Source organism: Ylistrum balloti, unplaced genomic scaffold (genome assembly GCF_031769215.1).
Source record: "Ylistrum balloti isolate Yb309-2 unplaced genomic scaffold, AGI_CSIRO_Ybal_v1 Utg369850, whole genome shotgun sequence".
NCBI lineage: Eukaryota > Metazoa > Mollusca > Bivalvia > Pectinida > Pectinidae > Ylistrum > Ylistrum balloti.
The window spans coordinates 2037365-2312755 of NW_026782003.1; the positions used below are offsets into that span (position 1 = coordinate 2037365).

General features: G+C 34.8%; 14 protein-coding genes and 1 long non-coding RNA gene across 18 annotated transcripts; 9 read left to right on the forward strand and 6 right to left on the reverse strand.

The window, feature by feature from the left end:
- Positions 1-3200: 3200 nt before the first annotated feature.
- Positions 3201-16112, forward strand: LOC132545512 (uncharacterized). The gene is made up of 4 exons (XM_060209195.1): positions 3201-3246; positions 3476-3668; positions 9069-9199; positions 16009-16112. Exons 1-4 carry the CDS (start codon positions 3201-3203, stop codon positions 16110-16112), a joined length of 474 nt encoding a protein of 157 aa, XP_060065178.1.
- A 19754-nt stretch (positions 16113-35866) lies between these two features.
- On the reverse strand, positions 35867-59837 carry LOC132545571 (sister chromatid cohesion protein PDS5 homolog B-like). The gene is made up of 29 exons (XM_060209261.1): positions 59764-59837; positions 58037-58151; positions 57553-57750; positions 55984-56070; positions 55364-55461; positions 55071-55197; positions 54602-54682; positions 54209-54349; positions 53533-53648; positions 51795-52035; positions 51348-51499; positions 50951-51064; positions 50101-50133; positions 49037-49131; positions 48694-48833; positions 47929-48144; positions 46667-46757; positions 46231-46300; positions 44962-45085; positions 43799-44284; positions 42919-43238; positions 42510-42642; positions 41381-41503; positions 40304-40360; positions 39678-39823; positions 38840-39442; positions 38584-38709; positions 37919-38051; positions 35867-37753 (listed from the first exon to the last, which is right to left on the reverse strand). The coding sequence occupies exons 2-29, from the start codon at positions 58136-58138 to the stop codon at positions 37721-37723; spliced, it is 4386 nt and encodes a 1461-aa protein (XP_060065244.1). The 5' UTR covers positions 58139-58151; positions 59764-59837; the 3' UTR covers positions 35867-37720.
- A 437-nt stretch (positions 59838-60274) lies between these two features.
- On the forward strand, positions 60275-83500 carry LOC132545513 (uncharacterized). The gene is made up of 16 exons (XM_060209196.1): positions 60275-60446; positions 63585-66126; positions 66550-66677; positions 66794-66882; positions 68097-68173; positions 69581-69700; positions 70737-74245; positions 74466-74582; positions 76387-76601; positions 78305-78429; positions 78800-78947; positions 79291-79473; positions 79707-79771; positions 79971-80071; positions 80717-80846; positions 81907-83500. The coding sequence occupies exons 1-16, from the start codon at positions 60275-60277 to the stop codon at positions 81956-81958; spliced, it is 7773 nt and encodes a 2590-aa protein (XP_060065179.1). The 3' UTR covers positions 81959-83500.
- A 1167-nt stretch (positions 83501-84667) lies between these two features.
- On the reverse strand, positions 84668-95628 carry LOC132545578 (mediator of RNA polymerase II transcription subunit 16-like). Its single transcript, XM_060209269.1, has 8 exons — positions 95411-95628; positions 93066-93234; positions 91987-92079; positions 91047-91181; positions 88950-89838; positions 88464-88693; positions 87013-87145; positions 84668-85637 (listed from the first exon to the last, which is right to left on the reverse strand). The coding sequence occupies exons 1-8, from the start codon at positions 95566-95568 to the stop codon at positions 84946-84948; spliced, it is 2499 nt and encodes an 832-aa protein (XP_060065252.1). The 5' UTR covers positions 95569-95628; the 3' UTR covers positions 84668-84945.
- A 219-nt stretch (positions 95629-95847) lies between these two features.
- On the forward strand, positions 95848-107221 carry LOC132545586 (uncharacterized). The gene is made up of 6 exons (XM_060209277.1): positions 95848-95932; positions 103352-103457; positions 103640-103684; positions 104376-104563; positions 105341-105627; positions 106333-107221. The coding sequence occupies exons 1-6, from the start codon at positions 95861-95863 to the stop codon at positions 106841-106843; spliced, it is 1209 nt and encodes a 402-aa protein (XP_060065260.1). The 5' UTR covers positions 95848-95860; the 3' UTR covers positions 106844-107221.
- A 7308-nt stretch (positions 107222-114529) lies between these two features.
- LOC132545590 (cyclin-G1-like) lies at positions 114530-121844 on the reverse strand. 3 transcript variants are annotated; one of them, XM_060209282.1, is made up of 9 exons: positions 121734-121844; positions 121256-121377; positions 120909-120989; positions 120383-120529; positions 119435-119509; positions 118857-119102; positions 118304-118408; positions 116697-116896; positions 114530-116015 (listed from the first exon to the last, which is right to left on the reverse strand). In XM_060209282.1, exons 2-9 carry the CDS (start codon positions 121370-121372, stop codon positions 115901-115903), a joined length of 1086 nt encoding a protein of 361 aa, XP_060065265.1. In that variant the 5' UTR covers positions 121373-121377; positions 121734-121844; the 3' UTR covers positions 114530-115900. The 3 variants fall into 3 exon arrangements, with proteins under 3 accessions (XP_060065265.1, XP_060065266.1, XP_060065264.1); XM_060209283.1 differs by having other exon boundaries at positions 121256-121395; XM_060209281.1 differs by having other exon boundaries at positions 121256-121587.
- Positions 121845-122093: 249 nt separating this feature from the next.
- Positions 122094-129200, forward strand: LOC132545579 (cyclin-I-like). The gene is made up of 7 exons (XM_060209270.1): positions 122094-122236; positions 123252-123399; positions 124639-124767; positions 124956-125030; positions 125222-125362; positions 125672-125902; positions 126226-129200. Exons 2-7 carry the CDS (start codon positions 123280-123282, stop codon positions 126538-126540), a joined length of 1011 nt encoding a protein of 336 aa, XP_060065253.1. The 5' UTR covers positions 122094-122236; positions 123252-123279; the 3' UTR covers positions 126541-129200.
- Positions 129201-133171: 3971 nt separating this feature from the next.
- LOC132545472 (glycine receptor subunit alphaZ1-like) lies at positions 133172-141429 on the reverse strand. The gene is made up of 8 exons (XM_060209155.1): positions 141350-141429; positions 140408-140472; positions 139849-139910; positions 136783-137009; positions 136509-136591; positions 135941-136075; positions 135215-135621; positions 133172-133330 (listed from the first exon to the last, which is right to left on the reverse strand). The coding sequence occupies exons 1-8, from the start codon at positions 141427-141429 to the stop codon at positions 133172-133174; spliced, it is 1218 nt and encodes a 405-aa protein (XP_060065138.1).
- Positions 141430-187798: 46369 nt separating this feature from the next.
- On the reverse strand, positions 187799-203138 carry LOC132545525 (ATP-binding cassette sub-family E member 1-like). 2 transcript variants are annotated; one of them, XM_060209207.1, is made up of 16 exons: positions 203028-203138; positions 202504-202643; positions 201164-201249; positions 200253-200350; positions 198959-199076; positions 198316-198453; positions 196027-196096; positions 193709-193805; positions 192893-193104; positions 192417-192566; positions 191047-191178; positions 190686-190855; positions 190331-190473; positions 189942-190064; positions 189475-189586; positions 187799-188483 (listed from the first exon to the last, which is right to left on the reverse strand). In XM_060209207.1, the coding sequence occupies exons 2-16, from the start codon at positions 202622-202624 to the stop codon at positions 188436-188438; spliced, it is 1818 nt and encodes a 605-aa protein (XP_060065190.1). In that variant the 5' UTR covers positions 202625-202643; positions 203028-203138; the 3' UTR covers positions 187799-188435. The 2 variants fall into 2 exon arrangements, with proteins under 2 accessions (XP_060065190.1, XP_060065191.1); XM_060209208.1 differs by having other exon boundaries at positions 202504-202640; positions 203028-203134.
- A 23912-nt stretch (positions 203139-227050) lies between these two features.
- LOC132545557 (uncharacterized) lies at positions 227051-228776 on the forward strand. The gene is made up of 3 exons (XR_009554039.1): positions 227051-227106; positions 227511-227687; positions 228701-228776. It is a non-coding gene; the product is annotated as an uncharacterized LOC132545557 (long non-coding RNA).
- Positions 228777-228847: 71 nt separating this feature from the next.
- On the forward strand, positions 228848-231866 carry LOC132545514 (uncharacterized). Its single transcript, XM_060209197.1, has 4 exons — positions 228848-228860; positions 229339-229614; positions 229861-230028; positions 231417-231866. Exons 1-4 carry the CDS (start codon positions 228848-228850, stop codon positions 231695-231697), a joined length of 738 nt encoding a protein of 245 aa, XP_060065180.1. The 3' UTR covers positions 231698-231866.
- An 11012-nt stretch (positions 231867-242878) lies between these two features.
- On the forward strand, positions 242879-250477 carry LOC132545515 (uncharacterized). Its single transcript, XM_060209198.1, has 9 exons — positions 242879-242933; positions 244371-244586; positions 245683-245866; positions 246754-246863; positions 247686-247875; positions 248901-249016; positions 249344-249430; positions 250050-250128; positions 250378-250477. The coding sequence occupies exons 1-9, from the start codon at positions 242879-242881 to the stop codon at positions 250475-250477; spliced, it is 1137 nt and encodes a 378-aa protein (XP_060065181.1).
- A 4112-nt stretch (positions 250478-254589) lies between these two features.
- LOC132545517 (protein THEM6-like) lies at positions 254590-257328 on the forward strand. The gene is made up of 3 exons (XM_060209199.1): positions 254590-254596; positions 256215-256423; positions 257098-257328. Exons 1-3 carry the CDS (start codon positions 254590-254592, stop codon positions 257326-257328), a joined length of 447 nt encoding a protein of 148 aa, XP_060065182.1.
- Positions 257329-261390: 4062 nt separating this feature from the next.
- LOC132545473 (chitin deacetylase 1-like) lies at positions 261391-262593 on the reverse strand. The gene has a single exon (XM_060209156.1). The coding sequence runs from the start codon at positions 262591-262593 to the stop codon at positions 261391-261393; it is 1203 nt and encodes a 400-aa protein (XP_060065139.1).
- Positions 262594-264012: 1419 nt separating this feature from the next.
- Positions 264013-265176, forward strand: LOC132545518 (chitin deacetylase 8-like). The gene has a single exon (XM_060209200.1). It carries the CDS (start codon positions 264013-264015, stop codon positions 265174-265176), a length of 1164 nt encoding a protein of 387 aa, XP_060065183.1.
- The last annotated feature ends 10215 nt before the right edge of the window (positions 265177-275391 follow it).

Here is a 275391-nt window from a genome sequence, read left to right on the forward strand (position 1 = left end):
ATGGGTTTTCTCTTTTTAAATTGTCACTCTTTTGTATTTTCTACATGAGATTCGCTGACGTCCATTATATATTGTGTATATCCATACGGAGATTGCAAAATTCTATCATCTTCTGATTTTTTTCCCCTGCTATATGTACTAGAATTGTGATAAATAATACCTGCATTTCTTTCTACACAAATGAAACGTGATATCTATGAATGCATAGATACATACATAGATATCTTCTGGGTGCTGGTTGTTAGACCTATACAACAAAGTTATGATGTTACTACAAGATACTGATGGAGATGAATGTCAGCTTTAAAAATGAAGGACGTGTTTGTATTGTCCCATGTTTATCAAGACTTCCGTCGAATGAATTTAAAAATCATCACATGATTTAATTTATGCAGCTTAACCTCAGGTTTTAAGGCGCAAATCTTGCATTTGCACTTCACTGTTTTATTACTTAAAAGAAATCCTGTAGAATCCTATTTTACAGTATATATTTAACCTATTTCCATCAAATTTCAACGATATTCCTCAGCAGACAAATCCATCACATTTCTTCCCGAGGTCACGTCCCATGTCGCGGGGCCTCTCAAAACAGCGGGTTTTATCTGAGAGATAAAAACTTTGATAGCTGATATCGTTACTTTTTCAAAACTAAGATAGAACCATTGGTAAACAAAAAACATACCGTAGAATAGAAGCTCGTTTACTAATGTGGATGATTTTTTGGACAGTGGTGTTCCTTACACTTTGTCGATCTAAGCCTCGTCTGTAATGTTGTGTCACTTTATCGCCTTTAAATGTTTTAATCACAGCTAATTCTAGGGATTTTCTCGACACAAAATACAGCAATAGTTTAGTTATACGTTACATCAATGACAATGTAAAATACCACCATCAGAAAATGGCGGATCACACACATTATGCAACAGACGAGTAATTACGGTAACACAATGCTAAAATACCACCGAGTCGAAACATAAAGGATCTTACAGATATTTGTAGTAAGATTAAAGATTTTATAAATTCAGTTCAAAAGGTTCTTTAAGTTTTAGTTTTGTGTTTACTTTACTTCCTGATAACAGCCTTGGCCATTTAAGGACGTGCTAGGTTTTCGGTGGTAGCAAATGCTATACCGTAATATCTGTACATTTCTTTTTTGAATTATCATAAGTATTCTCGCGAGCTGTACTGGTCGAAAGTATTTTTTATGTGTCTTTAAATGTGTAGTTGCAGCCTGTGTAACTACCACTAACGAATTGCCGTATCATACTCTCAGCAATTATTGTTTAATGTCCATATTCACATTAGTTTTGATATGTGAATTAAAAAAAAATACATCCCAGCATTTATGACTTGTGTTACAATATATAACTAAAGTGATACTATATAATATACATTTTACGATGACTGACTAAACATGCGAGTCTCACATGTAAAGACTTGATTTTTTCTGGTTTTTTTTAATAATCCCCATTCATGCTTAAGCTATGTGTTTTGTCCACTCTTGATAAAGAGGACAACGTTTTTTGGTCCACATTTCCTTCTCTGTTGTACATTGTATATAACTCATCAAATAAATGCCCCGAACCAAATTTGGTCTGAAGCTTTCCTGGGAGAAGGGGAATCAATCTTGTATGAATGTTAGGTCTGTGCCCCGTGGGGCAGGAAGGGCGGGGCCCACTAGATGAAATGAGGTAAATTCTTAAAAATCCTACTCCTCCTGTAGGAATGAATGGGTATTATCCAAATATGGTATGTAGTATTCTTGGTTTTGTATGAACTGTCCCCTAGGGCGGGTGAGGTGGGTACAATTGGGAAAATGTAAGTTCTTAAAAAATCCTTCTTCCGTACAAGGATGTTGTCCATGTTTGGTCTGAAGCAATTTTTATAAATAGTGACCAAAAGACCGATAACCATAATGGAAAGGACATCAAAAATGATTTGTCATGTTTGGAATTCTTTACTTAATGGATAAATAGCTAAGTTAGCCAGGTGAGCGATGCATGCCCATTTGGCCTCTTGTTTTATGTACAAACTGCTTTCTTTTATATCTTGCCAGGTATCCGTAGTTAATCGATATAGGACAACAGTGGCTGATAATCTACTAGGAAAATGAAAGCGAAAGTGAAAATGATACCGACGTAGACTTTTAAAAAAAAATCATAGCCTAAATAGATATAGACATACAAAACGATAACGTACAATACGGAATGTAGTAATATTTAGATTACACGTATAGAATATCTAATCAGTGATATAGATGACAAATGAATTGATAACTCGAATGGCTATAAAGAGTACATAAACAGCATTCATCGCTATATGTTTACCATTTAATAAAACTGCACACATGGGATATATGATATTACATTGTGCGCAATGTACTGTCTCCATCTTATTTAATATCAATAATGAGTTCCCTAGAATGAAATTCATGAGGAAATCAAAGTGCTCTCATTGGGAAATCCTCTACATAAGTTTCCCTATGAGGTGTGAAGCTGGATGTATTTCATGCGCTTTGGTAGACATTATGATATTATTAACTTTAACCTGGTTATTTGGATTGACAGAAATGTACATGGCAAATGCGTCGGCGAAGGTACTTACTCTTCTGGTCTTATTGTCCTTGTATGTTTTCTTATTGGTCTCTGTACAGCTTTCTTTTGTTTATATTCTTTCGTGGAATTTGATTTTGAAGTAAAATTCTGTTGGTACGAATGTTTTTTGTTTTGTTTTTTTTTTTTTGTTGTTGTTGTTTTCAATAAAATGTATTATATTTGGATCAAACAATATTGGTCGATCAGAATGATAAATAATCAGAATGATAAAAAATCAGTCAAAATATTGAAAGAGCCAATCAGAATGTTAAAAAATCAGTCAAAATATTGAAAGAGCCAATCAGAATGATAATGAGAATAAGAAAACAGTCCATCAGACATGTGAAAATTTGCATTTTGATCTTATTTTTTTAGTCGTCACTCGTGTTACCGACAACACGTGGATTTGTTGACATTAACGACGGAGAATTTAATTCCTGTCAACACAGGTTGCTATCCGAAGCAAACTCTTTCAGAAAACGTATTATTGATTTATGAAACCCACGTGGTCGAACGAAGATAAGGGTACGGCGGGTTACATGCTGAACCCTGTTTTATTTGTGAGGAGGATTCAAACTAGACAAGTGATATTCTGAACCAGACAAAATGATATCGTGGACCTTATCAGTATTTTTGGCGCTCTGTCTTTCAGGTACGTAACCATCTAATCTTTTAAAATTAATTCTGGTTATACAGATATTTTTTATAATACACCAACATCATCTAAGATTTCTGACAAATCGACATAAGATGTGTACACGTTACATGAAAATGGCCACCCTTGTTCTTTATAGTGTGTGTAAATCTTATAATTAGCATTTATATACAAACTTTATTGAATTTGAAATTCCGTTTTGCTTGTATTTCATGTGATGTGACAGTTGGAGGTGTGGATGGTGGGGAGTGTTGTAAAGCTCACTATGGGTTGCTTTCGATGGCAAACGATGAAATGTGGTGTGATGACTACTGCTGCCACAATGTTTTACGTTCGTACTACTGCTGTGACGATTTTGCTCTCCAGGCCTCCAGCTGGGAGCGGGAGGACGTGTGTCCCGATTTCTACGCACAAAATGTGTTAGTTTTTTTTTCTTACTTTCTTTTTTGCTTTTATGCCCTTTGTTCTTTTGGGGGTTGTTTCACAGTAATATGGAAAACGATACCAGACCATAATATACATGTACATGCACGCTTTTGCATTGTAGCGGTACATTAATCAGTCTAATGAAATCATATTAATTATACCCAATATTTTCCGAAAACATTTGTGTATATTATAGTAGTATAGTATGTAGGCTGTGACTCTCAAAATGAAGTGCAGCACCTCCTGCCGGTGACATGTGTCAACCCAGATGAGGTGCAAAACAAAATAAATGGCGGCGGTATAGTCACCTGGATGAGGTGTTAAAACAAAATGGCTACCGCATGTGTCACCATTTTGTTTTTACACCTCATCCTGGTGACACATGCGACAGCCATTTTGTTTTGCACCTTATCCTGATGACACATGCGACAGACATTTTGTTTTTGCATCTCATCCTAATGACACATGTGACAGCCATTTTGTTTTTGCACCTCATCCTGGTGACACATGCGACAGCCATATTGTTTTTGCACCTCATCCTGGTGATACATGCGACAGCCATTTTGTTTTTGCACCTCATCCTGGTGACACATGCGACAGTCATTTTGTTTTTGCACCTCATCCTGGTGACGCATGCGAAAGCCATTTTTTGCACCTCCTCCTGGTGATACATGCGACAGCCATTTTGTTTTTGCACCTCCTCCTGGTGACACATACGACAGTCATTTTGTTTTTGCACCTTATCCTGGTGACGCATGCGAAAGCCATTTTTTTGCACCTCCTCCTGGTGACACATGCGACAGCCATTTTGTTTTTGCACCTCCTCCTGGTGACACACGCGACAGCCATTTTGTTTTTGCACCTCCTCCTGGTGACACATGCGACAGCCATTTTGTTTCAGCACCTCATCCAGCTGATTATACCGCCGCCAGTTTGAATTTTCGACTTGTCTGAGTTAATACATTCCGCCATATTTTGCATCTCATCTGATCGACACGTGTCACCGACAGAAGGAGCTGCACCTCATTTTGAGAGTGAAAACCTTCATACCATACTACTTATAATATTTTGTTAGCGTATGATACATATTGCCGTATACTGGTACGAGACTGCCGTACGATTTCCTGTAGCGGCATTGATAGATATTTAAGAAAATTAACTATTATGTAATCAGTAATAGACGTGTATCTCGATTCCCTTAAACAATTTGTTTCCATTCTTGCAATGTATCAACGCGGTTTGATGATAACTTATCATCAAACCGCATTGATACATTGCAAGAATGTGACTGTTTCAAGTTGTATCTGATGTATATGATCAACTGGTCGTATGTAAACCAACGAGGATATGAGTTGATTGTTCACTGAAACAAGCTCAAACCCGTCATCTACAAAAGTAAAACTGAAAGTAGCTTTTGTTACCTTGAAAGGCGTAAGTAAACCTGACTGATAAGAAGAACATGGTATGTAAGCTCTAGACACGCTGACATGATATAGAAAAAATAATGATAAATAAACCAAAGAATCAAGTGTAAAATAACTTAGACAAACTATAACTATAATCCATTATTAGTTAAAAAAAAAAAGAACATTATTAGAATGGAAAAATGGAAAATAGGCAACACAATTTGTGGATATACCATTTTCTCGGGATAACTTTAAATCTAAACTATCAATATCTGAACGTTCTGCTTTTAATCCTCCATAAAGTTGGAAATACCTACTAATATATAGCGGCCCCATTTCCCAGAATCTACATTTGTATGTTTGCAGGATACGTTTCATCAATTGAGCTTATATGAATAGGTTGAAGTGGTCCTGTAATTGATGAAGTGATCACTGTGACAAAGAGTTAAAAACATATAACTTAACAGATTTGTGTAAAAAAAAGTGTATACATGTTATTAACAAATGTAAATATAGTTGTCTTGTTAAAGTAGCTATTACTTTTAACATAATTGTTTATGTTAAATCCTTCTATTACTCGTTTATTGAAATACTTTTTTTTTTGTCGCATCATTTTATAAACGGGTATATGAATGGCTGTCATTGTGATAGTATGTTTTACAAAAAGGATAGAGATATAAGATAAGATAGAGATCTTAAGTTTGGACAATACCATTTCCACATCATGCTATTTGGTATGGCAGCAGTACCACTTACATTTATTAGGTTGATGACCAATATATTGATGAGATTACAACTTCTTGTTGCCTGTTTCTATGATATTATATATGTAAAGATACATGTACACCTAATGCATGTCAAGGCGGTTTTGGGCTGCCTTAGAGACAGCGGAAAGCAGTAAGGCCATCAAAATGTCAGTTTGGTGAGGAGCAACTGTACCGTTTAGAACACAGGGAAGGAAGAGGAAAGATCAGACCAGACGACAAGAAAATTCAGGCAATGATTGATTTTCCCCTTACCACAAACGAAAAAAAAAAAGGATTATGTTATTACATGAGTGGGTATTGTCAACATTTCGTCAGTGATCAGGAAGGATCGGTCTAGACTAATCCGATGGACGGATGACAGTATTCAACGAACTGAAGGACGCAATGACCAGAGCACCGGTAATAGAAAACCTAAATTTTATTAAACTCTTCAGAACACAGGAAGATGCCACCGATTTAGCAATCGGGTTATTAAAGGCTAGTAACATCCTATTGCATATATTAACAGGACACTTTTACCGAGAGAACAAAATTATTCTACAGTAGAAAAGGAGTGTTTGGCCATCGTATTGAGCGTAGAGTAATTTCCCTATTATATCAGCGATGTACGGTTTACAACACAAACTGACCACAATCCACTGAAATGGCTCGATAGGACAAAACAAAAGGATCGGAGACTATTAAGATGAACTCAGGTCTACCACAATTTTACTATACAATTGAATATAGTCGAGGCCAAGAAAATGCCAACGCAGATGGATTTTCGCGCGTGGAATAGACACTTTGTAAATAATAAAGATTGAAATGTAACTCAAAGTGTAACTCATATTGACGTTGTGTAAATAATAAGCTGTGTAATATAACTCAAAGTGTAACTCATATTTACGTTGTGTAATTAATAAACATTGAAATGTAACTCAAAGTATAACTCATATTTAAGTTGTGTAAATAATAAACAGTGTAATGTAACTCAAAGTGTAACTCATATTTACGTTGTGTAATTAATAAACATTGAAATGTAACTCAAAGTGTAACTTATATTTACGTTGTGTAAATAATAAACATTGAAATGTAACTCAAAGTGTAACTCATATTGACGTTGTGTAAATAATAAGCTGTGTAATATGACTCAAAGTGTAACTCATATTTACGTTGTGTAAATAATAAACTGTGTAATGTAACTCAAAGTGTAACTCATATTGACGTTGTGTAAATAATAAACATTGCAATGTAACTCAAAGTGTAACTCAAAGTGTAACTCATATTTAAGTTGTGTAAATAATAAGCTGTGTAATATAACTCAAAGTGTAACTTATATTTACGTTGTGTAATTAATAAACATTGAAATGTAACTCAAAGTGTAACTCATATTTACGTTGTGTAAATAATAAACATTGAAATGTAACTCAAAGTGTAACTTATATTCACGTTGTGTAAATGATAAACATTGAAATGTAACTCAAAGTGTAACTTATATTCACGTTGTGTAAATAATAAGCTGTGTAATATAACTCAAAGTGTAACTCATATTTACGTTGTGTAAATAATAAACTGTGTAATGTAACTCAAAGTGTAACTCATATTGACGTTGTGTAAATAATAAACTGTGTAATATAACTCAAAGTGTAACTCATATTTACGTTGTGTAAATAATAAACATTGAAATGTAACTCAAAGTGTAACTCATATTGACGTTGTGAAATAATAAACATTGAAATGTAATTCAAAGTATAACACATATTTACGTTGTGTAAATAATAAGCTGTGTAATGTAACTCAAAGTGTAACTCATATTTACGTTGTGAAATAATAAACATTGAAATGTAACTCAAAATATAACTCATATTTATGTTGTGTAAATAATAAACATTGCAATGTAACTCAAAGTGTAACTCAAAGTGTAACTCATATTTACGTTGTGAAATAATAAACATTGAAATGTAACTCAAAGTATAACTCATATTTACGTTGTGTAAATAATAAACTGAAGTGTAACTGAATAAAATGAATAATATGAAAATATAACAAAAGTGTAACAAATATTACTTTGCAACATACGTAATTGGATGAAAATTATAAAAAAAAAATTCAGTTTTAGTGAGATTTTTATTGAATTCCATCTCTTTCCCCTGCATATCTACACACCTTGGTTGCTATGAGTGCATCACTCATGGTATCACGCATTATCACTTCAAATTTCCACAAAATGACATATCTATTGAAACCTGCTATGTTACGTAATATCAACCCTCCATTGTAATGAATTGTTATCAGAGATATTTGTGATATATTTAGTGTTAAGTATTTAAAAGACTGAACACTTATGAGTCGCTACGATAAGACAGCGTGCGTCTGTAACCAACATGTTGTAGTGCTGGTTGTTATATTGATGTCGGGGAGTAGACTGATAAATTATTGTTCGGGAGTGGATCTATATATTGATGTCCGAAAGAAAACAGATAATTTGATGTCCGGAAGTAAATTGATGTTTTTATATCTGTAAATGTGTTGATATATTGATGTCCGGAAATGGATAAATATATTGATATCCGAAATTGGTATTGTCACAAAAATCACAATATCTAACATAGTTATAATTTTCTTTTTTTCCCAATACATATTTACGATATTTACAATACATATTTACAATATGTATACTTTGTGCGTTATATTACATAATACACATCACATGTATGAAGTTAATGATACAGAAAAAGATAAGTAAGTGTGCAGACTGAAAATTTGTGTTTCTCAAAAGATCATTAATACCAGTGTTCATTGTACTGTTATTTATATTAACATTTATTTTACTTTTGAACTCATTTTAAAGCATATACAATAAAGACATGATAATGTGAATATTAATAAAGACATGATAATGTGAATATTAACATAATCATCTTTTTAGACAGACATTTTCGGTCTGGTTATTATGATGTTGAATTTTTAGAAATTGATTTTGCTATAAAACGTAAATGTTGCTTTTCCATATATAAGATGTTGAACAAACACTGTGTTTTGTTATCTATACTATGAAGTTTTCTATCAGAATAATGTGTAACATAAATTGAAGCATTCACTGTAATACGCCAATACTGTTTTTATACTGGATTGCTGTAGAGATATATTCTATATTAATATTACACAGTGTTTTATATACTGTTCTATATAAACATATAGTGTAACACGTGTCTGATAATATTGTTATTTCTATTAAAAGCTGGGTTCCGATCCTGATCAGTCTTGGTTGCCTTGCGTCAATCATCGGTTGTGGTGTGTGCTGCTGGTGTTGTTGCTGTAGGTCTAGCTCGCGGGTCGGTGGAGCTGTGATAATGGCACCAGCAAATCCAGGTATGTCCAGTCCAAACAGTGCCTGCTTATGAAACACAAAGTAATAGTAGTGGGTTTTAATAACTCAGTTTTCACATCTAAGACTTGTATTATCTGTCGTGGTGAACATTGTCTTTTGTAATTAAATCAGCTTATTCTTTACATTCCCAATTATACCTTGATGTTATTTCAGCATTCATAGTCCGTTGTTTTCCCAAAATATGTTCTGCTGTAGAATTATGATATGAAATTACTATCTTAAACTCTTTATTTTGTCATATAGAATACTCATTTCTGTATTTTAACTTCGGTTCCAATTCAGCATTTTTTCTTTCTGTTTTTTTCTTACCTGTTGTGTATTGTATTTTCAATTAAGATTTACCTTCATTATTTCGTAGTTTAATTTGTAATATCAATCTTATGTACCGTTGGATTTTTGTTCCTGCAATAAATATAATAATTCAGCATATGATAAAACTTTGCTTAAAATTATTTTCACAAAAGGTAATTTACATCAAAAACGGAATTAACGAAATAATAACAGAAATTAGAAATATTTTACGAAAAATGTGAAAACTAAGATTGAAAACAGAAAATGTGAAAATTTAAAAGAAAATGGCAGGTTAAAGCTATGAGCCAAACATCTCTGTTTTAAATGCAACTTTAGGTCGTGAAAGCAGAGGGCGTTCAAAGATTGTACAAAAGACACACAAGTGATTACTCTATTTAAAGATTTAGAGTAAGATATAGTAGAGCCAAACAATTATTTAAACTGCATTATACAGCTGTTTCGTCCTTCTATGACCCGTCCGTGATACTAAGGTTCTAAATTTTGAAGCCTAGGAGGCTTCTAAGGAAAATCCAATTTGAACGATTCGAAATGTGGCATGCAGGTTTCGGCAAACCTCGTGGACTCAAAGTCCACCAGCAGTGTCTACCACCTGCTATATTAAAGTTTGTACAAAATACATACAAGTGAATAACACCATATAATGATTAAGATTTAGATATAGTAGAGAAAAAATAACACTAACGGTAGAAGACTGGTCCATATACAGCTACATTCACGCACGCATATCTAAGTCCATGACTCAAACTTTTTCATCATTTTCTTCATTTTCTGAATACTTCATCGTTATCTAGATTAAGCAAGATACAGTTTTCTATCTTTCGCTTTAAAATCTTGTAAATGCTATACAACCCGACAATGAAATCCGGTAAGAGAAAAAAAAATTTACGACACCGAACCCGTTTTAGGTAGGAGCCTTATCGTCGTGTCATGCTAATTAGATACGTTGATTTCCTGCCTATAGCTATTTTTTCACTTCAAACAACACCTACATCTTCATAGAAAATAGTACAATGTTTATTGGATATTTTGATATTTTGATATCAACCTACCAAAAAGTGAATGGTAGATTCACAAGGACAAGCATAGAGAGATTCCGCATGTGGTGTTGAAGAAAATGTGTTTGTAACATTTAATTGATTTCACATATGTGCAAGTTAGAAGAAAAATGTATTATCTTTCCATGGATATATGCTTTATAACTCTTCCGCTGTTGTAAGCTTAATAAAGCATTGCCTGAATGTCGAGACTTGCAAGGGTCGCTTTTCTGACTATCTTTCTGTGACAAAGTAAAATCGCGGATAGATAATCGGAAACCTTCGATTTAGATTTCAACTAAATTTTGCATGAATTATCACCACAAATCACATATTTCAAACTCATTAATTCCGACTTGGCGACCACTTTCAAGGCTTTTGAGGACCCTGAAATATATTCAGCTGGTCTCTTGATCTTAGAATCTTGGATCTTTGGTAGAGTTTTTTTTCTCAGGGTGTACATGCAATGATAATTATATAATCATGTTGTATATTGACGAGTCGGTGTGGCACTTAGTTAATTTAATAGCCCGTACATGTCTGGGTTTCCACCTGGTGGGAGTGGCGGTTCATCCTGGTCCTTTGGACAGGATGTCCAGCCCCAGACTCAGGCAGGCCATCTTGGCCAGTTCTGGGGTCACTCCCGGCCCGCTGGACCGTTCCCATTCCCTCAGGGGTTTGGGTTTTTACCCCGTGGGTCTTCACTCGTGGAACCCATAGGGGTTGGTCTCTCCTCTAGGAGATGTTATAGCAGTGCGGAATCCCCCCAATGTTCTGCTACTTCGGGGGCCTTGTTGGCCGGTCGTATAAAGGTTTGCCAGACCTTAAGGACTTCCGCCTCCAGCGCGGACCCGTCGGTCTCCTGTTCCCAGGGGTCGGCTTCGGGTCTCCGACCCAAGCCTACAGCTACAGCTGTTGGTCGCGCTGCGTCCAAATGCCATAAAGAGGAGTTCCCCTCTGCGGAGATGGCTCCTCTGGCGGCCCCTGTTCCTCCCAAGGGGACTTCGGTCTCTATTGAGGAGGAGATGGACATCGAGGGTGCGGGCTCGGCGGAGGAAGACGATGTCATTCATCTTTCTCCTGGGCCAAGAGGGTTCACAAGGGGAAGATGGCCCTGAGACTGCTGAAGCCGAGGCTCAGCATGTGCTTTCTGGGATGCGGGTCCTCCGGGCCAACATCTCCCGGATTCTCAGGGCGGAGGTATGCCCACCGCCTCAGCATCGTCGGCGCCTGAATCCACCATCCTTCAGGGTTCCCTGGTGGCTCCTCGGGCTTCCGTTCGCTCAGATCGGTCTCTGCCAGAAGGCAATATCATGTCTTCGGTTCTGGCCACGGCCCGGGCTCCGGTTTTAGAGAAGGACTCCTTCTCTACCCGTGCTCCCAGTTTCACTTCGAGGTTTTAAGGTATTTGGGTTTGTCGGTCTGCAGCTCAGTGTTGGTGAATTGTCGGAGGCTTCAGCTTCCGACTATGCCACACATGATGGGCAGCTGGCCTCTCAACCAGCACAGCTGGAGTTGAGACAGCTGGCTGCCTGGCCCGGCAAATCAGTGGACCAGGTGGTGCTCGATCCCAAAGAGCACCACAGGATGGAGAGAATGTTGCACCTCTCCATCCAAGTTCTGTCATACATAGACTTCCTGACAGTTTGTCTATACAGGGTATCCGATTTGCCTGAGTGTCGGTTATCCGAGACAGAACAGCCGACATACAGGACACGGCAGCCTTGCAAGTTCTCTGCTCGTCAATGCCGTGTTGGCTAGGCAGTTTTCAGTTCTGAAATTCCGCCCAGTCCAGTAACCCTACCGTTTCCGCTTGTTGAATGCCCCCTTCTAGGGCTCTACCCTGTTCAGGGGAGCTCTTCCTTGGGTTCAGAAGGATATGAAGGAGGACTCGGTCGCCTCAGCACTTCTGGTGAAGAGGTTTCAGGCTGAGAAGGCCAGTGCCTCGCAGGGGTCAGTGCCTCCTAAGAAGATGGCGAAGTCTTCGGCTGCTCAGTTTTCTGCACAGCCCAAGTCCCAACCTCACTTCAACGGCAACAAGGGGAAGGGTAGGAAGGGTAAGAAACCTCCTGGGGGCAAGAAGAAGGGTTCCTGACTATTTCTGCTTCTTGGCCGCGAAAGGCGAAGGGTATGGCCGGGTGGACGGTGGTTCTCCTTTCCCGGGCTCATGTCCTTCTCCTGCAGGCTCAGGCTCCGGGTGGGCAGACGATTCTCTGGTCTGGCAGGGGCTCGATCTGCCCCATCCGGAACTCCCTGTGGGCGGACGTCTCTCTGCTTTCCTTTCCCAGTGGCAGGATATTACAGAGGACGCTTGGGCTTTTGTCGGTGGTCAGGGAGGGTCTAGGTATTCTCCTTCTTCAGGATTCGTCCCTCGCCTCCTGGCCGTTTTTGTTTCTTTCCTCCTCCCGGGGATTCAGAAAGGGCACGGGTGCTCCAGGAGGAAGTAGGGACCATGCTGCCAAGGCAGAGATGCCCTTGGGGCTCACGACAGCTCCTTTGGTGTTCACCAAGTTGCTGCTGGTGTTTCCTTCACTCACGCAGAATAGACGTCCACATCTATTTCGACGACTCCCTCATGCCTCTTTTGGTGTGGGAATCGTTAGTGAAGGACACTCGTCTGGTCCTGAAACTCTTGCTCAGAGTCGGCTTCATTCCTTCCAGAGAGAAGTCAGAGGTTCCTTCATATTAGGACTTCTTCTTCCTGGGGAACCATTTTGACATGGTTCGGGGCTTAGCCCTTCCACCTCTGGAGAAGTTTGAGAAGGTCAGGGCTCTGGCTCTGACTTTCATCACTTGGTCGCTTGTCCAGGTACATTGGTTCCTCAGTTTTCTGGGGTATCTCAACTCCTTGGCATATGTGGTCCCCCTAGGGAGGATTCACATCGGACCTCTCCAGATGTTCCTCCTGTCTGACTGGGTTCCGTCATCCAGGAGGCCTGGATCCCGCTTACCCAGTCGGTCAGGGAGTTCTCTTGCTGGTGGACCATTCAGGAGAACGTTTTCCACGGGGTACCTCTGACAAAGCCTATCCCCTCTATGATCCTGTTCATGGACGCGTTCATGACAGGAATGTGAGCTTACCTCGATGGCCAATGCCGCTTGGGGGAGTGGTCTGGCGAACAACTCTCGGAGCACATCAGTGTACTCGAGATGAGACTGTTCATTTGGCTCTGCAGTCCTTTAGGGGTATCCTGCAGTCCAAAGTGTGGCTACCGACAACAGTTGTCGCGTATCTGGAGAGACAGGGGCCACCAGGTCTCATGTCCTGTGTGCCCTCTCCATCCACATCCTTCTTCTCTGCCAGGACATGCAGTTGACCATAGCGGTCAAGCATCTTTCTGGCAGGCTGAGTGTGTTGGTGGCCACTCTCCAGGCGCCACCAGCCGGTGTTGACGGAATGGCAGCTGTGTCCCTTGATTTTCAAGGGGAATTGTCAGGCGTGGGACAGACCTATTATAGACCTGTTTGCTACTTCCCTGAACAACCAGCTAACCTTCGTCTCCCCGGTCCCAGACCGTAAGGCGTGGGCTGTGGACGCCCTTTCTCTGGAATAGGAAGGGACGTATGCATATGCATTCCCTCCCTTCAACCTGGTGGGCAGGGTTCTACAGAAGTTCTGGGAGCATCACTGCTCCTTACTTCTGAGAGCCCCTCTGTGGCCGAGGCAAGCTTGGTTTCAGGAGCTCTTGTCGTTTCTGGTGGAGGAGCCCTTGGCTCTCCCCACCAGACCGAATCTCCTTCGCCAGCCTTGGCCCAGAACGACACACTCTTGACCAGAGATCCTCCACCTTCACGCGCTGAGGCTATCTCTGGAAGCCACGCCAAGGCAGGCTTTTCTCAAGAGGTGTCAGATTGCATTGAGCAATCAATCAGGGCTTCCTCTTCTGCCGTCTACCAGTCACGTTGGATGATCTTCTGTGATTGGTGTGTCGGCAAGGAAGCTTATTCATTCGAAGCCTCTGCATTTGATTGCGGACTTCCTAATCTCTCTGTTTAGGTACCGCTATCTGCCACCTGGCACTATTGCTGGCTATCGTACAGCTATTGCCAGAGTTCTTGCTTGTTATGGCAGGAAGGAGATCGGTTAGTCCTCCTCTCTTTCTGCCCTAATCAGAGGCTTTGCTATGAATAGAGTTGTTTTTAGCGAAGAATCAGGTTCCGGGGTTCTCGCACGATCCCATCAGGATCCTGGCTGTGACTAGCTCGGAGGAGCGAGATAGGTTGCTTTGTCCTTGTCGGGCTCTTAGGTTTTATCTTCATAAAACCAGGGGGGCGGGGCTCTCGATCCCGTCTGTTTTGCCCATTAAACAGGGGCAACGAGATATCTCCTCCCAGTCGGTTTTCAGGTGGGTTTGCCAGGTGATTTAGTATGCTTACGAGCATTTTGATGATCTGGCTCGGGCGAGAGCGAGAGCGCGATCTCACGAGGTCAGGGCCCTTGCTTCATCCTGGGCCCTTCTCTCAATGAGTCCTCCTTTCAGGAGGTCATGTCTGCAGTATTCTGGCAGGGCAGGGATACCTTAACAGATTTTTATCTGTGATCCCTAGCTTCCCACTCAGAAGGCCTGTATTCATTGGGACCTTTGGTGGTGGCATAGTCAGTGGCTGGGCCTCCTCGTTAGCCCCGGGCCATGTCTTTCCGTACGGCGGCATGTGGGTACACCTGCTCTTTCACAGAGAGGTCCCTTCCTTCACTTTAGCACTCTGTTCTCCCTCCCTACTACTTTGGTTGTGCTGAAGGGGCTGCCTGGCTTCTAGTCACCACTACGGTAAGACGAATTCGCATACTAAAGTTATGGTAATTATTACTGAAATGAAATTGAGGTGTTTTAATGTAAAACCAATTTTCATGATGTAATACTTACCATAACTTTATGGAGTCCCACCCTATCCTCCCCTCTTCCTTATCTGCCTGGCTGCCCCTCTGTGGGGTTTACGCCATAAAGGTTATTAGAGGAAGGGAGATCACTCTGCGTTCCTGCCGTGATGGCTCATGGATCGTAGGGAGGGCGGGATTGTTTTTCTTTTGAATCTTTTGTTGTTGGGATACAAAGATGGGTGTAGGTACTGTATTTGCATACTAAAGTTATGGTAAGTATTACATCATGAAAATTGGTTTTACATTAAAAAAACCCAAGTTTCCTGTCACAACCTATAATCTCTTAATATGCATAATATCGACTGTTAAAGATTTTTTGACAGAAATATGAAATGAGGTAATTGATGTGCAGTGATACATTTTACCGGTGTGAAAAGGTGATTAATATGCATCAGTTTCATTTACAGCTGTAAAAATGATGCATTTGTTGGTTTAAGGTGTACAAGTGTAATAAAATGTTCATTGTGTAGTAATATAATTTACTGGTGTGGAAAAGAGATTAAGCATTACCATGTGATTTGTACGTGTGAACAGAGTTATTAATGTGCCGTACTATGATTTGCAGGTGTGACGGTTGTCAATACAAACGTAACCAATAACCACCAACAGGTCCCAGCCATGACTGTCGGGAATCCAAACACGTCAGTTAATCCGTACAACAACGGCTAAAATCAGCGCCAAAGCACCAGTGTATAGTCTCGAATTAAACAGGTGCATTTGTGTTTAGGGCGGACGAGTTTTCTTTATTTACTTTTTTTCTACATTTTTGTATTTATATCCTCTTTAGAAATAATATCATTTGTATGCTTATCGATAAGAGAGAATTATATAATTTGGAATTAGAAGCATGCTTTTCTTTCATTGATGACAAAAAACTTGAGAGGAAAATTATAATTGTATTACCTCACGAGACGAAGTATTTGATCTATAGCTTCAAACATAAGAACTATGCAAAAAATATCGACATATTTGATTGAATAAATTTTATTAGTAAGACAAGCAATTTTCCATTTCGTTACCAATGCATTTATAATTAAAAACTGAAACAAAAACGAAATTTTGAATGATATATGACAAAAAAGTATACACTCTTCATTATTCTTTTAAAATCTAGAAAAATCTATATCTATATAAAGAAATGTGATTATTAGGTCAAGTCAGATATGAAAGCTATAATGTAAAATTAAGAAAGAAATTCTTTGAAAATGAATTTTCGTTGATCAAGATTTTCTTAAGCTCTGTTTAAACAAGCCAGTCAAAGGTTAGGACAATTTTGGAAACAGTAAACCTGCTTGCATGTATCAAGAATATGCATCTGTTGCTGGTATATTTTGGTATAACTGGTATATGAAATATTTAATTTTGATAAATATTTTACTAAATTTTATATCTATTTTAACCGATGGGAAATATAAGACTTTATATTTCTTTCAGTGTATGCACTAGTCTCCGTCTTGTCTCTATATGAGTACATATAAGTTATTTTTCACGTGTTTCCCAGATTGAAAATTACTCACAAAATTATATATCATATCATATGCTTGTTTATTGATGTTACAAATTATGTAATAGTTATATGTACCGATTACTTTGACTATCAATTTATCAAGTTTAAATTTTTTCATGATATTTGACAGATAAAACAATGAAACATACTACTGACTGTTAAAATCTGTGTTTAGTCAGTAAAGAGGTGTAATAAGCCACAGAGTAGCTCTATTAAACATATACCGCAGACATCAAAAACCGTGACTTTGTACCAAATTCCGAACAGACCTTTACCGTGGAAAACATACGAGTTTTGTTAATACAGGAATGGATATAATTTGATATTAGAACTAAAGCGGATTAGGTAATAAAGATTTGATCTTATAAAAAAATAAGATGGAAATAAAAACGTCAAAATCTTGCTACATAAAATCTTATATAAAATAAAACTCATTTAAGATTGATGAAAACTTAATGTCAAAATACGCAAAAGTCTGAGGTTTATGCTTTAAAGCTCTATCGACTAAAACCTAAATATGAATTTTTGATTATAAAGCCAACACATACATGAAGGACAAACATTACTTTGGCGATAAAGAGCTTCAACTTGAAACTTACACCAAAGATTATACAAGTACACAAGTGAAAGTACATTTCAATGAAGATTTAAAATAAGATATTGTGGAATCAAATTAATTGCGTCATACTTGTGATTCATCTTTCTTTCGTTAGTAACCTAGTAAGCGACTGAGAAAAAACTTTATATTACAGAGCTACATATCTGATTTCAGTTCATCATCTGACAAAATGATGAAAAATAAGCGGGAGAGTCTCTGATGAGACCGATAGTCGGACGAGGAGGAAACGTTTAGTTTCTCGCGTCTCGTCGTTAGGGACTATTAGGTTAAGACTTCCTGTTTGCCTCCGTTGATCAGTAATGCTGGTCATATCCAGCGTTGTTGCGATCATAAGGGTTTCTGGTCTCCTCATAAGGGGGAGGACTACATGGTGTGGTGGATTGGTCTGTCTGGTTATAAACAGGAGCCACGGATTTGATTAACTGCCTAGAAGCAGGAAGGTTGACTGAAGCTGATGGTCTGCTGGACTGGTCATACCCAGTGTTGTATGGATTCATCCGGCTGCTTGATGCGTCCACGATGTTCCGTTGTGGCGTTGTTGGTAGGATAATGAAACCTTCAGAAATACAACAAGAAGAGATACCTTAACAAAAATATTCAAATGACGTAACTTGTATCATTATTATATACCATCATCTCGGTATCATACATATATATATCATGCAAACTGTATGAATGGTTAATTTGCAAATATTTGCAGGTTTCTGAAAGTCACTTAACGTCATACCTTATTTTACTGAATACAAATTTCATCAATTACAACGATACTTTTTTTCTTAAAATCGATGCATTTCCTTATTTATCAAAGTCTACTTAGAATTATCGGAGAGACATTAAAAGTTAAAAATAACTGAGATGCATAGTTCATCAATTCTTGTTTTCATCATTCTTTTCTGTTTCGGTTTTTTCCTAACATTAAACTCGGAGAAACATTTACTTTGTATATCTGTTTAAAGTGAGAAGCAATCGGCACACACACACACACACACATACACACACACACACACCACCACCACCACCACCATCACACATCACACACACACACACACACACACACACACACACACACACACACACACACTCTCTCTCTCTCTCACAAACAATCACACACACACACACACACACACACACACACACACACATCACACACACACACACACACACACACACACACACACACACACACACACACACAAATACAACATTTACTTTGTATATCTGTTTAAAGTGAGAAGCAATAGGCACACACACACACACACACACACTATATATATATATATATATACAATCAAGGCTGGATAACACGCCTTGTGACAACTTCGGGTGATACTTTATTGCCATGTTCACAACTGCATAATGACGTAACAAAAATTGTATATAGTACGAGTTGAGATATTAAAGATATATTTGATTGCCCGAAACAAAATACATGCACCGGTGAACGGCGTGTCTTTAACTCCTGGTTTTAAATGTGTCACCATGAAAAAAATCTTCTTACAAATTTGTTTTTACAATAGAAAGGAAAGCCATCTTTGGATTAAAATCTCTTAGCTGACCCTTACCACACATGAACACACTAAGTGGAATGCTTTGTGGTGCTGATGTGCGAAGACGACTTTTAATCTCGAATAATTTTATTAACGGTCGATTAGATATTCATGACACTTTTGGTTGTAATTGAGTATCATTTGTATATAATTTGGTACTAACCGTGTTGTCTTGGCTCTGTGGTTGATTCAGTTGCCCTCATGCGACATAAGCATGCGCATATGGTGAGAACTGCTGCAATAACGGCAGCGCCACCTCCGGCATAGTAGCTAGCAACATAAAAAAGTAAAATTGGAATACAAGCTTACATGAAAATGAAAAAAAAATTACAGGTGGTAAATGTAGCTCATTTTCCTCATATAAATGTGGTAGGAAAGGTTACTTACATTATAAGACAAAATTTAATCATAAATGTAACTTACATTAAAGGACGAACTTATTTGTAAATGTAACTTACATTAAAGGACGAACTTATTTGTAAATGTAACTTATCTTTAAGGAGGAAAATAAGATGATACAGCCGATATGCATTACAGGTTTCCTCGCTCCTCCTTTAATTACTACACGTTTCCTCACAACTCCCTATACCTACCACACGTCTCCTCACTCCCCCATTTAACTACTACAGGTTTCCTCACTCCTTCCTCAACAACTTCTTCAGGTTTCCTCACTGATCCTTTAACTACTACAGCCGTTTTCCTCACTCCCCCTTTAACTACTACAAGTTCCCTCACTCCCCCTTAACTACTACAAGTTCCCTCACTCCTCCTTTTACTACTACAGCTGCTTTCCTCACTCCTCCCTTAACCACTGCAGGTTTCCTCATTCCTCCCTTAACCACTGCAGGTTTCACCACTCCTCCCTTAACCACTACAGGTTTCCCCACTCCTCCCTTAACCACTGCAGATTTACTCACTCCCCCTTTAACTACTACAGCTGTTTTCCTCACTGCTTCCTCAACCACTACAGGTTTCCTCATTTCCCCCTTTAACTACTACATGTTTCCTCACTGCTTCCTTAACTACTGCAGGTTCCCTCACTCCTTCCTTAACTACTACAGCTGCTTTTCTAACTCCCTCTTAACTACTACAGCTGCTTTCCACACTCCTCCCTTAACCACTGCAGGTTTCCTCATTCCTCCCTTAACCACTGCAGGTTTCACCACTCCTCCCTTAACCACTACAGGTTTCCCCACTCCTCCCTTAACCACTGCAGGTTTAATCACTCCCCCTTTAACTACTACAGCTGTTTTCCTCACTCCCCCTTAACTACTACAAGTTCCCTCACTCCTCCTTTTACTACTACAGCTGCTTTCCTCACTCCTCCCTTAACCACTGCAGGTTTCCTCATTCCTCCCTTAACCACTACAGGTTTCCCCACTCCTCCCTTAACCACTGCAGGTTTACTCACCCCCCCTTTAACTACTACAGCTGTTTTCCTCACTGCTTCCTCAACCACTACAGGTTTCCTCATTTCCCCCTTTAACTACTGCAGGTTCCCTCACTCCTTCCTTAACTACTACCGCTGCTTTTCTAACTCCCTCTTAACTACTACAGCTGTTTTCCTCACTCCCCCTTAACAACCACAGGTTTCCTCACTCCTCCCTTCACTATTACAGGTTTCCTCACTCCTCCCTTCACTATTTCAGGTTTGCTCACTCCTCCCTTCACTATTACAGGTTTCCTCACTCCTCCCTTCACTATTTCAGGTTTCCTCACTCCTCCCTTCACTATTACAGGTTTCCTCACTCCTCCCTTCACTATTTCAGGTTTCCTCACTCCTCCCTTCACTATTACAGGTTTCCTCACTCCTCCCTTCACCATTACAGGTTTCCTCACTCCTCCCTTCACCATTTCAGGTTTCCTCACTCCTCCCTTCACCATTTCAGGTTTCCTCACTCCTCCCTTCACCATTACAGGTTTCCTCACTCCTCCCTTCACCATTACAGGTTTCCTCACTCCTCCCTTCACTATTTCAGGTTTCCTCACTCCTCCCTTCACTATTTCAGGTTTCCTCACTCCTCCCTTCACTATTTCAGGTTTCCTCACTCCTCCCTTCACTATTTCAGGTTTCCTCACTCCTCCCTTCACTATTTCAGGTTTCCTCACTCCTCCCTTCACTATTTCAGGTTTCCTCACTCCTCCCTTCACTATTTCAGGTTTCCTCACTCCTCCCTCAGGTTTCCTCACTCCTCCCTTCACTATTTCAGGTTTCCTCACTCCTCCCTTCACTATTTCAGGTTTCCTCACTCCTCCCTTCACTATTTCAGGTTTCCTCACTCCTCCCTTCACTATTTCAGGTTTCCTCACTCCTCCCTTCACTATTTCAGGTTTCCTCACTCCTCTTCCTTCACTATTTCAGGTTTCCTCTCTCCTCCCTTTACTATTTCAGGTTTCCTCACTCCTCCTTCCCTTCACTCCTCCCTTACTTTCAGGTTTCCTCACTCCTCCCTTCACTATTTCAGGTTTCCTCACTCCTCCCTTCACTATTACAGGTTTCCTCACTCCTCCCTTCACTATAACAGGTTTCCTCACTCCTCCCTTCACTATTTCAGGTTTCCTCACTCCTCCCTTCACTATTACAGGTTTCCTCACTCCTCCCTTCACTATTTCAGGTTTCCTCACTCCTCCCTTCACTATTTCAGGTTTCCTCACTCCTCCCTTCACTATCACATGTTTCCTCACTCCTCCCTTCACTATTTCAGGTTTCCTCACTCCTCCCTTCACTATTTCAGGTTTCCTCACTCCTCCCTTCACTATTTCAGGTTTCCTCACTCCTCCCTTCACTATTTCAGGTTTCCTCACTCCTCCCTTCACTATTACAGGTTTCCTCAATCCTCCCTCACCAGGTTTTCACTCCTCCCTTCACAGGTTTCCTCACTCCTCCCTTCAGGTTTCCTCACTCCTCCCTTCACTATTACAGGTTTCCTCACTCCTCCCTTCACTATTACAGGTTTCCTCACTCCTCCCTTTACAGGTTTCCTCACTCCTCCCTTCACTATTTCAGGTTTCCTCCTCTCCTCACTCCTCCCTTCACTATTACAGGTTTCCTCACTCCTCCCTTCACTATTTCAGGTTTCCTCACTCCTCCCTTCACTATTACAGGTTTCCTCACTCCTCCCTTCACTATTACAGGTTTCCTCACTCCTCCCTTCACTATTACAGGTTTCCTCACTCCTCCCTTCACTATTTCAGGTTTCCTCACTCCTCCCTTCACTATTACAGGTTTCCTCACTCCTCCCTTCACTATTTCAGGTTTCCTCACTCCTCCCTTCCCTATTTCAGGTTTCCTCACTCCTCCCTTCACTATTTCAGGTTTCCTCAATCCTCCCTTCACTATTACAGGTTTCCTCACTCCTCCCTTCACTATTACAGGTTTCCTCACTCCTCCCTTCACTATTTCAGGTTTCCTCACTCCTCCCTTCACTATTTCAGGTTTCCTCACTCCTCCCTTCACTATTTCAGGTTTCCTCACTCCTCCCTTCACAGGTTTCCTCATTATTTCAGGTTTCCTCACTCCTCCCTTCACTATTTCAGGTTTCCTCACTCCTCCCTTCACTATTTCACTCCTCCCTTCACTATTTCACAGGTTTCCTCACTCCTCCCTTCACTATTTCAGGTTTCCTCACTCCTCCCTTCACTATTTCAGGTTTCCTCACTCCTCCCTTCACTATTTCAGGTTTCCTCACTCCTCCCTTCACTATTTCAGGTTTCCTCACTCCTCCCTTCACTATTTCAGGTTTCCTCACTCCTCCCTTCACTATTTCAGGTTTCCTCACTCCTCCCTTCACTATTACAGGTTTCCTCACTCCTCCCTTCACTATTACAGGTTTCCTCACTCCTCCCTTCACTATTTCAGGTTTCCTCACTCCTCCCTTCACTATTTCAGGTTTCCTCACTCCTCCCTTCACTATTTCAGGTTTCCTCACTCCTCCCTTCACTATTACAGGTTTCCTCACTCCTCCCTTCACTATTACAGGTTTCCTCACTCCTCCCTTCACTATTTCAGGTTTCACCAGGTTTCCTCACTCCTCCCTTCACTCCCTTCACTCAGGTTTCCTCACTATTTCAGGTTTCCTCACTCCTCCCTTCACTATTTCAGGTTTCCTCACTCCTCCCTTCACTATTTCAGGTTTCCTCACTCCTCCCTTCACTATTATAGGTTTCCTCACTCCTCCCTTCACTATTTCAGGTTTCTTCACTCCTCCCTTCACTATTTCAGGTTTCCTCACTCCTCCCTTCACTATTTCAGGTTTCCTCACTCCTCCCTTCACTATTTCAGGTTTCCTCACTCCTCCCTTCACTATTTCAGGTTTCCTCACTCCTCCCTTCACTACAGGTTTCCTCACTCCTCCCCCAGGTTTTCACTATTACAGGTTTCCTCACTCCTCCCTTCACTATTTCAGGTTTCCTCACTCCTCCCTTCACTATTTCAGGTTTCCTCACTCCTCCCTTCACTATTTCAGGTTTCCTCACTCCTCCCTTCACTATTACAGGTTTCCTCACTCCTCCCTTCACTATTACAGGTTTCCTCACTCCTCCCTTCACTATTTCAGGTTTCCTCACTCCTCCCTTCCATATTTCAGTTTTTCTCACTCGTCCATTCTCTATTTCAGGTTTCCTCACTCCTCCCTTCACTATTTCAGGTTTCCTCACTCCTCCCTTCATTATTTCAGGTTTCCTCACTCCTCCCTTCACTATTTCAGGTTTCCTCACTCCTCCCTTCACTATTTCAGGTTTCCTCACTCCTCCCTTCACTATTTCAGGTTTCCTCACTCCTCCCTTCACTATTACAGGTTTCCTCACTCCTCCCTTCACTATTTCAGGTTTCCTCACTCCTCCCTTCACTATTACAGGTTTCCTCACTCTTCCCTTCACTATTACAGGTTTCCTCACTCCTCCCTTCACTATTACAGGTTTCCTCACTCCTCCCTTCACTATTTCAGGTTTCCTCACTCCTCCCTTCACTATTTCAGGTTTCCTCACTCCTCCCTTCACTATTTCAGGTTTCCTCACTCCTCCCTTCACTATTTCAGGTTTCCTCACTCCTCCCTTTACTATTACAGGTTTCCTCACTCCTCCCTTCACTATTTCAGGTTTCCTCACTCCTCCCTTCACTATTTCAGGTTTCCTCACTCCTCCCTTCACTATTACAGGTTTCCTCACTCCTCCCTTCACTATTTCAGGTTTCCTCACTCAACCTTTAATCATTACACATTTCCCCAGTTTTCCTTTAACTTATACATATTTCCATATTCCTCACACAAACTATAACAGGATTCCTCTTTCCTTGGTTAAAATAGATTAAATATAATTTTCAATTGGTGACTAAAACGGGGATGCATTTTCCGTGAATGAAATGGGAATATTTGGAATGAAAATAGGTCTTTTAGATGTCAAGTTAGAAGGGAAATTTTATGCTAAAAAACTAACCTGTGTGTTTCTGTCCAACATTCGACTCCTTCAACTACAAACGAACAATACAAATTATAATTTATGATGAGAGATGATCACACATACAGGTTACATTACATTTCTCTATCTCTATTGATAGTGAAATTAATTCCCCGAACATATTATACTTACTGTAAATACATTGCGACAAACTGATAAGTCAAGGTTTTCCTTTTATTTCAGTGTAATGTTTCTTTAGTCGTCGAATGTTTGCTTGAGAATGTTGATAACTCAGTCTTAAATTAATCAAGATGTCTGTAACTAATACATTAAGGTACATTCAAGAAATGCTTTTCTTTCTTTCTTTTGTTTCTTTTTAACTTACTGGTGTCACTGCATTTTTAAAAGATGTTTAAAAAGAAGCCCCAGAATCCACTCCCACCCCTCAAAGAGAGAGAGAGAGAGAGAGAGAGAGAGAGAGAGAGAGAGAGAGAGAGAGAGAGAGAGAGAGAGAGAGAGAGAGAGAGAGAGAGAGAGAGAGAGAGTGAAAAGAAAAAACAAGTAAACGAGCACATACAACCAAAACAAAACAAAAAATTACAGCTTTTGACAAAAAAAATATTTACGGTACGTAAAAAATAAAGATCGTTAATCATTAGACGTTATACACACTTATGAAACAGCCCGACAACTTATAGAATAGCAAAACAGCTTATTGGAGGGAAAGTTTGTCAACTATGTGACGTACTCAGAAAATAGTTCCACAATAAATCTTCTTTTTATTTTAATTTATGAGATATTTTCAATGTAATTATTATATTTTCCAAACATAAACACATTTTCTGTAGATTTAGATGTGTATTGGCGTCAGATCAAGCGTGTGGTTGCACATACGTCACTAACTCAATAAAGTACTCCTACGCGCCATAATTGATTGGTAAAGTAGAAATAAGATAATACACGCCGGAAATGAAAATATCAAAGATCAATTGCATATGAAACAAATTAATAAATCAATATATTAATAACTAAATAAACAACTAAAATATACAACTCAGTAACGTTTTAGTATTCCAACCACAAAATTAGGGAATATGGAGAGAATACTCACCCAGACACATCAAGAGAACAGACATCGATCCCATTAGGCGTTGCGTTACACTATCCATCGTGCTCAGTACAGGTGAGAGTTTGTCACGGTATTGTGGTGCAACGCGTTTGAGGCCACCAACTCTCTACAGAATCTATATGGATGACCAGTTGTCAGCGTTTAGAGAATTATCTGTCTTTATCTGCAAATCATGTGGTCAACTAGTGGCATTCGTTAAATTCCGTTATAGTTAAAACCAATGATACAAATATTCCTTAAAAAGTGACCAATTAACATAACTCTGATGTCAGTAAAATTTACTCTAATAATCATACATATTGATATTACGTATACCATAGTATCACATTTCGAGTGTTAACACTTTAATTTACATGTTGATATAATAAAAATATACAAACCTCTTCCAAACTTCGGGAGGGAAATGAAAAGGACGCCACTTCTGTTGATAATTTACATGATACAAAGAAATAACTCTAACAGGAAGTTAGAAAATGTGGTTATACCTGAAATCGTTCATGCATGTCGTAGGAAATATTGGGAGCCTTAAATCGTGGGCAACAATATCAGCGGGCTTTTAAATACAGAGTATGAATAAAACAAACATATCTAAACAACATACTAATGAATGTTATTTCCTCTATGCATTAAATGTATGTGTGATTTCTTCTTTGTTTCCTTACTGGAGTGAGGAAAAAAAACCAATTCACACTGTCACTGTCTGCCTACATTCTCTTTTATACAATTAGTTAATTTATCTTATAATTATTAACGATATATTGAATCTGTGCATCTTCATTATTAAACGTTGAAAATACATATTTAGGTGTAATAACTTAATGTCGTCTTTACCCATAGCCATTAGATTTTTATAGCGTTTGCAAAAAGTACTGAAGAACTTAGTTACATAATAGATTTTTTTCTACGAACCATACTAAAATTGTTTTTAAATGGAGGATATTGAAGACTTTTTAACTAATTGATTTTGTGGTCTAGAATGCTTGTCCTTTGGGGCGAATTATAATACCAAACCATTTTATAATACTTTCATGTTGTATGTTGGATGGCAATATAACTTCACATGTCATTAATATAAATAGTAAAAAACGGTATTGGAATGTCTTCGTTCGTCAGCAATGAAGAAAAGTTATGAAAATTATATAAAATCAAAGACGTTTACTGAATACATACATTGGATAATAGCGCTCCCGATTATTTTTAAGGTATACTTCAAGTAGTGTTTTTTGTTCATATATGCTACACAATCTGCTTCAAAGTTATCAGAACATTTTGAGTAGTTTTCTAGCAAAATTTTGTAAATTTCAATGTACATCAGATTCCTACTAATGTCTTAATCAAACATTAGGTTGAAAATTCCTAAAGTCATGTAATATACATTTTTGTTTCTATACATATCGGATTGTAATTTATAACGCAAGGTTGAAATTCATGTACTTTGTTACTAGTTTTCATTGCATTTTATATTTCTGTCTCGAATTACACTAGAAATTATGAAAAGTTTCTTGTATAATAGGGTATGTGTCCGTGTGTGTAAAAAAGTCAGCGTCTTTGAGTTGTATTATGTCAATAATTGTATTATGTCAATATGTGTCAAAGAACGAAAAAATGCTTAAACAAAGTAATATCGGGCCTTAACAAGAGATTCCAGAGGAAGATTCCCCCCACCCCCTTCTCGCTTCTTTCCTTTGTTTCGGCCACAATTATGTGAAATTTAAGCATTCCTTTAAAGACATAACGATAATTATCTTTAAGTGCCAAATGCAAGACGGTCGCCTATCAGTTATTTTTTTGTTTTTGTTTTTCAAATCAAAAGAGCAAAACTAGGGACCAAGAAATGGAATTTGAGACAGACCCATCTAGTATTACTTAAGATATAGCGATAACAACTAAATATTCATTGCCAAAATCCTGTTGGCTATTTTTTTTCTAATTAGTAGGGACCAAAAGGAACACAAAACGATACGAGAAAAATCCATTTAGTATTTCTAATGAAATAGTGATTACAAAGTTTCATTGTGAAAAAATCCAAGATGGTAGCCTGTGGGTCATTTTGTATCTCAGATCAGACCAGAAATCAACTGTGCACAACAATGGATAAAAAACCAACTTATTACTGACATTTTAGAAAGATCAATTACTAATAGCGATAACAAACTTTGATTGTAAAAAAATTCGAGATGGCCTTTTGTCAGTCATTTTGTTTTTTCTGATCAGTCCCATAATTAAATGGGCACAACCATGAACTAAAGGAAATCTGCATATGAAATTTGAGAGAGATCTATGCAGTGGTTCCCAAAAAATGTCGAGAATGAGAATTACACTACCATGTTTATAAGCTTATCAATGTCACGTACTTGATTCGCCCCTCAATTTACGTCATTATTCATACCAAAACGGTTTTTTCATACCAAAAGCGGTTTTCATACCAAAAGAATATATTTCAAATATTTTCTTCGTCGTAATGTAACAGTGTTTAACAAAATCATAACTAGTATGAATCATGCAAAATTTTACCAATGACATACAGGAAAATAGTATCTTTTAATACAACTTAGAGTTATTTAAAACGTAGAACCAAACAATGAATTAAACTGCATCATACAGCTGTTCCGTCCTTCTGGGACTCGTCAGTGATGCTATATCATACAGCTGTTTCGTCCTTCTAGGACTCGTCAGTGATGCTACATCATACAGCTGTTCCGTCCTTCTAGGACTCGTCAGTGATGCTACATCATACAGCTGTTCCGTCCTTCTAGGACTCGTCAGTGATGCTACATCATACAGCTGTTCTGTCCTTCTAGGACTCGTCAGTGATGCTACATCATATAGCTGTTTCGTCCTTCTAGGACTCGTCAGTGATGCTACATCATACAGCTGTTTCGTCCTTCTAGGACTCATCAGTGATGCTAAGGACCTAAATTTTAAAACGAAACGACCGAGGAAAATCCAAAAAAATGCCATTATGATGGGAAAATACACGAGCCCAATATTTCAATAAATTTTGTAATTATGATATATCTGGTGATTTCAGGGGAACGTCAATTATCATGAACCGTGATACTATTCGAATGAAATGAAAATATGAAATGACAAAAATGGCTTCAGGGAAATCATTTATATTATCTTTTTCATCGCATGATGTTGGTTCAGTCACAAATCATAGGACGTATTTCTTATTACAAGACATAATATTATTATCAAACTTTAGTTACTAGCGTGAAACATTCTTTGTTTGATCTTTGACCTCAGATCTTAATGATTGACAACTCATTCGTGGTCACATGTTGTTTTGTTTATGACAGCTAATCTACTCAGCGGGTTTTATGTCCGCTTCAGCTTTAGGTCTTCAGCACACATACATTATTATCTGTCTATTTGTCTTTGTTTATGATCGTACTTAAGAGAATAGCACCTTTTATTATATAGAATGTTTAAAACAAGCAGACAAATGACCAAGCATCTTTCAAAGCAACTTTAAGATTAGCTACAGTAGAGCCAATGGCGTCAACTGTTTAGTTCCTCTAAAACTCCTCTGTGATACTAAGTATCTACACTTTTGAAATCTAAGAAGACGATCGAGGAAAAATAAAGTGTACTTACCCCAAAGATTCAAACATTATATAACTTTTAGATGTTGGATTATTTCAGGGGATGGCCAGAATTGAATATAAACGTGTTATACATGTTGTACTACTTGCAATGTCAAAGGCTGTTCTAAAGACACAGTTTGTTATAAAATACAGCGTGCGCCAAAGGATGAATTAGAGTATATCAAACAGATACCATTTCTTTTTAAGACCGTTAGCGGTGTAAGGGAGGCGAGAAGGGAAATCGACCGGAGTGAATTGAGTAAATGATCGGGATGTTTATGTACATTAATTACATGAGTATTTAATAAATTGTATCAATATCCATTAATTAGATGTCTACCATACGCAAATCTCGCGGTCAAAAGTCCACATGTTGAATTCTCATACCAACAAAGTTTGACAAAGTTTGTAAAATAATAATAATTGTCATAAGCATTAATACTTAATATATCAAAATGAATTAAACTGCATCATACAGTCGTTTCGTTCTTCTAGAAAATGAATGGGAGAGACGTGTAATAAGATCAGTAGTACATCTGTCACGAAGATTTCTGTGATCCGCACGACCTTTTCTCGGAACACTGTTTATAACTGAGGTTTTACTTTCATTTCTCACTTCTCACAGGACTCCTACATAATTCTTTATCTGAGATAACGGAGACTTTGTACCTTACCTATCGTATTTAGTCAGGCACGAGGACTTCATTTATCAGTCCGTGTAATAAACGAACAAGATGATCGCCACCGCCCTATTACCGACAATTTCCATCGGCATTAGTTTTCTAGGTAAGTTTTATTATCACTCGGACTTCTAATATTCTAGAAGAAAATTTATGTCAAGTTTGTACAGTCAACTTTTCATATAACATTGTTTGATGTTGTTTTTTTTCCTGAACAAAAATACAATCTACAAAACCAAGGTAAAAACATGACATCATCCGTGTGAGCATTTCTTCATGAATATTGCTGATCTTAACAGTCGTGGCATGAGGTGCCTAAATAATTATTGTTCCCAGGAACAAGTCTTCATCAATGTTTGTGTCAAGTCTGTTTATTTCTTAAGAGGTTGGTTTAAACAATATTTTATTTTCAGATTTTCATTTACAACATACACATATACAAATTATAAAATTGAAAATGGATCTGGCAACAAGATTATAAATCTTATATCAAGCCATCTCCAAACGAGATTAAGAGGTTTACTGACTCAATGCAATATACTGATATGTAAAAAAAACAAGAGTTTTGGTTTTGGGATCTCTTGACAGATAAAAAAAAAACCTGGAAATACGACATTTACCTATTCTAATCAAAAGAAAGCTATAACACCAGATGCAATGGTTTATATTGGATAGCTTCCGGGACGGCTGGAAGCGAGTGCTGTAAAGCCCACTATGGTGATCTTCTGGTGGCGGACAATGACGCCATGTGGTGTAGCGACTACTGCTGTCACGTGCCCACCCAATACTACTGCTGTAATGACAGACAATTTCGGGCCGACAGCTCGGAGAGAGAGTGAACGTGCAGTGACTACTTTGCTCAACATGTGTAAGTACAGGTTACGGTTGTCCGGGTTTAGATTAACGTCTGTACACAAATACCATACACAGAGACATTTTGTATATATTCCCTTAGATTTTGATTCACTGCATAGTGTATGCTGGATATTTAATTTCGCGCTGTCATTAATGACTATGAATGTAGTGAAATTAAATTCCCGCGTATATAACCAACTATACAATATAAAGATATTTCTCTTTGTATCTTATTGATTATTAACGTCAACTAACTTCTGTCAGGTAAAATAAACACTGGAAATAGGTGTTGAACATGAAATTTAAATGCAAGAATTAAAAGGTTACAATTAAATTTTAAGTATGTCAACCTGTTAACTGCTCGTCTATATTCCATTCCCGGGATATACCGACTGTTCTGCTTGTAATATCATTCTATCATACCCTTTAAACTCTTAGCTAATACATATATGTTCACTGCGTGGATATCGATTTGAGTCAGTCAACAGGGACAGTAAACATGAAAATATCGTCTCAACTGTCTCTAACACCTGTAAACGAAGGTCTTCGCAACGGATAATTTTACCTGACTTTTGAGAACTTTACAAACTCTGCTATATTGCAACTTATTTGGTCTTATAGGTTGTCAAATAACTGAGGGACCTTAAACTGTTCTTGATAGCAATATATCTGCTCCACCCCAAAACAGTATTTACATGTCACACTCGATATCAACTCACGTGGGAAAACGTTGATTCCAATACACTCCAAGAAGTGGTCCCAAGTGTTTCCTCTTTGTCAATGCTTTGAATAATGTTTAATGCATTTATACAAATGTAATGTGTTGCAGCTGGATACCCATCCTTATCGCCCTTGGCTGTGTCGGGTTGATCGTTTGCTGTTGTGTTTGCTGCTGTTGCTGTTGTTGTAGACAGGACAGAGGCCCCGGCACCGTTTTTCTTCCCTCGGCCGGATCTGCTCCTAGTAAGTCTTTCATTATATCGTTGTTTTTCTTGTAACGGAAACCATGCATCGGCTGTTAGATTGTCAGTTCTTATCACAGACCAACTCAAATCACATGACTGTTACATGTCAGTTATTATCACAGACCAACTCAAGTCACATGACTGTTAGATTGTCAGTTCTTTTCACAGGCCAACTCAAGTCATATGACTGTTACATGTCCGTTCTTATCACAGGCCAACTCAAGTCACATGACTGTTAGATGGTCAGTTATTATTATCACATGCCAACTCAAGTCACATGACTGTTAGATTGTCAGTTCTTTTCACAGGCCAACTCAAGTCACATGACTGTTACATGTCAGTTCTTATCACAGACCAACTCAAGTCACATGACTGTTACATGTCAGTTATTATCACAGACCAACTCAAGTCACATGACTGTTAGATTGTCAGTTCTTTTCACAGGCCAACTCAAATCACATGACTGTTAGATTGTCAGTTATTATTATCACAGGCCAACTCAAGTCACATGACTGTTAGATTGTCAGTTATTATTATCACAGGTCAACTCAAGGCACATGACTGTTAGATTGTCAGTTATTATTATCACAGGCCAACTCAAGTCACATGACTGTTAGATTGTCAGTTATTATTATCACAGGCCAACTCAAGTCACATGACTGTTAGATTGTCTGTTCTTTTCACAGGCCAACTCAAGTCACATGACTGTTACATGTCAGTTCTTATCACAGACCAACTCAAGTCACATGACTGTTAGATTGTCAGTTCTTTTCACACGCCAACTCAAGTTACATGACTGTTAGATTGTCAGTTCTTTTCACAGGCCAACTCAAGTCACCTGACTCTACTAAAATAAGAACAATGTTCGAATTATATGTGTGACCTGTACAAACGAAACGAGGACAACCCGTGATGAAAGTGTTCGTTAAGACACAAATATTTCTGTAGACAATTGCTGAGTTTTGAGGTTGATCGTTACAAGGATTATCTCATCTTTGTGATAATATAAATATAATTTTGATAATATAGATACGATGATATATTGATCTTGAACTAACATCTCTATCAACAAAGCACTATATATTTGTCCTTTATTCAACAGATGTGACGGTAGTGAACTCATCCACCAACAGTATGCAGAGTTCTACTAACAGCATGCCAAGTATGTGGCCAAATTCATCGACGGATCCATATCGTTCTGGATACGACCAGACCAACGGACAGTGAAACTGTCACCATTTTAACATGCCACAGACATTTCATCGATTTAGTTGAATTTTCAATTGATTATGTTCTGAGCATGTGGGTTTGCCTAGGATAACTGAATTATACAATACTATAGCTAGCCTAGGATAACTGAATTATACAATACTATAGCTAGCCTAGGATATATATAAAACCTTGAACAAAAATGTTGGTGTAAAATTTGGTTCCAATGTGATATATCCTGGTTATTAATGGACATAGAAAATCATATTGTCAGTATGGTCAGGATCAAATATAATTATCGTTATTTTGATAGCATTATTACAGGTGTCAAAATTGAAGAGAATGCATTTTTAATTGGAATCATTTATTGACGAGGTTTTCAATACTGCTGTCGTCGTATTTATGTAAGTCTTGTTAAATATCGTTATTTTAATTAGCATTTCTAAAAATGTCAAAATTGAAGAGAATGCAATTTTAATTTTAATCATTTGTTGATGAGGCTTTCAATATTGCTGTCGTCGTATTTGTGTAAGTCTTGTCAAATATCGTTATTTTAATTAGCATTTCTAAAAATGTCAAAATTGAAGAGAATGCATTTTTAATTGGAATCATTTATTGATGAGGCTTTCAATATTGCTGTCGTCGTATTTGTGTAAGTCTTGTCAAATATCGTTATTTTAATTAGCATTTCTAAAAATGTCAAAATTGAAGAGAATGCATTTTTAATTGGAATCATTTATTTATGAGGCTTTCAATATTGCTGTCGTCGTATTTATGTAAGTCCTGATATGATATAATTGTGATGTAAATTTAACAGTTATAAGGATGCTTATCCAAAAATATTTAGTCTACGGCGAATAAGAACTAACATAAGTATAATTCTCCATTCTTGATGCCAGGCTGAATTGTCAGTGATGCTATTTACATGTTGCAAATCTGGTGGGGATGGGGAGTTGGCCAAAGTCGAGAGGAAGTAGAGAGAGATAGAGGTGAGAATAGTACTAAATGCACTCATTTGAACAGAGACCATCTAATATGAAGTTGCATTGCATACCTTAATTTCATTTAGAGACGTAACATTACTTACTTGGATTGCCCAATATTTACATGGTGGATGTTATTAATTAAGATGAAGACGCTTTCTCCTTCGAAACACCTGGATTTTATTCTTGTACTGTTTCAGGAGTCTCGGTGTAAGTCTCTCTTTTGCAATGTCGTTTGGTTTCCTATTGCGTTATTTTCAATTAAACTTCAATTTATTGCCTTTTTGCAAGACAATATTTATTCGGCTTAAGCTCATTCTCAAGATTGATGTTAACATAGTTTTTCGATGTAAGCTCTAGCGACGGTGACGTTTTATTTCATCACGAAATTGAAATATTCATCGTGACAAACACTCTTCGTATTTCCCCATGGGTCTCCGAGACATTTTTGTTCATATTTTGTGTTTAAATTAATATTTGTTAACATGTCAGTATTTATTTGATGTTCTAGTTATCGAAATCCTACACTTAATACCAACAGGCAGTTTAGACGTAAGTCATGAAATGCTGGCCATATTACTTTATAAAAACGAGTTTATTAAACAAGAGATCCAAATAGGATCTTGCGCCTATCATTGTTTTGGTCTTCATCCGTGCTTCAAAAGTTGGAGGTTGTCTCTTCTCTCCTCTCTTTTTTGCTCTTACTTATATAAAATTTGAACATTTTCTCGTCAAGAAAGTGACATTAATCTTTAACTACCCAAACTTGAACAAGCACAATTACAGACTAAGAGGAACCTGCAAATGAAATGGGTGAAAGGTCCATCCAGTACTTCTCGAGAAAAAGCAGTAACAAACGTTCCTAGTCAAAATATAAGATGGCTGCCTATCAGCAAGAGAGATTTACAGGGACCTTCACACGAAATTTGGGTGAGATTCGTCCAGTACTTCTCGAGAAAAAGCAGTAACAAACGTTCCTAGTCAAAATATAAGATGGCCGCCTATCAGCAAGAGAGATTTACAGGGACCTTCACACGAAATTTGGGAGAGATCCGTCCAGTACTTCTCAAGAAATAGCGATAACAAAATGTCGTTGTTGAAATCCAAGATGGCCCACGCTCGCCTTTTTTTTCCTGATCATTCCGAAAATCAAATAAGAAAAAAAGTGAAGCAAGGGGAACCTACTCATGAAATTCGAGAAAAATCCATCGAGTGCTTCTCGAGAAAAAGCGATAACGAACTTTCATTATTGAAATCAAAGACGGCCGACTGTCAACCATTTTGTTTTTTTCTGATCAGTCCTAAAATCAAGCGGGCCAAGTGAAACCTACCTATGAAATTTGATAAAGATCCATCCATTGCTTCACACCAAATAGCGAAAACAAAAATTGTTTATGGATAGACGACAGACGTACGACTACCATCGGATGACGGTGGTCTAAAAACGTATTCGACTTTTGACAGTCATTTGTCCAAATATACTTAAAATTAATTTTATATTGGAACTTTTAGAGATGCAGGATGACTTTACAGGTAATAACGACAGCTATATTTCCATATACAATAAAGTTTGTGTTGCATAAAATGGTAAAAACGGAAAAATAAACTTTCCTTTTGGAAGATATGTTCCAGAGCATTAAACCTTCACAAGACACGTTGACCTATATACCATGGTAAAGAAGGGAACAACAGGTACTCCCCATGCGATATGAGGCTTATATATACATATATATGCTTGTTCAGTCATGATTTGAAGCAATGAACAGATTGTGCTAGAACTTCCTTGTTTATCAAGTTGCAGGGTCCTTTTGGTTACTTTTGTAAAATTATACTGTTTTTACTTTTCACCCAACCTTTTTGAACTTAAAATTCAACCATTAATAATAGCAATTAGTTTCTTTATTGATCTTATGATCATGTGAAAATAACAATATAACACATCAGCTGAACATTTTAACATTTATTTATCAATATTTTCATTGATTGTAAGATGGTCAATCTATGTCTGAAATGCTTTGTACAATGGTTAATTATCTTACTCTCACAACGCTGCAGGGTCAACATGTAATTTATTTTTTTGTTCAAAACAAATTACTTCTAAGACCTCAGAGATGAATACATGATTAGTGAAGAGATGAAATAAAAATGACATGGAATTCACAAAGTGAACATATGAAATGATATAATTTAAGAAACACAATGAGATGCAACAAAATCAGAATGAAATATCATGATCAAAAGACAAACCAGATAAATAAAACAACAAATGTGGCTGTGATCACCATCTAAATATCAAACCTGCTTGCATCATAACAAATAAATATATTTAATCCCCCTCCCCCCATCCCTATAACATATACTGGTAGCCTGAACCTCATTGTGTACAATAATCAACATCCTCATAGTAAACAATATCTCTGGTTCCTTGAATTGAAGACTGCTTGCTATGTTAATTTGAACAGTAAAGGTCTGATGTTTTATATACACCTTTCAAAGAAAAATGGAATGTTCATAAACCAAGTCCAGTATTATAATCGTTTAAATAGTTCAGGAATTGTTAAAAAAATTGGGATTATAATCTAAAAAGCAGTTGTATTAAAATGCATACCAAACATTGAAGATCATTGCAGATACTGTGTGACCAATTGGAAATCCTAACAGATATAAACTTTGTTTCCCTCTATTTCCAAACTTGATTTTATTTTTGAATAAAGATAACTACAATAGCAGATTTTTCAATGTATTTTTAATATGGAAATATTGCCTACGACAATAGATCTCTCTTCTACTTTGGTTTTACAGGTTTATATATTTGTAATCATATCTCGTTTTTGAAAATTGTGAAAAACATCTAGATATAACAACCTTTACAGAAAATTACTGTGCATGCAATGTTTATTAATGACCACTTTCTGATTTCTTCTCCATCCATCAAAAGTCCTACAATTTAGATGACTGAATGATGAAAGCAATTACATTGGAGCTATGACTCAATGATAAAAATCTCAAGCAATGCTGTGCACACACTTTTTCTCTCTCTGAAAATTTATGATTTCTGAAACAGGAAAAATGGATCATCACAACTTGAATATGTCTCTAAAACATGTAAATTGCCATATAAAAACCTGTTTGTAACTGTCATGCCGCTGTGTCCAAAATCAGTGAAGGCTGCGAGATTCCGATAGGCTTGTGTAGAGTGCTGCTCATTACTCAATATAAGTGAGATGTTTACAGCACTGGAGGTGCTCATCCATGAGCAGCCACCATCAATTGCTAACTTTAACACTTGTTCCCTTGGGCAAGTTAAAATTTTTAATTTATGGCTAAAATTTAATCACCAGCCTTTAAATTCATGTACACCGTCAAAACAATTTCGAGTATGGTATTAATTCTAATTTCGTTATGAAAACAAAACTATTTCTTCCCAAATTCCTTTTTTAACCTGAGATAGAACAGAACAAGCTTAACTGCACTTCATCACCAGAACTACTTCCAGTATGCTGTATCATCTGTCGACAAAGTTTGGTTAAAAGAGCTGCCCTCAATATGTCTTAGAAGAGTTTAGGGTGCTTCTAAGTTTATTTTGGTATAGCACAAGCTGAACCAACCCTAGAAACATCCTCTAATACTCTCAGGTGGTATGCACTCCAACACTCTCAGGTGGTACTCCACACACCACATTAAGGGGTCTGTCCCATGAACTCTTCAGGAGTGTCTGATATTCAGCGGATATCACTGGACAGAGCACAATGTCCACCTCTGATTTGCTGAGTAGTATCTAATATCTCCTGAGAAAACTTCATTTCCTCTTGCCACGCACTCTTCGTTTAACCTGTAAAATTAGATTTACTTTTCATGAAAAATAACACAAAAATTGTGGAAGTGAGTTTTCTATATCCTAGCCTTTAATACATTATTGAAAAGTGACTTCAAATTTGGTTGTTAATCTGCTATTAAGTATTAAATAATCAATAGCCTAAATTTAATGAATACGTACCCCACTATCTTCATCTGCGTCAACTGTCTGTATCATTCGACTTAGCGACTCTAATTTGCTTGGTGAGCTTGAGCCATCTGTTTCTGGACTATCACCATCTGATGTACCATTTGCTAGCAACTTTGCTCGTCGCCTGAAATTGACACAAAAATATGGAACATGAGGTATGGTTTCATAACTGGAAAGATATGAAAGTTACAGATAACATTTAGAGAGTGTAGTCAAAGAGTCCATGTATTCTTTTGAGGAAATTTGGTAAGAATTATGTTTTAAAATATCTATTCACCTTCAGCCATGGAAGGTTACTGAAAAGAGCCTTGGAGAAGACAATAGGTTATTTTGTCTCAGATTATCTAAAAAAGTGCCAGAATGGGCAACTAGATATCCAGTTCACATAAGGTTGGTACCTCCTGACTCTATCTGGTTTTACCTGTTCAAATCACTGTAAGCATACACAGGTACTCTTAAAAATGTACAACTTTTAACTGGCTTTGTTCCTTCGTAGCAGTCAAAGGCATTATTATGTTTCATGTCAATAATGCTAATATTTTCATATACTGATCACTCCAAACCAGGGCTTATTTAGTTACAAGTACTTAATATTTCATCTGAAAAGTCATGACAGTTTAGTCTGTAGGTGAAGTTGTCTTAAAATAAATACTTACACATTTTTAGGACCTGATTTTGTACTAAACTGATCCATTTTCAGCTGTTTAGTGGCTCGGCTTGGTGAAACCACATCCGAGTCTGCATCTGAACCTCCTTTTAACTTACTACGTGTTAATGATTTTCTGAAAAAGGAAATGACACTTAAATTTACTTATCAAAGATAGTATCCCAGCCAAGAATAAACATCAGAATTCAAATGACTAGGATGACACAGAAAAACTAAGTAAAGTCTGATACACACAAGACTCTCACCCTGCTTTATTTGACGGTGGCCGTCCTCTCTTCACAGGTGGTCTCTCTGTAGAGGTATTATCAGCTTTCCTTTTTCTACTATTCCCTGAGCTCTCTGTATCAGATTTAGCAGTCTGTTTTGCACCTCCTTTATTTGTCCCATTCACAATGGAGGATTTGTTCACAGATCTAGAATCTACACTGCCCCGCCTTGGGGATTCACTACTGCTCCTCCTAGGAGAGGATGCTGGTGAACTGGATGCAGATTCTTGGCTAACTTTCTTTCTCTTAGTCTTTGATTGTTGTGTATTGCCTCTCTTGCTCTCCATCAAAGCCTTTGGCTTGGGAGAATGATCAGAGTCCTGAGAAGAACTGAAATCTTTCACATCTGGAGAACTGTCTGTGATTTTATCACTATCCCCTGAATCATCCACATGCTTTGGCTTCCTGCCTGGTCGCTTAGCTGGACTGTCTAAAGATTTTGCCCCTCTACCTCTGCCTTTTGGCTTTACATTCATTTCCTGAATATTTTTATCCTTCTTTTTTGGTCCTCTTTTCTTGGGTCCATCAGGAACAGGTTTAAACATGACTTCCTCTTCACCTCCAGAATCATTTTCAGAATCACTGGAAAAGTGAAGCAACTTTTACAATGAGCTTTGATACCAGAAAAGCCAAAGTAAGAATCATGGTTGAAAAAAAATCCTGTCAATTTGAACATTAAAATGCTGTTACATCACTCCTAGTCCTCTATGTGAAGGTGTATGTATAACACCAGCATAAAGTCAGTTAAACCTAACTAGGAGAGCTAAAAAATTTAAGTGTTGATATCAATGTCAGGTGATTTTCAAATGTAACTAACCTCATTGTCTGGACCTGCGTGGAAGATGCCTTCTTTCTCTTGGGTTCTCTGGGGCAGACAGGTAGCCGGTTAACAACAGGACCAGGACTCTCAACAATGATCTCCTGAGCACTGGGACCTTTGGGACCAGAGACCTGAGCTTTCCGCTACAACAAAATAAAATATCATAGTTTTGGTGATCAAGCTTTCCTTATTTATAAATGAGTTTTCAATTTACACAAAAATGATACAGGCATAAACTGTTTGATACAATTTTTTTGATAAAAAATTATGTTAATATAATTCATTTTTCACCCCATATGCTCAACTGAAAAGCTTCTTAAAAAGTTGATGGTAAAGAAGGCACTTTCATGATAACTCTGCTATCTTTTCCGTGTATTATGGGTTAATCATACATTTATAATCACCTTTTCTATAACTGAATTTGATAGTTATTTCATCCCATATTAAATTAAATTCACACATATTAAAACTTAGTGAACTCGTGGTCGATGGTATTATGAAAAACTTTCGAATTTGTCAAGTTAATCATAAAAAAGATAAAAACCATATTTGGCCAGAATCGTAGGTGGAACAAAGACTTTTTAAGACATTAAAATAATGAAATTTAGTCTTCTGTTGCCTACCTTGGGACCGTCTATCACAAATTCTTTTGGTAAATAGCTCTTCGTGTTGCTGTAGCTCTGAAGTTAAGGACAAATGAACATCATCAGTTAAAAACATGGATTTTTGATTTTTCACTTCAGGACATGAGATTATTTAAACATGAGTGTATTTTTTCGCTTAGTAAACCTGTTGAAATGACTGATACTTCCTTAATATCTTGTACTAGCAAGCTATTATTTAAAAGGGAGTCTCATTCAAAAGATGCATATTAGAAATATTAAGAATTGTTATATTGGAAAGAATATTGAAAAGTCAAATTGTCAAGAGCTGTAAATTTCAATCATGAAATAAATCATACCAAGATTTAAAGAGATGTATGGAAAACTGAAAGAAATCTTGACAAAAATGAAATACTGAAAGACAATAACTTCTGAAAATATTGTTTGATCACATTGCTGCTCATGAGAACATGATCTCATGTTGTGATTTTTAAGCCTGCCAAGTTTTAAAGAATTTGGTTGAAAACTGAGGTAGGAGATCTGTGAACAAAATTAAAATGCTTAAGAAAAAACAAAGGGCAATAACTCCTTCAAAACGATTACACAACTTCATGTCAAGATGATTATGCCTTCCAAGTTTGTTAAAAAAAAAAAAAAAAACTGGTTGAAAACTCTTTACTACAAGATTACCAGATCTCTTTACAAAATCAATATTAAGAAAACAACTAGAGGGCAGTTAATCATCCAAATAATGAATCAATTTTTACAGATCAATAAATAGAGAATTGAGAACTAAAACAGCAGAAATTCTGCCCCAATTCATCACAAAAAGTAGATACAAATTCAAATCCACAAAAAGACACAAAAGATCCTTCACACAAAGGTAAAATACCTGGTCTTAGATATTCATTTGGCAACAAAATTCTTATTTCCATCCCCAACAAAGTATGCAATTACATATTTGACAAATACCTGGTCTTACACATTATTGTGAAAATAATATCAAACTTTTTGTTTTCGAGATGCTTTTTCTCACATGTATGCAACAATAGACTGAGAGTGTTAATAACTTGTCACATGCCCTCCAGACAGCCTCACCTTATCAGGTCGTGTGAAGAGCTTAGCTGGTAACACTGGCTCAACAGTCGAATCCTTTACTGTTATATTGGAGGGCTTACTGTTGAGTATTCCAAGGGCCACATCACATACGCTGTATAGTTTCTGAAACAGCCACACAATAATCATAGAGTTAGTATTACAAACTTTATCTTAAATCAATGAAACAAATGTCGACCAAAACATATCTCATGTTCAAATAACATACCCAAATATCAACATTAACAAGTCGGAGAATGTCATTTTAAGTTTATGACCTTCTTCAGAACGAAATTTGTGAACTAAAACTTAGACTCATAATGATCTATATACGGTATACCAATGAGTATTGATAATAAAACAATGGGTATCTTATGGTAAAAGTATGAATATTTCTTGCAAACTTCATTTTGCTAGGGAAAACGGTAACCCTATGTCACATGAGGTAGGTAAACAAACAGCTAAAACAAGCTATAACTCTTCTAACAACAGGGTCAAATTGTTTTATGTCACAATAGGATCATGTCATAAATCTTGGACAAAATTTTATGAGCCAATGATGATTATACGATGTTTACAATTGATCGACCTTGATACTACATGGGTTATGATCACTTTCACTCTGAAACCCTTCAACATTTCATTGCATAACTGAAGGTTCCATGTGCAAGAAGACGAGTTTGATCCTTTAATGTACATCAAATTAATGTCAAGGTTGCATAAATCTATGCTGTTCTGGTTCTGAAATTGGGTGTCACTCCTTTGTAATCTTTAAAGAAGCATATCAGTCTGCTATTTGTCAGGTATTTTCTCTCCTGAAATCTGGTCTAGACCAACCAAAACACTTTCTGTCTTCTATGTTTCATGAAATGTTCCAGGGGTGTACAGAGTGAAAGTAATTATAACCCCTAGAGTGTTGAGGATGACAATTTATGGCATCAATTTTGTTACTCTTTTTATCTGAGAAAAATAATCAAACGGGGCTGATCCATGCACATGATATCTCAACCCTTGTATAAGAGTATGGCTGGCTAATATGAGGTGAGGCTATAAAGAACCTGCCACAAAAAAGGAACAGTCCTGCGTAAGATTCTATTAAGTTACGGTGAAATTTTCCACATCTTAAACACACCCTGTTCATGTCATCATCATCAGGGTCTTCTGCATCTTTGGTCTGTTTGATGTTTTCTAACATACGCCGGAAGAAGTTGTAGTTGTAATCCTCACTCTTGTTAATCAAAGGTTCCATTACAAAAGACAAGCATCTGTAAATTACCAAGAGTATCAGTGAAATTGATGAATGCTCCCTGTAAACAACTATATAGGACACAAAATTTTAACAAAGGGCAATAACTCTATATCAAGGGGTTGCAAACCCTGCATGGAGTACACTGCACATTGGCCTAGTATGACTAATGTATACATCAAGTTTCATTTTCCTAGTTAAAGTAACAAAGGGCAATAACTCTTATATTTAGACTTGTATAAATACAATTTTCATGCATTTCATCATTTATAATTTCCCTGGTTTAGGTACTTACTCTTTGATATTCTTGAGAGCAGAGACATCATTGTGTGTAGAAAGATCTGGATCATGGGCAAGTAAGTGTATGACATATGGTAACACATAATCTGGCATGAAGTGAAACATACGTCCCTTTATAGCAGGAGTCTGTTTCAGGTATTCTCGTCGCTTGTTAATGTTTTGTTGAAAGAATAACTTGACCGCAGCTCTTCGTTCTCGCAAAGGGTCATTGGCTGCCAAGCAGAATATGCTCATGTATTCCAAAGGCAGTCTTAAGCTCAGCAATCCTTTGTGGAGTTTCAGGGCAAAGTTTACACGAACATGATAGCAGCTATCCTACAATGACAAAAAAATCAGTTTCAGTGCAAATTTTAACTAGAGAGCAGCCATTACATGGAAGTCTCCTATTCCATGATCACTGTGGAAATTTAGAGGTTTCAATTAAAAACGAATAAGAGGAAATAATAAAACAAAAATGGGATAGGCAACAAATTCAAAAGATTTCACAGCCAGACTTTAAATATCCTCGAGAGCAAATCAGAATAAATTTTTATTATGCACCGAGCTACATTAAGAGATTTCATTAATTTTTTACAGTATGATACATAACAGATCCATTGCATGACCCGAGTGCTGTCACATTTCTACCAATAAGAAGATCATATTCTGATTTGCGAAATTAACAATGAGAAAGTCAATTGTACTTAAGATCCCACAGGGATCTTTTTTATCAGTTTCAAAGTCACTGGGGCACAACTTGGGACCAGGATTCATGTAGTACTTCTCAATAAATAGTGATAATAATAATTATTTACAGTCAGACAATGTACAATGAATGTTAAGAAATTTAATAGCCGACCATTTGTTGATGGTTGGCTACAAGTCTTACCACTTACATTCATGAGAAGTGCCAGGGTTTGAAACTGGTCCTGAGAAATGAGCTCTGAATAGCAGCGGTCCTCTGCTAACTTTAACATACAACATCCCGCCTGTAGTCTCAATCTAGCCAGTTCTGGCTTGTTGACTTTGCCTCGCTCCATCAGATCACCCTCATGTTTGATAACGGTAAACAGGAGTCGTAGGGTAGATGTCCCAGAGTTGTTTGCATTGCTCTTTATACCTTGTAACCACCGCACTAACAGCTTCATAGCTTGGATCTTGGCCATAGTTTCTTCAGTGACATGATGTTCTGAGTACCAGCTCTCAACACTATCTACTCCTGCAGTATGATCCTGCATTAGCAGTTCTTTCACAATGAATTTTGAGACAATATTCTTCATCTCTGCTGAGAATTCCTCAGGACAGTACAAAGCAATGTGACCAAGAGCAACAATGGACGTCAGGTAATTAGCACTCTCAGGATTCAAGGATTTCTTCAGGTGCTGCAAAAATATTGACTTTGATTAAAATAAACTGAATAATCATTGTTTCTTATGAAAATAATTATATACAGATGACCATGATGATGGGATAAACAGATTAGCAATCAAAATTGCAGGTTTTGAGGTGTAGCAAGTAACTGTTTATCATAGTCTTGCAGTGTGTGCTAACTTTACAACTATGTGACATTTCTGCTAAAAACAACAGAATAAGGGATCCCTAGAAATGTTCAGCACACACTTATCATTTATCAATCCTATCTTGAGATGTTGACAATATGAGCCCTTTATCTACTCTCATGTTTTGAACTAATAAAGGCACAAAGCAATTACTTCAACAAGATTTTCTTAATGACATGAGAAATTCTTGCTAGCAGTATCACTTTTCAAGTGAAATAGATTTTAAAAAAGTATTTCAATCACAGTAAATATTTCAATAGCATACTTGTTACCTATTTACTGATTTTGGGAATTGGCTTCTTGACAGAGAGCAGCTGAAAATCTTGATGCAAATCTTTCTGTTGACAATCTTTTATGGAATTTTAGGAAAAACAATTTGGATCTTGACAACCTCTTTATCATGCTGAACTGAGAGCGCTGTGACTGCGTCCAAGTTCATGTTGTGTTGGAATTTTTTTTTAAAGCATGCTCATAGCATACAATCAACCTAACAAAATTACCTCAAATATCTGTCCAAAAATGAGCTCCTTATTTTTACACACAATATTGATACAACGAAGAGCATGCTTGCTCTGTTTGGGATTGCCCAGCTTAGCAGTACTCTGTAGGATGGGCAGCAAACTCCTGTAAAAAAAAAAACCAAATATTAACATGTTTACATTGTGTACAGGTGTATGTATAGATCAAGGCAAACTAGCACACAAGTTAAGACAATTTTACTCATTTGTTTGGATAAATGGTTACTAATGTAATGGATGTTGGTATAACTGAAACTGCAAAAAATCATTGATACAAATTTCCTCACAATTCAACAATGACTGATGTGTCCAAAAGAGGGCAAAAAATGGTTAAGTATGTGAAATTTCATCAAAATTCCTCCAGAAATGACAATATTAACAAGGAATTTTTCAAAAAATAAATGCATGTATGGAAAGATTACTTAAAATTTGTTGCTAGGGAAGAGTAAAGGATTTGTAATGACTTCCTAGGTAATGAACATGAAATTGGGCCAATAAATTCAACAAAATTTCACAACTTTGTATCTCTACATGATTGGCTAAAATATATTTCCAGTTTATAATAATCACTTCTAAAAGCAGAAAGCAAACTATAATTACTTAAAAAAAACTATCCTTCCATAAGACAATACAGCTTAATACTTAAGTTTTGAATGTGTTCATCTGATGACTTTGACAGTGTCACTATAGAACATGTATGAAAACATACTTCTGCAGATGTCATTACATTTAAATAAAAATATTACTCCACCAGACAGTGCTCCAGATAACTTTTTGACATGTGGGGTTTTCACTCCTACCTTTATAAATTGAGGGGTTTTTTCACCCCTGCCTTCATCAAGTGTATGGGTTTTTCTATATTAGGGTAACACTGAATTTGTAAACATTTTTGACAGCGCCATATTTGCTATGCGACTGGTTTATAATCACGATCAAGAAAGCACTTGTTACGAGTTTCGTTTACTTGATAAGTGTCTGTTTGACTTAGATTATTGAGTTTTCTAACTACGTAATATTGGAGCCGGACATTGACGCAGAGTCCGGATTTCGCACGGGTTTTCCTAGCGTGAAATTAGAAATATTGTGCGTGAAAACGCATTCACGCAGGCTATCTGGAGCACTGACCAGAAATTCCTTAGAAACTTCTAACTAAACAGTGAATTTGAGTATAATAGAACCCCGTTCCATGTGAAAGTTGTAGAAGAAAATTCAAAAACGAGAGGATGCAGGCTTGTGATTAATGTTACTTACGAGTAAATGACTGGCAGCTCTGTCTGGAGTTTTTTACCGGTGTTGATAAAGATCTGTAGTGTCAAATCAGCTACAACAGAAGATATACAAATATTGGATTCAGCAGCAGCCCATGCAATTAATGAAGGGCATAATTTTGGAGAATGCTATCTCAAAAATTTGAAAAGAGATACTACATTATATCATAATCACTATTTAAAAGAAATATTTAGAAATATAAAGGATATAGGGTTAGTAGCTTTCAAGTGTCACAAAGAATTGTGACACTGATGATAGTAAGACTTAACTATATAATTTAAGCCCTTTCAGGACACACTACAACACACAAAAGGCGATTAAATGACGAGTTGGAAATTCCAGTCCAATAACTAGGATGCCGTAACCCAACAAAACTGATTTTAGAAGCCATTGTTGAGGTATTGTTGAGCACACTTACAGACAGCTTCATCCTCATGTTTAAGGAAAGTAAGTAGTTCTTGATATGTCTCCTCATCCTTGAAGTAATATGGATAAACAGTAGAAAGTGCCTGAAAATCAAACATCAAGTTGTGAGACACTGCCTCTAATTTCTATAGCCAATATTCTCAAAAAAGAAACTAGATAACACAAATTGTGACATTATCCACCACACCCCACTGTTTGATAGAAAGACAATTATGTACATATTACAGTATTACAATAACAGATATTCATTCCATTACACCACTGTTATGGATATTTTCATGTAGATCATCTTTTACTGTTGATGTTTTTGAGTATGGTTGGTCATCATTTGCTAATAAAATGATGCCATTATTAATCACCACTTTTTTTTTTACATAATTTTATCATTGGATATATACATATGAAGGCTCCTAATAAAATTGGAAAGCTTTGCCGATGATAAATCCTATTTTGCTAAAAGAAAAAATACAGAACAAGAGGCCCAAAGAGCCTGTATCGCTCACCTGGATCTTTATGACTAACATTACTCAGGGCTCTCGATCTGCCAGATTTGGGGCCGAATTCCCAATGCAAAACAGTATCTTTTTTTTCCAATTGAGACCCCAAGTTTTCCCAATTCTAAGGAAAACACCATTATTTTTCCCAATTCAAAGGGCCCTGGGCCCCAGTCCCAAAATGGGGTGTGAGAGCCCTGTTACTATATCTGTGCATATATTTCACGTTTAACACATTTGACCTCTGGGACCTTGGATAGGGGTCAAGGTTATTTTTTTTTTGCAAACTTTGTTGGGCTTCATAAAAGGAACCTTCCAGCCAAATATAATGATTCTAGGCCTTCTGGTATTTTGGAAGAAGATTGTCATAACAATAGGTACTTCAGTGATGCTAGCTTGATAACAGTACAAAGTTTCAGATAGATATCTTGAATGATTTTGGAATCATGGTCTACAGAACTGGAAATTTTAATTTGGCCTGTTTTCCATAGTAACAGAAAAACTGTTTAAATAAAGATTTCCTCCATAGCAGAAGGCATTACTACATTACTAGCTAGATAGCTGCACTAAGTTTTGAGTACTGCATAGTTATTTTGATTATTCAGATCTCTGTTCTAGAAGACGCTATTGCACAGACTGATAGAACACAATTTAATAATCGTTTTGCTGGGGATTAATATACATTTACCACCAAATATTTCATTTATTCATTCTTTTGGAAGCAGACCTTACTGTTACTCAGAAACTTGCATAAACTTACCATAAGGAGCCTGACTCCTTTTTCTGCTGCATCCTCAATTCCTTCAGTAATGATACCAAGCCCACGAACTGTTTCATCAACATGTTTGACAAGCATGTTTATAGCACTGGCATCAATCATGACTGGAGCTACTCTCTCTAACAGCAGCTTGACAGTGTTGTAGAACTGGTTCTGTTGGCCAGGAGCAGGACTTCCTAGTTTCTTCAGTACCTCACGCTAAACAACAATAAAGCTTGATGTGCCTATGCCCTTTTCTATTTTTTTAAAACAACATTTGACCAATATCTATTCAGAAATGAAGATGCAAAAGTGGAGACTAACTCCTTTAATCTTGAAGTTTTATTAAGTTTTTATCAATAATCCTATCTACGAATTGTATTGCGGAATCTGAGTGCTTGAGGTAATTGTGGTAATACACTTCAATATTCAAAACGAGTATTTTAGGTGTTATTGCAAAACTGTGTATCAAATGCAATGTAAGCTCCAAAACTTTATCACAGTTGTCAAAATCAGCTAAAGAAATATGACTTGCACAATACATTCTGGCAGCTTAAGCCACCTGCCATAACTGTATGAATTTCAAGAGATTAGGCAAGTATCTTTTATGATCTTATCTATGTAACTAAGCCTCACTGAACAAGCCATTGATGAAGGGATTTTATGAAATGCAAACAAGAGCATAAGACTTGAATTCAACTATCATAGAAAGTTAGAGAGATCACAATATTCTTTATATGCTATAATGATATGAAAGATTTTCCATACCACTAGTTCCTGCGCTCGCTTACAGGTACATTCTTCACCAACAAGTAGCTTTAGATACTGCCGCATTCGTTTATCCTCCTTCAGCATCTGGCACAGCTTTTTCAGATGATCAGATGACTTTCCAGACTCCGGCAGAGATCCTGACAATACAGAATATATATAGACAAATGGTTAAGGAGGCAGTTGCTAGAATCCTGATAAAAATCCTTGTGTTTCGGTTTTCAAGTTTGATCTGCTACAGAACCTGTTGGGCCTCTCAATTATAGTTTATATATTACAAAATTGTCAATGAAAAAATCTCATCCAACCGATCTCAAATGCAGCCTGTTCATAAGCTACTTACGTGCAAGTGCAGCTATCTTGGGTTTGAAAGAAACGGCATTTCCTTGTGTTGGCTGATCAAAAGTTTCTACCAACTGATGGACCAGATTCTTCACACTGATGACAGGAGACATAATTTATCATAAAACAAAAGAAACCAGAAAAAACTCCTTAAAATCAATAAAGACTTGCTATGGTTAGTATCTATCATCAGGCATCAAATATTTTTAAAAGAGTCTACGATAGATAATCTCTAAACTGGTTCATTAGTCATCATAGGCTGTTGGGACCATAATGATGTACTGAAAGGAGACTAATCAAAATTATTGGATATAATTGATTATCTATCATTTAACATCATCTGACGTGATGATGGTCATTTTTTATAATTTATCATTGACACCTTAAAATTTTCTTATGACTTTACAGAAACAAAATTCATACCATGGATAATGATTGTGCTTATTGCCAACAATAGTAATTCTTATGTCAATTCTAGTTAAGTTGAAGTTACAAAAAGGTAAATATTACTACCACTGAGAATGCACTCATTGTATATGAACATTTAACATGCTAATTAATTACATAATTCATTAAAATGCATTGAAAAATGTTTCTGATTTCTACTGATATCAATTATAGATTTTTACCAATTTCCCAACACTCATAACCCAAATATCACAACAGGTTGTTGATGTAAACACAACATACTACAAGCTTCCTGATTACTATGACTCACAGATTTTGTCATCATGTTAAAGTCTGCTTTCATTTATAGTCAAGAGTCTTGTGCAAGCTGGTTTAAGATGAGGAAATTCTTCAAATCAACAAATTTTTCACTTTTCTAACAAACTGTTGTCTTTAGTACATATAGATCTATAATAACACAACCATTTCCAACAGAAATAATATATTTTGAAATTTGAAGAACCACTCTAATATTCAATATGATCACAGGGCGAGGACAATATGACATTTGTTTTCAATATATTAAATTCCAAGACCCCTGAATAAGCAATACTAAACTTTAGTCAGTATTACTAAGTACTTTGTCTTATTATTTCTTGATAAATATGAACAACTTACCTATTCTTGTGTTTCAGCATCTCATTGAAGGCTCTACAAAGACAATTAATTAAATAGTTTCAAGACCTCCGCAAAACATTACATGAATATTTTGTAATTATGATGAAAAAAAAATATCAAGTGTTGCCAATTAATGGCTTAACTGTGCCATCATATAAGAATATTAAGCATGTGCCCAGTACTTTGTGACAAAATGTGACCAAAAATCTCTACTTCCTTCAAATATTATTTCAGATATCTGATTGAATTCTTTCCAAGGTTTTAATTTGAATTCAAGAGGGGTAAGGTAAAAAAATACGACAAACATGAAGATTTTTAAAGACATACATATGACAATGCTGAGATTGGATTGATATTTCTTTCTCATGATTGCATGATTTGAAAATATGTTAAAGTATACTTATTACCTCTGCTTTGGAGAAAATTTCCCCTATTCTGAGGAGATTTCCCAATGGGTAATTTTTTACATATCACTTGGAGAATACTACTACCCTTTTGTGGTAAAAAGATTTGTCTGTACTAATCCCTCATGGATGCACATCTATACTTGAAAATTTTATGAAGAAAATAAAAATTAGATTTAACCTATTCAATGAGTTTGTAGCCTGTACCTTTGATTCTATCTGGTTAATGATCTTTGACACTCAAATTCATAGGAGGTGAGCCTTTGCTATAGAGATCAGTCCCAAAACCAAATAGGCACAACTAAGGAGTTTGAGGAGATTTGAAAAAGATCCAACCAGTACTTCTCAAGAAATGATGATAATAAGAAGAGATATGGACAGACTGATGGGCTACAGACACATGGGAATTTGAATAGCCCACCATTGTCAACTAATTAAAAACATACTTTACGGCATGGTCATCCAGAGTACAGTACAGAAGTAGGAGACGTCTCATTTTCTCATCAACTGGTGAGTTATAGGGAACTAGGCATGTGTTAAACACTCTTTCAACCAGCAATCTACAACAAAAAATGTTATACTGTTAAAACTCTTATAAATCAAGCCAATTTAACTTTGTCGCCATTGCTAAAATTGATGGTGTTATCATGCCTCACTGATAAAATGAGTTCACGACCATTAAAGATCTTCTGAAATATGTCAACATCCTATCCTTTTGTGACAACGCATTTAAAGAAACATTCTGACATCAAACTTATTCCTTGACGAAAGGATGAACATGATGACACTTTGTAAAGTCTATTCCCTACTTCATCATTTCACCAGTAAAAGCCTTCTACCCACCTGTCCTCATTGCTGTTCTGGTAGTAAGCGTGAAAGACCTTGTCCTTGACCCAGCACACCTTTTCTTGGTTGGCCTTGTCTACTCTCTCAGAAAATGTATACTTCTTGTACAGTTGACCAAGTCCCAGCAGGGAGTCTCGCCTGATCTGGTACTGAAACAAGAAAATTTATTGTTGATATTTATCAAAGTTGACACAAAGAAGATATTCTCCAAGTTCTGGTAAAACTGATAACAAGAACTACCAAAGCCAAATCATGCGTTTGTATTTCAGAGTTTTACAACAGCCTTTTTCACTTAAAGCCAGCGAAGTTTGAAAAATTATGACATTGAATTCAACACATCAGGTGTTTTATCATTCACAGAAAAAACAATATTCCTGTTAACCTCAATGGCAAAAAGGATATTTTTAGACTACATGATTGATAATGTCCCTGTTATGATGCTACCTTCTTGTCAAGTGTGCGCTCTTTGATGAACCCCATCAGTTCTGTGGTGATACTATTAAAGTCCTTCTTGGCTAATCCCAGTATAGTATTGACCACCTCCATCCTCACAGTCTCCTCGGGGTCATGCTGCCGAATCTTCAGCTGCTCCACAATGTCTTTGTAGGTCTCCTGGTGGTTCAGGAGAAAATGTTGTGCGTACGACACACAGGTCTGGCGTACATGGATACTGATATCATTAAACCTATGGAGACAGAAATCACTCAACAGTTTTAACATTGATATATATGAAGCCAAAGTGTTCACTATTTGGAAAATTTAATTACTATCAAAACAATTCAGTTTTTCCATTACATTCAATTACATTTAAACACATTTGCTGTTGAAACCCTAATACTTTTTTTTCAAGAGGCCCAATGTGCCTGCAATGCTTACCTCACTGAATCTGCTATTCATTCTTTTGAACAATAAATTAAAAAAAAAAAAAAAAAAGAAGAAATTTTCCCCTTGGGGTCCTGACCTTGAGATCGAACAGAAGTCAAATTCACCATTCATAAAAATGCTTCAGACCAATCTTGGAAATTATCCTTGTACAGGAGAAGGATTTTTGACATTTGCATTTTCCCTACTGATGTCAGACTCCTGGTCACTACAAAATTTTGTTTCTTTCAACAAGGTATGCTATAAAAAATCAGGACAGAATCCAGACATCCCCACTATAAAAAGGATTTTAGATAACTTTCTCTATTTCCCCTATTATTACAGGCCCACTAGCCAAGGTCTAGTGACTCTCTTTAAATGTTTTTTCACCAGCAGAAACTAAAGAATTAAATATGTTTCTTGTCATAACATTTAAATATATATCATAAGAATCGCTTTCTTTAATCATAAACTGAAACAATTCCATCGCAGATTGAAGTTTTAAAAACTGACCCTGTACAACTGGTAATCAAATCAATACTTTTTCCTGGACATGGGAATCTTGGTGAGGAGCCGAGGTTTACCAATCCAGAAGTCGACCAAAAAGCTAGCAGAGGCAGTCACATTGTAACCCCTGAGAATTTGAATTTGCTCGATTTCCCCTATTGGGCCCCGCCCCTTCTATCCTACTGGTCCAAGACCCACCATTTATAGAAAATTGATTTCCTTCCACCTAAGAATGCTTCAGATCAAATTTGGGCACAATCCACTCATTCATACGGGAGTAGTAGGATTTTAAAGAATTTGCTCTATTTCTTCATATAGAGCTCCACCCCTTTTGCCTTAATTGTTCAAACAAAATTGATTCCCCTTCACCCACCAATGCATCAGACCAGATTAAGGTAGAATCCAATCATTTCTACAGAAGAAGTAATTTTCTAAATTTCCTCTTTTAGTAAATAGTCGACCAAATCTGAATAAAGCATTATGACAAACTCTAACTGATCATTTGGACTAGGTGAGCTAAAAATTGAAAATGATATAAATTACAAATCATGATGATAGGTTATTGCCAAATTTAAATCCAATCTTCTCTTGTTTCTATTTTTCTGCTTTGGTTTTCACCAAAATGGATTTCTATGCACAACTCTAGGTACGAGATCTTTACTTTGCATACAAAATATTGTGTTAACAATCTTGCTCTAGCTACTCCATGGATATTCTGCTGCCAAAGCCAATACAAATACAACTTTATATGTTATACGCATTTCATGCTTGAGTTAATAGGTCTATAAACAATTAACAGGTTAATTTTACTCACCTCCCAAGAAAACAATTCCAAAGAGGTCGATTTTGTTCAGCAAGGTTTGAACCTTGGTCAGAGAACATTTTGGCCAATAACTTTGTAACCGCTTTCCTTTCAGATTCTTCATTACTCTGGAAAACAAAGTGTTCATTACATAAAACAAGAGATTTACCTAGTAAATTCAAGATTCACAAATGTATACCAGACAAAAGACCAATGGGCTGAAACAATCACCTGATTCTTATTGATATACGGCTGCATACAAAACTTCATAAATAATTGTTCATTTTACTCAAATTATCGTGTTTGCAAGGTTCAATATTAACAAAAGTTCAAAGGGCCATTACTCAGTAAATTGCTATTGAATCTGTGAGATCTTATTGATACAAGTTTAATCCAAATCAATTAATATTTACACAAGTTATTATATGCACAATGTCCAAGGGTGATCACACCTAAAAGGGTCATAACTCTGAAAATTATAATCCAATCATCTCAATTGTTGCATCAGCAATCTTATCAATATCAGACTGCATACCAAATTTCATCAAAATCGCTTCATAACTACTGAAGTTACGGTGTTCACAAGAAAAAGCTAACACATGATGCTGGAAAAACAATGATTATTAATATTCACCATGACCTTCGGTCAGGTGACTTAAAAACCGAATCCCTAAAATTTAGGTGCTACCTTGAGTTTGAATTCCAGCTGTGGTAGAACAGCAAGCAGCACACTGGGGGAGATGTGATTTAGTTCGTAGATCAGGTCATACAGTCTATCAGACACCTCGCTCTCCGACATCTTACCCAGCATAAGGGCATTGTTGAAAAACTGAAAGTGATTTTTTTTTTGTAATTATTCTATTCAAGTACACATTTAAGAGAAATCTAAAAAGTAACATGACAAAGGTAATATTAGTTTCGACAGTATTAACAAGTCAGAACTCAAAAGATCTAGTTGGATTCAGAAACAAAATGCAGCAATAATAATGAAATATCAAGAATTTTATTACTTGTTTCTTAACAGCAAATTATCAACTCTGGGAATTTTAAACTAATTTTTCTCCCCACTTCAAATACTTACTGCTTGTATGTATGGCTCGATGGCATTACTGGTCCTGATCAGCAAATCACGTGCCATATTATAAGCAACACGATTCTGGGTCTGTGAATGTTAGATTGTTCATAAAAAGCATAATTGTTGACACAAACATTGCACACTTGATTTTGAAATTTCAATTTCCTTTTCAACAACTCTAAGCAATTTCAAAAGTTTTGTTACTAACAACAAATGACCAGAACTTGTGAGCAATTCCATTGGTTTATAGTTTGGGAGTAGAAAAATACTTAATATAACTTTCAGTCTTGAGACCATTAATTTTTATTTCTTTTAATTTATAATACAAGGAATGTTTATTTTCTGCTTTCTGTTACATATATACAAGCACATGCAATGATAACACAATCAACTAAAAACATCTAAGTGAAGCAAATTGTCAATCCTTTTATATTCAGTTCAGAAAGAGGTGAGATTTCATTCAGATCAACAATACCTTATATGGTTCAATGATATTGAGGAGTATGATGTCAAGTAATTCTTGTGACACAGCGTCAGCTTCTGTGATAAGTGGCGTCATCATGTCCAGCACAAAATTCTTCACTTTGCTCGAGTGCTTATCACTATAGCAGTCAGAAGAAACAAACACAATTAATTTTCATCCACCACAGATGATATACACAAATTAAATACAGCAAAGCAGATCCTGCCCCCTCAACCCCCCATTGTCTCTTTTTTCATATTGTTTACGATGGTGATATTTTTCTTAGTTTGACTTAATAAACTTACTTCATAATTGAAAACATCAACTGGAAAAGGTTGCAAAATATCTCCTGGTTGTCATCCAATTCTATACAAATATTGAAGGACTTGACCCATGCTAAATTCTGGAAGATAAAATACAAATACTTATATACAATTATTATTAAGTAGGCTCAGGAGCGCTTAGAAAGCATCCCAAAAATCTGATCATTCCTTCTTCTTATATTGCATGAAAAGCATTCAATATAAGTCAAACTTTTTAAACAAATCATACAAACTTCTGTAAGAACTTTGGTAAATATAAAATTTAAAAATTCTGATTATTCCTCAAAAAAAATCTTGTGGGGAACACAAGAATGATGAAAGCACAGTAAAAATATTACTCATAGAGCATAAATAAAATGTGTAAACTGATTTGAGAGAAGCCTGCATCGTATCTTAAAGTGAAATTCCTCTTCTATATGCAAGATAATGGGCATAATACTATGTTTGGTGTTCAAGGATAATATGTTTGGTGTCTATCTTAAGTTAGGAATTGATCAATCATGAAAGAGCAGTCAACTGAAAACATAATACAATATCATTGCTTTGGTAGTTAAAAGGTTGTCACATTTTTTTCTGAAAATAGAGACTACTCCACTCCTTACCTCGAGAAGGTAGAAGTATCTCTTAAATGTCGGAGAATCAGGATCTTCCAGTCCTCTAAGTTGTTTAATGAAAAACATGAAAATCTCCTGCAATAGAAAAAAATAACCCAGGTTACAAATTTTTTGGCTATTATGTGAAATAAAAACATGTTGGGCTGAATTTTTTTTATTATATATATGGGTCCCTTTTAGATTAAATTGGGCTCCTCCATAGTTTGAATGAACATTGAAATTAAGTGGGGTCCTTCTTATTTTCTATGCTTCGAAAGTTTACAGGGACTAACTGAATACTATACGCAAAGGCACACTTTTCAATCAAGACACCTTTCAGTTTAATGATATTGGATTGGTTGGCACAAGGCATAACATACTTTGCATCAACAGAATTCCTTTCAAACCTAAAATGCAATCCCTCAAAGGAGAACTGCTTGCAGAGTATCAATAGACTCACAGGTGTATGTACAATGAATCCATAACAATGTTAAATTAAATAATCTTTATGATCAGCCACACTATCCTATATATTGTGTTAAAGGATTATTTTGATTTGTGCAAATGTTTCCAATTGGTGTGAATCTTATCCAATTTTAGCCATGTCATATTTTTGACACTGAAGAGCAAAACTAACAATAGATGATGTATGTCTCAATTCAAATTCACCAGTCAAATATTTGTAATCAATCTTTCAGCAAAAAATCAACTAAAGCTAAAAAAACCATGATATACAATAATGGTTGCCTGCCCACCATGACACTAATTATTATTACACACCAGGGACTAAGAGCATCAGATTATTTACAATAATTTTTCAGTAAATAAAGGAAATTAGAGGAGTCATTCTAAGTAATTTAAATACGGGTCATTCGAAGTAATTTAAATATGGTAGCATCCATGTTCCCTTGACCTTCTCCAGGATTATCCCTAAAGTCTAGCAAATATATAGAGTTCTATAAAACATGCAGATTTTGCTATATATTATATATTATATTATATATGTCATAGAAATCATCTTGTCATCAAATTAAGATGAAATGAACTATATTGTACCTGAAATGGAAATGTAAAATATGCTTAACATATCAGCCAACCCATATCAATAATTTTATTAAACTTTGTTTGCAATATTTTGAATGGAAATTACACAAATTCCCCTTAAAATAGAATTTTCCTATATGAACAACAGTAATGTTTACGAACTCCCTCCCCCTCTAATGGGAGACAATGGGGTCATGAAATTCACAATTCTGGAAAAGCACCATAAGAACCTTCCATTCATAGTTCATCTATGGCTACTGAATGTTTCTGCAAAATATTAAATTGGTTCATGGATTTTTGAAGAGTTCAAAAAAGTTCCTTACTTAGGAATGGATGATTGACAAAAGGTAATTGCAATAGATCACTTGAGACTTTGCCTTGACCTCAAAACTTGGAAATAATTCCTAACCAAAAAAATGTGCTTTGTATTTAGTTTTTTTTCAAGATTTGTTTTACTTATTTACCCTGTACCTTTGAGATGGTAAAGGAGGAACATATTTCAATAATGGCCCTTAGATTTGCTCTTGTAATTACCTTAAGAAGTGAAGTCTCTCTAAATGGAGCCTCTGGAGCAAATATCCTGAAGACATCAGCAATACAGCAGGCTACAAGAAGTCGTACATCCTTGTTTTGGTGATCCATGTAAAAATCTGTGGCCAGACTTATCGCCAATCCAGAGTACTCCTCAATGTTGTCGTCCTGGCCCATGTCCTGAAAGGCCCGGGCCAGTAGCTGCAAATCATTCAATAGTGATTACTGACTGATAGATAAGGAATGGAATGTCCTTTTACTCCCTTGAAAAAAAGTTTAATTTCAAAAGAGTCATATTTCTAAAGAGATCCCAGCCATTCTTACACCTACTTTGTAAGGTGACCTAAATCATATATTGATTGTTCCCCAGTGCTATTCTGAACAAGTCTTGTTTGTATGTTCAATGAAGTCAAAAATGTGCAATGCAATATGCAACAATGTTATATATTTCACATCACTCTATTCCTTGATTAACTATCATGCTTACCTTAAGCCTTCGAACCAATTCATCCTTTCCCAACTCATCAGATAGCTCCTTGCATCCCGCAGGATAAACAATCTTGTTACTTCCTTTTGCTACAGCACTCATCTTGGCATTTTACCTTGAAATGCAATGAATATATAGATATGTACATATTTTGAAATAATGTAAACTACTTTGAGTGGAAATAAAAATATGTTACTTAACTTAGTCAGTATTTCAAGAAATGAAGACAGTTTGGTCTACAACAATGAGTGATCAATAATATTGAGTGATGTAATAATATTGGTTTGTATTATTTGCCAGGTACTTAAAGAAACAAAGAAATTTTAATTTGTGCCAATTTCTTTTGTAAAATCATCATTAAGTAAGTCAAACCAATTCAGGAAAGTCAGAATGTTGTCATAATATTTTCCATTAACATTACTTCAGGTAGTGAAGAGCACCTATGCTCCATGCCTTTCTACTTCTGTAGGAATTTTCCTGTGATGCATTAAGTTCTGTAGTGTAGATGAAATTTCTCGCACATGTTAACATTATGAAGCTTCACTTAAACACCCCAACATCTTTGCTCTAAATTAAAGTGCAGATAGTTTAATATGACATCACTGAGGAAACAAATACACTTTGCTAATTTCTTATTGAGGCTAGTTTTAGGGAGAGAATTAAACTGTTTACAGGGGCTATGACATGTTTTGGAGAGAATCTATCAATTATTTATTTTCTTCAGTTTAGTTGAAATACCGATATATTGCACAAAAGTGCATTAGCATAACCGAGGAGAAATGTGATGTGATTTATACATTCCTCATAACAGAGTATCACCAGCTAGCAACTTGGTGTTACCATACAATTTTTAATTTTGACAAATTCATGTACAAATACTTTCTTGAACTAAACGAGAACAACTTTCATTCTAAATATAGAAATGCAATTACATTATTGATTAAATGTATCAAAAAGTAATGTATCTAATATTCTATAATTACATTTATATGTACACTGTTTCCTGTATAATGGGTGTTTTCTCATATTTCAGTTTTTAAACTGATCAAATCCACCCTAGATAGGGTATAAGGATACAGTGTATTAACAAATAAAGCATAGCTTCATATTCTATAACCGAGGTATAAAAATTGATTAATCTAAATTGCGGTCATGAAAAGGTATTTGTGGAAAATTCACGAGTATTTTTAATCCTAAATCTACCTTCAAACATAAATAATGAGTAAGCTAGGATCCAGGTTTTGAAAGTCTGACAGTCTTCCTTGCCGTTACTTTCGTGAGAATATAGCGAATTAACAAACGGTCTAATACATCGAACATATCACGTATGACAACACAAAATAGCAGCGAAATTATGTTCTTTGACGAAACATCACTGTCAGTAAACGCCATGCACTGCTATTGGTAGATTTATTACTGACGTTTAAGATTACCTTTTCCGTTAAAATAGGAATGTTACCTAAGAATCATCTTACCGAATCCCACACTGTGACATTATTCTAAATTACTGTCACAACTACAAAAAAATGCATCGAAGGTGCTTCATTGAAAACCACATTTTTCTCTCTTTCGGAATCTTTGTTTTTCAGCGGCCATTTTGTTTTGATCTGCAGCTTTGTCAAAACAGCAAGTCTGTTATGATTTTATGAAGCTGTACAATGAAAGATTAAACGACAACAAATACAAGCGGTTATCGTAATCGTCAATACGAATAATTGAATACCTACATGTAGATTATATTTAACTTTTTAGTTGTCCTTTACTGCAGAAAATCCAAAACCTTCGGCGCAAAGGATATGAAACGGCGCCAAACCATCCACCATTGAGCAGCTCAAATATACACGTTAGTAAACTCGCATTTGATTGGTCAATAAATTATAGAACCTAAAACTCTAAACTCATAACGCTGCAATGTATATTTTGTTAGACACAAACGTTATAATTATATCATAAGATAAACTTAAGATATATTCTATGTATTGGAACTGCTTTCACTATTTCTTGTTCATGACATCGGAAAGAATTATATTTACAATATCCAATGAAATTGTCGGTTCCAAAAAGTTGCGGGAACCTTGGGATGCGTAGTATGACGTGCGCAATGTCAAGAACGTAAACACAAGTCATGTGTCCTTAGAGTAGGAGGAATAACAAGAACTAAACTTACATAGTTACGTAACACTTGTTATCTAAGCTTATTCTAAATGTGTGCATAATAATCTCAGCCCGTTCGCCAACATGCCACGAAATAAGAGACTTAGTCCGACGAAACATGTTCAAAAGGAAAGTAGATCTAAAAGTACGGGGAAGGATAATCAGGATAAAATTTTCCAGTCTGTCCAAGAAATGTTTGCTGGACAGCTTGAAGCAGAAATTATCCATATGGTATTGGAGGAGTGTGATTGGAATGGTACGTTGGAAATTTCCATTGTTTCTTACTTTGATTATTTTGTTGTTTCTAAGACCCAGCTGGAACTGTGTAACTTCGTCAAGTTTACTTTTGGTGCAGGGCGAGAAGATAAAACTCCATTGGGAATTCCTCATTGGAAATCCTTTATATGGGACGTTTGACAACGTCAAATATAAATGGGTCCCAAGGGGGAATCTCAAAAGAAATTATGCTAGTTTGATTAAACACAACATTAAAACTTTCATTTCAGTTCAGTACATTAATTTCTACTTTGCTCTTTCAGCTTTAAACAGGTTGGACACAACCCCTCATATGGGAGATAGCCCTGAATTTGAGGGAGGTTTACTGCTTTGAGTAATCGTTTAGTTGCTCAACTGCAGGGTCATTCTGAAATAGAAACACAAAGTTTGTTTGAAAAAATCGTAACAAAAAGGGCATCAACTTTTTAACATGACCAAATAGCCAATGTGACAATGTATACAAATGCTTAAGAAATGTTCATTTCTGTATCTTTGTGTTAAAATGACAATTTACCACTAAGTTTGTTCTCCGTTGAATATAATGTATAGCCAGTGACAGCATTTAGTACAAATGTCAGGTGAGCATGAAATTACGCATGTTCTATTTTTAGCCACACTATAAACAGTTGATAATCAATGGAGGTGACAGAGTTTTGATTTTTACAAAAAGCAAGCTTTTCAAAACCTTTTGTGTAAAAATATTGTATTGGGTCACGTTAAAAAAATTGACAACCATTTTTGTTGCAAATATTGAAAAGAAAGTTTAAAATGACTGCATTTGGGTAACTTATTAATTATGCAACACAGTAACTATATCCCAGTAACTATATCAGGGCTCTCGATCTGCCAGATTTGGGGCCGATATTTGGCCCCATACCCAATGCAAAATAGTATCTTTTTTTTCCCAATTTAGACCCCAAGTTTTCCAAATTCTAAGGAAAACAACGTTATTTTTCCCAATTCTAAGGGCCCTGGGCCCCAGTCCCAAAATGGGGTGTGAGAGCCCTGTATATGAAGTTACACCAGTCATTCTGAGTCTTCTTCATTCAGTTACTTTTTGACTCTTGCCTGTTAGGAATGATATCCACGCCATGATTGGTTTTGAAAAATTATATGCCTTATGCTTGTTGATTAATTTTGTATACATCTGGGACAGTGTCAAATGCTGCTTGGTAATCTTTACCGATACAGTATATTATATGACTATTGTCTAGAGATTCAGTTCATTTATCCATCTTCTCCAGAAACTGGAAGCACATGAATTTTCATTATTAAAAAAACCCCATATTTTTGCTGAAAAGAGCTGTTGGCCCTCATAAATTTGTTATATGCTCTATTACCATTGTTTCCAAAACTTGACACGGCACAGATGTGAGACTGACAAGTCTTTAATTTCCTGCCACACATATTTCCCCATTTTCCAGTCATCCTGTTTGTTTCCGTTGATAATGTTTGGCTGAAAATCTACATCAGTGGTCCTGCTATTTATTGATGGTGCTGTTTTTTTTAAAAAAAAGTTGGTGACATTCCCCAATTTGAGATATTCAGTAGTTTAAAGATTTCTTTTTCCAACAGAATTAGCATTTCTTCTATCTTTTTGTTGTAGTTTTGATATGGCTCCATCCTTCAATTTTACAAAAACTGAAAAAATTAAATTGTATGTTTGCTTTTCCTTCATCTGTTTTTATTTCGATTGATTGTTTGTCTGTTAGGTATAAATATAGATATGCAATGTTTGAGTTGTTTTCGATACAATGTAGATCCAAATTACTTTAGGGTCAGATTTTGCCTTAGTTACATTGATTTTTTGATAACCTGTTCTTGCTTTACAAGTTACATAATTTATTATATTCCTTGTATATTTCTGGATCCTTACTCTTTACAAGGAGTGTTTCTTTATAATAGTGTTGCCTGGTCCACTGGAAAACTGTACTTTTTGTTTCTTCTTAATGTTTCAGCTTTGTTCGGGCAAATCTCTCTGCTGCTTCCTTCAGGGTCCTCTTGAATTTTTTTCAAATTATCAGTATATTAAATCTCTCTAATTCATTTCCTAACTCCTCATTAATCATTGTATAGCATTTTTGTAACATGTTAAGATTTCTTTTTTTGGGGCATCATAAGTCACCTTCAAAAAGTTAAGAAGTAGGTATAATTTATTACTTTGCGGACCAGTTTCGCCAGTTACGGCTCGTGGGGGCCCCATTGGTATCCATCTTCCAGTGATTGAACTAACGGACCGGCATTGATTCCTTCCTTACATTTTTCTTTTTTTTCCATTGCAAACTTGTGTTTTTATTGCACAATATGTTCAAGGGTAGCAGATAATGATTGCTTTTGCCTAGTGCACTCTTATACTCCATTGGTGAGAATGAGAGTTCATCCTTTGTTATAGCAATGTCAAGGATATGTGGGTTGTCCATTCCTCATAATCTAGTTGGTTTGTTTATATGTTGGAAGATAAAGTTATCTCACAGCTTTTGTATGAACTGAAATTCATGGTTTTCTGTTTTCTCTATTTGTGTATCCCAGTTTATTCCTGAATATTTGAAATCTCCCATCATTGCAAGATTTCTATGTGCTTTTTCAGTTGCTTCTTCTAATAATAATTAGTATCACTAGATGCTGGTGGTGACCTGTATTTTAGACCCAGAAGGATTTATTTGTTCTGGTTTTAATTTGTAGAAATGGTTTCTTGAAATGTCAAAAACGTAACTCTAAAGAATGAATATATTAATGGACTAGGGAGGTACAGGTTTTGAAACTGTTTTATTTTCAAAACAATATCTTATTGACATTCATGATATTAGTTATTTGTGTGTTGGAATAAGGCTGTTATATTCCAATAGTAGCATCATGTACATAATTCTAAAATTTGATATTAGATTTTGATAGGCAAGTTGTTTGATTAATATGAAGTTATGTTGAACATTTCTAGCAACAAACCCACATCTTTTCCTTCTTTTGTGACTCAAAATATGTTAAAAAGTAAATTTCAATCACATATCTTTAAACTGAATAAATAGAATTGCTGCAGTATTTTTACATGTATATGGCATCAACCATAATATTGGATTGAAATTCAACAGTATAGCTATTGTGCATCTTAATTCTGTTGTAGTTGAGAAAGCAGTGGACAATCTATTTGCCATTTCGGAAACTGGGATAAAGACAGACCCTGAAAATAAAAACAGACTGGCACAGATTGCACATGACATACTATGTAGTGATGTATCCAGTGACTCTATGTCTGTCAGTAGCCACTCAAGTATGGCATCAACAGAGGAGACTAGCAGTTCTCGGAGTGGTTTAACAAAATCATCCTCCAACAACTCAAGGGAGATAATTCTTAATAGTACGGAGATTGAAGGAGCTACTAGTTTTGATCCAACTATGATTGAGGTTGAACATTTTGTAAAGCCAATGCCAGTTGAAAGTGAAAACATAGACATCCTAAATCAGTATTGCGCTGATGCAGATGCCTGGGTGTCATCTGTGAATAACATTGGTGTGACTGCAGTAGACAAGGGTTACAAGAACTTTGATAGGCAGTCATTACAAAACAACATAGTAGCGGATGTTTCACCAGTCAGTAAAACAAGTCCTGTTATAATGGAAGCAGATGTGTCCTGGCCTCAGCTAAATAGTCAGGATCATACATCTGATGCAGATGGTCCACAATCTCAGCACAGTTCTTCTGTGAGTGTTATTATGAGAGAGTTGAATGTAATGTTACCTTCAAAGACACATGTAAAATCCAAATCATCTTCCTATTCCGATTACATTCATGAAGAAGGTGAAGACATCATAAAAAGACATTCTGACAGTGCAAATGTTGATATAGTAGGACATATGCCTTGTAGGGCACCTTGTAAGAGCATGACTTCCTGTGACATGAACAGAGATAGTGAAGGTCTCGTCAACACAGGCAATATCTCCAGTAATCTGACACCTGATAGTAGCACTAGCCTCAAGGATATGTTTCAGAGCAGTGGTAGCATTGATGGCAGCATACCAAGTCTGACGACAGATATAATGCAAGGAACTCAGATATCAGGCAGTGAACAAGATATTCTTGGATTTTCTTCAGCTCTCATTCCTCCTGAAGATATGGAATATAATAGTAATGAAAATTTGGATGATTCGGGGAAAAAAGTGCAAAGCTTGACAAGTAAGGGTAGTCTTAGCCGTGTTCTGATGGAACCTGAATCACCAGTATCAGTTTTTGAAAATTTAGGAAAATTAGCAGGGGAGATAGCTCATATGGAACTACAGCCACAGGTGCAATCTCATTCATCTTTGGAAATTTTTAATAGTGATGACTTTGATAATGAATTTCTTTATGGTACGAAATCAGATTTGCAAAATTCTGGCAGATTAATCAATTTTCAAACTGATGTGTATAAAGATGATGATAAATTGAATTTTAAGAGTTCGGAAAATTTAGTTAATATTGATAAAGACCATTCTGTTGTGAGCAAGAATAGACCTAATTTACAGACTTTTGACCTTGACTTCAGCAGATCAGATGGTAACACCACTTATCAAACTGCAAATTCAGGAAATGGAGAAACTGATCAATATACCAATATATTAGAAAAAATAGAAGCTTCAAATTCTGAATCTAATGTAAAAAATCTTATGCTTGATTTAGACAAAGATATGGATGAGCTTTCATCAGAGCAGATGTATGATTCAGATAACATTTCAAACTCGAGTAGTGATAGCTTAAATGAGAGTTTAACTCGGGCTTTAGATGATAGCATAAACCTAACAGATTTGGGGGTAGTAACAAATGAGAATGACAATTATGATGGTGTTGTAAGAAGCCAGAGTTGTATGGGTAGTCAGTCAGAAGATGAGTTGGGTGATGAGCTAACAACAGCATTGAACAAATCTGTGGATTTAACAAGTCCTGGCATTCAAAATGACAATGGATCCAGTCAAGTTGAATCTTCTGAGAATGTAACTACAACATCCAAAATATTACTTACACTGCATGACTCCGATAGTGATGAAAAATTGAGTAAATTTTCTGAAAAAATCAGAAAGGATGAGCTAGAGAAAAATGCACCTGTTCAAGGAAAAGAATCTCAAACTCGCACCAGGACACGTGATAGTGTAGGGTTACCTAATTTTCCTTCTAATTTATCTGTAAATGCCTGTGAATTTGTTCCAAATATTGCAACAGAAGTGCAAGCTTTGAATATGAACAAAAGCAGTAATCCCAACAAACCAAAATTTTTGACCCCCAAGTATGTGTCTGCACCGCAACCAATCAGTAGGTACAAATTTCCCATTGATGGTAAACTTCAACAACCTTTCTCATCTGGAACACAACAGACTGTGTCAGAAAACTCTCTCCCTGAAAAAGCTTGGTCAACACCGTTTAGACCGCACAACTCAACAGCTGTTGGAAATAACACTTGGAGGTCATGCAGTAACATGGGATATCCTCCCCCAAAGATTCCTGAGCACCCCCCACCTTACTGGCTTTCACCAGCTCCTTTAGTTAAACAAGCTGAGATTATTACCCAGAAGGAAACTCCCTCTTCAACAAAGCTTACAGATATACAGAAAGTTGAGATCAAGATACAAGCAGGGCACAAATGTTTTGTGATGCTCCGAGGTCTGCCGGGCAGTGGAAAGTCTACCCTAGCCAGGTGTGTTTTGAACAGTTTAGGGGAGATTATCAAAATTCAGAACAAAAATTCCATGAATTTTAGGATGTTTTGAAACCATTATAATCGATAGAAATATAAATATGTATGTAAACATGAATTGGGATGTTCAGTTTATAAAAATGTTGAACTTTCTAAAGAATATTCATTGAAATGTTTTATTTAACCATTTCTTCCAATTATTGCTGTAATACTGATTTTTAAAATACTACAAATATCTAAATTAACCAGCAAATGATATTAAGTGTGCACAATTCAACATTTGATAAGTAGGACATGTATATTTCATGTCTTGAGTGGAAAATTCTGCATCAAATCCCATATTTTGATAGTAAACATCATGCATTGTAACACTGACCTAAAGTATACTCTTTGTTTATTAATTTAACTGTTTCTATGTTTCAGGAAGTTGCAACGTGCATCTGTAAGACCAGGTGTAGTACTGTCCTCAGATGACTACTTTGTGCAGGACGGTGTCTACAAATTTGAGCCCCATCTCTTGTCTGAAGCTCATGAGTGGAACAGACTCCGAAGTATGACTTAATACCTATTTATCAACTTTCCTGGTTTATAACCAATTTCTGTTGTATGTTTACAATGTACATATTTAAATTTGGCTTATGTTTAACACTGTTGCTATCATTTTCAGCAATTCAGAACCTACATAAAGGCTGTACACCAATAATTGTGGACAACACTAACACTCAGGCATGGGAGATGAAGCCTTATGTAAAACAGGTGAATGATTTTCTTTATATTTACAGGTGGGGAAAGTTTTTAAACCATTTCATGCAAATCTACCATATTTATTTCAATGAACACCACAGAGGTGTAAAACTCTTCAAATAGACAACAGAGCTTGTATGAAAGTCTGGGACTTTTGAGCTCATGTTAGCACTTTGCTTAGAAGAAGTTGTTTTCATTTCATGATTCCTTTGACAATTATTTTGTTCAGGAATTATTAACTTGTTTATATGTTAAACTGCATGCATGGAGATTTATTTCAACACACGTTTAGTTATATAAAGGAAAAACCTCTAAAATGTGTGTGGGGATATTTGTCCATCTGCCCACATCTAAGACTGTATGCAGTGTACCAATGTCGGGCTCTGCAATCCCTTTATTACCGAATTATTGCCCTTTGTTAAAATTTTCATGTAAAGACCATAACTTGGCTTGCATTTTTACTAGGATATTGAAACTTAATGTATAGATTGGTCATATTAAATCAATGAGCAATGTACCAAAGTCATGACCCCAACCTCTTTGCCCTTTGTTAAAATTTCATGTCTGGAGAATAAGTTTACAGGCATTAAAATCAGGAAAATGATAATCGATGTATACATTGGTCATATTAAGACAATGTGCAGAGTACCAGATTTAGAGCCTACTACTCCTTAATTATAGTTATTGCCCTTTGTTAAAGCTTTCATATTCAGAGCACAACTTTGCTTTTCACTTAGATAATGGCAATGGCATTGATCATTCTAAGACAATGTGCAATGTACCAAATTTAGGTCTCACAACCCCTAACTACAGAATTATTGCCTTTCGTAAAAACTTTGGTGTCCAGAGGAAAACTTTGCTGTCATTTAAACTAGGACACTGGAAATTTGGTATTTACATTTTTCATACTAAAACAATGAGCAGTAAACAAAATTAAGAGCTCAAAACCCCATGATTACAGAATTATTGCCCATTGTTAAAATTTTGTGTCCAATAAAGTTATATTCAGGAAGCATTCATCAGTTTCGTTGATACTCTTGTTTTAGATATATTTATATAAAAGAAATTGTGTTATACATGCAATAAATAAATGTACACTAAGTTTACAGTAAAATACTCTGTAGTCTCTGAGAAGAAGGAAGCACATAACATTCTATAAAGATCTTGCTAAAATGAGTGTATTAATATTAGACATGAAAACAAGGCAATGAATTTGATAATTTTAGGCACAGAAGTTTGGTTATGACGTCTGCTTTCTGGAACCAGACACTCCATGGAAATTTCAAGCAAAGGAACTTGCCAGGTTTGTAAAATAGTGGATAGGTATAAAATATTATCCTTTCTAAATGCTTCATCAGTTTTTGTGAAGCTAAATTTTAATATTAAACAATAACATAAAGTGAAACCAATCTTTACAGTTGTCAGTAAACCTTGGACATGCTTGATGACATAACATGCATATTTGAAAATCACTAACCGATTGGAAAATTTAGATTTCATAACAGTCTAACAAAATCCATTCAGCTATAAATGTTAGGTCACCTGAGACAAAGTCTGAAGTGACCTATTGCATTCACCTTCTGTCCAACGGCATCTGGCGTTCATTAAATATTTTACATTTTCAACTTCTTTGCAATATCCAAAAGGCCCAGGGTCAAAGGAAACAGCTTTATGTAACAACACTGGGTCAGAGCAGGAGGGGAGGGGCTCATGAAGAGAAATGGGCAATATCTTTGAAACAGCTGAGATCCCCACCCCAGAACCACAAATAGCATTGCCTGGCATCAAGAGATAAAAACAATCATGCTCTGGCCACACCCCCAGGGACTTGATAATAACTTTGAAACAGCAGCAATCCCCACCCTTAAACAATTCAAACATATTCATGGTGTTAGAATCAGCCCTGTGGTTCAGCACCACACCTCGATCCTAAGTTTCTGAGTAATATCTATGTAACGGTCAAGATCGTCACATCATAACCTTATATAACAATGATGGGCAAGGAGAACTGGCCCTTAAAGTGGCTTCACCCCTCAGGACTGAATTCTGGGTTGTATCTTTGAAACATTTGAAACCTCCACTCCATAGAATAAAGAATTGCTTGGCATCAAGAGATAAACACATTCATAATGTAAGAATTGACCATAGGGTTTGGCTCACCTCTAGGAACTTTATTTCTGGGTCATATTTTGAAAAAGTTGAGATCTTAAACTGATTACTTTATAAACTCTTACCGGGCACTTAAAGAGATAGATAGTCTTGATAAAAAAATTACCCATTGGTCCTGTCCTGTCAAAGAGGTTAAGTTACTGAGCCGTCATTTGGAAATATTTAAAATACACAACCTATAGACATGTATACTATTGCTTGGCTTTAAGATTCAGTGAGTGATACAGGCCCTATGGGTCTCTTGTTTCAAATACATATAATCTTACATTCATTTCCATTGCATATTAGATGAAAACTCTGGTAAGATCTAATATTCAAACAGATACTTTGGGTTATTCTCTTATTATATCAGATAGTTGACATTTGTATTTCAGCAAGGGTTTTCAAGACCCTATTTTGAAACAAAAATGGAAAAATTGCGAAAACAAAATGAAACTACTTTATACATCTCATTTCATAAAACTTCCAGTTTAGAATGTTGAGTTGTCATTGAAACTTTATAAAGTTTGAAGAAATTGAATTATTTATTTGTATCCTTTAGGAAAAACACCCATGGTGTGCCCCTCCACAAGATCCGCATCATGTTGGAGCGTTATGAAAAGGGTTTAACAGTGGAACATGTTCTTGGAAAACCTCCCAAACAAAGTGATGAAGCCAAAAAGTATGTCACTTTAATAGGTATTGTATAGGTACTGGTATTATAGGAATTGTTGTAAAAAATGATTATGAAAGTATCTCTTTACATTAAATTTGCATTAAATTCCATGATTTTGGAATTTGATAATGTTATATTTTCTGATACATATCATCAGAATGAGGAAGTCTGAGGTAATAGTTTGGTAACTATTGATATTACATAATGTATACATACAACTTGATGCAACTGAATGATTAGGATAAACTTCTATGAATACACATATCTGAAATACTTTCCTGTAAATACACACAATAGCTATAGCTGACTTATTGGTTGGACTTACAAATCTATGTCAATGTGTAGTATTCATCGTCTTCCTGGTATCAACCTTTCATTTGAAAACTATTTATGGGGATGACAAAATCAGGATTATGATACAGGACGCAAATGAAGGTCTGGATCAGGTTTGTGTAATTAAAACCTTGAACATTTTTAAAAATCATAGGAGTGAAGTAAAACAAAATCATATTAACAACTTCATTTAAATAACTAATAGATCTAATGTCATGATATGAAGCTTTATGCATATGGATGTCCTTGACCCCTTTTTTACGGCACATGGGTCAAATATACTGAAATGTTTTTAAGAAATTTTGAATAAGCTAATCTGCTAAAGGCAGATGTCATGTCATGATATTTTGCCAGTTGCAAGTAGGGATTAATGGCTATAAGCAGTATGATAAACAGTGTTTTTTCTCACTTGATTATACAGCAGTTTTTGCCTTCATAATGTGGGAAAATATAGCAGATTTTTTATGAATTGGGAAAATATTCTTTGATTTTGCTTTGTTTTGGGAAAAAACACACATTTTGGTTAGGTAAACACTTTTTTCTTGGCTGTGAAAAAGGGCAACAAAGTTAACTGATCGGTAATAGGTTTTTTAGATGCATTAGGTCACTTCCTGAAAACTTTATACTTACACTTTCAGCCTGCTGATTTGTCCTAAAATTGTAAATCTAATGATGAAGACTTATTCAGGTTGTAAATGAATATTTTCAGAATTATTAGTGATCAGAAAACTCACCATAAGGAAAAAACGATGCACACAGATGGTGTAACCCAGCCTGGTTGGAGACATTCACAAAGTTCATTGGTACAACAATATGCTAATAGTCTTGGCAAGGGTCAGAAACAGCATGCTCAGCAACCAAAGTCCAAACATACACTAAATTCACCCACAAAGAGGAATGAAAAGGTTATGGAAGATATATTTAGTGAAAGCCCTGGAGTTTTTTTACTGTCTTCTGTAGTATCTAGTGTGTCAGACTGTAACCAAACACAACAGTCCCCGACAGTGGTTCCTCATACAGATCTCAATCCACTCTCATTACCTTCATGTAGTAATGAAAATAACAACAACATTTCTCAGGCAGATTGGAAAATGTGTGAGCAATCCCGCCAATCTGATTCAGTCCGTCAATTCAGCAGATCTGACCACAAAAATGTTGCGGTCGATAGTTCCACTGCAGGGATGACTAGCATGGACATGGACAGAGGTCTCCCTTTGGATAAACAATTGGTTGAAACTCCAGCTGCTGTTGAAAATATGGGTCAGCAGACAGAATCTCTTGAAATAATTCCCAATAAGGATCTAGCAGTCATCTCTCCCAGAGAGTTACATGATACAACTCCTGTTGAATCAGAATTGGAGGACACTGGAAATTCTAGTTCACCAAGATCACACAAAGGCAGCATGGCTGGAAACATGAAGAACATGTCACCTAGAAGCCAGAGTAGTGGTGTGAGAGATTCCAGCTCTTCATCTGAAGGTACATTTCACACATGCTGCGAGATGTTGACAGACCAGGAGGAAGTCATTTCGTCTGTACAGGAGGATCAAGCCATTGACTCCCAGGAAACTTCAATAGACCTGTCAAATTTGTCATCATTGGAGGAGGGTGCAGATAGCATTATAGAGTCCAATAACATTTCAGAGGTAGAACATGGTCCTGTTATACCTGACAGAGCTTCAGAACCAGATGACTGCTCAGATTGTCCTGTGGTATCGGACAAGAAACCTGGTTTTATACAGCATCATGCAACCTCAGGAGGCCATTGTATTCAGAACACAGAAGAAGAAAACAAAGATGCTCAAAAGACAGACGATCAAGACATCGAAATTCAAAAGTTATACATTGATGAAAATGATACTCAAAATAAACCTGAAGATCATCCTGATTCTCAAAAGATGCCTGGAGATAGTGCTAATATGCAAAAGACATCCAAAAATGATGATACACACCAAATATCAGAAGATGACCATATCTCCTCACAGTCAACAGTAGATGTTCTTGACAGCCAACAAACATTAGTAGAAAACCTCGATACTGAACAAATAACAGAAGATCATCTTAATCCCAAGCAGACAATGTCAGATGAACTTGACACCCACCAGACATTAGTGAGTGGAACATTAGTCATTGTTGATGGGTTGACAACCAAAGATGAGATGGTAGCTTCCAATGATGAAATTCTGACAGATAAATTTGCAATGGAAGAAAACATAGATGTAAAACAAAAAGTGGGCTCACCAGAAGTGATGATTGATCAACATAATATCAACACCTTAGAGGATAGCAAAGTCAGAAAAGGGATTGAAACTGGAACCAAATATTCATCAGAGGACATTCCCCAGAATGTGAAAGACACTGTGGATGAACTTATCAGAGATAATGTAGGGAGTGACTTAAATTACTCCATAGACTTCAGTGTAACAGCTAATGAACTAAAAGCCATTCTTCTCTTCACAGACTTGGATGAGGATGAGAAAGTGGTGGCTGAGCAGTACATCAGTTACAGGTTATGTGGCAATAGATCAGAAGCATATAGCACAACAACTTCCCAACAAAAAATATTAGATGAAGAGACTGCTAATTCATCACCCATTATCCAGGAGGACTTAAATGAACAAATCCTGAATAGAGATTTTTACTCTGCACAAATTTTGGATTGGGAGGAACCAAAACCAGCTAGAAAACAGCGAATTAGCAAACATCCAAAGGTGAAAAATGTTCAAGAATTATCAAATTTGAAAAAAGATGTTAAAAAAACAGAAAATGAATCTTTAAGAATTCCAATGGAACATGGACTTGAAAATCAAAAGGTTTTAAAAACATTAAGTAATGTGGAACAAGAGGATATAAATATGTGGACATGTCCTCAAAGACAAAGGCAGAAACGTACACGTAATTATAGAAAACATGCAACTAGTCCACCAGTTGATGACACAGACCAGAAAATATCCACTGAGTCCAAGATAGAACCTTTGGTTACCTCAGTTGCTTGTCAGGCTCTGACAAAGGAAGCAGAGGAAGATTGCAGTCAATCTTCTCAGTCTCAATTATCCCTGGAACCTTCTCCAACCAAACCAGCAAAGAAGAAATCAAATCGGAGGAAACTTGATCCATACAAACAAGGGCCGTTCCTAGAGGCTGAGGTAAAGGAGAAAGTGATTGGTGCTGACTGGACTTTTCCTGAATTGTCAGAATCTGTTCTGAAACCAGATATCCCTCAGAAAAAGAAAGTGCTGTGTTTGTTGGAACATGAAACCTACATTACAACAAGGGACTTAAAGGTGCTAAACGCTGTCAACAGAGGAGATGACCCAACACACTTGATTGGAGGTAGAAAATGTTACCATATCTTAGCCGCTCAAAACAAGGATATCAGTGGGGAGGTATCCAACTTGGAGGTCAGCAGTGTAAAATGCGTGGAAGCACAACACTGTGTTGATAGAGGCACTATGACTGAAGAAAACGTTGAAGCAGACATTGACTTTCTACAAAATAGTTTCCCAACTATTCCCATTGATGAGCTCTCTGAGGTTTTACGTCAGTGTGGAAACAACCTTCAATGGGCCATCAACCTACTTCTTGACTGGAAATACAACATTCCTCTCAGCTCTGATGACAAGGAGAAGTTTGTTAGCAGAATGTTTCAGCTCCAAAAATCACCTACTGTACCAAAATTTTCATTCTCTGCAGGACAACGTCCTGTTGTGCAGTCACCCACATCTCTGCTAGACATATGTGTAAGGTATGTGGAGTCCCAGCACATCGCTCCGAGACAGGATGTGGAACATCAAATCATAATGAGTAGTCAACAGCGACTCCATTCCATAGAAGAAAATATCAGATTGAAACGAACACATTCTCGAACATTTACCCAGAGTGCAGTTCCCGATGATGAATTCAATGAGAACATTCTTAAAGAATTGATTTCCATGACTGAACAAGCATCCTCTGATAGTACAAGTGACGCCAGTGATGACAAGGTTGTGCTAGACAACCAGCTGGATATTTCCTATGTAGAGTCATGGACAGCCAACCAGGCAAATGATTTCACAAAGGGGCCAAGTATGGAGAGTTCAGCCAGTGGAAATAGATCTGATGAAGAAGCACATGACTTTCAAGCATTGCAGAGCTCTACACCAGTCATGGCTATTCAGCTTTCAGGGGAGACAATCCAAGACCTTCAAAGGCAGTTTGGACCAATCTCACATTTATCAGGTATTGTAGTCATTTCTCTTTCCAAAACTGTTATAGATAGAATTGAATTTATTTATTAAAGTGAATGATTGTCCTGTTACAGGATAAACTGAAGAAAATTTGGATGATGTTATTGTGATATTGCTATCATTACCACAGTAACTATACATGTATTGCATTAAACTGTTTTGTTTATTGACATTTACTGGGGATGGCTGTACGAGTAAGGACTGTGTTTCAGGTGTGAAAGGTGATGTAGTAGTTCCCCTGGATTATAGAACTGCCCAAGCACTACACCGATGTTTGATGCTTACCATTAATCAGCAGACAGTGGACAGACAGAAACAGATGCTAGAAGGTCAGTTGTGGTTTATCACTTCTCAAGTCAGGGAGAAAGACTGATGCATAATGATATAGAATTTACTGTTAATGAGGCACAAACACTTATATCGGTCCCTATTCATATCCATCATGAAAATATTAGAGCAAACATGATGGGATGGATTTGAATGCAGATGCATAGAAATATTCAATGTAAGTCCTGACAAACCATTTTTTTTTGGAAGCAGTGAGATGGCATGATGGCTTCTCTTGCAGCCATCTTTAATATATTTCTAACAAATTCTTCTATTGAAGATCGTGAGAGTTTGATACAGTAGACCCAAACAATGAATATAATTGTATCATACAGCTGCATTGTCCTTGTAGGACTAATTAGTCTATCTAAGGGCCTAAATTTTGAAGTCTAAAGGGTGACTGAGATTAATACAAGGTGATCAAAAGTAATGTCAAAATCTTGATATGGAGGTGCACTAGACCCATAATTCATCAAATTTCATAATTTCATATGGCTGATGATTTTAGAAGTACAAGTGTATATTCTGAACCATGCCACTCTTTGAATGAATTCAAACATGGCATGCAAGTTATGACAAACCTGCGGGAATAGTCTGAATCTCTTGATCAAGTGTTATACATTCTGTGGTCAGTCTTAAAAATCTGCACATTTAAGGAAAAATTTTTTTTTTGTTAGTGTTGAAATGTTGAAATATTTGTTTAGAAATGCAGTTTACACACCATTACAAGACAAAAAAGAAAGATATCTATTTATATTAGTATTTTGAAAGCATTTTTATTTATGCTCCTTAAAAAGCAATATTTTTTTTCTTCTATAGTAATCATGGTGTCCATCTATCTGTTTGTCTGTCTGGCTGTCAGCACTTTAGTGTCTATGTGATGAGTTTCCTTGGGCCAATCAAACTTAAACTTCATACAGTGCTTCCTTATTGAAAGTGCTTGCATAGGTCACTGTTACTATGTAAAAATTCAATTTTGCTTCGGTAAATCTATCCCAAAATTCATACAATACTTCTTTACTGAAAGTGTTTGCTTGGGATTTCCTAACAGTTTTGAAGGTCAAAGGTCACTGTTACTATAAATAGAAAAATAAGTTTCCTTGCCCAATGAGTTTTTTTACTAAAGTTTGTTTTGGTCAATCAGACTTGAACCTCATACAATGCTTCCTTACAAAAATGCTGCTTTGGGTTGCTTTTCAGGTTCCATGGTCAATGGTCCAAATTACTGTTATTCTAAGTAGAACAACAGGCATACTAACAAATACGTCCAGCTTCATGTCATACAAAAATATAGAATATTTCTCAATGAGATCACTATGGCGACCATATAATTCCCCATAATTTTCATCACCCTGCATCTTTTGAACCCTTGTATTATGAGTTGGTCAGCCAGTTGACAACTTCTTAAGTGAAATCAGTTTCTGTGAATTTGCTTCACACAATGCTTCCTTACCAAAGGTGCTTGTTTGTGATATTGCTTAGTATATCCCAAGTTCTAAGGTCAAGGCCACTGTTATTATAAATTAAAAAATTCAGATTGTTGAATGTATTTGTAAATATATTTTTGTATTTTTTCGTAATAGTCTTTCTTGACTTCTGTGGCAGAGTGTATTTAAGGTCTTGTCAGTAATCTGACAGTCTTGGGGTGTGTGTATCAAGGGTGGGTCGATGGGGGAGGGATTTCCAGCCATATGGCAGGACCTTGCTGACATCTCGCATTCTAATTTGCTTTAAAAAAAAAAAATTAATATTTGGTACAATTTACATTGTGTATTGATTCTATATTTATATTGATATACTCCATAGATGAAGCTTTTGCCCGTCGACTCCAGGATGAAGAAATACTTAAAACAAGAAATCAGCCTCCTCCATCATTCAACCCACCTCCTATGAATCATTCATTGCCCCTGGGAGGGGTCAATCAAGTTCAGCACAAGCAGCATCCTAAAGAGCAAGGGGTAACTTCCCTGAAAGATATCATGGTGGAGGAGATGGAACGCGAGAGAAGAAAAGAGGAAGAGGTATGTTGTGAGGTTTTTATAATGCTGGCATTTATAACCTAATCAGTTTCATTGGTTCATTAGGTCCAAAGTTCGGGATATTTTTGGTTTCTTGGCACCATGTCTATTTCTTAAGGTAAAACCAAAATTCATAAAATGGAAAGAGAAATTATTGGGTACAAATTGTAAGTTGATTCAATAACAAGGTATGCATTTGGTTTGCACATTGTCAATGCAATCAGTAATAGCTCTGCCAATCTCTCCTCGGATTGGATTGATGGAAACATCTAAGATCTTTGTTTATTGCCCAGACTAAAACACAAAACTGAAATACAACTGATCAAAGTTAAGTCAAAAGTTGGGATATAATTGATTTCATCTGAATAGACAATACCCAATGGACAGACTATATTATCTTTTGATATCTTTGATGTAGAAAGAACTGATATGATAAAACTTTTGAGAGTTATTGCCTTATAAATTTCTTATAGGTAAGTTACAATAAATATTTTCCATTTTTTTTTTATTGGAAGAATGCAAAACCCAATACAGATAAGTGAACATAATATTTCACAGCTTGAAGAGAAGATGTTACAGGAAACAAATATACATTTAACAGATGTATTGAAGATTTTAGAGATATGATAGTTGTACTATGATTGTTTGTATAGGATTCTGATGATGCTGACGACACATCAGATGAGGTAGACCTCCAATTGTTTCTATTCTTTGTTGAGATTGTTTCAGCAGTTTAAGAAAAATGTTCTTTTGTAAATTATTCTCTTGAGTTTCTGAACAAAATCTTCCACCAATTTTCACAATTTTTGTCACAATTTTTTATTTTAATTCTATTTCTGAGTTGTCTGTGGGTTAATAATTGGATGTGAATGTTTCAGCATTTAACAGTCAGGAAGAATTTTTGAAAACAGTCCAAAGAATATTTTCTTTTTTACATAATTGCTCAGTATTGCAAATATTTTCCAAGCTGGAAATAATTCAGTTCTTTAAAATGTAAAGTAATGAAGTTAAAAAATTTTTAATTTTCCTGGACAACTCTCCAAATTGTATGAAAACAAGGTAAAATTTTAGAAAATATACTGAATATGATGAATTAATTGAGAGAATCAGTTGATTTCACTCTTGTTTGACATTCCTTGAGATCTCATTATAGTATTCCATTAAGCCTTGTTGCTTTTATTATGTTTTTTAAAATTATTGTCTTGTTTGCCTGATTCTGTCTCCATACCACTGGAAGATTAACCCTGTTATCACAATCAAAGATAATTTAATGGGACATGGTACATATTAATGATGATGTAAAAATAAACATTGTACATGCAGTGGTATGGGGAGTAGATTATTAGGTTGTTTGGTTTTTACAATTCTGCATGGTTGTGTATTCAGTAATATTTCAGGTCATAAACTGCATTTTTAAAATGAATGGGTTTTTTTCTAACACATGGAGTCTACATAATTATCAATTAAACCTAACTTATTTTCATGAGTACCTAATAAAATCAACTGAAATGAACAATCAAGCTTGTGCTTTGGTGTTTTCAGTCTTTAGTATTCAATGATGTTACTCCAAGAGTTCTTGAATGTTTGAAATTAATGACCAGAGAATATCTTAATTATTTCAGATGAAAATGTCTTAAAATCCAAATTTTTCTTTTAGGAAAATAGATTTTATATTCTATGAAATCATCCTATTTTGAATTTCTTAGATAAAGCTTTTGGAGGCCAGTGGTAACCACAATGTGTTAGCTAACCGACTTAAGAGGAAAAAATTGTATGAGCAGTTCCCTGGGATAGATGAGACCCTGCTGGACGACATATACAGGGATAACAGGTGAACACTGTTTTATTTTAATTTTTGCTTTGTGATATTACAAGGAAAAGAAATTGTAAATTATAGATGTGGTAGTGATTAGGTTTGGAAAAAAGATAGTCACAAATGTAACGCGTGCTATTGGTCAGAAAAGGATGTAAATTTTCAATCCTACCTTGTCCCCATATCTGTACCTACCGCGGTATCTGAAGGTACTTAGTTATAGATACTTTACCTCCTAAAGCACTTGGTCTTTTCAAATATTGATTTACATAATTAATTATTGATACCATATTACATTTATAAAGGGCCAAGACAAGAATTCCAGTCTATATGTAGCTTTATTGGTAATGTAATTATGATCCCAAATTTGATTTGATACTTTTTTCAGTTACAACCTGGACAACACTGTTTTAGCCATCCGTGGGTTTTTGACACATGATACAACTCCTCCTAAAAATGTTCGGACTCAAGAGGCCAGTGAAGCATATGAAGAAAAGCTACTAGCAGCTGCCAAACAGCAAAGTCTTCAGGAAATGGTAGGGAAAGAGCACTCTGATGTCTTTGGAATGATTCAGAAGTGGATTTATTAGCAAAATTTCTGAAGAATTCTTTGACAAATACAGCCATGTTTCAAGAAATATCTGAATTATTAAATGGGCATTAAATTACATTCAGAGTGGTAATCCAATTGTTTCTGGTTTTTGTAACATTCGGTGACACGCTTATGTACATAATACCATTTATTTTACCACTGTTAAATTACTTTCTCACTAAGAAAAGTTCTATATTGGTTTGCAATTTTGAAGTTTTTACAAATTAGTTTGAATTTTATTTACGAGAATTCTACTTCAGGTCTGTGTCATAACTTTTCTGTCCTAGATGGATTCATACATGTACAGTCCTGAGGAGAGAAAAACTTACCAAGAACATGAAGACCCAGACTATGATGACTTCAGAGCTGAAGCTAACATTCACCATCGCCTCAGGCATGAGTGTTTCCAGAAGGCACAGGAGGCATACAGGCGTGGCATGAGAGATGTTGCCTCATTCTACTCCAGACAGGTACACATCAATAATGCCTGCTTACTTCAGTTCTGTAGAGGAAGTCTACTGTTATTTTATTAATGATATGGTTTTATCACACTGTGATCACATCTTCAGTACTTCTGATATAAACATGGCAAGGTAAACATACTTTTACTGAGGTATGTTTCCATCAAAGCACGATTACTTGCATTAATTTGCATGTTTTACATGTTTTACATATTCCACTTAAAAATCTTTTCTTTGTGTAGGGTCATGGCCATTCGCAGAAGATTAAGGAGGCAAACCAACGAGCAGCTGAGAAAATACTCCAGAGGTGACTCATTCTAATATTTTCTATTTCCATAATCACCAAGATATCATAATTTTAAATTGAGGTCTGATATTGTACATTTTCATAAATGTTTTGCCTATTAATATAATTTCCCATGGTGATACAAATCTCTGTTGTGTTCCTTATTTAAAGAGATTATCAAGAGAATGTAGTGTATGTCATCTTTGAATCTTTGATATAGAAATTCCCTGTTGAAAGAGAGATCTGCCATCGATCTTCATGGACTACATGTGGATGAAGCTATTGAAGCCTTAGAAAGAATTATTCCAGAAAGGGAAGAAGGTAATGCTACCTCTTGACGACCTCATCATTATTTTGATACATTAGCACATCAGCATTATGACCTAAGAATCTCCTATCTATATAGGCCTCCTGCTTTTATTGGCCTTAAGTACACCTCATTATACTGTCAAATGGGTGAATTCATTATACTGTCAAAAGGGTGGATTCATTATACTGTCAAAAGGGTGGATTCATTATATTGTCAAAAGGGTGGGTTCATTATACTGTCAAAAGAGTGGATTCATTATACTGTCAAAAAGGTGGATTCATTATACTGTCAAAAGGGTGGATTCATTTTACTGTCAAAAGGGTGGATTCATTATACTTTCAAAAAGGTTGATTGCAGACCTGTGGATTTTTTTGTGTTCATTGCAGGAATTTATTATCTATCTGTCTACACTTTGGTGGTAATCAGAGAGTATAAGACAGGCTAAGAGCAATTCTGATTTCATTGAGGAATATCTAATGGATTTAAGATACTGTTATTTAAAAGTAATCTCAGATCTTCAAAAGAGATACAGAAAAGGAAGGTCATGATTTCAGTTATGTTTTATGTAGATATGTATTTTTAGAAAATGGAAGAGACAGATGTTCCTGTATAATTTGATTAAGTGTAAATGGATAATTTTTGTGTTTCTGTTGTAGATTTAAAGGCCAACCCTGACAAGAGGAAGCAGCATCTAGTCATCATCACCGGTAGGGGGAGTCACAGTAGAGGTGGCATAGCTAGGATACGTCCAGCTGTTCTTCGATTCCTTGTTGCCAATGGTTACAAGTAAGTTCTGATTTTTATCAAATTGTGGGCTATTGAAATTGCCCTACATTTATATTATGTTGTCTGGTGATCCATCCTTAAAGAATTCTTGTTATCATCATTTCTTGAGAAGCACTGGACAGAGCTTTTTCAAATTTTATGAATAGGTTTTGGGACTGATCAGAAAAACAGATATGGCGAAATTGGAATTTGACAATGAAAGTTTTATTATCTCTGTATCTTGATTATCTTTCTCAAATTTCATTTAGGTTCCCCTTCATTACTAGTTGTTCACTTACAATTTTGGAATTAGTGGAAAAAATGGCTCAAGGGTGGCCCTTATAGATTTTGACAATGAAAGTTTGTTACCACTATTTCTTCTTGAGAAGTACAAGATCAATCGTTCTCCAAATTTGTAGATAGGTTCTCCTCATTCTCTAGTGTGCCCTATTTATCTTGTCTTGTCCTTATGTCAGTAATCCTGGTCCTACTGGTCCAAATGATATTAAAGTAAGAATGGCAACTTGACAGTCTGAAATGACGTCATCTTGTTGAGTTTATTTATCATCATAACTATCCAACGTCAAAGAATGTGCTGTTCCCAAAAGTTTTTTGTGCATTTTTTTTTCAAATCCACTTTTTAAAAAATTTACTAAAAAGAATATTTAATGGTTTCCTGTTTAATAATTTCACTGATATGACAATACATCTATATTTTTCAGTTATGAATCACTCACATGAAAAAAGAAATATTCTGTCATGCTCATGAAATTGTATATTAACTTTGAAACCATTAGCTATTGGTACTGTCGATTTAGAATTAATTCTTCCTCTACAACCTGCATCTCTTATTTAATAAAGGCAAGATAACACAAAACATGGTGGCTTTGTGACAGCAAAACAATCTGAAAATACTTGATTTACTGTATGTCGGAACGGATCTTTTATGTAACATCCCATCATATTTATTACAAAATTTTACTTGTATCTGTCACGAGAGACATCATTGAACATAACCAAGATATCTTGATTGAAATCTGCAAATGACATGATTTCTCACTTTTTCTTTTTTTTCTTTCAGGTACAGTGAGATTTACAAAGGATGCTTTAAAATTTTACTAAAATATCGATGACATTTACAGACCCCACAGGACATTTGAAACACCATCTTAAGAGCGACTCTTAACAGAACTTTGGTTCCTCAGACACACAGGAAATAATATGCTAGGTCCTGTGTCCTCAAGGCAGCTATAGATCATACAAATGGCAGTTTTTGATATCTCTGTACAAATAACATGACTTTTGTATACCAGGGTACAAAAGGTGTTGAAGAATATGCAGGATGGCAACACTCATCCTTAAAGTACAGTATTTTTGTTTTTAATAATGTATTACAGAAGTGAAATTAACATTGTAGTGTTAATTGATATCATCCATTGTTCCCACCTACAGTAAAGACAATAGCAGCTATCTTGATATTGTTTAGATATCAATGTTTTAATATGTCTACTTAATTTTTAATCTTTCAGGTAGGAAGAACACACATTTAATCATTATGAGTTGTTATACCCTAGTTTTAAAATCATCCATTAAGGGATAGTTTGGAATTTACAATTTTTAAAAACTCTCTAGATGTGAACAGTTGTTTGTGACTTTTAATGTCTGGTTTATAGATTTCACTTTTACATATTATTTTGAAGATCGTGTATTTCTTTAAAGCAAAATGTTTTGATCTATCTCAATTCACCAGTATTGAATACCTGTGTATTCATCAGATAAGATTGTAACAGCATATTTTATTTGAAGCCTGTACATAATTTACCATTGTGGTAAGTTTCCACTGGATGTGGTGTAATTTTCACCGTCAAAATTGAAACTCCTCCAAAAATCATAAATCTCCAACAAAACGCAATATTAGAAATTCTAAACTTATAAAGAATAGTGAGTATTTAAACAGTTATTTTAGAATTAATCAATGTTAACTTTAGAAGGCAATGGCAATGTTTATTTTGGGTGGACATGGGAAATAAGGGGGTTGGGGGCTGATGTTACAGAATACTATATAGTTGTTAAATTTCACAGTGCTAATATTTCACAGTTGTCCCAGCTTGAGCAAGTTTGCTGGTATTAATTTATGTGTATATCTATGTACCCATGTGTACAGGGTATAACAGATATTTTCTAAGATTTTCATTCCCTTTAGAAATGTTTGCTGAATGTTTGCTTTAGTGATAAATTTATTGACTGTGAATATGGCAAAATTAACTCACCGACCCCAAATAATACAGCAGCTGAATTAACTCTTTGTTTCCAAGAAATACTCCGGATAAATACAAGATTCATGAGTTAAGCAGCAGAGAAAACTAATTCAGGCAACTTGTAAGTATTGTGAGGATGTGTCACTTGGACAATTACCAGCAATTATCTTCACTGATTTGACGAGAAGATTTTAATGTGTTTATTCAGATTATATTAATTTCATCCATACATTTATCAGAATTTTTTTTTATTTTCTACTTGTGATATTTAAATGTTATTTTGATGTTTTTCAAGTCACAATGACAAGGTAGCAGAGTCTTGACAGTTCTTAATTGTTTTTGATGACATTTGTATTGTGTACAATTTGTTTTAAAATAGAAAATGCATATTTTTAAGGATAATTTTAATATTTTCCACAAGATGTCTTGAATTGTAAAATTTGTACTAAATTAGTATATTTTATTAAACATTTCAATTGTTTGTACCTTTTTAACATTCGCACAATAAATTTATGACAAATTTGTGAATGACTCGTATTTTCTTTTAAAGATGAATGTAACCAATATCTCATATACCACAAATCAACCATATGAATATTTTACATTGAGATAGGCCATTAGTATGTTACTTGCTGATGTGACTGTGTCACATGTTCCACCTCAGAGCTGTTACATTGGCAAGGCATCTGAGTCAAATAGAGAGACGAAACAGCCATGCCATTGTGGAGTATTTCTTATATCTTTTTGATGCCAACCGATTGGATCATTTTTGCTTCAATTGTTTTAACATTTTTCCAAAACAAAAAAGATGGAACTTCTCTGCAATTGGATTAAGCTCAGAAATCACATAAATGACCATGTAATATGGAAATAGAAATGTATACACCCATAGATGGATAAGTGAGCAATTTTTAAACAAATACAAAATAGTAAATTACTTGAAAGGGCAAATAGCAAATACTGAATACAAGTGAAATGTCAGTCCCTGTATTCCATAGTAAGCATAGTGTATACTTTTAAATTTACCTCACTACATAACAAGTAGATAGTCAGTACATGAGTGGTTCCCTCCACTGAAAGCAAGATCTGCATAAGTCCTGCATTGCTTCCCTGGTTTGGTTCAGACAAATTGTTTATCCAGACTATAGGAGAAATATTATAAAGGTTTATATCTTCCCCTCCCCAACCCCCCAACCCCACTAATCCAGAATGTCAATTTTGGAGTTTAAAACACTATATACATCAGATCAAATCTAGTCAAAATTTGTTCATTTCTACAAAAAGAAGAATATAAAAGAAATGGGAATTTACTTAATTCAAATCACAGACAAATATGATAAGCAATTTATAGGAATAAGTAAATGGATGACAAATGCAGTGGTCTGCCACTAGGCCTCGTCCCACAAATATATAACGAAAATCAGAGTAGTGAAACATGATCTGCCCAGCTGTAGCTTGAACTATACACTTGTTGGTCTCTGGTCCGACACTCTACCACTTATCGAAAAAGAAATTCCTATAAGTTGAGGCTAGTAAGTCATTGTGAACTCTCTCCTTCTACAACAGTATATCATCAGCCATAAATGATATTGATCATTTTATTTTCGCATTTGATTGACATTTCAATACAGGTTTGCACATTTCATATCTGCTGTAGTGTCATGATTAGTGATCATGATGGAACCAATGGAAAGATGAATGATGAGCTGATTGATACATAAAAACCTCCTAATGAACCATGATTATCCTTTAAACACAGTCCATCATTCCACATTTTTTTTTTATCGTTCGTTTTGCTAAATCTCTTGTATCTAGAAATGAGAACAGTCTGGAAGTACTAATTACTAGTGTTGAGTAATTTGTCATTTCTCTACCTTCCAGAGCCCCCCACACAAACAGTTTTTTCTCCATCGAGCCTCCCATGATTTCATTATAGGAGATTTGCCAAGACTTTTGATCAGAGAATATCCACCACACCTCGTGCACTTTCTCACTGCCTCAGATGGGCGAGCACCAAGGTGTACTTGTCGTATGATGTCATGATTTTGTTGACTTTCCGTTAGCACATCGGACAAGAATGGAAATTTAAGTTTCTTTCTGTTATACATAAACTCTGGTTCCTCACCCAAACTGAAAATCTGAGATCCTGGTTGTGTAAATATACTGTAACCTGAATCGTCCAATCGAAAGCTCTGGTTCATGCTGGGTATGACAATTTTACTGGGAAGAAGACAACATTCGTCAAGGAGGGCATCGTCACACTCAACCCCACCTCCTTCCTTACAGCACTGCCATGCCTTTGTAACAACCTTGAACAGGTGAGCTAGGCAGTCTGTACTAGAAGTTGTGAAGACAGGCAGACAGGATGGGCTTATAATGCCCCACACACGCACGATTACCAGAAGTTCACGAAGTGTATTTAATAAGCTGCGATCAGTGAGTAGGGAGGACCCTGGGAAGCTTGAGTAGGACTGATACATTGGAATAGTGGCAAGCAGATGAAGAGTAAAGTCAGCTACCCACTGGATCAGAGGCTGTAGGGACTGGAGTGCACCTGTAACACAGCATGACAATGTTCCAAAATTATTGATGATATAAAACTTATCATTCGTTACTTGATTATTTATACAAGAGGCCCCTATTAGAAAGAAAAAGCTTTATTTCACCACTTGTGCCCCTCCCCTTAGGCCGAGTGGGTCCTGACACACTAGCAATATGATCAAAATCTTTCTTTCGTTGGTAAAAAGTAGCATTTTATAGAAAGAAAACAATGGACAGATGTGATATAGCAGCAAAGACGTTCTCCTTTTCTGCAGACAATGTTTCACAATTTACACTAAAACTATAATTTGAGTTTTCATGAATAAAAAAACATAAAATTTGGGGGAAAGCAATCATTAACATATGTCATCAATATCAACCAAGACTGTATACAATTTATTTACACATCTTACAATGAAATGTCAAAAATATGCCATAGGTCACCGAAGCCTAAGGTCATAGGTCAAATACACTGTAAGTCATCATCATCAAGCAATATTGCATACCTTTAATTTACAAATTTTATTACAATGTTAAGTTATGTCAAGGGTCAATAGATAGGTCAATACTACTGATATTGATTGATCATCTTGTTCATTCCTTTTTGAAATGTCAATATTTAACTAAACATTAAGTTATATGTCTTCCAGCTGACAATACACAACACCAATTTGTTAGTTTCCTCATAGATGAACTTTCCCTTGTGTTGGCCTCACAGCAAATTCTGACAGTTTCAATGACACAATTGTTATCAACAGAATATTCCATTGGTTTGGCCTCTCACAGTAAATCCTAGCTGTAGCTTTTAACAGAGAGTCAAAAACAGCATTAAATCAATTAAAATTAAATTGCTCCTTGTGCTGATCCTAAATTTTATCAACCCCTTCACCTCCATAATGTGTAAATACTTCAAGAAATTGATTCCAAATGATTATTCAGTCTCAAGTTATTGTGTCTACAAACAAATATTGTAATTTTCAATGACTCATTTACTGAAAATTAGTCTTAAAGGTCATATTGTACCTCTGATGAAGATGAAATCAACACCATTTGTACAAAATAGATTCTAAACATGGTGGTAATGGCAGCCATCTTGGATTTCATTTTCACTTAAAACATGATAGAAATTGATCAGAGCCCAGTAGTTATCATTTGTATGAAATTTCATTAAACTGCAGCATGACTGACAGTGGACAACAGATGGTGACCCATAGCAAGTATATACAAGGGGTATATGCTGTTTAGTTATAGTAGCTTAATATGTATCCTCAAAAACTTCAGTTTTCAGTCATGCCATGGATGCTTTGGCAACAGTATGAGCTTGAAGTTACTTAAAAGTCGGCAGCTAGCTGTAAATATTGATACAGATTAAAAAAACAAGTACTTACTTTCTCCAGATCCTTGAGGTTTCTCTCTTTTCCTTGAATCTATAAGGAAATCCTCAATTTCCAGGTTAAGCAGGATGTTCTCCAGATTGCCGTCTGTTGTTTTACACAGGGCTCCTAGCTTTTCAGCCGGTGTCTGTAGGGAAGAGATTTGATTACAGTGACAACACTTATTATAAAAAATAACAATGTTACACCAATATGATAAATCAAACAATAATTATGATTAACCTAAAAACAGCATAAGATCCCATAGAGATCTTAGTGTGCACAATTGTTTGCTCTTTTTTGTTCTTCAAAAGTTGGATATTTTATTCTTTCCTCTGTTTTGGTCTTAATTATATGAAATTTGAAAATTCTTTATTAAGAAATACTGATAATAATCTTAAACTGCCAAATCCAAGATGATCACCTGTCAACCAATTTTTGTTTTTCTAATCAGTCCCAAAATCATAAGGGTGCAACAACCAGGGATCAAGAAGAATTTACATATGAAATTTGGAAAGAACCATATATTACTTCTCAAGAAATAAGAATAACAATCTTTCATTGTCAAAATCAAAGACAGCCACCTGACAGCCATTTTGTTTTTCTGATCAATCTCAATGATTATGGAAGATTATCACAAGAAATATTGATAAGAATTATTGACCTGTGAATGGACAGATGGGCCACTAACATAAGGCAATTTGAATATATTCTACTGTCTAAAACATCTGAATCCCTTTGTACATGGTATCAGCTATATGTTGCTATAATGTTACAATTTATTGTCCAATCAGTCCTTCACCGGAAGTCATAAAGATCCAATTCATTGTATACATAAATACAAATTATTGTTTATTTCACAGTAAATAGGAAATAGGTTCTAAAAGAATTAATCATACTTGTTGACATGGGTACTGGTATACAAAGGGTCTTCATTTTAGTGGGAATCAGAGTATACTGAGAAATTTGTAGAGTTGCACATGCAACCCTATACCTTTGACATTTTTATCAGTTGCAACACCTAACATATAAAATAACGCGATTTGAAACCAGATGAACATAAAGGAGTATTAATTTGTTCACATCTTACAATTTCCACAGGCTAAGTAAGAAATGAAAATACAAAATAACAAAAAGAAGACATGATTATGTTCATGTTTTTTGCTTTTAAGAGTTATTAACATGTATCATATTCCAGCAGAAGCAGTTACATTGATAGTCATCTGGTATTGATCGAGGAGAAATAAAGAGAAGTAATTCTAATAGATCAGAATGTCTCCAACAGAGGGCCTATCTGTTGTTTGTACATTTCCAGTTTTTCACTCCATCTCCACACATCTGTAATAAATCCATATCCTTCTAATGAATATCGTTACTGATATATATATATTTCAAATATCTCTTATTTGAGACAGGTTCTAATGCCTAAGTAAATCTAATTATACTATGGACAGATCAATATTCACCTTTTCTTGTTGGTTGGCTGACTTTGGTCGCAGTAGTCCCCTGAATAAGGCTGTGATGGACTGCAGCACCAGACGAGCATGGTAGTCCATGGCCCTCTGGTGGCCATTGTTGGCACTACTATAAAGCGCCACCTTAAGAGCAACAAGGCGGATACTGACCACGTCCTGCATGGAGTAGGTTTGCTTAAAATAATTCTCAGTTAATTTCTGACTGATTCCATCAATAGTATCTGTAACATAAGGCATGGTATAATAGAGTAAGCTTGCCAATACTGTAAAATTTATCAAAAATCTTCAAACATCAAGCATGAAATTTTGAAGTCAATTTAGTGTCCAAATTAATTAGGGATATATCTACATGTATGTATTACACTGAAATCTGCTCAGATTTCTAGTTCTTCATTTCAAACAGGTTTCAAGCAAATAATCACAACACTTAACATATCTGATGACTAGTACTGAACAAGTTTATAACTTAAGACATACTTTGTTTGACTGCTAGCATGGCATCCCACCAATCCTGTCCTGTTACCATAGCATATTCCAGCAGCAGACACACATAAGATGGATTCATTGCCATTAGTCCATCACGCATATTGTACACACGTAACACTGACACCTTCCCATCATGCAATGCCACCAGGCCACACCCACTCAATGTTTGAATCATGTTAGAAGCATGAATGGTGAGTTTTTGTCGTTTGGTGGGACTAATACATTGATTGGAAGCACCAAGTGCATCAAAGTATGTGTGAATGACCTGGTGTGTGTAACGGTGGATCAGCTTGATAGTGCTATCTCTGTATGCCACAGCGATGTAAGGAGAGAAGCCAGTTTCCATAAATGTCTTACTCATGGGCAAGGTGGGCCCAGCAATGGCTGACAGATAGGATGCATGAGGGATAGTCGCCTTGTGCATCCACTTTGGGATCTTGTAGGCAGTGTCTGGTCCTGAACTCATCTGAAACAGTTTGTTAAGTGGGATGTGTTGATCGATAAGCTGCCAGACCTCCAGGCAACTGTAGCCCTGACTACCACAACACAGAATCAGCGTGTCGCTGCTCTCTGCATTGAGGAACTGTATATGGGACACCATCATCTTCTGACTATCCTGTGCTCCATAATCCATCTGACTCTTCATGTAGAGACTAGAACTGGCCTTGGCCATGACCTTGACAGCATTCTGTGTAACCCGGACTGTCACTAAGAAGCACTGAATGGTGGAGGAGAGCTGGCCGTCAGCTGTGGCCACCATCACCTCACCTGTGCCTGTGTGAGCAATGGTTGCTAGACTGAGGCGTAGGTGACTGCCACCAAGACTTGTCTGTGATGTCATGATACTCTGGTCCTGTTGATTGATCACACCAACACTAATCTGGAGAAATCAAACAAAATCTGAAAATATCACTGACACACTTAACTGATATATGCAATATGGCAAAAAGTGACTGTGTTGATTACACATGGAACTACATTGTATTCCATAAAAGAAAATCTTTCACTGAATCATTTTTTTCATTTAAATGACAGATTTAAATCTTCATGCAGCGGTTAAAGGCCTATTTGGATCTGCATCCATTACCTTACATGTAATATCATAAGAAACTTAAAATATGAAAATATCAGTGCTTACAATCCTAGGCAAACCATACTCTTGTCCAGGTGTAGAACTGGATGATATGATGCTATGGGTTGAATATGAATCAAATTTGTTGAGAGAATATCGAGATATGACATTGACTTGGAGTATGGAACATCGCAGGACTGAGGAACATAAGCAACACAGTATCTACAAGTTCCCCCACCCTCTCATAAAAAGACATATAAATCATGGCCAAGATGTCTGATTAAAGACTTAAAGTGTAGAATGTCAAGCTTCAGGCCAATTATCAAGGCTCCAGAAAATTTCCTCTTAATTTCTAATTTTGTAAATATATGTCAGTTTTGATTTTAAACAGGCATTGAATCTGATGGCTAAAAGCAATGACATGGGTATGTAATGGTCAGAAATAGACTAAATAGAGACTTAATCCATGATTACTTTTGACAATTATGATGTGATCCTATCTACCTCTTCCACAGTCAGTTTTCACTCGTACAATTTGACTAAACACTGACCAGTCTTACTAGAGACATTTTACTGACATATAAGGAGTGAAGCTCAATTTCATAACAAAAATAAATAATTACAAATTTCTCAACATCTTGCTCTGAATCACAGGATTAACTCATTTTTGTCTCTGTTAAACATTGTCATTTGTTGGAAAACTCTAATCTGATATCTATTAATCTGTTCATTCCTTTACAATTGAAAAGCCTTTTCTTTAACAACATAAGGTTTTTCAGAAGTTTTCTCCTATGTTTAGAGAGAGTATGAACACCATACCATGCGTAATTCACTTTTTTAGCCAAATAAACAATTGGCTCTCTGACGAATTGAATACTTGGCTTCCTCATCAAATGAATACTTGACTTTCTGACCAATTTAATACTTGGCTTTCTGACCAAACAAATACCTGGTTTTCTAAAATTTTTACATTCATCCTTCAATGATCATCACAAAGACTAACAGACTCTGCTTACCAGTCCTGTTGCTGTTACAGCCAACCAACCATCTAATGGCTGACCACCGAACTGTGTCAAGGTCGGTGTGAACTTGGAGCGTAGAAACTTTTCAGTGTATGTTACAGCATCCCTCTTCTCAGGATTGAAATTTATCTGTTCAAAAATTATCAATCTGATTAATTGGCAATTAATTATGAACATACTCATTTCATTATCAAAACTTATAACTATCAATATGTTTTTAATAAAACGAAATTTTCGTAGTAATGTATCATAGGCACTGAAATGCATGATGATGGGACTACCTTGTAGTGTACATCTTCATCCAAATCATTTCTTGTTAACAATGACATAAACTTACCATACTGTAATACAGAACTGCCTTACAACTAAACTTTGAATAGTTATATACATAAGATATCTAAATTAAGAGCACTTTTCTTTCTATTTTATAATAATTAAAGTATGATATTTGTAAGAACATCAAGATTTCAGTTTTTGGCATCACTGTTATCTTAGATTTCTTTTCCTGTATTCTGGTACAATGGCTAATGATTATGTTGTTAATTATTTGTACAAGGTGAATAACTGGATCCACGTGCTTCTGTCACTGCATCACTTGTCATGATGGTAATTAAAACAATTAAAACACAGACAGGAAGAATAACCATATTTAAATTTTGACAGGTTGTACAGAGTTACATCACAACACTTTTGAAAAACAACTTTCTATGTTCTATAATTTCAGGAATAAATTGTTTCAAAATTGTAAAGAAAATAAGCTCACTGAAACAACATTAGATCAGTGTTAGACGTAATTTGTACCTAATGTACTAGAGGTATCTTTAGAGTAGAATAATCTTCAATCCTGTTTTGCACACATATTAGTATCATAAAAATAGGCCCTTGACAAGTCATTAAGTTACAAGGGGAAATAACTATGTATATCTTTATATACCTGTACACCAGTATGAAACCATGCCATAGCCAAAATCTCTTCTCCAGAAATTGATGAACTTCCCAATAACTTCCACCTGTTGATGAAGAAATCCTGCAAAGTAAAACAAAAAATGTTAAGGTGTGTCTAAAGCTGACAACTAAACAGAACAATGTTTCGGGTATTATTGTACACTGTATTAGCATCAATATGCATGTTCACTGAATTCCATTAGAAAAAAGAAAACAAATAGTTATACATTTGGAAAAAACACAGATGATGTTGTTTTATTGTGTAATCCAATAAGGATACTACACAGCTACGTTGAACTCCACCTTTTTAATTAAAATTATTAAATTCAATTAATTATATTAAATATACATTGTGATCAAGCATCAGCTTCAAAAACAAAGAGATCCAAGAAGGATCTTGGCATCAACCATTGTTTGATCTTTATTTGTTCTTTAAAAGTTTAATCTCATTCACTATCCTATTCCCTTTTAATCATATGAACTTTGAAAATTCCTTAAAGAATTACTGATAATAATCTTTAACTGTCAAATCCAAAATGGTCACCTGTCAGTCACTTTGCTTCTCTGATCCAATTATCAAAATGGCACAACTAGGAAGTAAAAAAGACTGCATATGATATTAGAGGAAGATCCATCTAGTTCTTCTTAAGTAATGGCAATAACAAACTTTCATATATCTCTCTGCCACTGGTCTTTTTTTATCAATCCCAAAATAAAACAGTCACAACTAAGGACCAAGGGGAACCTACATACAAAATTTGAAAAAGGTCCATTCAGTACTTCTCAAGAAAAGAAGAAAATTGCTTATGAACCTGCCACAAAGATAGGATGACTTGCATAGTCCACCCTCTGATGATGGTGGGCTATGAATATGAAAATGTTGTGAATGTTGAATTCCAACAACAGCATCAAATAGTGTGATATTTGCTACCATTCTTGATTCCTTTACAGAGATGTCAAATGACATGCCTAAAATCATCTCCATTTTAAAAAAATTCCTCATCACGATAACTACTATTATGACTAAAACCTTCACGTAGATACTATGTACATTTGAGGACTCCTTACCTCCATCTGCCACACCTGACACTGCCCATCCATGTCTGCAATCAGAAGACGTGTACCTGTCCTGTCCCACGTCATCCCAGTTATAGACACAGCACTTGTCATTACTGTGAAAAATTCCCATGGCTTGTCCAGGTCAAATACAATCACTTCATATATCGCATTGAACTTTCTGAAATATACAACAAAAGCATCAACATGATTAAGGAATCAAAGAAATCAGCAAACATTATATTGATCATGAACTCATGTTTCATCTGTATTGTACACCAGAACTTGGGGATTTTGATGCACAAACATCCACCAAAGCATTAAAAAACCTAGTGTTGGAGCCAGAGGAATTTCCGCCACCATCTTGATTATGACACAATTTGTTTGATTCCTTGGTTTCTAATGGCCCCTTCCACAACCAGACTCATTTTAAGGCAGGGTCTTCTTGGAGAAGCTGGTGACTAAGTAAACAAACATTTTTCATATGTTACCCCGAGTAATTGAGGTAAAGAATTTAGCCATAGGAGACAACCACAGCAGCAAAGGACAGTCTGAGTTTTTTCTTCAGTTTCCCGAGGAACACATACGCATATCACACTAAATGGAGCTTGTTGAACCTCAGATCTTCACCTGATGTTGCATAGGCTAATGTTCTACTAACTGAATGATCCTTTCACTCAGGTAATATATGTGGTACAAATGTGACAGATCTCTGATATCAGCACTAATAGTAGGTTAACAGAGACAAGTCTAGCAAGATTCTGTAGCGGAAGCCGTTGTAAAATATGCTGGAACATGAAATTCTAAGGAAAAATGGGGTGGAAATAGTGAGGCTTTGACACATAATTAGTAGGAACATGCTTCATCTTAATGAATCATTTATCAATACTAAGCTGTTACAAATTGCATAACACATTGTTTGAATATCAACCTTTGCAGGGGTCAAAAAATTTGGTGGATTTACATAGGGAAGAATTCTGACTGTTAACCAAAACCAGGACAAAATGAAATCACAGACGGATACAAAGCTCACTTCCCACTAAATTGTAGTACAGGAATCTGACATTTTATATGTAAAACATTGCTATTCTGATTCTGTGGTTGTAGTTTAATCAGTGCACCAGGTAAAAGTATTTGGTCTGGTGTATGGAGCAATAGGAAACTTGGACTAACTAAATTTGATGCACATGCCTTTCTTCCAGAATTGTTGAGGTTAACAAGTGATTGTATGTCTGGCGACTTATCTATATTTTAAAACATGGGGACATTTTCCAAAAACAACAAGTAATGGGACAAACCCAATGTAAACTTAAGTAACAGAGATCATAATTCATTGCAATGCCTCCACCAGGATATAAAATTGGGGCCTCTGGTTTACTAGTCTGACACTCAACCAATCAAGCTAAAGAAAAATTCTAACTAGCTGAGTGGCATATTGCAGCTTGTGTTTTACCAGGATGATATATTACTCAGGAAATAACTTAACCTCAGGTTTCGAGGGGTTAGAGCAATACTTGTGAAAGTAACCCAAGTATTATTCCCAAGCCCTACATTTGGTGTCAGTGTAAACTTGAGGTGATATCTGAACATCAACACATAAATTCTTCCACTTTATTGACAGAAAGAGAAAAACCTACACAAAAAGGATGCACACTTACAACTATTAAACAACAATTAAGTACACAGGAAATGCAAGTGCAACCATTCACATATGTATACACTAAAAAGGACTTCCGAGTGGACTAGCGTCTTTGCAAACCCTAGTCTACAGTGTGCATCATGCAATGTATACGTACAATGAGATAATTAGACAGTATGTCTTGCAACACAAATGCACTCTTGAGAATTGCAGTGTAGAATGAACTTGTGACAGGAAATAAGAGGGTTCATGGGGCGGGTCAAAAGGAGTGATGAGTAAAGTCTCTGGTACGTCATAGTCCATCCTGTCACTGCAGTCAGACTACCACTCACGACAACACAACTTACGTGTGACCACATACATAATATTCTCATACAAACAGTGATACTCACAGGCTTATCAGATACGCAAGCATGGTCTACGCTAATAGCAAATTAGATATAACAATTTTAATAGGACAATTTTGAAAAATGTGCCTAATTTGTCTCTAAAACCGTAGGTAGAAATCAATGTTTGCGTTGTAGTTTTGAATTTTAATATTTAGAGTTATTGAGATTCCTCCGTGTGTACGGCCAGACTACTTGTCGAACATCTTATCAGAATGTCTTCCAGTTTCGAAAATCCTTGGGCCAAATCCTGGTCTGAGTTTAGAGGCCGAACCCTATGTTCAGATATAACGAAAATGACATTAAATACAGTGCCATGTTCTGTTGCTTACCCCGTGGCATCCTTCATGTCCTTATCAGAAGTGCTGGTGCTTTGTTTACAAATGCACATCAGATTCTGGCATGACAAGCAGCAACATAATTTTTCTTCCGTCAACCAGTCCTTCTGCTTATTGTCACCTTCGATGTCAATACTGTATAGAACTTCCATATTGACAAGTACTGAAAGAACCAAATCAATATGGTAAATCCATTACATTCAAGAGTTCGCGTTTTTCTCCACTGGAAAATAAACGCATTGGTAGCAGAAACGCTCTCTTTTTTCATTTAAGAAAACGACTCTTACAAACGCTCAAATGACTTGTCCTTAATCTCGCGTAATCTCGGCTAATCTCGCGTTGCAAAATTAACCTTTGACACTTGCATACATAATAAGCAATGTGATAAAAACCGAAGATGCTGCTTGGTCCTGGCAAATCAATTTCGGTATCGTTACAGAAAGGATGTGGAAGATGGAATATACGTGGTATTTGTTTTCACTTCTGACACTAATAGACAACTGCAATGGAATATTGGTAAGTTTACTTTTCATCACTTATATCATATTATTTTTATTAGAACATCTTAGCACATATATATATGTGTTCAGATTGTAAGCCTATCAACATAAATCGTTAACGAGGAAAATACCTTGATTGATAGAATTATATAAAATTCAAGTCTTTATCAATATTGGTAAATTGGTGATAAAAATGATTTTCAAGAATTTATTATTATTTTTATTTTCAGAACATAATATAAAACAAATGAAGTTATCCGAAACATAATTTAAAAAGTACGATCAAAACTTGATGGATCTATATTACATTACCATGTCAGATATTATACTAGTTCGCAGTGTTCTGATCAGCCTTCATTTTATATACTACTTGGATGAATAACTCCTTTAAAAAACAACAACAACAAAGGAACAATTATTTAAAAATTTTCAGACTTTTGCGCCCAATTATATAATCAGGACAGAAGTGAGAAAGAAATCGGCGAATTTCCGACAGCATTATTTTCCATTTTTCATTACATTTTTTCTTAAGAAATAGTTGTTCCTGATACGTCGGATGTTTTAAAGACATGAACGTAGATAATTTAATTTGCTAACGAAATGTGTACAACTATTACACTATGGTTTTTGTTACAAACTGATATAGGTTCTAAGCTAACCAGCACTTAACACTGCTCGCCTTTTTAACATAACAAAATAGGATTCAGAATCTGATCGGTTGGCATTGTGTAAACAGAATGTGCTAAACTACGATCGTATACAGATAGTAAATCCGACACTATAGGAGAATCCGAATAGCATAGCGACAATTCTCTATATGGTTCCTAACCTTAGAACACATCTATTCTGGATCCTTATGTATTTACCATGATTGAGTCTGTGGTAGGTTTGGGAAGCCAATTTGAGGTTTTCGTATTTTACTCGCACCCGTGGGTAACCAAGCCAGAGAATCGAATGTATGTATATTATGTAATAATTCAGCTTACAGTGAAAACTAGGTGCATCAACCATCATTTATCATTACCGTAAAGGGAAGCTTCTTTATCGATTTTAGTAATTTAGGAGTGTTGTGTAATATTAATACATGCAGGCCATGCTTGCTGAGAGGCCGGACGACTTTTTTGGCGGAAACTGTGGTGTGGCCCCACTATTATCGGATGCATACACTTAAAATGCCGCAGAATCTGTAAAGACTGGTTTATAATGGATCTAACTTGATCGCCGTGACACGTAATGAGAGGGGTATGCTTCATAATAACCAGCATATACCACGTCATTCTGATTAGCTCTGAATTGATTGATTTAAGTTTCGGATTAATATATTCCTGGCACCACACCGCGGCTTTTACGAAATTAAATACAAAAGTCCACCTTTACACAAAATAACCCCTTCAGAATTCTCACGCGGTTAATACTTTTTCTCTAGACGACGCGGAGAAACGATTTTGTTTTTTAAATTGATTAAGATTTACTTTGATAAATTAAAACAAAAAAATAAGTGACACGTTGCATTTCAATGCACGCGTATTATCAGAGAAAGCCATCCACAGGTTTTCAGCAGAAAAACTTTTTTGTTCGAAAAATAATTTCCGAAAAAAAAATCATGAAACACTTGAAACAGGTTGTTTGTTACGCATTGTCCTTATTTATCAGCGAGCGAAGTAAGAGTAATTATATGAACTGATGCTATCTATGACGTGGCTAAATTGGCACGAGACTCAACAACTCTCTTCACGCCAGGTCATGACGTCATTATTCTAGTGCAGATCAAACCGACACAACATGATTACAGTGTTTGGGAGTTCGGGTACATATACTTAAAGTTTTTCACTTGATCATAACTTCTTTTGCTTCCATACATATGCATGTACCATGCGGCATAGGTAGGTAGAACAAGGACGTATACATAAATACGTCTCTGGTCAAAATGAAACGCATTTTCAAATAAGATCAAATATCAAATACACGAGTTATATGTAACAATATGACGCACATTTAGAGATTTTTATCCACGCTTAGTGTAGAATCCTATTCTTAAAGTTGACTTATATACATTGTTTAGTTTATATATCAACGAATTCGAGATCCATGGGTTAAGCTCTAAAAAGATAGGTGTAGATATACATGTGTATATCAAAACCAGAACTCTCAGATGTTGAAATGTTGCAGTGAAGGAGTTTAAAAAAGGAGTTTTCCCCTAGACTTCTTCGTGTTATTTGATGTGTACAATATACATACATGTATACTCGTTGTGTATTATATTCTTTATCTCGAAAATTAATTAAATTGATTTAAAAAGAGAGTAATGGCAACGAGGTCAAAGGATAACAGTCACCAGTGATGTAACTAGGACGGCAAGTGCCAGCTAGTCAGTGATAAGTCTTAATTTTACGTTACGGATTAAAGATAAGCTTGTAAGCACCGTTCCAAAAAGATAATATAGCGATCCATATAAACAAAACATAAACAGTTGTTGGAGGGAGTGTAGCGACGGGAACATTTGATCCAAGGTGTGAAAACGATGTGGGGAGAGAGGAAGGGGGATGGGAGTAATGAATACGTAAGGTGTTTACGAGTGTGTGATATCAGTCCCTATTGGACGGTCGCCCAATCACACTAATCAATCTACAGCTTCGACAGGTGCTATTTACACAGGTGTGTTGAATCTTCGCAACAGCCGTTTACTTTCGTATCAGCTAACATTTTCTTTGATTTATTAAAACAAGAAAGGCCCACAAAGTGCACTTGTTCAGTAAGTTTTTACCAGTTAGGTACTGCTTGGTGATATTGCAAGTACCGAGTGTAGGGTCTATTTATGGGGATACGAAGGAGTCCGTTGGACCCCCGGCCAGTCACCCAAATTCAACCGTATGGCTCGTTATGTAGTGTATTCAGATGAATTCTTTTGTGTACCATTGATTTCCATTGATTTCAGCGTAATTACAGATTTATTTATCTTAGACTCTAACACTCTTCTTTCTGATTAATCCTTACTGTGTGTGACTTCCAAAGTAGAACATTTTCGGTACGTTGCTAATCAGAGAGTTCTTGAAAAAAAACAAAAACAAAAACGAAAAACAAAAAAACGGAACAAGACTTTTTATTTTGTTTATATTAAGTTGCCGTTGTTCATCCTTCAAAGGTTACCGTTTTCTCAATGAGCCATGATGTGACTTTGCTTGTTATGTACATTCATATCCTACTGTGGGCATGATGCATGATCATCTCCAGAATGGCGTACAAGTTCTAGGTTAGCACTGTATGACGACAGTAACTATTGATCTAGCTGGTTCTGAAGTATCCTTGTTCTGTGCGACTTTTTCTCGTTTCTGTGTTATTTTTGGCATCTCCTTTGGGTTCATTCATGAACAAATCTCATCTTGCCGATTGCTTTTATCATGATTTATATTCCTCGCCAAAAGCTATTCTCATTAATTTTGAAACTGAAATATTTGAGTTTTTCAGAACAATTTCTCGCAAAGGTTCCAACTAAAGGTTCTGGTATAAAATGTCTTCAGTCAGGTTTCTTTCGTTGCAAATATTTTCACACACACAACACTTTATGTATCGGTATTATCATATATTAGAATGGCTATGCAGTGTTACAGAAAAGGAACGATTATTTGTCAATTGTTGTTTTTCACAATGCTCTTGGCGGCTGTACCATGTTTCGGCGCTTCCTATAATGATTTGCGCTCAATATGACCTTGATACCGGTAAATAATATAGCCAAAAACGTTGTTTGTATTGCAATGATGAGTTAATGAACACTTTTTTGTTATATGGAATGTAATTGCATAGAGAATTTGCTTCATGTGGTCTACAGTACATGTGTATGTTTCATGGCCACCATTTTCCCTTCTGATACCATTCTGCTAAGGCTGTGCGTGTTCCAATTGCTATATGACTCCAGTTCCTTAATGGCGTTACGTCAGATCTAGAGCGAATGCTATTGGTTACCCAAATCGTGATGATACATGATAACATTTTGAACATTAAAATGTTGTAAAACTTTCAAATTTTAAAATATTTTACATCAATTTTTCTACTTTCTCCAGTACGTTATTGACGTTGCCACACTGTATATACTTCGATTATTGCACTGAAGTTTGGGAAATCGACTCGAATATTTTATTTTTCTCGTTTTTAGTTGATATATCTCAAATGCCAGAGGAAGTAAAAACATATCTATCGTGAAATATATAGTTAAACATGTGATGTGAGGTAGCAGTCGTTTCCATTTTTTTTTTTTTTTTTGTGAAAGATAGTTTTGGGCACGGAAACAGAACCTGCTGTACGGTTTTCCTTACAAGGTATTATTATCCACTACAGCAGTCACATACGATGTAAAGTAAGGATGCTAATACTACTGATAAAAAAGAGAGAATACCGACATGTCAACACAATCATAATCAAAACTCAAATTGAATAAAATTAGGACAAAATCTCGACAAAAGAAAGATTATACGAATACGCATGAAAAAGTACAAAGAGAAAAAGACCAATTTTTCCGGAAGAGTAAGCGTTTTCTGCTCCACTGACGACACCCGCCATTTAAACATTTGTGAATCCATTTAAGTGATGCCTGGTTCTCAAATGAGAACAAGGTATACAACAACGGAACGAGCAGGCAAACTAACGAGTATCAAATACGTCTAAAAATATAGGTTAATAATATTGTGAAGATGGACTCATCCATCACTTTTCCCTTTGAAAAACTGACAACTAAAATCTATCAGGATGTGCTTTGTTCTGTGAATCAAATTGGTGTGTCATAATTTACCCTTCCCATTTTTTATCATCGGATCGAATTCCATACACGATGTCGATCATGTGGTTTCATGGCATCAATCTGTTTCCCATGAGACCTTTCTTTTACCATTACCTACAGTCAGTATAAATTGTTTAGAAACCACTGACACTAAACGCGATAGAAACTAATATTACGGCTATATCTGGCAAGCTTAATTCCCAGTGGCCAATATGCGAAACTATATGAATAAGAAATCAGTTTATAATGCCACTAGCAATCAAGATATCTCACCTCGGAGCTTCGTGGATTTGACCTTTGATGGGTTGGAAACGGCGACAGTCCTCCATCCTGGTATTGGTGTAAAAGTACAAGAGATTATTTCTGTAACTGGTCCAACTCTCTGTCCTACTTCAACGCAACGTCATTGTAACAGTGTGTCGCCTCAATGCCTTGGCAGGTTTAGAAAATTATACGAGTTAAAGCTATTCAAATCGCGTAAGCGCAACAAGCGACTAATGAGAACCCCTCACGTAATTAGCACCTTTAGCTGACTACCAAGATAAGTCAGGATGAGATATTCAGATCGTCTTTCTACCAGGGTCTGTCGTAAATATTGTTGTCACTAGTTCTGCAAGGACATAGATGTCGCTTGCTGAGCATTTTCTATATCAGATTTTTTCAACAGAACAATATGGACGCCTCGCGATCTTTTTTGAGAAACAACTCATATTTGATTTTGACAGTTTCATATTATTGGTTAGTTATCTCTTTAATTGTATATTCCATATATAGACCCTCATATTCCTCAGTTATGCACGTGCTTTTTCAAATAACTACTTCAGTATTAGAAGAAATATAACAAGTTCTTTTTCACACATTTCAATTCTTCAACAAAGGACAAACAACAATCTCATTCAGAAAGAACAATGGATGTAATCACGGTATTTGAATTACTGTTGACATGGATGTCAATTGTAATTGTTCAACGGGTAACGATGACTGTAGAGGAATGAGGAAAAACTGTTGTCACACGCCGGATTATAGTTAGAGGCTACTAAAAAGGATTTTTATGACGTCGGCACGGGGACATGAAACTAAATCTACAGCTATTCACTTGTGTCCTTTGAGATAGCTGTTAGTTAACACTGTTGGTGTTTTTTTTTTGTCCTCAAGGTTTACCGTAACCTGTATGCCGCGTTTTAATCCATTCGAATGGTATCATGGTTCAAAATACATACACGTCCTCAACGTTGTTCTAAAATTATTTGAAATATGCAAATTTCGAAATTAATTTAATTATGGAGCTAGTGCATCTCCCCGTCTAGATTTTGACATTTCTTTTGGTCAATTTGGATTTTCCTCAGCCGCATCCTGGCTTCAATATCAAACCCTTAACATCACTACAAGGATGAAACAGGTGTGTGTAGCGTATTGTTAATTCGTGTTAATAGGTGCTATTCAGTTATGTGTCTTTTTACAAACTCCCATTGTAACATCAGAAATCTGTATTTTCTCATCTCAATAATCTCCTAGTCGTTGTTTTGAAATGTTTTCCCTTATTTATAATTTGGCTGAGTGGGAATTTTAGAAATTCTGAAAAGGAGTTGAAATATTTGAAAGCCTTTTTGCTGTGCAGTTATAGAAATACATTAACATTGTCAAGGTCGGAGAAGAGTAGATTTGGGTGTCTTAAAATCGAATCGACTCTGGAAAAAATGCAATGAAGCAACGAGACAATAACCAAAATTAATTTTTCATACTTTCAGGAACAAGCACTTTATTCTATATCTATTCTTAAGTATGTAAACAGTTTCAATTATCCCATAAGAACTTCAATATCAATGAATATAGACAAAAGGGTGTACGGAACAAAACGAACGTGAAATATACATTTCATGATATTTTTAAATATAAAATCGTTGTTGAGTTCCATATTTGGATGGACTTCTTCCATATTCGCATTTAAAGAAGAAATCACCCGCAGTATCTGCATAGAAATAAAAAATCTAGTTTATGGGTTACGAAAGCATAGATACAGTGACCATAAGTCTGAATTTGTAAAGATCATTAAAAGAATAGTGAATTGTAAAACATTAATGTATATTATTGGTATGTTGAAGTATATTACATACACCTTCTACACATGTATGTAAAGCATGACGTATCATACCGTAACTTTGAAATTTAACTGACTTTTTGGACAAGTGTTCCTCCTCATCTTTTTTTTACGATCTTTCTGTTTCGCTTCCTAGTTCTCAGCAAACCATGTCCTAAAGCATCAGTTATCAGAGCGACCAAAACAGTTGTATGATGCAGTTGAATTTCATTATTTGTCTACACTCTAATTATTTTGAACTGAATTTACTTGTGTGTCTTTTGTCCAATTTTTAAGAACTTTAAAACGTAATAAATGACATTCTCAGATTCCACCTGCAATGACTTTGTGATTTGGAGTTTCAAAAAAGGACTATACCAAAGGCATTCAAATGAACAGTACCTTTCAATACAAATTTAGAAGTCTATACAATATATAACTATATAATGAGCTGCATTGTACTGTTCTTTCGTCTTTTGATGACTTGTTAGTGGTGCTAGATTCCTCAAGTAGGGAAAATAAACAAATATTGAATGACACAATATATAATATGAAATTACGAGGGTTCTCATTATATATCATTTCAGTCAGCGGACGAATTCAGGAAAACTGCCTTCACTATCAAGTCTACCGAAGAGTTCTTCGACAAGTGGGTCAGGTTGAATGGATCACGAATAAACATCACCAGTCTTAGTAAGAACACTATGTAAATTTTATTTCTTCTTTAAAAAACCTCAAAATAAGGATAATTTATAGTCAGTTAACGAATTTTACTCTTACGTGTCTTATTCAGGAGCATTTTTGGTTTGAAGTCTTTTCAATAATGTTAATTGGTGTACTGTCAATAAATCAATGATAAAAATATCTTTTGACAGCCGGAGAAACAGGAGAGACAGGAGATAAGATCTTAGTTGGAGGAGGTAAGTATCTGATTAATATGAATAATACACAACATGGCGGTCTGTGTTGGTATTTTGTTTTCAAAGCAGGCTGTTAAGAAAGATAAAATTGGGGCCCTTCAGGTAACCCCACAGAGATACTGAGTCTTACTGAAATTAATTTTCTAATTGGAATAAAATGTACGCATAGTAAGGATTCAAGGATTGAAACTAGCGGTTAGTAATTATCTGAAAAAAAGACTTACATGATCTTCCAATGCTGATTGGGCGCACAAACTAGTTGATTCTTTACGTATGTAGTGAGATGCTTCAAGTACAACCAGGAAAACTGCCATCGATATAGAATAGAAGTTGATATTACCAACTTCAAAAACATGTTCCAAAATACCATCGGTTTAGCGTGTTAAACAAACAACTACATGAGTATACGCAATTTTATTTGTTATTTGTTATTTGGCCATGTAACCATCATTGTATGGGAAAGCATAAATATAATCATTGAATTTCATCAGCATATCATCATGTGATGTTATAGGACTTGTCTTAGCAAGTTGGAATTAATTGAATTATTTCTTAGAAAAGAATGCTGAAAACCTCTTAAAATCTCTCTAGCTGATTTGATTGTTTATGGAACGAATTAATGCAATATAGGTTATAAAACCGTAAATAAGATACTGAGAAGTGATAATTGATAAATTGTATATATTTTCAGAGGAGATCAGGATGGCAGAGTTTGACCGCTGTAGCCCGCGAAATACAACAGAGTATTTCGGACAGCATAATTACGATCCGTCTGTCATGTATTGGCCCCCTTGTACCAGGACAAAGAAGTGTGGAGGGTGTTGCACCAACAGCATGATGACGTGTGTGCCCGTTATTGTAACAAGCAAGATTCTACAGGTGGGAGAATATTGTCTATGATAGAAGTATTGTCAAAAGGGTTGGCGTGCGGGAATGTGATTGGTTTTGTGGAGTAGACTGGAAGTGGATATCTGAAGTGGTTGGCATAGATGTGGTGTGATTAGAGAGAAAATGTTTTGTGTAAGATAAAGTGATTTATATGAAACAAAGTGTTAGTTTCTGAGAATATTTTAGTTTAGTGTGTGGCGGCGTATCGTTGGTGTGATACTGGCTTGTTGGAACATTGGTTTAAACAGATGGATGTTAGCGAGGAGTTTTTTTTTCATTGTTAGAGTTGAAGTGGTTTAAGATGAATGTCGAGATGTGGAGCTGTGTTGGAAGATATAGAACTTTGTCGGGATTGTAGTGGATTATGGAAAATATTATGTAAGGTAGTACAGCGGGTGTTGTATATAAAGGAAAATTACACTAGGTAAGGACACCAGTATATTCAGAACAATAAAGATGTTAAGTATTCACTAATGATACTAAATATATAAGGTATAAATCATGAGACTCTAGGACGCTTGTGTTTTAGATGTGGCTATCACATCCCACATACAGTTTAGGGTATAGCCATAAGCAAATATTACTACTCATACACATTTTAATTGTATATGTCATATAGAAATTGGTACAAGTTGATAGAAAACGAAGTTGTCATTAAGTAATACTAATGAAGATCTTTGATGTTTTCGTTATTTAAACTCGCAAAAATGGTATATTCCGAAAAAAAAATTCATCATAATACTGACAAAGTATGCTGTTGTTTCTCAGGCGGCAAAGACTCGTCTTCCAAGCCCAGGATCACCTTTTTTCGAATTCGTTGGCATGGAGACACAGTTGGTAGAAGACCACATTGCATGTGAACCTCGTTGCAGTATACATCCAAGTGACTGCAATGTCATGCAGGAGTTCTCAGAGCTCGACTGTAAATGTTTATGTCGAAACTACCAGAGCTGTTCTGATGTCCACTACTTTGACGAGACGCAATGTGAATGTCTCTGCAACAAAGTAGAAACGTGCACCGGTGCCCATTTTATCTTCGATGAACGTTTCTGCAGGTATGAATGCCATGTCTTGTCAAAAAAAAAAAAAAAAAAAATACAAGTCACCCGAATTTTAATTTGAAATCATATTGAAAAACCAATTGGGAAATAACCATTAAGAATTTACATGGCGATTCCTGAAAAAATAATAAGGTGCTTCGGAAGAGAAAGCATCTTCTATGTCATCGACGACACCTGTAAATCTTGGTCAACCTAAGTAATTATTTTCACGTTCCTAAATGAGAACAAGGTAAACAACAACGAAACAATCGGGCATACTAACGAGCATAAAATACTTTTAACTTCATATTGTATAAGGGAATTGAATATTTCTTAATAAGATCACTATGACGACCGTAAAACTTTCACATAATAGATAGTGATATGACTTATCAAAACTCTATTGTTAATGAAACCATAATAATATAACTTTGATAGGTACTAAATAGATTCAAGCTTAACAAACTTTTTTCTGTCTGTAAATTTCCATTGTTCAAACATTGCTCTCGTTATAGATTTTGAGTTATGAGCTTGTCTTTGATGATAAATATTGTGCTTGACCGACACAACAAGCAATACCGATGACGGCAGGGTTTACATGAATCTGTTACGTCTAATTAATATTTGTTTCCTAAAGAACTCTACACGAATACAATTTGTTTAACTCTCCATATATAATGTGGCCTTTCAATAAAATTCTGAACATTGTCACTTTTATAGATGTCGCATGATGACAGCACTTGAGATCAATCAAGTCCTACTGGCTGGAGGTTTGACTAATGAGGAGATAATAGAAATCATGAATGCAAACCGAGTCACGGCTACCTCGCAGAAGATCACGAACAATTCCACGGGTACTCCTCAAGTAACCAACAAGGGAACCACTACCATTTCTTCTACCACTACTCCGGAACCTACCACTACTCCAGAACCTACCACTACGACCACTGAAACCACTACGACAACCACCACGACAACAACACCACCTCCCACCACAACCACCACAACGCCAGCCACCACCACCACCACCACCACATTCAGACCTCTCAGTCTAGAAGAGGTGTGCGACCGTAAGCAGTGCCGAATTAACGAGTCACCAGTATTGTTATCGAATGGCATTTGTCACTGTATGCTGAAGTTTTTTAATTCCATCAGTTTGCACAACTTGGGCGGCCTTAGGTACCGAAGAGAGCTGACCCGGAGACGGAGGGCTGCGCGGCCATATCATTAGTTATTGCTGCCTGGAACATGTGAGATGTTGTAGTGCTTAAACATTTGTGTGAATATACATTCCATAAAACGGATGGCTTCAATGGATTCCAAACTTTGATGAAAAGTATTGTGTTATGTTGGTTCCGGCGACTAAGGCTGTGATTTCCCGTCTGCTATGTCGTTTAGTGGGACTCGAGTAGTTCCAATATTTTTATTTTCGTAGGTTTGTGGATATTTGTTTTTATCAGATTTACTGTAAACATTAAAAAATAACCATGTCACAACCATATACAGAAGTAGTGTCTTCTGAACAATTGAGGTAGTATACCGGTGTTTTGCCTACTGGTTTAGTCAGTTTGATTTACGTGGTCACCATTACTAAATTATTATCCATCTACTGCTAGTTCGGGTATTTTGTGTGCGTTAATCGCATGGTTATGTATAAGAGTCCACTAGTGAATGCCGTGGTTTTGGCGATGAAGCAGTCGCTCGCAGACAAACCATCCTCATGGTCGGGTGGCGCAGTGGTAACGCACTCGCCTTTCACCTAGACGACCGGGGTTCGATTCCCGGAACGGACGTGAAAAGGTAAGGGGTCACCTGCCCGATCACGTGGGTTTTCCCCGGGTATACCGGTTTCCTCTCACAATAAGACCCGTCGCGCGCTTACATCCGGGCCAACAAGAGTGATTATTATAAGTTGACATAACTTGTTTAGCAATTGTTGTAAAATAGTTTACTATTTTTAAACCATCCTCATAATGTGAAGCGGTTTTCGCTAAGAACCCTACCGCTAAGAGACGATTCAGATTCTTGTCTTCACTAAAAGATAAAGGTCACAGGAAGGTTAATTTAATGTTGTAAGAACATAAGCTCACGAGAGATATTATTGCGACAAACATTGGTATGGAAAAACATAAGATAAGAGTATAACAAAGCAGTAATACAGAGATATAAATTAGCTCTTGACGAGTCCTTTAAATAGCAAGAATTGCCTATCATACAACTTACAAATACAAGTAAATGACATCATGTTTTAATAAAGTGATGGCGATAGAAATGTTGACAGTGTAATAACAAGAGGCCCATTAAAACGATTTGGTTTGATTACAATTACTTCATCCGTACTTAATTTTCAATTTCAATAATGTTTGCCCCAAATGACCACCCCTCAGTCCCCACAGGGAGTGAGGGATGTCGAATGGTGCTTTAGGCCAAATTTGATCACAATCTCTTCATCCGTACCGAAGAAGGATTCTAATGATTTAGTCTTCTGTATCACAACACTATATTCGCGAATCCCTTCCATCTTATGATGTAATACGCCATTTTAGGTCAAAATTGATTCATCCCAACAGTGAGGGAGGGATTTTAAAGATTTGAGACTGCTTTCTCTTGTATGACCTATGGATGTCGTGACCTACCCTCGTCCGCGTTATGGTGGTGAGTATTGAGAATTAAAAATTAAAATCCTGTCCTGTATCTTGTCACTACAAACTACACATATGAACGAATTCTTCTGTGTTGTCATCATGGTTCGATTTACATACGAGATACTTTATTGTTTTCATTCATCTGTTCTATATCGTAATAGACACGTGGCAGCTGTCCACATATTAACGCTACATCTGATAAGATAGTTCCTATCCTTGATCCAAACATGTAATTTCAATCGAGGAGATTTATAATGCGCAAATAGAACAACATACTAGTCACCACCACTATATTAAGGAAAATAAGTGTGTTAATCAACGTTATCGTCTAACCTTACATTTCAATAACGAATTCGGTTTACGTGGCGAAGTACCGCGTATATCAAGAACACTATCCATAGAAAAAAAGAAAACTCTTCTTCCGGATATTTTTTGAAAGCCCAACTTTCTTTTCATTTCAATATTTATTCTCACTAATGATGGTTCAGGCAGTCCAAAATCCAACTATGTGATCTGGTAACGTACTCGCCTCTGGCCTAGGCGTTCAGGGTTCGATTCCCGGAACGAGCGTGAAAAGGTATGAGGGTCATCTGCCTGACCACGGATTTTTTTTTCGGGTACTCCGATTTACTCCAACCTGGGCCAAGAAGGGTGATTGGTATCAGCTTAAAGCTTTTTGCGATTGTTTCAAAACAAATAAGTTTATATTTGTCTAAATCAAATTTTGACTTTGCACCTTTCCAGATTTCTTTGTATTGTTATACTTCTTTCTGTCGTGATACTTTTCTCTACAATTCTACAAGAAGTGTATAACCAAACCTATCCAAATAATTTCATATTTTTGATCGCAATACTTAATTTCAAAATATAAGCATTGTATAGCTATTATATTAGTTAAAATATTTTTTATAAAATAACAATTTGACGAATAACTGCTGCAATGATGAACATGACAGGTTCATAATATATATATATATTGCCAAATAACATGCTTTTTTTATTGGATAGCGGTATGATATTTAATGGTTTCGATATTATAAATAATTAACTAGATTAATTAACATGAGTATGACAATATACTTTTTCATGAGTGCGAAACACCTTCTCTTCAAGGGTATAACAGAATAACAGATTTTTCACGAGTGTGAAGCACAGACTCTTCATCTGCATACGATCATGACTTCAATGTACAGCTATAATTGGTCAAAACTCAAAAATTTATATCATCAATGGATAAGTTGTATAATCACTTGTGCTGATGTAAGATATCTTCAACAGTGATGATAAAAATACAGTTACGCTATAAGTTTTTAGAAATCCCTATATTTCACTGGCAAAATAGATACCGATAGAATTACAGCGTAAACCATGTCGAGGAGGCTTTTCAATAAACTATGCGAATACTTAAAATTATAAGATCTGTCCTGCTAGGTGTGATTCGTTAAACTTCAGATCATTAAAGAATGATAACGAACTTCAGTTGTAAGGATTTACAAATAAAAAGGTCAATTGGGAAGTAAACGCCTACTTACTTTCAGTTTAATGTTAAAATTCCCTATACCAAAAGATAGACCTCCTCTACGTATATAAGTGTGATGCGATATTGGTCTAACATCCATCATGTGTTCTAAAACGTAATAGGCGGGTCGAACAATATACGTGTCTATTGGTTATTGCTATGAAATGACAGTTCGAGAAATTTGACAAACACAATTCGGACATAACTACCTACGATGTCTTGCCAAGAGATGGCGGACAATGGTCGATACAAATATCCAGGGACCGGCCATTGAATCATGTTTGGACATCATTAACAGTTCGATCTATATAACAATGAATTCATACTAATTGCACAATTTGATCATATGGAGGTCAAGATCCGACTGGAAAGGGTCGATTTCCTGTCAGATGTAGTTATAACAATGTTCATCCATTTACCATTACGGGGGTACATCCGCATTACTCTATCACTTTGTCTGTTTCGACAGGTGGTGATCACCGGGACCTTCTGTAAATCAGCTCTATTGAGTTTTATTAGTTCGTATTACTTGACAATGTCGGTAATTGATGATCACAGTACATCAACTGAAAACCTCATTAGGCTATTGACAGTGAAAAACACCTCGTTAATAGACTATTCTTATACCGAACGTCAAACATCCAGACTGTTACAAAACATAATCCTGCAATATCTGACCACCGAATTAAATATTTTGACACAAAACCATTGTTGAATTATAAATTTATTATGTTACCATAGTAAATCCTTTCTCAAAAACGTATGACAATTAAAGGGATGTCTGACGTTCTCAGATAATTAAGCTAACATTAAAGCATCTCTGTAACGACTTTAGTGCAAAACCTCGAGCATCTAGTCGCCGTTCGAATCTTTTCTCTAAACTGTACATTTTACACTCGAAACAAAAGAATAAAAAAGAAATACAAAAAAATATATCTTCCTTGAGTTTCGTAAAACGCGTTAAGCACTTTCTCGAAACCTTTATCACTTGAAAAATCACATATGGTTCTAAATTGTATAGATTAACGCAATGCCGCGTGAATCGAAAGAAGAGAGAGAAATGGTTAATGACATGTTCCGAGTGGGCTCAGCGTGTAGTTCAGTGAGAAAGATTTGGTAGGAGTTGTGTGATAATCCAATCAGATTAATCATTGTCAGTGGCAATTTAAATGCAATGCAACACGGTAATGCAACATCCCACACCAGTCGCGTGGCTAGGAAGTTCTTAGCAAAACAATATCCAATTTTTGGATTGGCATGTAAAATCCCAGAATCTGAACCCGATAGGGCGCACATCTGGGAGGTTCTTGGAAGACGAGTACGGCGTCGGCAAAGTCCCCCTCACTATCTTACAGTAACTGGCGCAAGCATTGAACGAGGAGTGACACGCCATCTCGACTCACACCATTTGACTATATACAGCCTCTATGTTCCGGTATTGTAATGCTTTGGTCAATGCTTTCGTCCTAACCAATTGTGGTCACACAACTTAATAACACACTTATTAAAGACATATTCACCACTTGTCTTGTAAATAACACAAATCCACGGAACCATAACGGCATTTGGCATTTAAACGACCAAAAATAGACATCCCACTGAATCATTTGAGCCCTCATTTACCATATGTCAAATGAAACCTGACATAACTGCCTCCGGTGCAAAATTTTATAACAATCTTTTATTTATTTCGTATATAAGAGAAAAATGAAATGAAACGGTGACTTTGTACATGGTAAAAGAAGAAGATGTAAACAATGACGGCACGATTCTTGTATACAAGTGATCGATTCTGCCAGGTGGCAGGAAAAGTAGAGCGTCTTAATTTGGCGTTCCCTAAATGAGACCCGCGATCACCAATTAAGGATACATATTAACAGTAAACAAGCACTTAAGTTAAGGCCCAGAATGAAATATGCTTGTCTTGATGGCGGCCATGAAATGTTTCAATCCATACTCATCAGTTTCTCTTGAAACAACATTATATGTAAGCTAGGCATCACAAAATCTGGGACGAATAATGTTAGTGTAGTACTGTTTAGGTAAGAAAACGTAAGCGCCACGTCCCACAGCTGAAAATGTACCAGCAATTTTCCTGCTGCAGTTTCTTCTGTTTTGTGTGACACTCTGTAAAGATTTTTGTTTTATATAATTATGAGTTTTTAATATCTTGATTTCATACATTAAACATAGTTTACAATGAATCGGTCCCAACTCGTGCAAACAAACGAGACATTTGATATTGTTCATACTGGTACGTGTAACACTGATGTTTGGTATGTAAAGGTACACGTGTGCATAAAACCATATGTGATGTAGATACACGTCATATCGACAACTTATCAAGACTTTCAAATTCTTTTTACATTTCGCATAATAAGTTGACGATTCCAGTTCTGTTATCTCACCGACATTTTATGACATATTTTACTGACCAAGACTTTGAGATTAGGCACGGCACAAATTTAATGTTAGAAAGAACCCGGCTTCTAAGCGTGCACAGACGCTCTCTCTGATCGTTTGATTAATACTTTCTCGGGCGGAATTAATTTAATACATATAAATTGTCACTGTGAGATGTATGGTCTTTCCTTATTCTTTAGGACGAACAAAACAAATTGTAGGAGATTCCATTATATGAACATATTGTCAATTCAAATAAACTTAATTTGCTGAAAATATCCGGTAAAAGCAAAAGATGAGCGTTGCCACACTTACATTACAGAAACACAATGCAATAGGACGAAAAGTCGACAGCCTAAGTTTTAAGTTTGACACGAAAACGCAACAAATTTGAATAAAAATAGTTTTCGATTGCGAATGTGATGTAATCATAAGCCACTTTCCAGTACCTCTCCTAGCCATCTTCGTTTGCCCATAAGCTCATTGGGTATCGAAGTGTGATAATCTTTCCGGTTTCGACAATGCAGTTGGCAGGGGAACGTGTCATTGTAGAAACTAAGGAGAGTATGATATGTTTTGACATCGTATTTGGTTTAAGTGATTGGTGCTGTCACTGTAGGGTAAATTGTGAGATCATTAAAACAAGCAAGATAAGATCGATACGAGCCAATTAGGAGTCGTGTGATTAGATACGGTATAACGTGGCGGTGGACATTAACGACACAATAATCGCTATCTAGGGACACTACCTCCGACACGCTGTCTAAAATGACAATTCCTATCTTCATCTAAACATGGAGATTTAACATATTTTCCTCCAAAACGCTACGTATAAAACCTTTGGCAACATCAACAGATCAACGAGACGAAACCAGTTTCAGTTGCATGTATTAGAACTGTTCACACTTAAAAAAACAAAAAACACTTAACTAATATGCATTGTTGGTGTCGATGTCGTCGTGGGAAATACTAATGAAACAAAATTAAATTTTGAGAACGTTGGTACAAATGTTGTTCCACGAATGAAGATTCCATGCCGAGAGAAAACTGGCTGAAAAACGCATCAGATACTTAAAACTCTTCGCGTCAATTCGTTACTCGATTATCTTGCTGAAATCCTGGTGTAATTAATCTAGTTAAAAGGTTTTATTTCTTATTAACTGGTTATGATTGAAAACAAAATCAATAAAGATGGATCTCTGTAAGGTCGTTTCTTGTCCCTTATTTTGAAAATGGATTAAATTTTGCAAAATCAGCGATATCTAAGAATCCGTCTGGTCAAAGAAAAGGATTAAGATAATACCAACACGAAAGAAAGATTTACACGAAGACTCCTGAACCAGAAGGGTAAGCGTCTGATGTTTCATTGACACCTGTCATATTAACCTTTGTCGATCCAAGTAACTTACCGTTCTCACGTAAGAGCAAAGTAAACTACAACGGAACCCCCAGGCCATTCTCGCTTCTCCAATGGTTACAATTACTTTCGCTCTCTGCGCCCCTGGAACATATGACAAAATTGAAGGTTCCATGTGCGACAACCAGTGGACAAGACGAAAAGAATAGTTTGATCATTTGATGTAAATCAAACGAATCTCGAGGTAGCATAACGGTATATTGTAATGGCTTTGAAGTTGGGTGTCGTTCCTGTGTGATCTTCAAAAGGAGCGTATCAACCTGTGATTGGAACCAATCAAATTATTTTACTTGTGCCTTCAATTTTGCCACATGTTCCAGAGGTTCATGGAGCGAAAGTGACTCGTACCCCTGCAGTATCAAGGATGCCACCAGGCACATTAAAGAGTATCAAACAAGTCAACTCCATATCGCACAATCGAGTAAACATGGTTATAGTTGCAGGTAAAATGCAGGCCTCAAAAGACCTTTGATTTTCCAGGCACTAAGAGAACGAAAACAAAGGACCATCACGTCGACCCAAGGAGTTTAAAGGAAAGCGAGATCACACATCGTCTTGTGCTACATGGCCGAGTCCAAGGGCAAGACATTTACACCACTTCTTCTAGAAGTAGTCACCAATTATAAGTAGATTGTGGCTGATCAAGGTGAAATTAACTTTGCAAATAAACCTTGACACTAAGTGTACAGCCATCAAAGCATTTCTGAAAATACACATCAAAGCCTATTTTAAATGTAAAATCTTTTAGTGCATTTTCGAATGAATAATTATGATTATAAAGGTAAATAATATTTTAATATCCTAATGTGCACCATTTTCATTGTCATGCATGTCCACTTTTTACAGAAATATAATGTAGTTGACATCGCGTATTCTAGTCTCAGTAAATAAACAACACATTTATACATAAAATAAATATTTATTTGCATTTTTTTTGTATATAAAATATTAAATATATTATGTGAATGTTACAATGAGATTTATATGAAACTATATACATGATGTAATGCTGGTTGATATCAGAAGTATTTTTCATCCAGGAAGTTACAGAGCAAAAAAAGTACAAAACAGTCAACTAGCCATACCACAGATGATTTGCACTGATTCAAGATAATGCAGTCTAATACTGATTATCATATCTGTTCTATACATTCATTAACCCCTATCATCTGTGACAAATGGGTCTGTAGAAATGAGTTAATATAAAATACTGAATTCAGAATGACTTGTTTGCATTATCGAAAATAAATCTAAAGTGCATCATTTTGCACAACTTCGTACAATCATGGCTATCGTGCTGAAAAAGAATTTTGAGGCCATAATGATATTGTCTTTTGTTTAACAATTTCATATTATATGAACCAAGTCAATTTCAGACCTACAATAAAGGTGCCATCTAATTCTTTCAAATAGGAATGTTCAATAATTTGTGAAATGTGCAATAACAAATGTACAAACGTTTTTCAATTGTTAAAACTTATCGGACAGCAAATGCTAAGAAGCTTTGTATACAATTTATACATAACATAAATTTTGGTTTTAAAACGACAAATTGAACAAGTTTAAATACCAAAATTAACTCTGAATTATTCATCTCATTAAAGCATGCATTTCAATCAAAATACAATATTTAGGTCTGAATAAAAAAACCAGGTTGTTTTGCGGTACAACCGTAATCACAGTTGAAATTTGAAAGAACATGCAAATATGTTACTAAAACCTTTGGTATGCAGGAAATGATGATTTAAAACTTTCACTGGTGTATACATGTTTTCAGAACACCTGTATTATATATTAATCCCATATCAAGTTTGCATTTCAGTTTCATCTTAAATACATTGAATCAAGAAAATAATACGAAATCTAGTCTCTTTTACCATAGAAATTTGAAACTTATCAAGCAAATTACAAGCTTCTGCATGAACTTGCCTTCAAAATTTGGAAAGAAAATGGTCACACAATACAAAAAATGTTTCATAAATTGCACCTATACTTCCTTTAAAAGAATTGCTACTGCCCATCATAACCAATCTCATCAATCCAAGTTGCCATTTGGTAAGGCACACAATTATTAGAAAACGCATTCAGACTAGACTACTGAGGATTGAGAGTTGGTTTGGTTAAATATTTTAAATTACTTAAAAAAAATTGTAACATGTTAATTTAAAAATAACATTATATTCACTTCGCTCTCCCTCTCTCTCTTCACAGAACTTTCTTTTACAACATTAACAAACCTTTCAGATGGATTTCTAGAACCATTCAATCATACTGCTTTACTGTAAACACAATCTAACAAATATTTCAGTGAATATCACACATTGCACATTTCTCGGGTAACTCAAAACTCCAACTCTTCAGTTTTCTGTTGGCTTGTGTGGATATCTTCATATCTTCAAAAACTTCCTCGATGTTATCACTGAAAATGATAATGAGATTACTTAAAACAATATACAAAAGAATTCATTTTAATCAGACATCAATGTTATTGCATGCTTTCATTTAAAAGCATACTTGCAGTGATCACTCATGTCTTTAGTGTTGAAACAATGCAAATTCTTGGTTAAAACTTTTAACCAGCAACAGTTGTGTCCCCTGATCTCATGTTACTTTCATCATGTAACTACCCTGTTATTTGAGAGTTGTCACTGACTGAATGTTCCCATTGTGATACTGTAACTTCATGGTGTCATCACCACAGAAATAGATATAGAGTGAGAATATTGCTAATTAAGATTTTGTAACAGTCTAATAAAATGCTGTTTTCTCCAGTTTTTCCAAAAAAGTTATGTTATAAGTAGAAGCATACACTTGTTTTCATTTCATATAAGATGCATAAAATTCTCATGAATTTTTCATTTTATTTGCCAGCGGCTCAGTATAATGAACAAGTCTACGACTTGTTTCTTAAATTTCAGATCAATGAACTCATGGGTAATCCTCTATATCATGCATAAAGACATACAAGATGATGCTTAGAAAATTGTTATGTCAATTTTGACATAAATGTATCATAAAACACTATTATACCAGAAGGGTGTTTTTGATGCTTTTTTCATGACAAAACACATATCTGATGACACACATTGACTTTTTTTACCTGCTGTCTACATCAGAATATGATTCTTCTATTGTGGGCAGGTCTGTACATCCATAATAACTGGGTCTTGAAATCAGAGACATCCTAATCTGTGGTTTTGGAACTTTCAGGCAGCTTGGATGACTCTGTGGCTGTTTTTTATACAGGTCAAGGATTTCACTTACTGTACAGAAGCATTCATAAAATTCTGAGTCTTGCACCTGTAACAGAAATCATGACATACAATAATTGTACAACAAGATTTATTATTTTTCTTAACAGTTGTATTGCACAAAAAAGATAATTTTTGGTTTCCGGTTTAATATCATATATTTTTCACAAATATGACAGAGGTGTGAAGCGCAAGTGAGAAATATAGAGATATAATGTAATATGAGTGAAAAATATATATGATATTAAATGGGAAAAACAATTTTTCTATTATTACAATTTCAAATTAAAGTTAATTGAAGAAAGACAGATTGAAACATGAAACAAAGCAGTGATCAGCAGTCTTTGAAGTCAGTTCATGCTTGACAAGACAACACCATTTTGAATTGGCTTTTTTATGTTGTATTCTACCATTTTATGCTGTTATTTGGTAAGAATTGCTTTCAAAACGATTACAAAATTATGAGAAAAATAGAAACATACAGGGGATCTTTTTGAAGGAAGACCAACTTATCTAACTTTTGAACAGTAAAATCAAAGAATTTTGCTAGTGACTATATAGCTACAAAGCACCACTCTGGTTAGCCAAGACTACAGAAGTTATATTTTCACTTAAAAAAAATATATCACCAGTGGTGATGATAAGAGATTTTATCCAATGGCTTGATAAAAAAATAAAAAACATCTCATTATAAATTCTTAAAGCAACTACAAATGTATTACCTCTAATTTCATAGTCACTGAATGAGGAATTTATCATGTGGATAATGAAATAAAACATTAACTGCTTTATGCACACATATTGTCAACTTTCTCGTTAGTGAACATATTTTGATGGTTGAAATGTTATTCATCTCGACTGACATTTGTAAACCCCATCATGACTGATCACATGACGAGATCATGCTTCTGTTATGTATTATAAGGTACATGTGATATAAGCATAAACAAACATACAAGTTACATTATCACCTTTCTAATTAATTTTTGTGAAAAGGAAATTATCGTATTAGGTTGCTGCTTATCAGTTTTCGCATATCTATCTCGATAATCAGCAACGACAAATTCTATAAATGGTGAATATGAGAGCGAAATAGTGTCAAAGAGTGCACTGCATGTTAATAATATGTAAATATAAATTTTACTTTAGCTTCTTTATCTCATAGACGATAACATCACAATGAAACTTGTTTTTTCTTTTATACATACATGAATTCAACACAAATGTGACAAGTTTCTTTTCACAAAGAAAAGTAGGAATTGAAAATGCTATAATGTATTTGAGTTAGACATGCTGATTCATAAACATGTATCAAAATTGATCATTGTTACTTATGTAACATACTCATGGAAAATATAATGTTTCATAAAATTTTCTGATAGTGAATTTTGACACTGTAGTCACTTTAATGCTTTTCAAAGTCAATACTAGACAAGTCAACTTATTTGGACTTTACCTGACAGACTGTGTGAAGCCAAAGTAAACACTGATTCAGTTCGAATGTTTGATCATTCATTTCAATCACTGAGTGTTGAAGTAAAGCCAAGGCCAAAGTGGAACTCTGTAAAAAGGAAAGTATTCAGCAATAGCACTCAAGTCTCAGCTTACAACATTCATCATGACAATTATCTGATGAAAAGGTAATTAATCAATGAAGACTTCTGAACAGTGAATGACCTAGTAATTGCCCCAAAGTCAGAAATATATCTCACATGTCAATATCAAAATGAAAATGCTCCTCACAAAGAATTTAGAACTAAAGTAAGATTTTTTCTTCTTGTTTTATTAAAAAATGTCAAGGAAAACTAAATAAAAATTAAGCGAACAACACTTTTTATCCTCAGGATGTTATTCATAAAACTAGTTACAAGGTTTAATACTTTGATCCATCATTTAAGTATAGAATTTGTAACTGCAGTATGTCAATTGTACAAGAAACCTCATTCCAATTCCCATTACTATATTTGTGGTTTTGTTACAAAACGTTAAGAAATTCAGTAATTCAATACCTTAAAAATTGCACATGAGCTGTAGTTGATGCATACTTCAAACTTGCTCAGCAAGGAATCAAGTATTGAACAATTGTGCCCATAATGCATGATGATATCACAGAGAGGTTTCAAAAGGGAAGGACATGTCACTGGCCATATTTCCCAATTAAGCTTTTCCAGGATCACCATTTCCATTCTTTTCAGATCTGAAGGTTTCCAAGTTTGACCATGAAGATGGGAAATTTCTGTTGCACTTGGAATTTCCTGAAAGATAATTTTGTACAGAATTCTCAAATGATCTTTTGGGGCAAATATACAACCCTTAGGTAATCAAACATCTCAGAATATGTATCTCAAAACACAGTTTCTCTTTCAAATTTACCTTGGCAAGGAGTTCTTTAATGTTCAAAATGAAATCAAACTGATTACCATTCTTATCCTTGTCTCCATTTCAGAAACCCCTTATCTATTTTATCACATTAATGGTAAATGAAAATTTTTGAGTTGAAAAAGTTTCAAAACAATTACCAGGGCTCCCAATTATTGTCATAGTAAAAAAATGGAATTGTCTGTTTAATATATAAATGTATTTTTACCTCAGCTTCCTGGTTGAATTTAGCAGAAATGTAGAAACAAGCTGCTGCAATGACTGAAATATACTTGTGTTGTACCTGAAATAATAGATATCAGTAGTTAATTTCATTTATCAACAATGATCTTGAAAGCATACAGATATACTACAGACTTCTTACTACAACATAAGTAATGATGCTACATGTGGAAGGTAAAGAAGACAATTTTGAACTTTTTGTAAAATACAAATTTAACATTTCATTGAGCTGTTTAAGAAGCAAAGCATGTACATGTAGGTGCTTTGTTATACCCAATTATTATTTTCAGATTTTCTAAATAGCTGCTGCCTCTCAGTCAAAATTATAACAAGTCACTAGGTCACGACTGACCTGGTCAGGTGGAACTCCTCTAGAAAACCACAAGATGTGCATCTTATTCTTACATTTTTGATGGGTTTTTGAACTAGAACACACCCGAAATAAAAATTTCCTTAAATAAGCACATACAATACATAATTCCTCATCCATATGAGGACGATAGAGCATGGCGATCATACAATATTCATATGTATTTCAGTTTTATGACAACTGAATACTACACAAGTTGCCATGAAGCAAAGACCTGATATGTATGTCTCTATCCTATCTTGCAACAAAACGTTCAGTTTTCAATTTAATTTGTATCTATGTTGAATACTTTATTTTTATTCAGATACTGAAATGGCAATAAAGAGAATTAATCTGATCTATCATTTTTAATATACATGCATTAATTAAAGATATCACAGTGAAATGGATCTACATTATGGTATCTGAATACCTCTGACCCATGTAGAGTGGCAATTAACAGTGATCTTAGTTGAATTTAAATTGTCTCATGGTTTCCTGATATTTAAATTGTCTCATGGTTTCCTGATATCAAGGGAAACTTTGGTAATTTTTGTTTGAATGTAATTGGGCTAAAAAAATCACCTTCATCTTGAAGAGAAAACGGTCCAGGAAATTCACTGCTGAGGCAAATGTTTCACAACTACAACTGTAAAACATGCATAGACATCGAATGGTTGACACAGCACTGTCTCTTTGAGATGCATGCATTGTCTTGTTCAGGTGGCCACACTATAATAAAGAATTACAAAAACATTTTCACAATTTACTTGTGGCTGAAAGCATATGTAAAAATCAACATCCACTGCCATGTACATGGCCAAGAGGGGGAAGTTATATTAAGATGGTGTCATGTAATTAAAAGTAATTAAAACAGGTAACTGACTGTACAGTACTGGATTTCAATATGTTTATCTTGTGTTTTTGAGACTTTATTGAACCGTTACCACATTTAGCTTAAAGCACATTAAAAAGTGAATAATATTGATAATATGAAATGGAGTTTTATCAGAAATCTTATCTAGAATGAATATCATTGAATCAACTTGACATGCTAGTAATGTTACTCTTGAATATGCTAACTATTTTGTAATAACATCATCGTTCATACCCAGTCCTTAAGCTGATGATCTTTTTCCATTCGCTGCAGCAATTGCTTCAACACAACTACATCAGATAGGGCTTTGGTGAACTGAAATATAACAGAATATTAATAATAAAGTATAAATATATACCAAATACCATCTAGGTTATTAAAATCTTAGACATGCATGATACAGAACAGATGTAGTAAGCATATACAAAATGGGCCAAAATCAGATTCGCATTGCAAGACTCTCTGACACTGAATTGATGAAAATTGAATTTTGTGCGGTATGCTAAATTTTTGTGGCAGTAGAATACCTGTATAACAAATTATAAAGAACACTCAAACCGAAGACAATTAGAGAGACTCACCGGACTGTTGGCAGACTTCCTTGGATGTGTCATTGTTCGAATGCAAGTTTCAGAACTGACATTGTCATTGTCCAATTCTTGTTGGGAAGTCAACAGCGAAAATATTTCCTGTACCATTTTCGCTGAAAAAAAGTGTTCTCCTGTTTGACACAGTGAGTGAACAGTCTGTCAATATCAAATATCAAATTTACTGCATCGCTGGATAGTTGGAATGATTTGTGCTTATAGCAGGACCGAGTACTTGCTGCAGCTGTCAAACGTCTGCTCGCAAAACTAAGCGTTCGAATATTGGCGCATAAGCGGTTGACAGGTCTAACGCACTTTTTGATTGGCTATGCAACACAATAGAACACAACGCGTAGTTTGATTGGCTTACTGGCTAATTAACATATACCTAAATTTAGAAGAAGCTTGTAAACAATAACATGCATTCTTATCCGTCAAATATCGTGTTTTTTTCAGAACATGAGCCACAAACCTATTTTTGAAATGTTATGTCGACAGCAGTTGATGAAATAAACACCTCCTACGGCAAAAATGTCAATATTCCACTACAAACGGGCACCTGCAAAATTTTGACAGTTCAGCTTCCGACCGTTTCACCTACCGACAATAATCTTGCACTATAAAATATAGTACAATGATGCTATCGCCATATCTTGTACATGGATATATTGTTTTGAAGAATGGTAATGCCTATGAATTGTAGATATTCTAATTAGCAAGCAAGTAATTCCAGAGTGATAAATATTGATAAATCCTAGAAACTGCGTATTGATATGACGGATAATTACTCATAATTTATGCGTGCGGTGTTTCTATTTATATCTTTGTCATACCAACAGGAATTCTTCCTATTTTCGTTGTGGTAGTTTCGCCTAGACAGAAAAATGGAGGTTTGAACATCTAGATGTAAACAGTTCTACGTGAATGGACCAGGGGAAGGCTTTGGTTCAACTCTCTTCCTTCAGTTTTATCCAGGTAAGCTTCAGGTATCTCGTTAGTTGCCATTGATGGAATATGCAAGTTGCTGTGGATTCACATCAGCTGTCTATTGGTGGCCATTTTGTTTCTACTCTGTCAAAATAAACTCAGATTTTTAGACGAGTATCACGATAAATGCCTGATAATGTTTAATTCATTGTAACCATAGTTGTAGTATTTTGTTAATTTCATATTATATTAAACATATTCGGTAAAGATTTTTGAGAGGATTTCCGTAAAACTTATTCACTAATACAAGGTCATTCTGATGTGGAATCTCCGTTCTACGTTCTAGAATGGTCGAGAGAATTTACGTATACCAATTTTAGCAACCTATGCAATAATATTACATCATTCGATATGATTGTTTCGTCTCCAGAATGTCATAGACAACAGCGCGATTTGATTTAGTATCCCTCCGTCATATTGAGAAATGAAGTCAGGATGATTCTTCATTTTGGTATCGTCTAATAAGTTAAAAAAGTAAAGTGAGTTTTTTAGTGATTCAAATCTCATATAATGTACACATTTTGTAGTTTGATAATTTATAGATCTGGCCAAGTTTCTATTGTGATTTCATTCACTGAGTTTTATAATTAAGTAAATGTATTTCATTAATGAAAAAATTATTTAGATACAGGGACATGTAAAACTGTGTTTTTATTGGATATTAAACTTTTATAAACCCAGAAATTTTAAAGTATGGAAGATTTTTAATCAGTAGTAAAATGAAGATATTCATCTATGTATTGTGGTTCTTGTAGGTATCATTGTATAAATATCAACACTAATGTGAATATGTTTTATAATTGTAATACATATTTAAGTAATTCTGATGCAGCAATTAAAAATTGATAATTACTCAGATCAAGCTGCAGCAGTAAAAATACAACTAGTACCTTACACTGTGTTATAATTGTTTGTTTATGCATCTGAAAAGTAAGTTTTGTTTACGGATGTTTAATTTTGTCATTTATGAGAAAATGAATTTTTATATGTATATATATTTCAGGTTGCTTGGTGCACAGTTGGGGGTCAGAATGAAGCTGCACAGTGGTATCAGTGCTAAGCACTTGTTACAGATGCTTGGGGAGTCCCTTCGAAAAGAACAAGGACAATGGAAACCTGTGTCCTACAAAACCCATGGCAATGAACATCAGGTAAATACTACATATTTCTTATATTGATAACAAACAACTAGTTACACTAACTTTAGAAATATGTGCAAGTCCTTATAAATCCCTGCTGCAATGATATATGAATCCTCTGAGAGTTGTGTTATTAAAGGAAATTCATTTCATCAAATATCATTTTTTATGTATTAGCAATTAAAATATATATCAAATAAATACACTGACCAGCATCAATCATGCTTAGCAAATGTTAATGTGTGCTGTTATGAGCCTTTTAATCATATCTTTTGTTTTTGTTGTCATGGTGTGGATCTATGGGATTATACTCTATGTATACACCCATGAATCCAAGATATTATTGTATACACAAACCAAGAGTCATGCCAGATAAATCTGTGGCTTATACCTTTAATTCTGTTATATAATAATGGCATTTGCCTGATGTGATTTAAATATGACTAAGGCATTCCCCAATGCATTGAATAGGACATAAGTAGAATAAGTCAATAAAACCAGAGACGCCTCTGATAATACATTAAAGATTTATTATATAATATAGTTGCATATTTGTTATAATTGCTTGTTATATATAGTTCATTGCACATATATGTTATCAGTATTATCTTTTTGTTAACAATACCATTTGTTCAATGACCTCTCAAAAATTTGGGTCAACCCCATTCTTATACTTGAACTTCTGGTAAACTGTGTGATACACATACACTACACACATAATCAAGTCTGAGAAAAAGTAGTCCCTGCCTTGTTAAGCCAAAACCAGGTCACCATATCGTATGGGACACTGACTTTAATGTAGGTCAATACAGAGCTCACGCTTACACAACTGCACTTAAAGTTATTCCAATACCATGTTTTCTTCCCAAAATAGACTTTAAAATTCCAAGCAAATGGAAAATAATAATCAATTTCTAAGTGAATTTATTTCCAATGGTTACATTTCTTAAGGGTGAAATCCTTATTTACTTACATTATACATGTACATTATTATTATATACATACGACATGGCTGACTACTGTTGAAGTACGCATTTCTTTTCAAGTGAAAGTATACTTTATCTGAAAGTTTTAACTTTAAAGTTGGTATTTAATTATGCTACACCTACTATATTTGGAAGTATTTCTTCAACACTGAGCAATGAATATGCTGAACGTAATTTTTTTTACTTTCTGTAGAGATTTTGATTAGTTATAATATAGTATTGTTTTACCAGTAACATGTTCTGACATTTTGGTTTTCTTATTTAGGAGGTACTTGGACAACACAGAGATGAGATTGTTTCTTGGATTATCTACCAGAATAATCAGTTCCATTTCTCACCAGAAACTGTTTGTCTCAGTATTTACCTTTTGGACAAGTTTCTTCAATATGTTAAGGTAAGATTTTGTATGCATGGAATTTTGTAAAAAAAAAGATAAGCAAAAATTCTTCCTGAAATGTACTATCCTTATGATAATTAATGATTAAAGAAACATGTATGGCATAACATACGATCTCAAATGCTTGTAAAAGTTGAACCTGACATTTTTTCAGAGAAATTATATCAACTATTTTACATTGCTAGGTTCGCCCCAAGTATCTCCATTGTGTGACGATCAGCTGCTATTTCATCGCAGCAAAGACCCTGGAGGAAGATGAGGTAAGTTACATTGGAGATAAGCGAAAAAGGACACACTTTGTGTGAATATTTTTTCATATGCTTTTAATTAGTGTAGAAAAAAATCTCGGGAGTTAAGCTTTTCATTAAGTATCAAACCAACATTGTTACTAAAATATATTCTGAAAGAGAAAGTCTTTTGTTTTACTATGTTGTGACATTGTAATTTTCAGGTAATACCCTGCACTGTGGATCTTGTGAAGAGAAGTGAGGTCTCCTGTTCTGTAGCAGAAATTCTCAGAATGGAGGCAGTGATTCTAAACAAACTGAATTGGAACATCAAATATGTAACAGCAACTGACTTCCTTCACATTGTAAGTTGTTTGTGAAGATGATTACATCATCTTTGTGAAAATACCTTATTATGCTATACATATTTAATCATAGCTTAGAGAAAAACACAATCCTGAGTTTCCATTTACCTGTGTACTCATGGCCTTTTGATTCACAGAAATTGAAGGGGACCTCAGATTTTTTTCAAAATTTCAATTAAAAAAACACAAATTCATTGATTGATTTCTATTCTTGTTATATAGAAAAAAAATCAGTAAGCGTCGGGTCACAAATTTATTGTCATTAACACATTTTTGTTCCTTATCATAAGAAGTTGATGTCCATTTCAGCTCCATGCTATGCTGATGTGTTACTACCCCCAACTGTTGGATGGTCTGAGTGACATGACACCCTCCCAACATCTTGGTGTCCTCACACGGAAACTCTTCTTCTGCCTCAGCAACCATCACCTGCAGACCTTCAAGCCTTCTGTCATCTGTCTGGCCATGATCAGTCTAGAGCTGGAACAGATCACCCAGAACTGGTTCTCCATCATGCTCATGATACAACAGATGGCAGGGGTAATTACATCACCAGTGCTAGAATTATCTGTCAAATAATTTGGGCAGTTTGATCTTTTTATCATTATGATAGTCATCTAAAGTATTCTTATTGTTTTTTTTCCTGTTTATTCGTACCTTGAATTATTTTTATCTTTAAATGGTTATAAATTGAATATTATATAATTTATAATATGAAAAATGAAATTAAACCTATCAGATTTATCGAATGCAAATTCATGGCCTTTTTGAGTGAACATTGAGAAAAATGTCATTTTAAACTGACAATAAAACTATGTTGGATATTAGTACAATTTATTTGAAAATTCATTAAAAAATCACAGATGGACAACAAGTCGCTGATCTGGTGCCGTGAGCTGATAAGTCGGTTCCTAGTTGAAAAGCACTTGCTTCCAACTGGGTACCACTTCCTGCCCCACCACCCATTCCGGCGCATCAAGACCATGAAGAGGAAGGCTGAGCAAGTTGAGTCTGATGATGAAGTAGAAGATGATATTTCAGATGCCATCAAGAGGCTTTACAACGAGGACACAAGTTGTGATAGCAGCTTGCTTCGGGTGTCATGCGGCTCAGAACTGCACCAAGATACTGAAGGAACAGGTGGACAGCTCAAGCCTACACCTGTAGCCGCTAACTAACATAGAACACTCTGTTTACACTACTTCTCAATGCTTATACAAGGTTCGTTTATCATTTTATTGCTATTTTGAATTGAAAGATCTCCACAAAGTAGATGATGCAGAATCAAGTTTTTAGTCCCCCTTTGGAAAGTAAGCATAGGCTATATAAAATAATTTGATTGTTAAAAATTCAGCTTTAAATGTTGATACAAAAATTTTCTATTCAAGGATGTTTTCTTGCCACATGGACCTTGCGTAATGCTTGAAAGTAGATTTTCTTATGCACAAAGAGAGTTATAAGTACTAGATAGAATAAATACCCAAAAGTTACAAGACACACTTGTATATTATGTATAAAGATACTACTGTGTCATCACTACTTACACTGTAGTCTTGCCTCCTGCAAATCATCACCTCCTCAAGCCCTTAAACGTTGTTTATATAAGCAAAATATTGATTTTTGGTTTTTAAGTTTGATTTCATTATGTGGTGAGGAAGTTAGTAACTGTGCAATGGACTACAAGTAAAGTTTGTTTTGATATGATAGTCTGTGATAATTATCAATGGTTATATATTTGCAATGGAAGTATTACCAGGAAGTTAGTTTCTATGGTTAATGTCATAGCAAGATTGTTGTTAAAAAAGAGGAAATAGCTTATGTAGACAGTTTATTTAGTTGATTATTTTTTGCAAAAGTTAATATATTTTTGTTGATAGCATTACAGTGTGTTGATATTTAGTGATATTAATTTTTAATGTATTGTGATCTGTGTTTGTATTTCTCCTACCTATCTTCTGACGACTTTTTTTGATTTCCATGGTTTATTTCAAGGGCTTGAGGAGGTTTGGAACCCTTTTACCGTTAGAATATGTAGAAAAAAAATATAAAATTGCCACCAGCGACAGTCTGTAGAGACAACTAGTATATCTATTTTGTTCAACGTTCAAAATATTAAAAGTTCTAAAAAAATCCAAACAATTAAAAATTATTTAAGTCTATAAAAAATATAAAAAATATGAAAATGTTAAAAAAAAATGTCTTTCATTTTATGTGTATTATAGTTTGTATGTAACAGAGATGCCATATTCCTTGAAATTATTTTATTTCTTAAAATTATGTGTAAATATTTGATATAAGCAGGATCTTTTAACCAGGACATGTCCAAATCAGGACTAGTCTGACGTGAGAGGCAGCAGATCCATAGAGTAGTTAATACTATAGGATGTTACACCTTCCATTGTAAATATTATCGTGGTGGATAGGCGCACTGTTCTAAAAGGATATACGATAGAAATTTACACAACACTGAACAGCAATTACATAAAGATAACTGTTTATTTATTTCATATTGTAATAGTTATTGTTCAGTTCCCAGTAATTATTAAAGTTTGCAAAAATTATATAAAACAGTTATATATATTTGCAAATTTATAAATATAAAGTTCTTAGTATTTTCTCTCATAGAACATTCCATGGAAGATTGTTGAGATGATTATGTTAAGTTTGTGAATTGTTTACTTCATTTATGTTTATATAAGGGATATTGTATTTTTTCCCCCCAAACTTTTAGCAATTTTGACAGTGCGCCTTTTCACTACGTGGTGTATAGGAGGATTACGATGACTATATTGATGAGGACCATTACGAGTTTAATAACAAATGATGTCTTTACTTTGTTGATTAAGTAATGCACTGGATGCATGCTAGGAGGGTTTGAATTAAGATATTACATCAGAAGCTTAATGGTTTATTTTTATGATTTTGAAATACTCTTTTTATTGAAAGAAAAATTTGAAACCTGTATGTAAAGACTTTGTTGACCTTCAGTTGTCTTTGTTAATTAAACTTCGACAATCGTTGTGTCCAATAAAGTATAAGTGACTTCACTTGTAAGTAATGAAGCACATGTATTATGAATGAGTTTAAGCAAGACATGAACCATGCCATATGTGAAAGAGAGGGAGTGAAGGAAAGGAAAAGTAATCCTGTTTTTTTTTTATTTATTAATAATAATCACTTCATGATATTCATATGGAAGAGAGAAATCTTACATAGTTTTAGTTAAAAAAGTATGAACATCTTCAAACCAGTCATTCATGAGAATTGTGCTAGTTTTATCTAAGGTGAGAAGAGATCTTAAAGTAGAGTGAGGTTGAATATTATGAAAACATGGCTGATGAATCCGTATGATAAATAGGGAGAAACGAAAGCAGAACTCAGGGTAAAACTAGTTACACTGAAACAAAAGCCAAAGTAAACAAAGTGAGTACATGGTCACCATCTAGTTAGATATTACCTAGACTGTAAATGTGGTTCATTTCATTGTATGTTGTATGTTCATTAGAACTTGTAATAATTTCAAGTTGTAATCATTTCATTCATTATTAGTCCCTTTATATGTTTTATTGAGGACTTTGAGGCACTTTGAAGGAACTCATCATTTCATCCTTAAGTGGAATCCCACCCATTTTTCGTTAAATATCTGTAAGAATTCATAACTATTTTGTTTAAATAATCAAAATAACACATGTATACTCCTATCATCCTTTTCGTTAGATTTCGTTTCCTTCACAGTGCCTTTAAAGATGCAGAGAGTGGCATCTGTACTTTGTACAGATAGGGAGGTCCCTATGAAATGGAGAGAGCTGGAGAGGCAATAAAATCTCTGGTGGCAATATGTTTGTGTTTCATCATTTATTTATATCAATAGAAAAATCAAATCAATTAAAAGAGCTGTGAATCATAACAGCAGTTTACTATCAATCTGTACTGTAAACTCAAATGGTTTTTTTTGTTGATTTCGTTAGTACTCAGAATCCATGAATTCATTTGTCAACAAATTGTTCAAATTCGTTTAAGTAGATTTATTAAATCCCACAAAAATATATAGTTTGCCAATATATTATGCTGTAGCAGGTCTCAATATTAAGATATCAAATATAATTTGAACTTTCATGGAGATGGAAAACATTTACCAGTCTAAAAAGGTAATAATTAGGACAAATTTCATTGTGAAGATTGATATTCTATCAAACCCTATAACTTATTAAAATGTTTAATGTATCTACCATGAAAATCTTTATCCATGTTCCTTATTTAAACAAAAACTCTTCCTTGTCATAAAGACGTCCTTTGTCTGCGGAATTTTATCTAGAAGTTCAATCGGTTATCTACAATATACACCCAGACAGTATGTCTTTGATAGCTAGCTGTATCGGTTGAAGATACCAGTTGTCTGATAAATGTATTCAAATTCACAGAGGTCAAGATGTCTGACCCATTACATGTGTACAAGTCGTATCATCATATCCTCCGGTCATTAACAGAAATTGTCTCTTCTTCCAATGAAGGAATGCGTTGAACTAGTACTGTTTTTAACACAATGTAACTGTTATACTGTTAGATATATGTGCATCACCTCCAAACTGATGATATCTTGCCGTGACCTTCACCCCAAGATCAATGATCAAAGAGTTGCAGACATTTCACTTAAGTTTTATCCGGACCATAGCATTAGAATGATTAGTGATACATGAATAAAAATTTAACTGTTAAATATACGCATCACCCCAAGCATTATGAGGTGACAAATATTAGCAAATTAAGGTGAAATATCTAATGATAACTAGACAATGATAGACATTCACTTTTAAGCGTCAAAATATCTTCAAACCTGAACTGCCACTTCGTCATTCAAAGTCGATGTGCAGTGCGCTGAAATTAAGTATCTTTTAAACTGCTGAATATTTGTTAAACTTTGAAAGTCATCTGATTACATGTCAATGTCGCCAGGTCAAATATCTAGATCAAATCTCATAACTTTCTGCAACAATGTTGATCGAAAACAAATAAATCACTTGACTGATAAAAATTACCTGCCTGCTTTTGGCAACTTTTAACAAATAATATGTTCTTTTCAAGTATCGAGAAACATGTTTCTGTTCACAAAAGTATTACTCTTGTTTTTGTGTAGATTTAAAGAAATCTGAACACAAAGCGGTTGTTAGGCAGTACCCCGATTTAGACCATCATGACCTGGCTATATAGTAATATTATGTAAACCCACTCGTCTAAAAAAACTTCTCTTTAGGTCGGTCGATTGAGCGCCAGACTAGTAAAGCAGATGTCCCGGGTTCGAATCATTGGCGCCAAAGTAGGGACTCGGGAATAATCCGCCCTGGAAACCCGAGGATGAGTTATTTCCGGGAGGGAAAGTAATGTAACCCAGGTAAAATACTACTAATATACCACTCGGCTGGAGAGAATTTCTTTTTAGCGCGATCGGTTGAGCGTCAGAGCCAGAGGTCCCGGATTCGAATCTCGGTGAGGGCATTGAAATAATTAATTATCTCTGTTGTATAGGAAACAGAATAATTTACTTCCAGATTTGTTCTGTTCGAACCACTTGTAGTGATTATTTTCACTTGGAATGAGTCTTTGATACACTTCCACAATGAGAAAAAGAATCTCTTATCTGATACGAATTCGGGTTAAACCACTTGATAGAACCACTCGCAAGTACGTTCTAGTATTTGAGTCACTACTCTGGAAATGTTACTCAACTGTTGGTATATCGTGTCACGATCTAAACGTCATTTAACAATAATAGTAACAAAACCATTGGTATTGTGTCACAGCATCAAATAATCAGTGTTTAAGCGTCACTTCATTAAACAATCATTCAACCACTAGTCACTAAAATATTGTATCATACCATAAAACATTATTAAACTATTGTATCACAATCCTCTAAGCGTCGCCCAATCATTGGTATTATGGTACAATTGTTGTGTCACATTCTTCAGAATGGCCCTCCAATTACAGGTATTATGGTACAATTGTTGTGTTACATTCTTTAGAACGTCCCCCAATTACAGGTATTATGGTACAATTGTTGTATCACATTCTTCAGAATGGCCCTCCAATTACAGGTATTATGGTACAATTGTTGTGTCACATTCTTCAGAATGGCCCTCCAATTACAGGTATTATGGTACAATTGTTGTGTTACATTCTTTAGAATGGCCCTCCAATTACAAGTATTATGGTACAATTGTTGTGTCACATTCTTCCGAACGTCCCCCTATTACAGGTATTATTTAACACTTGTTGTGTCACATTCTTCCGAATGTCCCCCAATTACAGGTATTATGGTACAACTGTTGTGTTACATTCTTTAGAACGTCCCCCAATTACAGTTATTATTTAACACCTGTTGTGTTACATTCTTCAGAACGTCCCCCAATTACAGGTATTATGGTACAGCTGTTGTGTTACATTCTTTAGAACGTTCCCCAATTACAGATATTATGGTACACCTGTTGTATTACATTCTTCCGAACGTCCCCCAATTACAGGTATCGTACAACTGTTGTGTCACATTCTTTAGAATGTCTCCCGATCATAGATATTATGTTAGACCTGTTGTGTCACATTCTTTAGAACGTCTCCCAATGATAGATATTATGTTAGACCTGTTGTGTCACATTCTTTAGAATGTCTCCCGATTATAGATATTATGTTAGACCTGTTGTGTCACATTCTTTAGAATGTCTCCCGATTATAGATATTATGTTAGACCTGTTGTGTCACATTCTTTAGAATGTCTCCTGATCATAGATATTATGTTATACCTGTTGTGTCACACTATTAAGAATGTCTCCCAATCATAATATTGTGTTATACTTGTTGTGTCAATTCTTTGGAACCTTTCCCAAGTTACACCTGTTGTGTCACAAACATCAGAAAGTTTCCAAAGCTAAATATGTTGTGTCACATTCTTCGGAACGTCAACAGAATCTTAATTTACAATGAGTTTCCTGGAAAAGGAAGAGGAGAATAAGACAAGGTGTTCCGGAAGAGTAACCGACATGTAAATCTTGGTCTGTCCGAGTAAGTGATGCCACGTTTCAAAATGAGAAAGAGTAGACAACTAGACTTGTGATTAGCGTTCCTCTACGATTTTACGACAAAGTCCATTGTTGGTAATGTACATTGTAGATGATCATACAGGAGCGGACATTTTAGGGGAAATTGCAAGTCTAATTTTGATTAGAATGTTGTGTCTGCATCATCAAATCTCGTAATATTGAATAGGCGATTACAACACCGAATTTCACGATATTATTATATTGACTTTTACCTTCACAATTAATTTAGTTTTCACAGTCTTTTATTCACTATCGAAATGGTATTTCACACAAGTAATTGCTATGTAAATAGCATCTTTAAATTACATTAATAAATGTTTTGCTGTTCCCTACAAATGAAATATTTGTTATGTCAACATTTCACCTACGTGGTTTGTGAACGTAGATTCTTTCAGAGAATTCTGCCAGAAACGTTATGGCTGACGTCATTACAGTTCAGAAATTTCAATGGGTTGGATTCCAGTTCCAGTTTTTTAAAATCATTATTCATGTTATGCTATTTTTTCCTGGCATTTCTTCCATTCATGTTGTAATCACTAATTGTTTTTACCTATGTGTTTGTAGGAACTGTTGGTCTCTTCTTTTCAGTACTGTATATGACCATTCGACATTTTTGTAATTTGTTATACATTTGACAATATAAAACTACAAGTATATAAATTGGAAATTTAAAAAACATATTGCCATGTCTGACATGACATCCTCCAGCACCTATGAGTCAATCAAGAAGAAGAAAATAAGTCCAGTACACTATTTGAAAACTTCCAAAAGCTAACGCATATATTATCTTTGCACAAGTTTCCAGTTGGCCAGATCTGAGGAAAATTCCACAGTAAGCAAATCGACGCTTCCAACTTCTGCGAGTTTGGGCCGTTTTCTGTGGGAAAAAAATGAAATCATGTTTATAAGATTAGATCACACTGTAACAACATATTGAAATGTATAAATTGAATTGTGAAATCTTACTCGGTAAATGAGGCAATAAAAGAAACAGTTTGATAGAGATGTGGTGTTTACCATGCTGCAAGGCATGTTACAAAATATCTGATACCATGCTACAAAACAGTGTATCAAATGCTTTGCAGAATGGCATCAGATACTTCATATCGCAATATTGTGTTTTATATCTTGCTACGGAGCAGTTGAAACCATGCTACAAAGTATTTGATAAAGTGCTAGAAAGCATGGGTGCACGCTTTTGTGTTTGTTTAAAACAGTTTTTGCTCATTGTGATCAACAAATGCCGAAATGAGATGGCAATAAACGCATAGTGTGTATAAAGAACATCTAATTCAGTAGTAAAAGAGTAAGTTGTGTATAAGCTAAATGTATATTTTTCCGTCTTTGAGGAAAGTCCATTTATCGGGTACAAGTAATAAGGACCCCAAAATGGAGCATATTTTATAAAAAAATATTCCTATTTAGTTACAGAAATTCTTGTTGTTTTGTCACAATAACACAAAAGCAGCCTTTAGCTTTCAGCCTTTAATTCATACATTTACTAGTTAGTGCCCGTGCAATAAAATTACGTTCACTTTGTAATATAGCATATTATATAACCTTAAATAAAACGCCTTGGAAATTCAGTTTATAAAAACTGACTGACAGAATTTTAAATATTTCTATTCCTTTCATAAAAGTATCCAGTTTTTATCTCGTTGATTTTAATTGACCTGTTAAAACATTGGATCCACATTTGTAATTGCTTCAAATAGTTGGATTATCGCACGGTATCATTTACCAGAATTTTCCTCTCTTCGCTTTGTGTACTTTTTATAAACAGCATAGAAAACATAGGCTGATAAGGTGCGTAATTACTTATAAAAGGATTTTTTTTTTTCGTTAAGAACACAGTACTTAATTTTCATTTGTATTGCAAATTGAAGAAAGCTTTCACAAAATGCATGAACAAATATACACCAAGATTTCTCAGCAAATAGAATCTTAAATAGTTCATCAGTAAGGATTATACAAGTAACGCTCCAAACTATTTCAACGCTTCATCGTAAATCTTAAATACAGTCTAGACTCAGAGTCAGATGTAGCCCAATGAACATTTCTGATGTAAGAATGAAATAATACATATCGAATTAAGTTGTGTTTCTTTTGTTGGATGATATAAGTATCAATGACAGGAAAAAATCAGAAATATTTGTTACATTTCAAACCTCATCAACAGCAGAATAAGTCGAATAAATATATGTTTAAAATCGTCTTGGTAACACGATATTTTTTCTTTGCTTTCGATTTCCATATGTAATTTAGGTTTATATTTCAATGTAGTGCAACGGTTAATAGCAGACTTCTTGTTAATGTTTTGTTCATTGCTCTGTCCATCTCATCATTTTTTTTAGATGCCGTAAAATGTAATTGAGAAGAAGCTTTAATTTAAGCTAAAAGTTAATATAAGTTAAACTTGTTTTTAACATTTTCTATTTGCGTTTAAGTGAATAAATATTTGTAAGTGTAATAGATATCAGTAGTTTTCTGATCCCACGGAGAAATACGCAGGCAAAAATGATATTTGCTTGTGAAAGGTCGCAAGCTGACGTACAATTTGTTTTTAAACAACTATCATAATTCATCTACACTTTGGTTATCCCAATTCATGTATCGCGAGTAGTAACAATCAGACAAAACAATGCTTATTATTTCAAATTTAAGGAACTTGGTATTGAGCTTTAAAAAAATACAAAGTAAAAAGAAAATATAATGTTATATATGGATAAGGGGAGATAAAATGCTAACAAAATGAACATACATTTTGACAGTGGAGCTTGACAGTGCTTGGTGGATCATCAGTGAGACTTGGTGTTCTAATCCCTCCATCAGCCATGGATTTTCTTTCCAATCCAGTGAGGGTATGTACCCAGATAAATTCACAGAGAGCTCCGCATACGAATGTGAGACAGACGAACATCCATATCTCCACCGCCATGACACCTGCTGCCTCTGGCATCAAGAAGTTGACTCCCATCTTTTCTGTGATCATAGACACGACACATAGAGTAGTAAGGGATGTCCTAGCCGCTACTTGATCGCGACGTACCCAGAAAGATAGCCAAGCCATCAAAACCACAAAAATGCTGGGCAAGTATAACTGCAGCAGGCTTGACGAGTAATCTATCTTTAGGCGCAGCATCAACTCTACACATGATGTTCTAACTACTACAGAAGAAAATAAAACTAATTAGTACATACTATCATCCAAAATAAAAAAAAGATACCATAAAGTCAACGCAATCATGAAAAATATCGAAAGATGAATTTCATTTGCGAAATATTTTATCTCAAAACTGAATCCATTAATATATTATCATATAGATCAATTACAACAGGAACTGAACTGACCGATAAAAGTAAAGACAGAACGTCATTGGCCGCTATATAAAGAGAAGAAGAAATTTTTTAGCTTTTGACAAACTCATTAATTATTCATAGAGCAAACGATTTAAAAGAAATCAGTTGTTAGGTTTCATACACTCACGTGACACTCTGTCGTTCATACACATTTTTTTCTTGTATCGTGCAAGCTTCATGTAGTTTTTAAGTAAGTTAGAAGCAAAATGAACGGCATTTTTGGATTTCCATTGTAGTCTGAGGACTTCTTGTCTGTAGGAGACTACAAACCAAAAACATCTGAAGCGGCATATGTTTCTAAGCCAGCAGAACTTAAACAGTAAATAAGGAGTTTAGATTTGCGGAGATTTAACTTAACTCACATTTAATAATAGAAAAGCTATCTCATGATAAAAAAAGTCAGATGGCACAGACGAGAGAAGGTATAGGGTCACCTGCCCAACCAGGTTTTTTCTACATAGGACCCCTCGCGCGGATAAAAAAGAACCATTAGTATAAATTTCAAAAACTTGGGATGTATGTCTGTATTATTCAGAGTGTCTGAGAAGTGTACACAGTATTACTAACAGGGGTTAAAATGACAAAGGTTTTGAGTGGCATTGCACTACATTGCACCAACTCACAGTACTTAGTGAATTTCATTTGTAGGATTAAGTTTGTACAAATAGATATAAACATAGTAATATTCAACTTACAAGTGCGAAATTTCATACGGCAAATGGATTTCCCAACAGGAAATTGAACCGTCAGTAGTTTACAAGAAAGTTCAGTGGTCAATCTGAAAGACATCATGGTTAAAAGTAAATAGATAACAAAGTTTTAGTTTCGTTGGAAGTGAATTACCACATTAATTTGATTTAATTTATGCTGTAATATGTATTGTGCAACTTGTGTTTGCCCTAGTATAGGCTGACCCAAATTGTCAGGTGATCTGAAGTACCTCAGATAAATGTTATAAGTTGTACATACCTTAACCCCAGTGTCATCGTTCCATTAGGGAGAACCCATAGTAACTTGTTGACATTGGAAACATCTTGTCTATAGGATGATATATCATTGTCAGGATAGAGATCCGGCTGCCATACTTTGTTCCAGTGTCGCCTGCTGATTTCTACGATGTCGTCAGGATTCGTAGCGTTATAGGTTAATCTCGTGTCCAGCCAGGTTTGATAGATATTATACATGAATTCCACCTTCTTGGAAAAGTAAATCGCCGTCAGTATAAAAGTGAATGGAATTCATCAATGAGACTTTCATTTAAGCTATGAATGATACATATTGTAGATTCCCTAACATATGGTTTTACATGTCGCAGCTCATCAACGACTTTATCCCAATATCACGATCTCTGTGAACGATGTCAACAGCTGACAGAAAAAAAGATGCAGGTTGATGGAGAAGTTTAATGATACAGCGAATATTTAGTTTATAACATCATTTTTTGTATATAAAATTTTCAGTATTTTAATCGTTCCGTATTATCAAAGACATCTGATAAAGCGGTCAAAACAATAACTAACATCAATGTAAACAAAAGTAGGGTAAATGCCTTTTTATCATATAGGCTGATAGGCTGTGGTCTTAGTGACGTACCCAAGAAATACAAAATGTATGCAACCTATGCACACGTCACCACCGTTCGCTTGTCCACTGGACAGACACAATAATAATATCTGACAGGGAATCGAACCCAGGTGAGGTTTGATTGCCTTTATACTAATAGACCCACTCTTCACGATCCTAACATGGATCTGCAATGTACCTTGACACTTCTTTTAGTTGATATGAGCCGCACGTTACTGTTCCTAGATATATAATATAAAATATGAGGAACTAAACTGAACAGGCGGCAAGCTTCAACAAGTTGGCCCTGTTGTGTCTGGAAAGGACGGGATCATCAACTATCCTAGTGGCCAAGTATTAAGCAGAGCCAAACGGGATTGCATGCGCTCAGGAAGACGACGGTCCCTCAAGACCTTCTCTGGTGTAGACACATTAATATGTCAATGTATAGCATTCGAATAAGCTGTTGTTCCTCTTAACAGTACCTCTATGATGCTGAGGATATAGTTTGAACTGAGTAGCTTTTGAACAGTTTCCACTATTTTAATCGACCATGGTAACTCTCCACTACCCAGATACAATAGTATGGCTATGAAATAAACATTATATTTTGTAAGACCAAACAAGACATCAAATTGAGACCAGAAAATGTTGATCTTCATTTGATCTTAGAAGAAAAAGCATGGAATGTAGAGGAACATGGTCCTCTATCGATTTGGGAGGAGCAAATACTATGGATTTTCTGCAATTGCTCAAGTGTGTATCCCGTTCATGCTTTACATTCCTCTTCACCGAGATGGTCAACATCAACCCATGCATTATCCGAGCTATTTGCAAAAAATGGCACATGTCATGGAGGTCATTTATCACCTGACCAATTGTGTTTTGAAATGAAGCTCTAATCGTTCCGGCATTTGCAGGTCGATCGTCAATGAGGGGTTCAGAAAGTGACCAATTACATGTTCATTACAAACACGTGCTTCAGTTGGATACAACAGAAAATGGAAACTATTAGTTTTATTCAGGTATGCCCACGTATGTTGCATAACCCAGTACCTCTTTTCCAGAGATGAAGCACCTTTTATGTGAATTCCATTTACAAAATAAACTCTCAACAGAAAGTGTCGTCAGCATAATTCTTCATGTCATCTGAAGTGTTAACACTAGTAGGTTAAGCAAACATTGATTGCAATAGTCTTTGTTTGAGGTTGCATTTGTAACATTTACACGTGTTATACTTTTTTCTGATATATTATCATTCTCAGCAGTCAGTATTTGCTGCAACCAATAATACCGAGATGAATATGCATGTCTTTAAAAAAAAAAAATTTAACTCGGAACCCTTTCAATCTGGTTTTGCAACCACGGCCTACGCAAACACCTACCATGGGTGTAGATGAGGTGAAGTTAACGAGGGACCAGTAGTAGTTGGTACAAGTAGTTAATACTGAATATCTGACATACATGAGAATGGTATAAATTAAATTACAATAACCGTATCTGTATTAAGAAAATAGGATGTCTTACAAGGTTATCATTTCTTGCTTTGCTTGATCAGAGTAAAATATATAAAATTATGTTTCTTTGATAAATGGGAAAATACATAATGTTAATCCTGTGTTTATTAGTTTAATTAAAATAATTACTTTTATTATCTTTGTATATAATATGCCCCTCTCCGTTAATAACACATCCCAACTTTAAACAGATCATAACAGGATAGATTACTTTGAAGAATGCATATTTTTGAGTTATTAAGGCTGCTCATAAGCTAAATTCACGCATATTATAATAAAGGCTCTAGGTATGATACAAAATAGAAAATGTATTTACCATAAAAATGATGATTAAATCCTCATGATTATGGAAAGTTATGCATCGGACATGTTTGGTATTAATAAAAGTATTTTAGATGTTTTGATAATACGAAAAGTTGATTCTGTGGTCAGTATATGCATATGGAAAGTTTTTTAAGCGAAATATGAAACCTTGACTGTAATTGCAAATATATATAATGAAGTTAACATGTTAGATATATTTTTAATTTTATGAAATTGTTTTTTAGTCACTACGTTTATCTCATGTATTCCAAAATGACATTTAGTAACCAAGTTATCTTATACATTACATACTGACATAAATCATTTTCAAAATCACATTCACCTATGACAATTAGCGTTTATTTTATTAGGATACCCTTTCACTAAACCCGATCAGTAGAAAGGATGACTTTTTATTTATGCAGTTATGGTTTATTTTCCTATATCCAGATGTGACTAAAAATAAAAGAAATCGAAGTGGGGGCCAAATGTTGACCACACCTTTGCAAAGCTAATGTATTTAATCGAGAATAGACGATGTGGTAGGATTGAAGAAAAGTACACGCGAGTGAATATCATTTTTCAATACAAAGTTAGAATTAGATATACAAGAAACTAATATAAATGCTGGCTTCACCACTGTCATACTTACATGCACTCCAGTACTTCTTATCTGAGAGAAAAATATCGCCATTGTGACAGTTGACTTCCCTCCTTAATATAAAAAGAGCTTAATTACTAGAAAGAATTACAACATTAATTCTTATGTGTAATCAGCACACACACACATACACACACACACACACACACACACACACACACACACACACACACGCACACACACACACACACACACACACACACACACACACACACACACACACACACACACACACACACACACACACACACACACACACACACACACACACACACACACACACACACACACACACACACACACACACACACACACACACACACACACACACACACACACTGGAATAACAAAGTGATTAATGCATGTTTACATAAATAATTCATATAATCACGCATTATGTCAACATAGTATCCAAAACAAAAATATTAGTACTGTGGATGATAGTTAACAAGGACTGCTCTGAATAATATCTATATTGAAAAAAAGGATGAAAAATGTTTGAATTGTTAATCCTGAATTTTAGTTTACCTTATTTAATATCAATACATACGTTTTCCTCTCCAGGGTGGTGTAGAAAAATCATTTTTGCTGAGGATATTGTTTATTTTTTCCCATCTAAAAGAGAGAAATTATTAAGAAATACGATACGTCGATGAAATATATTACTTATTCGAATTAATCATAATACTAAACGAATGGTAACAACATCATTATATGTTTTATGATATCACTAAATGTCAAATATAATTAATTAGAATTAGTGATACGTTTTTGCTGATAAATTCGAACATGGCGCCCATTTGCCTTATCTAATATATCACATACAATGTTCTGCCATTCACCATAAGTTGAAATAAGGAGTAACAACATCGCAAGAAAGACTTCCTCAATTTGCAAGGAATCTTTCGATGATGAGGATACAAAAGTCGAATACAGGTAACTAATATTTCGTGGAATATAAACAAGTTACCATTTTGAGAATACAGCTGTACCAATGATAGAAATCAAATGTGATATCTATGGCGATCATCATGGTATAAATTCATAATCTCGAGTTGGTCTCCGATTTATCAACCGTAGGGGAAAAATCAAGAAAAAACCAACTTGGCAACATGATAAAGAATACAAAAAACATCAAAGAAACAAAAGAAAAATTTACACGGAGACTCCTGAAAAAGCACAAGGACGATAAGACCAGGTGTTCCGGAGGAGTAATCGTCTTACACTTCGTCGATGACAGCCACCACGTAAACCTTGATCAACCCAAGTAATCGCTTGAATTTATTTAGATCTTTTAATCCAAAGAAAAATAGTGAATCGGAAAAAATGATTTCAATAAACTGAATTATATTAGAAATGAAAATATCAATGCTAGGAAATATGATATTATTATTTCTTTATATCCGCTCTAATTGTAAAGTCAACAGAACTGCCACGATCTGATAGATGTAATTATATTACGATAATGAACTCACATCGATCGTATACTCACTTCGTCAGCCCCCTAGCAAGACTGGTGTCCATTACAAATAGAATCAATAATCCTATCACTTTCATTTGATATTCCAGCATTGTCTGAAAAAGGAATAAAAAATAATGCACTCAACATATTAACAATCATTTGCTGGATATACACCTAATTACCTTTATTTTGTATTATGTGATACGAGTCTGATTTCTTCCTGTTTTTGTGTAACGTTATTACTGTAGACAACGTTCGACACTGTTTAACTTTCGTCCGTTGTGCACTTTTCCCGGCTTGTCAATTAATGAATAAATAAATAACGACAAGGATGAACTAAAGTTTGATGTTAAAACTGAGACGTTCGTTTTACGTATTTAATGACCAAACTAACATTAGTGAAGGTATCCCCATATACAGCATTTTCTGTTTGTGTTGAAAATGTCGAATTTCCTTTGATTTGTGTCCTTATATCGTTTTGAAAAGTCGAAGGTTAATGTTATTAAGTGTTATTTTCTGTAGAGGAAAGTACACACTACATCTTTCTGTCTTCTATAGCATGTATTTTTACGGATGTGTGATATATATTAAAATACCAATAATGATACAAAATTTATGGACACTTATAGAGATTTGGCGAGAAGTGACAAAGTCACATATTTACCAATATTGTGAACTGAGAATCACTGGAACTGTATCTAGAAGATAAGAAAACAAATATAATGATATAATTAAAACTTTCCCCTACAACATTCATGTAGTACTAAACTAAAAAGAAAACAACAGCGGACAGTCGCGATTTTTCCTCACCCTGTAACTTTGCCAATTACAAACTAAACATTTTAGTCTGTCCACAAAAGTCCTTATCTAAAACTTCAACGTAGGAGTTAATGACTCTTCAGAAATTACGCTCAAGGCAAGCCTCTCCGTACGTTTACAGAACAACTGTTACAGCAGTTGTAATAGGTTGTTCCGCTGTGAATAAGTTCAAGCCATTACTGCAAATATATGTTTATGTTTGCGCTTACGTGCCATTCGCCAAAACAAACGAGTGTTTACACCAACGGTATATTTTACTATTGATCTTATCCATCTACTTGCTATTAAGGTTGCACGTCAAAGAAAAAAAAACATTTTTCAAGTGTTTGTGTTGTTCCTGTGTATCATGCTACATTCTATACTGCTAATCATCGTTAATCAAAGTTTGCTTATGATGGTATCACATGCCGGGAAGTGTTTTTACATTAGGGTTTCTACAAAACATGCAAATACTGAAATGCACGTACAGGAGATTTTTTTAAAAATCTTTTAATTTACATTTTATAATCACAGATTGTCATAAAACTTTTAAAAACGAATGACCTTATACATTTAGTTAGAACAATGATGAGTTCAACCAAACTGCCATATTATACCCCGAATCAATAGGTGGCGCCACTTTGATGTCATTGACGACGCCAAGACAACAAAATAATGCCAAGAACAAATTATCAAATTGAAATTTATATTTGCTATAAAAATACTCGAAACGTAACGTCTACATATCTTTATGTCTCTTCATATTTTCACTACGTTCATATAAAAGTTAGGGATGAAAGTAGACATCGCAGAGTTATAGTCGGTATAAGTAATGACAAGATCGTTTACTCTCGTGCAAGCCTAATTACCATGTGTAAGTATTGATAAATACATAAATTGTGGTTGGTAAGGTACTCTAGAGACAATGCAACACAAGTGTAAATCATATCATTTCCATGTTCATCGTGAAGTAGCGAATTCCAGGTTTTCATACACATGTTTTATCACTTCACAAATTACCCTTATGTGATTTCGATGGTGTGTGTCCGCGATGATACAGTAGTAGTTTTTGGTATGTATGATCTATTTTGGATTTTCTATGTAATATTGCTATCTTATCTTTAGGAACTTTTACTGATCGTTAAGTAAATTGATTCTATATCAAACAGAATCGCTAACATCCTCACAAATCACCAGAAAACAAATGTCGATTGATTCAACCACTTACTATAAACGTATTCTATGGTGTTTATATTCATTGTATGACCTGTTTTGTCCCGTTGACGCAATGCTATATGGAAATTAACCGGGTTGCCATGGTAAGCTAATCAACAATCAACAGATATCCTTGTCTTGGGTTTGGATTATTCAAGATGATAATCACTCCTGACAAGTACAAACGTACTTTATCATCCCCTGTTATCTGATGACGGATTATTGATCGTCATTATTGCCGTTTTCACATAAAGAATTACACTTTACAATAGTTTCTTTGCTAGAGAAAAGTAGTAAGCATATACTTATTCTGTTAGCAAACAAGCAAATCCTTTTAAACTACACCATTGGTTTTAAATGTAGCACATACTACTCGATGACAGCATTGTTATCTATAACCAGTTAATGAGTTTTGGCTTTTTATTATGTTTACTTTTATTTAATTGTTTAATTACTATGACTTGATGCAGAGTTAAACTTTTATCTGTATTATTGAGCGCCATGTAGTTAAAACCTGTTTACTTATCGGTGCACTTCTCAAGAGTCCGAGCCAGTCCAATATTAATGGTTTTATACGATTATTTTTTCTATAACACTACCGTAAAACGTGGTGAAGCAATTATGTAATGTTTGTATATGGATTTTTTATAAACCCTTAAGCAAATTTTAATGTAAAACTGTCACAAGCAATTATAAGGTTGTGTTAGGAAATTTTCTTACCATATAAAATATATATCAGTATTATTATCCGAATAGTGAAGGTATTCTATCAGTTGTACGATTGACATCCAGGTTCTCGTGCGGCTGTGATTAAGATTAGTACGCAAACATAAGTAAAAAGTGTTTTTGCATATGTATAGGATTTTGCATTAGTTTTCATATGAAATGTTATAAAAGGAGACTTACAATTTTATCTTAGTTTTTCGAGACTTGATGTGCAAAAACTCCTACATGAGTTTCACCAAATCACACATGAAATTCAAACAAATTTTCATCATATAACCTAGAAAAGTTACATTTCAACAGGTTTTAGAATAAAAATATGGAGGACAAAATCACTCCGTAATTTCTTTGTCTATAATGAGTCACAATCGATATCTGAGTGGCGCAACCAATGAAAAACACCTCAGGTTATATTACACTTGTAGAATGCAAAATGTAACATACGCAAATTCATCAGAAAGATGTCACTTCCACTGAACAAAATCAATGGATTACGAAATACATAATTAAAAAGTATTGTGAACCCTTTTAAAATATACAAGTAGAAATTGAACGATACATACTCACTTTGGCTTCATCCGTCCAATACAATATGGAAGACTAACTACACCCTTTCGTAAGAAAGTGTGTTGGTGGAGTTAAGTAGAATTACCCTTCACTCTGTCAGTCTGCTGTGAGTTCCAGGAGTTATCGGTTTGACCATCATAGTACCAGGCTCTTAATCGTATGCTTCCTTACTGATTTTAGGATCTGATATATTTACCGTCCGATAAGCGTTAACAGCCTATAAATGACTGATCGTTATAACCGGACTTTACCAAAGTGTATGGACAACACTCTTGTTATGTTGATATACATATAGCCTTAATGTGCACCATCTAAACATCAGACAGAAGATGATTAAGGGTTTTTCCACTTATAAACAACGATAAGTAAATATTGATGCTCTAAAAATATTGACAATATGATTTTTCTATTTGACGAATGAAATTTTACTATTTGACATTTGTTGAAAACATGACTACTCAAAAGGTGATGCACAAGAAGATATTGCTCAACAAAAATAACAAAGGAACCATTTTAGTATGGTAAACGTTGTGAATCTGATTTTGAAAAAATCCCACATGTACTTCGGTAACTTGGAATAATTCTTGTGTCATGCTACCGTTTAGTATAATAAATAAGCACTATTTCTGATCAAGTCGTTTGACAGAACGTAAATCACAGCAATCAAACCACCGATTTTAAACTGACATCAAATATTTTTTGAACCCAGATGATAAATACAATCCTTCGTTTGCTTTTAAAATACAGCAACACACAAAAAATGCAAAACCTACAATAAAATTGATTATGTTAAAACACAAAGACAAAAAATAACTTCCCCTCATGGATACATATATATTGCTTTTAATAAAGAAATACTCCTACCTCTGCATGGTGAGAATTATCGTTTTCATTTTCTAGAAGGAAATAAGATATGGTTTTCGGTTATGATGATATACACAAAAACTTAATCTGAAATATCAAAATTATATACCGACCTCTTAACGTTAATGCATACTGCTAATTGTATTCAGTTTATAAAACGTCAATATTGTGTTCTCTCTCCAGTACAAATACACATCAATTTGTATTCTTTATAGATCAATAGTTTTTCATAATGCAATATAAATTGTAAAAAAAACCCAGTAAAGTCATTACCACGGGGTTATTTGCAAGCATCATTTTCTGCTGCTTATATTTGATCTGAACATATTAAAACAAGTTGCTATAGATAATGTGGTTAATTTTAACGGACCCAAAAATTTACACGGAGACCCATCCTAAATCATGTCGAGAAGAACTTGTATTGTTTTTCTTTTTGTTCATTTAATGATTTGAGATTATTGCCATAAAGTAGTTTCAAAATAGGTATTAAAAACGATTTACGAAGTAGACATCTATGAATTATTACAATCAACAGTATTTAGAAGTATAAGATTATATTTATGGATCACAAGTGTTGTTTAATTAGCTATCAATGATCACTAAGTTCTCCTTACCTCATGGTCGTTTTTATATATCAAGACATCTTAAACGACATCCAATAGTAACCAAATTAAACACAATTATATAGAATATAAACTGGAATATTTTATTTCATGAACTTCAATATCTATCAACCAAATCGTGTACTGCACAGTTGACCATGGGCAAATATGATTAACACAAATGAAAGATATTTGGTCAATATTCTCCTATTAAGTGTTTTGTCAAATATGTCACATCTATGCTTACACACTGTTTGAAGTTTGTCATTAATTATCGATCCTTAATTGATACACGTAAGAGAACATTTAATGGGTAGATATCCTGTATAAGATATATGTTCAAATTCTAAGACGCCATATCACTTTCGCTTTATGAGTTTTTTTTTACCTGAAACTCATCTGTTACCATACTGACAATTGAAGAAATGAAGCAAGGCATTAGAACTGGACATAAGTCAGACTAAATAAAATCAATTATTAAAACATAACGAATGGCTTGCTAAATCAGTCTAATATCATGTAAAAGATGTCAAACATGTTCATTGACATTTCAACTTCGACCCTGAATCAAGTCAGCCGTTATAGAACAGAACAGACCTTTATTTGAGACTCAGATCAATATACATGATACATGAGCGACATATTACATAATGAACCATAAGTAGCGCTGGCATTATTAACATGGAGGCTGAAATATTTGTAAGTCGGTTATATAGGATTTCGTTTTTTGTAATCGTTATTCATCCAAACAAACCGAGAAGTTTGCATTGAAACGATACACCTGACCACGATCCTCCGAATTGACACAATACAAATTTATCTTCGCTGGTTCCGTACCCAAAATGGCAGTTATAATAGGCACGGCTGCCCACTGATGTGCTGTAACTCGTAAGGTCGGCATGAGACACGGATGGTGGGGTGGAACACGCTGAAACAAAGAATAGAACCAAGGTAACTTCCGGTTAACTGGTTTTGTGTCAAGTAATAAGACAGTTAAGTAAATAGGGGACCTGATCATCCCGGTAAATTAGACAAAAAAAATTGTCAGGAAAACTAGAAACAGGCAGTCTGAAAATAGGTTAAATATGTCTGTTACTTTGAAAAAGAGAAAACCGTCTTTCAGGTAAAAAAGACTCAACGAAATGAGAGAATAACTCGGGCAAACCAGAAAAAAAGGAATGTAAAAAGAAGTCAGTTGAGTTGTGGGAGAACAAGACAGTCAAAAGTACATATATAAATAATAGAAGTGGTCAATGTAAATAAGAGAAAATGTACGCAAGACTATATAAACTTACGTTTTTCATTGCAAGAAAATGTGACCGTAGACCATGAACCTCCAAGCTGACACGTGCGCGTGCCCGTTCCCGACATAACGTAACCGTAGTCACAGCTGTAAATTGCCTCCGATCCAACACTTGTCTGGTAGCTAGACGTACTAGCATGGCTGACGGTAGATGGGGAGGAACATGCTGACAATGAATGAAAATACAAACTTTCATTTATGCTTTGAAAATGGAACAGTCTTGTCTGTACTAGCTACCAGTATACAGTTTTGATAATATATTTCGCAGAAATATCTGAAGCCATGAAACCTTTACGAGAGGAATTCCATAATTTTACTGATGATGGTTAATATAAAAACGTTCTCCATGTCACAATCTCTTTCACTTATACTTGCCAATGTTTTTGACTTTTTTGACTTACATATTTCGTCACAAGAGAATTGGGCAACTGACCAGGTACCTCCCAGTTCACATGTGACACTAGCAGGTCCATTAACGACGGAATATCCATAATGACAGCTGTAAATGGCATTTCCACCCACAGCTAAGTCATAGGAAGTGACGTCAGCTTTAGGAAGTGTACCGGGTGTGGTGCAGGCTTGAACAGTATAAAGTTAGTATACATATGCATATGTCCTAATTCATATTTTTTAGGTTTAATCTAATTAATCTACCATAAATATCTCTATAACTAAAAGTGAAATTCAAAAAAATAATTAGCAGTTGTTCTCACCAGGAAATGACACTAGTTGTGATTTTTTTAACCATACATTTTGATATTCTAAGCCTGTAGACCTAGGTAACACGCTGAACTTTAGAACGATGTTTTATCTTCTCCTTGAATTGATGCTAGAAGTGATTAGGCAAGTATCGACAAAGTTATGAGCTGAAGAATTTTTACATTTCTTCGAATCTAATTTGAACCTCAATCACTATGACGAAATCGTAAAGTCTACGTTTGAGGTATAGTGTACACATGACCGTGTCCACACAGCATGTCGTTTGATGGTGTTTTTGTCTCTGTTGATGTAGAAATTCCATATTATTATGTGCTCACTTTCTTCAACAACCACCGGCATTTTTTCTTTTGATGTCGCCGATATGTAATGTATGCAATAGCCAAGAATTTTAACAGAGTACGAGACATAACAAAATCTAAGGACACGGTCATGGATACTCTATACCGCCATAAGCATAGATTTTGCGATTTCCATATAGTTATTGAGGTACCCATTAGAAGCGATGTTCCAATCGGACAGGGAAATGTCTTCATATCCATTACTACATATATATCCGAGTTCGTTAGGTCATAATTTGTTTAATCAAACACTCATCTGAAAGACAAAGCATTTTTCCAAAAAATTGAATATGCTTTATTAAGATTTACGGCCCCAAAATATGTGTAATTTTTTACATTATCAATATATGTATTCTGTTTTCCCTACTAGGAAGTTACAGCCCTTGTCAGTATGTTGCATATATGTATATATACATTATATTGACCGTGAGTTCACGCAAAGTCCCATCGAACTTCTATAGTTCTATCGAATTCAACAAAGATTTTACAACCCTAATAGTAGTTTAAGGACTAAACTGTGCCAAAAAATAACCAATATCCCATTACAAACCATTTGTTTTTTTGTGTGCATAACATTTTTGTTAGACACTAACTTCAGAAATTGAAGCTATTACTCTTAATGAGCATTTCACTTAGTGTGAAAATACAAGAAAAGAAAGCATAACAACATACGTTTAAGTTCACATTCGAAGTTGCTGTCTGTGAATGTGCCGTCGGCCTTACACGTAAGTCTACCATTTCCCTGGCCTGTTCTATAGTAGTTGGTATTGCACGTGTAAACCGTCTCTTCAGAAACGACTACCTTCTTGTCAGAAACCGAAGCATGCGCCACATCAGGGGGGTCAATACATTCTGTTGATAATTATTGCTTTACACGATCGAACTTTTTTTTCACGAGTAAATTAAAAACAAACATAATCGTACTAAATCCAACCATTTTGCATCATTGAATATAGGCAAAAGTAATTTTATATCATGTTAATAAGGAACCATTCGGTACAGATAAATAACGAATATATCTTTTATCCTTTAATTACTGTAATTTTCTCTTCTTAATGACCATCCTTTACAAAAGCAAGTGCAAAATTAATTAAATATTTTAGAAACATTTTCAAGGAGAGGAAAGTTGAAGTATTTTGTTCTCACCTGTAACAGCACAGACGCTCTGCTGACTTGACAGGAATACACACTTAGTGTTTTGAGGACATTCTTCATAGCACGTCTGGTTTCCATATGTCTTTAAACGAAATAATCAATATTACCAAGATACCATTCAATTTTTCTGTATTATTTGCAAAGAATTATTGCCATTTGACCTAGAATGTGAAGAGATATGGTGCACATATTCACAGTATTTATTTTCTTAGTTTTTATTATAAGAAATACATATTCGGTGTGTAATAATGAAATGAATATGCGTGTGATTCCATGAAGCGGGACATAATCAAGAGGATTGCTTAAGAGAGCTGGCAAGAAATAGGTGGATGAGAGTAAAACTGATCTCGAAATTGAGGAGGAAGATCAATATAGTAATATTGAAAACAAGGAAGACAAACATGCAAAAGTTAGAATATAAGATAAAAATAAAACCTTGGCAGAAACAAAAATTAAGATACAACAAGAAGAAAAAGGAAACTGAGTTGGAAAAAGTTACAAGCATCAAATTCTTTGAAAAGAGATCGGACACACCAAAATGTCGAGGATGGAGCAATTCAAATCAACGATCTTCGCCTACACCACATTCTCCAGAAAAAGTAAAGAAAAATAAAAGTTGATCACGATGCTAACTGAACAAGAAACCGCAAAAAATAATATGCTGGAAAAATGTACACATTTTATCCCTTAATGCACAGGGATGACGTCTATATAAATGTTTAAAATAGCAAAAATCTGAAATAGCAAGATCAATTTACAGAAAATATAGTTCGTACAGTGAACGAGGACGTCATAGCTTTTTTATCATTCGGTCACAATTATAGTAAGAAATCATTACAAGAACAAGTAATTAAATACAAAATTAAAAAAAAAAAAATAAATAAATACAAATGAAGCACAGATAGAAATAAAACAAGGAATCAAGGATTAAAACATCTGAAAACGCCACATAAACTTGTAAGTAATTTAATTTTACTATACTGGACAAAATAGAATATATTGAAAATATAAAGAAATGTGTTGGGAATACTCTACATGTTTGTGTAAATGCTAGCTTCAATAGGACATATGCTGAGTTATTGTAAAACATGGAAAATACGACAATAGAATATTGTAGCTAGAAATCAAAAACACAAAATATAAGCATAAGCAATTTAGAGAAAAGATTAGCTTTTTTAAATAGTTAAAGAATCCTTACATGCATTGGAAAAACTGAAAAAAATATATTATTGAAAAGGAACTGAGAACATTTTACGAGGAAAAACACAGAATCACAAATAGCATAAACAAAAATCTGGATTGAAAAGGGGAAAAAATTACAAATATTTTTCAAACCTGGAAAAAAAAACAACAAAAAAACAAAAAAAAACAACAAAGAAAAAATGTGATAAGAAGTGTGAAAACATGATATAGAAATTATATAAAAAACACAGAAATGCCGAAATCATTGACAAGAAGTGGAAGTTGCAACGGAATAATTACCTCGAAGAATGTAAAAGTGCAGTCTTTAAAATGAAAGTGAGCAAAAGTCCACGTACAGATTGATCGTCAGTTGAATTTTACCAATAATTAAGAAGTGAAACACAAAAAGCTGAGTCACATTAATCTATAGTACTAACGATACAAATCAGCTCAAGGATTGGAGACCGATAACACTTGTATAGAGCGTTTGTTTTAGCAAGCAGATAAAAGAAGGTCATGCCGAAAAAAGTGCATACTGATCAAAATGAGTATTTAAAAAAAAGGTTTTTCGGGTATAATATTAGGCAGACGCAGGAAATCTAAGTTTTTTTCCTTAAAGATTTATTTAGATGCATATGCAATAAGTATAAGTAGAGGAATAAAGCAAGCCATGTTTGATTTTTGTTTAGAAACACTGGTAAATCACATGAAAAGTTATATCAATATAAAAGACACATTGAAATAACACAACTTGTATGCATCATTTTGTTTATGAATTATAAAGATATTACTATGATATTAAGTTTTGGTAAACTTTCTGTTATGGTTTGAAGTTGAACAAAGAAAAGACGGAAGACATATGGCTTGGACAAAACAAAGGAAGGGGGGATAATTAAAACATTAGGCGTTATTTAAAGAAAGAAAGGTGTGTAATTATCTAAATTTGGAAAGTAAGGTTGTCTCTCTTGATGAATTATTAAATAAAACTATCAATTAATACACACTTTAATGGTTCGAAATTTAAAACACATAGCAAACTTACTAATGATATGCAAGGAAACAAACAAATTGAAAAAAAGATATACGACTTTTTGTGGGAAAGTTAATGTGGAAAGGTGACAAAAAAGAAACATTGATAGGTAACTTTGGTCAAGGTGGATAAAAAGTAAGAAACACTGAAACTGATATAAATATGTTGATGATAGTTGCATAAAAAGACACAGATAATTCAAGTGCTAATAAGAATATCAAATTTAATATCAAATTTACTTTTTGAAAAAGAATGGTGGAAGTGAATTAATATTTTAAATGAACAATAGGGAGTTGAGAAACGGTCCTAATTTGGAGAATACCCTTTCTCCGTTTCTTGGAATTATAGACAATATTAGAGTAGGTCTCGTGCAAACTGCAAAGGTTTTGGCGATCTAAGAAGAGTAATCATTTATTGGAGATAGCCAGGGTTAGTCGCTAATTTATTCAATAATTGGACACTGTGTAAATTGAAAGCAGAAGCATAGAAATAACGTTATGTATGCAAGGTCATTGAATATTGTGAACATTATTTTATCATGTGTAGTTATGTTGAAATCCTTAGCAATTCATCTAATTCACCTAAAACCCTTCACTTACAAATCCTTAACAATTCTTCTACCTCAATGTTCACCTATCACCCCTGAAGCAATTCACTTACAAATCCTAAGCATTTCGCCTACTACGAATGAAATAATATCTACCACGACTAAAATGATACACCTACCACACCGAAATCAATTTACCTACAATGCCTAAAATTATTTGTCCATTGCACATTAAACAACTCATATACTATATCTAAAACCATTCATTTAAAAAATCTAAATAATTCACCTTCTTTAACTTAAACAATTTACCTATCACTCCTTAAATATTATTATTTAATATTAACACCTTCAACAATTAGCCTAGAACTGCTATTTACCTGTTACACTTGCCCGCCTGCATGTTTTGACAATGGCATGAATATCAAAAATCCTATTTTAAGGTCTGTCTTACAGTAAAAGTCAATCAGTGAATGGAAATCCATAGTCAGAATTCAATCAATGCATAGAAGGTTTGAATACTTTAGTTAAACGACTTCTACTGTCAGTAGATCTGTAACAATCGATAATTTGGATGCGACGTCAAACGTAACGCTGCTCTCTATTATGTACAAGCTAGGAAAAACGACTTCCCACTGTATGTTAATGAAACATTATATGGTGATACAGACCTTACACAATATATAACACAATCCAACTCTGCCGAACATGTTCTATTGCATACTCAAACTAAATTTAACGACAATAGTTACTATTTTTCTGTCATCGCTTTAAAAATAGATAACGATATCTAATTTGACGGGCCTAATATTACCACTACAGGCAAATTTTCTTTAATGTTCCACTCAGTTATGAATACTTGAGAAAGTATACGGTAAAAATTTGAAAACAGATAAAACAGTTACAGGAAACTGTCCTTTATTCATGGATTCCAATCAAATATGTCAAACATATCAACATAATCATAATCCATACTCAAATTCAATAAAACTAGAGCAAAATATGAACAAAAGAAAAACTCCAGACATAAACCTCAAGGAGAATAAGACAAGGTGTTCCGGCATCATGGACAACGTACGCTATGTAAATCGGGATCAATCAAATTAAGTTACATCGAATGTGTTGTCCAAATGATTGACCACTCATAAATTAAGATTCAGATATGATGTTCACTCTTTCTAATTTTTATGTAAATGTTTCTTAAAGTACGTTCTATACATTTCCAGATATGACATTATAGTAATAAATCAGGAAAGTAAAAAAAATGATTAAAGTTACAGTGTTAAAGTAGATATGAGAATTGAATATATACTTGTTTATTTGTGCATTGTTCGATATATAAATGTTATATATTTGAAGTATGGTTAAGAAGTATGGGATAAGCATTTTTTTTATTACTGATTAATAATTAAATACGTTTCAAGTAAAACTATAGAAATGATATTCATGTAATTCTGTAAAGTAAAAGAGTTGTAGACCGGGCGGATAAAATTAGCAACGATCGTAATGTCAAAATATATAAAACTTATCAGAATGATAATATACTATTCTATGATATATCAAAACCGTTTTTATTAAATACCTTTATCAAATCCGATTTTTCCATGTAGATCCAGGTATATTCCTCTATCAGGTCGGTTTTGTCATGGTCGGCATTCAATTGACAGGTCAAAGATTGCCTTTTGTAATTAACTGACAAACATTTCTTCCTGGCTACGCATTCTTTTCCGCACTGATTCTCGCCCATCGTGTACAACGTCATATACACTGACCCTTCCAGTCGTCCGGGCAAGCGTACATCTGTCAGCTGCCCAGTAACAATGGCTAAAACTATTACTAAAGACTTAATCACAAACATCACCATAGCTCTATTGTTGTTCACACAAAACGTCGTGTGTTTTCTTAAATCCTCTTAGGGCAACATTGATGTAGCAGCATAAGCGGAGTAAAAAATAATCACACTACATGAGTTATGTGCAAGCATGTAAAATGTTCGATTTCCATATCAGGAATATTAACCAGTGCCAGGCGATGTAACCTGAAATAAATATCACAAAGCGTAAGATATTTGCGGTACCAGGAATTAATAAGTAGGACAAGTCCCTGATATTGATTCTATTGGATATACTTCAATAATTTCCAATTATCATGTTTAATGAAATGACAGGTAATCGAGTTCTCATTAATACTAACTTTCGAATGTAATTATCAGTGATATAAGATATGCCAATGAGGTATCAAATATGTTTTATTGAGAAAGAATAGCTCTGATTTAGGTTTTACGCCGACATGTAATCGTACCAGCAAACAGAACTAAATGTAAATACTGGGTATATCGGATCTGTGTTCGTTGGACTTGGTTTACCCTATCTACTATCGAGACACTTTCTATAGGATATTGTCCATCATAAATGCAATAAAGAATATTTTTTTCTAATCTGGTATAGTTTTCCATATGTAGATATCTGATATTGTTTAAAACTCCGATAAAATACCGATCTGTTAACAGAAACATGAGGTAGATTTAAAATCGGAGATAAGCTAAAGAAAGATTTGCATATTTATTCAGCACTCAGAAGAGATCAGTATCGAAAAGTGTTTACTCGGCAATATTGAAAATAATATCTGAATTGATTTGATGTTATAGAACACATTCATAATTTAGATGTGAATAATAGTTGATAATTATCAATAGTAAGAAATTGGTAGACTCTTAAGACAGTAATGTAGACGAAAATGAAGTTCCTCCAGGACAAACATTGCAAGGAGTGTCAGAATGAAAGAAGATTTAGAACAATAACTTTAGAGTCATGCAAGGATAGGAACTAGAAGGGATAACAGTGTACATAGATCATCACCTAGCAATAGGAAAAGATTGGGTACCAAGAAACATACGCGGTCAGCCGCATCGTTTTCCTGTATATTTGCTGTAGCTTTAGGTATATATAAGTGTTAAAAGACGGATCACCTAGTGTTTTCATAAGCATTCTGTTAAGCACAAATGATTTTCAACAAACCTTCCAGCCAATATGGTTATATGATAAGTAAAAATATAGCAATTGCGATTTGCTGAAATCAACCATTTAATGTCTGTAGTTCCAAGGATGTAGTCTAGGTGGCGGACTTTTATTCTTGTCATATCAGTCGACTGTATTTTCTGTCTCTAAAGCACGTACATCATGCGACATTTTACAAATGGGTAAGAACAATCAGACGATGGTAATACAATGGCTCGTATATGGCAAGTATTGAATCGATAATTATGAGTTACCTGTGATGCGTTATCATGGTATTGCAACAGTGATTGTGCGTCTCGTGCATCTCTGATATTAAATTGCAGACACTATTTATTTTGTAACGGGCTTATATGCCTCAGTGCTTTGGAAAAGGGGACCTGCCTGGCAATTGTAAAGGCTCTAGTTTAAGTTTACGGTCAATACGAAATAACAATAAAACATACCAAGCTTACTCCTTTTACACTGCTTTTAGGCGATGCCATCCTATTCATTTTACCCTGCCAAATGTAATCTCGTTACATCGTGTATTAACTAGTAGCCAGGAAACAACCCTATGGATCTCGATGATATATCGCTTTATAGACAACACATTATATTAATGCATATAAGCCCGTTAAAAGCAAGTAATGCCTGCAATAGTCATAAGAAATGGTTTCGTAAATATGTTCCGAATAATGCTTTCTAAATGCAGCAAATGTTACCAAAAAACATTCTAAACATTCTAAGGACGTGCGAAAAGGATAATGCGTTTAGCACAGTACAATGTCTTCTTACTATCCCAGACATCCTTTCATTTCTCCGCTGTGGTATGACATTCCATTAAGGTATAGACTAATCTTCCAGAGACATTGTGTATCAGTCGTACTTGCTCCATCCTTCCAAGGAAATAGGTGTAATCAAAGCACGTGTTCAACCTGGTATTCCAAAAGGGATCAGGTTGAGATTAGAGTTGTTAAACCAAGGTTAGCAATTTTTCGGTCAAACAAATATGATCTGTTAGTCGAATGCGACTACCAGGAACTCAGATAGAAGCAATCTCACCGTGCAGTTTAGGAAAGTTTGATACTGCATAAATTATTTTGCACCTGATCTGCTTACCGCCAACAGACACTGTGTGTAAAAGTAAACAGTGTGTATTTTTGTGGTAACTTTATTTTAGGGACTTTTGCGCAAGATGTATTGCACAAAAATATGATTGCAAGTTTCTGTTCGTCGTTGATATAGAAATTATTGCGAATTTGAACTTCTCGTCAAGCTTATTTGTTACAAATTGATATTGCCCGAAAGTTTCAAGGCCTGAAAATAGCTACGTTTATCGTATTACGTTGCCGTATGAACAGGACGTCCGCGAGTTGTTGCGGTGAAGAAACGCCGAGACCGACATTTCACCCAAGGACAAATTTGAAGGCTCATCCCTTCCTCATCTTTGTATCCCACTCTCTCTTATCTTTTATACTTTCCCTTTCCACCAATTTTCCTATCTTTTCCCGTCCGCTTAAATGACGGAAGGATGACGGAGGGCCGTGATAGTGGACGTAAAACCCATTAGACAAATAAATACCTTTGACATAGACCTAGAATTAACTGAAGGATAGCACTGCCAAATATAATTCAATCAAAAACATATTCATCAAGGCATGCCATCAGCATATGTCCATCACAAATTCTTGTAGTCATGTCTTTTGCTGTCTTCGTGTGTTTCCAAAGCGAAATCTTTATCTTCAGTTATTTTGTTTACTTGTAAGTCTATTCGAAGGACCTGAGAGAAGGGGCCCAATTTCGTCCTCTGTAAGAATGACAAGATTTCACTTTGAAACGAATCACCTTAGATGAAGGGAATCAATTTTGTATAAATAGTGGATGTCTACCGACTTGGATAGGATTGGTAGCCCCCAATAGGGAATATATAGCAAATTGTAAATCTTTAGCATCATTTTCCTTCAAAATCAGGTGAGCGTGAAGTGGGGCATTTTTATGTTCAAATTCTTGATTAACCTCATCACATACATTTGATCTTATTGTAATATACAATGTCTTTCGATGTTTGTCATAAAAACAAATATTTTGATATTTTGACGAATAACGTAACATTTATCTTAAAAAAGCGGTTAGTATATACAGTTCCTAATTTCAACTGACAACATTGGTTATTAGATTAATATCGCGCATACATGTACAACATCACATAAAACGTGGTATTTCCACAAATACATTGGTAATGCATAAAGGTAATAAACGATTAACTATAATGTCGTATCAATCTATCAATTGTTCTAAAAGTATTATCAGTGTTTTTACCAAAATTTGTTTCACAATGTATATTGCTTTTGAAGCATTTGTGTCCCGTTCAACATTACTACCATTGTTTTATTAAAAGAATCATGATTCAACCAGTAGATTTCCATAATAAATCTATTGATTTGGTAAAAATAATAAATAACAAAACTATCGTTTTCCAATTTGCATAAAACACCTCGCCAGGAAGAATTATTTCCCGGAGCTTTTCAAGCTAGAAAATAAAGTTAAAATGAATGTAGCGTTCATGAATAAATGAACCAGAAGGCATGTTTGTCATTAGATCAATGGTTATTGTCCCGTATAAGATAGGCAGAATCTCAACAGATGAAAAGGTCCCTAATCCCATATTGATAGTCCATTGAAATTGCAAAAACAAATCCAGTGAGAGGATATTCCTCAAACAAAATTGATATTTACATCCCAAGTTTCTTTGCTTATTAATGCGGTCTGATCGTTTATGTCTTCAATATTGATTACTCAAAGAGTGTACAGAGTACATTGTAAATTTACTGATCATACATTGTAATCACATTGTAAACTTAGTACCTTTACATTTCCGTGTAGTTATGTACATGATACACTGTAAGTTAAATGCCCATACATCTCCGCGTGGTTATATGCAAAATTCATTGTAAATATAATACCTATGTGTTTATATAGAATACAGAATACAGTAAATCTGATACCTATACATCTCTATGTGTTTATATACAGAATACGGTAAATAAGATACCTATACATCTCTATGTGTTTATATACAGAATACGGTAAATCTGATACCTATACATCTCTATGTGATTATATACAGAATACCTATACAGCTCTATGTATTTTTATACAGAATACGGTAAATCTGATACCTATACATCTCTATGTGTTTATATACAGAATACGGTAAATCAGATACCTATACATCTCTATGTGTTTATATACAGAATACAGTAAATCAGATACCTATACATCTCTATGTGTTTATATATATACAGTAAATCTGATACCTATACATCTCTATGTGTTTATATACAGAATACGGTAAATCTGATACTTATATATCGCTATGTGTTTATATACAGAATACGGTAAATCTGATACCTATACATCTCTATGTGTTTATATACAGAATACGGTAAATCTGATACCTATACATCTCTATGTGTTTATATACAGAATACGGTAAATCAGATACCTATACATCTCTATGTGTTTATATACAGAATACAGTAAATCAGATACCTATACATCTCTATGTGATTATATACAGAATACCTATACAGCTCTATGTATTTTTATACAGAATACGGTAAATCTGATACCTATACATCTCTATGCGTTTATATACAGAACACGGTAAATCTGATACCTATACATCTCTATGTGTTTATATACAGAATACCTATACATCTCTATGTGTTTATATACAGAATACGGTAAATAAGATACCTATACATCTCTATGTGTTTATATACAGAATACGGTAAATAAGATACCTATACATCTCTATGTGTTTATATACAGAATACGGTAAATCTGATACCTATACATCTCTATGTGTTTATATACAGAATACGGTAAATCTGATACCTATACATCTCTATGTGATTATATACAGAATACGGTAAATAAGATACCTATACATCTCTATGTGTTTATATACAGAATACGGTAAATCTGATACCTATACATCTCTATGTGATTATATACAGAATACGGTAAATCTGATACCTATACATCTCTATGTGTTTATATACAGAATACGGTAAATCTGATACCTATACATCTCTATGTGTTTATATACAGAATACCTATACAGCTCTATGTGTTTATATACAGAATACAGTAAATAAGATACCTATACATCTCAATGTATAAGAAACTTTTTCTTGAAAGAAAAAAAAAACAGCATATTTCCGTTTTCAGTGTACCAAATATTTTTATCAAATTATTTAGCTCATTATCTAAAGTGTACACTGTGAAAAATTTAAGAAATGATGATAACCAGTTAAATTGCCATTTAAAGGCATGAGCACAGTTACTATATTTCGAGAAATTGCATGGTCAGAAGATGATAATACCGATAGCGATCCTTGTAATATATTATCTCTACCACACTTTTTCATCCAAAGCTAACTTTTTTTTTTATCAATAATGATCATTTATGAATAAATTAGTAAATCAGTCATTTCGAACTCTAGCGAAAGTGACAATAACTAATGAGCAAAGGAGAAAATTCCTAAACTGTTTATGTAATTACTTCTTACATTGTGTGGGTATATCTATTCATTCTAATGAGGTGGTATCAACGTACAAACTTCACAAAATATTATTTTCGAACTTGCTGTAAATAGGTTTAAGTGTTTTTGCCGGTCCATGTGCATGTGATGTCCGAAATGGTATCGAATCGATGCAACATGGGCACACATATCAGATGTTGCTTGCAGGATAGATACAATAATACGATTTCACTGGATTGTCAGGATCATTCAAATCAAACTGGATCCAAACATTTTATTTAGTTTGAGATTCGTGATATGAATGAATCTGTCCACGATCAAGATCATCTGCATGCTGGTACATCCAGACTTCATAGTCACTACATTCTGTTCGGTGCTCAGAAATGCAACCAGGCGACAGCTTGATCTGATATGTGTCACATGCAATCGTCTCCAGGTATTCTAAATTTAACTGAAGAAATGGAATGTTGGATGCTTCCAGCTTCTCCCACTCTGATTTTGCTGTGCGCGACATGTATGGACAGTTCGTGAAGTTGCCAGAAAATTTGTGTCCTTCAATACAATAAAAAGTGGTGGAATACTTTTCATAACGTTTGTTTGGAAACCAAAGAGGCGCATATATAAATAGTCCTTAATCGATAATATTTCCCTGGTTAGTATGAATGAATAGCTATATCGTTTTACATTGTGATCCCAGAGGATATGAATTTAAAACAATTTTGTTAATATACACACATTCATGTAACATGTTCATCATGCACAATTCCGTTTGTACTCGTCGAAAGCCATGTTTGCAGATTCGTACTGTTTGTAATCTGGATGTTCTTCCACACGATGGGGCTGTAAATTACAGCGGTTACTGATCTTATTGAAGTAGTAAGCGACACAGACAAAGTTCGTCCTGCTGTTACAGGCATTTTCACAGTTGTTTCTGTCACTTCCATATATAGGAGTAGAATCAGGATGATTAAAGTTCCAGTTCTCCCTAAAGGTGTACGTATTTGCATAGGATATGCATCCTGAAAGGCACAAATAAATTTGCTGTTATAATTCAGTGATATATCTACCAGTAAAGCTACACATGTTACAGGTGACCAAAGAGAGGTGAAATATTCAGGGATATATCTACCATTAAAGCTACACATGTTACAGGTGACCACAGAGAGGTGAACTATTCAGGGATGTATCTACCATTAAAGCTACACATGTTACAGGTGACCACAGAGAGGTGAAATATTCAGGGATGTACCTACCATTAAAGCTACACATGTTACAGGTGACCACTGAGAGGTAAAATAATCAGGGATATATCTACCAGTAAAGCTACACATGTTACAGGTGACCACTGAGAGGTGAAATAATCAGGGATATATCTACCATTAAAGCTACACATGTTACAGGTGACCTGACCACAGAGAGGTGAAATATTCAGGGATATATCTACCAGTAAAGCTACACATGTTACAGGTGACCACTGAGAGGTGAAATAATCAGGGATATATCTACCATTAAAGCTACACATGTTACAGGTGACCTGACCACAGAGAGGTGAAATATTCAGGGATATATTTACCAGTAAAGCTACACATGTTACAGGTGACCACTGAGAGGTGAAATACTACCTGTAAAACTACACAGTATGTGATTGGTGATCATGATGAGTTGAAATATTCAGTGATACATCCACCTGTATAATCACACAAGAATGCGATATGTGACCACAGAGAGATGAGATATGCAGGAAAACAAAAACATTCAGGAATAGTTCTACAAGCAGAATGATACGAATATGTGACATGTTATCACAGAAGGGAGAAATAGTCAGGGATAACTTTACATAAGCAAAACTGATAAATAAACTTGAACTTTAACAAAGTTCACGAGGATGCAAATGTGACCATAAAGAGGCAAGATAGTTCTACCTTTGAAGCTGCATGATGACGTAACTGATGTCCAGGTACCGTTTGGTAGACATGTAGCAGTGCTTGTATTACTGGTTGGGGCTGCCGGATTGTCCATTTTGTAGCCGGATTTACAGGAGAGTTCTGTTTGACAACCAACCAAACTGCACGTAGTGAGTATTTCCATGTTGGGAATAGAAATATCATATTCACTACATCCTGTAAAACGGCAAGGTTATTGCATAGTATAATATGGTTTATTGAACAATGAGTTACCTTACAGTGTATCATTCTTAATATTCATAAACATGTGAAAATTTTAACGTTTATCGAATATAACAATGCTTTCGTGATATCGAAGGTGCGTCATAAAAATTTCGACATCAGCTGACAATGTTTTAATAAATATAAAGCTGAATACGTGGATAAATGAATGTACAGAGTCAACGTCTGATATTTCCTCATCAAATCGCTTTATTGATGATTAACCAAAGTAAACACTTTGCAACTGCCTATATTAATTAGATTAAAGGGATGGAGCATTTGCACGGCCAGAGAGAGATTGTTAAGTACACAACTTCCGCGAAATGACAATTCAATATTTGATAGTTTTGCTATCGATCTCTAATAAATTGAGCAATAATAAACAACATACTTCTGGGAAACATTCATGAAAAGCCATTTATTAAATTAAACATTTGAACTCAATACTACCAAGCTAAAACTATTCTTTAACCGTTATATATTGTGATAGGTATTTTGATTACTCTACTATTTAGCTCAGCTGTAGCTAGTCCTAAGTTGTATGTAAGGTGTAATGCACTTTACTCTTCTGTACAATTTTACATCTTAATATTGCAACATACAGTTGATCCTCATTATCTCGAATTCGTTAAATTCGAGGACCCTGTTTAATTCGAAGCATTTCGTTGGTCCTTGTCTAACTTTCCATAAAATCTTCCAACTTACTTACATAGAATACTAGGTTATCTTGAAGTTTTCTCATGATCCCGCCGAGATAACTAGCTTAGACTGTAATTGTTGTCATATATATCTTGTTCTAAAGAAATATATCTTACTATAAAGACATTTTACGCCTTCGCTTGGAGACAGACATCAAGAAATATAGATTATTTAATAATTTTGAAAAAATACACATACCAGTTACGACACATACAGCCTCCCCAGATTTCAACAGCACACATGTGGAATGCACTGAACACTCGACGCTGGAACAGCTGTCGGGAAATACCTGAATCATCAATAATACCATTATCATTATCAATTCCTTGAATTAGGTCCCATAACTTAAAGGCGAAATGAGTTTCGAGATGTTTTTATAACCACTACCTCCAGTGACAATCCGTGACATTACTCAACCTTATTTTACTAAGCTGTTTAATAAGTATTATGATTTTGATTTCCCTATTCTAAATTTTCCAGTTCTGGAAGGCAACATCCCTGCCATCCTCGTTCTCATGGGGTTACAATCACTTTCGCTTTCTATTTTATTCTTTCGAATCTCGAGGTCAAATAACGGCATATTGTAATGACTTAGAAGTTTGGCGTCGCTCCTATGTAATCTTGTAATCAGCCTGTGATTGAGGAGATGTTTTTTTCTCTTAGAACCTATCAACTTTTCCCTTTGTGCCTTCAATTTTGCCATGACATGTCCCAGGGGTGCAGAAACGAAAGTGATCGTACCCCCTGGAGTATTAAGGATGCATCTAAAACCTAGTATACCTGTGGTTACGTTTTTGTTTAGTATAAACCCGTGGTTACGTTGTTGTTAGTATACCTGTGATTACGTTGTTGTTAGTATACCTGTGATTACGTTGTTGTTAGTATACCTGTGGTTACGTTGTTGTTTAGTATACCTGTGATTACGTTGTTGTTTAGTATACCTGTGATTACGTTGTTGTTAGTATACCTGTGGTTACGTTGTTGTTTAGTATACCTGTGGTTACGTTGTTGTTTAGTATACCTATTAATAATGTTGTTGTTTAGTATACCTGTGATTACGTTGTTGTTTAATATACCTGTGGTTAGGTTGTGGTTTAGTATACCTGTGATTACGTTGTTGTTTAGTATACCTGTGGTTACGTTGTTGTTTAGTATACCTGTGGTTACGTTGTTGTTTAGTATACCTGTGGTTACGTTGTTGTTTAGTATACCTGTGATTACGTTGTTGTTTAGTATACCTGTGATTACGTTGTTGTTTAGTATACCTGTGGTTACGTTGTTGTTTAGTATACCTGTGGTTAGGTTGTGGTTTAGTACACTTGTGATTACGTTGTTGTTTAGTATACCTATTAATAATGTTGTTGTTTAGTATACCTGTGATTACGTTGTTGTTTAGTATACCTGTGATTACGTTGTTGTTTAGTATACCTGTGATTACGTTGTTGTTAGTATACCTGTGATTACGTTGTTGTTTAGTATACCTGTGATTACGTTGTTGTTTAGTATACCTGTGATTACGTTGTTGTTTAGTATACCTGTGGTTACGTTGTTGTTTAGTATACCTGTGATTACGCTGTTGTTAGTATACCTGTGATTACGTTGTGGTTTAGTATACCTGTGATTACGTTGTTGTTTAGTATACCTGTGGTTACGTTGTTGTTTAGTATACCTGTGGTTAGGTTGTGGTTTAGTATACCTGTGATTACGTTGTTGTTAGTATACCTGTGATTACGTTGTTGTTAGTATACCTGTGATTACGTTGTTGTTTAGTATACCTGTGGTTACGTTGTTGTTTAGTATACCTGTGATTACGTTGTTGTTAGTATACCTGTGATTACGTTGTTGTTTAGTATACCTGTGGTTAGGTTGTGGTTTAGTATACCTGTGATTACGTTGTTGTTGTTTAGTATACCTGTGGTTACGTTGTGGTTTAGTATACCTGTGATTACGTTGTTGTTAGTATACCTGTGGTTACGTTGTTGTTTAGTATACCTGTGGTTACGTTGTTGTTTAGTATACCTGTGGTTAGGTTGTGGTTTAGTATACCTGTGATTACGTTGTTGTTTAGTATACCTGTGGTTACGTTGTTGTTTAGTATACCTGTGATTACGTTGTTGTTTAGTATACCTGTGGTTACCTTGTTGTTTAGTATACCTGTGATTACGTTGTTGAGTTACGTTGTTGTTAGTATACCTGTGATTACGTTGTTGTTTAGTATACCTGTGATTACGTTGTTGTTTAGTATACCTGTGGTTACGTTGTTGTTTAGTATACCTGTGATTACGTTGTTGTTTAGTATACCTGTGGTTACGTTGTGGTTTAGTATACCTGTGATTACGTTGTTGTTTAGTATACCTGTGGTTACGTTGTTGTTTAGTATACCTGTGATTACGTTGTTGTTTAGTATACCTGTGATTACGTTGTTGTTTAGTATACCTGTGATTACGTTGTTGTTAGTATACCTGTGGTTACGTTGTTGTTTAGTATACCTGTGGTTAGGTTGTGGTTTAGTATACCTGTGATTACGTTGTTGTTTAGTATACCTGTGATTACGTTGTTGTTTAGTATACCTGTGATTACGTTGTTGTTTAGTATACCTGTGATTACGTTGTTGTTTAGCATAACTGTGATTACGTTGTTGTTTAGTATACCTGTGGTTACGTTGTTGTTAGTATACCTGTGATTACGTTGTTGTTTAGTATACCTGTGGTTACGTTGTTGTTTAGTATACCTGTGGTTACGTTGTTGTTAGTATAACTGTGATTACGTTGTTGTTTAGTATACCTGTGATTACGTTGTTGTTTAGTATACCTGTGATTACGTTGTTGTTAGTATACCTGTGATTACGTTGTTGTTTAGTATACCTGCGATTAGCAAACTGAAATAGTAACATTCATTTGTTACAGTGCTAATTAAAATTTACCATTATTTCGAATTCAAATTCTTACCACTGAGATCTGATATTTGTCAACGTATTCCCAAGCTTGGTCTGCTACTACTAATTCCGAGTCATCACTCCAGTTCATCTCACATGTCAGTGACTCCCTGTGGAAGTTGATGGAGTTACAGTCATTGCTATTTGCACATTCCTTGCGACATTGCAGCGGACCTGATTCATGGATATTTCGGAATGTCTTGCCAGCCATCCTTTCGTCTTTGTTTAGGATCATCTGAGGCAAACATATTTCTGAATCCGCTGTGAATATAATAATGACCAAATGTAGGTTAAACTGCAAACGGTAGTTTGTAACTGTTGTCTCTTTGTAACCGGTTAAATCCGATTCTTGCCTAGAATTTTGTTTGATTTCTTTTGTCTACGTAAATTGTTATTTGTGAACCTCCGTCCACATGGTTAAATTGGATAACCTGATGATTTGAACTGTATTTTGAATTAATAGATTTAAAAAATAAACGAGTTGAAAAGTTTAGTCAGACATTGGTGGGTATTCAAAGGTGACGTATATGATACATAAAAAGTTCATAACTCTCTATAACAAAGTTAAAGTCCCAATGGCGCTGAAATTCAAAATACTTTAGTGGGTTCAGCAACACTATCGATAGTGAGCTTCCGTCGGTTGACAGGTGACAGAAAGCCGAGGATGACCGGCGATGCGTTACTGTAACATGCTTGACCGGTAAGAGTGCTTTTGATCCTTGTGGCTGTCTTACACCGTGGTCTATCCGATCGATGTCTTTCGGTGACGTTTTCGGTCATCTTGAATCGATTTCACATGACGCATTGAAGTGTGCAGCCAACCTCTGCAGCTTTCGTGTGTCGTTTCATGCTAACCAATGTTCAAAACAGGATGCAAAATGACAGGACATTCCTAAGAAACGTAAAATTTGTACAGGTCGCACGGGCATATCTTTACCGAAAAGTTATTGTGCATACCCTGACGATAAAACAGTGGCCAAGAAGTTTCAAGCTTAATTTGTTTTAATGGTAAAACAATCACATAAATCTATGATCCTTGACTTTTGTGTCCAATATAGTTTGTAATAAGTTTTCTCATATAATACAATTTGTCTAGTAAAGATATATGTGCGAATACAACACAGAATTTAAATATTACATTTATATCTACCAGGATTGCTGTTTGGTGGACGTCTCATCTTGACCACCGAATATGTATTTATACTGATGCTTGACTATATGGATGGGTTGTATAGCCTGATACATTCCCTTCTGGTTGACATAGTACTAAACGGGAAACTGAAAGACATAGATCGATTAACTAACTGTATACGTGTGGAAGATAAGTATTCATGGCGTCGTAACGGGCATCATTCTATTTACCTTCCATCAGGATTGGCGTCATATTATCTGGTAACAGTTTATTGCTGAAATAGTCACAGGTCTTGATACTTTTTATGTGTAATCCATATAGTTGACAACTGCTGCAAATCACGAAGGAAAACAACTTGTGTTTCGTTACAATTATTGTTCATGGTAAACTAACCATGAAATTGTTCAAATACAAATTACCTATGCCTGATAACGATTTGTATTCAGAATAGATTAAAACCATAGATCTCTCTGAGAAATGGGCTAATTTACTTTATTGAATGTTTTACACGGTAGTGGCGTAAATATCTAAGGTATCAATTGAGATTAGAATAAAGACAGGGATATTTAAAATGGACAAGAATTCGCTAAAGAAATTTTAGTATCACAGTAGTTTATCCAATAAAAAAACCAAACAAAATTATGCAAGTATGGAGAATAAACATTGTTCAAATATTAAAGTTGGTTTATTTTTATCGTCATATGAAAAAATAAATAGATCTAATTGATTAAATAACAAGGAAGCAGCACAAGTTGTACGCCGCCAGTGGATACATTATAGGCAAAAAGTGTGACATTTCTGCAGTAGTGAAACTCCGAGTCGTATTTATTAAATTCCTGAAGAATTGTGGTGCTGTAAAAGTTGTTAATCAACTGCAAAATGATCGGTCTATCGATGAAAACGCTTGTTTTGTACAGGATTTGATTAATGCTGCAAAAAGTAGGATTGAAAATAGACTAATGTACGTAACTTTTCACGTCAACAAACGTTACGTGCACGTTTCCTTCAGTAAATTTGTTTGGAAACGCATCATCGACACGGCATTTGCAAATTTACGAAGTGTCAACACAAGGTACGATATGATTGTCATCAATCAACTGGAGTTCGGAAAATATATCAGGTAAGAAAATATAATTAATTTTAGTGTCCAAACTACCCTAAAATACCCCCTCTCTTTGGAACAATTGTATTTCTGTAACAGATCGAGTAACGATAATGTTTTTTGCGATATTTCGACCCGCTCCCAGTAACGTTAACACGTAACTATGCAGTTTTCCAAAATAGCGTCTATCGGTGTAGAGGAACTCGAGGAGACCACGGAATCTGGTAATTTTGATCACGTAAGGAAGTGTTACGCACGCATTCGGAGTAAAATATGATCTTTGATAATGTTGTGTGATTTTTTCTTTGTATTTTTCAACAACAAAACAGTAGATCTGAAACAGGTTTGACCTGACGACAGCGATTTTTTGGTGGGAACGATTTCCGTACGTATCCTTGACCCGAAAATAAACAGTTGCACGTTTTTGGTGTCAATGTTACATGCGACAACTTAAACGATATTATATTTGAGATATGTGGGAGTAAAATTATAATTTACATACAGATAGTGTATTGGGGGTGGCTTTTTATATGTTTTAATAGCATTTCTGGCATGCTTTATGATTCATATTTTTGTGTCCATGTTACATGCAACATATGTGTAACTACTTTATTACTGAAATGAGAAGGTTGCAAAGTTATTGATAGAATTTTCTTTATACGACAGTAACACAATGAAAGAATGAATTTTTCTTGTTTACCAAGAACATAATTCTGATTATATTTATCTCTTAATAATTGCATGTAACATTGACAGAACAATAAGAGGAAACCTGTTTTCATAGAATTTCTGAAATACATGATAATTTTTTTAAGATAAACAAACCTTATACTAAACTTTAAACAGGTCAAAGAACCAGCAATCTCAGTTTGGGTATAGTGTCAATGTTACATGCACTAAATTCATTAATTCTCTTTGCTCTTAACTGAAGTAAGTTTCAAAATGATTTTTTTTGTTACACATAGAAAGACACCATTTATACAGTTATACTTCAAACAAAATCTGTAGGCTTATGAATATTTTTATTTTTTTCTTGCAATGTCACACTAAGGGTTACATTAGCTAATTCTTGCCCATATGTGTGTATATAGAAGATGTTACTTTAGATGTGTATATAGAAGATTACATTTGAGATGTGTATAAGAAGATGACATTTGAGATGTGTATACAGGAGGTGACATTTGAGATGTGTATAAGAAGGTGACATTTGAGATGTGTATATAGAAGGTGACATTTGAGATGTGTATACAGGAGGTGACATTTGAGATGTGTATAAGAAGGTGACATTTGAGATGTGTATACAAAAGGTGACATTTGAGATGTGTATACAAAAAGTGACATTTGAGATGTGTATACAAAAGGTGACATTTGAGATGTGTATATAGAAGGTGACATTTGAGATGTGTATACAAAAGGTGACATTTGAGATGTGTATACAAAAGGTGACATTTGAGATGTGTATACAAAAGGTGACATTTGAGATGTGTATACAAAAGATGACATTTGAGATGTGTATAAGAAGATGACATTTGAGATGTGTATACAAAAGGTGACATTTGAGATGTGTATACAAAAGGTGACATTTGAGATGTGTATATAGAAGGTGACATTTGAGATGTGTATACAAAAGGTGACATTTGAGATGTGTATACAAAAGATGACATTTGAGATGTGTATATAGAAGGTGACATTTAAGATGTGTATATAGAAGATGACATTTGAGATGTGTATACAGAAGGTGACGTTTGAGATGTGTATACAAAAGGTGACATTTAAGATGTGTATATAGAAGATGACATTTGAGATGTGTATATAGAAGGTGACATTTGAGATGTGTATACAAAAGGTGACATTTGAGATGTGTATATAGAAGGTGACATTTGAGATGTGTATACAAAAGGTGACATTTGAGATGTGTATATAGAAGGTGACATTTGAGATGTGTATATAGAAGGTGACATTTAAGATGTGTATATAGAAGATGACATTTGAGATGTGTATAAGAAGGTGACATTTGAGATGTGTATATAGAAGGTGACATTTAAGATGTGTATATAGAAGATGACATTTGAGATGTGTATATAGAAGGTGACATTTAAGATGTGTATATAGAAGGTGGTGTTTGAGATGTGTATAAAGAAGGTGACATTTGAGATGTGTATACAAAAGGTGACATTTGAGATGTTTATATAGAAGATGACATTTGAGATGTGTATAAGAAGGTGACATTTGAGATGTGCATATAGAAGGTTATATTTGAGATGTGTATATAGAAGGCGACTTTTAAGATGTGTATATAGAAGATGTTACTTTAGATGTGTATATAGAAGATTACATTTGAGATGTGTATAAGAAGATGACATTTGAGATGTGTATATAGAAGGTGACATTTGAGATGTGTATATAGAAGGTGAGTTTTGAGATGTGTATAAGAAGGTAACATTTGAGATGTGTATATAGAAGGTGACATTTGAGATGTGTATACAAAAGGTGACATTTGAGATGTGTATACAAAAGGTGACATTTGAGATGTGTATACAAAAGGTGACATTTGAGATGTGTATATAGAAGGTGACATTTGAAATGTGTATACAAAAGGTGACATTTAAGATGTGTATACAAAAGGTGACATTTGAGATGTGTATACAAAAGTTGACATTTGAGATGTGTATATAGAAGGTGACATTTGAGATGTGTATACAAAAGGTGACATTTGAGATGTGTATACAAAAGGTGACATTTGAGATGTGTATACAAAAGATGACATTTGAGATGTGTATATAGAAGATGACATTTGAGATGTGTATACAGAAGGTGACGTTTGAGATGTGTATACAAAAGGTGACATTTAAGATGTGTATATAGAAGATGACATTTGAGATGTGTATATAGAAGGTGACATTTGAGATGTGTATACAAAAGGTGACATTTGAGATGTGTATATAGAAGGTGACATTTGAGATGTGTATACAAAAGGTGACATTTGAGATGTGTATACAAAAGATGACATTTGAGATGTGTATATAGAAGGTGACATTTAAGATGTGTATATAGAAGATGACATTTGAGATGTGTATACAGAAGGTGACGTTTGAGATGTGTATACAAAAGGTGACATTTAAGATGTGTATATAGAAGATGACATTTGAGATGTGTATATAGAAGGTGACATTTAAGATGTGTATATAGAAGGTGGTGTTTGAGATGTGTATAAAGAAGGTGACATTTGAGATGTGTATACAAAAGGTGACATTTGAGATGTTTATATAGAAGATGACATTTGAGATGTGTATAAGAAGGTGACATTTGAGATGTGCATATAGAAGGTTATATTTGAGATGTGTATATAGAAGGCGACTTTTAAGATGTGTATATAGAAGATGTTACTTTAGATGTGTATATAGAAGATTACATTTGAGATGTGTATAAGAAGATGACATTTGAGATGTGTATACAGGAGGTGACATTTGAGATGTGTATAAGAAGGTGACATTTGAGATGTGTATATAGAAGGTGACATTTGAGATGTGTATAAGAAGGTAACATTTGAGATGTGTATATAGAAGGTGGCATTTGAGATGTGTATACAAAAGGTGACATTTGAGATGTGTATACAAAAGGTGACATTTGAGATGTGTATACAAAAGGTGACATTTGAGATGTGTATATAGAAGGTGACATTTGAAATGTGTATACAAAAGGTGACATTTGAGATGTGTATACAAAAGGTGACATTTGAGATGTGTATACAAAAGGTGACATTTGAGATGTGTATATAGAAGGTGACATTTGAGATGTGTATACAAAAGGTGACATTTGAGATGTGTATACAAAAGGTGACATTTGAGATGTGTATACAAAAGATGACATTTGAGATGTGTATAAGAAGATGACATTTGAGATGTGTATATAGAAGGTGACATTTGAGATGTGTATATAGAAGGTGATGTTTGAGATGTGTATAAGAAGGTGATGTTTGAGATGTGTATACAGGTGACGTTTGAGATGTGTATACAAAAGGTGACATTTAAGATGTGTATATAGAAGATGACATTTGAGATGTGTATACAGAAGGTGACGTTTGAGATGTGTATACAAAAGGTGACATTTAAGATGTGTATATAGAAGGTGGTGTTTGAGATGTGTATAAAGAAGGTGACATTTGAGATGTGTATACAAAAGGTGACATTTGAGATGTGTATATAGAAGATGACATTTGAGATGTGTATAAGAAGGTGACATTTGAGATGTGCATATAGAAGGTTATATTTGAGATGTGTATATAGAAGTATATAGAAGGTGATGTTTGAGATGTGTATAAAGAAGGTGACATTTGAGATGTGTATACAAAAGGTGACATTTGAGATGTGTATACAAAAGGTGACATTTGAGATGTGTATATAGAAGATGACATTTGAGATGTGTATAAGAAGGTGACATTTAAGATGTGCATATAGAAGGTTATATTTGAGATGTGTATATAGAAGGTGACATTTGAGATGTGTATATAGAAGGTGACATTTGAGATGTATATATAGAAGGTGGTGTTTGAGATGTGTATAAAGAAGGTGACATTTGAGATGTGTATACAAAAGGTGACATTTGAGATGTGTATATAGAAGATGACATTTGAGATGTGTATAAGAAGGTGACATTTGAGATGTGCATATAGAAGGTTATATTTGAGATGTGTATAAGAAGATGACATTTGAGATGTGTATACAGAAGATGTTACTTTAGATGTGTATATAGAAGATTACATTTGAGATGTGTATTGACATTTGAGATGTGTATACAGAAGGTGACATTTGAGATGTGTATATAGAAGGTGACATTTGAGATGTGTATATAGAAGGTGACATTTGAGATGTGTATATATGGCATTTGAGAGTATACAAAAGGTGACATTTGAGATGTGTATATAGAAGGTGACATTTGAGATGTGTATACAAAAGGTGACATTTGAGATGTGTATATAGAAGGTGACATTTGAGATGTGTATACAAAAGGTGACATTTGAGATGTGTATACAAAAGATGACGTTTGAGATGTGTATACAAAAGGTGACATTTGAGATGTGTATATAGAAGGTGACATTTGAGATGTGTATACAAAAGGTGACATTTGAGATGTGTATACAAAAGGTGACATTTGAGATGTGTATACAAAAGATGACATTTGAGATGTGTATAAGAAGATGACATTTGAGATGTGTATATAGAAGGTGACGTTTGAGATGTGTATACAAAAGGTGACATTTAAGATGTGTATATAGAAGATGACATTTGAGATGTGTATATAGAAGGTGACATTTGAGATGTGTATACAAAAGGTGACATTTGAGATGTGTATATAGAAGGTGACATTTGAGATGTGTATACAAAAGGTGACATTTGAGATGTGTATACAAAAGATGACATTTGAGATGTGTATATAGAAGGTGACATTTAAGATGTGTATATAGAAGATGACATTTGAGATGTGTATACAGAAGGTGTTTGAGATGTGTATACAAAAGGTGACATTTAAGATGTGTATATAGAAGATGACATTTGAGATGTGTATATAGAAGGTGACATTTAAGATGTGTATATAGAAGGTGGTGTTTGAGATGTGTATAAAGAAGGTGACATTTGAGATGTGTATACAAAAGGTGACATTTGAGATGTTTATATAGAAGATGACATTTGAGATGTGTATAAGAATGACATTTGAGATGTGCATATAGAAGGTTATATTTGAGATGTGTATATAGACTTTTAAGATGTGTATATAGAAGATGTTACTTTAGATGTGTATATAGAAGATTACATTTGAGATGTGTATAAGAAGATGACATTTGAGATGTGTATACAGGAGGTGACATTTGAGATGTGTATAAGAAGGTGACATTTGAGATGTGTATATAGAAGGTGACATTTGAGATGTGTATAAGAAGGTAACATTTGAGATGTGTATATAGAAGGTGGCATTTGAGATGTGTATACAAAAGGTGACATTTGAGATGTGTATACAAAAGGTGACATTTGAGATGTGTATACAAAAGGTGACATTTGAGATGTGTATATAGAAGGTGACATTTGAAATGTGTATACAAAAGGTGACATTTGAGATGTGTATACAAAAGGTGACATTTGAGATGTGTATACAAAAGGTGACATTTGATGTGTATATAGAAGGTGACATTTGAGATGTGTATACAAAAGGTGACATTTGAGATGTGTATACAAAAGGTGACATTTGAGATGTGTATACAAAAGATGACATTTGAGATGTGTATAAGAAGATGACATTTGAGATGTGTATATAGAAGGTGACATTTGAGATGTGTATATAGAAGGTGATGTTTGAGATGTGTATAAGAAGGTGATGTTTGAGATGTGTATACAGGTGACGTTTGAGATGTGTATACAAAAGGTGACATTTAAGATGTGTATATAGAAGATGACATTTGAGATGTGTATACAGAAGGTGACGTTTGAGATGTGTATACAAAAGGTGACATTTAAGATGTGTATATAGAAGGTGGTGTTTGAGATGTGTATAAAGAAGGTGACATTTGAGATGTGTATACAAAAGGTGACATTTGAGATGTGTATATAGAAGATGACATTTGAGATGTGTATAAGAAGGTGACATTTGAGATGTGCATATAGAAGGTTATATTTGAGATGTGTATATAGAAGGCGACTTTTAAGATGTGTATATAGAAGGTGATGTTTGAGATGTGTATAAAGAAGGTGACATTTGAGATGTGTATACAAAAGGTGACATTTGAGATGTGTATACAAAAGGTGACATTTGAGATGTGTATATAGAAGATGACATTTGAGATGTGTATAAGAAGGTGACATTTAAGATGTGCATATAGAAGGTTATATTTGAGATGTGTATATAGAAGGCGACATTTGAGATGTGTATATAGAAGGTGACATTTGAGATGTGTATAAGAAGATGACATTTGAGATGTGTATAAGAAGATGACATTTGAGATGTGTATACAGAAGATGACATTTGAGATGTGTATAAGAAGATGACATTTGAGATGTGTATATAGAAGGTGACATTTGAGATGTGTATATAGAAGGTGACATTTAAGATGTGTATATTAAGATGTGTATATAGAAGGTGACATTTGAGATGTGTATAAGAAGATGACATTTGAGATGTGTATAAGAAGGTGACATTTGAGATGTGCATATAGAAGGTTATATTTGAGATGTGTATAAGAAGGTGACATTTAAGATGTGTATATAGAAGGTGACATTTGAGATGTGTATATAGAAGATGACATTTGAGATGTGTATAAGAAGGTGACATTTGAGATGTGCATATAGAAGGTGACATTTGAGATGTGTATAAGAAGATGACATTTGAGATGTGCATATAGAAGGTGACATTTAAGATGTGTATAAGAAGGTGACATTTGAGATGTGCATATAGAAGGTGACATTTGAGATGTGTATATAAAAAGCGACATTTGAGATGTGTATAAGAAGGTGACATTTGAGATGTGCATATAGAAGGTTATATTTGAGATGTGTATATAGAAGGCGACTTTTAAGATGTGTATATAAAAAGCGTCATTTGAGATATGTATAAAGAAGGTGACATTTGATATGTTAATATGCATGTGTCATTGTAAAGTTGTCTTATTTCGTCTGATAAGAATTACCCTTTACAAATATCAGTTCATTAAATCAAGAGCCGATCAGAAGATCTTGGTGGTCGTAATAAAAAGGGTTCATCATTTACAGTTAAATCATTACGCACTTAAAAATCATAACAATAGCTACATGGTTCTCTCTTTGATTCCAAGGTGAAAACAAATATATATACCTGTACAATAAGAAGTAAGAAGGTTATGGCTCTTCTGCCGAGTGATCAAGATTAAAGTCCATGGAATAAATAAAGATATTTACTGAACTAAATATTCAAAATACATTATATTTTTAAATTCTGTTCCTGTATCATTCTTTACGAATAGCACTGGGTGTATTCAAAATTTTTAACAATGAACATGCATTCATAAGTCTTATTTACCTCTTATTGTATAATAGTAGTATATGAATACCTACATACATAGATATATAATTTGTTCTTACTTTTTGTTAAGTTACTTACCTGCTATACTTGCAGATACACAACCTAGTACAAGTATCGTCGCAAGTACGGATGTCCGCTTCAGCATTATCGACACCATGTTCAATGAATCACGTCCTTCTGTCCTATTGATAATGCTACTTTCACCTCTTTCATATATGTGTTCAGCTGGAAAGAACAAAATCTATTCGTCCATTATTGCTGAGTGACTTGTACGCATTGCCAAACTACCGATAGAGTAAATAGGTTCTGTTAGATCCCAGAGAGGGCGTTCTGGCTTCGGAAATAGATAATGTAACTTTATTGATGCCCATACCGATGAATATCTAGGTGTGCTGTTGCTGTGGTTATGTTTACTTATGTGGGTAAACAATATATCATCATTAGACCTTACATACAATGGCACCAACGTACTATATTCTGTTTTTTTAAACCAGGGGAAACATGGCCAATATCTACAAAAGTCCTTCCAATATCACAGCTTTAATTCATAGTTATAAAGCCCTTATGAAAATCAATAAGGTATGCTTTTTATGCCTGTTAAGTCTCCAGTGGCCCCATGGAGATGGGGTAACATTTTCCATTTTTAAAACTTTATATAGGGAAATTCATCTTTACGTTATCTTCTGTAAAACTTGTAGGAGGATTTCAACCATATTAGACCACAGAGATGTTGGTCAAGGCAGGTCAAAGATGTGAAATGCAAGTTTTATGGACACTTAGGGGATCCAGGGAGGCGGCACTAAAAGGGAAAAGTGTTTTACTTAAAAAGTGTGAAAATCAGACCTGTTGGTTTGTCCTTACACATCACGTGTGGTTTGAAGCGTTTAGCTTTCTGAAACATTATCAACAATCTACTTTTTTGTGCCGGGACTAAATGATGTTGCGTGTCATCAATAGGTAAGGTATTAAGCCTGGTAAAACCTGGTCCACGGAAATTCAAGTTTACTATATGTTACATCGCAAAATACCTAGAGCTAGTACACTTTCGAAATTCTTTTTAAAACTCCTCTACTGAACTATTAATGCGAATATTAAATATTTTAGGAAGAAAATAGCAAACAGTTAGTCACAGCCTAAAGGGGAGAACAACTTTTTTCATCTTTGTTATCCACTTACAGGTCAAATAAACTTTATGGTCATTGGAACTTTTGTTCTTGTGTAATATAAATTCCATATAGTATTGATGAAATATGCACGTGGACTGCAAAACTGTAATGAGAAAAACGAAAATTCAAAGCATACCTTTTTACAACTGTTTTTTTGTCAAATCCAAGGACATTTCATGCGGCACCGTAATATCTTTATAACAATAAAGGAGTCAATTTAATTAATGTGATGGTCATATCGTACGTACATCCTCAAATGGCGACAGACTCGAACGCTTCAAATGTTGGCTCCAAGATTTATATCATAACAATGTTTTAATATGATGTAATCTACACAGAAATTACATTGATGTATTATATCTCGTTACTTTAACAATGTCATATCAAAGATAATATCTAAAAAATGTAAACATTCAAGACGTTCGAACATATCTTGGAATGTGTGTACCATACGACATGATCGTCACATTTATCATGCGTTAAAAAATAGTAATTAAGAGTTGACTATCAGAGAAAATCAAGTTGTTTATAGAATGCATCTTCCACCGAAAGGAACGATTCATAAAAACGGTAATTTAAAGCTACAATTCCTGTGATATTGTTGTGAGATTGTCTTTGGTAAAGTAGAGTCAGTCCTTATTTAAACGTCAATAACTTCACATTGACTTCACGTCTGTTCGATCATCTGATTTTATGCGAGTAATGCATTGTCGGTTACAGATGATTGAAGACAAATTAAACAAACACTAGCTTTGTATGTATTATTCCTTTGGTCGTTATTGCCAAACTGCCTTGCTTCCTAGGATTTCAGCACCATGAATAAGTAAGTTGGACACGCTAGTAAGACTGTAAAGAATATTAAGCAGTGATATTCTTACTGGGTGATTTGCTTTAATAATTGAAGGAAGGATAATGGTTTTTTGCTTCGCCGACGATGTCCACCATAAGGAGATATCGACCTAATCAAGAAAGTATGTCATGTTCCCAAGTGAATACAAGGTTAAAGACAATGAACCATCAGACAAACTAAGCAGAATCAAACACGTTCAACTTCATATTGTGCAAGGAAATAAAGATCATTATGATGATATAAAACTTCCCATAATTTTCATCCACCTTTTTCTCGAAACCTCGTGTTGTGGATTTGTCAGGTAAATGCCGACATTTTATACGAAAGTCGTGATATTAGGATCAAGTCATTGAATCAACTGCAACATGTAAACATCAAAAGTTTAGGATGCAGAAATGTTGCTCTCCAGAAATCAAAAGTTCGCGAGAGGGAGTTTGAAATCAACCTGTTTATGATACTGTTTGGTTGAAGCTGTCACTGCTTGTTTCGTTGTACGAAAAAGGAAAAAACAGAGGTAATCTATTTTGATAATAAGTTCTGCGATAAATTCAACTTAGTATGGAAACAAAAACAAGAGAGGGTTAGTTTGTTCCCATATACATGCGGACATCTTTTTTTGTGTTTTGGAATATCTTACCACCAAAACTCAACTTAGATATTATCATCAAGAAATTCGATCATTTTAAAGATTTTGTAAGAACAAAAGGAACTATAAAAACACTGGAAGACAATAGAGGTGACATTATAGTCTGTTCTGATATATTACCTATATACAGATAGATTATTTACGACTGTTATGATATATTACCTGAAAGGATAGATTATTTACCTGTACTGTTCTGATGTAGTACCTATATACAGATATATTATTTACCTGTAATGTTCTGATATAGTACCTATATACAGATATATTATTTACCTGTAATGTTCTGATATAGTACCTATATACAGGTAGATTATTTACCTGTAATGTTCTCATATAGTACCTATATACAGGTAGATTATTTACCTGTAATGTTATGATATAGTACCTACATACAGATACATAATTTACATGTACTGTTATGATATAGTACGTGTATACGGGTAGATTATTAACCTGTACTGGTCTTTAGTCTTTATTATTAAATAGCATATACTGTGTAAATTATAGTACTTTTTTGCTGATTTCGGTAATTTTATATAAAACTGATAACCAGATTCAGGCTACTACTTAGGAAGTTTACATCTTAATCAGTTAACTGAAAAATTGTAGATACTATGTATTACATTGTCTCAATATAAAAGGAAGATCTACATATACAACAATATGAGCATGTTGTAAAACAAAAGCAATGGTATGAACCAAAGGAATACGCAGCATATATAATTAAACATATTTTTGAGATACAGTCGCATTTATTTGACTGAAATATACATATTTAATACAAGTACTAAATTAATTAAACTCATGTTATATTAGAAAGTCAACAATAAACACTACTACTGAATAGTCCTTAATTCAAACTGTTTAAAAATACAAACGCCACACAAGAATAAACTCCACATAATGGATAAGATAACCCAGAGAAATCTATAGACCAAACAATTCTATAAACCGGATATCTATAAACCAAATACCTCTACGAACCAGAGAAATCTATAGACCAAATACTTCTATAAACCAGAGAAATCTATAGACCAAACACTTCTATAAACCAGATATCTATAGACCAAATATTTCAATAAACCAGAGAAATCTATAGACCAGACACTTCTATAAACCAGATATCTATAGACCAAACACCTCTATAAATCAGAGAAATCTATAGACCAAACACTTCTACAAACCAGAGAAATCTATAGACCAAACACTTCTATAAACCAGATATCTATAGACCAAACACTTCTATAAACCAGATATCTATAGACCAAACACCTCTATAAATCAGAGAAATCTATAGATCAAACACCTCTATAAATCAGAGAAATCTATAGACCAAACACTTCTACAAACCAGAGAAATCTATAGACCAAACACTTCTATAAACCAGATATCTATAGACCAAACACCTCTATAAATCAGAGAAATCTATAGACCAAACACTTCTACAAACCAGAGAAATCTATAGACCAAACACTTCTATAAACCAGAGAAATCTATAGACCAAACACTTCTATAAACCAGAGAAATCTATAGACCAAACACTTCTATAAACCAGAGAAATCTATAGACCAAACACTTCTATAAACCAGAGAAATCTATAGACCAAACACTTCTATAAACCAGATATCTATAGACCAAACACTTCTATAAACCAGAGAAATCTATAGACCAAACACTTCTATAAACCAGAGAAATCTATAGACCAAACACTTCTATAAACCAGAGAAATCTATAGACCAAACACTTCTATAAACCAGATATCTATAGACCAAACACCTCTATCAATCAGAGAAATCTATAGACCAAACACTTCTACAAACCAGAGAAATCTATAGACCAAACACTTCTATAAACCAGAGAAATCTATAGACCAAACACCTCTATAAACCAGAGAAATCTATAGACCAAATACTTCTATAAACCAGATATCTATAGACCAAACACCTCTATAAATCAGAGAAATCTATAGACCAAACACTTCTATAAACCAGAGAAATCTATAGACCAAACACTTCTATAAACCAGAGAAATCTATAGACCAAACACTTCTACAAACCAGAGAAATCTATAGACCAAACACTTCTATAAACCAGATATCTATAGACCAAACACCTCTATAAATCAGAGAAATCTATAGACCAAACACTTCTACAAACCAGAGAAATATATAGACCAAACACTTCTATAAACCAGAGAAATATATAGACCAAACACTTCTACAAACCAGAGAAATCTATAGACCAAACACTTCTATAAACCAGATATCTATAAACCAAATACCTCTACGAACCAGAGAAATCTATAGACCAAACACTTCTATAAACCAGAGAAATATATAGACCAAACACTTCTACAAAAAAGAGAAATATATAGACCAAACACTTCTACAAACCAGAGAAATCTATAGACCAAACACTTCTACAAACCAGAGAAGTCTATAGACCAAACACTTCTATAAACCAGATATCTATAGACCAAATATTTCAATAAACCAGAGAAATCTATAGACCAGACATTCCTATAAACCAGATATCTATAGACCAAATATCTCAATAAACCAGAGAAGTCTATAGACCAAACACCCCTATAAACCAGATATCTATAGACCAAATATCTCAATAAACCAGAGAAATCTATAGACCAAACACCCCTATAAACCAGATATCTATATACCAAATACCTCTACGAACCAGAGAAATCTATAGACCAAATACCTCTACGAACCAGAGAAATCTATAGACCAAATACCTCTACAAACCAGAGAAGTCTATAGACCAAATACCTCTACAAACCAGAGAAATATATATACCAAACACCTCTATAAATCAGAGAAATATATAGACCAAATATCTCAATAAACCAGAAAAATCTATAGACCAAATACCTCTACGAACCAGAGAAATATATAGACCAAACACCTTTGTAACTCAGAGAAATATATAGACCAAACACCTCTGTAACTCAGAGAAATCTATAGACCAAACACCTTTGTAACTCAGAGAAATCTATAGACCAAACACCTCTGTAACTCAGAGAAATCTATAGATCAAATACCTGTATAAACCAGAGAAATCTATAGACCAAACACCTCTATAAATCAGAGAAATATATAGACCAAATACCTGTATAAACCAGAAAAATCTGTAGGCCCATAGGCTACTTTGATGTTCTATTATCACATATAAATGTGCTGAAGTCTTCATGGTGAAATCACTATCACCAGCCTCTTGAAACTATAAATGTGCTGAAGTCATGGTGTAATCACTATGTGGATCATGGTGAAGTATTCACTATAACATTGAGCGAAAGATCAAATGTGCTGAAGTCTATTTTTGCAGAAGCCATGGTGAAGCATTCACTATGGATGAAACTATAAATGTGCAAAAGTCATGGAGATGTATTCACTATGGATAAAACAATAAATGTGCTGAAGCCATGGTGAAGTGTGCAGAAGCCATGGTGAAGCATTCACGATGGATGAAACTATAAATGTGCTGAAGTCATGTTGAAGTATTCACTATGGATAAAACAATAAATGTGCTGAAGTCATGGTGATGTATTCACTATGGATAAAACAATAAATGTGCTGAAGTCATGGTGAAGTATTCACTATGGAGGAAACTATAAATGTGCTGAAGTCATGGTGAAGTATTCACTATGGATAAAACAATAAATGTGCTGAAGTCATGGTGAAGTGTGCAGAAGCCATGGTGAAGCATTCACTATGGATGAAACTATAAATGTGCTGAAGTCATGGTGAAGCATTCACTATGGATGAAACTATAAATGTGCTGAAGTCATGGTGAAGTATTCACTATGGATTAAACAATAAATGTGCTGAAGCCATGGTGAAGCATTCACTATGGATGAAACTATAAATGTGCTGAAGTCATGGTGAAGCATTCACTATGGATTAAACAATAAATGTGCTGAAGTCATGGTGAAGCATTCACTATGGATGAAACTATAAATGTGCTGAAGTCATGGTGAAGTATTCACTATGGATTAAACAATAAATGTGCTGAAGCCATGGTGAAGTGCATTCACTATGAAACTATAAATGTGCTGAAGTCATGGTGATGTATTCACTATGGATTAAACAATAAATGTGCTGAAGTCATGGTGAAGCATTCACTATGGATGAAACTATAAATGTGCTGAAGTCATGGTGAAGTATTCACTATGGATTAAACAATAAATGTGCTGAAGTCATGGTGAAGTATTCACTATGGATAAAACAATAAATGTGCTGAAGCCATGGTGAAGTGTGCAGAAGCCATGGTGAAGCATTCACGATGGATGAAACTATAAATGTGCTGAAGTCATGGTGAAGTATTCACTATGGATAAAACAATAAATGTGCTGAAGCCATGGTGAAGTGTGCAGAAGCCATGGTGAAGCATTCACTATGGATGAAACTATAAATGTGCTGAAGTCATGGTGAAGTATTCACTATGGATTAAACAATAAATGTGCTGAAGTCATGGTGAAGTATTCACTATGGATGAAACTATAAATGTGCTGAAGTCATGGTGAAGTATTCACTATGGATTAAACAATAAATGTGCTGAAGTCATGGTGAAGTATTCACTATGGATGAAACAATAAATGTGCTGAAGTCATGGTGAAGTATTCACTATGGATTAAACAATAAATGTGCTGAAGTCATGGTGAAGTATTCACTATGGAGGAAACTATAAATGTGCTGAAGTCATGGTGATGTATTCACTATGGATTAAACAATAAATGTGCTGAAGTCATGGTGAAGTATTCACTATGGAGGAAACTATAAATGTGCTGAAGTCATGGTGATGTATTCACGATGGATGAAACTATAAATGTGCTGAAGTCATGGTGAAGTGTGCAGAAGCCATGGTGAAGCATTCACTATGGATGAAACTATAAATGTGCTGAAGTCATGGTGAAGTATTCACTATGGATTAAACAATAAATGTGCTGAAGTCATGGTGAAGTATTCACTATGGAGGAAACTATAAATGTGCTGAAGTCATGGTGAAGTATTCACTATGGATGAAATATAAATGTGCTGAACAATGGTGAAGCATTACTATGGATTAAACAATAAATGTGCTGAAGCCATGGTGAAGCATTCACTATGGATGAAACTATAAATGTGCTGAAGTCATGGTGAAGTATTCACTATGGATTAAACAATAAATGTGCTGAAGTCATGGTGAAGTATTCACTATGGATGAAACTATAAATGTGCTGAAGTCATGGTGAAGTATTCACTATGGATAAAACAATAAATGTGCTGAAGCCATGGTGAAGTGTGAAGAAGCCATGGTGAAGCATTCACTATGGATGAAACTATAAATGTGCTGAAGTCATGGTGAAGTATTCACTATGGATTAAACAATAAATGTGCTGAAGTCATGGTGAAGCATTCACTATGGAGGAAACTATAAATGTGCTGAAGTCATGGTGATGTATTCACTATGGATTAAACAATAAATGTGCTGAAGTCATGGTGAAGTATTCACTATGGAGGAAACTATAAATGTGCTGAAGTCATGGTGATGTATTCACGATGGATGAAACTATAAATGTGCTGAAGTCATGGTGAAGCATTCACTATGGATGAAACTATAAATGTGCTGAAGTCATGGTGAAGTATTCACTATGGATAAAACAATAAATGTGCTGAAGCCATGGTGAAGTGTGCAGAAGCCATGGTGAAGCATTCACTATGGATGAAACTATAAATGTGCTGAAGCCATGGTGAAGCATTCACTATGGATGAAACTATAAATGTGCTGAAGTCATGGTGAAGTATTCACTATGGATTAAACAATAAATGTGCTGAAGCCATGGTGAAGCATTCACTATGGATGAAACTATAAATGTGCTGAAGTCATGGTGATGTATTCACTATGGATTAAACAATAAATGTGCTGAAGTCATGGTGAAGTATTCACTATGGATAAAACAATAAATGTGCTGAAGCCATGGTGAAGTGTGCAGAAGCCATGGTGAAGCATTCACTATGGATGAAACTATAAATGTGCTGAAGTCATGGTGAAGTATTCACTATGGATTAAACAATAAATGTGCTGAAGTCATGGTGAAGCATTCACTATGGATGAAACTATAAATGTATGGATGAAAACTATGGATTAAACAATAAAAATGTGCTATGAAGTCATGGTGAAGTATTCACTATGGATTAAACAATAAATGTGCAGAAGCCCTGGTGAAGTATTCACTATGGATGAAACTATAAATGTGCTGAAGCTGAAGTCATGGTGAAGTATTCACTATGGATGAAACTATAAATGTGCTGAAGTCATGGTGAAGTATTCTATGGATTAAACAATAAATGTGCTGAAGTCATTAAACTATGGAGGAAACTATAAATGTGCTGAAGTCATGGTGATGTATTCACTATGGATTAAACAATAAATGTGCTGAAGTCATGGTGATGTATTCACTATGGATTAAACAATAAATGTGCTGAAGCCATGGTGAAGTGTGCAGAAGCCATGGTGAAGCATTCACTATGGATGAAACTATAAATGTGCTGAAGCCATGGTGAAGTGTGCAGAAGCCATGGTGAAGCATTCACTATGGATGAAACTATTGTCTATGGATTAAACAATAAATGTGCTGAAGTCATGGTGAAGCATTCACTATGGAGGAAACTATAAATGTGCTGAAGTCAATTCACTATGGATATATGAAGTCATCAAATCCACTATGGATAAAAAGTGCTGAAGTGTGAAGCCATGGTGAAGCATTCACTATGGATCAAAACAATAAATGTAAGGAAGTCTCAAAATGTTAAAGTATTCACTATGCAATAATTAAACAATAAATGTGCTGAAGTCATGGTGAAGCTATTCACTGGAGAAATTCATGTCCCAAAATAAAACGTATTCACAACTATTAAATGTGCTGAAGTCATGGTGAAGTATTCACTATGGATAAACAATAAATGTGCTGAAGTGTCATTCATTATTGTAAATTGCTGAATCTTCAGAAAGCAGGATCTGTAAACATTGTTTCATTATAGTATTTTATGGATTGAAACAATAAATGTGCTGAAAATATTTTTTTCATATTTTATTGACTGGAAATGTTGCTGTATACTAATATAAATAAAGACTTGTATAAAGTTTCGAACTCGAAATTGAAAGGGTACCGGATATATCGGTGCCGGAATTAGTCTCATTAATCAACACAAGGATATGAATATTGATGAGGAAAAGTCACGTGATACGTTCAGACGCGGTCAGAACCAAAACAAAAATGGAGGAAGATAAATGCAATCGATACTCTTAATATCCTGTATGGAAATCATCTAACGTATGTATTGATCACATCTTCCAATTCTTAGATATGAAACAAAAACGTGCAGATTACGAGAAAAACTACGATTAATTGAGAGGCCCTCAAACGGGGGCTACGATACGGTAACGAGCATAGAGGACATCGCGAAATGGATCTATCTAAAGCGAATATTCGATGATAAGAGTATTTATGAATATGATTTTAGAGTGATACTATAGGAGAGAGCCAAATAGAGAGCGATACAGAGTATGAACCAGCCATCTTCCTTCTTTTCGCCTCAGAGTCCGTCAAAACACGTTTTCTTCCCCGCTTCCCTCGCACGCTTTCTGCCATGTTGGAAGACGGCAGATTTATTTACAGTTCTTTGCGCATGCATCAGAGGGTAGGACTTCCCGCATAATTATGAATAAGCACCGAGTCGTTTCGAATTCTGTTTTAAATCTATTTATTACGGTAGATTGGTAGCGATTTACTTTAAAATTGCGGTATTACAGGGTTAGAACTTTTGCTATTCGAGAAAAATAGAAAGAAAATCATGATTTTTTTAAATATAAAATAATATCGGTCGAGGAGTGGGTCTGGCTCTTTAAATTCAAGGTGGTTATTTGTAAGCCATTTCGTTTCCTGATCTGTATAAAATAAAAAAAGGCTCAACTTTCGACGAATGGGAATCTTTGTGAAATCTAAGAAAATCCACCAAAACTTGCCAACAAAGAGAAATAACCTTATCTTCTTGGTGTAAATCCCAGATTTCCTTTCGTGAGCTGCATTTTTTTCTGATCCATCTCAAAATCAAACGGGCACAGCTAATAATGAAGGTAAATCTTCTTATGAAATTTGAGAAAGATCATCCAGCACTTCAAAATACAAGAGGTCCTGTATCGCTCACCTGGCTGTTTTTTTCTTTCTGAATTGCTTTATCGAATCTAAAAGAAAAAGAAATTCCAAAGGCTTTGATATATTTCCAAATTGAGTCCAACCCCTCTGCCCCAAGGGGTCAACAAAACCATTTTATAAAAATCTATTAGTGCCAAGATTGCTTAAGACAAATTTACGGAAGAATCCCGCTTTTCCTACAGAGAAAAACTTTTAAAGAATGTGCCCTTCCTCCCCAATTGGGCCATGTTTCTCCCGTAGGAAGGGGCAGAGACCCACTGCATGTATTAACTCATATGGCCTGAAACACTCATCTGGCTTTAATTGCTAAAGGACAAACTAAAGGAAATGGAATTGTTAATTTCTAAGCAAACAACGCTATATCTATTTCCCCATAAGATACAACTTCTGTCCTTAGGTGGTCAGCCAAACCATTCCTGCTTCCTACAAAATTATGACGGAAATGAATGAAAGTTAGAGAGATCCATTGAGTACTTCTCAAGAATAAGATAACCACCTTTCAGATACAAAATCCAAGAATGTCCCTTATTCAGAGGGGTACAACAGAGGGCCAAGAGAAACCTTTATACCAAAATTTGAGGAAAAACCTAATGATAACAAACTTTCTGGATCAAAATCCAGGACATCTCAAATTCTGGGGACCATGGGAGCCATACGAAATTTGACAAAAAAAAAAAAAACAACACAAAAACATCCAGTACTTCTCCAGAAATAGTAATAACAAACTTTCATTGTCAAAACGTGGTCACCTGTCAGCCATTTTGTTTTCTGATAAGTCTTAAAAACAAAAGGCACCGCTTAGGACCAAGGTGAACCTCCATATGAACGTTAACAAAGATCCATCCAGTACTTCTCATGAAAGAGTGATAAATATTATTACTGGACAGGGCGACATAGGGCGAGTGGAATAGAACCATCGGCTCAAAATAAAACAATCAAATCATCTTGCACAGAATAATTTAATAAGTCCTGGTAACAGTTGATCAAAATACAAATTTCATTTGTCATAACATACCCAAAAGGTCCCATCCCTCTCAATAAGTATAATAGAAAACAAAATGTCCACAAGACAGTTCTTATATAAATCACATTTATCTGTCAACAAAAGGGATCAAAAGCACTTTGATAAAGGGTTTACAAGTTTGAAGTTTGGAGAAAATTTTGCTGTTGATAAAGATTTGTTGATTCAATAAATTTCTCTGAGGTGGAATCTCTGTCAAGGAAAAGTCTTGCAGCAGTGGCCCTCTATAAAGATAACTGCACAATTGTAAGTTATTGTGCAACTGTATATATGCAGCAGTGATCCAGAGCCAGAAGCAATGTCTTTTTTTCCCCCAAGTCCACAGATCTAAGAACAGAACTGTTGGTAATGATGTTGTACAGGTTCAGACCAATCAGTGTCACCATCCTGAGGATCAACAGTCCTAAAATATCAAAACACTAGCTGCTTCACAGATTTAAAATTTATTTTCAGGTTTATTCGCAGGTTCATATCCAACAATTTTTCACCACCAGAAAGAGTGAAGCAGTCTGCCTTTAAGGGAGATAAGCCAGGCCATTAACACAGAAGAACAGCTTCAATCTTCAAGGAAGAAGTAGTTTCCAGTTTTCTTCTGCTCGGAATCCTGAAAATCAGATAACAAACAAAAGTAATATTTACTTGATGCTTCAATCTACTTCAAATTGGAACTATATCCTGAACATTAATGATAGAAAACTCAATATCAAGCAATTAAAAAACTTTGTGTTACTGCAGCTAAGACATAACCTTCCAACCAGAAAGACTGCACTCTTGGACAAAATCTGTATGGTGTTAATAAATTTTACAGATAGTGTTTCAATGAAAGTTCGGTCATGCTCCTAAATACATTATTTTACAAAAGTCACTCACTATTTCAATGCCTCCATTAGAGATTGAAAGTGGGACCTTGGACTTACTAGTCTTACTCTTAACTGACAGAACACAAAAGACATTGTAGTATTAAGTGATACACTTGCTAACAGAATAGAGATTCTGATAACACAACCAGTTGAAGATTTGTGTACACTAAGGAATGAAATAGTGTAATGAGAAGGTAAACAGATTATAGGCCATAAAAGTACCAATAATACTTGGTCATAAACGTGTGAGAGCCAGTAGCCCCCTTCGTCCCTGTTTGGTAGTGGCCTGCTTATGACAAAGTGTTCAACATATTTTTTGCAGTTTCAGCAGGCCAATTTAGTACTAGTAATAGTTAAACATTAATAAACACAATTTAAACACATTTATAAAAAGTACAAAACAAAAAATGCACACAGTTTGACAGAAATATTTTGAAAATGTGAACAAGCCAAACATTTTGATAATATCATTATTAAACAAGAGGCCTGGTGGCTCAGGTGACCTAAAAAAAATCCTGTGCCACTGAGATTTTGTTTTGTCTGATAATTTGCATTTTACAATGAGATCCTGTGCCTGGGCATGGTAAAGTGAACATCAAAACTTACATACTACAATATCTTTTAACACCTGACATTTGAACATCCTAAAGAAAGGTTTGTAATGCATGCTTGAATTCTATATTGTATGTGAATACGCATGACGTCTTGATTATCTTCCGACTAAGATGAACCTACCTTGACTGATTTACGTTTGTTGATCCTCGGTCGATAGTTGTTGGGGTCTCTTCTGAAGGTGATCTCCAAGGACATCAGGAATTTGTTCATTCCATTCAACAATGACTGTGGTCTACAAACAGACAAGTTAATCAGTGTTTTGACTGCTTATCTGATATAAAATCATTTTAATCACCAAATCTTACAATACTTAAATTTTTATCTTTCCTCTTTTCATCTGATACAATACTGAAATCACCTTATAAACACTAACAAGACCTAGACTAATCACTTTCTATGAATTCTGATTTCACTAAACATAAATCTTCTCAGTCTTGTTTAAATATAAATACAAACTATAGATTAATTTTGCTAGGGGTAAATTCTAATCTACGACACTAATCAACATCAAGTTAGGATTTATAATTCATTTATATTTCATTAACTTAAGCAAGTAGAAGCCATGATGAATATTAGAAAAAACTAACGCATTGGCCCTGGTTTTAATGCCCGGATTTCCATCAAATACTATCACACGGTCAGCAAGATAGGTAGCCATGATGAAATCGTGCTCCACCACAAAGGCAGTCTTCTTAGCATGCAAAATAAATCTGTAGCAGAAAAAAGAAACTATGAAAAATTGATCAAAAATAATATTGAAACTATTTCAAATAATCTGTAAAGTTTTTTTGCTTCTAATCTTTGATGACTAAATTATTTCTTAATAAAATATTAACATTTTCTATTGAGTATAATTTATAAGGTGTCTGAAATAAAACACCAATTCTTTGTAAGGAAATACAAAATTTAAAGTGTCATCTTAACCTATTTTTTCTATTAAATGTAAAGTTTTGTATATAAGGTGACTGTATCGAACCTTTTGATAACTTTAGCAGCATGAAGACGCTGCTCTGAGTCGAGGTAGGCAGATGGTTCGTCTATCAGGTACACATCAGCTGGTTTTCCAAGGCATAGGGTCAGGGCCACCCGCTGCAGCTCTCCTCCAGACAAGTTCTGTACCTGTGGTAAAAGTGAAAATTTGTGGTTTAAATTTGTACTCAGCACTGTGCATATGTCTTTATTCCTTCTTCATCATATACTGATAGAATTTGAATGAATTGGAAATGTATACTTTTCTCCTTCCATTTCAATGGAAATGAAGCTGAACAACTTAACAACAACTAAATCTTCAGTAAAGATGGCTCCAAAATTCTAAATGTTGAAATGCTAACCTCTTGGTCCATTATGGCCTCAATAAGCAGGGGCTTCATCACATCAGTGACAAACTGAGGATGAATATAGGCATCTCGTATCCTTTCATGTAGCAATTGTCGTACTGAACCTTGCGATTTTGGACTAATTTTCTGTGGCTTGTAACTCACATTCAGCACTGGACACTTTTCTAAAACATCAAGAATGAAAATGTGTTTTATGGATACAATTAAGATATGATGCTTTCCTACAATAAAGATATAAAATGTTACGCTACAAACTGCCATTGTCTTCAATGTTACTTAATGGCAGTGTTGTTTCTGAAATCCATATTTAATATAATATAATATAAATTTAATTTGCCTACAAATTTATCTTTACCGTTTGTATCAGGTTCCAGTTTGCCAGCCATCATTCTTATAAAGGTTGTCTTCCCTGTACCATTTTCTCCCAACATCACAATAATTTCTGAGTCAGTAAATTGGCCTTCAACAACACTCATTTCAAAATTACCTAAGGAAAAAAGAACACATACGTAAGTTTAAAATATACTGAGTAAATCAAATTTCATCCTCTCAATTTCAAACTTTGATTGTCTTAACCTCTCAACATTAGAAAGCACACAGTCAAACTTTCCCATAATCACTGAATATGACCATGTCATATTTTTACATATCACACAGGCAATATAGCTGATTGTGACATCACTTAAAATGACTAAATGACTTAACACATTCACAGATCACTGCTGGAGCTAACTTCTTACATGCCAAACTAGAAAGCACACAGTCAAACAATTATCCCATAATTGCCTGGTTTTTCACTGAATATGACCAAGTCATATTTTTACATATCACACAGGCAATATAGCTGATTGTGACATCACTTAAAATGATCAATAAAACGTCTGATTATTTATTTTATGCATGTTACTTTCTGATAAACGATCCATAATCATTCTTGTACATGTTATTTATTGTTATTTTGTAAATAAAACAGAATGAAAATGTTGTGTTATTTTGTATATGCATGGGTCACACAACATGTGACAAAGTCAAACAAAATATAGAGCAAACATGACATCAATTCTGGAAACTATAATAAATAATCATGTTTGGTTCATTTGCTTGGCTTTTAAGAACACAAAGGAGATATGATATGAATTGTCAGAAGGAAAAAAGTGTCATTTCCTCTATATCTCTGTAATGTCCGCACCCCCTTTTTTGGATTGATTTTCGGTGAAAAAAAGTGCGGACATTACATGGGTTTTTACGGTAGATATGTTCATTTCAAACCATATTTGTTTGAAAAATTTATCATGCAATAAAAAGGATCTTAAAATTGTTTCCATTGATATGTGAAACTTGTCGTGATATTTTTCATTTTAACTCGCCTTTAAAAATGAAAACTTCCTGGACTTGTTTCATAAGTCCACTCATGTAAGATCTCATAATTATGTGTGTGGTATGTAAAACCGAGATATTGTAAATATTGTTTTTTTTTTTTTATCATTCACATTAAATTATGCATTTTTTTCAGTGGAAACACATACTTCAAATAGTAATAGAAATAAATTTACAACTCGACAAGCATGAAGTAGGAATTCTACTTCTTTCCAAATGAGGGTAAATGTTCCATCTTCAATGTGTATTCCTTGCCTGGTGTAAGTGGGAAATGCCTGACAGAGTTCCCTTCATAAAAGCGACCCTCACCTTCGTCCGTAGAAAGTGTAATGCATATTCAATACTTACCAAGCTTTTTTGACATTGTTGGATACTCGTAACGACGCATCCTCTTAATCTCCTCCTCCATTGCAGTTTCAGCCACCTTGAATGTTAGTGAAGATTCTCTGAATCTTAAATTTTCCGTAGGAACAAATCCATCAAGAAATATGTTTATACCTGAAAGCAAATAAATCTTAAAAGTAATTTGTTCAGAAATATGTCTATAATGTTCTTAATATGGGCTAATAACTATACTTGTTGGTAGTTGATGAAAAATAATATAATAACATCTATTGGGTAAGTAAATAAAGAGGCAATGGGATGAGAACACCAAATGTCACCAGAACACTAAGGTGCTCTCCAGTAAGGCAACGCATTGTGATAGGAATTGTCACGGAGACAAAACACAAAGCACCCAGTGAACAACCATTCAGTAATTTATTGTAATTCTATTGAAAAGCAACAGACATGGAGTGGTTATTACCTAAGAATTTTGTACATACCTTCTCGCACACTGAAGGGCATAGTGACGACACCATATGCTCCTGGGACACCATAGAGACAGCATATAAAGTCTGACAGATAGTCGAGGACAGATAAATCGTGTTCCACAACAATAATGTACTTTGTTGGGGCAATGAGGTCTCGAATTGCAATAGCAGCTTTTAATCTCTGTTTTACATCCAGGTAACTAGATGGTTCATCAAACATGAAGCTACAAGCAAAATATATTTCATCATCACAAATCTATTAATCTTAAAAACGTATCTCACATATCATTACTACAGCTATAAATTCACTGATTAAACAAAACAGTGATGTACTTTTCAGGTCAAACAAAATCCCAGTATGATGGCCTATGCCTGTGAAAGCAAACTGCAGACTGATAATTGAAAAATACCATTACTTCTCTTCAAAACTGAAGGGGGAAAATTAATTCATCTCATTTTTAGCATGCTGCTTATTGGTTTGAAAAATTTAGAAGCACATGAAAAGTTGAGTTGATCAGATATCTTGTACCTATCAGAGTAGACATGTACTACCAATATCAGCAACAAGGTTTCGCATTGTACCCAGTGAAACTTTTATGAATGATTCAAATTTCTTCATGTATCAATTTTTTTGTCTAGTTCTGAATTTCATGCCTGTATATTACTACTAACTTGATCCTTTATAAATGGAAATTTTATAGATCAAACTTTTAAAGATATTGAAGTTTTTCACAGACCTGTAGCTATGATCACACAGTCATTGACACCTCATGATTCAAAACATTTACCTGTACATTTACCTGTACTGAGGAATTATATCTTACGTACATGTCTGCTTCCTGTATACACACAATAGCACAGGCAAATCTTTGTAGTTCTCCTCCAGACAAAGCTTCTACATTTCTGTCTCGTACATGAAGCAAATCTGAGAAAATCAAATAACAGTCAAATTAATTAACTTCTGTCAGAAATGTCTTATCTGGTAACTTGTACAATCTAACACATTGGAAGGATTAAAGAGAGTGTCCGCATGCAAAGTTTTTTCCCGGATAACATGCTAGTTCCTAAGTGTTGGATCATAAAGGAATTGCCATTTCCACCAGTGTTCTGTAGCTTTAAATTTTTGTACCTAGTTGTTATCAGATTTCAATATTTGCCAGGCCCATGGCGACATATAAGTGTCATTAATGAATTCAAAGAATTTTTTAACTGTGACCTATGACCCTATTCTGATGTCATGATGAAATAAAATGGCAAAGACATAAGGATATGCATTTGGTACTGATCATGAAGCCTCAGATATTTGGAAGTTTTTCACCACAGAATGTCTGTATGTGAACAGCATTACCAGATTCATCCCTGGCTTTGTAAAATGCACATTGCAACAATGTACAACACTTGAGATAAATAACTGAAATTATGTCAAGTAATGCATAAACATGAAAAGTACTAGAGAATAAACATTTTACAAAACGTTTCAATGGCAATAAAATACTGTACTGGTTATATTTACAGGGATATTTTTGCGATTTCGTTGTCACAAAAACTTAATCCATGAAATAATGAGGCAGGTGTGTATTTGTTGTACTCTTAAATTCAGATAGCGAAACTGTGAATTGGTTGTAATTTAGATTAAAAAGCTTTAAAACCAAATTGTGAAAATTTTGACCAGAGAAAATAACCAGCTCTACGGTAGTCTAAGCATTTCTCCATGTAAAGTTAGTGAAGATCAGAAAGTATATTCTGTATACATAGCGAAAAAAATAAAATGTTATTATAAATAATTTATCACCAAAAATCAACTTTCCGTTTCTAATAGTTTAAGGCTGTTTCAAAAAGACTTCAGTTAAATTGGAAATTCACACCATGATTGAGTCTGAATGTGAACAGCATTTCCTTTTCTTCATCATGAGTCACTCTATACAGGCTTGCATAAAAACCATAGTGTCAGTATGATATTTTTCCATTCTCATTTACACTACTTTTCTGTATACCATCTCCCTTTTTAAAAATAAAAAAACAAAAGGTTTTTATTTCAAATTCTAGAAGTATTTTTCACAAAACTTACAAATAGGGGTAAAGTGTGATTTCGTTCCTTTTTGTGCATGTTATACAATCTTAATACCTAAATATAGGGCCAGAATCTATAAATTCAAGGCCTTTAGGGCACTGTATGTGATTTTCATCAAGATCATCATCTTAAACCTTTTTCAAATATTTGGTGTAGTCAATGCAAAGCATGTCCAATTTGATATGCTTTGTAAGAGAATGGAAACAACGCTTTGGATTGTCCCCTATTTTTCTTATTTTAGACATCTGCAGTCAAAATATAATTAAAATGTTGAATTAATAACAATTTTCAGTCTTCTCAATTGGATGTTTATGTTTTACAATAGATACAAGAAATATCTTTGATATGAAGAAAAAATTAAGGACTTATTGAACTGTAAATTCTGGATCATATTATCAGACTTTATGGACCTAGTTTGTAAATTCAAGACTAAAAGTTCAAATTTGACCTCAGAATAAAGGAAAATCACATCATAACAAGTCAGAATGTGAACAGCATAATCCAATCATCAGTGGTCATATAAACTAATCACATTGTTTACTGTTGTATAAAACACAGGCTGGTATATAGGGATTTTCAGAAAAAAAAAAAAAAAGAAATAAATATTTTCACACATTTCAAGGATAAAGGTAAGGAAAATTTATTCACATTTTGAAATCTCTGCAAGTTTGGATTAACAATATTACATCTCAGTTAATGGTATTCAAATCAATAGTTAAGTTTTAAAATTTGTCCCTAACTCAAGTAGATAAATAACGAATAATGGGAAATCCAACATTCCTATGTTGAATATTGTGGTAGTCTCCTTAATTACAACAAAACCCTACCTTTAACTTTCCGAGATTTAATGTGGTTTATATAATTCATAAAGATCACATGATAAGAATGTTACTCAGTGAATACACCCAAGTAACATTTTGCCTATGAATATGTGGGCATGACTTATTGTGACGTTAGTTATGGATAATGAAACAAGGTCACTATGAAGAACATAGATAGCTCCATTATCAACTATCAACACAAATAGGAAAAGAAATTGTTTCACACTGGTGACGATGTAACCCAGCCATCTTACCTAACTGAGCACACACTTCCTCCTGGTTTTTTTTGTCATTCTTCTTATCCAGAAGGAATTGTACAGAACCCTACAACAAAAACCACTGATGAGAAAACATGCTATATACATTACAATGCCATAGCTACTCAAGAAACAGTAAACTTATGGATATCAAGTCATGGGCAACACTTCATTTACTAACATCATATCTCTACTGACTCTATGGAGTCTCAATGTTTTATTGTGCTCTGTTCAGTATCAATATTTAAGCATTCAAACTTGATATTTATCATAAAGGTCAAGAAATTAACAGATACACAATCAATGGTTAAAAAATCCAGATTTATCTCAAACTCAAGCTTTCTGGGATACCCTTGTATGTAACGAAAAGGAGTCTCATTTTCGGGAAAAGTGTTTCATCATGAACATCTGTATCCATATTTAATCATGAACTCCATAGACAAAAATATAAACTGTATGGTTGGTGAAACAAGTTTGAAAATGACATTCTGAAGATTTATTCATCAAACATAAAATCTAAAATATATTGTTGCTGCCTTAACGTTATCAATATTTTTTTTATTTTCTACTTTTTTCTGCCTTGTTTTTGTTTTATTTTCACTGTTTTTTTTTTCATTTTCCACTATAATGATCTAGTTTGTATACACATATGTACAATTGCAAATACCTTGTTTGTACCTAACAGAAAGCACAGACAATTAAGAATCTGATGGAGTCTCACTTTCGGGAAAAGTGTGTCATCATTAACATCTGTTTCCATATTTAATCATTAACGCCACCAGATAAAAAGCTTAACAGAATGGAAAACTACCTGGAATTTTTCTAAACAAATTCGACAAACATTTTTACATTGCTGCTTCTCTTTAGTTTTGTGTATTTTTGAGTTGTTCATTGAGATTTCTATTTTTCTATAAATACTTACCTATTTAAGCCCAGTCAACAAATAATGAATAATCTTTCCACTGAATTTGAAATATTACTTTCTCAAATGATCAGTTAATAATACTGTGAGCCCTTTTGTATCGAGATTTATTGAGCTAATTCAGTACTCAAGGCACACAACTTCTGTAAACACAAGTGTACAGTTATTACTTGGTACTTTCACGAAATCGCATGATTACTCCACAAACGTAAACATCACCCATGTCTGTACCTAGATTTGAAACATCTCAACTAGCATCCACTCAATATCCCTCTCAACAAATAAATCTTTACTCTTTAAGACACTTTGAGACAATTTGCTTCTGATACCATCTTAAATGCTATTATTGGACTTGTTGTAAAAACTACAATAGAGAAGAGTCTGATGGAGTCTCATTTTCGGGAAAAGTGTGTCATCATTAACATCTGTTTCCATATATAATCATTAACTCCACCAAATAACTATTGAAATAAACTATTACTTAAATATATCAAGGTGAAGAAGTTGGTTGATTCCATGCCATCATGCATACTCTCCCCATGTTAGTGCTAATATGCTTCATGCTGGTCATTTGAAAGATGGAGCAGTGCTCCAGATAGCCTGCGTGAATGCGTTTTCACGCACAATATTTCTAATTTCACGCTAGGAAAAAAATAAGATTTGCGTCATTAACCCGTGCGAAATCCTCTAGAAAACTCAATAATCAAACAGACACTTATCAAGTGCTAATATGTGATTATAAACCAGTCGCATAGCAAATATGGCGCTGTCAAAAATGTTTACAAATTCAGTGTTATAATAGGTCACAGTGTTGTCAAAAAGTTATCTGGAGCACTGATGGAGGTCACAGTGTCCTATTTAAATCTTCTACTGGTTGTGTTATAAGAACTACTATGTATATAAACAAAAAGTAAAACTAGAGGGAAATGTGAGGCTCAAAGGTTATAACATTTAAAATTTTGATGAAGCACGTTGGGACCTACCCAGCCAGGGAGAGTTTTTTATTCGACAGATGTTGCAAGAACTTCCACTCATATTTCACCTTACTAGAAATGTCCTAATAGTAAAGGTTCTGCCTTATAACTAGAAAAGTGTCAAGACATGAATGCTACTTGAATACTCTCATATAAATTCTATCAAAGTTGTAGCCATGTTATTAAATCATGAACTCTGCAATAAACCATGAATAAGTACTTCTTGAACAAATGTCTACGAAACACATTTGCTTCTTGTAAATGAACAAATAAAACCGTTTTACATGAAATACTGGTCGATGCATATTTCCATAAGTTACACTGAGAAGATTTGATCATTTTATATTTGTGCCACAGACACAAATAAATAATTTGGGTTCATTTTATTACCTTGACTGCTTTGGGAATCTGATCAACATACTGAGGTTTTGTTACAGCTTTCAAATCATCTTCTAAGATTTTGGTGAAGTAGTTTTGGAGTTCTGACCCTCTAAAGTATGTTAGGATCTCTGTCCAGTCAGGTGGATCCTGTAACAAAGGGAGATAACTTTGATTACGAGAGCTGACAGGCAATATCTGTTATTACAGCCTTTCAGTTGACCAGGGTGTATATTAATCCGAATAAAATCCCAGTAACATTCAGATAGAACAAATTATTGCCTTTGTAGGATTAGTGATGTCTGTTTATAATTCTATTTCTCTTTATAAATCAATTTAAGCATTTAATACTTTTTTTTGTTTTGTAAGAAATAAAATTCATAATGTTGTAAAGTTTTCAATAAAAGAACTCCAATTTTCTGTATAAAAAGGAAAATATAGAAAATTAAAGATCAATGTAGCTCTCCAATTTTTCTGTTTAAGATTCACTCTGAACAATTTTGTGTAGCTTTACATGTGTAGGTGTATGCATCAAGGAAGAGCAATCTAACAAGTGTCCATTATACACAGACTCCAATCAATTTTCTTTCAATATCTACATAGTCATATTTATGCAAACTGATGTCTACAATAGAGTGAAATTGTAATAACTTGCATTAAATTTTCCAAGGTTGGGTTTCTGTTTTCCAGCCAGAATCTTCAGTGCAGTTGACTTGCCTATACCATTGGTCCCAACCAACCCCAGCACTTCACCTGGTCTTGGTATCGGCAACCTGAGAAACAAAACAAGATTTACATAACATGTCTTTCCTGTTTCACTTTGGTAGTATGATCATTTTTATGTGTCCCTTCTCCAATACCAAATTTCATAATTCATTTTAATTAATATGTTACAACCTTAGATGTCCTCATATTTAATTATGGACACATAGTAAAACATCAAATGAAAATCTTCTAAGTTCTTCACTTCTCAAAATTCCCTGAAATATTGACATTTATACCTCCCAAAATATCACTTCTCCTGAGGAAGAGGAAAACTTGTGTGATATTTTACAGAAATTATTTCAATATGACTTAGCTAAATCTGAGGTGAATAGAGGAAGCCATAGACTTTGTAGTCAATTCTCAAAAAAAAAAGTTTTTTCACAAAAATACACACAAACCCTACTTCCATATCACTATCAAGCACAGAGAGAATCTGTAAGGTACAGGTGTAGTACTAATACTCGTGAAAAATAAGACGACCACAAACAGAACTTGACTTGACTTGCATCTTCTTCAACCAGGCCTGCCTTAAGTGCCATCTTTATCAAATACCTGTTGATAAAGCTCATTGGTATTCAACTTTTGGGTCCCAATCTTTTAAAATACAAACATATAAACCTCTATATAAAGAACACCAGCCTTTAAAGGTCACTTTTCTTTACTTCCAGGAATTCTTTTTATGAACAGGTTGATAAGAAGAAACTAATTACTGAGCTCTGAAAACAAGTTGACTGGAACTTGGGACCAAACATGTCATTTTCAATTCACTATCCCTATCCAGCTGTTAGAAAACTAGTGGAAACTGATAATTTCTTGAAATTTTCTAAGTTCAAAGGTCACATAACTCTGGAAAACATAATTTGGAAAACTAACCAAATACCAAACTGACCTGCATCTTCTCTCACGATACAACTACATATCAAATTTTAGTTCAATATCGCTGTCCATTTTAAGAATCAATCAGCAAAAACCATGCTTCACAGAAAGAATGCAAGAAAATCAAACTGCAAAGGAATGAAGATAAGGAGCAACAGTAATTGTCATTTCATGGTGGGGGTAAGACAAACAGATTATTGCTTACATTTATTTGAAAAGGTAAAATGAAATTTAAACATAGATGGTCAGTTCCATAAAAAAATATTGAAGGAATCCATAGTCTTGATAGAACTGAAACACAGTTTTACCTGTGTAGTTTAAAGGAGTTTGCACTGTATCTGTGAGTGGTATCCTTCTCCAAGTTGCTGGGAAGGTTAATGATAGAAATAGCTTCAAATGGGCATTTCTGTAAAAAAATAAAACATTTTTTTTAATGATTTTCATGGACCATGTAAACAACCACAACTTCAGGGCCTTGTCAGGGATCACTTGCAAATATCTAATATATAAGACTAACTTTAAACAAGATAGTCTTTTAGTACCTCCATGGTCTAGTGTAATTATACAAGGAATAATATGTTAACATTATTTATTCAAATGCCTTCACTTTGGGAGAACCTGTGACCTCTGGCTCACTTGTTTAACACTCAACCGATTAAACTAAAGAGAATTTCTCTCCAGCCAAATGGTACAAATTGTGACTGGTATTTTACCAGGTTTACATATGATCCACAAAATTTTACTGAAATGTGTCAAATAGCACATCCTTTTCATTACATTCTATTTAGAACCTAGATAATTGAATGTTGATGAACTCCATGTCTGCAACAAGACAAAAGTGAAACATGACTGAAATAGCCAAGCTACAGTCAAATATTTACTGTGTCACAAGGTTATGTTTAGCTTAATGTACAACTATATGAGGAGTAAGAAATGTTTAAAGTCCTTTAAAATCACTGACTTTACATTTTATACTTATTCCTTATAATGTATCCAAATACATATATAAAATCTCATGTCTGTTGGACTTCTCCTATAGCAGTAACATAGCTAACAGCAAAGAGGAACCAGGATATTGTATGAATAGATATCAGTCAGTAAGGATCTACAGAGACATTCTAATTTACTGATGTTACAAGGGAATCGAAGTGCCTACTGCCTTCCCTTCCAGTGTATAGTTTTGATGTAAATGTTTGAAGCCAGACGATGACAAACTAACCTTTGCACAAATACCACAACCTATGCATAGTTCTTCTGATATGAATGCAAGCTTATCTGCCGGTGATACTTCTATACACAGTTTCCCTGTAAATAAAATAATAACAAAATTACAGCCTACCTATTGAAAACAATGTATCAGAGAGAATGAGCATACATCCTGAATAAGGAATCAGGGATGGTTCAATATATGTTGTTAAAATATGTTTGTTATGAATCTCTTATCTGCTTCATTACACACTTTAATTTGAAAAACAAAATTTGGAAATGATTGAAGTATTAAAACCAATATTCATTATGAAGAATGCATTACATGTAATTAGCACAGACATTTCAAGATATTTAGTAATAGAACACAATAAGTGAGCATTGTATTTATACAACCTACTGTTAAAAACACACATCTATCAATTATCACTGCATCATTTCTATCAAGAAATCTTTGTTACTCGATCTGGAATTTTTAAAACTATTCTTGAACTTGTGTGTATGTATCTATCGCCAGAAAATAATTAACAAAATACAGTAGAATTAAAAAGAAACCTGTATTTTAAACCACAGAAAAACTTAAATCATAGCTGTTCTGTCCACCTATCATAATGTTTAATCATTTCTTTGGTACACCAGTATTTCAAATCTGATTTGAAGAATGAATATTCAATTAGATTTTATTTTTCAATGAATTAGGATATTGATTAAACACACTTTATAATGACATTATTAATTAAACAAAAGAAATAATCAAGAAAATGAGAAACTCTGTGTTAGAAATTAATGCTTCATTCACTCAACCAAATGTTTTGTAGGAAAAATATTACTGAAAATGGATATTTTACCAACTTTATCTTGTCCTACACATTTAACACAGACAATCTGAATATAATGACTTCGGTAATAATATGGAATTTTGTCTAAATGCAATAAATGCTCTCCAAGAAAAAAGCAACTCTCAAATATTTTCATTTTAAGTGAAAATAGAATACAGTATATATACTTTAAGATTATAAACAGTTTAATGGAATGTTTCATTAATAGAGCACATGTGGGAAGGGACAACAATGTATGTCGATGAATCAATTGTAAGTGTTTTTATATAAACATATTAATCATTGTATACTAATTCTCTATGGGGATATTATATTCCATCATGACAGACTATATTGACTATTATCACTTTATCTAACTAACAGAAATTCAAGTAATGATCAAATATCACCTACTTCGAAAAAATTTCAACTCGTCCAATAACTGATTGAGTTTTAATTACAGTAATCAATGGCAATTTTTCTGATTCCCTGAAACTTTTTTTTCGGTGCGTTGTTATTTCTTATTTATACATACCCATTCTGACAACAGGACATGCCTTCTTGCACTCCTGTCGACATTTTTTTGGCTTGCATTTGTCAGTGCTTACAATGGCAATACGTGTCAATTTGTCCGAGGTTGCACCTCCTTTTGACATGTTGCTGGATGGGCAACTGCTGAAAAATAATGTTTAAATACATTGTTGATGTACTTTTATGATTTATAGCATTAATTCTATAAATTTTAGAGCATCTATTACAAATCCCTACCATATGTTATATATTCAGCATCCACGTCTTGTCTACCTAGACACTTAAAAATGAAAAATGCTACCAATGAAATGACCAAGAAAACAAAACACTAAACAGACTTTTGAAAAAGATAGATAGTAAGTACTAACAGACAACAACATCTCTATAAGGACATTTAGTTTCACCGGCTACTCAATCGTGTTTTTGGTTGTCATATACGTGGTGAAGAAAAAACAAAAAGTATGGCCTGTTTCAGACTTCAGGAGAATTTGTAATAATATAAATCAATTTTCATCATATGCTACCTACCAATTGTCAAAGATTTAATATAGTACACTGTTCCGATTTAAAAGTTATGCGTAATTTATTTTCCCACCGTCGTGGCTGATTCGGTGGGAAAAAATGGCCGCCTCCAGAGGAAGCATGCTGCTGGCGTAATAGATGTGATCCATGTTATCGAGACGCTTAATTGTCAATCTAATACAGTTATATATGAAACCAAAAAACGTATATTATGTATTTATGGTATATATCTATATATTTTTACACGCGACGACGTTATGGGTGTTAAAGACAATTTATTTGAGTAAGAAAGTAACTTTTTGATTCGCATTTCAAACACACAAAAGACGTGATTAGATACCGGAACAAATGTTAAAGGGGGATAACTCTAATAAGTTGCAGGAAAGTACTGCATTAAATTAAACTGATCATCATGCATCTGTTTCCTGGCCAAAGCCTTATTTTTGAAATACATGAGCCGACTGATGAAAATACAAAGTGGTCAACTGTATCAAAATCTAGATGGACAGATGCATTAGCCTATAAATGAAATAAATTGTTGAAGACCGTGAAGTCCACGTTTATATTCCGTAAAGGGTTATGCTGAGTCCGCCAGTTGTGTCTGCCACTTGCAATCTTGAAGATTGTACAAAAGGTAAAAAGTGAATATTTAGACTAAATTTAGATACATTAATATAAGAGCCGAACAGTGAATTTTACTGCGCTATATTCCTAAGACTCAATTCATGATTTGAATCTATTCCGAATGGGATGATGGCGGCCATGGCCATCCTGATTGAATGAAATCAATTTGTTCGTAAACGACAAACATCTTCTTTATCCTGTTACTGGCGCTGTCATTGTCGGAATACGCATGCCACATACATTTTTGCTGTATTCGACAGCTGTAGGTTAGCATTACTTACTTATGTTGTCTCTGCCTGCAGGACCTGTTGATCCTCTATAGGCAGCTCCAATTTATCATAATTTGTGTTTGTTGTCCTTCTGATGTCTGCTCCATAGTTTTCCGTGTGATTATATCTCAGTGAGTGTTTGTTCCAGTAGGCGTCTAGTCTATTTTTGAATTGGTTTGTTGTTGTTGCTCTCACTACCTGCTCCAGGAGGCTATTCCAGGTATCCACTATCCCGTGTGTGGAGCCGTATTTCCTGATGTCCCAGTTGCACTACTGTTTATTGAGTTTTAGTGAATTCACCCTGGTATTCCTGGCTGTATTGAATTTCAGTAGATGTTCAGTTACTTTCTTATCATATATTCCCTGTATTATTTTGAAGACCTCGATCATGTCGCCTCTCATTTTTCGATATTTAAGTGTTGGCATCTTTAAGTGTTTTAATCTCTCTTCATAGTTCATGTCTTTTAGCTGTGGTAGCATTCTTGTTGCCCTTCTCTACACATTCTCTAGTAGCTGCGTGTCCCGCTTTCCGTATGATGCGTGAATTCGACGGAATTAATTTCTGAATTCACTTAAAAAGTACGTTTAACAATAAAACAGCGGCTGTTGAATTAAGCGATTTTATATGTGTAATTATCAAGCTTATTTACGAAAAATTCATAAAGTTTTAGCCACATCAGACGAAATTTGGAACTATATTTCTGCACGGAAGAATTATTTTGGCGTACGTCATTAGGCAAAATTCAACGCAACGTCATGCAACGACAGGTAAACAAAGATTGAGCAAAAAAGTGTCGAAGTTTGGATTGTCTGATTTGCAGTCAATGTTGCAGGATAGGTAGAATACATAGCGAGGTTGAAGAGAGACAAAATGCAGCTTATATTTTAAGACACTGACCAGGTATTATCTATGTTTTCTTTCCTTTGATAATCAAAACGCTACTCTCGGGCGTCGGAAATAGTACATTAAACAGAGTTGTCTCCCTTCCCATATCTTTCCAAAGAAAATCGTATGTTCCTTGAAATAGCCTAGTTCAAGTACCTCTTGATTTTTTTTAAAAAGAGATCAGAGATTTTTAAAGAGTGATCTCCTAACATTCTGTAAACTTTGCTGTGATGTACACTGTGTCTTGCTCTTATTTGAATATGAAGAAAAGTTAGGACTTAATTAATTGATACATTTAAGAACATATTTGTTTACAAACCTAAATAATATTTCACGTTCAAACTAATCATAGTTTGCAGAAAATAATGTCAGTTGGGAATTAAACGGTTTAATTATACAAACATAAAGAGCTATTAACATCATTTATAACAGAACTACTGACATTACAAAACAGTTCGACAGACACCGTATTCAAATCAACCAATCAATATCAAAATAATCAACCAGCAGCAATAGCATGGTGTATGTATAGGTAGTTCATACATACTCACAGTATGTAAATGTTTGTTTGTAACTAAACGGAGAAAATCAAGTACAGTGAAGCACAATTTGATAGTTTTTCTTTTCTTTAGTTGTCTACATTACAGAGACAATGTCACACGACAGACTGGGTAATAAACTTTTAATGATATATTTGCAGCATTGGTTTGTTTTGTAAGTAACAGATGTTCCAACTCTGTGACTCTTCCTGTTGGTAGTCGTTGTATCATTGGAGATATGACTGTCCTTCTATTTGGCTGTTGGCAACGTTCTGTACCGCATGAAGATTATTCGTTTCAGTAAAAGGTGAATCCTGATTAAGTATATCCGGTTTGTGATATGTCAGGAGTTCCGCTACGCCCTATCGATTTAATCTTTTTAGTGCTTGTGTGTTCGCTGACTTGACCAAATTTTCCCATAAGTTTCATTGGGATATATTGCGGGCTAGGATCTAAAGTTGAAAAGTACATAACTATCATTTTATAACCTGCCCATACCAACTGTATTTGTAACACATTTGCAGATAGAACTGTTGTCATATTAAGGTCTTTGTCCCCACTTCCCCGCCCCCGCTTCTATTTTTCCTTAATTTTATGTTCGTTTCTCTCCTACGTTATGTATACCAAATCGCTTTCTGCATGGTTTACGATCACTGACGATCTCTTCACAAAAAAAAAAAAATTAATGAATTAGGATACAGACGTCCCTCGTTTATGTTGGATTCCCACTTCACAAGAATCCATAGCAACAGCATTTCATTGCTGGCTGGTCTACCATTCACATTTATATCTAATCGTGATTGAAGTGCTATCATAATGCCATTTACTAGCCATGAAAAGAGTGGAATGAATGGTATCTGATATTTAACAAGTCTACAGAGCTTTTAACCAATTTTGAATACATCTCATGAAAATATCCTCTGTAAGAACGTTTGTCTTTTATATTCAATACACATTCAAATCATATCGAAATTATACTGATAATTTCGCGGCTCTATCATACACTGAAATACCAGACCTTGTATTGTTGTGTATCATAGAGGAGCGGAATTAACTGTCAGATTTCCATTAAATTCGTACACTATCATACCTCATTTCAAACTCAAAGAACGCTTTCATTCTCTGGCCACGAGAGCTTTCTTTTCAAAGAAAAGTGAAGGGCCTTACAAGTAAATGGTTGCGAACTACACTGCATGAAGTGTATTTTGTTCAAAGGATGTCCAAATCCCCAAAGAAAATTAATAAGGACCAAATTATGATAATGGTATACTTCGTGTTAGATAAAACTTTCTTAGAGTTTGTTGTTACAGAATATTGAAATACTCATTGGATCAAGCTGTGCACCTCTCTTCGCTGAAGTATTTCTGTTTTAATACTGGGTAAAATTGACCGAAAAGCTTTTCAAAAGCAGGTCACTACGACCTTCCCGAGGCCTTAAATTTCAGATCAAGGTATAGTGATTATGTTTCGTCTTTAAATAACAAGATAGCTGTTGAAACCACGGCCATATTGAAAACGTACTGACTGGCGCTTTATACATTACACTACCAATATTAACGGAAACTTTCCTACAACGACTGATAAAAATAAAAACAGCCTTCTTCCAATGACTGGAATGCTGACTTTAAGGTATTTGATTATTTATTGCACAGGAAACTACACTATAAATTCGGTAAGTCTTAAACAAGCTGTATTGGATTCACCTTCAATTCAATAGGCCCCTAATTTCTTCTTTTCAGAAATTCAGGAAGACATGTTCTACAACGTTTGGGTTCGAACTCGCGACCTTTCTGTCTCGAGGAAAATTCCCGCTACCTGAAGCTGGTAAGTTGACATGTGCTCGTCTTTCTTTTTTAAAGGAGACTTACAGGAACAAAAAACGATAATATATTTCAATATATCCCAGACATTGGAGTTCAACAGTAAATAGCTACGACAACATGTTCTAACCCCTACTTAAAGGACATTCCCAGTACCCTAAGGTCGTTAGTTAGCCTATCGTACTACTGCTGACATATTTGAGCAATAGAATAATGGCAATCGTGGGATTTTCAATTAAATAATTCATTGGTAAGTGATCAATAACAGTATACGTAAGGAAATAATGTACACCAATTATGTAAATTATGTAAAAATATACATTTAATAACGTCAGTTCTATGAGGAAATTACAGGGTGCAGTATTTTCCATGTTCCCAACTACAATGTGAAATAATAAACAATACAAACGACTATATAACTGACAACCATGACGTCACAATCAATTAGTCTAACTTCCATTAGGTTGTATCACACGTTAACGATTTAGTGCAACGGGGTCAATCTTTTTTTCAATTTTCACATGCAATTTGCCGGTTGACATTTCTTTTTTCAATTCATAGGGAAGACTCGCTGTTTCAAAGAAGACCAATTGGAACCACTGAGATAATTAGAAAATGGAAATAAAAGCATAAAATAGTTTCATTCCGCACAGATAAAATGATAATATTGATGAACATGTAAGGTAAGTGAATATCTGCAATATATTCGTGACGGTATTGAATTTTTTTCCAAAACTTGAAATCATTATAATAGTAAAACGATGGCCTAACCAACCTAAACAAATACTTGTTTCGGTCGTTTATACTTAAACGTAAGGCATATCTTTTCTATTTCTTCATCTGTCTTTAGAAATATCCGCACGTCGGTTTATTCTCAACAATTCAGTTAATCAGATTACCGCTTATTACAATAAAGTAAAACTAGTTGGTTTGACAATCGTTGGTTTTTACGTTACGTTTAGTTTAACGTGCGAGTACGAGATCCAACTTGTTTCATATAAGGTGTTTTATATGGATTTTATGATATATTTACCCTGTTTTCTCATAATTACGACTGATTAGGTTGTTATTACAAGGTAAGCACATTTCTCTTTATGACACGAACCAGCTTCCATATACTGGTCAGATATCAGAACTCAATTATATTCTATATTTTATTACTTTAAAAATTTACAGTAGACAAAATAGTGCAAAATAGGTTCGGTTCTGTATATGTTCAATGGAAAACTATTTCATAATTGGATATTTAGCAAAACAGCAGTCTGGTGGGATTTCATGATTCATTTCTCGTCTACCTATTTCTGAATCTATAATACTGAATCCAAAAGGTGCAGTTCACCATGTGATTTTGTAATCAATTTTTATTTTATTTAACATTTTCGGACACTTATTATTCATCACGATGTTTGATATTTCTGTTGGATAAGCTTTATTATTTATGATCTTAATTGCAACAAATAGGTGTAGCACAAGTACTTGTATAATAAGATCGTGACTTTTTTGTTCCGAGATTAGCCATACCGGAACCTATTTGTCATGCATGGAGTCTTTTGATTACTATCTAAGATCAATCAATGAAACTTTTTAAAGCATAGTTATCTTTCGTTAATCCACTAGAATGGCGAATCCTCGAAGAAATGGTTAACCGTTCCCTATTTTTTGATATAGTTTGTATAGTTTGTTAAGGTCTGTTTTCAAGAAATATTTTGAGTTTTTTTTATATAAAAAAATTGTCAAAGATTTGAGATATTGTTTTAACCGATTCGTTTGGTTTGCCTGTTTTTCATGTACATTGTGTGAAAAAGCTTTCCAGTTCGCTGTCAACATTTGAAACAGAATTCATTAATATTAAATTAATCCCTAGAATATTGTATCAACACCTACATGAACAGGCTGATTATCTATATAACTTCATAGATATGGAAATATTATTACAGGGAACGGTATCTGCTAAAAGTTAAAAAATCTACTGTCAAGGTTTAGTGGGTATATTCAATTAGTATGTTTCCAATTGTAGTGGGTACATGTAGCTAGGCATGATAAATATTGTTTTTGTTATAAAAAGCCAAGACGACATCAATAAACCTAAAAGTAAAATTGAAAGACTTGGCAATTATCATTGCATGTTCTGATACGATAAAATCACTCATATATAACTGAAACAAGTCAACCAAGGACTTGACACATTTAGATCAGTGAATATGGTGTTATTCTGCAAGATGATACCGCTTTCTTTTCACTTCTGCAGTTCTGATTTAGCGTCCTCAAAAAAAGAACCGGGACAGTTGAAAAAAGACAACAAAGAACACTATTAAGCGAAACAAAATATCGGTAGCTAATTTCTATATCGAAAAGAGAAAAACGTTTCCTGCTGCTGGCAAAATCCCCCTTCCGCCAAAATGGAGTCATAAAATGAAGTGGTTTTCTGTTCTTATACATAAAACGAATAAATGGGAAAGGTGTGTATGCCCGAGAAAGGATAATTTCTTCTAAAAGTCTTCTGGTCGATGCTTCTATATTCTCCGATTGAATCAATCGTCCATTGACTTGGCACTCGATTACATTGAAGATAGTCGTATAAATCGTTTGTCCTTTTTTTTTACTTAAAAATGTTTAAATAGTGTTACTTTAATATGTATAGATTAGTATTTTGTTACGCAGAAGAATTCATATTTCAGCAGCGGCTAACCTTGATCCTACAACGAATCGAACATGGACAGCTTTCCACCAAGCATGAAGATTTCAAATTCCGTGTTGTGAATCTCCTATTCCTGGACAGTAACAACACACGTTTTTGTTTTTTATTTTATGTTTAAGAGCTGACGGGCTGATAAAGATAACGAGGAAGTTTCACGGTTTATTATTTGACTTTTTTTGACTACTAAATATTACAACAGTAGATTTGCAGATTAGCACAGAAGTTCCGTCTGAATCAAAGGAAGCCTCATTAATGTTAGAATTATATCTGTAATATATATTTCTGAGATAATGCCCGACATTACGCCAACGCTTGTCATGTCGTGTCAGGTGACACGCATCATTACCTTACACTGATTGTTCAGCTGATAAGGATTTTGATGAAAACCAGTATATAAACATAGAAAAACGATCTAATAATGTTTTAAATAATTTCAAAATTTTAAACATAACCATTGAACGTCGGCCAGGTGGTATTTATTGTCACTGTGAATGCAATCCGGGTGTAAGATGAATAATTATGAAGTCCTTATGGATGTCATGCAGTGATTCAAGGGTTAACTTGTTAGGAAGCTGACAATACAGGCATTACAGAACATTATTATCTCACATTAATGGGTTAACTAACATTCACTTGTGTGATCCTAATTAAACCGATTAGGACATGCGTCACTTAATTTTTTCTGATCTTTTTAATTGCTCTCTGGCACTTGCCGTATCGAATACCATAGCTTACATTGACGCTGTCGGTAATCGAAATTAAAATGAAATTGACTCGGGTATACGGCCAGGCATCGTGATTATTTATGATAACCCACCGAAATACTGCATTATGTCTGCTTTGTCCTCGTATCAAAGATTGGTTGTTCGAAAGACTTAAAATGTAGTTCAAAGTTATTCAAAGCTAAAGGGTTAACTAATTTATCTATTACTTAATTGTTTGGTTCGTCTTTTAGTTTCATCTCATCTCATCATGGACGACAGACATTACCTACGTAAGTGATCTCCATATATACACAACAACAGGTATAGAGACACATCAATCAAATGATCAATAAATTATAGAATGATATGAAGTAACACTGAAACAGAAACAGAATCAAGAACATAGGACTCACTACCATCTTGTATCATTAATAAGTTTAAGTTGAAATATCCCTTCTGATGTCGACAGCCATACAAAAACTTATGGATGGTCGGTGGTTCACACTCGCCTTTCAGCTCGGCGTCCAGGGTTCGATATGTGGTCAAGTTCCCGACCTCGTGAGTTTCTCCCGGGTACTCGGGTTTCTTCCCAAAGTAAGACCCCTCGCGCTCTTCCATCAAAGAGCGATTAATTTAAGCTTAAAGTTGGTTTCAAAATTGTTGTTAAATAAAGTTAATATTTACAGACTTAACAGTTCATACACACTCACAATGCTGTGCCGGATATATAAAGTTGACAAGCAGTCCCAATCCTGAGACAATAATACTAGAATGAATGAATGTAAAATCAAATTCACATAAAAGAGATTTCCGATATATGTAATGAATCTTTTGATTAACTTCAAATCATATCTATTCCTTTGAGAAATGTTTGAATATTTAAAGGTATACAGAGTAGAAAGGGAGTCGAGTAGAAATTGTCGTTGTGTAGCGAAAACCAGACATTGGGGAAAGACGTGAGAACAATCTTCAGCCACATTCACAGGCAGTGCTATTAACTAATTCGGGAGTAAATAAATCCGAATTCAGATTACTAGCAGAATTTCCTATTATTTTACCCAGAATATTACATTTACATTCTATTTCTATGATAGTAAAACATGTCATTGCACTAGTAATATACATCAGGGACTGGTTGTGGCAAAAATACATAGCATTTGTATACAGGATGTATTTTATTTAGGTATGGTTTAAAAAAAAGAAAAGAAAAATAACTGGTGCTGTACTGCTGAGGTCTTGCTAAGGGTATATCAAAGAGTTTATATTCTGAAGGAGGGTAATGATCATTATTATCATTGATCAAAGTTTGAATTTAATCAATTACTTGAGAAACACTTCAATTATTTAATAAATATAAATGGAGATTTTGACTCAACTTTCTTTGTTTTACAGTTTATATCAGACCGTTATATAGCGTAATATGACTTGTGCCCCGCCTCACACCAGTAAATATGTTTATTTGTTTGACTTTATTGAATATATTCATTCCTTTTTAGGATTTCTCCAAGATATGGTTTACATAGACTAATTAGTATGACTGTTAACAATTATACCAAGGTGTTTACGGCTACAAACATTTTTATGACCAAGTTGTTAAAATATCAACCCACCTAGAAAAGACCAGTCAGGTTTCTAGCCAAAAGATTCATTGTCAATTAACTTTTAGTTATCAATGATGAAATTTCCAGCATTTGAACAAAGGCAAATAACAAGAATTATATTTGTGATACAAATAAAGCATAGGGTTTGACATGATTGTTGAAAAACAGTATGTATGGTATCATTAACGATATGTTAAAATGATTTTCATCTGGCTTATCTGATAGAAGGCATTACAGTCAGGGTTACCAAAGATTCAGTTCTAGATCCATATTTGTTTTATTATATAACAATGAAAAATGATGAGGATTTTAACAGTGTTCCTTCTTGGAAATTCGAAATGTAAATTATCACTAATTGGACAGTGGTCGCTACAGGAAGGTGGATGTAAAATATATTTTTGACAAAGTTTACATTTTAGTAATAAGAATATCCATGAATGAAGAGTGAGGAAAAATCTTGGTAGATTCAGTAACAGTATCTATTTTCTAATAAAAAGCCTTTGAAGATGATCATTTGGATTAAGGTTTAACATGTCATGATTACTATCTCCCACTTGAATTACTCCTCTACAATTATATCACATCAAAGATTTTGCCAACAATTAATTGAATTTGAGAATCTGTAGATACAGTTAATAAGTATAGATTTTTAATGAATGGTTACTTCAACACATATGTTTACAATTCGTGATACTCTAGATCAGTTCTACACTTGATATTCAGATCTTGTTACGTTAGATAAAACAGCACCACCACAACCACTACGGTTATATCGGTCTGTCTATAAACGTTCGAGTGATACGTCATTGTCAGAAATAGAGTTATTAAGGTGAGTTTCATCGACACAACAGAATATCACAGAAAGAAAATTATGTATCAAAAGAGTTTTGTTACTTAAAGAGCAAACATGAGAAAGAAAATATTGCAGAAATGAGGACCGATTTGGAGCATAGTGACGTTTGGTTGTTGTAAAGAATATATTATAAATAAGAATGTCAAATCTTTTTTCGGATCTTTTTACTTATGGGTTTCACCTTCTTTTGGTATTCAAGTTTTCTTCCACTCCCAGCGTTTTTACATGAATGCACCTATTGGGTTTCCAACAAAATGCTTTATATTCAATTTCCATTACATTGGTGTTACTATATGCTATATGTCTGCCAGGTTTTAACTCAAATTTCAAAATTTTCTATAATAATGGTAGAGTTGATTTGCGATATTATTACTTCCTTATTTATAGATAGATTCTCGATCATTTCCGTGGTCAGATTCAATATCTTGAGATGTTTATGCTGCTGCCTTGTTATATTGTTACTATAATTATCTTTATATATTGTTATATTGGAATTGTAAGTATGGTCTTGTGGTTGGCTGAAACACTGTTATTGATATGCATCTATCATAACTTGTGTATTGTTACAAAGTGATAATTAAAACGTTTGCTTGTTTACCAAAAAAAGAGTAATAAATAAAATAAAATAAACTCACCGAATCTGGCTATCTCGAAAACTGTTTTAATTAAGGTTTAAATATTCTATTCTTAATGACGAACATGATATCTATCTATCTATCTATCACCAGCGTAAAAATGCGAGTCCTCTTGTATCTAATGATCCATAGCATTGAATGCTGATATACCTACACACCAACAGGGTATTGTTCGTCAGCAGTGATATATAGAGACTTGCCGCAGCAAACCGTTTGCTGGGCTGGGACTAAGACATGGAAAAGGTACACACCATGTCTTTAGTAACGTTGTTTCAAGTCATTTTCATAGTGACATTTTTTGTAACAACGTGTCAAACACAAACTTGGTCCAATTTTAAAGGAACTAATGGAAAGGTGTTGAATGCGGAGCCACTTTATTTGGAAGGAATGTATGGACAAATTCAATGTCTTCGTCTATGTGCAAGAACACCCGCCTGTTTGTCTTACAACTATTACAAGTCACAATTGAAATGTGTTCTTTATGGGGAAGACTCGTCTACACATAATTTGACAGATGATAGCGATGCGATGTTTGAGGAGAGAGGGACAATCCCTACAGTAAGTATTCGGCGCTCTCTGCCACTGCCTTGTCTTGTCACTGGATTATTCATTTTTATCTGGTGAAGTCCGACATAGAGAAAGAATTTTCTATTTTTCTTAAATTTCACATTAATAAGCACTGTCCATTGTTCAACCTCAAAGTGCCAAAGTGTGGGTAAGGCTAACATATTTGTTTTTAGCTGGTCACCATTATCTTTTTCATTGATGACTCTTCATAGTGATTTGTTACCCTCATCTGATATGTGAAAAAAAGTTTTCAGTACAAATATATCCAAAAACGATTACCCAATACTTTTGCGTAAGGATGACACGGAAATCCGCATGCTCGATATAAACATTGAAAAAAATTCACACAAATCTTGATAGTTCCGGAACTAGTAGAGCTATGGAACGGAATGGAAGTGAGTGACGTATGCAATCCCTCCTACGAAAACGAAAGGACAGCTTGTTATCTCAATGTGTTAACGCCGGCCCCGTAGTTAGGTCTAGGCTAGCATTAGGGATTTATTATCAGGAAATTTTTTACGAACTTCCATTACATCATCAACATATCTAACTTGATATAGAGCAGATTTCATCCTCTTTTTTACTGTCCATGTCCGGTCGCCTTCCGCAACAAGCTTACTTAGAACTTAGTTTGGGGCCAAAGTTGGACCACGGTGACGTCTTCAAAATAGTGTAATAACATGTCTTGTATTATAGACTACAGTATCTGTCTCATCTTCATACTGTTTCCACTGTACTAACTTTACTGTCTTTTCTTGTCCGCTGAAAGGAAGTAAAACCATTTATTATACTTAAAAAAGGAAGAATGAGTAATTTAGTACAATATATATTTTCTCTCTCTTCTGTTTTCTAATATTTCAAAATGTGTACATATTTTACTGGTTTTATGTCACAGGGTTGACTGTGATGGCGCACTCAGTGGGCGTTACTATTTATCCGGCATAGCTTACCAGAAAAGCTAGCCTACACATATATTTAAACAAGATATCAAATAGATTAAATATACATATTCATATATATGCTAACCAGAACATTGTGAGTGTTTGTATGACATTTGTTTGATTGTTATAATAATTATCTACAAACCCCTATGTTTATAATCCAAGTGATAGCTGACACACGTAATTTCATGATTTAATAACTTGTTAGGTGGTATTGACGGTAGTAACATTGAATTGTGTTTTTTATCTTGCATGAAAAACACTTCCCGACGTACGATGTCTCTGTTATTAAAGAGTAATATTCTAGGCAATGCAAATGTCCGATTTTTAAATAAGATACACATTTTGGAATTAAATATATATATAATTGACACCATCAAACTTTCCTTTAACTTTCAACAACCTGCATTTCTCAGTGTTGTAATTTGTGCTGTCAACAGTCGCCATCTATCACAGAATTGTTGAACAACGACATCATAGCATGTCAAAACAAAAATTCATTCTCGATTAATTATATGCAAACCAGCCATTGGTATGACAAAATAAGTTTTGAAAATCTTTCCATCTAATGATTCGAATCTATTTTCAATTATGTTGTGGTCTTAGATGGTGTTTTCTTAACATATGCTTGTACCACAATCCGTCTTTACAAAGAAAACAATCATAACAAGGGAAGAAAGTATAGTATGAAAAAAAACGAGATGAAAATACCAACATGTCAACATAACCATAATCCTAGCTCAAATTAAATAAACTAGGACGAAATATCAGCAAAAGAAAAGAGAATCCCAAAGAAATACCAGGTGTTTCGGAAGATATAGTCTTTTTTGCGCTTCATCGACCAAACCCGCCATGTAAAGTCTTGGTTAATCCAAGTAAGTCGTGTACCGATCTCTAATGAGAACAAGGTATATAACAACTGAACAGGCAAATGAACCAGCATGAAACACGTCAAGCTTTTTATAGAATAAAGAAACAATATTTCTCTACGAGATCGCCATAACGACCGTGAAACTTCCTCATGTTTTCACCAACCAGCATCATTTGAAGCCCTGTGTGTCGTGTTTGCACGTAAGATGTTAACGATTCTTTGCGCGATAATTGTGATAATGGGAACATACACTTGAATATTGAATCAAGGAAGCTGATGTAAGTGATGAAATTGGTCTATTTCGTTGCAGGAAATATAACAGCATTTACAGACACGGGTTAAATTCATATGAAAGGTTTGGTTTAGTTTTGATATTCGGATAAATTAATACAGATATGTGGCATGTTTTCGATTTTTTTTTCGCTGCAAAACGTTTTGGGCTAAATGACTTAATTAGTTAAATGCTCACCAAACGTGAATCAGTGTGGTCTACCTTTACTCATTCTCCATTACAAACTGTTCTCTGTTGTAATGGACAGTAAAACAATAACATGATGAAACCGGAACTGTTCTTAGGTTATCTTAATTTAGCGTTTGAAGCTACTCTTCGCAATTAAAAAGGTCGCTGCATAGCTCCAAATTTTGGATCTTAAAATGCCTCTGAAAGTGAACATTATTCGAAAAGATACAACATGTTCGGTTGGACTGACTATGAATAGATTTCTTGGGTTCCGACTGCTAGCACACGTGTAATATTAGAAGTCTGACCCGTTTTTGAAAATGTTTCGTGTTTGATGTCATCCATATATCAGTTTTTTCATATTCAGCAATATGCAAATAGCAATGAAAACTGTTCACAAAATATGTCAAAGGAAGACATTTTATAAATCATTAGGTAAATCCTGTGCCTTTATATTATTTATATTAAAACATTTGCTTTTTTATTTGTTGATATCTGCAGACACAGAGGTACTGATATATCGACTAACGAGTTGTTGTGGTAGGTTTAGACAATTATCGATTTCACAAACTAATGCCTAAAACAAATTACGAAATTTGGTTGCTGAAAGGCGACGGGTTTCTCTCCTACACTTTTAATGATGGCTTTATCATGTAATATCATCTTCCAATACGTACCTATGCCGCCTTTATCAATTAATGCATACAATATTCCTTTTTCAACATGTTTTTTTGTCGTCGTCGTCGTCGTCGTTGTTGTTGTTGTTGTTGTTGTTGTACAAACAACCCTTATTGTAAAACGTGTATCAAATACATGTAAGCAATATCAAGTAATGCTCCACGACAAAAACATATTTAAAATTAATGAAATTAATATACAAGGAGTTCCTCATTATCCCCGTCAAATGATAACGCCATTTGATACTGTAATGAACTAGATATCGGACAACAAGACTGCTCATGCATCACCTGACATCAGCCCAACTTGATCCTGAATTTACTGAAATATTTAAGCAATGCTTGATTGATAGGCCTCTACTCTACAGTCGATGGCACGTTTGACAATGTGCCTTAAAATACTAGTTTTGATCACTTAACCCCTCACGATGTATTACAGAGGGGACAGAATATCAAGCCTTCTCTCGCATGAGTCCACAATTACATTTCCACTTCAGTCGTTTTTTATGTTCTGTGTAGATCTTCATCATCATATAAGCACATTTTATATACTTAGAAGCGTTTGGTATAACAACATAAGCAATTCATTCATTTATACGATTTTTAAATCAATTAATTTACTTTCTCAAAAATTTTTCTTTAGTTCATATTTTGGTTTAGTTTCATCGAACTTGATCTTGGATAATGGTTGTGTCGACATTATTTTCTTATTGTTTCTATGCCATATCTGAAGTATGATATTGTATTTATGTATGGCATTAATTTACCATTTTTCATATGCCATATCAATATCAACGCAATAGGACTCGTTGACACTTTACAAAAACACATGCCAGACTACGTTAGTGCAATCTCGTCTTTGTAATAATATAACCTTGCTTACACGAGTCCACAAATCGATTCCTTGTCATGTTGGCATAAATGTTTGCCACCATTAAGGAAATCAATCAGAAATTAATTGATTTTTCCTCAAGAGCAATTTCATGCTGATAATTAAAATTCTATATTTTTTTTGTTCATTTGTGTTGATATGTTTTATCTATTATATATGACATATATTATTAAGACAGTAGAATTGTATACAACTATAAGCGCTTACAATTGGGAATTTTAAAAATGTTTCGCCATAGGTTTATTAAATTTGAGTTTGAATTATGAGTGTTGACATGTAAGTATTTTCCTGTTTTTGGTAAGTACAAGTAAATTTCAGTAATTTAACTCCTTTGTAAACTCTAGTAAATTCCAGTAATTGGACTATCTTTGTTAGCTTAGGAAAGTTTCAGTAATTGGACTCATTCGCAAGTACAAGTAAATTCTAGTTATTGGACTCCTTTGTAAGCTCTAGTTAGTTTCAGTAATTGGACTCCTTTGTAAGCTCTAGTTAGTTTCAGTAATTGGACTGCTTTGTAAGCTCTAGTTAGTTTCAGTAATTGGACTCCTTCGTAAGCACTAGTAAATTTCAGTAATTATACTATCTTTGTGAGCTCTAGTAAATTTCAGTTATTGTGCTTCTTCGTAAGCTCTAGTTAGTTTCAGTAATTGGACTGTTCGACCTTTTAGATCCAGTTGTTTGGAACCTTACCCTGGTATGTAGTTACTGTCTTTGATATTGCAATGAGAGAGAAAATGCAATTAAGCTCCGATTTTCGAAATAAGATTTCTGATGGGTTATGCTACATTGGCTAGTAAAATATGCATTAATTGTTTTGTAAACTGGATACAAGCGTTTCTCAATCTACATGTATCATTTTCTTTTGCTATTTTAATAGTCTCATCTGTTTACATATATTTCAGATTTATAAGACTCAATGTTATCACACATATTAGTCCACAAGTTTTATTTGTTTGAAATTGGTAAGGATGTACTACTCTTTTTGAAAGTTTAGATTTTAGAAAAATAATTACAAGCGAAAAATCAATATATTGCTGCACCCACATTTTACAATGTAGGCGTCAGAATATGTGTAAAACGATATACATATGTATATGTACTTTCTTCTCACATACTTTTCTTATTTTGTTTTCCTAAATAACATACATTCTTTCGGTGCAATCTGATTTAAAATACCTTTTAATTTTTTTATTATAAGGTAGTAAACCGTATTATACTAGGATTTTAAGAGAAAAATATGAAAATGCTGAAATTTCATTTGATCCAACGATCTTAAAACTGCATAACAACCAAAAATTGTACAATAACAGATAACAAAGTTTATCGGATAACATATCCCAAGAAGTAATGTTAGAATTTATTTTACATAGAATTATGTCTTACTTCAAGTCAGATATCAGAGGAGAACATCCTTGAAGTCTTAATGGTTTTAGTTTTACGTTATGCTTTATCAAAATTGGTACCAAGGGTTATTAACCGTTGATAATTCAAGAGCAATGTTCAAGCGATGACGTTTCAGTGTAATTCTTGTTATCCTTGGGCATCATCTTCAAATCCGTTTGTGGGTGACATGGAATCCAAAACAACCGTCAATCATCTTAACTGAATTGATTAAAACTGACCTCAGGTTGTTTGTAAACAAATGCTTATTGGATGCGTATGAGTATCACCTGTCGTACCGGTCCACTTCTCGTCTTAAAAATAGGATGTAGATAGTTATAATTAAAATCATTGATTCATCAGAACTACATAATTTCGATATCAAGTTATCAAACATTATACGTCCCTATGGTAATTTCATGTCATTCACTGACCCACATTAGCAGGTTATCGTTTGCACCATCTCCTCGACTAATAATAAACCAGAAAAGAAACAATAATAATTAAATTTATATAAATATTTTAATACGAGGTTTTATATTCATCACCATTACGACTACAAAACACCTGAAGTAAGTATATATGACTTAATCAGATGATCTGAAAACACGGTGACGTTGTACAAGGTTTACCTGCCGAAATATCCCCTATTTAACTCCAATCCAAGTCGTCCGCTCAAAATCTCGTCTGTCATATTACCGGTATTATATGCATGTGCGCGTTTGAAAAATCAGCATTGCCAAACTTCTCAATGACTCGAATGTTTCAACCTATGTTTCACTACTCGAAACTCCCAAAAACCTATCAGCTACTTTTCCTTGAGCAGTAAGCTATATTTGTATAGTTGTCGGTTATACGATACTGTAGCTGTATAGTTGTGTTGCTTTAAACAAGGAATCTTGCATTTGCTTTCGATCTCGTCTGTTCAGAGTGACGAGAGGAAATTATTAAGACGTTAAACCACAGAAACAGAGAAGAAAACGTCAGCCATTTTAGTAATTACCAATAAAACAGTGTGTGGATTAATATTACCCAGTAACCAGTATTTTATTTCGAATTCGGAATATTGATTCATATATGTATATATATAACAAGCAAAAGTAATACATCTGATGTTAAGAACAATCCGTGGCATCTAGGAACCTTTGAAATATTTGCACATATTCATACATTAGGTCAAATTACCGGATAAGGATAAGGTAAAACATCATACTTCAGAGGCTGGGTTTCGTTAACGTAATCAACATGAAGATTTATCGGGTACCGGCTAACAAAACAACGCTCGCACGTCCAAGCAAGAAAAGAAAATGATGCAACAAGATGGAGTAACCAGATTTACAATTGTAGTAGCTCTTTCAGAATTCGTCTAGAATTTTCTTCTTTTGTTTAACAGGACTCCTTACTTGGGCCTTGTGGAGCATTCAACTGTCCTCCCAATTCGGAATGTGTGGAATTGTCAAACAATCAACCAGTCTGCATTATCAACGGTGAGCATCCTCGTCAAACACTTATTTCTTAATATTTTGTAGATTTTAACAACTATTTTTCGTTTAAAATGTTACGTGTAAAAATAGACATTTAGATATTTGTTAATTTGTAGGTACAGTTGTACATTTCTAAAATTGTATCTATTTCATTTTGTTATATGAGACTTAAATGTACTATCAGATATTGATTATATGTATCGTGTTTAAGTTCAAGCGTAAATAAGTTTGATTTCGTCTGTTGGATGTTTAATACGTCTCGTCATCACCTGACTTCTGTTCACATGGTTTGTTTGATTCATCCAAGAATCAATTACCTGTGAGTTTTGTAAATTCATTAGTTTTATACTCACATCACAAATAAACGATAAACATAATGCCAATCGATATCAGTACGCATATACATGTATAATATCCTTTAAAGTGACCACAACATTTCACATCCTACAGCCTGTTCTACACAACCAAGCGCTGTCGCCGACGCCACATTTACCGCCTTGAAGACAGTCTATAGTTTGTTTGATACCATTTCGTTTCAATGTAATGGCGGTCTTGGTCTTTCTGGAAATCCAAATACCACGTGTATGGCGACAGGTACATGGACTCAGCCGGTTTTCTCCTGTGACGGTAAGTAACGAGAAGTCAGAAAATTCAAATCACCTTGTATAAATTTGCTGATGGTTCGAATAAGAACTTATGTAAGCAATAAGTTTAAGTAGACTTTAAACATGTTCAGGAACTGTTTATAATGTGTTTGTAAAATGTTATATACCATGGTTCTCTTTTATGATAGAATTTGTGTAAAAGGTAACACTCTCTTCTCTTGATAATGTAGATTTGAATTGGGTTAAGATAATGATACATTCGATAGTACACGTTTTAACACGACAATTGCTATAATTCTTCGTATTGCGGAACTCGAAGACGGCTATGAGCTTTATAGAACAGAATTTCAAACAAATAAAGGGTAACAAAATAATTTTATCAGAGGATACACATCTCAATGTTTTAAAATTTTCATACAGGATGCCCATCAGAAACACCCAGCCTTGTCAATGGTGCGGTATCACCAGGCGATACAATCATTGGAACTGTGCGTACCTACACTTGTAACAATGGATACACATCCGGTGGAGTGGACTTAAAAACCACATGTAATACGGATGTCACTTGGTCTGCGTTGGCAGGCACATGCTCACCAGGTGACGTTTTATTTCATAATTGAATCTTCTCAGTTGAATCGAATGGAATTAGTTGACATGATGTATATTTAGGATAAAATTATTCCGTTAATGCGATATTGATATTAACCGGATATACTGTAAGATTATCTTTATTTGCAAATCAAATAACCTGGATAATTATAAGCTTTATGTCAAAAGCTTTGAAATTTACCTGTAAATAATGTGAAAATAAGGCGAATCTAAAATAAGACAAAAACAAACTAAAAATCTGTTGATGTCAACTGAAGATTTGTATCAACAATACAAACTGTAATAAACCTTAGGTCAAAATAGGATACGTGTAAAATCGGGTAAATCATTTCTCATTTTGCTTAAAAGTTGATTGTGGACAACCATCTTCGTTATCTGGGGCAAGTATTGACAACTCACCTAGCACCACCTACCAAGCCTCCCGAACCTACACATGTGACACAGGGTATACTCCAAACAGTGGTACTGGCACTATCACCTGTCAGGCATCAGGTTCCTGGTCATCACCAAGCCTCACCTGTACAATCGTTGGTAAGTAATGCCATCATATATATTAATGCTGTCAACAACCTTCTGTTTAGTTTTAAGTATGTGCACGTCGAGTAGCATAGTGTGTGTCTTCCTATCATTCCCATTTAACTCCTTGGGTTTGAAAAGTGAAAAAAGGTACTTTGTAATGTTGTCTGAAATCTACGGTCATCGCCAAGACCCTTGTCATCTTGAGCTATCATAGCATTTTATGTTCAAGAGATCAGGGATGCCCAGGGAAGGAAATAACTATTCGGTCAAATTGAAAAAAGTCAAGAAAATACCAACATGTCAAAACAATCTAATCACAAATTTCATGATCAAATTCAATAAAGCTAAGGCTTGATATGAGCAAAACAACATAAAACAAAAATAAATCCTCATAGAGTCACAGCAGGGTAGAGTGGCGTCCGTATCCCTTCATGAAGCTGTAAGAAAGGGAATAAATGTATGATTTAAAAAAAATTCTTCGTGTAAAATTCCTAAAAACAAATTGAAGTTAATGATAAAACAATGACAAGTCTGTACTTTTGTTTGTCAAGCGAATCTTTCTTTGTGAACATTGAAACAACATGTGTCAACTTTAAATTATGAGAAACTGACAGGCATTCAAGACAATAATTAGATAAAGTGGCCATGGTAGAGCAGCAGAGCCTGCATTGAGAACCTTGAAGGAGATGCAAGTTACAGATGTTTGACAACCAAATCTGGCGGATAGGGGAAACTTTGTTCCTTTAGGTCGTCCGGAATGCCTTTCAAATGTTGTTGATATTTACTGAAGAAACTTTCCAAAAATAAAGGAAATGACAGCTTTTATTATGTACGAATGACTTGAGACATTACAAAGGTTTGTGTAAAACACACACAAGTGGAAAGAGCCCAATTAATAGCGCCCAGAAACTTATCATAAGTCACCTGAGAGCGAAATGTACATAACTATTTGTGATAAAAGACAAAATGTTATTCAGATTAAACCCCAGTCCCCTGTAAAGCCGAATTAGGACAGGAGGTTAACTATTTCGAATAGCTTACTGTGGGAGCAAATTATTACGAATACATTATATATAGTACGGAGTGCAAAAGAATCTTAAAGAATGTTTACTATGGAAACGCTAAAGATAAACAGATTAATGATTTCAAAAGGTTCAGAATTAAACGTGCACTGGACGGCCTTTTAAAATGTTCATATCTATAAAAATTAGGAAATGTATTCAATTATAGAGCTTGCACACCTCATAATCTGGGGTTTTATATTTTTTTTAACACATTTATTTCGGTCACTTTAGATTGTTCTTTGTCGCGTGCTCGGTTTAAATGCATAGGACCATAGCATCACTGACGAGTCATAGGATGAAACAAACGTATGATGCAGTTTCCTTTTTTGTTTGGCTCTACTGTCTAATGCTAGTTTTACCTGTGTGTCTTTAGTACAATTACTAACATATATTTAGTTATGTTTAGCTGAAACCAGATGTGCCTTTGTCGTACTGAATCTAAGGATATAGGATTTACACCATACAAGGCTTGTATACCCAAGGGAAGATACTTAATACTATAGCGAACTATTTGTAGCATTTTATTTTATTATTCATGGCTACGTTCTCGGTTACCTTTCGATTTCCGAAAAAAAATTCATCAAAAATGCTTTTATCTTTTGTATTTACGACTTGCCTTTCTACCATGTTAAAAAAGAAACTTGGGAATTTCATAAATATTCAGAATTGGTGTAAATATCACGTGAATTATCACTGAAATCCTTTTTCTACATATGCTAAATTCATGGTTGGGATCTTCTGATTGAAAGTCTTTCCTTGCATATTTGTTAGAAATCTGTAATCACTAAAATATCTTGTCATTAATTTTGAGTTCTTTCGTCAATGTAAAACAACAACTAGAAAATACAGTATATTGAAAATCTTTTTCGCCATTTCAGCAATTTGTCTAGAGGGTGAAAATAATTATTTCAAGTGAAAGTGAATGATATTATGATTTAAGAGCGAATTTAACATCGAGCAAAGACAAATAATTTTCTCGAGAGAGTGAAACTAATCCAGGATGAGATTGTCTCCCCGTATATAGTTCCTATGTGTAAACAAAACCGTAATTATACCTCGACATTTAATCATTAATCAGTTGTAAGAATATAATTCAAAATTCTACCGTGACATTTAATCATTAATCAGTTGTTAGAATATATTGAAGCTTTGCATCAGTTCGGCTGACATACAACACCTTCAATCCTCGTTATTTATCTGTCACAGAGACTGCACTCATATTCATACGTAGCTTGACAGGCATTCGATATTTGTATTTACGTTCATAAATGTTAAACTGTTCTTGTGTGTATGTCAGCTATGATATATGACGACGTAAACAATGTATTGTGTTTCAGTATGGTGAAAATGACGTCATAGCATTGCCAACATAATTGACAGAATGTCACATTAAGAAGATTTCAATCATCAAGTTTATATTGTATCTCTCAGTCGATCAGGTTGATGTCATACAGATATACTGTTGCAAAATTCATATTTGACTTACAACCTACAAGTGATATTTGACTTTTTTGATAAGACATTAAAAATTGAAAAAAAAATATTTACACACATAGGCCTTATGTTTTTGTCTCGCAATTCTAGAGAGAACTAGTGAATTTTAAACACATTTATGATTAAGCGTTGTCCGTTTTCAACTTGAAATGTTGTAAGTTCTCCAAATAACCAATGTACTTTGGTCTATTACGCGATGCTCATTCAAAAGGATTTAGATAATTTTCCCCGTATTGCTTGTTTTCAATCTTGATTTCCTGTGCGTTTTCAAAAATAATCCCTTCATATATTTTGGCAATCAGGAGTAAATATCTAAGTATAAACATTTATTTGGAATAAAATTTGAAAAAAGATTAAATTTCATAATTGGTTGGATTTCTTTATTACTACTTAAAAATTGTGCACTATTCCTGTATGTCTGAAAATATACATCAATTCACACAATATTTTTGTACAGTCAAACTTTGGTAATGATATATTTTCAAGCTCTATTATTTATTAACAGACTGCATGGAGCCTTCCGTTACTGAACAAAATGGCGAAGTAAGTAATGGGTGTACCACGTATGACTGCTCAAGGACGTTCTCCTGCGCCAGTGGATATGACATCAGCGGAAGTGTCTTTACCGTCACGTGTCAGTCGTCTGGGTCATGGACAGGCAGTTCATACTCTTGCAGCCCAGGTGCGAACCTATTACTGCATCCAATATCACATATTATATCATATCTTAATTAATACTACCATTTTTAATCATTGTTACATCTAGTAAACACATAAGTTCCGGTCACTTAAACCATAACCCGTTCTGACATAAATATTTATGAGGTATACAATTAATCATAAAGCTAGAGGGAAATTATTGCCTTTTCAAAAATTACAAGATATATATTTGATATATTTGTGCAGACTCTCTGTTGCAGCTTTATTGAGATCGATCCGCCATATGTGTTTTATGAACAGGTTTTCATATTTTAAATCAAAGCTAATATTACTTATCTCGATCTTTTCCTACAACGAAACCAACATGGACAGGTTTTCCATGTCAAAATAGCAATAACCCTGCATCTCCAACCAATAGTATTTACATGTCACAGTTTATTCGATATTCAAAGTCCTGTTCCCATTATCACGATTTTCGTGCAAGAAGTTGTCAACTTACTAACAAACTCGTTACACAAGGATTCAAAAGATGCAGGTCGACGAAAACTGTGTGGAAGTTTTATTGTCGTCATAGTGGTCTAATTGAGGAAATATTCTATTTCTTTGTGTAACATGAAGCTGGACGTATTTGATACTCGTTAATTTGTTTGTTGGTTCCGTTGTTGTATACCTTGTTCGCATTTGAAAACGTGATATTACTTACTTGGATTGACCAAGGTTTACATGGCGGGTGTTGTTGATGAGGCATAAGATGCTTACTCCTCCGGAATACCTGGTCTTATTTATAGGAAACTCCTTGGAAATCTTTCTTTTGTTCATATTTTCCGTAGATTTATGGAATTTAAATTTTCTTGATATTTACTGTTGTTTCCTTGATGTTTAGTCCGTACTTTCTGTACTAGTTTCTCTTACCGCTAACTTGTTAAATACGTTCGACAATGAAGAAATAACACACTGTTTATAAAAAAAACTTTAAAAAAGTTACTTTGCTAAGTTTACATAATATTTTTTATAAATTTAAACCTCGCCGTTTTTGTTGTTTGTAAATAGTGGACTGTGGACAGCCATCCTCGTATTCTGGGTTAAGTATTGAAGGCTCTTCCAGCACTATCTTCCAAGCCTCCCGCACCTACTCATGTGACACAGGGTATACTCCAAACAGTTTAAGTGGCACTATCACCTGTCAGGCATCAGGTTCCTGGTCATCACCAAGCTTCACCTGTACAATCGTGGGTACGTAATGATACAAACATTAACTCAACAATTAGAAGTTACAAGAAGCTTGACACATTCAAAGAATAGGAATATTGTAACTACCTGCATAACTCTCCTGTCTGTAAAGAAAATATCTCCTGTCTGGTATTTGGGTATTTAATATATGAAAGGTTGTTTGTTGAATATAACAATTATTTCTTTAAAGGAAATCGACGTGTAGTAGATGTATTGTGTAAAGGAGATAGGATCTATCAAGTCCCAGTTGACAATAATGAATGATATATTGTTCATTATTGATCGTATTTTTTCTGTTCGTTTATTGTTAAAGAAAGTATATTAGAAGGGATTTAACATGATCCGACATTACGCCTTGTGGATTTGACTAATTAGAAAAATGTCAAAGCTTTATTGTTTATTTGTAGACTGTGGGGAGCCTACCGTTACTGAACAAAATGGCGTAGTAAGCAGCGGATGTACCACGTATGACTGCTCAAGGACGTTCTCTTGCGCCAGTGGATATGACATCAGCGGAAGTGTCTTTACCGTCACGTGTCAGTCGTCTGGATCATGGACAGGCAGCTCATACTCTTGTAGCCCAGGTGCGAACCTATTACTGCATTCCTGTGAGGATAAACTGCTCTCACAAGTCATAAAATGTTAAACACCACATTATTTGCATCACACAATTAATCAATTGTCGTATAGGATATTTATCAAAGGAGGAGTGCCAATTTGGGCCTTCTGGTGGCCACGACGAATACTTTTTATTTTTTGTCTATTAAAAACTTGAGGTCAGACGGTAATGACTTGACATTAATCTAAGGTCAGCTCAAGGCCGTTCAGTTGTTATAGGGGGGACAAGTGGGGGATCAAATTCATAATTATTGCAATAATTATCAAACTAAAAATTTTTTTAAATTTTTTTTTCTCTTAAATGTCATTTGATGATATATTCTAAAACCTTCATTAGAAAAAATGACCAAAAAATATGCCATTGTTAAAGTAGGTCACGGTAATTAAGTGCCCTAATTACTAATTAAGTCACACTTGAGCACCGTTTTTTGTCTTAATGCATCTATAAACAATACTTTTATCACGTGCAGTGTATTTATTTGAAATATTTTTACAAATATGGATGATATTAAAATGGAAAAAATCTATTTTTATTTTTTTTTTCAAAATCAATAAAGTATCTAGAGATTGTAACATTTTGTCAAATCAGCATTCCTAATATTATTTTATGTCAATGAATTTTCGATAGATACGATATGCTGTGGAGGAGTTTACGATATGATATAGGGCAATTTTACTGCATTGTCTTTTTACGTTATGCAGCATGCAATTATTCTTTTGTGGCTGGATGATCGGAATGAACGTTTTCATCGTGCAAAGAGTGAGACTTTAAATCGTCATTAGTGTAAATTAGCGTTTGTTTGCCATAATAGTTACGAGATAATAAGAGTGTTTGTATATGGAGAAATGATATAAGTGTCTTTTGTTAACTGTATTATTAGCAATCAGTGTTTTATCTTGTGATAGAAATTGTCGACCTTCTACAAGAATTTATAAGAATGTTAGATTAGAATTACAGGTAATTTTATGTCTTTTTTAGCTGTTGTGACATGTCCATCGCATCCAGTTATAGCATACACCACGATAACAGGTTCCGGGACGGCGGAAGGAACGACAATTTCCTATTCTTGTGATGTTGGTGCTATCTTAGAATCCGGTGTCGATCCTGCAACCTCAACGTGTACTAATGCCGGAGCGTGGTCAACACCAAACATCGATTGTAATAGTAAATGCGCCGTTATTATTTAAACAAATATCGGTAGCTTTCAAGACATCCAACAGAGTATTGTTTTCAATCCCAACTGAATTCTGGAGCAGAAGATATGGTTGACATCTCATACATGCTTCGTTGTATAATCTTCCCGTCACCATTTTTAACGACGCGTAGTTTGCTTTGCCAACATTTACATATTTCAAATGAAATACCAATTAGAATATATATATAATTTTACTGTTCTCTTATGATGAGCTATATTTTGTTGATACTCCAATACCAAAAACTATAGTAAATGAGATCAGTGTTTTTGTTCTATCAGAAGGTTGAACACAGTATCGAATTATAAGTGGTTATCTTGATCGCGTTTTGATATATTTTGAAAGATACCAAGAAATATATTTGTTTATTTCAGAAAATTGTATATTCTGTTTAACTATTATGTCTTGTCACTCCTATTTCAGAGTGTAGTTCGTACAAAACCTCCTACACCAAGCGAGAAAATTGGTTCTTCAACCCTCCTGTTTCCTTCACTCCTTCTATAAGTGGTGGGAGTGTCACTGCATCTTACTGCGCAAACGCGTGTAACACGCGGTCGGACTTTTTCTGTGTTGCATACTACTACAGAAAGAGTACAGGTGGATATTGTATCCTACGACCCATGCGAGTACATGATAACACAAACCACCTACAGTACGACAATGCCCATTCGAGTTGGGACGAATATATTCGGAACTGTGGTAAGACCAGAGTATACTACACATAATCTTTTTAAGACAATCGATGTATTTATCCACCGTACGAATTGTTGTATACTCGATCTCGGGTAATATCCATTGTAATACAATAAAGTAGGATGATTTATTCATGAAATTAAAAGAATTTTACTCTTTATGAAAAATGAACAAATGCATATTACGACAGTGTGATCATTCTTAGAATTAGGTTGATCACTAATTACCACTTTTCGGTATGAATGATTTCAGAAATTCCCTGTCCTGACCCACCATATGTAGCCTACACATCTGTGTCAGGAACAGGATCATCCAGATCATACACGTGTGATGTAGGAGCTATTCTTGTATCGGGAGACAACCCAGCTACATCTACCTGCACGAATGGTGTCTGGTCAAGTGTGAACATTCAATGCACAAGTATGTACCCTAGATATCACTAACAACCTTAACGAATTTTGAAATAGTTTAAATATATATATTCAATTATAACGACATTTTGAAGCAGAAGTACTTCATAACAAATACCAAACACAACAATCTTTGCAATTTTCGGTGAATCTTATCTATCATCTAAGGTTATACAGCCTGTCTCGTTGAATTCTTGTCAATCGCATTGCCTTTAATTGCAATGCAACTGAAATTGAATGTCAACACATCAAAACAAACTATTGAAAAGATTATTCCATGCTAAATCGTTGTGTATTTTATTATTAATTATAAAAAAGTGTAATTGGTTCATCTCACGAAATCGGATTCATTGATATATATCACATTTTGATCTCTTCTTCTTCTTCTTCTTCCTCCTCCTCCTCCTCCTCCTCCTCCTCCCTCCTCTTCTTCTTCTCCTCTTCCTCTTCTTCTTTTTCTCCTCCTTCTTCTTCTCCTCCTCCTCTTCTTCTCCTCCTCCTCCTCCTCCTCTTCCTCTTCTTCTTCTTCTTCTTCTTCTTCTTCTTCTTCTTCTTCTTCTTCTTCTTCTTCTTCTTCTTCTTCTTCTTCTTCTTCTTCCTGATAATCGACCAAAAGTCTGTGAAAGTACCTCCTTTTCCATAATACATTGTATAATGTATAAACATTAACAATCAGTATACGTATTTGTTTACTACTATCTAAACCAGTTTAACACGTACATGATTAGTTAAATATATAATGATAGCAGCTCCTGTAAAGAAAGATTTCATAACAAGCTAATGAAGGCATTATTTCAGTTTAGAATTGGATATGATGATGTACACAATGGATGGATTAAATATTCTTATAGAAAAACAGTTTTTTTTAAAAAGGCGTTAAATTTAGATGTTGGTATCTTGAACAAAGAGTTCTGTTGAAAAAAGATATTTATGTGCATAATTTATTATATAGGATAAATAAAGGTGATAATTTTTCCGTTGTGATTTTTTTTTATGAATTTTATAATTATTTAAGTCCGTGAACTAGGTTTTTTTTTTAAATCCTGTGGATGACACTGTTTTCCAAAAAATAGTCTGTTTGAAAAATAATACTTCATGGCATATGTGTTGTAGGACCTATTATGATGATCAAAGCAAAAATCAGAAAAGGCTTTGAGCAACTGTACTATTGTGGTAAATGCAAAATATAACCGCCAGTCTATTACAAAACGACAAGTTCAGAGAATGGTTTCGTTCGTTTTCTTACCGAAAGCTGGTAAGTAAATTGAACCTTTTTTCATAAGATAAGCGCTTGTGAAGCATTGCAAGATGACTTATTTTACATATACTAGTTCGTTAATGTGAATTATGTATTTCCCTGTAATTTTATGTAATGTCGTTATGTCGCTTTTATTCCAGAGTGCAGTTCGTACAAAACCTCCTACACCAAGCGAGAAAATTGGTACTTCAACCCTCCTGTTTCCTTCACTCCTTCTATAAGTGGTGGGAGTGTCACTGCATCTTACTGCGCAAACGCGTGTAACACGCGGTCGGACTTTTTCTGTGTTGCATACTACTACAGAAAGAGTACAGGTGGATATTGTATCCTACGACCCATGCGAGTACATGATAACACAAACCACCTACAGTACGACAATGCCCATTCGAGTTGGGACGAATATATTCGGAACTGTGATTGATACGTTAATACGAGAGGAGACCAGAGAACTGGAACAACGTGTCAGAAAGCATCAGGCCAAGCGTTGGAATTGTCATTAATATACATATATATATTGATTCACCTTAATATACCTAGATCACTTTTCGTTCAGACTCTCTTAACATTTGAAATGCAAGTCTTAAGATCTCAAACCCTGCCTTCGTGGCAGACCTAGTTGCGACCCGGAACGGTAAGATTTCTGGAGAAGTACCTTGTCAAGTGTCCATGTCAAAGTAACACTTCCTTGAGATATCACGCTTTCTCTCGTGTTATCTTACCCTTCTCAATTCTAATACTTTTCATAGTATAAGGATCTTCGTTCTCATGAGATATTCTTGTTGGATTGTAATTTTGATATGTGTAATGTCACGTTGTTTGGATATGATTCGATTTTCACTGATATGCTTGACGGAATAGTATTATACTTTTTGACTCCCTTTGATTGGTGAAGTCAAGAGAGAATAGCATTATTGTGTCATCTAAGTACTTGTTTTTATAAAATACAAATAATACGGTGGAAATTTCATATCCACTGTGCGTCCCTTAACGGTCAAAATATTGATTTTGAGCGAATAACCAACTAATTGTCAATTCGTCTATTTTTATAGTTTCGAGTTCATGTTAGTAAAAGATTAATTTTTGCAATTTCAGCACAAATAAGTTAATTTCTTTACCCTCATGATATTTTGATCACATCAAAACATGTTTAAATACCGTTGGATATCGTTTATAGAAACATAAACTTTGTTTCTTGCGTGAGGATATGTCTTTTTAGAAGATCTATTTTGGTACAACAAATACTAGGGCATTGTAAATTTGAATGTATATATGCGATTGGTTGCGCATTGTGTAATGTAGAATCATCCATTTTCCTTGGGATATTTCTTTTCGAAGATTTCGTGGATACTCTTAATCCATGTATTTGTATGTTCACGAAATTTGTATTAGTAGATTGATTGGTCTTTATTTCTTCAAGGGACCAAGTGTATGCAAATCTTTGGAAAAAACTTGAAAATTGAACCTAACGAAAATGCATCGTTTTACAGTAATCAGATTTGTAGAAAATTTTGATAATATTGCAACCGTAGTTATTACGTGCATTCAATCATGTTCGCGTTGAGCAGTGGAGTCGTACCTTTTGCTATACCGAGATAAACAATGCAAGAATTTTTCTCTATTGAAATACTGAATAATTAGATTTAGCCATAGAAGAGACGACATGGCTAAGGATGAAGATGGATCCATAATAATGATTGAGACATCATTTTATTGTCTTTTAAGAAATATAATATTTACTGTAAAGATGCATAGTATTGAATTATAAGAAACCTTATTTACTTGTAACAGAATAGAAGGTCTTACAACAACTCCAGTAGAAGATTAGAGTGTGATATTTTGATTACTACACTGTCACCTTCATCACACATATAACCAGTGTGGAGAGTACTAGCACTAATGTGGGTAGTGCAAAGTTGGTATGGAATCGACAAACTTTTTCATCTGTATTCTAATCCTAGGCACACTAAGGTCGCAAATACTGTTATGAGAGGGTAAACAGGTTATAGACCAAAAAATACACAAGATGGTAACAATGTACTGTAGTCAATTCGGTTAGTTATTTACTGTTCTTTATTGTTAATTTATTTAATGCATTTTGTGTGACCTGTTATCCATTTAGTGTAACGTGTTATCCATTCCTAGACTGACAACGCACTGGCGCATAAGGGTTTGATTTCAAAGGCAAACTTGATGAAAGTGCTATTTACACTGATCACTGATATCAATCAAACGGAAACATGTGAATCGGCCGCATCAGCGAGCGGATTGTTATTACCCTGTTTAAATTATCCACAGACGATGGTCTATTTATTATTAACAGCAAGACAGGAGATAACGCACTGCAGAGCAAATGATGAAATCACATTGAAACTACAAACTTGATTGCGTTTCCATGTTTAATTGATATATATTTGATTTATTTCCGAAAATATCATGTTTTTAATCAATTTAACCATGTTGTCATTGGCACTTGTGCGTCACGTGTGCAATCCTGATATCAATGCAATCAGTATTGATTATTTATTAATTTGCCTAGTACATTGTATATGTTTAATTCTAGTTCAAAGCTATGCGTTGTTTTGTGTTTATGTTAATGAATGACAAAATCTTTTGAAAATTCTTTCTCAATATTTGGTAGAACAGCTATGGTCATGACATTTGCCAGCCAGTGGAAACAAACGGCAATTTTATTGACTTAGTCCTGAAGATATTTGAAGATGTTTTTGTTAGATTTCTAGATCTTTTCCAAAAGGAAATGGCACAAGAAAGTCTCTGAGACCTTTTCATACGTCAAAAATAAAAGAAATTTAAAATCGCATAACAAAACACCGTTAAAGAGCGAATTCATTATTATATGAATAATGAGATAGAAATTTTGTCTTAAAGCATCAAAGATAATATAGATTTATAGACGTATTCTTTATCAAAAGAATACAATTTTTTATCATTATAACATTATGTTGTTTTGTAATATATATGAGTTTCAATTATGTTTCATGTTTATTGAATAAATATATTTACCAGTCAATGTTCATGTCAAGACAAGCATTGCAAATATCCTTATTACCTACACACTAAGCAATGTCTTTTAGAGATCACGTTGCATGATTATCAATATTCTTTCTTTTGCAAAGGTTACAAGAAAACAAGATATTGTGCATTGCATGTGGCTTTTTTTAAAAGCAGGTTTGATGTGTTGCAAATTCATCTTTTATCTCAATCGTTTTTATTTGTTTCCCTAAACTAAATTTTTTAGATATGTGATAATTGCATTTTTGAAATCGTTTTTAGTTATAAAAAGAGAAACTAAATTGAAAATCTTCACATACGACCACGTGCAGTTAAGTTGTCGTGATTTACGAATAAAATACAATTATGTGACTGCGGCTGTTCACTGAAATCTGAATAAGCTGATGAACGAAGAACAAATTAAACATTAATGAGCGACAGAAAAACAGAATAACAATATAAATATTAGTCAAGTTGTAACGACAATTTTGGAATACGAGTATATATCATTTTCATTTTGTCTATATGCCAGTTCAAAGTTTTGTTTAAAAGTATTCTCATGTACCAGGAGGGTATTGGACAGGCTACTTTGAATTACAGGATGTCGAGAAAAATACTTCATGAAATTCATTATTGAACACCTCAGCATGTCTGAAAATTTCATTGCAGCGAAGACTTAAAATTTTATTTTTCACTTAACACTTAACTTAATGGAATGAAACTATATTCTTTTTGAAATATCAAAAAGATGAAAGAAAACTTTTTTTTTGAAACATTGAAATGATATAACAAAAAGTGTTTCCTTTTTGAACTATGTAAATGAGTGGATCAAACTAATATCTTCTTTTATAGAATAGGATGGATTATAGACGCAGACTCGCATGTAGCGATGGCCATTCACTATTAATGGGACATCAACAAAACACAATATATACCAATTTAATTCATATGTTTCAGTTATGGTCCATGGTCAATGAATAACACTACCTGCAAGTCAATGCCAGTGTCATGTAAGGGTTAAAAATAATCAAACGCAGAAATGAGTACATTTGTAAGACAGTATTTTGTCAATACTTTATTATCATCTACACACCATACTGTTTGTGTTAGAGACCTCGTATGCCAACGACATAGATTAGACTATGATATACTTAATTATTAACCATGATAATGCTACATTTATTTGCCGCTTCATAAAACATAAATAAGCATCACGGCATTTCAGATAGAAGTGTTCAACAGAGCAAATCATATAGAGTACAGTCGAACGAATACTCGACATCTCGGACCATGGTTCGGTATCAGCAAACCCTTGTAAATACAAACTGTCCTTCCATCACTTATCGGGTAATCAATGGAAATTCACAATGTCATTTCTCGGCAATAAATAACAAAGTGTCTTCTTGTTTGTCAGCGAAATTTATATAAAATTATATGTATGTCAAAACAAGTTGATATGACAACAGGGAAATTTTTTCCGGCAAGTGCGTTGAAAAATTACCGCCGCTTACAACATTGATATTACATGAAGAATTAATCATCGACAATGATAATATGCCCCTAAAAGTTCAACAGATTAAAAACAGAATACACTTTAACAGTTTAATGATATCGTATATGTTTCTGTATATATCATTATTTTAATTATCTGTTCTCACAAAGCACGAGTAATCAAGTGCAAACTTTGAGAAATAATAAAGAAAAACGCGGAAGTGAATAGGACAATAAAATCAGATTCTTTCGGAAAAAAATAACATGTTTTCCATCCTGGAAGACTTAGCACAGGTCGTTGTAATGACACGTTCCACGGTAATACACGATATATCGGGGAACTTCATTATTTCCTAGTTATCTTCCACGTGCCTTTATTGCATATAATTTTGAGAGGCAGCATTGCGTTGCGACGTTATCGAACCATGTAGTTGGGTAGAGATAAAGCAACAATACAAGAGAAGAGTAAAAATTGTGATAACTGTTACATACAGGGTACTGGTGTCAACTGACTATATAGTTATCACAGTTTAAGATACAAGGTTAGTACAGTTTGTTGTAATGTCTTTTATATCTAGTATAGGAATACATATCTGTTCGCTGCCACCAAACAGTTATCCTTATAAAAAAAACACCAAAAAAACACAAAAAAAAACCCCACTACATTGATATACAAGAAGTGACAAATAACTTCACTAGCATGATAGTCTCTTTTGAAAAAATCTACAATAAATTCATCTTCAAATGGCAAGCTGCCTCAAAAAGACAGTTTTAAAGAAACGATCAGCATTTTCCCAATCAAAAACCATATGCATACCAACCTATCATACTTTCAACATTTTTTTCTTGTCTCAGGCGTGATAGCCAAATGGTTTGAAACTTGTGTTTGTAAATTTAAACAAAAAATATAATCACCCATCGGTCGCTGAACTTATGACCCGTGGTGATGTAGTGTCTGCCCGGGTAAGTATTCCCTTGCGATCGAGGACAAAGAGAAATGCATAAGAGAACGCATGCGATTCATTCATTATCAGGAAAATATTCTATTTGATTATAAGTACCAATTGATACTTTAAGCGGCATATTGTGTGTATCGCCGAGCAGGAATTAATTCCCTTCCATCTACACCGTAAACAATTACCAACCAGATACAATATAATATTCTAAAGAGTAAATGCCAATTTGTTTATAAGTAATAACAAGTTGGGCTCTAATTAGTGTATTGCCTTTGCATTATTTATAACCTCATTGTCAGTTTTACAGAAAACACATGTAACAACTATCTATTCGCGATCTGGATTTACATGATGACGAGTGTATCGATTTAGAAGCTTTCCCTAGAGTAACATTTTATAGAACATATTTACAGTTGTCATGGGTTCTCCATCCATAACTTGATAAATAGATGGTTATTAGCGTATATTACATAAGGTAAATGGTTTATCTGACTTTGAATGCTGTTACTGTTGAGAGGAAATTATGATATTAATAAGAATGAGAACTCGAATGGCGTAGTCGGTAAATTGACCTCATGCTCCAAAGGATTTATTATCTAAAAAACTAAACAAATTGTTTATTAATTTTTAATAAACTCCATGCTTCATGGTACATCGGATTCCAGATACTCTAACTTTGCCAGTAGCGACAACACAGTAACTTTTAAGGATACCCAACCCGCTTCAATGTAGAATCGCTAATATCATTCGTGCTTTAACCATAACTGTAATTGTTTTTAAATATCGACTATTAAAAAGTAATTTTACGTTTGTTATATATATATATTAACTTCATTGCATCTGTTCACGGACAGACAATATCTGATTTCCCTTTTTATTTATTTTGTTATAAACGATTGTTGAACGGTTCAATCGTATCTTAGTGTTTACAAAAAGAGCGATGAAAAGATCATGCTATGACTGGTTTGGTATCAAACTCTTGTGCACCCCTTAAATAGACATTAGCCAAAGGAGTTTCGGCCAATGGGCTGATGTCTCTGTCTTGAGCTGGTCAAGGGCGTAATACTATAAGGAGATAAATGATGCTTCTTTCAATCGAGTTAGTAATGCTTCAAACTTACAGGTTTTATGGGCTGTGTGTACCCTGCCTCTATCACAATCAAAGAGTTACTCTGACGATAAAATAGCCCCTTCTGCATCCACATGTGTTTTGATTACGATATTAGTTGGGGTGCAATGCCACTAATTGATATGCAAGTGGCAATTTTATGAATATATAGAAATTCTTATTTTGAATTATATCAAGTAATTCCCATTTTAAAATGTAATAAACGATAAATTAACAGAAATCTATATAGAAATTAACATAAATTAACTTAACTACTGTTTATCTACAAGCTTATATTAACCACTATTGTTGGTCCGGACGGAAACGAGCGAGGGGCCTAACTGTGCGAGGAGACCTTAGAGAAATCCGAGAGATCAGGAAAGTGCCGTCAAACTTTTTCATGTCCGATTTGAACCGTGGTCGACTAGGTGAAAGTTGATTAGGTTACTACTGAGCCATCCGACCATCCTCCTGGTAATATAGCAGTCATGTGTACTTTCGGCCGAACTTGTGATCCCCTGCGTGAGTCCAACCTTGATAGTCATAAAAATCGAAATGATCATCATCTGTTTTCAAAGTATTGCTTGTCTGTATGTGTCGATCTATAAAATACGATCATTGTTGCAAGGGAGACAACTCGAATTACTGATACATATAGACTGTTGAACTAGTTCTTGTGATAGTTGAAACGCATGGAATCCCTATTCGGAAAACATAGGAAAGAGTACAATCTTCATTAGACAGATACAAAAAGTACCCATCGTATAAAATAGGGAATGGAAGACTAGGATGGAAACACTAACTGGCAAAATAACCTGTATACCACTGAGAGAAAAGAACTGGAATGGAAGTATTACTAAGTGCTATTAATTTTGTCCCTTTATTCTGTGATTCACGAGTGTGTAGCGTCATGCCATCGTCCTCTTATGACATATACGTTACATATCGAGAGTTCATATATCAAAAATAGCACATAGGTATATTATGTAAAAATCTGTCGTGTGAATGTATTTCGAGCTCATTTGAATGACTGGTGATTTCACAACCCCAAACCTATTTCATTTGAGAAGTTGACGCCCTTTTGTAATTATCAGATTTCAATGACGGGTATAATCGATTTAGCAGGAGACGCCAACCATTCAGAACACCTAGTTAAAATCTCTCTATATTTCCGTGTGTCTCCTTGTAAGTCTTTCTTAATTTGCCCAAGTTTAACTGATTTTGAGTACGGATAAAATTCAGTCGACATATTTGTATTCTCTTGTTGTCCAGGTGTGATCAGGTGTAATAGATACAATATACTAGTAGTGATAAGGTACCCCGGTTAAAGAAAGAACTCATTTTAACATTCAAGTACCATAGGTTTTAATACCTGTCAATTCCAGTGGTAGCCATGTTGTTAAAATCTACTTGTCTTTGATTAAAAATATCTTTAAATAATAAGATAGATAATTAAAAATGAAAAAAAAAAATAATAATAAAAACCTCACTTAATGGCTCTCAGAACTTTAAATGAACAACTTACAACGGCTGTCATATTTCTATATCTAACTGGATAGATATATGTTTCCTTTGCTCGCAATTGGAAACTTTTTTTTTCTAAATATCAAAATAAATGTCCTTCACAATAAAACTAGAAAGATATCTGCTTCATTGATATCCAATCCTTGTTTACCTAATTTTATCGAACTGTTTTATGAAACTAATAATGGATATTACACAGAACAAGAGCTGTTTTATTTTTAAAAGTTTGATAGACAGGGCGGCAGTCAGTCATCAAGGTACAGCTGTAGGTACACTATTAACAAATAATATTATATATTTATAGAACTGGACCGAGAGAAATGTCTGTTGAATATACTTATATGTTGCAAACAGCTATGTATAACTTATCTTTGCTTAAAGGGCTATAATGAAAAACATAAAAAAAACCTTTGAGACATGCCAATAAGTCTTTAAGTCAAAGGTTTCATATTTATATAAATGCACGGCTTCTATTTTAAATGAAAACAAATTAACTCAATCCTAACTCAACACAGAAATTATTTTTAAAAAAACACATAAAAGAAAAACACCTTCTAAATATATTTAGAGGAAGATAATTAGAGTCTTATTATGACTTAAACTGCATCCTACAGCTGTTTCATCCTCCTTGGACTCGTCGCTGATGCTACGGACCTTAAACTTTTTCATCTTCAGCTTTTTTTGGAGGCAACTGATGAAATTCAGAAATGATTGAAAGAAATGACAAATTAAGAGAAATGTGCACTACCTTCATAATTCAATCAATTTCATAATTATACGAATATTGTATTTTAAATATATGTTATATATAATCATTTCAGAAGAACGTTAAGTAGATATGCATATTCTGACAAGTGTGTTATATAAACAAGACTACTGCTCACTCCTTCGTGGCATGGCTTGTTCCTGACTACTGACCCATGACGGCATCTATTATCAGTGTAAACATTACACATACTACTGCTATGTGTTGCATGAATGCAGCAAGGAATCGCTGCACACGTGACTAATAAAGACGTAACTCCGACGGGAAGACTGGGTAATATGTTTCCGACGAAAATGGCTACTTTGATAATGATCCATGGTGGTGTATTTCACGTTAATTAGCGTGTCACCAGGAAAGGGTATGTAATCAATTACATCTTTTATATATCAGTTAGCTATCAGCTACTGAGGTCACTGTCGAACATTTAATCAAAACTGTATGTATATTATAAAAATGTTGACACATTTTCCTGAAAGAAACAAGGTCACATATTGAATCTCTGAATTCATTTGAGGTTTTCCTATGACCAATATCAAATATAGTCACGAGAATATGCATATCGAAACCTACGTTCGACTTGTAATCATATACTACAGGGATTTGTCAGGCAACAACACTTGTCATTATTTGTGTAATACATGAAGTCGGAAATGATATGATTTTTATTAGGAGTGGAAGAGTTATAAGCCATAGATTTCCATGTTTTATTGTTTTACGAATTCCGACTGAAAATTTAGCTTAAAACTTCGCACAGTTAACTTCATTATTAAATCAATACAGTATACCGATAATATGACCTTAATTACACACTCTTTTTGTCCACATTTGACGAGAGACAATTGTATTCCTACTTCGCCACCTGTCTTAACAATATTGTCCGTCTCTTACGCATGACCTACCGATGTTTCAAGTTATACAACTACTGCATGCAATATTTTGGTAATACACCTACTGCACAGCACGGTTTACAATATACATATGTACATGACTTTAAAAAAAATGTTATTGAATGTTTAGGTTGATAAAACTACCAAGCTATTTTTTGGCATTTAGTTCTACCTATCCGTCAGTGTCATCGACTTCAATAATCCAGGAGGCCATTGGAATCACTAACGAGTCGATGTGGAGAAAACAGCTGTATAGGGGGTTACATTGATCATTTATTTCATACCTCCCAATGCCCTAAGATAGACATGTTTACTTTGAGTAACTAATTAAGCATTTATTATCACTTTTCGGTATGAATGATTTCAGAAATTCCATGTCCTGACCCACCATATATAGCCTGCACATCCGTGTCGGGAACAGGATCATCCAGATCATACACGTGTGATGTAGGAGCTATTCTTGTATCGGGAGACAACCCGGCTACATCTATCTGAACGGATGGTGTCTGGTTCCGGGAGGATATTCAGTGCACAAGTATGTATACAGAAGGTCACTAACCATCCAAATTAGTTTCTAAATACTTGAAAAAAAAATCCAAACAGAATGACATTTGTAAATAGGATGGCTTCATATCGAATGCAAAATACAATACGTAAATTTTCTTTCAAAAATGTTTTCATCCCTGTTCATAGATGTGTTTGTTTGTATACGTCTTTACACTGATAAATTATATATCAATATATTATATATATATGTGAAATATAAGGTCATGTAGCATATATCGTTGAATTCCTATATAATTTATATCTTTCATTGCAATAGATCTTCGGTGATTAACAACAATAAGTTATCTTTCCGAATACGACGAAATCCGACTCATTGATGTATACAACGTACTGATCTTAAATTCAAGAACCGAAAATGATGAAAATCATAAATACAAAAAAAATAACTATTCTTATTTATCAATAAATCGACCAAGCAAATGTTTAAAATGACACACTTTTAAGTAACAAGACAAATGAATCTGTCAGAATTAGCACCTTGAGGATTGATGACTTTCCCCAAGTTTTCAATACGTTGGCATATGATGTGTTTTCTCTATGCCTTATAATTTTGCTTAACCATCCCTAAACCCTAAGTTAACATTGTGGCAATGACATGTTCCTCTCCGTTTAGGATGTCATGAAGATGATCAACGAAAAAACAATTAAGTATATAGCCAATGGGAAAACGGAAATTCACGAATATCATACCATCCCTTACCTTTTTTGCAACATTACTTTTTTTTTCTATGTGGTAGTGGATTTGAAGAAACTAGTAAGTAAATAGAATATTTTTCTCCTGAAACTATGCGATGTCATTGCTTCAAGTTGGTCAACAGATGACTTGATTTATGTATACAAATTCTTAAATGCGGAGCCAAATGTATTGCCTTGTTGTTATAATGTAAGTTCTTGATATCACTAAATTTCAGAGTACAATTCTAATGCCACTTCATACACCAAAAGAACTAGCTGGTTCATAACGGCTGTGTACATTATATGGTAACAAAGTCAGCATGAAAAAGAAACAAAGAAAAACATAGTCTGTTATACTAACCAGACATAATAGCTAATTCGTTGTATGTTCGCCATTGTGCACTGACCTATGACGGGATGTGTATTAGTGTATGTTTATAAGTGTATACCCTACCTACAGACTATTGCCAACTACCCGGTACCTGTTCGTGTATGTGTGTATATAAATATAACTCAATCACATAGACGTGACAAACAGGTAGACAGCTGTGATGGCACAATCAATTATCATGAAGACTGGATAATACGAGCTTAACAGATAAAAGTGGCCATTTTAATGATGTTGGATAGTTTAGTGGTGTGTTTCACGTTAATAAGCGTGTCGCTAGGACAAGGTATGTATTCAGTTGCTTACTTAACGGTGTTCTTAACTCAGTGATATATTTTACCTATATCGCTCTAAATTAGCGATAAGCTAATGAGGTTACTGCTGTAATCATCGAAGCCTGATGTATAAAAACTGTTTGGCACATATCCCTTTCAGAGACAATGTCACGGATGTTTTCTGTCAATTCATTTTCTTGTTTAATATGAGCAGTTCTAAATATAACCACGAGAATGTGCATTTTAAATTCATTTACTGATTTGTAATCACACTTTCCAAAGGAATTTGTCAGGCTTCAATGTTTGCCCTTAATATTTGTACAGTATAAGCTACCTTTATAACGTACATTGTTATTAACAATGGGAGTGCAGAGATCATGGTTATAGGTTGAGCTGTATAAACATTGGAGTGTTTGGCTCGGGACAGTCAACATTGAACACATTTACGTCTTGTCTATTCATATAGTTAAAATTGCTTCAAAGCGAGGTAGGAAATCACATGAATGTTGCCAGATATGTAAGTAAGAGAAATAGGCCTAACGTTTCTTGTCTCTTCATTATTTTACAAATTCACACTGAAAATGCCACTCTCTATATGTTTATGCTATATACGATTAATGTGTTTACAAAATTAACTTCATGTATTAAACAATGGTTGTAATATGGATTATATCAGAGTATAACTTCACGTGGGTATATGATAAGATATAGGAATATCTGGAAACTCAAATTCACATCCAATCTGGAAACCAAACGCTATCACATAAGTGAAAGACGGATGTATTACTAGTGTGCATATACACATTCACTTGACTTTTAAAATCAAATATAGAAAATTACGAAATTACATTATAGGGATGTGTAACACATTTAGACCAATTCGGAATTTAGTCTGCCGAGATTTGAACTTCTTAGATCCATAGCATCAATGTCGAGTCAGAGAAAGACAAAACAGTTGATGCAGGTTCATTCATTCCAAATTTCTACTTAAAGTTGCTATTCATTTTTATTACATTGTACAACCTTTGTTAGTAATAACAGTTCACCTATATGTATTTTGTTTGTCCAATTATGTTGAATTAATTTCTTAATTATCTTAAATACCTAACCATTATGTAATGAGTAGCATAGATTTTTTTATCAAAGATTTTTTTTTACAATTTAATAAAACGCGTCTTAAGAAACAGTGGATCAGAGCTTACTTTTATGAACTATATTAAATTGTCATTTAATCAAAACTTTTTAAAATGTCAGCCTTGTTTATTAATACAGAAATTGTAAATAACATTCTATAGCGCTGAATATATGACTATATTGTATTTAAAAAAGAATAAAATTTCATTTCACAAATCAACGTATGCAAAGATTAATTAATAGTTTCTTTTGTTTTCCCTCCTAAGAGTATAATAAACATGAACATAACTATATAATTATGGTATGATTTACAGATTCTTTTTTCCTGTTGTCCGGCCCACCTGGTAATGTTATATACAAAATAGATAAAAGTTCAGGGACTTACACGGATATTCCCATACTCCAACAACAGCCTTGCTCCGTACAGTATGACAGAAAAACAGGGCGGATCTTCTACAGTGCGACAGACCAGGTACATATCTACAGTACCAAGACGGACGGCTCAAATTCTAAAGAGGAAGCGGATACAGGTGTGTAAATGTATTGTCTGTACATACCCGGTGTCAGGGAGATCACTTATTTTTTTAAGCTGAGTAAAAAGAAAAAAGGGAAAACAAGAAAATCATAATCCAAACCCAACTTCAAATTAAAACTTGGGCAATATATGAAAATATGCACGGAAAAGCCTGAAAAAGAGCATGTAGATTAAGATCATGTGTTTCGGAAGAGTAAACGTCTTCTGCTTCATCGACGACACTAGGCATGTAAATCAACAAATGGGGTCGGTTAAGAGCTATGTCTAGAGCGTGTAATACATAGCTCTGATACAATGCTGTCACAATTTGGTTGTTTTCCATTTGCCCAATTGAAGAACAACAAAAGATATTGTTCTACGAAGACAACAGCAAACCAATTTAAATAAGTTTCAATTGAAACATTATGATGGTATTGTACCTGTAGGACTTTTAACATGAAACTTTATCATGTATAGTATTTTTTAAAGAAAGACGAAAAAAAAATGTGCAAAACGTTTTTAGGTGAAATAAGATTTTATATCTAAAATTGACTAACAATGAAGAAATTATTCAACAAGACATATGAAAAACACACTAAGGACATAAGTATAGAATAGGAGCTGCCATTTACAATGAAATCCATAATAAGTTTTAGTTTCTAATATGTATGTCTCGTTCAAGACTTAGATGATTATTTTTCGTACAAAATATGAACTTGTGCAAAAAAAAGCTATTTGAAAAAAATACACGAGTCAAGTTGTTTAATATTACTCTACTTTGAAACATAAACGCAAATCACATAAATCCTACAAATATAATTTCATGAAATTCATATCATTTAATCAATAAATAATTATAGCATTGGTCTTACGTAGGAAATATTTCAGAGCGACAGAAACATAAAAATTAATTCATCGAACGAAACAATCGCTTTACGACTGTAGAAATGTACAGGAAATGTGAAAGTCCACAATGAAGATTTTACTTATTTGAATCCACTTGGTTACCTAATCATGTAATTTTTATCTTGTATCATATAAAGTTTTATATATCACTTTTGCCAAAGGCATCGAATTCATCGTGGCTTACTTAAGAAGTACTTATATTTCAGCAAACTATCCCAATGCATTAGCTATTGACGACTGTAGGAGATATATTTTTGTGTCTTCCCAATGGTTTGGGCCTAGTATCAAACGGTTGCAATTGGACGTGACCGACGGAACACAGGCTCAGAACCCACGTCTGATCGACTTCTCCCAAAATGTAACACATATGGCCACGGACCCGGCGACTGGGTAATGTTTGTTCTGTTAATAGAAAGTCAATCAATTAAATCACTGAATCAATTAATCACAAATAAGAAGTCACATTCAATATATAATCGAAATAACACGCATTGTCTTCAACAAGTTTTTACATATATATTTAAAACTCTGAATATATAATAAATTATATCATTCCGTTCTTAACCTTCGAACAGCCTATATCCATATGTAAATATCTCAATATCACTAGTTTATAATGCATATCATCGTTGTAGATATATTACTGGCAAGCACATTTCACAAGTAAATTCATCGAGAAAAATATGCATTTTTCATATCAAACGAGGTGAATCAATCAGTAAGGAGATTAACTCCCGTTCCTTCGGAATTGTACAATACGACACCTTTAATTAAGTATGTTATCATTTATAGTGATAACGACCGGTGGGCTGTCCTATGATGTTTTAATAACGTATCGTTATGTTTCATTCTCTTTAGATCAGTATGAAAAATACGAAAACAGTGTACATGTATAACTAGTGCTAGTTTAGATTTTAATTTAATGTCATTATTCATATTTTTGCTTTACTATTATTGATATTTATATGGGTACATTGCGAGAATTATTGTTTAATTTTAATTATATTTATTTATGAACACCTCCGTTCTGTCTCTAAACTACGCATAGTCAATAAAAATGTAAATATATAAATAAAATCTTAATCAATGTGAATATTTAGATTAAAATATCAGTTTATATACAGAAATGTTCAGTCTAACCAGTGCATATAAAGTACACGTATAAACCTTACACCAGTATCGTGTTGTTCGCCTTTACTGTTGGTTTCATGCCCTTAGGGAGTAAATATCAGCTTTCTGAAAAAGAGAACTAAAGAGTATGTGTTTTGCATTTACAGGGTATTATTTCTGGGATCTGATAAAGGTGTATACCAGTGCAGCTATAACGGTACAGGAACACAGATGCTTCTCAACAATTCCGCCAGTAGTAATGGAATCACATTTGACGGTAAATCCTCGTATATATCTGTAGGTTTATACTTAAAGAGGTGTTAATAATATAAATATTATTTCATAGCTCCAGTAGAATTGTCTTGGGCATAGAAATTGAGATGAGGTATATATTTCATGTAAGAAATATCTAAAGTCTCTAATTCTTTCTTTTTGATTATATTGATAAACCAGACTGTGATCTAACTCAAATTATACCATGAAATAAAAATACAAAAAACATCACGTGTTGATGTTTGTCCCATTAGAAACTTCAATAGTTTATATCTTAACTATAACTGTTAGGTGGTGAAGTTAGAAATGCGTTTTAAGTTATTCTTTAACGTTGTGGCAGTAGTCTAACGAACCGCCTCCTTTAAATCAAGCGAGTTTATATATATGTACAAAATAAAGTATCTTTTTATCACATTTGTGAACCGATATTTTGTAATACATCAATGGAAAGTATATAGAATTGTCAAGATCGGTTGACTTTTCAAATATGATGGAATATTGATCATAGATGTATTAATATAATTGATATATGATCTCCTTGAGAAATATTTTATTTCCTTGTGCATATGAAGATGAACGTGTTCGATGCTCATCAGTTTGCTTTGTGGTTCCTTTGTTGTTTACTTTGTTCTCATTTCGGAATGTGACATTACCAGCATTACAATCTGCATTTTTAGATATGTCATGAAATACTGTTATTATTATAATATTTCATAAGTATTTGTAATTTTCAAAAACCTAGTTTTCAGTAAAAAAAGAAAACATTATTATAACACTTTTTGATAAAGAAATACGTTTCACTTTCTTTTACGTTGTATTTTTGTAGATACCCATATTTATGCAATACGTGGAAATGTCATTTGGAGGATAAGTCGAACATATCATGACGTCAAAAAGCTATTCACCATTTCCAAAAAGGATAACCAGGCTGTTCAGGGTTTGGCCGCAGCAGGAGGTCATCTGTACTTCACTTTAAATTATTGTAACCAAGGCCCTGCAACCCAAAATTGTGATACGTTAGTATAGAAAGAATTTATTTACTTATTTCCATGGTGGCTCGGTTCAAGACATCGTCACCAGTAGTCATTTAATAACAAGTCTGTATTTTCATAAATTTACTCTTTCGGAACACCTGGACTTATACCCCCAGAACATTCTCCGTGTGATTATTTATTTTTTCATACAATTTAGATTCTGATGCATCGAATATGAGTTTGAATTAATATTCCGTCGACATGTCGTTATTTTCGTTTTTCATTTACCTTAACTGTTTGATAAAATATATGATTTTCAGTGCTAAACTCTGAACGGTAACCTATAAATAGCTCATGTATCCAAATGTAGGTCACAGGTATACAAAATGAGATTATATTTAATGGTGGCCCTCGTTTTCTTTAAGTTTTGATATATCTGTATTGATATACTTTCTAATTAATATAAAAATATGCATTATGTGTATAGTTGATTTAATCCTATTTATATCTCAGCATCTCTTTTGGAAGGTGTTGATTTCCTGATCTTCCAAACGACCTTTGAGATTTCTAAACATTAGGACAAGATAATGTTTGACGAGTTATACAAACATTAAAAGCTATGTGGCAAAATTTAATGCAATATTCATCACTCAATTTTATTTTTTGCTATAAATTTGAACGTGTACTGAAAGACTTTGTCTTTATTTTTAAAAAAATCTTTTTAATAACCGTTCAATTTTAATGGAAGATCTTAGGGTTGACATCACATTTACGTCCACGAATCATCCTTTTATACAAAAGGTTTAATATATTCGATTTTGCTAGTATAAATATATGTATGCATATAATCTATATGAATTATTAATTTATCGTTATTCAGCTTGTTTTTCAGTCATTATCTCACTTTCTGAATATATTATTTTTTTAATTGAAACTGATATTGGCTTCTACAATTGTATAGCTGTTAACGGGGAGACTTTTAGCCTCTTTTCTGTCTACTTTTTCACCAAATGCTTATCAAATTAAGTCTCGTTTACCTACATTGCTTCGTACCTTTCATTCCATAGATATATTTATCGAGTGCATAAAGACGGCACTCAGTATGAAGCCTTCAGCCAGGTGATTCGGACACCCTATTGTTCCATGCTTAAACTACTGTACGTTACACCATTACAACAGAACGGTAAGTGTTATATGTTTACGTCAATATTGGTTTAGGAATAAGAAGTTTCTACCAATAGCTTGTTCATTTTTCGTTTGTGATACAAACGTAAACTTGTAAGGATCTTCCATAATATGGGAATTTTAGTCTTTAGAATATAATTCAAAATAGAAAAATATTATATTACAAATTTAAGAAAAAATATTGGTATGATATCAACATGTTTCGAATGCTACATATAGAAGTCTGTCCATTCAATCGACATGTTGTTTTGATAGTAGTCGTAAATGAGGATATGATCAGGAAAATGAAAATATATAAACATAACCGGTATGTCTTAATCTTCAGGAACAACCTCTTCACTGTGTCCGGCAGGTATTAACGGCTTGCATGTTGTGGATGATAATTACAAAAGTGACTCTTCAGTTTCCAACAGTATGTATAACTCGATAAAGGGGGATAACTGCGATATGTCATTACAGCATGTAATTTACCGGAAAAAATCATTCTAATTCTAAACCGACCATTCTGACTGTGAAGATGATATATATATATCATAACACACGAAACATATCCATATTTTTAAAAGATATCGTTGAAATCGATTTAAGAATTTACAACTAGCGTAGATAGTGTTTTATGGTGTTGTGTGTGGAAACCAGAAAATTGCATATGTGATCAGCCTTGATCAGCTGTCCCGCCGACACTTTCTGCAAATGAACCGCTAACTTGCAACCTATCTATTGGTTAAAAAGTATTCTAACATACTAAATAATCAATGAATCATCCATGTAGAAATCGAAACATAGTAAAAGTTTAAAGTAATAAACACACATATCAAAGCTCATAGAATTATCTGATCATATAATTACCTGTTTAAAGCGCAGATTTATCATCGCTAGCCACTGTATGCATTACCGACTGAGCGTCAAAACGACGTTTGATTTCACTCACTCTTACGCAGTGTCTATTTCATATTAATAGTACGTATATCTAAAACTAACAAGTCAAAAGCAATGATTGTTGTGTCATTATTGATATTTCTTTGTAATAGATACCTTAGCGCTGTGTCTCATCTTAATACCACTGTCATTGTTCTTGGCGGCTATCGGATTGTTCTTCTGTTGGAAAAAGTAAGTGATTAAAATTGTTACCATATGCAATTGTAAAACTGGGATAAAGAACGATTACAAATTGACGGTTTAAATTGTACATATAATATATATGTAGTCTTATTAAGATACAGATTTAAGTAGATATATAGCCCTGATATATGATTATAAAATGTGTGTTGTAAGGCATATATCGTTTAACTTTACATATTCTAAAGATATCAGAAAATTAAGAATGAAAACTTGATATGAGATTTATATCGTCATTAGGGTGTTCAAGCTGGAAATGGGAAGTGATAGCGATGCAGCAATCAATGAGACGCTTAACAGTGGACAATATATGGAACTGACGGAGGAACAAAAGTTCTAACGGTGTGGAAGGCAGACGTGTACACATTTGATAAATGTTCTACTGGTGTGGAAGGCACACGTGTACACATTATCTGATAAATGTTCTACTGGTGTGAAAGGCACACGTGTACACTTATATCTGATAAACGTTCTACTGGTGTGGAAGGCACACGTGTACACTTATATCTGATAAACGTTCTACTGGTGTGGAAGGCACACGTGTACACATCTGATAAACGTTCTACTGGTGTGGAAGGCACACGTGTACACTTATATCTGATAAACGTTCTACTGGTGTGAAAGGCACACGTGTACACTTATATCTGATAAACGTTCTACTGGTGTGGAAGGCACACGTGTACACATTATCTGATAAATGTTCTACTGGTGTGGAAGGCAGACGTGTACACTTACATCTGATAAATGTTCTACTGGTGTGGAAGGCACACGTGTACACATTATCTGATAAATGTTCTACTGGTGTGGAAGGCACACGTGTACACTTATATCTGATAAACGTTCTACTGGTGTGGAAGGCAGACGTGTACACTTATATCTGATAAATGTTCTACTGGTGTGGAAGGCACACGTGTACACTTATATATCTGATATATCTGATAAACGTTCTACTGGTGTGGAAGGCACACGTGTACACATATATCTGATAAAAGTTCTACTGGTGTGGAAGGCACACGTGTACACATATATCTGATAAATGTTCTACTGGTGTGGAAGGCACACGTGTACACTTATATCTGATAAACGTTCTACTGGTGTGGAAGGCACACGTGTACACATATATCTGATAAATGTTCTACTGGTGTGGAAGGCACACGTGTACACTTATATCTGATAAACGTTCTACTGGTGTGGAAGGCACACGTGTACACTTATATCTGATAAATGTTCTACTGGTGTGGAAGGCAGACGTGTACACTTATATCTGATAAACGTTCTACTGGTGTGGAAGGCACACGTGTACACTTATATCTGATAAACGTTCTACTGGTGTGGAAGGCAGACGTGTACACTTATATCTGATAAACGTTCTACTGGTGTGGAAGGCACACGTGTACACTTATATCTGATAAACGTTCTACTGGTGTGGAAGGCAGACGTGTACACTTATATCTGATAAACGTTCTACTGGTGTGGAAGGCACACGTGTACACTTATATCTGATAAACGTTCTACTGGTGTGGAAGGCACACGTGTACACTTATATCTGATAAACGTTCTACTGGTGTGGAAGGCAGACGTGTACACTTATATCTGATAAACGTTCTACTGGTGTGGCAAGTGTACACTTATATCTGTGTACACTTATATCTGATAAACGTTCTACTGGTGTGGAAGGCAGACGTGTACACTTATATCTGATAAATGTTCTACTGGTGTGGAAGGCAGACGTGTACACTTATATCTGATAAATGTTCTACTGGTGTGGAAGGCAGATGTGTACACATAGATCTGATAAATGTTGTACTGGACTTCTGATGATGAAGTTACAATGACTTGGATTAGAGACTTTTAAAATCACTTCTGATGAAGAAAAAATGAGACATGAACAACAAGCTTGTACACTTATTTCTGACGAAGAAGTTGTAATGGCGTACTTCTGATGAAGAAAACGTTTGACTCGGACTACAGATCTATGCAATGAATTCTGATAAAGGATAGACTTGTTCTCTAAAACAGATGGAATCTCTGACATTCAGTCTTATATATCATTTCTCCTGTCGTGCTTTTCTTTTTAAAAATGTTATCAATTTGAGTATTCTCGTCGAAATATCATTTAACAACATTCTGATTCGCAAGGCATAGAAAAAGTAAGATTTTAGGAATCGATATATCTGTACACCCTGAATTTATCTCAAATATTCAACTATTGATACATATAAAAGAATATTATACGATACATTTGTGTGCAATTTATGTATACTTACAAATTTTAGACAAATAGGTCGTGCTGTACACACCGAAATAATGAAACCTGTATTGTTTACGTGAGAACGAAGTATAGTTCTAATACTATTGGTAAACTTTAACATCTAAATAGATAGACCAAAGCACATGTACAAAGACTCTGAAGTGAACCGACGCTTTACATATTTACATTTAGCTACAGTAATGAATTAACCCTCATCATGCAGCTGTTTTGTCCTTCTAGGGCTTGTCAGTGATGCTAAGGACTTGCTGCAGCTAAGGAGACGACCGATTAAGAATCAAAATCAGTCGATATTGAGGTAAAAATTCGCCAGGTGAGATGCAATTACCCCGAAATTCAACAATTTTCAGATTTTCCCATATTGAAAAAAAAAATGAAATAAAGAACATGAAATACCAGTAGTAATTTGCATACGATACACTAGAATTTTTTTCAAGAAGTTGAATAAGCTTAATTTTATCTTATGAAATTTTCGCAGTTTAAACAAATATCAAATATCAAGTTAGCGAGAGATGCTTAATAGACCGGAGTCTTATAGTTGGCAAACGCATTGGTAGGGAAAATGAAATTATCGTTTTATCTATAGTTATAGTTACTTTTAAAGCGTAATATTATACACGTGTTTTCAGGTTATTTTTACATCTCTAATTTTACATTATTTTAAAACTTTATTCCATGGTGATCTAATTGTTGGATATCTTAACTTAAGAGACTGTGATATTATGATTTCTTTTTCTAATCGGAGTGCGTATGTGTAAGGATGTGTGTGTGTGTGTGGCGGGATCAGCTAGATTATTTACATCGAGTATACAAAGAATAAAATTAAATATTGAAATAAAGTTATGTTGCCATACTTTATGCCTTTTGTTGTCAGACACGATTTTGATTTACAAATGCCATGTTGTTCAATGTATGAAATAACGATTGTTTTTACTTAGAGAAATATGCGTTTTATCTGCATGTTCCAAGGTGTTCTTTCAAATTGTACACTATCTTCTACATGCATTCTTAGTGGAGATATTGAACGGAATCCTGGTCCTGTCAACCTTAGTAACTTTGACGTGAGCATACTGCACTTTTACGTCAGAATCATAAGAAATAAATGTACTTTTCTCGATTCCATTCTAAGTGACTTTGATATTTTGTGCCTCACAGAGACACATCTTGATAACAATGTTGAAAATGGGTCCTTGACTATTCCTGGTTATTCTTTATTGATGCGTAAAGATAGAAATGCTCACGGTGGTGGTGTTCTTGTTTACTTTTCTGATATAATTACAGCTTGTCGCAAACGAGAGTTTGAAACAGCTACTCTTGAATGCATTTTGGGCGGAAGTGATGTGTCATAATAGACAAATCATTGTAGGATTATTTTACAGGCCCCCAAATTCAAGTAATACATATGTGTTGTCTTGCTTAGAAACCCCGAAAAACATGTGCTGACCATTAAAGTGTAACGAAATCAAAGTTTACAGTTTTTTTCCCAATCGTACAAGCTTTTAATAATTCAAGATATATTTTATTTTTATTATAACTTTTCAAAGTATTCTGATGTTTTCCCTATGTTGGTATGTATATATGGACATATTTTTGCTCTCCATCTATATAAACGCCATGTACTTTCTGAAGGATCACATTTGTATAATGTTATTGCCTTATTAAACCCATTTACTTAAGGCTTTGACAAAATGGTGATGACATGCTATCACGATATACACGAAGCTCTTGTAAAAGTAATTAAGAGAGAAGACACGATAATGTAATCTGATGGCGGCAATTACCTCGTTCTGCCACGATCAACGGATACATACCGGAAGGTTCCAACGTGAAGCCAGAGGACGGCACTAAATTATCGGATCACAATGGTAATTTGTTCTTAAAACTGACATTGTGATATTACATTCACGTTAACAGCACCAGTGTATTCATATTTCCGTATTATTTTATCGAATGACACTAGCTTTGATGTATAGAAGTTGTTGTTACCGTACGTCTCGCCTTCAGTGCTTCTTACATCATTTGTAGTCAATCCTTTTACAGGTAAGATGTTCGCCGCCATTTCCATCCTTCTCCTCGTGTATTACCTTTTCGATGTTAATTACATCGTTCGCCTCATTTTCGTCGTCATCTTCTCGATCGTCAGACGACAATTTGTGAAGACCAATGTGCTTGACCCTTGTACGATGGACGGTAAGGTTTTACTTTTTGTGGACAATTTGTTTTAAATCAACGGACATGTTAAATCAAAAGTGTTATGTGATAAAAAGAATCTCGAATTTATTTTCATTTCCTTTGAGATTTTGTGACACTCGTCTCGAATCTTTTTGGCGTTACTCGCGGAAGTGCCTGCGAAACACTATAAAGCAGGATAGCATAGTAAAGTAAACTTGTCAGTGTTCAATAAGGAGTTTGTCAACAAAAAACACTCAATGAAGCAAATTTGAAGGAAATTTTTTATGAGTATTATTATGTAATAAAGCATGTTTTATGTCTTTACATGGTATAGTAAACATATTTCCTCTTGGTTCTTTTGGCAGACTTCTGTGTTAAACTGTTATCTATGGGGACACATGGTCAATAACCAGTACCTCAAGGCAAATTATGAAATGTCTGTGTAACATAATATAGTAATACAGATATATTTTGATGAAATGGTGATATTCCTCTTTTGTCGAATTTGAAACATATTTTATATTTATATTATTTGGGGTATTTGATATAACGAATCGTCATGTAGATGCAGGACATCGTAGGGAACTCCTGTGTTAGTTTTCAGCAGTGGTGCAAAGCGGAAGGCAGGAAAAGAATAGGCAGCATTGTAAGTGGCACACGTGAGCTATTGCACGTATATAAAACAGCGTGGATCGGGGACTCGATGGGATCTTCCTGAGCTCAAGATCAAATGGGTTGACCAGTGGAAAATGGAACCAGTAAGAATCTCTTTCATCGTCGGGTTGGTGTTTGACACACTACCATTAACAAATAATTACTGAAGATGGAGACTCTTGGAATATCCAGACTGTGCCCGGTGTGGTGGAACAGAAACACTAGCACACCTCCTACCCAGCTCTAGAGTAGCACTCTAGCAGGGAAGATACATATTTCTTTAAGGACAGGTTCTTACGGCCTTGTTTTCTTTCTGGAGACAGCGGCGGGTGACGGACGAGGCCAGTAACGAAACCCACGTACAGTCTGTGAGAGCGGAAGAAAAGCCGCACCCAACTACATCATGTGACATGAACTTGCAAAGCCTAGCACCAATTAGGGAAATAAGAGCAGAACCAACAAACGTCTTTTCTTTCCTGATGTTGTACTACCATACTGAGACCAGACTTTGTGATATGGTCAGAAAATCATCCTGGTGGAGCTGACAGTTCCGTCGGGGGAAAGGACACATGAGACATATGTGCTGCCAAATATCGAGAGCTTGCAGAGCAGTGCAGACAGAAGGCATAGAGCACCTTCTTGCCCTCCGTAGAGATCAGTTCCAGAGGGTCCCTTGCACAATCATGGGAGATGACCCAGAGAGTGTAACAGAAGTTTGGGAGAAATGCAGGTTATGGTGCAGACGAGATGAGTCTTATTGAAGACCATATTACAGCGTGCAGTGATTAATTACCACAGCTGACCTGATGGTGGTTGGAATCCATCTGAAACAGTTAGTGGTAGTCTAATGCTTAACTGAAACAGCGGTTGAGTTTTTTTCAACAGCAATGAAATCAGAAAGTTCAAGTCTTAACAAATCTAAATTTTGTTCAAATACTAAGTATCAATATATGACAAACTTAAGTTCTTGTGCATGTTACAGGTATCGTCCTGACAACAGACCTGGACGCCATGTTTCATATGAACAATTCACGGTATTTACGTGAATGTGACCTGGCACAAACTAAGCTATGGCTGGAAAGTGGCGTGGTGCAGACGATTGGTCAGAGGTTCCACGTCACCAACGCTGCCACCAACATCCGCTTCCGGAAGTCCCTGCATCTGTTCACAAGATACCGAATTGTCTCTAGGGTGAGTTTCATTGGATACCGATTGTCTCCAGGACAAATCTCAAACGATACTGAATTGTCTTTAATGTGAGTTTAACAGGATACTGAGTTGTCTCAAGGTATTTCACACGAAACCGAGTTGTCTGTAGGGTGAGTCTCACACGATATCGAGTTGTCTCTAGTGTAAGTCTCACACACAAAATTCCGAGTAACATCTAGGATGAGTCTCACACGAAACCGAGTTGTCTCTAGGGTGACGGTTGTTATATCAAAGCATACATTTATATCACTTTGCGCGCTCACAATTTAAAGTGTTTAGTTCATTTCCCGGTTAACTATTTGTATTTGTTGCTCTCACAACTCTATATTCATGGACGTACAATACACATTAACGTTCCTGAAATATTTCCTGCACAATAAAGCTGAATTTTTTTTATGAATAAATCATGTGTGAATTATATGGTTGAATTATTGAATCGTGTCGATAGTACATATAAAATCACTTTTAGCCTCTTGGTAATTGTCAAGTGAAGGAAATAGTCATGATGAATATTTTGTCTGCATGGAACAAATGTGATGCATTGCCCGTAAAATGGCAGTTACAGTGTATCTGATTAATATTGAATACAGATGTCTCTTGAGCTAGAAATGAAACAGACAACTGTATTCATATTCTCTCTCTACTTTTAATTTCAGTTTATTCACTGGGACGAAAAGGCATTCTATATCGAGCAACAGTTTGTACGCTTGTCTGATGGATTCGTGTGTGCCGTGAATATATGTAAGCAAGCTACCATAGGTTGTACACCCACCAGCATGGTTAAACGTGTAGACAAAGAACTCCTCTCCCCTCCACAGACCGAGGAACTGAAGACACTTTTGGCTTCATGGAAATTGTCAAGTGAACGTCTTAGGAAATCATCATGATGAATCTTTTGTCTACATGGATTAATTCCCCATAAAATGGCAGTTACAGTGTACAAGTTCAATGTTGAATTACATGTTTAAATAAAACGTACGTTTTGGTTACTTATGTTAAAGTGATCTTTTTAAAATTTTGTTTTTTTTGCAGCCCTTAAATGTCGAGCTGCACTATAGTCGAATCCGGAATGATGAATGTCGAACTCCGAACAATGTGAAATACATATTCTGATTGTTGAATGTTGTATATCGAGTTTCAAGACATTAAAACGGACTTGCCGAAGCAACTATTGAAGTCCATTGTCTTGGTTTGTATATGTTCAATATACAAACCAATGGACTTAAATAGGTGCTCCGTTAAGATAAACCACCCATACCTCTTTGCACCTGGACATATCAAGGGTCACCAAGATTTGCACACCTGTGTGTTTCTGTCAAGAATTATTTAACTTGTGGAAACAAATGACGTTACAAAGAATGTCTACCCGGAAGTAAGCAATTGTTCAATACTCTAGTAGAAATAGTATTGACCGATGAAGTAAATTTTTATAATTGAACCAAGTAAAAATGAACTGGGCGTAAGTCAAAGCATATATGTACGCTGATTATTTACCAATGAAGCTGCAATGTCATCTGAATCCTTCAAACAATTTGTTTTCTTAGTCACCATCGTCCACGTGACCGTCATTCTCATTGTCTTCATCGGCGACGTCCTCTCACAGCTCATCCTTGTTGTCGCCCTTGTGTATTTCGCAATTTTTACACAGAATAACAGAGGTTGCAATAACAGTACATAGAAATTATACGTTAACATCGATTTTATTCTACAAGCGCCTTCAGGCGTCCACGTGGATTTTCAATGGTCATTCATGCCATCATATTACGATAGACAAATGCTGTTTGAACTGGCATGAGAATGACCCTGTTACAGTATGGTTTCATCAATCATGATTTCAACGGATATTCAGGGTCACCAAGCAATACAATGGCATTGATGATTCATCGCCTTTTAGATCGAGCTGTTGATTCCGCTTCTCGTGATGTAGATGAGGCTTTAGTTCAATTCAACTTGTAAACAATTATGATTGTCGAACTAGTTTTTCGTGCGAGCGTTCGCTTCGTTCGTAATAGACGTTTTATCGCCTCGCGTTTTATTTGCTTGCTGGATTTATTGTCCCGTTAACAGCCAAGGACAATTTAAGGCTGACGGCTATCTCCCTGAATAACGTTCAGGAGCTCCACCTCATGCTGTGTTAAGTAATCGTGGTCTAATATCTTGTCAAGGACACATCCATGACGTCACAGGACGGTTCGTGACCTCTGTTCCCAGAGTCCCCAGAAGGAATAGAACTTGGATATTCATCCGAGATCGGATGATAGAATTCTTTACCTTCTCTCGTCGCCTCACGAAAACAATTTCAATCGTAACCAGTAGAATATTCATATTCTAAGAAATGACAGTAATTTTGTCATCTTACCAAACTTGATACATAACGGATAAAAAAGGACAATCCACATATTCGCTTTTAAAATTTTGCAAGTTGTTCAGTTAATGATACTTAAGTCATTTGTTTAAGACAAGTTCAATCGTTTTAACAAATCATTAACCTTATCAATTAATGTGTATTACGCGAATAGTGTATATCTCCTTGACGAACTTACTGATATACCAACCGCAATTACGTATACATATCTAAATTATTTGGAAGCCGTAGTTTTCAGTTTAAGGTTAACCAATATTGTGTTGACATGGCGGTGTAACTTTGTGTATTATTTTGGAAAAAAATAAAAGCTGGTGTATATGCTCGGCCAAAAGTTCTTAGCTTGAGAATTTATTGTATATAAATAAAAAAAAGTCCTGTACTCAGTTTTCTCTAATTTATATTTGTTTTGAGTAACCAGAAATAATTGAAGTTTGAGAGTATGTTCATGTGAAAAATTGTGATTTTCATTGGGTTTGTAAAGACGTGTTTTGATTTATATATTTTTTGTTTTTGTTTTTATACAGTATACTGATGCTAGAAGGATTTTCTAAATATAGGTTGGATGTGGTGATCGAATTAAAGCTAAGTAATACACCTAATCAGGAGTTATCAGGTATTTTGAAGGACATTATTTTTATCGTGTTTCCCCTTACGTCAAATAATTGAAATCTAATTTAATTTTATTTATGTTGAATCAGTGTGTGAGATGTTTTGTGTCTTGTTCCACAGCACATGTCAGTTAAATCTGTTGTTGAGCTAACGTAAGCTATTCTCGTTAGCATAATTATAAAGTTTGTAATGTTACTAAGAATAAAATGTTGTTGATAAGGATGTTAGGAAGTGTTGGTACGAGAGGATGTTGAAAAGTAATGGTATGAGATTTGGACCTTAGTGTACTTCCTTTTTGATACCGCTCCAGCTGCTGAATGAGTCCTGAATTTAATTTCTTTGTATTCTTCTGCAAAGGAAACCTACTTCTTATCTAATCTTAATTTCTAAAAATACCACAAGTTGATTTGTTTTGCTAGAAATGTTTCAGGTTATAGACAATTAGATGATCTATATAAAGTCATGAAAATATCTACTACATACTAGATTCTAGAATCCTGTGATTCTTATAAGTACAATTGTGCATCCACAACAGCTGTAGACATGTTTCACGAAAATCAAGAGATTGAAAACAAGCCCTTAAATATATTTTAAGACGATATCTACCATAGATTCCTATTGCAGTCTTTTAGATATATATGGACTTGTTCCATATATCACGATTTCCATGAAAAGTGTCGATAACTGACGGAATATGTAGGCCACGATGCATGTTGAGACAGTTTATGGACACAAACATGTTTGGAAGTAAGATGTGTTTCATGGTATTGGTATACTTGGTGGTTTTTCATAATTGTTAAACTTGTTTCGTTTGTTGACTTTCTTGGATTGACCAAGATTTACATGGCGGGTGTTATCCTTGGAGCATAAGACGCTAAACCTTTCTGAACGCTTGGTCAATCTCACTAGCATTAGCCTCCGCTCTCGTTACACAATAACCATGTTTTTGTTTATTTTGTTATTTACTTGTTTTTGATTCTTATACTGTATAAATATTTGTATTTTGAACGATGGGGTGAACCTTTCAATTTGTCTTTAACAATGTAAATACATACATGTACCGGTAAACAATTTTACACATCGTGATGTAGCCATCATGTCGGAATTTGTCAGCTAACATCAAATATATAGACAAGATACACCATTACCAGCGATTTAGAGGATGTTCGCTATATATTTAACGATTATGACAATGTCGTGAGTTCAAAGAAAGTTATTCAGGACGTTAACCAGGATAATGATTACAAGAGAATGAAGTATAAAACGCTATACCACATTATTGACAATCATCATTAATACCATGTGGTAATGTGACGCCTTCATAAAAGACCCCAGTGTGTTTATGTCTTGTTACTGGTCCTGTCTCTATAACCTACATGTCCCATTCAATGTCCAATATTATTGGTAACAAGAAATATATAAGTAATAAAAAATCCAAGAGTAAATAGCGATCTTGGAATAGATGGTTATCAATCCGAAGTTCATTTGATGCGAAATTCTGACACAGAAACTGTTGTACCTATTGTCGTTAATAATTTTCTAGGATCATTTATTTGTACGTTCGTGTCATTCGTATCCAAGTTCCCTCAACTGGTGACGTCACTGTTTGAATAAACCTGCCATCTATATTACTGCTGTATTCAGAGAAAAAAGGTTGTATTTTTACACGTGCATCATTTCGCATATGTACATGATGTATTATGCTTCGGGTATTTTTCATAATAACTGATTAAGTGGAGCAATTATTTGTCACTTTTTTGTCAATTATTTTAAGTCAGTAAAAATACGCAGACATATTCATTATTTATTAAAAGACAGGTAATTCATCGTGTATTGAAACAAATATATATATATATATATATATATATATATATATATATATGACAGTAAACATATATATATATATATATATATATATGTTATATGTACAAACATATGATTATTAAGTTACAGCTGAAATATATCTAGATAACAGTCAGATATAGGAGTCTTGGTTAAGAGGAATTTCCTCATACAAAGGACGATATTGCTTTTTTCCTAAGACGAGATGCAATCTCTCCATCATTATTGAAAGAGTATACAAGATACCGACACTTGAAACAAGCACCAATATATCTAACAATGCCTTCTCTGCAAGTGTTAGACCGTTAGACATGTTCTTTATCGTTTCCCTTTCATTTCCTTCCACATCTGACGTACACCACGGTACGAAAGCCCGGATGTCCGAGAGTTTGGTAGGGTGCCTCATCCATTCAATCATTTGTTTAATGTTGACGATATAGACATCGCCGTACTTGAGTATCTCATTAATAAACAAATCTAACTCCTCCTTATGGTCGTCAACAAAGTCATTTGAATGGATGTTGATTCCGAACGGTGACCTGTTGCCATAGTAATGGCTGTGGAAATTGTCCATCAAGTATTTGAAAGTTGCGTTAACGTTGGAGAGCTTTTCTTCACAACTATCCGCATACATACATGATTTTCCGTCAAGAATCATGGAGTTCACGGGAATCGCCCAAAGGCCATGGTATTGATCTTCCGGGCATCTAGACGAACACGAGGACCTGTACGGCCACCCATAGTCTAAAGTAAACGGCCAGACGTCACTATCATTAATGTGATTTTTCGTATATATCATAGAACTGTCATAGATGTAGTGTGATTTCTGCAAAGCGAGAAACTGCAGGTCGCCCATTGCTCTTAACATTGGGCTCCTCCAACCTGCTATATCTGACAGAGGTATCCCAATGTGTTTCGACATAATTGTCTTATGGATCATCACCTCATTCATAATGTTAAATCCCAAATCATATATTGTATTTGCTGCGTCCGATACCGCTAGTTCAAAGCCAAGTTCATAGTACTTTTTAGAGAGATCATGGTCCGTGGAATTATGGGTAATGAACAAAGTAGCACTAATTGGACAGTCGTTAGGGTTAATGCGCTCACGCCTGAACAGAACGTCGTAAGATTTTGCAGAAAATGAATTCAAGGCTCCATCAAATCCAAAATACACCATTTGTGGAATGTCACTCCGGTTCATTGGGTGTTTGAATGTACTACAAAAACAAGACGGTAAATGGCAGTTGAAACATTGTTTACAAGTTTGTCCACCAGCTAAAGTAACTATCAAAACACTTACATAGATCATATAAACTATATTTGTATAATCCATGATTAATTCCTGACAGGACCACTCCGTCGTACACAATCAGTACATGATTTCCTGTTGGTAAGTAGTATGTGTAGGGTTACTTCATAGTGGAGAGTCAACCAGCATATACTCCACACGTGGCGACAACGTGGCTACATCGAACGGCAGAATCTATTGAAATATCTTACCGTCTACCCTTAACTTTAAAGGTTGTACATGTAGCAGCACATTATACCAGATGTATTGTTATATATAATATTACATGTTTGTAATGTAAAAAATAGCCGCAGGTACAATGTTTTGTAGAAAGAAAAGTGGACACTGTCTATTTTCACATGTTTGATTGATTTTAAATGTAGTACATCAATTATCTCAAACAGATAATACGTTCATTTATTTAACAAATCGATAACATGGGGTTATATGTGTACACAAAATGCAGATGCGCCAAATCAAACATCTACCTCATATCAGGACACGCTTCAGGTATTTCTTTCATAAGACACCGTCTCTATAAAACAAATCTCGCTATTCTATAAACCGTATAAGCAAGCCAATTAAGTGTACATACATAATTTACGTCAATTAACTACATAGTCTAAGATAAATCTTAGAAATCTTAGGAATAATTCGTTCATGATATAAAATTTTGATATAATGAATAAGAAAAATGCTATATCAATATGATAGCACATCCACAGTTATACTAACCCTGCCTATTTATGTTTTTATCCGAAACAGGTTAAAAACAACCACCTTCAGATTTAGTCTGCTTAGTACCGTTGCAATTTTTAATTAAATTATGTTCCAGCTTAGTGTCGAAAAGGCATTTCCTCCAAAACGACAAAATAAAAAATCAATTTTTTTTTCTTGAGCTAAACAATAAATATCGAAAAAAAATCAATATCCTTATGAACTATTGTGACGATACAGTCCAATACAAGACAAAAGTGTCATTATCGAAAATGTCCACCAGCACATCTACAGTCTACTTAGGAGAAAATGACTGTTTCAAAATAGTCATGTCTACATACTTATTGGCAGCAGCTGGTAAACTTTATGGCAGGACGCTTCTTTCATCATGTATGTTGTTTACTATCTTAATTCCGAAAGTGAAAAAAAAATACTTGCAATATCACAACGTTTGTTTGTTTTAATTTTTTAATAACAAAATGACATGTATGATTTCTGGTACACGCTTACTTGAAATAAACTTGTTCGTGTAGTTTAAAATCCTTATGTAGTTCTTGAGAATACGCGTGAAACAAAAACTCACTGAATACAATATTTAGAGTACCCTGCTTTCAGTCTGTATATATAGTACATGACACTAAGAATGAAGTAAGAACATCGCCTAAGGAAAAACGATGCATTAGAGTAAACATCGAGCTGTATTCTGAAATACAGATATAATATAACGTCCATGATATCAAATCCAAGATGGCGTTCGGTGTAGCAATGTGGTGTTCCCTATTTTATTTTTACAAAATAATCACAGCAGCTGATGTATCTTGTCAACAAGGTGTGAACTGCCACCTGCCGGACTGTTTCTGCAGTACATTTGAACACTCCATGGACAGAAATGACATCCCTCAGATGGTGTATTTTGGTTTTGATGGTGCAGTGAACGAAGACGTGGCGAAACACTATGATTTCATGTTCAGACGAACTCGTATTAACCCTAATGGCTGTCCAGTCGGAATCACGTTGTATATATCACACTTAAGTACTGATTATGGTGTAGTAAAAAGGTACTACAATCGCGGATTCGAACTAGCTGTACACAGCGTCAATCACAGATCCATTACTACCGACTCAAAACTACAGCAGGAGGCTAGGGATCAACGTGACAACATCGCCCAGTTTGCTGCCGCACCCCAGGATGACATAGTGGGCTGGAGGAGCCCTAGTTTGCTGACAAGGGGGAATGCTCAGTTTGACATCCTACAACATCTCAATTACACATATGATATTTCAATGACGTACACCCGGCTAGGAATAGGTGATCCGAACCCTTGGCCTTTTACGTTAGATTACGGATGGCCATTTCAAGAGAGTTTGTGTACTCCGAGTTGTCCTGATAAGAAACACAATGGATTTTGGGAGGTACCCGTTAATGCTATGATTTTGAACGATTTGCCTTGTGCATATGCCGATGGCTGTTTCCGGATGCCGTCCAGTGCCGACGATGCTTACAGATACGTCATGGACAATTTTCAAAGTCATTACCATGGTAACCGAGCGCCATTTGGAATCAGCATGCACGCTTCCTGGTTCTATCATCCCTTCACAAGAGATGGTTTGGATCAAGCTATAAGAGAAATGTTATCCCACAGAGATGTGTATATAGTGACGGTACAACAGGTGTTGGAGTGGATGAAGAATCCTGTCAAACTTTCAGATATACGTCACTTCGATGCATGGAGTTGTAGTATAAAAGACAAAATTGTTCACGGTACACTACTGCCGAAATTGCTGGCTGCTTTTCTCGGTATTATTCTGACAAGCTTTGGAGTTATTAGTGTTATTCTGATATGGAAACAAAAATCATCAAAATATGCTCCTCTAGGTGAAATGGAAAATACGAATCCGGAAAACGAATGACAGAATCAAACCTTAACTACACAATGAACATTTAAATATCTGATCCACACAGAGTTACTGCGGTGATCGATGACCAAGGACACGTGCGAAATCGTGCATTATTACGCCATACAACTGTGGCATAAACATCTCACTGATATTGTCTCGAGATTGCTGAGACTTAATTTGTATTGTTTTTTATTGAACGCTACTTGTTTATTTATTTGTAAACTTATATATATTGCAATTCTTCTGTCAATTATGTGACGTTATATATTTAACTACATATGAACATGTGACACAGAAAATATTACAACTACGGGTCACTTGTTTTGTTTTTAGGTTTACCGAAGGGATTCGGTTTAGCACCTTTCTTACACGTGGCGGTTTACAAAATGTCTTTTTCTAGAAACAGTTAATAGTAACAGGCCTGTTGCTTCCAGCTCGTGTTAATGACAAATCAATTATGTGGATGTGAGTTCTCTACTTATGTTTGAGATGTGCTTTAATCAGTATTTATTTTATTTTGTCACATAATTCAACACAATGTTTCACGTTGATCACTGCTGCTGGTCCATGTTGAAGTGTGCAAGGGTGTTTTACTGTGGAAGGAATTCGGAGTAAGTACCTTTTTACGTCGGTTCAGAGACTCCAACCCAGGACACCAGTAGCTGAAAGGCGAGTGCGTCGCCACTTTGCCACTCAACCAGAATGCTTTAAAGAAATTTAACCATACGTTTGAATTGTTTAACTTAGATATTTCATTTTAGGCGTACTGTACTGTATGTTACTTTCACCCGTGCTGATTAACTTTCACTTAACTCTTGTCAATCAAACAAGTTGTCAACCATATAGGTAATGTGATTTAGGAATCAGAAAATTGTCCATGTAAAGCCGGTGAAAGCTATTGAAAAAATAAATTCTTCCACTTCATTAGATTATTTAGTTGTTTATTTTTTGTTAAACTATAACAGGACTGATTTTTTTTCATCCCTGCAATTTGTTTCCGTATCATCCATATGTGCTCGTGCATGCGCATGCTCTATGACCGCTCCATCTATAAAGATACCCATGACATGTCATAGCGGTCTGATTGTATATACAGTCAGCATTGTTTGATCAGTATTGATGTGTCATTATCTCTACATTTATAATTATATCTTATGTGAATTTATCCCCATCTTCGGTGCATTTAACCATCACATGAAACTTAGCTTTACCTATCGACATAATTAAACAACAATGGTGGTCCATATCATATGATTATCTCACCACAGATTCAGGTTACTATACCGCGCCAACAAACTTTCATCCATAACCCCATCAAATAAGATACATACAGCAATTGGCAATATACACATTGATTGTACAATCTCTACATACCACCAGGCGACACATTACAACAATATCCGTTAATTTAATTCATAAGTGATCGTGAGTACGTCTGACTTCACGCTAGCGGCTAATTATATCATAAGTAAATATATATGTGACATGTTAAGTGTGGTTCACTATGACCATCATGTGTACATCACAGACACGTACTCGACTGTCCACGAGATACACTCCTCAAGCATTATCACACACTCTGCTGTTGATTACTATGATGACCATGGCAGAAAATTGGTATATTTTTAAATTCCTTTATTCCAATTGCGAACAGCATATAGGATAACAAAATGATCATATATCATATTACATTTCATTATAGCAAGATGGCCGAGGACATTACAACATCATCAACATACATATACCAATGAAAATAGACAGTGATTTAGCATTAAGTTAGAAAATACACCATTTGATTAAATGTTAAAAAGAGACTTTCTTTTAGAAGTGACTTAAATCAAATATTCACAAAGATTTCTCAAACTCTTCACTTTTTTGCAGGACAATAGTTGTTTAAATTCGAAGATAGCGGACGACGGAAGAAATAGGGTTTGATATATTTTATTCTGACCTCTGAGTAAACTGGACATAATAATACGAAATGGGTTTCATCCTCAATGTCATTACTATTACAAAGAGGACAATACCTTTGGGCTCCGGGAGATATCGTTATATCTACCCTATACTTAATGTATGTGACGTTAACCGATACTTACTGAGGATATCTTTATACTTAAGTGAGAGATTTGTTGAGGTAAAACTGCATATCGTAGTGATCAACAATATATCTATACAAACGACATTTAGAAGAATTTTCTAGAATGTTTCTCACGTCTTGAATAAAACAATCTTTCACAGTTTGGTGTATAAGAACACAAACTGTCTTTACTAAATATGAACGGATTTAATCAAACATCGAGAAAGCCTATTCTACATAATTCCTGTTTCACTTGGTAAACAAAATTAGTGTTACAATTAGGTTTAATAATTTATATTTTGCGTTTTGTGAAGGAGATCGTCCTAATTCGATGTAAACCATAGAATTATTTACAGACTTGAAACTCAAAGAACTTCCTTCAAAAAAATGCTAATGTACATTTTCAGTTTGTGTTCCAGGACTGGACCCCAGGTTTCACAAGCATAGTTAAACTAACAGGTAATAAAAGTGTCGAATAATGACAACTTTGTTTCACAGTTTAACATAAAAGTTCTTATTTTCTATTCAATTAAAAAAAACAAGCCTTTCTGCCTGTGACCGCAATGTTATCTAATGCTAAGGGAAAAGTGCCATTATAGCTGGACATTAGACCTAGATAGCAAAGGTTGTCCTCTATTTCACTATATATCTGTATCAAAATACGAGTTGGAATATTGTTTGATAGGACGCTATGAGTTGCTCGAAGTCTAATCATCGACAGTCGTATTCATGCAAAGATGAATTCCAAAATTATAACTTTACTTTAGCTTGATATTACTACATTTATAAATGTATATTTGGAATATCAGTTGTTGTACATGAGAACTGAAAACAACTAAACAAATATTGATCTTAGTGGATATTTCACCTCCCCTTGTCATTCCAGTATTTCATTCCAGCTGTTTGAAAATTACAATAAAAAGAAACAACTCTTAAACAAGGTTTCATTACAGAATAGGGAAAATAGAGGTGATAGCATTCATCTAAAAATAACCAATTGTTTATTAAATGATACAGGTTTATAGAGGAAAAAAGTAAAAGAAAAAATGCATTCATAAAAAATGATCCACCAACTTACTCCTAGAATCGTGTGTATATATCATCATATGTTTGTCATAAAAATAACATGACAACTGTATCAGACAGGCTGGTTCAGGGTTTGGGTTCGCGCTATCTAACATGTGTGATAAGGTTATTAATTAAATTGTGCTTAATTCCATCTACACTGAGGACAGTGTGTATTAAGATACATCATCCAGTGTATAGGACTAAATCAACTAAACATTTTGAAAAACTTTATGCAGAGTTTCGTTTGAACAAAATAATTGTTAAATTTACATGATTGTTTTGTGGTATCAGAGTTCTATTTATGCCGTTTAAAAGGCTTGAACATGTCTTTTAAAATATGTCAGAATAAAGTCTTTGATAAATATCACATTAAAACAAATTTATGTTTTCCCATTGGTACACATATGGTCCGTTAGAAAACTTAACCACCGAACCCAGAAAGGATACTTAGCAATCAAGAATCAATTACTTTCATGATTCAGTTTGTATATTTCTTCTGGGCGTTTGTCTCATTTTCTGAAAATATGTTCCAAATGACTTTAAAATAAATGTTAATTTGTGTATCGATTATATATATATTACATACACCCAGACCAAAGTTAATTATCACCTAAATAGATAAGTGAAACATTTACTTACCTGCAGTTGCCCTTACATAGGAATTCATTATATCCTTGTTGGCATTTAATAACGAATTGCTTGATTTAAGTTTAGTACTGAACAAATGCCCTTCTGTATTTCATGTTTGTGTATTTTCACTTAACACATACCACAGTATGCTGTCAGTTTTCACGAGTCTTCAATGTTATGAAGAAAAATGTTATCTGAAACACAGCAATTAAAGATTATTAGCATGTGTAACCGTTTTCGAAGTGAACATTGGAGATAATTTTTGAGTACACAACTCCATTATTGTATGCTTATTGTACAAATACCGGACAACTGGATATATCATTCTACGTAAACGCGAGGGTCGAGATGGCAAGACCCTTGCATGCAATACAAGAAGAAATCTCTTAGCAACGGTACGCCAGTTTTGAAGTCAATGGAGAGTAAGAAAAGTGGCCTTCAGAACATTAGTACAACGGCTATGTAACGCTGAAATAAAAGCCAAGCGTCCTGTTCAACGTCCTACACAAACGTTAAGATTTAAATGAGCGAGAATCCAATGGGCTCGGAACGGACGAAACTGGAATCTTAGCTTTGTGAGAACATTGAATATAACCTGAGAAATGTTGTAGACATTGTGGAGTCAGTTATTTTATGGGCCTGTTTTTCTTAGGACTTGAAGTTGGTCATGTATTTTCTCACTCACAACTTGATTGTTCAGAAGTACTGCGACACGTTCCTAAGACATTGCTGTTCCTCATTTTGATAACCATTCGGATTGCTAGTCTCTCTCTTCTCATGGTTGACAATGCCAGACCACATCGTGCCAGAATCGCGCAAGAATACGTGCATCTGATTTCCTAGTTCTTAATATACCGGAAACCGTTCATCTACTCATCCAAGGCCCCATCTCCACATGAAAAACCAACTGTATATTGTTTCTGAAAGTCTTCTTTACTAGAAAGGCAAGCTGCGTGACAGAAATGTCAACTGTGGATGAGGGGACATAACTCTAACTGACTTGTTGATTATTATAATTGGTAACTAATGATTATCACCTTGCACTGATACCCCAGGAAAATTATCGCTTATCTTTACAGTGGTTATAAATTTGTACATATTGTGTACATATACCGTCCTGCATGTGTCCGCGTTGTGCACGGTATTGGCGAAAGTTTGCACATGCCCTGCTGAATTTAGGCTGTTCAAAAAAGCTCTGCGGGGCTTGAACAGTCCTGCAAAAGTTCTATTGTTGTGGAAAATGAGGAATCCACATCAATATTTTTCGCAGAGTTTATAAATAATGATGTAAAAAAGGAGAAGTCTGATTTTTTTTGTTCGAGGTTGAGTCTCCAGAGTGATATTCATATGTTACTCTGTATTTATCGACATTGTTGTATATAGAAAGGACAAGGCAGTTAATAGCTTTATCTAAATTACAACATTTTATAAAAACTGATAATTACAGTGTTAAGCCTGTAAGTACGCGTTGGTCTTAGTTGAACAAAGATTATATCGGATATGTATGTTACACATTTGATATCCGAATTTGAATAGACGCTTGTTGTATCAATTTCCACTAACAATCTTGCTTTCTTCAGCAAGTACATGTTTTATGAATGCGCCGATTCATCATTGCGCCTGTTTCAATTCGGCTAGGCGGTATACCGGTGTGCGGCAAAATAAGCGCGCTTACGACCTATACTATTTCATACAGATTTGTGTTCCACATACCCATTGCAATAAGTGTTTTGATATATCGTTCATTTCTGGGTTTCACTATATAACTATCCTTTGCCCTCTTCCCATTTTTTCGTTTTTGTTTGTGATGTTGTTCAAACGATTTCATTACTGTTGCTAGTGTCACAATGTAACTATTGAAAATGTATCAGAAAACAAATTAAAATATGTGTCTTTATTTCCTTTTCTATTTTGCATGATGTATAATTGATATTACTTTGTGTTCTTAAAATCTAAATAAATCAAAGTTTCCACTAAAACTAAACTAAACTACAGACTCCGTCCCGTTCTTAATGAAGCGACCATCCAAAATTTTTTTTCCAAAGCGAGCTACAACTCGACTCAAGAACTTTTTCTCCGTAAGATCAGCATCAATCTGGAACAAACTCGGATGTCGAGTTTTATTTGTCGCCTTGTTGTTCAGTAGTATTAAATAACTTTTCAAAACTAAGAAATATAGAGTCCTAAATATTACTATTTCGTACTCGTTGATGACCAAAGTCGCTCCTTCGTCGGATGTCGAGTTTTATTTGTCGCCTTGTTGTTCAGTGGTATTAAATAACTTTTCAAAACTAAGAAATATAGAGTCCTATTTGCTAATACCTTTCGCGCCAAAATAACCACATAGGAATATCCGAGCACTTCCGAAGAGTAGTCAACAAAAGTCACGTGATGAAGCGTGTAGTTGTCAAGTTAGTTACACTTCCACATAGAATGGTGCCCGGGTAAACGACTGTATCTCGGAAGTTGTACCCGAGGTTACGAGTATCTTAAAGAGATTTGGATTACACCATGAGATGAATAGTTACATGAATAACCACGTTATTTAATATCTAGACCGGATTTACACCGCTGAGTACGTGATAGCCGTGCCGACGGGCACCTGTGATTTTTCCCGACCATGTGTTTACGGTGAGTTAAGATCGATGGGCACATGTACTGTAGGTAAACGTTCGCCGATATTTACCGTTAATTGCACAAGTGTGGGTTAGTTTAGGAATATCGACATTTTCATGACTAGTTGGTACTTTTCTCTCATTAGAAAAAAAGTGTTACTAGACATTTTAAGTCCCTGCTTCAAGATTGTTCGTTGTGTTTCTAGTTTGGAACTGTTGAAAATTTTAGGCGACCCATCTCCCCCAACCCTCACAACTGCTTGTATCAAAAGGTTATCCAGTCTCCCTTCAGATTTTCCACTCCAACCCTCTCCCTGTACATACAACTGTGTGTTTTATACGTCTGATAGCAGCCTGATCGTTAAAAATTTGTCTGGAAATCAAGACTCTTCCCAATATAGAATTCAAGACTCTTCCCCATGTCAGCATCCAAAATTAGCTTTCTGTGTATGAAGTGCTACTCCTTGTGACAATGACGGGGTTAGTCTCTGGTTCACCCCATACTGTAAATTGACAAAATGTGCCCATTGTTTGCGTGTGAACAGCTCATTAGATTCTAACATAAGGTCTAACATAATTTGCTTATTTATATACATTTCAGTTGAAATAATTAATCTATGTACATGTAATGTATAATCAATTAGTAAATTAGTGACTTGTTAAGTCATCCAATCATAAAATTCTATTTTCTGTTATCAGAAGACCCTGTATCAATACACAGCACATCTATACTGCTTAATTAAGTACAGACTCAACTTTTAAAACATGCAAAAACAAGAATCATTAACACCTTATCAAGTTAATGGGTCTAGAACTGATATCGTCTAGCGTTGCAATTTAATTTCTTCTCTTTATCGATGGAGGGTTTCCAACGATTTTTAACTGAATTCAAACTATCAATCACTGGAGCTTAAAATGTTGGTTAAATTTAGCATCCATAACCTGTAGAATGCTACCTTTGTCACTAATTAATGCAAGTATAGTATTGGCATCACATGATAATGGTTTACCAGATATGGACTGCAGAATTCTTTTTCATCTGCAGTCTTGTTTCCCAGCCCAGATCACAGGAACCAAGATCCATGCAAGAACATTGGTTCAATGTTCACACACCCTCCCTTCCTCCTACTTTGTTCAGAGAAGGATAAAAAGAACATTCTGATATAAATGGTAATATTGCAAGAAAAAGTCATTCAGAACTAAGTATTTAGAACTAGAACATTGTAAATCATTTCACTGAGTGAATTGCTGTAAAGTAATCTTTCGTTATGATGCTGTCCATATCCTAGTCTGAGGTTGTCCATCAACTCTAGACCAATTTTTATAGAAAAGTTGACAGAACCTCAGAATAATTCGGATTATCCATGACCTCATTCTGGATAACACATAGTGATTAAGTGTCATCCTCAACACTCATTATATTACAATCACTATCGCTCTCTGCACCTCTTGGAAATTTCCTAGCAATATTGAAGGAACAAGTAATGTAATTTGATTGGTCTAGAGCAGGTTTCAGGAGAAAAAACTGACCAATCACAGACTGATATGTTGCACATGCTTTGAAGATTACAAAGGAGCAACATGCAACTTCAAAGCCAGTACAGCATATGCTAGCTTGAGAAATTGGTTTGATATAGGTCATAGGATCAAACTAGTCTTCTATCTGTAAGGTGTCGTGACCTTTGAACCTTCAACTTTGTCATGAAATGTTCCAAGGGTGCAGAGAACGAAAGTAAGTGTAGACTGCATATATCCTGAGTTTCATACTTGTAATATTTAGTGTTTTCATCCTATTTATCTATTTTTTATTTTATATATTTTTTTTTTTTTGCATTTTTCAAACAATGCTTGTACTTTCTATTCATTTGTGCCGTTAGGATAGTAAATGATTTTAATTTGATATAAATTTTACCTAATTTTGGAATCAATAAAAACCCTACATGTAAGAAGGTATTAAATAGATTGAGCAATAATTATGTAGCATGTTTTTTTCTGGTGAGTCCAGAGCATCACTTTCAAAATTTTGATGAATTCAGTTACAAGGCGATATAATGGGTTCTTACAATAAGAGTGAGTCCCACAGAAAACTCATTTATTTGAGTACCAAAAAAACTGTTGAAAAATAAATGAGATTTCTTCTTAAACTGGAAATACATTCAGGAGTGAAGGATATACGATGTACTCAAAAATAAGCCATTCAATGGATAATATGCCTGGCCTGCATTTACAGGTGGTGTGAAGTAGAGTGTGGTTATATGTAAGTATGCCAAACGCTGGCCAGCAGACGTTCAAATCTGATATCCTCTGATTAAAAAAGTTCTGTTGACAATTTAACAATAGCCAATATCAGAAGGAGTATGGTGGATAATGAATGCAGCATTGTTTGAGTCCTGGTATATACACTGTGCAAACCTGAAGTAGGTTTTGGCTGTGGGTGGATAGTAACTTGATATACAATATACAGTAGAGTCAACCCAGTGTAAAGAGATTGACTTAAAGCACAATGTGTATATAATACAGACCATGATAGCATATATAAACCATTATAATCATTTAGTAACCTAGGTCTGTGTACCTGTGTTTGATCCAGGTGTTTATGTACTTAACGAGATAATTGAAAATGGACAGTTTGTAGATTGGATAGAGAATCCAAGAATATTTCCTGGAGAAAAGATGTGACTCTATTCTAATTACAGACAGAAAAATCCAGGGAAATAGGAGGTAGAAAAAGAGCTGTTTAAAGATACCATTTTGCTGGAGAATTTATTTAATGCCTTATTAATTTTCACATGAATAAAAGTCTTGAGTGCTACAGGGACTTTGTATGAATTTCCAACTCCCAGTCCATAGATAGGTGTTATAGAACATATATATAGATTATAGGTTGAGAATTCATGCCAAGTACCTACATGTGCCAAGTGCTGGGTAAATAGTTCTAGAGATGTGAGAATCACAAGGGTCCTAAGAATACCTTGGAGGGTTCTGGAGGGTTTGAGTAAGAGTGACAGGATAAAATTTAGAAGAGAAGGTGTTTTCAGGAGTAGGTCAGAGGATTGGGAAGAGGTGTTTGATTAAGGTGGGGGTGGAGGGAGGGTAGGGGAAGAGGAGGGGTCAGTGGGGAGTTAATGGAAGCAATGGGGTTAACATTGGCGAGAGCAAGGGAGGGGATGGCAGCAAGGGGCCAGTGAAACAAAGAAAGAAGTGATTATAAAGGTTGTGATGAGTGGTTGTTAACAGGAGGTGTGGGGGTGGGGGGGGGGGGGGGGGGGGATGTGGCGATTGGAGAGGGTAGATGTGTAGTGGAAAGAGGGTAACAGGAACGGAGTAAATAAATTATAAAAACAGAATTTCAAGGAATAAGAAAGGACACGAAAAGGTTGATGGTTGTAGGGAGGGAATAGTTCAAGGGAACCCAGGAAAGGGTTGTAGGGTTCCTGCTGGTAACTGCTGGGTACTAATCACTCAATGGGAATAAATGAAAAAGGTTAAGGCCAGGAGAGGATGGGTGACAAAATATTGTCCCAACAAAATCTAGCACTTAACATAACAATGTATAAGCTTTGTTATCTTTTTATAAGGAAAAGTGTAAGGTGGTTTAGTTTGATGATATTGGAGGACAATTGATGAAGGTCTCAGTAAGTCACATTTGGGACAGGCAATATTATTTGATTAACAAGATGAATATAAATATATAAGTTCCGTGTTGTCTCCTAGTTCCAGATGATAAGGAGGTTGGTGGTAAATAATGTAGACGTATGCTACTGGTTTATACATGTATAAAACATATTTTTAAAAAAATCACTGTAATTCATTGGAAGGCACTTAAAGGTGATAATA

Excerpts from the sequence above, each read along its gene's own strand:
- LOC132545586 (XM_060209277.1), top strand. The coding sequence starts at position 95,861 with ATGTGGAAGATGGAATATACGTGGTATTTGTTTTCACTTCTGACACTA. Across the intron at positions 103,685-104,375 it reads TAAGATCTTAGTTGGAGGAG|AGGAGATCAGGATGGCAGAG; the intron begins GTAAGTATCTGA and ends ATATATTTTCAG. Across the intron at positions 105,628-106,332 it reads TTCGATGAACGTTTCTGCAG|ATGTCGCATGATGACAGCAC; the intron begins GTATGAATGCCA and ends TCACTTTTATAG.
- LOC132545472 (XM_060209155.1), bottom strand. The coding sequence starts at position 141,429 with ATGCTGGAATATCAAATGAAAGTGATAGGATTATTGATTCTATTTGTA. Across the intron at positions 136,076-136,508 it reads CCGTATGAAATTTCGCACTT|TCTCCTACAGACAAGAAGTC; the intron begins GTAAGTTGAATA and ends TTTGGTTTGTAG. Across the intron at positions 135,622-135,940 it reads TATGAACGACAGAGTGTCAC|TAGTTAGAACATCATGTGTA; the intron begins GTGAGTGTATGA and ends TTTCTTCTGTAG.
- LOC132545515 (XM_060209198.1), top strand. The coding sequence starts at position 242,879 with ATGTTGGATAGTTTAGTGGTGTGTTTCACGTTAATAAGCGTGTCGCTA. Across the intron at positions 242,934-244,370 it reads AAGCGTGTCGCTAGGACAAG|ATTCTTTTTTCCTGTTGTCC; the intron begins GTATGTATTCAG and ends TATGATTTACAG. Across the intron at positions 249,017-249,343 it reads TACACCATTACAACAGAACG|GAACAACCTCTTCACTGTGT; the intron begins GTAAGTGTTATA and ends CTTAATCTTCAG.
- LOC132545473 (XM_060209156.1), bottom strand. The coding sequence starts at position 262,593 with ATGGATTATACAAATATAGTTTATATGATCTATGTAAGTGTTTTGATA.
- LOC132545571 (XM_060209261.1), bottom strand. The coding sequence starts at position 58,138 with ATGAGTGCTGTAGCAAAAGGAAGTAACAAGATTGTTTATCCTGCGGGA. Across the intron at positions 46,758-47,928 it reads AAGGAGTCAGGCTCCTTATG|GCACTTTCTACTGTTTATCC; the intron begins GTAAGTTTATGC and ends TTTGATTTTCAG. Across the intron at positions 39,824-40,303 it reads TTGTGATAGACGGTCCCAAG|CGGAAAGCTCAGGTCTCTGG; the intron begins GTAGGCAACAGA and ends ATTTTGTTGTAG.
- LOC132545578 (XM_060209269.1), bottom strand. The coding sequence starts at position 95,568 with ATGGAAGTTCTATACAGTATTGACATCGAAGGTGACAATAAGCAGAAG. Across the intron at positions 91,182-91,986 it reads GGTTTCATACTGGTGTACAG|ATAAATTTCAATCCTGAGAA; the intron begins GTATATAAAGAT and ends ATTTTTGAACAG. Across the intron at positions 88,694-88,949 it reads CATGCTAGCAGTCAAACAAA|ATACTATTGATGGAATCAGT; the intron begins GTATGTCTTAAG and ends CTTATGTTACAG.
- LOC132545514 (XM_060209197.1), top strand. Across the intron at positions 229,615-229,860 it reads CGAATATATTCGGAACTGTG|AAATTCCCTGTCCTGACCCA; the intron begins GTAAGACCAGAG and ends GAATGATTTCAG. Across the intron at positions 230,029-231,416 it reads TGTGAACATTCAATGCACAA|AGTGCAGTTCGTACAAAACC; the intron begins GTATGTACCCTA and ends CTTTTATTCCAG.
- LOC132545590 (XM_060209282.1), bottom strand. The coding sequence starts at position 121,372 with ATGGTACAGGAAATATTTTCGCTGTTGACTTCCCAACAAGAATTGGAC. Across the intron at positions 118,409-118,856 it reads GCTCATGTGCAATTTTTAAG|AGTTCCACTTTGGCCTTGGC; the intron begins GTATTGAATTAC and ends TCCTTTTTACAG. Across the intron at positions 116,016-116,696 it reads TATTCTGATGTAGACAGCAG|TGATAACATCGAGGAAGTTT; the intron begins GTAAAAAAAGTC and ends TATCATTTTCAG.
- LOC132545513 (XM_060209196.1), top strand. The coding sequence starts at position 60,275 with ATGCCACGAAATAAGAGACTTAGTCCGACGAAACATGTTCAAAAGGAA. Across the intron at positions 78,948-79,290 it reads AGCAAAGTCTTCAGGAAATG|ATGGATTCATACATGTACAG; the intron begins GTAGGGAAAGAG and ends TTTCTGTCCTAG. Across the intron at positions 80,847-81,906 it reads CTTGTTGCCAATGGTTACAA|GTACAGTGAGATTTACAAAG; the intron begins GTAAGTTCTGAT and ends TTTTTCTTTCAG.
- LOC132545512 (XM_060209195.1), top strand. The coding sequence starts at position 3,201 with ATGATATCGTGGACCTTATCAGTATTTTTGGCGCTCTGTCTTTCAG. Across the intron at positions 3,247-3,475 it reads TTTGGCGCTCTGTCTTTCAG|TTGGAGGTGTGGATGGTGGG; the intron begins GTACGTAACCAT and ends GTGATGTGACAG. Across the intron at positions 3,669-9,068 it reads GATTTCTACGCACAAAATGT|CTGGGTTCCGATCCTGATCA; the intron begins GTTAGTTTTTTT and ends TTCTATTAAAAG.
- LOC132545579 (XM_060209270.1), top strand. The coding sequence starts at position 123,280 with ATGAAGCTGCACAGTGGTATCAGTGCTAAGCACTTGTTACAGATGCTT. Across the intron at positions 123,400-124,638 it reads CCCATGGCAATGAACATCAG|GAGGTACTTGGACAACACAG; the intron begins GTAAATACTACA and ends TTTCTTATTTAG. Across the intron at positions 125,903-126,225 it reads TGATACAACAGATGGCAGGG|ATGGACAACAAGTCGCTGAT; the intron begins GTAATTACATCA and ends AAAAAATCACAG.
- LOC132545525 (XM_060209207.1), bottom strand. The coding sequence starts at position 202,624 with ATGTCAAAAGGAGGTGCAACCTCGGACAAATTGACACGTATTGCCATT. Across the intron at positions 200,351-201,163 it reads GTTGTGGTATTTGTGCAAAG|AAATGCCCATTTGAAGCTAT; the intron begins GTTAGTTTGTCA and ends ATTTTTTTACAG. Across the intron at positions 193,806-196,026 it reads GGAAGTGTGTGCTCAGTTAG|ATTTGCTTCATGTACGAGAC; the intron begins GTAAGATGGCTG and ends TGATTTTCTCAG.
- LOC132545518 (XM_060209200.1), top strand. The coding sequence starts at position 264,013 with ATGGCGTTCGGTGTAGCAATGTGGTGTTCCCTATTTTATTTTTACAAA.
- LOC132545517 (XM_060209199.1), top strand. Across the intron at positions 256,424-257,097 it reads GATACCGAATTGTCTCTAGG|TTTATTCACTGGGACGAAAA; the intron begins GTGAGTTTCATT and ends TTTTAATTTCAG.